Below are 282,444 nucleotides of genomic sequence, written 5' to 3'. Positions count from 1 at the left end.
TTTCTGGCAGTGGGACTAGGGCAAGGCCCCTCTCCACCCTAAGCGTCAATGTCAACATCTATATGATGGGAATGGTCATGATCAACCCTTCTTCAACAGAGGCAGAAAGGTTTCTCACACCAAGAGTGTATGCTGTTTTAGCCGTAAAAAGGTGAGAGGAAAACAGAAAATGAAGAGGGAGGGAGAGATCTCCAAGGCTGCCTCTTCCTTGGGTGGTTGCAGCTGGAGGAAGAGGGGGGGAGGCGTGGTCCAGAAAGGGTGCAGTTCTCTAGGAGCCACATGGCAAACCTGGAAGTTGCCAAGCTGGAGTTCCCCGGTTTGGGGCCAGGACACCTGGATCCCCCTTCTCAACTGCTCCCAGTGCTAGGGGTTGTGGGAAGGAGTGAGCAGGGCTATTTCAGGGCCATGTGGAAGGTATTCAGTGCTGGCAGGGAAGCAGCCCTCCACGGTCTGCCCTGACATTCTCTGCTGATGCTGGGAGCCAGGGAAGGGGGCCTGGCAGCCTGGAGCTCTCATGCTAGTCCTGGAGGTTGGTCCTGAGCCTAAGCGGTCCCAGCCCCAGTTCGTACGGGGCCTCCCGTCCTGGCTGCAGAATTGCCCTGTCAGGGGAAGGGTGTGGGGAGAGACTCCAGGCTGCCCTAGAACTAAGTCCTCCAGCACACCTACCTGCTGGGTCTGAGAGCCATGGTGAACCCCCAGTTATACTTTTTTTTAAAATTGTGGTAAAATATAGCTAACAAAAAATTCACCATTCTAACCATTTTAAAGTGTACAATTCAGTGATATTAATTAAATTCGCCATGTCATGCTGCTGTACCACTATTTGTAAAAGTTTTCCATCACCCCAGACAGAAACTCCATACCCCTTCAGCAATAACCCCCACTCCCCATAGCTTTTTGTCTCCATGCGTCTGCCTATTCTAGATCCTTTCTATAAGTGGGGTCGTACAGTATTTGTCTCTTTGGGTCCTGCTCATTTCACTCAATATTTTCAAGTTTCATCCATGTTGTAGGAAGTATCTGAACTTTATTTCTTTTTATGGCTGAGTGATATTCCATTGTATTCCAAGTTATATCTTAAACAGACTCTGTAACTAAGGGGGAGAGCTGGGACTTTAGAAGTTCTAGCCTAGGAAAGGTTCCTGGGTGGTGCAAACTCTTCTGCACTCACCTACTAACTGAATGGTGGGCAGCTCGAACCCACCCAGTTGTTCCACGGAAGAAAGGCCTAGTAATCTGCTTCTGTAAAGGTTATAGCCAAGAAACCCCTATAGAGCTCAGTTTTGCTCTGTAACACATGGGTTGCCATAAGTAGATGTTGACTTGATGGCAATGGGTTTGGTTTTTTTTTTTTTAAAAACTAACCAAAAGGTTGGAAGTTTGAATCCCCCAGAGGCACGTTGGAAGAAACGTCTGGCGATCTACTTCCATAGGGTTGTTGTTAGGTGCCATCGAGTCAGTCCCAACTCACAATGACCCTGTGTACAGCAGAATGAACCACTGCCCGGTCCTGCGCCATCCTCACAATCTTTGCTATGTTTGAGGCTCATTGTTGCAGCCACTGCGTCAATCCATCTCATCCTTCTCCAGGGGCTCGTCCCTCCTGATAACATGTCTAATGTATGTGACACGATGTCTTGCCATCTTTGATTCTAAGGAGAATTCTGGCTGTACTTCTTCCAAGACAGATTCGTTCGTTCTTCTGACAGTCCATGATATAGTCAATATTCTTCACCAACACCATAATTCAAAGGCGTTAATTCTTCTTTGGTCTTCCTTATTCATGTCCAGCTTTCTCATGCATATGAGGTGATTGAAAATACCATGGCTTGGGTCAGGCACATCTTAGTCCTCAAAGTGACATCTTTGCTTTCCAACTCTTTAAAGAGGTCTTTTGCAGCAGATTTGCCTAATGCAATACGTTGTTTGATTTTTTGACTGCGGCTTCCGTGGGCATTGAAAAGCCTGTAGAGTGCAGGTCTACTCTGACATACATGGATTCGCCGTGAGTCAGACCGACTTGATGGCAATCGGTGTGTTTTCTAAAACCCTAGGGGATCCAGCAAAAGGGCTTCGGGTGATCTGTGAACCTCCTCCTGTCCCCCATCATCAAAGGCAAACCTTGTGGGGGTACGTATTTTACTAAGCCAAGAGTCTAACGTTAAAAGGTAAGAACCATTGCTGTAGACATGTATGCACACTCACAAATACACACATGTACATGCAGACACACTCATATACACAACATATACACACAAATACATATACTCATACCCACAAAGGCACACACACACAAACACATTTTCTCCCTTTCTTCCTGTGTCAGGTCTCTCTTGTCTCAGTTCCACCCTGTACAGAACTGTCTCCAGAGACATCCTCTCCTCGAAACTGCTTTAAACCTATTGTTTCCATTTAGAGACTGTCAATGATTCCCAATGTCTAGCAAATTCCATTTCAAACTCCTCAAAGTCCTGCACACAAACAGGACCCTTGCTCCAGTCCAGCCCACTGCTGCACCTTGCCCAGGCAATTTTTGCCTCCTGTAACATTCTTCTTCCTCCCCATCCCACTTTTACTTATTAAAATCTCCCCATTCTGCAAGGCCTGGCTCAGATGCCACCTTTTCTGTGAAGCCTTTCCTGATAGCCTGATCACCTCCCATAGTCCTTTGCTCCTTCCAGGCCTTCCTTACCTCTCACAGCCTCAGACGTTGGGTCCTCTGGGGGAATGCACGTAGCTTATCACCCTGTGGAAACCGTAAGCCCCTGAGGGCAGTGTCTGTTGGGGTTGGGGTGGGTGTCTGTGAGTCCTCTCTGAATCTCTTCCCACCATCATACTTCCTGTCCTGCTCACCCCTCAAGGTAATACCAAGGGCAGATATGAAAAAAATAGATGAAACAACATTTTGCAAATCACAATGTAAGACTCCATGCAAGTGCTCCCCTCCTCCCAGTATCCTTACTGGACTCAAGCCCGACCTTCGCTCTGGTCCCTCCAGCCCCTCCCTGTCCAGCCAGTCCAGCTGTCCAGAGCCTGATCCACTTAACTGGTGAAATATCGTGTCTCTCTACCTTTAAGTCTGGGTCTCTGCGTTCCCAGCGGGTGTTTGGTCTTCCCTCTCAGGCTGGAATCACAGGGAATGTGAGGACCTACCTTTTTTTTCCTTTCCCCACTCCATTCAAATAAGAATTTCAAGCAGCTTTTAGAGACACACATGACAAGATAAAAAATGAGGGAGGCAGCTGAGGGTGAGAGAGAGCCTACTTCCTCCTTCCCCAGAATATCTCGGGCACCCAGCAAAGGGCACCTTTCAGAGCAGCCCATCACGGGCCTTTGCCGAGCCCATTTATCCTCCTTTCCAGGGACCTCAGGTGCAGACTTGGCCGGGGCCCCTGCTCCCTTGACAACCTGCCAGACTCTGCTGCCAACCGTGGCCCTCCAGTCTAAGCTCGGCCGACCCAGCTCTGGCTCCTTCTCTTTCCCGCCCCCATCTGCAACCACAGCACATCCCAGCTGTCTGATTAACTCAATTGATTAATTAAGCTCTAATGAGAGCCATGACTCACCCCTGCAGCTGCTGACCAGGAGGCCAGCCGTGCCAGGGCGGGCACTGGGGCCATAAGCGTGGGCTTAGGAGGGCCTGGGGGCAGGAATCTCAGTGGTTGGTACCACTGAGCTAATAAGGGAGGCACAAAGCTTGCTCGTAGCTAGCTCTCCTCCAAAGTCCCCATGGGGGGTTCTGTGAGGTTTGGTGGGGGCCTGCCCTCCTGGCAGCCAGCCAGTCAATTCCAGTATGGCATATCTTGCACCAATCCTGCTGAAAGTCAGACGGCAGAGTGGGTGCTTGATTGGCTGAGGGGTGTAGGGAGAGGACTAGATCCCCTCAGTCCCACTTTGACTCCAGGGTTTTGAGTGCCCACAGCCCAGAGGGCACTGGCTTTGTGGAAGCTGGCAGCCTACCAGAGTGGAGCTGAACTCATCCCTGCCAGCAGCCACCAACTCCACAACTTCTCCCAGCCCCACAACTCCCAGCCATGTGGTCAAGGCCCTTCCCCTACCTGGCTGCTGGCTCATGATCCCAAATAACCAAAAGGGCTCTGCCGAACAAGTCTGAAATTCCAGCTTCTCACATCGCAGCCTTGCCCGCCAACCCTGACCATTGCCTTGGTGTTGGCCTCTGCCCACACCTCCCCCAGACTCTGTCCCCTGAGGGGGGACAATGCCTTTCATTAACAACAATCACTTGAATGGAATTTTCCATGTCACTGAGTATATCCATGCCCATTCTTGCCCAGAATCCCATGAGGCAAACAAGGCAGGGAGTCCATTCTAGAGATGAGAAGACTGAGACCTCAGCTTGCCCAAGATCACACCTGTTTTCTTCTTGCGTCCCAGCCTTCGCATTTGCCTTAGAACACTTCTCTTCCCCTCCTTCACCTGGTTAACTCCTCTTCAGTTTTTCAGCCTCAGCTTAAGAAGCCACCTCAGCCAGGAGCTGTTCTTGTCTCCCCAGCTGCAGGTTAAGGGCCGTCCTATTGTGTTGTGGTTCCTAACTTCTCCATATGTCCCACTGGGCCATGAAGGCAGCCGCCTACTCTGCCTATCCCTATTCTTCCCCAGCCCCCTGCTCATGACATCACATCCAGTGAGGACATAATGAATAGTTGCTGAGTGAAGGTAGGAATGAGTGAGTGAAGAAATGAATAAGTGACCACAAGTGGTAGATGTTCTGACCCCCCTTTTGGTGCTAGGAGAAAGGACACTATGAAGGACAGGGCAAGGCAGCCTGTTCTGGCATTTAAGCTGTTGGTATGCAGGAAGCCACTGCATGCCTGGTCCACTGGGCGGGAGATTAAGCAGATAACCCCTTCTCTTCCCCTCAGCAGAAAGGATGTGGTGGGACCACCCCAGGGAATCATGGGAGATGGGGGAATGAGCAGAGCAGGAGAGGGAGGTGGGGAAGAGCTGGAACTCTGTGGTACTAGGGCTTCATTCAGGGGAGACAAGAAACTGGGGTGGGGACAGAGCACTGGATGGAGAGTTCCAGGTTGGAGTCCTGGCTTTGCTTGACCTCTTTGGGTGACCTTGAGCATGTGGCCTCCCCAATCTGGTCTGTGAATCAAGAAAGTCTGATGGCATAAGCTATGGGAGTCCTGTAGCACCAAGAGATATCTGCAGCCAGAGGAAGTGAGGGACGGTGACAACAGAGAGGTGGCGGGGGGGCGCCTAGCTTTCCCCACTGTAGTGATGGGAGGGATGACCAGGCCAGGAGGCCTCTGATCCCCACCGCTCCCCGGAGCCCCTCTGCTGTCACTGCCCTCCTCAGATTCAATTACCAGCCCGGCTTTCAAATCAGGCTCCAGCCACTAACTTTACTAGAGAAAATGATTATGTGATTATTTCAACCTTGCTCCAAACGCTGTCTTAATTGGATCTGGGAAAAGGCGATTTGGGCATCAGAGGGGCCACACGGGTGGGAGCAGTGTGGGAAAATCAGGCAGGAGCCGGATAGCCCTGGAGCCTCAAAGGGCAGTAGATGGGACTGCTTCTGAGATCCTCCCAGCCCCCCTCCCTGACCTTCAGGGAGCCCCCACCCCTCCCAAAATTCTTCCTGGATCCAGGATGGGCCTCAGCAGGAAAGAGAAGATTGGTGGTGGTGAGGGTGCTTCCCAGGCAAGCAGGTTGGGGGAGCTGCAGAGGTAGGCACAGGGTTCCAGCAGCCATGTTTCCTGCCAAGGCAGCCCTCAACCACTTAGAAAAGGGCTTCTCTGCAGTCTCCCTTCTTTGCCCCTAACCCCAGCCTACAGGAGCAAACTTGCTTAAACACTAGGCCACTCATCACTGAAAAAAGGAAACCCTGGTGGCGTTGTGGTTAACAGCTATGGTTGCTAACCAACAGGTCGGCAGTTTGAATTCACCAGATGCTCCTTGGAAACTCTGTGGGGTAGTTCTACTCTGTCCTAGAAAAGGGCATCTCTGCCAGTCTCCCTTCTTTGCCCCAACCCCAGCCTTCCGGGAGTAAACTTGCTTAAACACTAGCCCAAGGGAGCAAAATTGAAAAAAACTTGCTTTTCCAGAATCCAGCAGAAACTTCTAAAGGGATCTGGATTATCTGCTACAGGGATTCCCTGCTACAGGGATTCCCTGCCTGCCTTTTCCCTATTAGACAGCTAACTGGGGTTTGACCACAGGCTTACCTCTTTAACCCTCAGTTTCCCTATCTGTCAAAGATGGGGTTGATCTTAGGTGACCCCAAGGCTGGCCCCTCCCTGCAATGAAGGAAGCAATTTTGGCTAGTTCCCACATGTCCTAGCTCTCCATGAGCCTGGAGACACCCAGCTCCAACTCCTTGGTGACCAGTTACATGGAGCCTGCTGGCTCCTGAGCAGGTTGTCCCTTCCCACCCCTGAGCCAGAGCTCAGCCAGGTGCCAGATGAAGAGAGTGAGCCTGGGCCTGGGGCACGAGGGGCAGAGGTGGGGTGTGAAAGGCCCTCCCTTTGCTTCCATTGCCATGTGTCCCAGGGCTCCCTCTAATTCCTTTTCCCCATTACCTTAACAAACACCAAGCCAATGCTTTTTAACAAGTTGTTTAAAAGGCACCATTTTGGAGAATGTGCTCTAGGTGAGCTGCCCCCAGCAGGAGTAAGTGTGTCCCCCGCACTCTCCTACCAGACATGGGCCCTGGGACTGGAGAGAGGACTGGCCAGACTCCAGCATATGCCAGTCATCAGCAAGCATTGACTGGGCACTTGGGAGGGTGGGTGGGCAGAGGGGCAGTGAGGCAGACACAAAGCAGATAGAAGGTGTTGGTGAAATTCACTCACTAGTTATTGAGTGTCAACTGGGTGCATAGAGCCAGCGCTACCTTGGGGAAGCTGACAATCTGGTCTGGGAGAAGGGACACCTTCTTCCTGGGAATAACCTAGGACTCTGAGACTTGGCAGAAAAGATGGATCAGAAATGAAACGCCAAGCACTCAGAAGCCAGTTGGTTTTAATTGCATGAAGCCCAGGCCAGCTTCCAGGAGGAGGTGGTTTCAAGGAAGTCTGGGCATGGTTTGGCCATGTGAAGGTTGGTGGACATTCTAATGGAACAAAGAGCAGAAGTGCAGAAAGGAGGAGGAGGAGGGAGGGAGAGAAGAAAGAAGGTAACCATCTTATTTTGGCATCTCTGAGCAACACAACATCCCCTAAAAAAAAAGGGGGGGGAATTATTATTTCCATTTTACAGATGAGAGTCCTGAACCTAAGACCTATGGTCACTTGCCAGGGTCACACACAGTCAGGACGAACTGCAAGCACAGGTCTGCCTGTACCCCACGCCCTGTCCTTCACCCTCCTCCCTTACCTCCGTTCTCCATCTCCCTGCAGGCTGGCCTTGAGCTGAGGGCACCAGGAGGCAGAAGCAGAGTGCTCTCATTGGGAAACAGGAGACTGTTCCTGGGAACTGCTTAGATCCCTGAGAATCTGGAAATAAAATGGGAAACACACAGGACCCCGGCTCACGGGGGAAAAATTATGTTTTCAAAGAAGAAAGCCAGGGCTGCCATTCCTCCTTCACTCATTAATTTCGGGGGAAGTATTAGCTGTCAGCAAGCAGCGGCCTCCAATTCAAATTACAGAATTTGAATTCTTAATTTCTCCTAATCCATCAATGAGCTGCCTTCCTGGGCTAATATTAGCAGCGCTGGTGAGGCTTGTAGCCAAGTCATTGCTGTCTCCCTCCCTCTGCAGAAAGCCCTAACTGATAGGACCGGGCTGGGGCCGGGGGCCCCTCAGAGTTAGGGACCTCTCCTTACTCCCCAGCTGCCTCCAGCCCCAGCAAGAGAGAGTGTGGTATTTTGGGGAAGCCGCTGGTGAGATGGGAAAGAGAACAGTGAGAGAGAAAGAGCAACAGAGAAAGGGGAGATAGAATCAGAGCCTGAGAAAGACTTGGAGTAAGGGAGGGAAAGACCAAGAGAAAGACAAAATGAGCAAGAATTGGAGGCAGAGAGTGATGGGGACACTGAGCCAGAGGCCAGACGGCTGGAGACCAAAAAGGAGAGAAGGGAGGGAGCCCTCCTGACCCTAGGTGGTGACTTTGCACAGCAAAGCAAATCCCCACAGGTCTCTCACAGTGTCATGGGGAGCGTCAGGCCCCGTGGATAACGAGGTCCCCATCATAGGTGGGTCTACTAGTCCGCTTTGCTTATAGGTGTTCTGGAATCAGTCTAAAACCCAAAAACCAAGTCTGTTGCCATCAAGTCAATGCCGACTCATAGCCACCCTATAGGACACAGTAGAATTGTCCCACAGAGTTTGCAGGGTTGTAAATCTTTACAGAAGCAGACTGCCCCATCTTTCTCCCATGGAGCAGCTGGTGGGTTCAAACCACCAACCTTTCGATTAGCAGCGAAGTGCTTAACCACTGTACCACCAGGGCTCCTTTGGAGTCAGGCACCTCATCTCAGATTGCAGCTCAGAGGCCCCCTCTGCCAGGAAGCCCTCTTGCTTTTTATGCAGCAGCACTATCTCTTTACTTTGGGCAACAAAACCCTCTCCTGGTCAGTCACCTGGGTCCTGGGGACACTGTGCTTCTGTCTCCACACAGGTGGAGAGAACATGGGAGATGGAACAGGAAGGACAGCCACTAGGCTAAGCACCACGTGTACATTTCTTATTTCATGTCTTCAACAAGCTGTGAGGTAAGGACTACTGCTACCCCAGTAAGCAGATTAGGAAACAGGTACAGAGTTAAATCGCTTGCTCAAGGTCAGAGAGCAGTGAAGTAGTGAATCCAAGCAGACTGATTCCAAAGCAAAGCACTTAACACCATGCAAGAGGATCCTGGGAGAACCCCCAGAGGGTTGTATATGGGGCAGCCCTGTCCTTGTTGAGCTACCAAAGATGGAAGGACACTCCAGGAGAGCCCCACGGCTTCCCTATATGACCCCAGTGCCATCAGTCAGTCACCTTACTAACATCCAGGTATCCTTATACTTTCCAGCCCCTTTTCCAGATCCCACAGTACCACCTCCTTGCCTTTCTACCTCCCTGAATCCAGCCCTTGATCCAGGCAGGCCCAGTTCAAGTTGGACCTTCAGCAGGAAGCCCTCCCAGAGCCCCCATCCATGACCCCACAGCCTGTCCCTCCTTGGCTGGGTCCTTGCCCTTCCTGTGAATGTTCTGCCTCCCCAGCAAGTTGTGAGCCTCTCCTTGCACATCCCGGGTGCTCTCTGATGTCCTAGGACCACATCTTGCCCTGGCAAGTCCTCTGTAAATATTTGTGCACTTATCAACTGATTGATTAGTGAGGTAAAGACAGGAGCCCAGGGACAGAGATGCCTGAGAACTGAGCAGTGTCCCTCTCACCGTGGGCCCTTGGAGACAATGCAGGTGGGAACTCTAGGGTGTGAGCAGGGTAGCACTCCAGGTTGCTCTCCCAGGTGCCCCTCTAGTGAACCTGTCTCCCTAGGGTTGGAGGATGTGAGTAAGGGAGAGAAAAGAGGAGGGCTTCCCTTTCCCCCACCAGGAAGCCATCCAGGGCAGAGCTGAACAGCTTGGGAAGGGGGCCCTGCAGGCTTTTCCTGAAGCTCCCCCTACAGGCCCCCACCCAGGCATCGGGGCAGTGGGGGAGGACTCCAGGGTCTTCACCAGGATTGAGGTCTCTGTCCCTGCTCCCTTTGCTGCTCCTGCTACTCCTCCTCCTTTGTCCCCAAGGCTGGGCCAGAATAGAACTATTTTGGGCCAGATGTCTGAATTATACATGGTCTGGCCAGTGAGCCTGCCGCTCCTGACCGGTGGCAATGGGGGCTGGGAGTAGAGCAATCACTGCCGTTCATTTTGGTGTCAGCATCTGAGCTTGTGCAGGTGTCAGGTGAAGTGTGCTGGAGTCACATGCATGCACTTGTGTAGGCTTCGTGAATAAGGGATGGTAGGTGTGCATGAAGGATTGTGGGTCCACAGGTGGGGGTCCCAGAGGCACTTCCCCCTCTCTCCAAGGCTCCAGGATAGTGGGTCCAGCCCCCTTTGATCCCTAAATCTGGGTGTCTTGACAACAGTCAGGATGGATACAGGCCCAGCTTCACGTAGGATGATGATAAGAGTCACCCTGCCCCCAATGCCTGGCTTCCCATGGGATCCTTGGGAGCCAGAAGGACAGAAAAATGCCATTACCCCATCAGGGCCAGATCTGGGAGAGGTGAAGGAGAGGCCATTAACTGCCTGAAAATAATAGCAGTAATAGCCACCAAGAGTTGAGGATCTCCTCTGGGTTTAGGCGCATTACATACATTAACTAAGTTAAATGTCACAACACTCCTATATGGTAGGTAATATTGTCCCCATTTTACTGATGAGAAAACTATGGTCCAGAAAGACTATGTAACTTGCTCAAGATTGTATAACATGGAACTAGTAGAATCAAGATTTAAACAGCTAAGAAAATAAAACAGGCAAACCATAGCCTGGGAGAAAATATTTGCAATTCATGTATCTGACAAAGGACTTGTATCCAGCAAATTCCTTCAACTCAATAATAAGAAGACAAAAAATTCAATTGTAAAATGGCCAAAAGAAGATATAGTATGTACATGAAATACGTGCATTTAATATGTACATGAAAAAGATAGTTGACATCATTAGTTGTCTGGGAAACACAAATTAAAACCACAGTGAGATACCATTCATACTGTTGGAATAGCTAAAACTAAAAAGAATGACCATACTTAGTGTTGACGAGGTTGTGGAGCAACTGGAACTCTCATACACTGCTAGTAGAAATGTACATTGGTACAACTACTTTGGAAAACTGTTTGGCAGTTTCTTAGAAAGTTAAACATGCAGTTACCATAGGATCCAGCCATTTTACTCTTAGGTTATTTACCCAAGAAAAATGGAAACATATGTTCACACAAAAACTTATACACATATGTTCATAGCAGCTTTATTCATCACAGCCAAAACCTGGGAACAACACAAATATCCATCAACAGATGCATAGGTAAACAAGTTGTCATGTATTCATACAATAGGATACTACTCAGCAATGAGAAGGTGTGAACTACGGACTTAACAACAATGAGGATGAATCTCATAAACATTATACTTGGTGAAAGCAGCCAGATGCAAAAAAGAACATATTACATGATTCCATTTGTATGAAACTCTAGAAAAGACACTTCTAACCTATAGTGACAGAAAGCAGATCAATGACTGCCTGGAGCTGGGAGAGGAGTGGGGATTGACTGAGAAGGGGCACCAGGGAGCTTTTGGGGATGATGAAAATGTTCTATATCCTGATTATAGTGGTGCTTTTATGTGTGTATAAATTTGTCAAAACTCATCGAACTAAACACTTAAAATGCGTGCATTTTATCGTATGTAAATTATATCTCAAAAAAATTGAAAAAAGAAAGCTAGGAAGCTGAGCTGAAACCTGTAACTGTAACTACTATGCCCTGTGTATCTCCAAGTAGTGGAAATAAATAGTGGGTACCTCAGGCCCTTTGGGATAGAGAAAAAGCTGTAGTTCGTTAGAATTAAGTATTAGACCCTACCAGGAAAGGCACATCCAGTTTCCCTCTGCCTTATCCCACCCCCAGGCCCTCCATGGCCTGAGGAGCCGACCACCCCACAGGAAGGGGGTCTGGCCTTCTGCTGCCCACCCCCATCCCTCCAATAGAAGGCAGCTTCCTCAAGAAGCAGCATCTTGATTGGCATGTCAGGAACATACCCCCCACCCCCAGTCAAAGTTTTGTCTCCTTTCACCCCTAGGAGTCAAGCCCACCCCTGTGTATCTTCCTGAGAGGCATGATTCCACACCCCCAGGTACAGGGTACTGGCAGTGGGCCCCCAGTGCAGCAGGGGAAGGCTGGGGCAGGTCTTACCCACCCAGGGACGTCTGAGGGTGCCTAGGAGGAGCTGGCTGGCCAGGCAGAAAACCCATGTGCTGGTGAGTGCAGCTTCTTGCCCTTAGTCTCACTTGCTGTTAGTATCCATCATTTATTAAATGCCTGTTAAGTGCTAGGCTTTAAATTAAGCCCTTTGTCTGCATTTTCTCTGTTAATCCTCTGGACAATCCCATGAACCTGGACCTATTATTTCCCTCATTTTACATATGCAGATGCTGAGGCACAGAGAAGGTAAGTAATTTGCCCGAGATCACACTGCTGGTAGGTGGAAGGAAAGCTGACAGCAGCCAATGTTGTTTATTTCCCAGCAGTCCTTGCACCATCTTCATTTAAGTCCCTTGGAGGGTTGTTTTAAAATACAGATTCCTGGCCGATGCTTTGCTTTGTCCTTTTTTCCTCTAGATTCTTTGGGGCTTACTCAGGGATTGAATAAGCCTGGCTCCTTGCAGAGGCTTCTGGGCTGTGACCCCTTCCCTGCAGGTGCTGAGCACCAGGTTCCACGTGGCTGGCCCGGTGTCAATCTGTCTTGCTGATGGGGGTGCAGGGCCATACTTGGTCAGGGCCAGCTAGGGTTGGGAGGCCAGCAGGGAAATGAGATCTACAAATAGCAGCAAATTGTTCATTGATTTTTGTCCTGTTTGGGGCAGGGGGAGCCCTGGGACCAGAAAGAATGGGGTTGGGTTTTAACTAGAGAATGGAGAGATGGCTCAGCCTGGAGCAGGCAGGCAAGGTCAGGAGGCTGGACACCCAGGGCCCTTGTGGCCTCATCAGGTACCAGGGCCTCAGCTGCTGTCCTGGGGAAGTGGTACCCCCACCTCCATCTGTCCCTGGGGTGTAGGTTCCTGGAAGATGGCCCAGAATCTAACTAACAGGACTAGAGAAGAGGTGGGAAATGTGAGAGAAAAAGGTTCCGCCACCAAAAATGCCTGCTTTTCCAAGATGGTCCTTAGTTCAAACATCTGGCCCCATAAGGTCCTTACGCACACAAAACCAATCATGTCATGTGCTTAAATTTGAGGATCGTAAAATGGTCTTCCATCTTGAAAGGACATTTGAGAGGCTCCCTATGACTCCCTTCAGCTTCCCCACATCCTGCCTACAGTCTAGGCTCTGTGGACTTGGCTGCATGTTCCTCCTGCCCCTCCATCCTCCTCTGTGCCTTGTACAAGCTGTTCTCTCTGCCTGGAATGCCTTCTCCACCTCTCCACAAATTCATGTCCTGTGCCATCCTGAAGACCTAGATGAACCCCTGTGACCCGCTGAAATCTTCCTGGCAGTCTGCAGCCTCCTGGGATTCTTCCTTCCTTGAAGTCCTGTGGCTTGTCCCATGAAGCCTCACCCCTGCCATCTCCTTTGAGTGTGTGTGTATGTATGTGCGTGTGAGTCTGTAAAGGTCTACAAGTGGCGGCTCAGTGAATGCTACCTCCTGTGGTTTCTTGGGCAACAGCCCCATCTTCACTGGATGGTAAGGGCCTCCCCATCAGGAGCCACATTTTAGCATCCCCACTTATCCCCACCCCTGCAGTAGGTGGCTCAGCACACAGTACTGCCTGGTCAGCCTTAGACTCACAGCCTCCTGCAGCTGGAAGGAACCGCAGTGACATCTTGCCTCCTTCCCATGAGGTCAGAAAGTTCTCGTGATGCAGGGCAGGCCATGCGTCTCGCTGAGCTTCTCCCTTATCTGGAGATGGCATCTTGACTTCTGGTCTTGGGGCTGCCTCCCATCTCCTCTGTCTCCAATTCATTCATTTCCCAAAGTTCCTTTCACTTCCCCTGCCCTATTTGGCCTCTGTCCTGAGCCAGCCAGCCCTGGGCAGCTTCCCAGCTTCTGAGCCCACCTCCCTTCATACCTGGGTGTAAGGGTCCTCAGCTGTACCATCCAGATAGACAGTGACTGTCTCTGGGTTCCCAAGATAGGGCTAGAGAGCAGAAAAAGGCCCCAGAAGCCAGGGGAAGTCATTGCCATTGGGCTCAGCCTTCTTTCAGTTCCAGACAAGTCACAGGGGCCTGTAGCAGCACCCAGGAGAGGAAGGGGGGCCCTGAGACCTCCCCTCAGGGAAGCTGGGGCAGCACCATGTCACAAAGGAGGAACTGAGCCTCCTCATTAGAATGATGGGGAAACCGAGGCCTGGGGAAGGAACATGACTTGGCTATACAACACGTCAGTGTCAAATCCAAGAGCCAGTTTTCCATTCCAGGTCTGGGCTTTCCTGGGCCCTTGTTCCAAGGTTAGCACATGCAGACCCTGGATAGCCCCACAGAGGACAAGGGTGGAGAGACAGCCTCCTGGCCCTGCAGCCAGGGCTGGGCCAGAGCTTCCAGGGACAGAGTGATTTCCTGTCACACTTGGCCTCTGGGCCCACAGCAGCTGCTCCCTTGTCTAATTAATGGGCCTGGTTCTGAGTCCTTGATGAAGGGGATCGCGAGCAGTTGCTCTGCACGAGCCTCCACGAAGTTTTCCATTAATAAGCAGGGCAGCCAGGAGGGGCTGGGAGCTTGCAGCAACACACAGGGCAGACATGCTGAGAATGCCCCTCTTCCTACCCCTCTCTTCTGTTTTCGGCCCTTGTCATTTCTTAGCTTCTTGCTTCTCCTTCCTTTGGCCTTGCCACTGTCCCTTTCCTGCCCTTACAGGCCTCCTCTGTATCCTCTCTCACAACCAGCCCATCCCATCCTCTGGCCCCCTCTCAGTGGCTTCTCTTGGTCCCTTCACCCCACTCCACTCCAGTCTGGTTTCAAGAGGGGTGTGGGCAGGGGAGGCACCTCCTTCCACCTACATCTCCCAGGAAGAGCAACAATCTTAGGGCTTTCCCTGTGAGAGCAGCCCAAACTCAGAGCCATCACCCACCACAGACTGTTAACTCTTAGCAGCTAACAGCTGCTCAGGGATGGAGTTGTATAGAGGCACCCAGCAGGCAGCAGCCAACTTTCTCTAAGCACAGCTCTTCCCCTAAAACTCCAGTGCTGGTCAATGCTGCCTGGTCATAGTCATTAGGGGTTGGTCAGTAAGAGAGGGACAGGACTAGAGATCAAACAGCTCCACTACTGGCTGACTGAAAAGGTCCCAGGAGCCAGAGGAAGTTCAAATTAGTGCCCAGACAGGACCAGGGAAGTCCAGCTGTGATCAGCAGACATCTGAAAGGTTGAGAGTAACAGGGATCTAGCAGAAAGCAAGAGGTCATGGTCAGTGATGGAGAGTCCTTGTTGGATGGAATATTAGATGGTCAGTAGAGAGTGGCTCAGAATGTTTAGTTTGGTGTGGTTAGTTTAAGAAGGACTATATTGAGGGTCATTATTGGATGTTAGGTGTAGAGATGTTGGTGATGGGTGGTCATGTTGGGCAATTTGTATTGGGAGGTGAGTATTGGGAGGTTGTATTAGGAGGCTGATGTTGGGCAACCAGGAGTGGCCGGTTGACAATGGATATTTGGTTGGGCATGGGCCATCAGCGTTATGAGGTTGGGACTGGGCAGTAGTCAATGGGTGGTCAGTACTGGTGGTCACTATTGAGCACACATTTCTGGGGATGGTTAGTCTTGATTAGTCAGTGTTAAGAGGTAGATATTTGGTAGTCAGTGTTAAGAGTTGGGATAAGGTGGTCAGTCCCCACACCCCTAAGCTATGATACCCTCTCTCCCAGTCTGCATGGTGCCTGATAGCTCAGCCTTAGGCTCCTTGCCTAGGTCTTCCTCCAGTCCCAGGATACACCATGTTCCTTTCTCAGCCAAATCAAAGCTGACCTGAGGATGGGGTGAGGCTTGGTCTCCCGGGATCATGGCAAGGGGAAAGCAGGGCCAAGTCCCTAGAAGTGATGTGTGGGACATGGGGGATGGAGTGCACAGGGAACTTAAGTGCTTAGGGATGCAGTCAAGCTCCAAAAGGGGCTGGGGCTGATAGCCAAGGATGCTCATTGATGAATCGATTCCCATTATTGATGCTGCTTGGAGCAGTTTCAAAAGACAGAGCTGAAGGAGAAGATGAGATTCTCACTGAGAAAGCCACGGCACAGCCTGCCACTCAGAATACAAATGAGACCATCTGCTCACCTGGCCCTTCATAACTGCCCCCTGTGGTGATGATGGGAGGTGGGGGCATGCACCCCAGGCATGCAGACGTGGGTGTGGGAGACCCTGGGTAGCAGTGAGCTGTTTATGGAGCCTCTAGCACTGGGCAAGCTGCAGCCTTGCAGGCACATGTGCAGAGAGCATCAGGTTGCATAGAGCAGTCAAGGGAGGATTTGGGATTCCCAAGAGGACCATTTCTCCAGAAAGCAGATCATTGTGCACAAGAGAGCTTTCCTACCTCAAGAGGCAGTCAGCTCACTGGACTGGAAGTATCCAAGCAGAGTCTGGAAGATCCCTTCTCAAGAAAGATGGCCTCTGAGGCACCCCCTTCCCACCAGCCCTGCCCCTATATTGTCACAAGGGGTTCGATTAGCAATGTGAATGGTGGAAATTGGCCATAACTGGCTAGGACATATAGGTGCTTACCATGGAAGACAAGTGGAGTTGCTGCTGTGTTGATCATCCTTGAAGAACCAGGCAGAGGGAAGAGTGCTCACTTGGGCAGAGCTGCACCCGTCAATAGCAGGTCCCAGCAAGGAAAGTCCAGTGGGTACTCAGAAGGAGCCAGGAAGGGGCAGCTTAACTCATTGCTATGAGGTGGGGGCGCTGGGCTCAGGATGGAGCTAATGTTAGAGCTGCTGTGACCATTGGATCACAGGGGTGGAGGCTGGAGGTAATAACCTAATGCAGGAGGCACAATCTGTACCATAGGTGAATGTCCAGTCTAGTGGAGAAGATTCAATCCCTGCCCAACAAGCCCTAGTCTGATGAGAGAGACACAGTCTCTGTCTTGGGGAGCCCCCAAATCTAAAGGGGGAGACAGTGCCTACTCCCAGAGTGTTCATTCCTTGGGAGGAAAACAAGAGGTAGGTAGCTCTGACTGGAGCAGATTTGCAGGATCCCAGACTTGATACGGATGGCAGGAATCTGGAGGCCAATATGGCCCCAAGTCTGTAGCTAAGCAAGGCCAAGGACACAGGTGTGCTGACTTCCTGTCTCCAGCTTCCCGGTGTTGGCCTAAATCAACCCATACTGGCTGTGGCACTCCCCACCCCACCTTCTCCTGCTAGCTGTTCTGGGCTCCATTCTTTCCCCAATGAATTATTGAAGACATGCAAACCAGCAGGAGACCAGGGCTATAGCCCCGCTGGCATTGAGGTGGAGGTGGAACTCTCCAGGTGTGCCTCTCTCTTCCATCTTTGTGCGTGCTGCATACTCACATTCCTGCTCTACATTCTCCTTGAAGGGTGTGTCTCCAACGGGACTTAGGCCCAGAGGGAAGCAGTTTCCTCTGTACCAGACCTGGGTCCTCTGCCCAGGTCTGGTGACGACTTGCTATGTGACTTTGTCCCTTTCCCTCTGTTCCTCTGGACAATGTGCGGGTTGGTCCCTGCAAGTACTGACCTTCCTGAGCAGAGGGATGAAGAGCAGTCTCTGCTTGAGCCTCTACCACTTAGCAACGTGTGACCTTGGGCAATGCCTTAGCCTCTTGGAGCCTCAGTTTTTCTGTAAAATGGGCACAAGAGCTGAAGCTGCCACCTGGGGCTGTTATGAAGACTCAATGAAATAAAGCCAATACAGTGCCTGGCACAGAGTAAATGCTTGATAAATGTTGCTAATGGCTATTGTTGTTGTTGCTGCCTTCCTCCTAGGGTAGTAACGTCCTTGATAGCTCCTTTCTGAGCCCATTCCCCCTTCTCCAGACCACTCTTCCACAGCTGGGCCTTCTGCTTGTTGCTTGTCCCACATGATCAGCTCCTGCACAGCCTATCAGCTCACTTCTATAAGTGCTCCTTCCCCCAGCTCCCCTTCCCAGAAACAAGGCTGCTCACCTCCTCGTACGTACACACACTTCCACTCAGAGGGCCTCCCTCACTGTCCCACTCTCCTGCAATTATGTAGAGCAAACAAGAGCAGCTGATGGGGAAGAAGCTGCTATTAGCTTAACCTTTCGGGACTGGAGCTGCTGCGACAAGATGGGGAGGCCTGTGGGGAGGGGGCTTCTGAAGCAGCTGGGGCTGGGGGACAGAAAGGAGGAGGGACGCTTGCTCCGAGATACTGAGGGCTAGGATGCAGGCCCAGAAAAAGCAAGAAAAGGGACAGAGAATGAAAAGACGACATAGAAGTGGAATTTAGGAGATTGGAATAAAGCAATAGGTCTGGAAAAGGCAGGAGACAGGGAAAACAAAGTCCAGATGGCTGTGCTGAGAGCTCCCAGTGCCTTGCACACAGTCGTCTGGGATGTAAAGGCTAGAGACAGGTGTACTCCATCTGACACCATGGAGAGTAGTACAATGAAGATTGCAAGGCACCATCTGGTCCAGCCTTCCCATTTTACAGATAGAGAAACCAGGGCCCAGACAGGGCTTTTGTCTTTCCCAAAGTCATAGTTCAAATTGTCAGAAACTGGGATTAACATTCAGACTTCTGACCCTGAGTTCTTCCCTCTGTGTCACCTCCCATTACCCATCCATCTGTTCACTCTAGGGACATGAGCCCTCATTCAGGTTCTCACCCTGAATGAGCTCAGCGCTGGTGGGGTGACACATGTAAGTAAGGAAACGAACAGTGGAAAGAGCCCCATAAAGAGAGAAAGTTCCCACCAGGAAGGACACATGGTTGCCTCTCCCCAGGAAATGTATCATAACAACGAGAATGTGTGGATATAGAGATTGAGCAAATACCTTCTTCTGGATAAACCCAGAAGGCTTCGGGGAGGAGGTGACTTTGATCTGGGGCTTAGAGGATGAATTGGAGGAAGCAGTGACAATTGCGGTTTTCCCAGCAGAGCCAGGCTAAGGTGCCAGGAGAAGCTGGGGGTTCAGGGAGGCTCTGACTGCCCACCCCCTATTCCTTTCTTCTGTGGAGTTTTGTGGGGGAGGATGAAGCTGGGGTACAGGGAGATGGGAATGAGGAAATTTGGCTACCTGCAGGCTTTCCTCTCCCATGGTGGGGGGGATGGTAGGTGGGGCCAGTTCTGTGAAATGGGTCAGGAAATACGGAGGGGTTGCTGAAGGTGGTCAGATACCACCAGAGGGGGCTTCAGCTTGAGTGTCCTCTGCCTCCTTCTCTCATCCCCAGTTCAGGTGAGCTGATGGGGGCTGGGAGTGGGATAGAACTCAGAGATCTCTGGGAGGCCTTGGTTAGAGTCCTCCCACCTGACCTCAGCTCACTGAGACCCTTCATCCTCCAGCCCACTCAGGGGGTGGAGGGAGGCAACGGGGGATGGGAAGGAGAGGGGAGGCCTGACTCACAGTTAGCCCACAGCCTCGGCGAGACAGCAAGGAATATTTTTAGGAGCTCATTAAACAGGGAAGAAAGAAAGGGAAGGGAAGGAAGGAAGACGAGGATTATGCATTATTTTTCATCCAAGTGACAGCTCTGAGCATCTCCACTGGAACCGTCATGCAAAAGAAATGGCATGTCTAATATTATTACAGAACGGGTGTGAGCTGCGCGCACGTGTGTATACACGTGAGTGCAAGTCACTGGTGGGCCACTCTGGGGGCGGGGCTGCAGGTGAGCAGGAGTGGGCCCTGAGTGTGACACTAGGCAAGGCTGTGTGTGAGCGCCGCAGTGGAGCTGTGTGTGCAACTGCACTTGAGGATGGCAGCCATGGGCCTCTAGCTGTGTGAGGAACCCTCCGCAGCTATGTATAATGGGGCATGCAGACTGTGTACACCGCTGTGTAATTGGGTGTGTATAACTGTGGGTACATGAGATATTGTGGAAAGCTGGTACCCCTAGAGCTGTGTGGGTGGACAAGGAGTGAGGGGCAGATTGGGGGACATCTTCATAGGTGAGGGAGCAGCCAGAGGGTGGGGCTGTGTGTGGCTGCACAAATAGGGAAGGAGGGAGTGGGCCTGGAGGTGATTCAGTCAACCCCAGAAGGTGATAGGGAAATGGAAGATGGTGGAAGGGGGCCCTGGGCCCACCTGTCCTTTTCCTGAAGGGGAGGGGAGCAGTGGCTACAGACCCCCTCAGCTTACCTCCACACTGTCCCCTTGCCTGCCCTGGCTGACTATGGGGCCAGGATGACACTACCCCACCGCCCCACTGATATGAGTTCCAAGTTCTCTTCATTGAGCTCCAGCTATCTGAAAGGTGCTTCAGGGTCACGTAAAGTTAAGCACTGAGCTACTAACTGAAAGGTTGATGGTTTGAATCCACCTGGAGGTGCCTTGGAGGAATGGCCAGGAAATCTACTTCCATAAGATTACAGCCATTAAAAACCCTGTGGAGCAGTTCTACTCTGACACACATGGGGTCACCATGAGTTGGAATTGAATCAATGGCAGCTGGCTTGGTTTCTGGTTTTCACAAAGACTATTTCATTGAATTTTTAGAACAACGACCTTGTGAAGTAGAAACTATCATTACCCCATTTTATGAGAGTGTTCATGAAGTAACTGAGGCTCAGAGGCTAAGAAACTTCCTGACATCGCAGAAGCCAGTGGGAAGCAAAGCTGAGATTTGAATCCAGCTCTGCAGAGCCTCCAAGTGGCTTTTCAGGGTTGGTAGAGCTGGGGAGGCGGGGGACCGGGATTAGTGGGAAGGGAGTCTGTGAGAGAGGCTGTGACTGTGAGAACATGGGACTTGGGGGCCCTCCCAGGGCATCTTTGGGACCCCATGGGGGTCTGTCTAGATGAGAAGTGCCCTGTGGGGGGGGGTGCGGGGGGCACGGGGGAGGCTAGAGAGCTGGTGGGACTGAGTTGGCCAGCCACAGGAAGTACGGGGATTCGCTTCTGTCAGCTGCTGAGTGGTGGCTCAGGCCCTGCCGACTCGGTAACTAAAGCCAACCTCGTAAGTGGCTAATTGATTTCTGTTCCCTGATTAAATGTGCAGCACTTTACATGGCAGCAGAAGGAGGTCAGCCCACCTCCCCTCCCCTGCCCCCCCCCACACTTCTCCAGCACCGCGTGCTGAGAGACAAAGAAATTGATTTTCCAATCGATGCTCTGAGCAATGATTAAATGTTCTCTGCACAGCAAGTCTAATGAGTCCCTGAGGGGCGTGCCGGCCCTTTAATTAGTGGCTCCCATGGGGGCCTGGGATAGGGGCTGCCCTGGAGTGAGGGGGTCCAGCCAGGGATTGGTGGGCTGGGCCTCTCAGGAAGCACCTGGTCTGAGAGATGCTGTCTGGGGGTTCCAGGGTATAGAGACCCTGTAGAACAGTCCCTGGGCAGAGGCTCCATAGAGAGGCCCTCAGACAGGGAGATTTCTTGGAGGGATCCTTGGGCAGGAAGTCCCCATGGAGAGGTCTTGGAGCGGGGAGACCACATGGAGGGGTGCCCCAGGAGGGTGACCTCATAGAGGGCTCTTCGGGCTGAGCAGCTCTAGGGAGGGCTCCCTGACTGGAGTCTCAAGGAAGAACCTGGGCTAGAAGGGTTGGAAGCTGGCTGCCCCCTGTGAAAGCACAGATCTACCCATGTAGGCCTGATTCAGGGTCCCCACCAGTTTCTGGGTGCTCAGGCCCATGCCAAGGCCTTCCTATCCTCCGTCCCCCAGCATCCAGGTAACCAGCGGTTCTCCCTTAGGTCAGTCCAGCTCCTCCACCAGTGGAGACCCAGACAGGAAATGAATCCCCTCTAAGCAGCTGCGTTTTCATTACCCAGCTGCCCCATTGGAGGAACCAGCTAAAGACTTTAGAAATTCAAATGAGGCTCTCGGGGGAGAGAGCCGGGCTTAAACATTCCCCCGCGCAGGAGGCTTTATTGAAGGAATAAACTATATTTGCAAAGTAAGATATTGAGGCTGTCAGTTTCTCTTAAGGATATAATGAGATCCTGGGTGGGAGGGAGGCCGGCAGGATGGAGCTCCCCGAGGGCGAGGATGGGAGCACTAGGCTGGAGCTGGGCAGAGCTGCCCAGCATGGGCTGGCTGGGCAGAGACCTCCCTTCTGTGACCACCGCCAGACCTAGCCCCCTCCCCAGTCCATGATCTCTACCTCCCCTGTTCGAGCTCCTGAGAGAGGTGGAGGCCTGCGTGGAAGCAGGAAGATAGTCACAATGGCACTGCTAAGCCCAGGAATCCCCAAGACAGTCAAGCCCCCTAAAGTCTCTCTCCCACACACCTTTACCCACCATCTCTCCTCCCATGTACCTAGCTCCGCCCCTACAGAGCCCAGACTCTGGTCTCAGGCTGAGCTGTGGCTGACTCTAGGCTCTGCTCCTTGCTAGCTGTATGACCTTGGGCAATCTACTTAACTTCTCTGTGCCTCAGTTTCTCATCTCTAAAATGAGAATGATAGTAGTACCTACCTCATAGGGTTCTTGAGAGGATTAAATGAATTATTATATGCAAAGTATTTATTACATATAAAGTATATTAGCACATACCTGTTTTATAGATGATACTCAATAAATATTAGAGTGGAGGAAGATGTAGAAGAAAGTAATGACCAGTCAACCTTCCTCCCTCCAGGAAGCCCAACCCTACTCTTACTATCCTACTCTTACTATCCAAGAGCTACCACCATTACCTCTACTGTCGCCACCAATATTACCACTTCCACCACCACTACCACCATCACCTCCACCTTCACAACCACCCCCATGACCACCACCATCATTATTGCCAAAGCCATCAATACCACAACCACCCCCATCACTACTACATTCAACATCACCACAGCCATCAATGTCACAACCACCCCCATCACTACCGCCACCACCATCATCATCACAATGATTCGGACACATATCCTTCAGATTGAAGCCATGGTACAGAGGAGGTCAGAGGAAGTGGAACGGGGTGGGATGAGTCCCAGAAGACTTCCTGGGGGAGAAAGCCTATGGACAAGATACAACCTGGGCACAATTCTCTCTTTCCTCTTCCCTTTTTCATTAATTCCTGAGCAGGAAACTAAGTTCCAAGACCTGAAAAGGACCAGGAAAGTAAGAGAATGGGACGCCCCACCTCACCGCTTCAGAGCTTGACAGGGATGAGTGTCGAGAGGTGCCAGCCCGTGTCCCTCCATCTCCATGCCCATCAGAGCTGCTGCAGCATGGCACCCATGCCAAAGGAGGCCCACGGTCAGATCTGGGAGAGGAGTGTCAAGTGCAGTGGGTAAGGTGGCAGCTGGGCTGTCTGTCACTCTCAGTCTGAGGCTGGAGGGAGAAATTGGAGTTGACAGTGTATAGGGTTGGGAGAACAGCAGAGACAGAGCCTGCTCCTGAGGCTGGAGGAGGTCTGGGTTCCTGGGTATCTGTGAAAGGTAATGTGCTAGTGGTCCTCTGTCCTCAATGAGACCCCAGCCCCTGGTAATTGGGACCGTTGAGGCCTAGAAGTACACAGGAAACAGCCAGGTTCTGCTTCTAACTGCTGTGTGACCTTGGGCAAATCACTTAAAATCCTTGAATCTCCCTCTCCCCTACTGTGAAATATGGCTGGCATCATGATGGCATAGAGAAGGAACCCAGGGGTAAGAGTTAAGCGACCCAAGGTTTAAATACCTCACCAAACCTTACTAGCTGTCAGTCTGTAGCCAGGTCACTTGATGTCTCTGGCCTCAGCATCTTTATCTGCAAAAGGAGACAGTAATCACGGTGCATTGCTATGAAAATGAAGTGAGCACCACAGGGCCTGGCACATAGTAGGTTCTCAACGAATTAGCTAAAACTGAACTGTCTTCTAGATCTCAAACTCTGAATATAGAAATCTTCTGAAATGGATTTCCATTGCCACCATTACCACCTCCACCACCACCACCATCATTACAGCTGCCACCTCTACCATCACCACAACCACCATCACCATCATCACCACCACCACCACCACTTCTGCCATCACAACAGCCATCCCACCACCACAACACACACACACACATTGATTTTTTTTTTTGAACTTGAGAGCCAGAGAAAGGAGAAACAGGGCGAAGAAAGGGGCTATTTTCTGGAGGGCTCACCTGGCCTAGGAGGCAAAGCCAGATCTCTCCATCCTCCTGCTCCAAGCAAGAGGTTCCACTCAGAGTAGAGCAGGGCTGCCTAGGAGAATAGCATGCAGGAGAGAATCATGGTACATGGGACCCTGGGTCCTCTTGAACCCCCCAACACCCCTTGCCGGCCAGGAGAGATGCAGCCTATACCACTGGCAGAGGGACAGGGGAAGGGACTAGAATTAGGTGAGGCCTTACTATGTGCCAGGCACCATCTTTGGTGCTTTATATACTTAGTCTCATTTGATATTCCTTCTCTATCCCTGTGATGGGTATTAGTTACTACATTTTACAGAGAGGGAAACTGTGTCCCAGGGAGATTAACGGGTTTATCCAAGGTCCCTAAGTGTCCAAGCTGAGGTTCAGTCCCACATCCATGCTCTTTCCACCATTCCCAGATGGCCGGGCTTCCCAGGACAACAGACCTACAGAGACAGGAAAGGGGTGGGAAGATCTTGGGATGAGAGAGTGATTCTGTGCCATTTTCAAAGGTTTAGGACATCTGGGTCCCCAGGCTGGGCACACAGGCACTGCTCCCTGGCCCCCTTGGGAAATCATGCTTCATTGTGCATTGATTTGTCTTCTTCAATCAACTCTGAACACCGTGCAGGCAAGCACCTTGTCTAGCTTTTTCGCTGGTCCCCGGCCCCAGTACAGGGCCGGCACCTGGATGAGTAATGGTTGCTGAGTAAATACATGAATGAACCTGTGAAAGCATGAATCAATCAGGACGTCAAAGCCAGGGTGGAACGCTGCACTGACGAAAACCTAGGCTCCGGGAAAACAGCAAGGAACGCAACTTCCCCTGCGTTTCATTACTATTATTTTTGTGCCTTTCTGATTTCATAGAAATGGTTTTCCCCACGTGCAGAGCACAAACTGACTGATTGATGCCCCAGAACTAATACCCTGAGACAGACCAGAGGCTAGAAGGACAATTATTTAACACAGCACCCAGGGGCACTGTGTATGGTATTCTTGAGCATGGTGAAGGAGATGAAATGAAGTTTACTCCAAAAGCATGTTTGCTTCCTCCTAGTGGCTTTCTTCCCCAAGTCTCTTATCTCATGCCCTGGTTCCTGCCCATGTCTGGCAGGTTTTGGGTGCCTGGGAGCAGACAGGTGGCCCAGGTTCCCCATGCCCAGCTTCAGAACTAAGGGGCCAGGGCAAGGTCTGGTTAGTACTGCCCACCTTTCAGTGGGGAGACCAGATATCCTCCACTTCCTGTAGCCCTGGGAAACAAGGGCAGCCAGGCTGATCACTGGTTTCATCTGGGCCCCTGTGGGTGATGAGATGGGCACTGATGGGTGAGTTGGCAGCCAGGCTGGAGTGGCACGGCCAGCTGCCCTGGGCACTGTCTTCCCTGCTTGTCACCACTCCCAGCTGCCCAAGCAGCAAAGCAAAGCCACAATGACAAGATCCAGAGGGGAGAGGCTCCAGCTGAGGGGGGCTGCTGGTCTCACAGGCCACTGGAGCAGCAATGTGACAGCTTCTCATCCGGGGGGGCCTCTGTCCCCAGCTTCTGTCCCCTCTGCCTCGACTCTTGTCAGTCTCCATTTTTTCAGCTTGCCTTTGTCTCTGCCTTGCTTCATTCTGGGCTGATATCAGCTGGGAATGGCCCTTGGTCCTTACTTCTGTCTCCTCCTGCCTCTTCCTCACCCCCAGCCTCAGGCCTATTCACTCATGCTCCCTACACACGCACACTCACACAGGATCACCACCTGAGACAGGAAACAGGAGGTTCCCTCCCAGGACCTGTGATGGAGACCTGTGGTGGGCCGGAAGGGCGTGTGACTGTGAGCTGGTGTGTGTGCAATGGTGTGAGCATGTATGCATGAGTGTGCACGTGAGAACATCCATGTTCATCGACTGTTAAAAAGCACGTGTAACATGTGTGACGGAAACCCTGGTGGCGTAGTGGTTAAGTTCTACAGCTGCTAACCAAGAAGTTGGAGGTTCGAGTCCACCAGGTGCTCCTTGGAAACTCGACGGGGCAGTTCTACTCTGTCCTATAGGGTCGCTATGAGTTGGAATGAACTCAACGGCAGTGGGTTGGGTTTAACATGTGTGACAGTGAACGCATGTGAGTGTTGAGGAGTGTGTGATGGTGGGGGTTGGGGTGGCACTGGGTGTGTGAGCATATGGTGGCGAGTTGGGGTGATAGTGGGAGCAGAGCCCAGAGGCACATGGACAATGCAGCCTTAGAGCTTGTGTTCTGAATGGGGAGGCTGGCAGCCCCGTTTGATCCCCCGGTCTTTGTTATCCTGGGCTCCCTTAAATCAGGTCAGGGTATGGGAAGAGGGCAGTGAAGCTGCTGAGCTCCTCCGGGCAAGGCCTCTGCCCGCTCCCCGGGCCTGTCAGTCACTGATCTGTTCCATGTTCCTATAAATATTTACAAATCCCAGCTGCTGAGGAGCAAGACATCCTTCGCCAGCTGGGGCTCCCAGCCTGGAAGCTGGCAGGGATGGAACCTGCAGGCGATGAACATGGGGGATGGGAAGGTGTGGTTGACTGGAGCTGCAGGGTCCAGGACTCCTGGGTTCAGCTCCTAGTTTTGCCAGAGGTTAGCCTGTGGTGCCCCAGTATGTCCTCACCAGGAACTGTGGAGCTTCTGCCTTAGGGAGCCTGTACCACCCCTATTTGATGCAGAGGGTCCCCCTATTTATAGCCAACCTCCTGCCTACTATGCGTAAAGTGGGAGGTCTTACTTTTCAACAGAGAATTCTTCCTGAGTCCCTAGAGGATATTGTCTCTCTGAATGCAATATCCTCCCCAGGACATCTTGATAAACCCATCTGGATCCTTCTAGATTGGAGGCTGGAGGGCATGCAACTCAGTGGACCCCCCTCCCCCACCATCACAAGAGCCCCTTCTGCAGCCACTGAGGGAGCTATCACATTTTCATCTGGCCTCACCCTCCACCCCTGCCACCACCCCCAGCCCTGTCCCTTCTGGAACTGGGCTGGGGGTAGGAACCTGGAGGAAGGGGAGTTAGAAGGGGCCTGAGGGGAGGACTTGCTTGCCCCAGTCCCTCAACTGTGCCCAAGTCGATGGTCAGACACCCTGGTGAAGCAGCCCAAGACAGTATCCCTTTCTCAGGCAAGGATCAAATATTGATCCTGTCTACCAGATGTCCAGTGCAATGTCAGGCACAGTATAGGCTCTCAGCATTTATGTGGAGTCATTGGCCACATGCTTGGATCTCTGAGTCAAGCTTTCCAATAACATTTGGTGGCAACACCGTTCCTAATCCGAGGAGGTATATACCTGAGGAAGGGACCAGGAGTCCTGGGTGTCCTGGGCCTCCCAGCTTGGGCAAGCACAGCATGGGCACAGGAACTCCCAACTGAGTGAGCTGGGATCTCTTCCCTGCTTTGCTAGAACATTCAAATTTACTGATGCTGAACCCACCTGGTCCCTAGTGGGACACCTCTTGGCCTGGCCCTGGTAATGCCCACATCTTGGCCTAGATTTTTCCAAGAAGAGACACTGGGAAGGGCTGGAATGGGAGAAACAGCCAAGCAGAAAGAACCCCATGACATTGTGGGGCTCTGGCTGGTTGTGTGGGACACCATGCTGGACATCAGGCTCCAGGGGACATCAAAGTCAGACAGGCAGGGCTGGTGCTCTTCCAGAGATGGAAGCCAGGATGGGGCTTCCCGCCTCATTCTCTGTTCCCCAGGCTAGCTGTTTTCACCAGGGTAGGGAAGCCTACCTATCCCAATTTCCTAATATGAGAAGAAGGGCCTGGGGGCAAGGCTTAAATCTGCCAATTTCCTAAGTCAGAGCTGTGATGGAGTAGAGAGGGAAAAGGCCCCGAGCAGGGCAAAGGATGGGGCTTAGGGGCCCAGAGTTGGGACCTTCCCTTAGTGAGAGTCGACTTGCTCCACCACAGAGAAAACTGTGACCTTCTCGGCTGCCAGGAAGGAAGAACAGGGGAGGGACAGTGTAGAGCTGGCATGTGCTGGGGAAGAGAGGTCCAGCGATGTTGTTGGTGCCTGAAGGGTTAAATCTATTCCTAAAATAGCAGAGCCAGAGCCAGAGCCTAAGCTAGCTGGCTAGTGCCTCTCCCGGAGAGCAGATCTATAGTGGGAAAAGTCAGCCTGCTCTGTGCCCACCACCTGCTGCCTGGCTCTGGCTGTTAATTAAGCCTCCCACCCCCAGCCCCCACCAGCACCTCCTGCCCTGGCAGAGGCGGGGTGGGGTAAGCAGAGGGGCCATACCTTCCCAAGGGACAGGGAACTCCAGCTAGGACCGTGGGTCCTGTGGCCTAGGTACCCTCCTCAATACTTACCCCTGGCCTGGGTCAGAGATGAGCACACAGATGGACAGACAGACAAAGTGCAGTCCTTGTGTATGAGATCGAGATGGGCAGTGCAGAGCCCCTCAACCCCACACATGCGTGGTCAGCCGCTATAGGACAGAAACCCCCTAAGAAGTTCACCAAATGCCAGCTTCTCCTGGTTCTGTGTCTACCTCCACTTGGGCCATCTAGGGTAAGGAATGGGGCAGGGAGCCCCTCCAAGAACAAACCACATCTCTGTTTCAGGGCCAGGACCAGCTAAGTAATTTGCAGGGCCCACTGTCAAATGAAAATATGGAGCCCTTTGTTAAAAAAAATTATTAAGAATTTCAAGATGGCAACAGTAGAGGATTAAACCAAGTGTGGGGCTCTTGTAAGCACATGTCCTGTGTGACTGCATGGGTCACATGACCATGAGAACTGCCCTCTTCAGGTGGTCAGTTTAACGAACATTTAATAAGCAAAGCACCTACTGTGGGCCAAATCCACCAAGGGCTCTGCAGCCTCAGAGATCCCGTCTCAGTCACCCAGCAGCCAAGTGTGTAGAGATGAGGTACTCAAAGACCCCTCTCCCAACATGGAAGGGGGCTGGGCCACACCCAGCTCTGGCTGTGGGCCCTCCAAGGATGCTGCTGCAGCTGTAGTTCTGACCCCTGTCCCTGCTGCCAGACCTCTCTGAGCCCACCCTCCATGACCACCCTCAGGGGCTCTGTGGGGACCACCCAGTCAGAGGCTGTAAGCAGCCCTTCCTCCTAAAAAGAGGTCCTGGAGCACCCATCCTGGCTGTGCCTCATATTGGCCCTACGACCTTGGGCTAGCTATTTCCTGCTCTGGTGTTCAGTTTCCCTGTCTGTCAAAGGAAGGGGTCTCTAAGACCTTTCTAGACCCTAAGTGCTATGGTCTCTTAGGGTGGCAATGAGAGGGGAGGTTTTTCCTAGAAAGGACAGGGCTCCCAAGAAGGAAATTTTCCCCAGTCCTCCTGGGGAGCAGATGGCTTTCTCCCTGCTGCTCTCATCCTCAGACCCCCAGAACCCAGGAAAAGCAGCTGCTCCCCACCAGCCCCAGTTCCTCCTCCACCCTCCTCTCCCACTACTGCTCCTTCCGTCCCTGCCTTCCCCCACTTGCCTTGGGGCTGGGGCAGTGGGTCTGGAAGAGTCCGACCAAGGCCCGTGGGAGAGGGTGGGGAGCTCGTGGACCTCGCTGGATAGGCGGGGCCCTCTCTCTGCTGCCTTTGCAAGAGGCTCAGCATAATTGCGCTGCCTGTCACTCAGGCATCCCACTATCTGTCTCTCTGGCTGACCTCGCGCACCCGCCATTATATTGGTTCCCGTTGGGGCTGCAGAGCCTCATTACTTATACATGCAGATGGGAGACGCAAGCTGGGCTGAGGGGAGACTGCCCTTCCGCTTAGGTCTCTGCCCCCCTCAGCTGGGTCATTTTAGGAGCTGCCTCCCTGGAAATGGATTTGGGGTAGGCAGCAGGCAGCTGCTGGTCAGAAGGGGTAGGGAGGGGGTCCAGGGACCTGCCTGGAAGTCCCTGGAACCCCCAGGCATGAGGCCCAGAGTTCTCTGGTGAGGGAGGTGTGAGAAAGCCTGTCTAGGACCTGGGTGCTTGGGCTCTGCCCCCTCAATCCCACCCTCTCCTTCTCAGGAGATGGGGCTGGGGAAGGGGATCCTGAAGAAGGTCCCTGGTCTGGACTCAGGAGTTCTGAGACCCAGCCTGGTTCAGGCTTCTAAGATGTGTCCCAAGCCACCACCCCAAATCACAAATGAACTTCCATTATCCCACACTTGCTGACAAAATGCCTTTTCTCCAAAGGGAGACAAAAAATTACAGGGGCTTTTCCCATAGAGGATCTGGAAGTATCTGAGTGAAAATATCATGATGGGGTTTAAGATATTTTAATGGATGCCAATGGGGAGTTGTCTTTAACATGAGAGTCCTAACCTCTCAGAGCTGCCCAGGACAATCACCTAGCCCAGAAGAGGAAATAGAAGGTCCCAGATGTGATGAGACTTCTTCAAACTCACAAGGTAAAGTGATGGCATGACTGGGCCAGGACAGCCAGTCTCTGCTTCCTGGTAGCCAGCTCCCTACTCTGCTTAAGCCAGCTGTAGACCAGTGGCTTCAACCAAAACCAGAGACCAGTAAAATGCCTTTTATACCCCTGGACCTTGACCTAAGCTGTTCTTTCCCCCAAAAGTGCCTTTCCCTGCTTTTCCCTGCCAGCCCCAAGTGTGTGCCTGCTGGGAGGATTAGTGCACAGTGAAGGACTATACCTGGTGGTCAAGCAGACCTGAGTGTTAATCCTTCCTCTCCCTCTTACCAGCTGTGTGATTCCCAGCAAGTCACTTAACCTCTCTGAGCCTCAGCATCCTCATCTACTACATAGAAATGATAATACTTATTCCTTAAACTTCTAGTGAGATTAAATGAATTAGAATATATAAAGCACCTGGCATATATGTCAGGTACCCAGGTAATGGCAACAACATTCATCCATCCTTCATTCATTTAATAAACATTTCAAGATCCTTTTAGAAAACTGGAAGTCTCCTGCCTCTCCCCACTCCACCCCATCCAATCTGTCGTCAAGTCTGCCAATCTGCCTCCTGCCTTCCCAGGTCAGACCACCATCAGCTCTCACCTGGACCACTGCAATTGCCTCCCAGCTAATCTCCCTACCTTTACTCTTACTCTATTTTAAACTCTCCTCCCAACAGCAGCCAGAATGATTCTTCTAATCTGAAAAATCTGATTATATCATTCACTCACTTAAAACCCTTCAGTGGTTTCCTATTGCCCTTAGGATAAACAATAAACTCCTTGTCACAGCCCACAAGACCCTGCAAGACCTGGCCTTAACATATGCTGTTCCTTTTGCCTAGCACACTCTTCCCTCCCTCCTTCCCTCCTCCACCTCTAGTGATCAACCTCATCCTCTTCACTTTGCTGACTCCTGCTCCTCATTGGAAACCCTGGTGCTGTAGTGATTTAAGAGTTTGGCTGACCAAAAGGTCAGCAGTTTGAATCCACAAGGTGCTCCTTGGAAACCCTATGGAACAGTTCTACTCTGTCCTATAGGATTGACTGGAAGGCAATGGTTTTTTTGTTTTGTTTTTTATTCTTGCATCAGAGCAGAATTTAAATATCTCCTCCTCCAGGAAGCCTCCCGTAGTTCCCTGCCTCCAGATGAATTTAGGTGACATTGCTGAGTGTTCCCTTACACACATTCCCAGGCAGTGAGCGCAGCTGTCAGGCTGGATAGCAATTGCTTATTCAATTGTCCAGCTTCCTGCAATACCCTGTGAACTCCAAGAGGACAGAAGCTTTTCTTGGTGTCCTATGCTAACAAGAGATGTGATATGTCCTGTGCTAACAAGAGTCAATTAATATGGCATTACAGAATGGATGGAGGATGGACGGATGGATGGATGTACGGAAGAAGGGACACCTCCTCTGTAAAGTCTTCCTGGACTTCCCTGAGAGGAGCTCTTCATCTGTGCTTCATAACACCTAGTACAAACCCCTTCCTAAGTCTTAGTTTCCTCAGCTGTAAAATGGGGGAAATAATAGTACTTTCCTCAAGGGGTTATTGATATTAAATGATATAAGTGATGTAATACTTTTTAATCGATTATAATAGGTTGTTAAATCCAAATGAGAGAATCCACAAGAGTGCTTAGAACAGGACTTTGCACTAAGTGCTCAAATAATGTTACCTACAATAATTATCATAGCATTTATCACTTCTTTCTGCCCACGCTCCCTACCAAACAGTGAGCTCCCTAGGGCTACTGTTCAGGTCTTTCTCATTTTTAGACATGTGACCACTACCACCTTGCAGTGCCTAGCTTGGTGCTTTCAGTAAATATTTACTGAATGAATAAGTGAATAAATGAATGCGGATTTGCTAGCTGATGAGTCAAGGCACAGCACCCCCTTTCACTCACAAACCCAGGCACCCTAATACAAACACAGCCTCTTACACATTCACACCCACTCACATTCATTCATAGAACCCCAAAATAACACGGAACAGCCACTCAGTTTCCTAAAGTCAACCATGCTTAAATAAAGAGCCTTACCCACGTCCCTGCCCTCTCCACACACCACTCTGGATGATGGGGGCTGCAGGAGTGAAGCAGCTCCCACCCACAGGAGGAAAGCAAAACCAAACCTTGGGGTATCCCAAATGCAGATTTGTTTATCCTCTCTCCCCATCCCCCCCCCCCACCCACACTCGCTCCTTCTCCTTTCTGAAAACTTGGGTCCCTGATCTTCACAGGTGGTTAGCCTGGGAGCTGGGACTCCAGGGTTTCTTCCTCACTCACCTAGTTCCCTCTCTAAACCTGAGAAGATAGGTCCATTGTCCCCCTCTTCCAGTACCAAGTACAACTCTCTGCAGGAAGATGGCAGAACCGAGGAGACTGAAGGTCTGGGGTGGTGGGAAGGCCTGCTTAGCCTCAAGGTGAAATAATTATATTAGCCACCATTTACTGGGTGCACACGGAGGGTCAGATGCTGAGTTCAGTGCTTTACATACGTTATATCTCATTTAATTCTCACAACACTTTTTATGGAGGAGGTCACTGGACCCTGCAAGGTCAGATGATTTGCCTAAAATCATCAGCCGGGATTGGCAAGGTCTCTAATTCCAGAATCTTCAACCGCCCGGCTTTTTAGAGAGTTTGAGGTGGAGGACATCTGTGGGTCTTCAGGAAGGAACCTGGGGAGCCGTCCCGCAAGGCAGCACCGCCTGCCAGTCAGCCCGAATCTCATTCCCACGGAAAAAGGGACGTGGAGCTTCGAGAGCCCCACACCTGGTAAGAGGAGAGGGGTGTCTCCTTCGGGACCTGGGCGGGGCCGGGGCGGGACCCGGAGAGCCCTTGGGAGGCGCGGAGCGGATGGCCCCGGCTCGCAGGCTAAGATGGCTGTTAATTAAAGTGCTGGCACCAGCTCCACTCTGCAAAGTTTGAAGCCGTTATTTTCCACTCCAGCGAAGCGGGGAGAATCCGGCTGGGCTGACAGAGACGCCACACCGCGCCAGGGGAGCGGGAGCGCTGGCGGGCAGGGGCGGGGCGCTTGCCGCCGAGCGCGCCTCTCCGACACCCGGCGAGCTAGTGGCCGGGGGCCCGGGGGCAGCTAGCCGCCGTTCCCCGGCCGGTTATGGGAGGGCTGTGGCGGGCAGGCGAGCACCAGCGACGAGGGGCCGTGTGCGTGGGTACTAGGGGCGGGGAGGTGGTCTGTACAAATCCTACGCTAATGACCGTGCACGTGTCCCTCGGGTTACCAGCCCTGTCGCTATTAGGAGAGATATACTGGGAAGACTGCAGTGAAGGACAGAAAACTGGACTGATAACCGAGACCTGAGGACCGCTCTTCCCGAGCCGGAGGAGGTCTGCTACCTTAAGTCCCCTCTGCACCGAATACTGTCCTCCCTTCGGGCGGTAAACTGTGCCTACAGACCCAATTGAATTGAAGCTGGAAGAACTGGAGCCAGACTGCCAGTTTGAACCTCGGCTCTACCACTTATTAGTTGTGTGACTTTGGGCAAGTGCCTTAACTTCCCAGAGCCTCAGTTCTCCATCCATAAACAGAGAATAACGATGAGCTTTGCCTTTTTGGATTGTTGTTAAGATCAAGTGCGACCACTTATGTAAAGCATTCAACAGAGTCAGGCACACAGTAAGCCCTGAATCAATGCTATTTATTGCATTTTTAAGCTTCCTCCTTGGCGGTGGGGACATTAACCTGGGCTCAGTCTTCAAAGCTTGGAGGGTACTCTCTCACAGCCCCCCTTTTGATATCCCCACTCGCAGCCCCCTGTTAATATCCCGTAGCCCTTTCCTCCTCCCAGCCCTTAGCGGGGCTAAACAGCTCAACTGTGGGTAGGAAAGGCCAGAAAATTCTGTGGATTTCACGATGGGTCAGCAAGGAGAGAGGGTGAGCAGGGCTGAGGCCTCTCTGGAGAGAAGGCAGAGGCTGGTGGGGCCCTCTGCAGCAGCCAGCCCTGCTCGGAATGACAGAGCCCTCCCCGGTGGCTGGCAGTGGAGCAGCAAGAGCTGGGCCTCAAATAATGTGACAAATATTTTGATGGAACTAGACACATTTCAGTTTATGCAACATAAACACTTTACTGCCTTTGAGGAAGAGGAGTGCCTCACACAACCTGGTCGGGAGAAGACTTCGGGAGCCCACACAGGAGGCTGAAGGAGGAGGGCTGAGGAGCTGGGTGGGGTCAACCCGTCCCGGTGGCTGGGAAAGGGGGCCACCACCCAGGGATATCTTCTTATTCTCAGATGGAGAAATAATGCGGGGATACTCATTTTCTTAAGATCCCCATTTTTTCCTTGTCTAGAATCAGTGATAAAGGGCCTGATCAGAGGAAGATGGTGGAAGCGGGTCCCAAGAAAAAGGAGCCCGGCCTGGCCTGACTATACTAGGGGAGAGGGGTCTGTACAAATCCTACTTTAATGACAGTGCTCGTGTCCCTTGAGTCGCTAGCCCTGTCGAGGAGGGTATCCAAGATCCTAGCCCTCCTGGCGAAAGGCAGGCTCGGGAGCAGCAAGGAGTAAGGAGCCAGAAAAGAGAAGAGTGCTGATCTCGGTACTCGGGAACCCACTGGGCACTGGACGGGTGGTCTGCTAGGTCATGGTGCGAGACAGCCCCCTCCCCTATCCTCCTTTGGCCGTCCCCTCTTCTCCCGCCTCATAACCCTCTTCCTGTCCTTCCTCCTCGCTCCCCTCTCTGTCCTTCCCTCAATCGCTCTCTTTGTCCCCTGCAGCCTCGGGCAACCCCTCCTCATCTCCGCCCCCTGAGGGACACGGCCCCTCGCGCCTTCCTCTGTCCCTCCCGGTTTTCCTCGTGACAGATCCTCGAGGTCTCTCCTCTCTCTGTCCCCCTCACCGCTCTCTAGCTCTCCCGTTGCCCTCTCTTCCGTTCGCTTTGGTCCCTGCTCTCCCTTTCCTCCGGGAGCCTCTCTCTGTTTTCCAGCTTCTAGCCTCCTCCCCATTTCTGTGTCTCGCTCCCTCAGTCTCCCCCTTCTTCATAGGGCTACAGCTCTACCCCCGAGGCCCCGCCCCTTTCTCGCCCTCCCCAAGAGGTGGGCGGATCCCTACCGTCCGCGGCCCAATTAGGCGCCGGCCCCGCCCACAGCCCCACCCCTCTCGGGCGCCGGGCCGCGCCGAGGGGCGGGGCAGAGCCGTGCCGAGGGGGCGGTGGCCCCGGCGAGGAGGCGGGAGGACAAGGCGGGAGGCTGCGGCCGCTGCGCTCAGTCCGGCCGCGCAGCGGGAGGGAGGCGCGAGGCTGGAGTCGGCAGCTGGGCTCCGCAGCGCAGCCAGCATCGCGCGGCGCCCCCTGCCCGGCCCCATGCCCGCAGCGCCGCCGGACCGGCCCTGAGCGCGGGCGCCCTGCCGCGCCCCCTCCGTCCGGCACCATTGCCCCGACGGCGCGTCCAGGCGGCCCGGCGCTCCCCAGGCTTCGCGCCGGCCGGAAGACGCTGCTGGCTGCCGCCGCGGGCGTGGTGATGCTTCTGGTGTTGGTGGTGCTCATCCCCGTCCTGGTGAGCTCGGCCGGCCCGGACGGCCACTATGAGATGCTGGGCACCTGTCGCATGGTGTGCGACCCCTACCCCGCGCGGGGCCCCGGCGCCGGCGCGCGACCCGACGGCGGCGACGCCCTGAGCGAGCAAAGCGGCGCGCCCCCGCCCTCCACGCTGGTGCAGGGCCCCCAGGGGAAGCCGGGCCGCACCGGCAAGCCGGGGCCCCCTGGGCCTCCCGGGGACCCGGGTCCTCCGGGCCCCGTGGGGCCGCCCGGGGAGAAGGGTGAGCCAGGCAAGCCAGGGCTCCCCGGGCTGCCGGGAGCGGGGGGCAGCGGTGCCATCAGCACAGCCACCTACACCACAGTGCCGCGTGTGGCCTTCTACGCCGGCCTCAAGAACCCCCACGAGGGTTACGAAGTGCTCAAGTTCGACGATGTGGTCACCAACCTAGGCAACAATTACGACGCGGCCAGCGGCAAGTTTACGTGCAACATTCCTGGCACCTACTTTTTCACCTACCATGTCCTCATGCGCGGCGGCGACGGCACCAGTATGTGGGCGGACCTCTGCAAGAATGGCCAGGTGGGCCCGGCGGGGGTATGGGGCCAGCCTGGGGGTAGGGCACCCAGGGAGCCCGGGGCAGATAGGCACAGTGTCAGAGTCGACAGGTGCGCCAGGCGGGCGCTGGTGGGGACCCCACAGCAGACTCACGTAGGCATCACATGCAAGAATGGTCAGAGCCTGCTGGCATCCCTAACTCCTCGGTTCCCAGGCGCTGTCTGAGGCAGACGCTGCTGGGTACCCACAGAACCGAAAAGCGGTTATCTAGCCCAACTTGTCAGAGCGCAGGGCTCCCGGGCGGGCGGACTGACCCTTGGGGGTTTGACCCTGGGAAGGTGGCATCTGGTAGCTGAGGTTCAGGCTGCTACCAGCGGGCAATGGAGAGGGCAAAGATGGGCTCGGGAGCAGCGGGTGGGGAAAGCAGCCTTGGCGCCCGCGGGCGCTCGGGCGCGCGGCTGTGCGCGCAAGCGGAGAAGGCAGGCTGTAGGAGAGGTTTCGGGCACAAAGGCAAAGAGAACCGGAAGGGCTATACGTCCCTCGCCCTCGGAAGGGACCACTGCGCGGATCTGACACCCTTAGCAAAAACCGACACTGCGCAGTCCCTCCGCTCTGTCCCTGAGCTCCCGGGAGCAAGAGGGCTGCCTCGGGGGAAAACTTTTTCCTCCAGAGGCGGGGCAAAGAGGAGGAAATTCCCCCTCCTCTCTGTCTCCCAGATCTAACCTCTCCTGACTCTTGGAGTGTCGGGGGAACCTCTCAGTTCCCTGCCCGCAACCTGGGGACCAAAGCTGGCAGGCGCAGAGTGCGTGGGGACTCTGGTGTGAGAACCCACGAGCGCGAGGTACTCTCCTTGAAGCGGCCAGCGGGGAAACTAACCTCGAACCAATCCTGCTTCAGAGTGACAACTTTGCCCAGCTCCACAGCCCTCTCCCTCCCCACCCCCCTTCAGGGTTCCCAGCCCAGGGTGGCCTGGGTCCCCCCCCCCCCCCCGCCGTGGGTGTGATCAGGCTGAGCATTCTTGGGGAAGAAGGGGAGCCCTCACCGGTCAGAACTCAAGCTGGGCTGGTCAGACTGCGACCCAAGGCCCTGTTGGAACCCTCCCCATGCAGCACTGCCCTGAGGCCCTGCTGTCCAGTGGGTCCTCAAGGCTGGAGGGAGGAGTGGGTGAAGGTGTGGGCAGGCATTGGGGAGTCAGCAAAAAGCCTTCGAGATGCTTGCAGGTCTGCCCCTTCTCTCTCCCCTGCCTGCTTCTCTGTCTCTGGTTTCTGCCTCTCCCTTGCCTCTTTCCCCTGTCTCTCAGTTTCTTTCCTGTTTCTTTCACCCCTGTGTCTACCATTCCTGTCTGTCTCTCCCTGGGTTTCTGGCCTCTCTCCCCAGGTTCTAAGCCCCATCTGCTCTATTCCTTGTGTCTCTCTATCCCACTTGTGTCTATCAGGCTTCCCCATGTCTCTTCTCTTTGTCCTTGGTTCCTGACCAAAGGGCAGGCCCCAGTGTAGGAGGCTTATTTTGCAGATAGCCGCACAATTCCCCTTATTAGTCACCAATAAGGCATGCAGCAATGTCACCTTCATCAATGGAATTTCTTCCTTTCCCAAAGAAAGTTTGGGCTGGCATGAAGCTGAGGGTTCAGGGGGCTGGGGACCCAGATTGCCTGGATAGTGAGGCAGTCACCAGCCCACCAGTGGGCTGTGTACCACCTCAGGGGGTCACATGAGGGCCTGAGAGACAAAGTGAGAGGAGGTCCCAAGGATGGGTATATGTGTGTGGAGGAAGGGGCACTTCAGGTGAAACAGGCTCAAAAGCCCCTTCTTTCACCTCTGGCAGGGCAGGGCAGGGCTTTGGCAGAGCCTAATGAGGGGTGCTCACTGGAGGTAGGGCCATGGGCCAGTAGGAAAAAGGAGATGGCTTTAACTGGGGGTTTCTAAGACCCAGTATTTTAATACAGTTACTCAGACCATTTAAAAACCCTGTTGCCATCGAGTCAATTGGGGACAGGAGTTGCCCACTGGGCTCCCAGTCCACCTTTAACATGGCACTCATTGGAGTGTGTTACTGTCTGATTGCCACTGTCTCCCCTGCACAGATCATGAGTTGCCATCGAGTCAATTCCAATTCATAGAGACCCTATAGGACAGAGTAGAACTACCCCATAGGGTTTCCAAGTCTGTAATCTTTATGGAAGCAGACTGCCACATCTTTCTCCCGCAGAGTGGCTGGTGGGTTCGAACCGCTGACCTTTCAGACCATTTTACCCTCTTGCCAAATAAAAGAAGAGAAACAAGTCACACACATCCTTTGTGACTGCTTCGAGATTGCCCAAGAGACTTGCTCAGTCACATTAGGCATTCCACACATTTGTTTTGAGCCCCTACTAGGAGGCGCTTTTGGGGCTTGATACCTGCCCTCCTAGAACTCATGATCTGTGCAGGGGAGACAGTGGCAATCAGACAGTAACACACTCCAATGAGTGCCATGTTAAAGGTGGACTGGGAGCCCAGTGGGCAACTCCTGTCCCCAGATGTGTTGGCTAGGGGCAGCAGTTCAGTGGGGCCACCCCCAGCTCAGTCCCCAGCCCCTGAGGGGCAGGGGCAGAAGATGGTAAACCTGGATTCCAAGGTGAGGTGAGGAAACAGGGGCAGGGAGAAAAGTATAGGGAATGGCTAGCTCAGAGGTGAAGAGGACGTTCTAGTGCGCAAAGGAAAAAGGACAGGGCTGGGCAATGGATGGGAATAGAGGAGAGGTGCTTGCCCCTCCCATGCCTTCAGGACCAAGGGTGACCCTGGGCTCTGTGTTTTTCCTCCCTGGCTTTCTGCCTGCAGAGAGGCTTCCAGTATTTCTGCAAGGAGACACAGCTGCATCTGGCCCTGAACCTTCCCTGGGCAAGATTGCTGGGGCTCACCGCCTTCATGCCTGGTGCCGAGACCCCCTCTCTCTCTTTGTCTGAGGCCCAGCCTCCTTGTCCACCCTCTACCCAGGGTAGCTTTGGGTCACCAGCCCCAGTCCTCTGGCATCAAGCCTTGGTCATTAGGACTTGGGGAGCCTGAGGAACCTGAGGAAGGGGTGCTAGGTTGGGGGCAGTGCCCTGGGCAAGGTGAGCTGCCTGTAGTTGAGATGGGTCAGGAAGGGCACAGAATTGATAAACTTGGCTGGGAATGGGGGAGTGGAGATAGGCCAGGGCCTATGTCCAGGGAAGTGGGCTGTGGGAAGATGAGTATTAAAAATGGGCAAGGGATTGGCCAGCAGAGGCTGCATCTAGCAGAGGTCAGAAGTGGTGGGGTGTCTAGACTGAGGGCTGTGGTATAAACACCTAACTGGAGATCAGCTTCTCACCTGGTGATGGGAGAGGGGTCCCCAGATACCCTCTCTGACCCGTAATGCCTTTCACAGCATAGAGCACAGTGTCTGTCACAGTAAGTCAAAACCAAACTTGTTGCCCTCGAGTTGATTCTGACTCGTGGTGACCCCATGTGTGTTAGCACATGGTTAGCAGCTGAACACAACCCAAGGACAGTAGGGGCCCAGCAAGTGTGTGAAAGCTCGAGTCCCTGTGGGCCAGGCTGGCTGCCCATGGAGCCATGCCTGCACATCCAAGACCCAGCATTGATCTGTAAGCTGTGGCAGGTTCCCTGTGTTCTCCCCCATTCTGGGCTCCTGGTCAGAGCATGGCCTCAGTTTCCCCTCCTGGCAACTCTTCAGAAGTTGATTCTAGGGAGCCCCCTCATGACAAGTCCCTGACATGCTTTTCTGCTTCCATGGCAACCTCAATTCCTCAAACATCCCCTTGGCCCCCACCAAGAGCTGAGTGCCTCAACTGCTTCTGGTCTTGGGCAGAGAATCAGGACCCCTGGGTTCCATTCTCGGATCCCCCACTGTCTAAGGATAGAAGGGCATAAATTCTCCCTGCCTCCGTGGATAATTAGGATAATTACAGCAACAGTCATGGTGATGAATAAATAATAAACATAAGCATAACACTTCTGATGGCTGTCATATCAGCAGGAGATTCCTAATAACAGATGACTGTATTCTAATGGATTTGGTTATTAAGGAGCATACTGTTTTAATGCATTAAGGCTAAATTAATCTGGGTAATAAAAATAATTGTTATTAGCAGTAATTTATTAGCAAAGATAATGAAATGCATGTATAATAATAAATACTACCAGGATTAGGGCCCAGGGAACAATACGGAAGTTGGCTGCTTGCTTTCAGCTCTTTCTTAGTAGCTTAAAGCCTTGTCAATATTTAACCTTTTTTTTCCTTCACCATCAAAAGGCTTTCACAAAAGTGGCAGTGGTGAGGCAGGGTCTCCTCGTCTATTTTCCAGATAGAGAAACTGAGCTTATTGATAAACAGCATCTTGCCCTCACTTTATCCCCTCCCCCTTAGCTAGACCAGGAGTTTTCCCAGCTAAGTGCCCAGACAGTTCCTTCCCAGGCTGGGGAAGAAGAGGTTGAGGGGAGAGAAGGGGCTGGAGAGATTTGGGCTTTAAACGGAAGACTGCATGCAAATATGTTTGGTCCTCATTCTTGCCGCGTTGCTGCTGAGTCAGCAGCTTTGACACAGCTGACCTGCCATTCTGCCTCCCCAGGAGGGAGGCTGGTCCCCTCCCCTAATTCAGCCTGGTCCAGCCCAGAATATCAGCTGTAGGGGGAGCTCCCTTCTGAGGAGGGGCAGGATGGAAAAGAGCCTTTGAGAAGCCTGCTGAAAGAACCTGGTTCAATGCATTCTTTCCCCACAAGAAGGAACCTTGGAGATGGCTCCTCCCTTCCACTCTCCACCCAGGATATCCTGGGGAGGCCCCAGATCCCAAGGCTCAGGGCTTTCCTGGCCTCAGCTGTTAGAGAGGAATGCTGGGAGGGAATTCACCCACCACCACACATACACCCACCCCACTATCTTATGAATATAGTCAGAGCCCCCAAAAGTGATGGCAAGTGTTTTACCCAAATGCTGGTGCTCTCTTGCCCCATCTCCTGCAGGACCTCCCTCCCCACTTGGTGGGGTAACAGGCTACAGCTCGTTGGAGACCAACACCCAGCCCTAATCTGAACTTTGGGAGGGGAAAGGATGATCAGGCCTTCCATCACTGCTGTGGTGGTGGGTGGATATGTGTGAGAGGCTCTGGAAAAAACTTCAGACAAGGAGGCTACAGACCTGTTCTGGTTCTGGGGTGGTTGCTAGCAGTCTGGCATTGGCCTAGCAACTAGAACTATGGGGCTACCCTTAGTTCTTGTGTCCATCCACTGACATTAAGAGAGGGTGGATGTGGCTGAAATGTTATTATTAAAGAGGAAGGAATGATGAGAGAGGGAATGGCCCTCCACCCTGGGGGTCCAGAGAATCCTTGTCTGCAAGGAGGGCAGTTCCAGGCTGGTACATCCTAGAGGTTCCCCGGGCAGGCCAGATGCTAAGACTTAGATGAGTTAGGGAGGAAGATTCCACCATGACTCCAAATTCAGACTTCCATGTGACTTGACTAAAAAATCCAGGCCTCTATGACCCCTCCCCAAATACACAAAGTTATAAAGTTGGGAGGGGTGGTGGAGAAGGCACTGGTGGCTGGGTTTAGGGCCTCCAAATCCTCCCGGTGTGGCCGACTCACCTCTAACAGCCCCCTTCCCTCCCTGATCCGCTCCTCTCCTTCCCCCTCCCTACCTTCTCCCCCCCCCCATCGCTCTCCTCCCCACACCACCCCTGCAGGTGCGGGCCAGCGCCATTGCCCAGGACGCGGACCAGAACTACGACTACGCCAGCAACAGCGTGATCCTGCACCTGGACGCGGGCGACGAGGTCTTCATCAAGCTGGACGGAGGCAAAGCGCATGGCGGCAACAGCAACAAATACAGCACATTTTCCGGCTTCATCATCTACTCCGATTGAGCTCCCCGCGCCCCCTTCCATCCTCCATGGCCCGGGGGTCCCCTCTGGCGGGGGGCTGAGAATGACTTGTCCCCCGCTCGCGCCCCTCTCTGCCTGTGCCTGTCTGCCGGTCTTCCCCAGCTCTGATGCCCCGGCCTATGTCACCACCACCCGGGCCACAGCCCCACCGCCTGCCGGCTGGCCGCAGAGCCCAGCCTGGCGCGCCCCGCCCCGTCCCGGTGTTGGAGGGCTTGACTTCCCCGCCCCCCCAGCCCGCGCTGTATATTTGTACAATAGGACTGTTTACTGACCACCTCCGCCCTCCAGCCCGCCCCAGCCAGGGAGAGGTCGCGGCGGTGGGTGGTGGGTCTCTTCCAGCGCTCAGATGCGCTGGCCTCCCCCCGCTCCGGGGTGGCGCCACCTGGGGGATGGGTGGTTTGGGGACTGGAGAGCTTCCCAGCACCCCCAAAGCCCCAGACCGGCTCCGCTGCGCCCCGTCTGACCAAAGCTATAATAAAAACACTTCCACCCCGCGGAGTTTCGGTCTGTGCCCTGGGGAGGGGCTGCAGTAGGGGTCTGTGGATTTCCACCACCTCAGCGTACTGGGAAAGGATGGCTTTGAAAGGGCAGAAATGAGAACAGAGAAGCCAGCCTCTTCTTGGGCCTGAGGTAGGACCCCACCCCGTTGGTGGTTAAAAAAAAAAAAAAAAGAAAGGTAATTCAGACTCCACGCTGAGACTGTGTGAGCTGCTTTGCTCTCAGCATTCTAGTGGGACCTTCTTGTTGCCCTGTTCTTCTGCTCGTCCCTGAGCCTCTCCATCCCCACTCAGCCCCACTACCTTCTTAACTGGGTCTCTACACTTTCACTTATAAGCCCAAGTGACTGGAAGCTGGTATGAATGCCCAGGTCACTAAAAACAGGTGCCAGCCTAGAACCAGACAGACCATGAATATCTCCCCAACCATCAGCCCCTCTGTCACCATCACCAAAGTGGAACAGCTGGCCTGGCTGACTCCAGGTCCACCTGCTCCATACATGTCACCAGGGTGTTCTTATTGCAAGGAAGGTGGTCTATGGGCCTCCTTGGTCCAGTAGAGCATTACCCCTTGCCTTTTGTGTTCATGCCACTCGCTCAGTTCAGGGGTGGAGACCAGGGTTTGTCCAAGAGCATCCAAAGAAAAGCCAGGTTTGGGATGGAAAAAGGGACTAGTGGGGAGAAGTGGAGGGGGCAGAATCCAGGAAGGGGGTGGCACCTGCAGGGATACAGGAAGGGACAGGGAGCTAGGCTGTCACTGAGGCCCACTTAACTGAGTCGTTTCTCTCCAGGATGAGATTTGTCCCAGGATGAGAAGTCATTTTCAGCTCAGAAGGCAGTGGGAGACTACAGTGTAGGAACTGAGATGTAAGGTGTAAATGATTTCCCTTAGATGGGGTCAGGGCTGGGGGCAGAGGAGATCATCTAAAACCCCAGCTAACCCCCAAAAGATGTCTGTTACTGTTGAAAAGGGATCAATAATATTTTGTTGTAAAATTCCCCCTTCATATTCAGTTTGTCCAGACTAACGTTAAAGTGCACTGGCAACCCCTGAATTCCCTCTGACAGCAAGAGGTTACACTTAGAGATTGAAGAATTTGCAGGGAAATAGTTCACTGGCTGGGCCTGAAATGGATAAGAAGGAGGATGAAGTGTGGAGTTCAGACACTGGCTGAGACCAAGTCTTTGATACCCTGGACTGTCCCTTTGTAATGGACCTCAGTTCTCATGTACTCAAACTTCCCCATTGTTCAGACCTAGAAGTGAGGCCCAGAGAGAGGCTGTGATTTGTCTAAGATCTCACAGCATCCCTACTCTCCGCTATGCTGAGGTCTAGTGGAAGCTTCCTGTGGGTCTGGGGGGAGCCAGGTGCCAGAGTCAGAGCTGCCAGGAGGAGGTGGGCCAGGGACCTATATTAGTTTCCTAGGGTCCTGTGATGAAGTACCACCAAATGGATATCTTAAAACAACAGAAATTTATGGCTTGCAGTTATGGGGGCCAGAAGTCTGAAATTAAGGCGTCAGCAGGGTCATGCTCTCTCTAAAGGCTCTAGGGAAAGATCCTCCCTGGCCTTCTCCAAGCCTCTGGTGGTTTCTGGCAATCCTTGGTATTTCTCGTAGATGTGTCACTCCTATCTCTGCCTCTGTCTTCACATAGCTGTCTTCTCTCTGTGTCTCTTCTCCTCTTTCTGTAAGGATGTCACTCATATTGGATTAGGATCTCCCTACTCCAGTGTGACCACATCCTAATTTAACTGATAACATCTTTGAAGACTCTATTTCCAAACAAGGCCAAATTCACAGATACAGGGGATTAGGACTTCAACGTATCTTCTGGGGGAACACAATTCAAGCCTTAATAGGGCCCAATGTCCAGCACAGTCCAAGTGGTCATGGGCAGCTGGCATGGAAATCAGCCAGTTACTCATCATCTTTCATGGTGGAAAAATTCCATTTTTGTATCCCTGAAAATATCCAAAGGCATGGCGAGCTTTAAACTAGGAGGCCTAGATTCTTGTCCCAGTGCCACTGTGTGTGATCCTGGGCAAGTCACCCTCCCAAACTGAGTTCTGGGTTAGTAGCAGCAATGAAAGGAACAAGCTTTGCACTAAAGGCTGGTTGACCTTGATCCAGTAGTTCACCTCTGGGCCTCAGTTTTCTCATCCATAAAATGTAAGTTAACAAGACCTATCTCACTTGACTGAGGATTAAAGAGATACAATACACGTGATAAGGATCCCTAGTGGTGCAATGGTTAGGTGCTTGGCTGCTAACCAAAAGGTTGGCAGTTTGAACTCCCCAGCGGCTCCATGGGAGAAAGACCTGGTGATCTGCTTTATGAAGATTACAGCCTAGGGAAACCCTATGCGGCAGTTGTACTCTGTCACGTGGGGCCACTATGAATTGCAATCGATGTATACGCTTAATAAACACAGCTTTTATTGTTTTTAAATCACTTTCAAGTTTGCAAAATGCTTTCAGGTATGCCATCGCTCAAGTCTTCCAACAACCCTGGGAGGTTGGATGGGTAGATTTCATTCTTCTAACCAACCAACTAGTTTGCTGTTGACTCCAACATGTGGCAACCCCATGTATGTCAGAGTAGAGCTCACTCCATAGGGTTTTCAATAGTTGATTTTTCAGAAGTAGATAGCCAAGCATTTCATCCAAGGTGCCTCTGGGTAGACTCGAGCCTCCAACCTTTCAGTTAGCAGCCAAGCATGCTAACTGTTCGCACCACCCAAAGAAAGACTCCTTTCTTCTTTTAGGGCGGTTAAACAGCTTGCTTAAGGTGACACAGTTGCTAAATTCTGTGATTGCATTTGAATCCAAGAAGCCGTTCTCTTTGGCGATAACACACTAAGTTTGCTTGGCCTGCCACTGCCTCCCTTACCTCCTGTAACTGGGGACTAGACTGCCATAATAATAGCTAATATTTAGAGAGCACTCACTCTGTGTCAGATACCATGACAGAACTTTATAAATATTGGCTCATGGGTGTGTGTGGTGGGGGGGGGGGTGGATTTACAGGAAATGTTCTCATGCCCTTTTATGTGGATGCTGTTATTGTATCCATCTTAGTTGAGGAAACTAAGGCTCAAAAAGGTTAAGTAACTTGCCAAGATCACAGAGCTAGGAAAGGGCAAATGCACTTATCCAGTATACCATGTTTCACAAAGATTTGGGATTTCCAAAGCAGAGCTAAGGAAGGGCGGCTTTGGGGCAGCTCAGCTCCTGTCATCACCTGAGCCCAGCACCTCCACCCCTACCCAGCCCCACAGAGGCCTGGTGTATTTTCAAGCTTCTGCCCTGGGCAGCAGGCATGGGGTGAGCCTCTTGGAGACTCCAGGGTTCTGCAGTGAGGAAAGGTCCCATCTGGGCTCCCCTCCCCAGTCTGGCTCAGCTGGAGAGACAGGAAGGAGGGGCAGCCTCCCTCCCACCCAGGCCCCATGTATAGACCCTTGTCATGGCTGGCAGACTTGAATAACTTTCTTTATCTTCCCTTCTATTCCCCACTTCCCCCCACTACCAGCTGTGGCCATTTAATAAAATTAGCTTAATGCTTGTTCCTTCCCTGTGGGGTCTGAAGATTGAAATCTGCGGGTCCCCACAAACCCAATAAAACCCCTGGCAGGTCTGGTTGGAACTAGAGTCTCAGTGGGAAGAGTGATTAGATTAGAAGGCACTCCCCCTTTTGTCCCCCAGTGCCCACACAGCCTCCTGTGATTTTTAATGGCCACAATGATCTGGAATTGCCCAGCCACCACACCTGGGAGGCCCCCTAGCCCTCTCCAGAGTCACAGGGACTGGTCCAGGACCTCTGGTACAATAAAAAGCACATTCACCATTTCCTAGCACCTGCCCGCCTGGTCAGCTGGCTCGTTTGCTTGCTTTCCTTTTTTTGATGACCTGAAAATCTCCACGCCATTTGACATATGGAACTAAAATCCCCATTTTGCAGAAGAGGAAATCAAGAGCCTGGAGAAAATTCATGACTTGCCCATGGTCATGCAGCAAGTTTGTGGCACAGCTGAAACTGGACCGAAGTCTTTGCAGGGTACAAGGAGTGGCCTGTGGTGCCATGTCAGCTGCTTGTCACTCAGGCAGCAACCCAGCTACAGGGAAACCTGTTGGGGAGATGTCTGTCTCCCCATCAGTCAGGGGCTCCCCAAGGGCAACATTTTGTGGGGTTTCTTTTCCTTAGATGGGACTCCCCAGGGGCAAGCCTGTATCTCCTCCATCAGATTGGGGGTCCTCAAAGACACAGACTGGGTTTTCTCCTTAGACTGTCAGCTGCTCTGCTTGAGAACAGGGCCTGTATCTCCCCTGTGACCAGAGATTTGGGGGTGTCCTAGATGCACAGACTGTGGCTCTGAGGGTAGTCACTTTTTTTTTTTTTTTTTAATTAAACTAGGGCTCTCTGAGACCAGAGAGAGGTCTCTACCATTGGAATGGAGGTTCCCTGAAGGTAAGGCTCTGTTTCCTCAGCCAGCTGGGGGCTCTCTGATGGCAGAGCCTGTCTCCCCCTCAGACTGGCAACTCCCTGGAGGCAGTGCCTGTGTCTCCCTCCTCCTCAGGCAAGGGCTTTCCCAGCACACAAACATTCCCAGGGGACAGGGCTGTGTGGTTGGTAGGAGGGAGACTGGACAGGCAGAATGGTGGATCTACTCTGGAGAAAGGAAGCAAGAAACCTCCCCAGACTGCCTTCCCTTTAGAAAGATGTATGATTAATTAACGAATAATGTCCCTGCCAGGAGAGTTAAGAGGACAGAGGTGCCCCTGGAGCTCCCCCACATGGGTAATGGCAGACTGTCCTGCGCCCAAACAGCTGGCAGCCCTAGGGGCTAGTGCTGTCCTGGTTTCTGGGGTTATGGGAACCAGAGGGGGCAGCGGGGCCCACTGCTGGGGGCTGCCCTAATTGGATGACTTTGCAGGAAGGCCAAGCATGTGCGCTCGGCTCTGCGCTTCCGCTTGCTACAAACACATCTGCCATGACGAGGTCTAGGGGTTAATTGCCTCCCGCCTCACTCCTGGTAACCGATATTTCATTTACTGCTCAGAGGGGGAGCTGCCCAGAGAATCAATCCTGGACAAGCATCCAGGGGACAGGGAAGCTGGAGAGGCACAGGGACTATTTCCTTGAGGATGTCTGAGTGCCAGCGGAGGAGGCAGGTGACAGAGACCCCGAGAAGGCAGCCAAGACAAATGTGGGCCTCACCCATGTTCTGCTGAGCCTGACAACATCTCCAGGACCCCCAAGGGCTGGGAGAAAAGTCCAGGGTCCAGAGGCTGCACTGCCACAGCCAGCTGTGCTGTTTCCCCTACCCTAATTCCTTCTGCATTTATTTATCTTGGTGCCCCCACAAGCTGTCGCAGGTTAGATGCTGTTAATAAGGTTATTTTCACAAGTGGTGAAGGTATATTTGAAAAGCGGAACTGGAGGTGTGAGCTCTTCACTCCCTTCCAGGTAACAAACCTTAAAATCCTACAAATGAGGTGATAATGAAGTAGAAGTGAAAAGTATACCCATGTTTGGAAATGGGAAGGTGGAAGGGTTACTGAGAGGTGGCAGCTGGGGTGGGGGGTAAGGGGCTGGAGGAAAAAAGGACCAGAGGGCCAACCCCATATTTTCCATGTGCTACCCATTTGCCCCAACTGCCCAGACTGAAGAGCATCTCCCCATTAACAGCTGGAAAAACTGAGGGCCAGAGAGAAACCCAAGTTTACCTGGGTTGGTTCGGGGCAGAGCTAGAGCTAGAACAAGAGGCAGTGGGAACCATTAGAATGACAGTAAATGGAGACAGAAGAACTGGGCTCGAGTCTTGGCTCCACCATTTCCATGCTCAGTGTTTTGGGAAATGTCTTAGGCTGAGTTCTCCAGAGAAACAAAACCAATGAAGCATCTATATACATAGAGAGAGAGAGAGATTTATATCAAGGAAATGGCTCACACAGTTGTAGAGGCTGGGAAGCCCCAAGTCCATGGGTCAGGCTGGAGATTTCTCCTGTCTCACATAGCCTCAGGGGCTGGTGAACCCAAGACTGGCAAGTCAGACAACAGGACTCTGGCTCAGAGGCTGCAGAGGCCGACAAATTCCAAGATCTGCAGGTAATCTGCTAGCTGAAGTCCCAAGAACTGGAGGTCTGATGAACAGAAGTCAGCTGCAGGATCCAGAGTGAGCAAAAGCCCAAAAGCCTTGCCAGAAAGTCCACCTATACTGGATGCAGGCCATAACCCCAAAGAAACTCCCTTTCAATTTATTGGCTACTCACAGCAGATCTCATCATGGAGGTGACTGCATCATTTTATGACTGCCAAACTACATCATAACTACCAAACCACTGAGAATCACGGTCTTGCCAAGTTGGCATGCAACCTTAACGATCACAGTCCACCCCTTGTAAACTTGGCACTTGTACACATCTTCTGAAACCATACATAATCTCTGAATAAAGACAATTATAAAGCCATACTCACACCTAACATGATACGACTGACACACTTACACTGAAAACACACTAGTCTTGTTTACATTTTATATTTTATAAGTGAAGAAAACAAAAATATTTGATGCATACATACAAGGAAGAAATACTCATAACAATTACGGTCCTCGTTTCTGCAACTGGTCACATGATTATAACTGGTATTTAGAACTACTTTCTTTCACCACCTATTCTGTATTCCTCTTGCCCTTGGCATGACTCAGAATAACAAGAAGCAGCTGCAAACATCCATTAATAGCCAGAAAGTGGAAAGTAAAAGTATGAATCTAGGAAAATTGGAAATCATCAAAAATGAAACGGAACACGTAAAGATTGATATTCTAGGTATTTGTGAGCTGAAATGGACTGGTAGTGGCCATTTTGAATTGGAGAATCATATGGTCTGCTATGCCAGGAATGAGAAATTGAAGAGGAATGGCATAGCGTCTATCATCAAAAAGAATATTTCAAGATCTCTCCTGAAGTACAACACTGTCAGTGATAGGATAATATCTATACGCCTACAAGGAAGACCAGTTAGTATGACTATTATTCAAATTTACACATCAACCACTAATGCCAAAGATTAGGAAATTGAAGATTTTACCAACTTCTGCAGTCTGAAATTGATCAAACATGCAATCAAGATGCATTGATAATTACTGGTGATTGGAACGTGAAAGTTAGAAACAAAGAAGAAGGACTGGTGGTTGGAAAATATGGCCTTGGTGATAGAAATGATGCTAGAGATCACATGATATAATTTTGCAAGACCAATGACTTCCTTACTGCAAATACCTTTTTTCAACAACATAAATGGTGACTATACACGTGGACCTCACTAGATGGAATACACAGGAATCAAATCGGCTACATCTGTGGAAAGAGATGAGAGAGAAGCTCAATATCATCAGTCAGAACAAGGCCAGGGGCTGAATGAGAAATAGACCATCAATTGCTCATATGCAAGTTCAAGTTGAAGCTGAAGAAAATTACATGAAGTCCACAAGAACTGAAATAAGACCTTGAGTATATCCTACCTGAATTTAGAGACCATCTCAAGAATAGATTTGATGCACTGAACGCTAATGACCGACGACCAGACAAGCTGTGGAATGATATCAAGGATATCATACACAAAGAAAGCAAAAGTTCATTAAAAAAACAGGAAAGACCAAAATGGATGTCAGAAGAGACTCTGAAACTTGCTCTTGAACATAGAGTAGCTAAAGCGAACAGAAGAAATGATGAAGTAAAAGAACTGCAGAGAAGATTTCAAAGGGCAGCTTAAGAAGACAAAGCATTATAATAAAGTGTGCAAAGATCTGGAGTTAGAAAACCAAGAGGGAAGAACATGCTCAGCATTTCCCAAGCTAAAGGAACGGAAGAAAAAATTCAAGCCTCGAGTTGCAATATTGAAGGCTTCTACATGGAAAATATTGAACAACGCAGTAAGCATCAAAAGAAGATGGAAGGAATACAGAGTCACTGTACCAAAAAGAAGTGGCTGATGTTCAACCATTTCAGGAAGCAGCATATGACCAAGAACTGGTGGTACTGAAGGAAGAAGTCTAAGCTGTACTTAAGGCAATGGTGAAAAATAAGCCTCCAGGAATTGACTGAATGCCAACTGAGATGTTTCAACAAACGGATGCTACACTGGAGGTACTCACTCTTCTATGTCAAGAAATTTAGAAGACAGCTACTTGGCCAACTGCCTTGAATAGATGCCCATTCCAAAAAAAGACAATCCAACAGAATCCAGAAATTATCAAACAATATCATTACTACCACACAAGTAATATTTTGCTGAAGATCATTCAAAAGCAGTTGCAGCAGTACATTGACAGGGAACTGCCAGAAATTCAAGCCAGATTCAAAAGAGGACGTGGAGCAAGATTAATTGCTGATAACAGACGGACCTTGGCTGAAAGTAGAGAATACCAGAAAGATGTTTACCTGTGTTTTATTGACTACGCAAAGGCATTTGAGTGTGTGGATCATAACAAATTATGGATAACATTGGGAAGAATGGGAATTCCAGAACACTTAATTGTGTTCATGAAGAATCTGTACATAGACCAAGAGGGAGCTGTTTGAACAGAACAAGGGGATACTGTGTGGTTTAAAATCAGGAACGGTGTGTGTCAGGATTGTATCCTTTCACCATACTTCAATCTGAGCAAGTAATCCCAGAATCTCGACTACATGAAGAAGGATGAGGCATCAGGATTGGTGGAAGACTCATTAACAATCTTCCATGTGCAGATGACACAACCTTGCCTGCTGAAAGCAAACAGGATTTGAAGCATTTACTAACGAAGATCAAAGACTACAGCCTTCAGTACAGATCACGTCTCAACATAAAGAAAACAAAAATCTTCACAACTGGACCAAAAAGCAACATCATGATAAGTGGAGAAAAGATTGAAGTTGTCAAGGATTTCATTTTGCTTGGATTCACAATCAACGCCCATGAAAGCAGCAATCAATAAAACGATATATCGCATTGGGCAAATCTGCTGCAAAAGACCTCTTTAGTGTTAAAAAGCAAAGATGGCACTTTTGAGAACCAAGGTGTACCCGACCCAATACATTAGTATTTTCAATCACTTCATAGGCATGTGAAAGTTGGACAATGAATAAGGAAGACCAAAGAAGAATTAATGCCTTTGAATTATGGTGTCGGCAAAGAATACTGAATAAATACTGGACTTCCAGAAGAATGAACAAATCTGTCTTGGAAGAAGTACAGCCATAATGCTCCTTAGAAGCAAGGATGGAGAGACTTCATCTCAAGTACTTTGGGTGTTATCAGGAGGGCCAAGTCCCTGGAGAAGGACATCATGCTTGGTAAAGCAGAGGGTCATCAAAAAAGAGGAAGACCCTTAACAAGATGGATTGACACAGTGGCTGCAACAATTTGCTCAAACATAGCAACGATTGTGAGGATGGCACAGGACCGGGCAGTGTTGCGTTCTGTTGTATATGGGGTCACTATGAGTCGGGACAAACTCGACAGCACCTAACAACGACAACAACCTCTCTCAGCCTTGATTTCGCCATCTATAAAATGGACTTGGATAATGAAAAATAACAACTTGAAGGGCTATTGTGAGGTAATATGTGAGAACCTGTTTTGTAAGTTATGAAGCAAAATTCAAATACATAATATTATAACCCAATGATGTAAATTTCTTTTGACTGTACTTCAATGCCTGAGCTGGAGACGATCACTGATGAAGATGAAGACATCTGGGTTGTTCTCCCATCTTGGTAACCCCAAAGTGAGCGTGGGACACTAGGAAAGGGGGTAGTTTGGGTTATCCAGGATGTGGGGCTAAGTACTGTGAATGGAGTACCCTGAGTCTGCTGGTCTCCATTGTGAATTCTCCCACCTTTCTACTCTGTGGCCTCCAATTTGGGGTGAGAGCACAGGAGTACTCCTGACACCCTGGCAGTCTTAGTCACCTAGTGCTGCTATAACAGAAATACCACAAGTGGATGGCTTTAACAAAGAGAAGTTTATTATCTCACAGTCCAGTAGGCTGGAAGTCTGAATTCAGGCACCAGCTCCAGGGGAAGGCTTTCTCTCCCTGTCAGCTCGGGAGGAAGGTCCTTGTCATCAGCCTTCCCTTGGTCCGGGGGCATCTCAGTGCAGGAATCTCAGGTTCAAAGGATGCGCTAATCTCCTGGCACTGCTTTCTTGGTGGTATGATGTTTCCATGTCTCCGCTTGCTTCTCTCTTTTATATCTCAAAAGAGGTTGGCTTAAGACACTATCTAATCTTTTATACCTCATCAGTATAATGGCCACTAATCCATCTTATTACAAAATATTGATAGGGTTTACGACACATAGGGAAATCACATCAGAATATAAAATGGTAGAAAATACAAGGGAATCACAACCTAGCCAATTTGATAGATATTTTGGGGGGACACAACTCAATCCACTGACCCATTCAACTGTTCCTGTCTCTACTTGCTCCATTTAGTTCAACAAACATTACTGGGCATCTCCTATGGGCTAGGCCCTAGCATGGTATTGAGGCTCCAGAGGTGGATAAGAACCCACCCAGAGATTCGAGATATAGGAATCATACAGATACGCCCCAGACATAGTGGCATTAGAGAGGAAAGGAGGGGAAGGAAGGCTTTCAAACTATTAACAGGGGTTACTTCTGAGGGAGCTAGCATAAGCGAAGGCTTACATTTTTTATTTACATAATGTCTAGAAAGGAACCCTGGTGACAAACCGTTAGGCACTTGGCTGCTAACAAAAGTGGTTGGCAGTTTGAACCCACCCAGCAGCTCAGCAGGAGAAAGACCTGCTGATCTGCTCCTGTAAAGTTTACAGCCAAGAAAACCCTATGGGGCAGTTTCACTAGCATGTCACATGGGTCACTATGAATCGAAAACAACTCGATGACATGTAACAACGTGTTTAGAAAGGTTTTATGATGAACACATGCCTCTCCAAAGTCAGACCCTCCGCCTGACCAGAGTTGTTGCTAAAGTTGTCCTTCCAGGGCTGTGGGTGCAGGGCTAGGACCCAGGTAGCTGAGAATTTCCACCTTCCTTGCCCAGAGGCCTGGGGAGTATTGGAGCAAGAGATGGTGGAGAAAAACATACACTCTCATCTCTGTATCAACAGTTAATTTATAACAGTAGCTTATGTACCACTGTTTTAATAATTTTGCATATATTTGTTCATTTAAGCCTTATAATGCTCCTACAAGATAGTTACTATCATCATCCCCATTTTTCTGAGGACAAAACTGAGGCACAAAGAGGTGAAGTAGCTCATCCAAGGTCACATTGCTTACCCTTTCTGAGCACAGCCCTCTGTCCCTCAAGTAAGGGAAGGGTTGAATCTCACTCCTTCTCTGCCAGAGTACACTGTCCTCTCCTGAGTCAGTGGACACCCCTCCCCACAATGTCTGCTGCCTGTGCAGCTTGTGCAGGGAGCCAGGCTTCTGCCTCTTCCCAGAAGGTCAAGGGAAAATTAAAGGGCTCCTTTCCAGGACCCCAGGGCACAAGTTCCTTTGTTCCCTGACTGAGGAGTCCCATCCTGGGCTAGGACAACCATCTAGGCCAGGAGAGTTACAGAGCTCTCCCTGTCTGCCCATAGCTGGGGGTGGGTCTGCTAGGCCCTTGGTCACTTCAACTGCCTGCAGAACACCTGCCCATTATTCAAATCCCAGGTATATTGCCTGCTCTTTGGTGAAGCCTCCCTGAACTTCCCCAGCAGTTACCTGCTTGTCTCCAAGGCCAGACTGAGAGTATCTTCCAGGTAGGACAATGACTCGCTCGGCACCTGATACCATGCCTGCCACATCATAACTGTCTCCACTGTAACAGCAGCTATTTCAAACATCACTCACTGTCCTTAAACTTTCATCCTTACCTCCTGCAGTGGATATTGCACTGCGATGTGCTGCCCAGGTCTCCTTCCAGACTGAAGGATCTGTTCCCCCAGCTGCCGGGAGCGCTGCCAGCAGATGGCTCTCACCTACCAGCCCCCTTCAGGGATCGCCTCCACTGAGGTGAGCTGCTCACCCAACATCATATTTTTTTCTCAGGGCTGCCTGCTTCCAATGACTGATCAACATGGGAGTGTAAAGGCCCAGCTCTCCAGCCCCTACTCAGGACAACTCTGAAGGGTCTTCTCACCTTCAAAGCTCAATGTCTCCTCTGTCCAATCCTGCTTCCTCCTCCTTCTATTCCACACACTAATCTCCATCTCGGAGTTTGGTGCTGTTATGGGCTGAATTGTGTCCACCCAAAATATGTGTTGTAAGTGCTGACATTGACAGGGAACTGCCAGAAATTCAAGCCAGATTGAGAAAAGAACATGGAACGAGGGATGTCATTACTGATGTCAGATGGATCTTGGCTGAAGGCAGAGAATACCAGAAAGATGTTTACCTGTGTTTTATTGACTATACAAAGGCATTTGACTGTGTGGGTTGTAACAAATTATGGATAACATGGGGAAGAATGGGAATCTCAGAACACTTAATCGTGCTCATGAGGATCCCATCCATAGGCCGGAGAAGAACTGACACCTTCAAACTGTGGTGTTGGTGAAGAATATTGAATATACCACGGACTGATGAAAGAACAAACAAACCTGTCTTGGAAGAAGTAGAACCAGGATGTTCCTTAGAAGCAACGACGGCAAGACTATGTCTCACAGACTTTGGGCATATTATCAGGAGGGATCAGTCCCTGGAGAAGGACAACATGCTTGGTAAAGTAGAGGGTCAGTGAAAAAGAGGAAAACCTTCAATGAGATGGATTGACACAGTGGCTGCAACAATGGGCTCAAACATAGCAAAGATTGTGAGGATGGTGCCGGACCGGGCAGTGTTTCATTCTGTTGTACATAAGATCGCTATGAGTCAGAATGACTGGAGGGCACCTAACGACATGCCTGTGGTTATAATCCCGTTTGGTAATGGGTTGTCTTTGTTATGTTAACAAGACAGGATTAGTGAAGGGTGTGTCTTGAGTCAATCTCTTTTGAGGTATAAAAGAGATTAAACAAGCAAGGCAGAAGAAGAAAGGGGGGAAGAGAGATGCCAAGGCACATGAAAATCACCCAGAAACTGAAGCTCAGAAGAGACAAGGGCCTTCCTCCAGAGCCTGGCGGGACGGGGGAGGGACAATTCCCCCAGAGCTGGTGCCCTGAATTCGGGCATCTAGCCTCCCGAACAGTAAGAAAATAAATTTGTTTGTTAAAGCCCTCCACTGTGATATTTCTGTTATAGTAGCACTAAATAATTAGGGCAGGTACCCGTGGTGCACTACTCCTTTAGAGCTTAGCTCCCCAGAGAAAGATATGCCAGTCTGCTTTCAAAAGGTTTACAGCTTTGGAAACCCTATGGGGCAGTTCTACTCTGTCCTATAGGGCCGCGTTGGAATCATTCCACAGCAACGTTGTTGTTGTTTTAATAAAAAGATGAGGAAACTGACTCTCAGACAGCTGAAGTGACTTGTGCAGTCTCAGCACTAGTTAATAAGCCAACACTGGAAACTCAGGTTTCCTGATTTCAGTGTAAGGCTCTCTCTTCGACCTCACAGCCTCTGGAGATCAGCATGAGGTTATTCCACCAAGGTGTGGGTGGCTGTGGTGGAAGGAGGTAGAGCTGCTCATCAGTGCCTTAAGGGGACAACCCTCAAATACAACAGTCCATGACGCCCTGACACTGTCAAGGCCGAGAGGGTGGAACTGCCATTCTCCGCCTCTACCGACTTTTCCACATCAAGGCTGCTACTGAAGTTCAGTTTTGGAAAGGTCGCGAACCGGGAAGAGATTCTAAACAGCTGCTGAGAACCTGGTCTTGGATATGCGGATGCTGACTTAGCCTCCAGACAAAGCAGGTTTGAAAACCGGTTGGATGTCCGGTAAGCGTAACTTATTATGAACGGGATGACAGAGACATGCCGCGACCCCCTATTTCCTAACGCCATCCAGGTTTCTTCCTGTCAGTCCTGTCCTTTCAGCCTTGAGGACGCTATTTCAAAATCTCTGATCAGCAGGAAGGGGAAGTGCGCAAGCGCACTGTTGACAGCTCCCGCCACCTCCGGCTGGACCTTGTTACTTAGGAAACAGCCAATCAGCGACCCGGGCAGTGACCAATGGGAAGAGCGGAATCGCCGATCCGGCTAATTTGAAAGCCCTGCGCCGGGCGAAGGTTGGCGCGGGTTTAGGAGGGCTGGGGCGCCGTCTCCTGCAGTCTAGGCCTCTTGTCCGCCCCCTGAGGGACCCGGGAGCGATCGGCGACACCAGCTGCGAGGAACCGGCGCAGGGTAAGCCCAGGTCTGGCGGGCTCCTCCTCTGAGGTCTGGGGCGCACGGACTCAGCTGCTCGTGGACTGGAGCCGGAGCCCGGCCTCCTTTGTGCGGGACGTGACCGTGGAGCTCTGAGACAGAGCCCTCGCACCGCGCCGGCAGGTCCTGGGTGGGCCCCTCCGAGCAGGGCGGGGAGCGGTGCCGGGAACAGGGCGCTTCCTTACGCATCTGCAGTGAAGATCGGAACCCCGGTATAGGACCCAGGTCCGGCCTACACATCTTCACGTTCCTAAGTTAGGGAGCTGTCCTCCTGGCCATGTGTAAGGAAGAAATGGGTTCTCCTGCACAGTGGAGGTCCCAGAACTGGAGACCCCCTGCACATCTATGTGGAGTAGTTAGGCTCCTCTCCCCACATACACACAGAAGAACTGATTGCAGAGCTGTAGTGCAGAGGCACTTACTGAGGAACCAGGCATTCTGTAAATATTTGAATGAAGAAAGGACTGAATCCGTATGACAGAAAACCAGGCCTTCTGTAACTGCTCCTAGGGTGCTCTCTTAGCTGGGGTACTGAAATGACATGGAAAAGATAAAGCCTGGCCTGTGCCGCAGAATTTTATTGAAGACATTGGTTCTTATGGCATTGTGGGAAAATGCTTTACATCGTATCAATTCTAATAATAATGGCTAACATTTATTGAGCATTTACAAGGCTTGGATTAACTCATTTAATCCTTACAACAACCCAATGAGGTAGATGCTATTATTATTTACATTGTATAGGTTGGGAAACTGAGGCTCAGAGAAGTTAAACCTAGCTCAGAAAGGGAAACGTCTACAGAATTTTTCTGAATGAGCTTCTCCTTTATGTTACACTGCTTTCTTCAGTCTCATCCCTATTCTATTTTCTCCTCCATCACCATATCCCATGTTTCACCAACTGCCAACATATCCAGGCCCTTGTATGTCTATTTCATTATTTAGTTCCCCTACCTCTACTGCAACAGAGATATTTTAAGGCATCTCAATTTGTTGGTCTTTATATTATCCAATTCAGCACCATTTATACCTTTTTTTTTTTTTTTTAATACAAGTAGAAATTGTTCCTCTGCCTGGCCATAAAACAAATCTAAACAAAACTGGTATTGTACAAACTATATTCTTTTTCCACAAGCAATTAAGTTAAAAAAGAAGAAAATTAAAACAAACTCATGTTTGGAAATTAAAAAAAAAAACAAAAACAATTAACTCATTGGTCAAATAAAAAAAAGTAGGAAATCATAATTGTAATTAAAAGAAATTTAGCATGAGACAAAAGTACTGTATATAAAACTTGTATAATGCAGCAAAAGCAATACTTAGAGGGTAATTTATACCCTTAAATGCTTACATTAGAATGTTAAAAAGAAACCAAAAACAAAAAGCTGAATGTTAGTGAAGTAAATAGTCAACTTAATAAGATGGAAGAGAACAATAAAATAAATGCATAGAAAATCAAAGGAAGGAGATAATAAAGATAAGAGCAGAAATTAATGAACTAGGATGTTACTTATACAGTAGAGAGGGTTAACCTAGCCAAAAGCTGTGTCTTTGTAAGGACTAATAAAAAGCCAAACCTCTGGCAATATTAATGAAGAAATAAAGAGAGGAAACACACACACACACAGACACACACACAAATTATATCAGGAATGAAAATAGGAATATAACTTCAGTTTCAGAGTGATTAAGATAAAGAAATAGAATATCCTTTGTCACAGTGCTTTTAGGCAATTTTCTAGGAAAGCACAACTTACCAAAAATAACTCGAGAAGTTATAGAAACTCTGAATAGGTCCATTGAGGAAACTGAATTAATTTAAAATCTGCCATCACACATATCAGAAAATCCCACCAAACTCCACCAGAAATTTATAGGCAATTGGAAAAGAGAATTCTAATCTTATACAAATTCTCCCTAAAAAGAGAGCGAACATCTTCAGCCTATTTTATGATACCAAAAACCAGACAAAGAAAATTACAGGTCAATCTCTTTTATGAATGTAGTTGAAAAATCCTAAATCAAAGATTAGCAATCAGAAGGCAGCAATGTAAAAAAAAAAAAAAAATTGTGACCAATTTGGGCTTATTCCAGAAATGTGAAAATTATTTAATGTTAGAAAATTTATGAATACAATTTATACATTTACAGATTAATGGAGAAAACAGTCCCATTAGATGCAGAAATAACATTTAATAAAATTCAATATCCATTAAGGATTTAAAAAAAAAAATAGGTAAACTAGAAATAGAGGTAAATTTCCGTAAACAGTCAAAGGGAATCTATCCAAAAAAAAAAACAATAACAAGCATCACACTTAATGGTGAAATAATGGGAGCCTTCCCTATAAAAGAAAAAAAAAAAACAACTTTTCTTTTTCCCCTATAAAATCAGGAAAAAGACAAGATTGCTCACTATTGCTGCTTCTATTTAGTGTTGTAACAGAGGTCCTAGCTAGAACCATAAAAACCCTTTGCTGTGGAGTCAATTCCAACTCGTAGTGACTCTATAGGATAGAGTACAACTGCCCCTTAAGAGTTTCCAAGGTTGTAATCTTTACCAAAGCAGACTGCCACAGGCTGCTCCATCTTTCTCCTGCAGAGTAGCTGGTGGGTTGGAACCTCTGACCTTTCGGTTAGCAGCTGGGTGCTGAACCACTGTGCCACCAGGACTCCTGCCAGAACCATAGCACAAGAAAAATAAAATGCTAATATTAGAAATGAAGGAACAAAACTATATAGACCATATGATTGTCTATTTAAACAAACAAACCTATAAATTATTAGATGATTAAATCGTTATAATTAATAGTGTTCAGTAGAGTTACTAGGTATAAGATCAATATATAAAAATCAGATGCATTTTTATACACCAACAACAATCAGTTGTTGTTATTAGTTGCCATCAAGTTGGCTCCTACTCATGGTGACCCTATGTACGAAAGAACAAAACGTTGCCCGATCCTGCCCTATCTACCATCTTCATGATTTTTGGTATGCTTGAGTCCATTGTTGCAGCCACTGTATTTTAAGTGCCTTCCAACCTAGGGGGCTCATTTTCCAGCACTATACAGGACAGTATTCTATTGTGATCCATAGGGTTTTCACTGGTTAATTTTTGGAACTATATTGCCAAGCCTTTCTTCCTAGCTTATCTCAGTCTGAGAGCTTTTCTGAAACCTGTCCACCATAGGTGACCCTGCTGATATTTAAAAATACTGGTGGCATAGCTTCCATCATCATAGCAACATGCAAGCTACCACAATACAACAAATTGACAGATGAGTGGTGAAACGATTAGTTAGGAAACATAATAAAGACACATAGCCATAGAACATTTGTGAGTAGGTCCTGTCCTAGGATGTGGGATGAAGGAAAACCCTGCCCTCAAGGAGCCCACTTAGTAGATGTCTATGTGGAGGAAAATGAGATCCTCTTGTTTTACTGAGTGATGGGAAACCAGGTATACACCCCTTGCTTGAGGATTGGGTAGGGGGTATTTTTCTTCCTTTGCACATTCAAATATAAGGGATGAGGAAATGATGCCCCCCTCTGCCTACTCCTTGGGGGGAATGAGATCTGGGGGATACAGCTCCTGCCTCTGCACAAGCACAGGTGGGAAGAACTAGCTGGTCCTCAAAGTTGCTCTTCTGTGGGTACTAAGGTGAGGTGAGGAGGGAGCTGGGAAAGCTAACTTCAGGGCAGAATAGCCTAAGGATGAAGAGCAATGCCTCTGGGGACAGACCAAGGTCAAGTTCTGCCTTTGCTGCCTACCATCTATGTGACCACTAGTCTTGGTTTCCTTTGTAAAGTAGGGATGTAACAATTGCATTGATATCCTGTACCCCTTCATGAGGTTATTGTGAAAATGGAATGATACCATTTGTAAAGCACTTAGCATAGTGCCTGATACGTAGTAAGCTCTCAATATGTACACGTTAGCTAGAATAATTATTATAATTAGACTCTTGGGTTTGGATTCTGCTGCCTTGTGGGCATTATTCATTCATGGGACAAATACTAAACATCTACTGTATGCCAGGCATCAAGCCCAGGTGTCTGAGACACACAGACTATGCCGGAAGAGGGTCCTGCTCTCAAGGAGCTTACAGACAACTATTACTAGTGAGTGATGGTTGTGAAGGAGCAACGGGGCTCCGGAGACCCCTATAGAAATAGAACAACATCCCAAAGCTAGGCTCCTGCCCGCCTCTCCCAGCTTCCAGTGTCTTCCCCCGAGAAATTTTCCTAAGCTCCTAAGAAGCTGGAGCTGTCCCTTCAGGGGCGGATAGAGGAGGCCACCCTGTAAACAACCAAATCTGACTTCCCAGCCCCAGCTCGGCCATGCACTAGCCTCTGGGTTTTAATGAGCTGCCCTGGGTTAGAAACAGGACGTGACTATAGCTGGCTCAGAACCCTGAAGATCTTATTAAAGAATCATCTCCCTTGTTCTTTGGGCTGAAATGCTCTTTCCAACAGAGGATCAAAGCAAACTTGACAAACGTTCTGTCATTAATCTCCCCATCCCCTGGGGTGGGAGCAGATCTGTAGCTGTTCTCTCTGGCTCTCAAAGAGGGAAGCTGATGTGACATTGACATGGTGTGGTCCATGGAAAGACCTCCCCACCAGTCAGACACAGAACAGAGACCAGGACCCAGGTGTCCTAGCTGTGGCCATGGGCCATGACGAGTGTCACCCCCCTTTCCACTGCCCCTCAGCACTGTTTCAGGAAGAAGGAAAATATCTCATTAGGCAAACAGTCTGCCTCCTGGCCCTGAGGAGGCAGGAGGAGAGAACTGTAAAGGTTATGTGCACGCTGTTGCCAGTGCCCTTTTTAATTTCCTGCTTAGAATGTTAGGCTGCTCTGTAGCTCCTCCTCAGCAAAAACCCTCCCAGTGGAGAGCTGAGCCTGTCATTAAGACAGCCAAGGTGGAACCTGGCAGTGAGACCAGGCACCCTCTGCCTTCACTTCCCCAGTGTGGGCACAAGAGTAGGGTCCCTGAGGGTGGGAATGCAAGGGTGGGAGATAGGTACTCTCTCAGACTGTTGAAAATCCCATACAGTCCATATATCTGGAAGGGTTTTGCAGAATACATAAGGCTAGTTATGGAAAATTATTATAATTATTATGCAACCATAGGGATTATTACAACAATGTGATAATCATAATATAATATCTAATATCATTATAAAGCAATAGAGCAGGCTCTGCAGTCAGACTGCCTGTGTTGGAGTTAGGCTCCATCACTTACTAGCACTGGGACCTCAGGCAAGTTGCTTAACCCTCTCTGTCTCAATTTTCTCATTGAACGTTGAGTATAATCATAGTATCTTATGGGATAGCAATGGGAATACAGTAAAATCTGCGAAAGCTGGAGTCTGGATAAGGCAGAAACCTATCAGAGAAGGAAAACTAAAATATTTTCCACTAACAGAACAGTACAAAAGTGGTAAGACCTCACCCTGTCAAAGGCAGAAAACTTGCAAGACTCAGAAAAACAAGGCAGTCATGTCAGGTTCTGGCTCTCACAGATTTCGCTGTATAAGGTGATGAAACGTATAAGTGGGTAAAACAGTCCCTGACATAGTGAGCCCTTGGTAATTATTTTCATTATTATGGCAGTCTGATTGCTAGGACAGGAAGAGACTTATACACATGTAAAAAGATCATTGCTGATTGATATCTTTCCCTTGTTTTGTGTGGGGAACAAGTGATGAAGTTTGGGGGTGAAGGGACTGAAGTTTCCAGTCAGTTTAATTCTGTTTAATTTCCTAAGGAAAGCATGTTTGCTAGAGTATTCAGTAGAAATCCCGTTTTTCCTTGTTGTATGACCTTGGTAGTTGTGACCTTTCTGTACTGGGAAAGCATTCGTCTATTCAGACCCCTCAGGAACAGTCTCTGTTCCTTACCCCTGTTAATATGTCCCTAGAGTTGGGCTGAACTTTTCCAGGATGTCTGTGACTCCCACATTCCAAAAATTCCATCCTTACCCTTGGGAAGCTAGCCCAAAGGGGACTATGAAAAAAATGGCGAGAGAACTCTCAAGGGAATAGAAAAGTGAATAGGCAAATAAGTGTTTGGAATTATTATCAGGGCAACACTAAGGAAATCTATCCATGTCTCCCTCTACATTCACAGATCAAAGGAGGAACACTGATCATCTCAGTAAATGCCACAAAAGTATTTCATAAAATTCAATACCTATTCCTACCTTCTTAACGGGGAAGAGAGAGTAGAGCTAAATATAGCAGAGTTAAAAACAGAAAGTGAGTCATTATTTGCAAACTATATATTATTGTTTAATTGGAAAATCTAAGCAAACCAATGACAAGCTATTAGAACAACTGAGAGATCAACATTGTGGCCAGATACAAGAAGAGCGTACAGAAACCAGTAGCTTTCGTATATGCGGGCAAAAATGAATTAGAAAATGTAATTAAAAAAAAAGAAAAACCAGACCGACCCCTGGTGGCACAGTGGTTAAGAGCTATGGCTACTATCCAAAAGGTCGGCAGTTGGAATCTACCAGCTGCTTCTTGGAAACCCTGTGGGGCAGTTCTACTCTATCCTATAGGGTTGCTATGACTCAATGGCAACGGATTTGGTTTGGTTTATTCACAATATGACAAAGACTGTAAAATGAGTACTAATAAATCCATCAAGAAATATATAAAACCCGTGTGAGAAAACCTATAAAATTTTACTGAATATTATAAACATGTAAATAAGTGGAAAGAGATACCATATTCCTAGATGGAAAGGCTTGTTATTATAAAGATGCCAATTCTCCTCAAATTAATCCATAAATTCAAAATAACTGCAATTAAAATCTTAGCAGAATTTTTCATGGAACATCATAAGCTGATTCTAAGATCACACAAGACAAAATGCCCAAGAATAGCCAAGAAAAAGAGCAATGAGTTGATGTATTATACAGACACAGTGATTAAAGATTCTAAATGAATCATGATCAGAAGAGGGGAGATTGTGGAATATCTTTATTAAAAATAGATATTTTACTTTTATTTCAAGAGGCTTTTCTTGTCCATGAACCCAAAAATTCCTGACCCACCATTTTCTTGCCAGTGGCTTCTCTTTTTTTTTCACCCAAAGTTGCTAATAGACTTTTCTCTCACTTTGGAAGAGCAGTTGATGACAAAACCATTACCTTGTGATTTAATAAAAAAGATTCTGGACTTCTCCAGATTTTAATTTCAAGATGTCTCCTAGCTAACAATGGGTAAAGGACAAAATTTTCAGGAGTCTTTTTAATGCTAACTCAGTAACCATTAAGTATTTCATCGCCATGGAAACTTATATTCATTAAGCAAAAATTATTTAAGTCTCTGTGAATTCTCCATTCTCTGGAAGTGGGTTCCTCTTCCAGAGGAAAATATTACCCCAATTTGCAAATTGTTTATTAAATCATACAGCAATCAAATATTGTGTTGTTCTTTTGAATTAATACAAGATTTTGTTTTTTAACAATAGTGATTACAACAGTTTTTTTTTTTTTTTTTAAACAATGGTGATTACAACAGTGAGGTACTAGAAAAGGGACAGACAGATCAGTAGAACAGAATGGAGAGTCAGAAGCAAATTCATGTTTGTATGAGAATTTAAGTTAAATATGGCATTTCAAATTGGTGGAGAAATAATTCACTATTCAATAAATGATCTTGAGATAATTGCTTACCACTTGGACAGAGAAGATATTTAGACACTTCCTCATACCATTGACAAAAAAGGAAATCCCATCTGGATAAAGACGTAAATGTAAGAAAGAAAGAGTATTAGGTGGAATATAAGAAAAGTGCTCATACACCTCGGAGAAGGAATTTATCTTGTTAAATGAGACAGAAAAGCCATAACGAAAAAGACTGACAAGTTTAAGCACTTCAAATTCAAAAACTTCACATGGCCAGGGTAGGATTTTTTCCAGGAATGCATGGTTAGTTTGATACCAGAAATAATATCAAATAACTTACCACATCAACAAACTAAGAGAGAAGAAATACGTAAACATATAAGGAGATGCTGAAAAAGCATTAGATAAAATTTGAGACATTCCTAATAATAGCTCTAAGTAAAATAGGAATAGAAGAAATCACTGTGTATGATAAGGCTACTTGTCCAAAAACTAATTTCTGAATAGGGAAGTAATAATGTCATTACCGTTAAATTCAGGAATGAGACAATGATGTCCATTATCATCAATATTATATTATTTGACATTGTTTTGGAAGTTCTAGGGAGTGCAATAAGACAAGAAATGAAATATTTGGTATAAATGTAGAGAAGAAAAGTTAAAAAAAAATTTCTTCTTTGATATATAATTATATACTTAAAATACCCAAGAGGCTCTAATAAAAACAACCAGAATTATTAGCAGAGTTTGAAAGGGTGGTGGATATAAGACAAGTGTATAAAAATCCATTGTGTTTCCCCATACTGGCAATTACCAGCTGGAAATGGAAATGAGGGAAGATGTTTCATTCATAAAAGCAATTAAGTCCATAAAATACTTGGGAATTATATTAAAAGGACAATTACAGAACCTACCTGAAGAGATAGAAAACTATAAGATCTTATTGAGGGACATAAAAAAATATCTGAATGAATAGAAAGGCAATAGCCATATTCTTGTATGAAAGCATTTAATGTAGTAAAATGAATATATAAATTTAATGTGATTCCAACTGAAATCCCAACAGGGTGTTTTTGGCAGTGGGTCCTAGGGTCGGGTGGAAATGATAAAATTTTCATAGTCAAATAGAATAATAAATGCCTGAAAATCACCAAGAAAATTATGAAAAAGAAGACTAGTGAGGGGGATCTAGCATAGTGTAAAGTAACGTAATGGAAAGAGTGTGGTGTTGGCACAGGACTAGACAAACAGTAGAACATGATAGAAAGCTCAGTAATAGACCTCAGAAAATATGTTGTTAAGATGCCATGGAGTCAGTTCCAACTCACAGAAACCCTATGTACAAAAGAACGAAACACTGCCCAGCCCTGCGCCATCCTCAAAATTGTTGCTCTGCTTGAGCCCATTGTTGCAGCCATTGTGTCAATCCTTGTCGTTGAGGGTCTTCCTCTTTTTCACTGACCCTCTCCACCTTTACCAAGTATGGTGTCCTTCTCCAGGGACTGGTCCCACCTGATAACATGTCCAAAGTACATGAGACAAAGTGTCACTATCTCACTTCTAAAGAACATTCTGGCTGTACTTCTTCCAAGACAGATTTATTCGTTCTTCTGTAGTCCATGGTATATTCAGTATTCTTCGCCAACACCATAATTCGAAGGCATCAATTCTTCTTTGGTCTTCCTTATTCATTGTCCAACTTTCACATGCATATGAAGTAACTGAAAATACTGTGGCTTGGGTCAGTTACATCTTAGTCCTCAAAGTGATATCTTTGCCTTTTAACACTTTAAAGAGGTCTTTTGCAGCAGATTTGCCCAATGCAATATGTTGTCTGATTTTTTGACTGCCACTTCCATGGGCATTGATTGTGGATCCAAGTAAAACAAAATCCTTGACAACTTCAGTCTTTTCTCCATTTATCATGATGTTGCTTCTTGGTCTAGTTGTGAGGATTTTGTTTTCTTTATGTTGCGGTGCAATTTGTACTGAAGGTTATAGTCTTTGATCTTAATCAGTATATGCTTCAAGTCCTCTTCATTTTCAGCAAGGAAGTTTGTGAAAATATAGTAATTTAAATATGACAAAGGTGGTATTTCAAATGAGAAAAGGATATTCATTAATCATTGGAGCTGGCACCGCTGGCTGTCTGGGAGAAAATAAAGTTATACACCTATCTTACCCCATGTTAAAATAATTCCAGATATCACATTGATTAAGGGCAGAGTTGCAAAGCCAATTATTGTAATTGCTGTCAATAAGTTGTATACCTGTAAAAACTTGAATTTGCAGAAGTTGTGTAATAGACATATTTATAACAACAACAACAAAAGAGTAGTTGCTAAGGCTGCTTATGTACAACCAAAATCCTAATGGAATTTGGTTTCTTGGTTTGGAGGTTTAGGGGCATGATTTCATGGGACACCCCAGTTAATTGGCCTAATAACTTGTTTAGGGTTTCTGTTCTACCTCCTAGTTTGTTGCTTAGTGCCTGGGATCTTAAAACCTTGCAAATGGCCATCCAAGGCACAATAATTGGTCTTTATTCACCTGGAGCAACAGAGGAAGAAGCAGCATCAGGAATAAGAGGAGTCTATGGAACGTGTGGCTAATAGCCTCCATGAACAACTACCTCCTTTGCCATGAGGCCAGAACTGGATGGTGCCTGGTTACTATTACCGAACATTTTGAACAAAGATCCTATAGAAGAATTCTGATCAAAAGGCGGAAAATGCAGAATAGAATTTTAAATTCTCATGGACTGTAGTCTTCCCGGAGCCATGAAGGTTAGATGAACCCCTGAACTATTGCCCTGAGATAATCTTTAAACCTTAAACCAAAAATATCCCCTGAAGTCTTCTAAAAGCCAAACAATAGTTTAGCTTAGCAGTAAAAAATGTCTGTCTTGAGTATTATGCTCTTTTAAGAACTATCTATATGGGATCAAATTTACAACAGCAACTTGAAAGATTTGATAGGAACCTTAGAGGGCAGTGAGTTCGTGTTAATGGGTGAGGAACAACTCAGAAAAGGAGGGTGAGAATGGTTGTGTAACTTGAAGGATGTAATCAGTGTCACTAAATGGTACATGTAGAAACTGTTGAATTGGTGTATGTTTTGCTGTGTATATTCACAACAACAACAAAATAAAATAAGATAATACGACAACATTAATAGGAAGAAAAATATGGAACAGAACTTCAAATTCTCAAAAAATCCATACTTACTGGACCATTTGAGACTGGAAGAATCCCAAGATACACTTTAAACCTTGAATCAAAACTATCCCCTGGAGTCCCTTTTGCTAAATAGCAGGTTGGCTCATAAAGAGCATCACCCTTGAGTACTGTACTCCTTTAAAAAATCATATATATGAGACCAAATGGCCAATAATTACTCTAAAGCATAGATAAGAAGGTTGGGGGCAGTGAGACTAGGTTATTGAGAACAGAACAATTTGAACAGAAATAATGAGAATGCTGACACAATGTGAAGACTGTAACCAATGTCACTGAACAATGTGTGTTGAAATTGTTGAATGGGAACCTGTTTTGCTGTGTATACTTTCACCAAAAATACAATACAAAAAAATTTTTTTTTAATTCCAGAGAGTTTAACATTTTTAATTGAAAAAACAAATCTTAGAAGAAAATTTAGGAGACTCTCTGTTCAACCTAGGGATTGGAGAGACAGACCTTTTTAACAAAGACAGAAAATTCTAATACTCTAAAAGAAAAGATAGACATATTTGCCTCTTTAAGCGTATAAACATTTTGTAAGGCAAAGATGCCGTAGACAAAGCCAACTGACAAATGATAAATTGGGGAAAAATATTTGTAATATAGATGTTAAATAATGTTCAAAGCTCTTATAAATTCCTAGCAAAAGGACAATCGACCCAGAAAAAAATGAGCAAATAAGACATACAATTCAGAGAATAAGAAATACAAATGCTCAACCTTGCCAGTAATTGAGGAAATATAAACTAAGACAACAATGAAATACCATCAGATTAGCCAAAAATTAAAACGGTCCAGTGTTAGTAAGGATGTAGAGAAATGGATACTCATGTACGCTGTGAGTAGTCGTGTAAATAAGCACAGCCGTTCTGGAGAGCAATTTGGCAGTCTCTTCTAAAATTCAAAATGTTCCCACCTTACAGTGTAGCAGGTCCACTTCTTGGTGACATCCCCTAGAGAAAGCATGTTACACATGTGCTTAAAAAAAACCAAAAAACCAAACTTGTTGCCGTCGAGTTGATTCTGACTCATAGCGACCATATAGGACAGAGTAGAACTGCCCTGTAGAGTTTCCGAGGAGCAGCTAGTGGACTCAAGCTGCCATGCTGACCTTTTGGTTAGCAGCCGTAGCTCTTAACCACTGTGCTTAGGAACTATGAAAAGGATGCTTCTGCAGCATTGTTGTATGCGTGAAATATCGGATGTAATACCTATAAGTCAATAGGGCAGTGGTTAAATTAAAACATTGAAAATAGAGCATCCATGGCAATGGATATATGGGGGATGGTTGCACAAAATGATTGATGTCATTGGTGTCACTGAATTGTACATGCTAAATTGGCAAATGTTGTGTTATCTGTATTTTTACAACATTAAAAAAATCCTGGAGCATTCATACCATAGAATATAGGAGTTAGGAAGAATGAGAAAAAATATATCTTGAAGATAGATTATGAAATGCAAAAAGCAAGTTGTAAAACAATATGCACAGTGTGATACCATTTCTGTAAAACACTAAAACCAAAACTATAGTTCCACATGTACAAATATATGTGTGTAAGTATACGGGCCACTACCCATTTGTCAGTTTGTCATACTGTGCTGGCTTTTGTGCTGCTATGATGCTGGATGCTATGCCACTGGTGTTTCAAATATTAGTGCGATCACCCAGACTGAAACAAGGAAGAAAAGCCGGGCAATCTGCTTCCAAAAATTAGCCAATGAAAACCCTGCGGATCACAACAGACTATTGTCCAATACAGTGCTAGAAGATAAGCCATCTAGGTTAGAAGGGACTCAAAATACACAGTGGCCATAACAATGGACTCCAGTATACCAACAATTATGAAGATGGCTCAGGACTGAGTAACGTTTCATTCTATTGTACATGAGTTGGAGCCCACCAGACAGCAATTAACAACAAAATGTATGGAGGGAGGCCTAGAAGGAGACTTATAAAACTACCAAGAGCAATAGCCTCCAGGAATGGAGGTTGATTAAGGGAGACTTTGACTTTACCTAGGAGCCTTGGTAGCGCAATGGTTAAAGGAGAAAGATGTGGCAGTCTTCTTCTGTAAATATTCATAGCCTTGGAAACCCCATGGGGCAGTTCTACTCTGTCCTATAGGATCACTACGAGTCTGAATTCTTGATGGCAGTGGGTTTGGTTCACTTTATTGTTTGAAATTTTTACAAGAATGTGTTCAAAGCACAAGTAAAAATAAAATCTGGAAAAATTAATTACATTTCGGGGTCAGGATTCATTAAATTTCAAATAAATTAGAATACCCGTTGCCGTCAAGTCAATTCTGACTCATAGCGACCCTACAGGACAGAGTAGAACTGCCCGATAGAGTTTACAAGGTTAGCAGCCATAGCACTTAACCACTATGCCACCAGGGTTTCCTAAATTAGAATAAAAAAAAAAAAAAATAGGAGGGATATAATGAAGGACAAGAAAGAACACAAGTCTCCAAGCTATAACATCCTATCCAATCGCTGTCGGTAACTGAAGAGAAGCAAAACATTTGTTACCACTTAGCAGCACTCACTCAGTCCTTCCTAAAAGCAACCTGATTGTTGGGTGGTGTTATCCTCATCTTACAAGTAAAGAAACAGACCTAGAGGCCAAAGGTCACTTGCCCAAGGTCACACTGCTGGTCAATGGTGGACGTGGGTTTTCTAATTCAAGCCAGGGTTCCACACTGCACTGTTTCTCTTGAGGTATAAAATCGAGATCATCTGTTCGGGAGGGTTTGGGAGGAGGCCCTTAAGCGCTAGACTGAAGGACACCTGGTCAGGCCTGGGGTCCAGTGGGTCCTCATCTCCATTGTGTCTCTGCCCAGGTGTTGCGATGGTGATGGCGGTGGAGGACAGCATGGTTCAGGTGGTGGTGCGAGTACGACCCCCCACCCCACAGGAGTTGGAGTGTCAACGGTGGCCTGTGGTTCAGGTGGTAGATGATCGGGTGCTGGTGTTTGACCCTGAGGAACCTGATGGAGGATTCCCTGGCCTGAAATGGAGCGGCACTCAAGATGGCCCCAAGAAGAAGGGCAAAGACCTGAAGTTTGTCTTTGACCGGGTCTTTGGTGAGGTAGCCACCCAACAGGATGTGTTCCAGTATACCACCCACAGCATCCTGGATGGCTTCCTCCAGGGCTACAACTGCTCAGGTGAGAACTGGACAGCAAGGAGGAAGAGCTCTGGTGGCATGGAAAGTGGCCTTGCTTCTCTGCTTCCTTCTAAAGATTTCGTGTGTCTTCTGACATGTAACCACCTCCCCCTCAGATGGGCATGACTGGTTGAGGAAGCCTCTGGCGCTTTCATTCCCTGAGGGTCCCCATTCGTTTTTCTACTATGTGCTAGGCACTGTACTGGGCCCTCAGGATACAATAGCAGACCAAACAGACATGGCTCCTGCCCTCATAGTGCTTACAGTGTAGAGGGGGCAGATGGCACTAATTACAAAATCACACCAACAAAAGGGTAGTTATAAACTGAAGTAAGTGACATGGAAAGGCTTGTGAGCCTTAAACAGAGGAAGCTAACCTAGACTGGAGAAGACTGCCGCGTGGAAGAGATAAGTCCCCACCAATAGTGGGGAGCCCTCTGCCCTCAAATCCACAGGCCTATTGAGGGCCAGAACAGACAGGTAGAGTGCTCATAAATCTGCAGCACAAACATGGGTGCAAGCAAGTGGGTAGAAGCAGTGGCATGGTGAACACGGAAGCCAAAGGAAAGAGCCCTGGGAAGACAGGAAGGACAAACAGGTGGGAATGCACCAGAGAAGACCCTTGAGAAGGTAGATCGGGTTCCACCACCGCTGCCCTCCCTACTCTGTCCTCTCCAGTGTTTGCCTATGGAGCCACAGGGGCTGGGAAGACACACACCATGCTGGGCAGAGAGGGGGACCCTGGCATCATGTACCTGACCACCATGGAGCTGTATAGGCGTCTCGAGGCCCACCAGGAGGAGAAGCGGTTTGAGGTGCTCATCAGCTACCAGGAGGTAGGGCTGTTCTCTCTCCAGCCCAGATGACCCATCCCTCACTTTCACAGCCACCTGAGGAGGGAGTGGAGCGGAGTGAGCAGGGGGCAGTGAGTAGGGGAGAGGATGGTAGCAAGTGGATGGTTTGAGGCCAAATGAGAGGGCAAAGGGGCATAGAGACAGCTCCATGAGAGACCACATGAGAGCTAAAACCTACCTGTCCTGCTCTTGTTCACTGAATGTTGTCCTGCCAAGTGCCATTGGTGATATTGTCAGGAACACTCGCTGGTCTGGTTATGGTTCCCTCTCCCCGGTGCTCAGCCCCTCATTGGCCTCTAAGGAGAGAGGTTTCCTGGTGTGCTACCTCCCTCAGGGCTCTCCTTGATTACTTTCTCCTCAGGTGTACAATGAGCAGATCCATGACCTCCTGGAGCCCAAGGGGCCCCTTGCCATTCGTGAGGATCCCGACAAGGGGGTGGTGGTGCAAGGCCTTTCCTTCCACCAGGTATGGGATTGGGCTTGGGTGGGATGAGCAGTCCCATTGGTCTTTTGGGATTCCCTCACAAGGCAGCTTGGGGCTGCCCTGCTTCCTGCTGAGGTGGTGGTGGCAGCAAGGGGGTGACTTTGGTTTTGAAGAGCAGCCCTCTCTGTTAGGGGCCAGGTCCTGGTGGGGGAGACCACAGCCCCCTTCCTGGGTATTTCTCCTTTAGCCAACCTCAGCTGAGCAGCTGCTGGAGATGCTGACCAGGGGGAACCGTAACCGTACGCAGCACCCCACTGATGCCAATGCGACTTCCTCCCGCTCCCATGCCATCTTCCAGGTGAGAGGGGCCACGGGTCAAACCTGGCGACAGGGTCTCCTGATGCTCCAGCTCCCCCCCACACTGCCGTCTGCTTTCAGATCTTCGTGAAGCAGCAGGACCGGGTTCCAGGACTGACCCAGGCCTTTCAGGTAGCCAAGATGAGCCTGATCGACCTGGCTGGCTCAGAGCGGGCATCCAGCACCCGCGCGAAGGGGGAGCGGCTGCGGGAAGGTGCCAACATCAACCGCTCTCTGCTGGCGCTCATCAATGTCCTCAACGCCCTGGCCGATGCAAAGGTAAAGCTGCGCACACTCGCATCCCCCCAGGATAGCGACTGAGTACCTGAACCCATCGGCCTCCCTCTAGCCCTGGGCCAAATGCTGTCGGGCCTAGTCTAGGTCCATCTAGCCCAGCTACCTCCCCCTTATGCCCACTCACTGCCTCACAGGGCCGCAAGTCCCACGTGCCTTACCGGGACAGCAAGCTGACCCGCCTGCTCAAGGATTCCATTGGTGGCAACTGCCGCACAGTGATGATTGCTGCTGTCAGCCCCTCCAGCCTGGCCTACGAGGACACTTATAATACCCTCAAGTATGCCGACCGGGCCAAGGAGATCAAACTCTCGGTGTGTGCCGGCCGGGGTCATCTGGCCTGAGCATGGGGGGAGCCCCAGCTGGGAGGAGGAAGGGGTAGGACCCAGCTGCCTTCCTCAGATACCTGGCCCAATGATTTCCTGAGGCAGAGGAAAGAGATTCCCGAGGCTTCATCTTCAGGAAGTTCTCTGTGGTAGAAGAAACATAGTCCCTACCCTTGAGAAGCTTCCACTTAGGAGAGATGCAGGGTAGTCTCCAAGGCTCGCGGGGACAGGAGTAGAAAATCACACGCTGTGGGGCGGCTGCAGTGGTGTTGTCCAGTGGTTTTTTTCCCAGACTTGTCTTCTGCAGCAGGGACCATATTTTCAGCAAACACCACAAACACCAATATATAAAACAGGTGAAAGCAGACTTGTACTGGTTTCTGCTACACCTGTGTGACCTCCCTCACCCGATCCCTAGGGGTCCCTGGTACTCCTGGAGCAGCTGCGGAAAGCCCAGTGGTGTGAATTATTGAACAGGGAGTCAGGGGCCTGGGTTCAAATGCACCTTCTACCTTTGTTTCCCCAGCTGTGAGGGTAAGCCCCAGTAATGTGAATAAGGCACCCGGCATAGTGCCTGGCCGTTGGAGGCAGTTTATAAAAGTTGGTTTGACTAAACACATAAATCTCTCCCCTGTGCCCCCTTCCCAGCTGAAGAGCAACGTGGTCAGCCTGGACTGCCACATCAGCCAGTATGCCACCATCTGCCAACAGCTGCAGGCTGAGGTGAGAAGCTGCCCAGGGAGCCTGGCTGGGAGGCAGAGCTCCAAGGCTGGGGATGGAGTGAGAGATGGCAGCATCCGGGTGTGGCCAGGACTCCACGCCCTCTCCTTGCTTCCTGCACTTACCTAGGACTCTGAGGGGTTGGGCTGCTTTGGTTCCAGGTGGCCACCCTGAGGGAGAAGCTCCAGGTGTATGAGGCGGCAGCCCGGGCCTCACAACTGGAGCCCCCACAATCCCCCAAACTGGCCCTACCACAACCACAGTGAGTTCTGCTGTTCTTTCTTACCCTCACCCTTCAGCTTGCCAGCCAGGATCGGGAGCTAGCCCCCCTTCTCCAGCTTCTGGAGGGCTGGGATGCCTTGCTTCTGTTCCTACACCTAAGGTCGGGTTCCCACCTAGTGTCCAGCACTCTGACTGTCACCTAGAATGCGCTCTGCGCTGTGTCACATAAGGAAATGACAACCCAGCCCAGCTCACCTAAGCAGTACTTACCATCCAAGAGAAGGTGAAGTTGGGGGTTGGTTGTCATCACCAAAATCAGAAAATTCCTGACTCCTTCTTTACCCCTTGCTAATGCCTATTTGACACCCAGGCCGCCATCCCTTGTAGGTTCTGTACTGTATGAGTGCCATGTACACCCTGCCCCCACACCCTGCCTCTCTCTTTCATTTCCTCTTAGCCTTTCTGGCTCCCCCTCACCGTCCCGCCTTCCCAGCCAGCCTTGTACTCCAGAGCTCCATCCAGGATCTGAAGTCCTTCAGGAGAAGAGCTTGCAAACAGTGTCCCAGGTAGAGAGGGCTGGGGAAGGGAAGTCCCCAGACCAGGAGCACCCCCCAGAGGACAAGGATGAAGGCCCAGCCAAGGAGGTAGGATTTGGGGGCATGAGGCCTGGGCATCGGGAAGGCTTGAAGCTGGTGGAATATTGGGAGAATGCCTCTTCCCATCTCAGAGTCCCTTCAGTCTTGGATTTTCTGCCTGGATGTCTTACTTCTTAGTCACTAGGAGGCCTTCGGAGCCTGTGCAGGAAGTGAGGAGCCTGTATGTTACTGGAAGGGGAGCAGGGAGGGAGGAGAGGAGACTGGGAGAAAGAAACCCATTCTAGGAAGCCCTCTTGGAAGAGAGAAAGATCTTAAGAGCTGTATAAGTACAAGTAAAGGGAGGACATTGGTGGTTCAGTGGTAGAATCCTCACCTTCCATGCAGGAGACCTGGGTTCAGTTCCCAGTCATTGCACCTTATGCAGCCACCATCTATCAGTGGAGGCTTGCATATTGCTATGATGCTGAATAGGTTTCAGCAGAGCTTCCAGACTAAGATGGACTAGGAAGAAAGGCCTGGTGATCTACTTCCAAAAAAGGCCCAGCAATCTACTTCCAAAATTCAACCAGTGAAAACCCTATGGATCACAACAGTCTGATCTGCAATTGATCATGGGGATGGTGCAGGACTGGCAACATTTTGTTCCATTGTGTATGGGGTCACCATAAGTCAGGGGCCAACTCAACAGCAGTTAACAACAACATAAGCAAAGGGAGGAAGGGCTTTTCCCTGTGACTCTTCCTTTCTTCTTAGATTCCAGTCCCGATGCCAGAGCAGAGCCTCAGAAACCCATTGCCAGGGTCCCCTGGCCTGCATCTACAGCCCAAGCCAGGCATGTGCAGGGACCATTTTAAGCAGTAGGTGTCTGCTTGCTCTACTCTGGGTCTAAGGTGGGAGGTGACTGGGCTCAGCCTCCTTTGGCCTCCTGGGTGGGAGTTATGTACATCACAGAAGCTCTGGTTCAGCTCCAGTTAGGAGTCAAGTCTCTTTTCATCCACATTGTCCCTTATCTGCTTTCAACACCTTGATACCATCACCTCCTCTGTTTACGCATCATAATCTCCATTTATTCCACCACATAGTTAGCAGCCCAACAGGAGAGGGAAGCCAAACACCAAATTCTATCCAGAAAGACGGCACGCACCAAGTTAGGTCAGGGTTGCTTGGGCTAGTGCTTCGCTTTCCAGTCTGAGGGCAAAGCTGCCCATCTTCAGCAAGGAGAGAGAAGCCAAGAAAAGTTGAGCATCAGGATGGGGAAGGAGCAGCCTTCCTGAGCCAAGTGTTTATCATGTGTCTCTATCAACAGTCTTACTGTGGTTATTTTTTCTCAGAAGTAAATACGAGTCACCAGCCAAAGCCAAAGAGCAACGGATTTTGGACCATTCTTTTTGTGCTTAATGGAGAGATGCTGCCAGTGTTTTTTTCTTGGCCCCTAGTACATAAATCCCCTGCCACTTAGCTTTGCCGGTGCCAACCCCACTTCTCCCTCCCCGGCACACATCACGCTAGGCAGTGTATTTAAAGCTTCCGGACAGAAGGGCCTGTTTAATTTTATTTCTTGTTGGGGAGTGTCTGTTCCCGACTCAGCAAAAATGCTGCAGCCTGAATAGTGAGCATCTCATTATCTGTCTCCCGCTGCCAGCTTCCTGGGGCCCTGGAGAGGCAGGGAGACGCTGGGAGGATGTCCGCTCGGCCCCCTAGGGGGCACCACGGGCTCCCACTGATGACTCAGGGTGTCTGCTTGGTGTTCCCCATTGCGAGGAGAGAGAGCCCTCATTTCTGCCTTACCTCAGTGTGGTTTTGCGATCTTTGACAAGTTGCTTCATCCTTGGCTATGACATGGGGATCCCCTTATCCCCCCAACCTCACAGGGCTGAAGTATATACGAATCAAATGTAACACAAGAATGTTAGCCAAGAACCAGGGACTGCGGAACATTCTAGATCATCTCCACATTTGGAAACACCCTAACAACCAGATAATCAAAGAATTTCTCTTTGGCTTTAGAATTTAGAGTCTTAGACCACCAGAGCACTGAGTAAATCTTAGATTTTTCAGTTCAGTGGTTTTTCAGATTTTTTTTTGTTGTTGTTGCAAAGTCCTTTTCTCAAATGAAATCTATGCAGAAGTCTAATACATAGATCAGACAGAACAGAACTGCTCTGTTTGTAGTGTCTTCTGACGGTGTTTTTGAAAATCCCTGATTTGTCACATTGGGTACTGAGGCGTTTGCCCAGGGTCCCACAGCAAGAGAGACAGGGTCAGACCTGGGCCATCTGACATCCACCAAAACCAAAAACCAAACCCGTTGCCATTGAGTTGCTTCCAGCTCATAGCAGCCCTACAGGACAGAGTAGAACTGCTTCATATAGTGTTTCCAGGTTGCAGCTGGCGCATTTGAACTACCGACCTTTTGGTTAGCAGCCATAGCTGTTAACCACTGTACCAGCAGGGCCCCATCTGACATCCAGGCCAATGCTTTTTCCCCCGAACACCCATTTTTCTCAGTCATCTAATCTTCCTTATCATGTGTGGCTCAGGTGGATATAGAATGAGTTTGTTTCTGTTGTGTCCTTTTTAATTTACATCCTGCCTTCTTTCAAAAAGGCCTTGAGGCTGGTTTGTAAAATGAGTTTAGGTTCCCTGAGCACACACTGAGGGCAGTGGAGGGGCTTTGGAAATGTCTGGGCAGCTGGAACTACCTGAAGATAAGTTATTTGCCATCAATAATCCCCACTGAGATAAATGGATTTATTCTTTTATCATAGGTGTGCCTTACAGAAAGAAAATTTGCTTTATTAGAATCTAAATTTACAACATCAATAATCACATTACCCTCATAATTTCCTTTAAGTAGCTCTTCAGTGCATGTGAAGTACATGTTGATTCACACATACTTCTTCAGGATCCCAGCTGTTCAATAGAAAGTACCTACTGAAAGCATTTTTGAGTGTCTTCTCAGAACCAAGATAAACACAACCTATCTTATTTAATCTCCTCTTATCCTAACAAGGTAGATGGTATTATTTCCATGTTACAAAAATTAGCTAATCTTATAGTGCTTAGGAGCCCAGGTGGTACAATCGGTTTGCTAACCCAGGGGTTGACAGTTCGAACCCACCCAGTGGCACCATGGAAAAAAGTCCCGGCGAACTGCATCCGTAAAGATTACAGCCAAGAAAACCCTATGGAACAGTCTACTCTCTAACACATAGGGTTGCCATGCATTTGAATCTACTCATCTGCAACTAACAACAACATAGCACTTACTATGTACCAGGCACTGTTAAAACACTTGATATAACTACCCTGACAGGGGACACAACAGAGAATCCCCGATGGAGAAGGAGAATAGTGGGATGCAGACCTCAAATTCTCGTAAAAAGACCAGACTTAATGGTCTGACTAAGACTGGAGGGACCCTGGAGGTCATGGTCCCCAGACCGTTTGTTAGCCCAAGACTGGAACCATTCCCAGAGCCAACTCTCCAGACAGGGATTGGACTGGACTATAAGACAGAAAATGATACTGGGGAGGAGTGAGCTTCTTGGCTCAAGTAGACAAGTGAGACTATGTGGGCAACTTCTCCCTGGAGGTGAGATGAGAGGGCAGAGGGGGACAGGAGCTGGTTGAACGGACATGGGGAATACAGGGTGGAGAGGAGGAGTATGCTGTCTCATTAGGAGGAGAGCACCTAGGAGTACATAGCAAGGTGTGTATAAATTTTTGTATGACAGACTGACTTGATTTGTAAACTTTCACTTAAAGCACAACAGATAAATAAATTAAAAACACTCGATATATAAAGCAACACATTTAATCTTCCCAGCAACTCTATAAGGTAGATGCATTTATTACCCCATTCTAAGGATGTGGAGACTGTGGTTAAGGAATGCATCCAAAATCACACAGCTGGAAAGTATCAGAGCCAGGACTTGAACACGGGCAGTCTGACTTGAACCTGTACTCTTAACTGCTGCCTTGTATGAACTTAGTCAAGATCACACCACTAGTAAGTGGCAGAGCTGAGAGGACACTCAGACCTTCTGAGTCCAAGGCCATTTAGTGCCCTTTCCCTACTTCTTCGATCAGTGACTTTGTTGTGTGGCATGTTTAGTGGGTGAAGCCTCCCACCATTACATCTGGCCACTTCTTCCAGCCTTGGCCTTTAACAAGGGTATGGCAGAGCAGGATCCAGGGCTAGGAGGGTGGAGGGGGCAGCCAGCCCAGCTTGTTCAGGGAAGGCAGGGAGGAGCCCAGTGACCAGCCTACCCGTGTTCCTCACCATGACTGGAGCAATGGGGAGGGGCACAGGCAGAGGACCCGGGTTGGATCGGGGTTTAGTAGAAACAAGGATCCTCTCCCTTCTATTCCAGACTGGCCCTAAAGGTGCTGTGCCTGGCCCAGCGGCAGTATTCCCTTCTCCAAGCAGCCAACCTCCTGACTCCGGACATGATTACAGAGTTTGAGGCCCTACAGCAGTTGGTGCTAGAGGGAAAAACTGAGCCTGGGGTGGAGGCTTCCAGGACTTCTGGCCTGGCCAGGGGGACACCTCTGGCCCAGGAGCTGTGTTCAGAGTCAAGTGAGTCTGGCCCCTGCTCTGCTCCTGCCTATTGGTGTATGACCAAGGCTCAGCTGGGGCTGAGGGGTGGCTGGGGGCCTTGGATGCTGGGTGCAGATATAGGAGGCTGGGCCCACGGGAACATGAAGTTGCAGTGGATTTACGGGCTGGTGGTGTAGTGGTTAAGTGCTACGGATGCTAACCTAAAGGGTCGGCAGTTTGAATCCGCCAGGCGCCCCTTGGAAACTACGGGGCAGTTCTACTCTGTCCTACAGGGTTGTTATGAGTTGGAATCGACTCGACGGCAGTGGGTTTTTTGGTTTTTGTCATGTCTCCTATGTCTCACTTCCCAAATTCTACAAATCCTCCTCCCCTCTAGCCATCCCCAGTCTTCCCTCAGTACCCTCCTTCTCTGTGCCCAGAGTCTCTAGGGTACTCTGGCCCTGTGACCCGGACCATGGCAAAGCAATTAAGTGGCCTTATGCCCACTCTGGGGATCCCACCCGGACCTGACTGCACCCCAGCCCAAGCATCTCAGAGGCCCCTGAGGAAGAAGAAGAAGAGGAGGAGACTGAGCCCCTCAGAGCCAGACAGCCCCCCAGCCCCGAAGCTGGGGACCAAGCGCCAGCGCCAGTCCTTCCTGCCCTGCCTGGGGAGGGGCTCTCTGCCTGAGGGCCAGCCTGCATTCAGGCCGTGCACCCCCACAGGGGGAAGGACCTCGTCTCCCTGCCGTTCCCCTCGCTTCTGCCCAGCCACAGTCATCAAAAGCCGGGTGCCCCTAGGCCTTTCTGCCCTGCAGAACTGCTCCACCCCTCTGGCTCTGCCAGCTCGGGACCTCAATGCCACCTTTGATCTCTCCGAGGAACCTCCCTCCAAGCTCAGTTTCCAGGAGCGCCTTGGCTGGGAGAATGTCCCTCAGGAGCTGAACAGGCTGGACCAGCCCTTCATCCCTAGGTAGGTCTCCCTCCTAACCTTGCTAGCAGGGGCCAGAGGCCATCGATGGACAGTTGTGCTGCCCAGAAGCGTGGAAGACAGCCTGCCTCTTGAAGCAGGAAATCCCAGGCCCAGGAGAGCAGTATATATAGTTCCCACAGAGGTGTCTTTCCTCTTGGGGGTCCTGCCTTGTCTGCCCCCTTCAAAGCCCCCAGTCTGTGCTGGTTTGTGGTCTTCCTATGAGTAGCTAACAGAACGCCAACATGGGAAGAGTTGGCGAAGGACAGCAATTAAGAAAGGAAACCCAACACTAGCTATTTCTCTGCATTGAGTGGTCTGAGTTCTGGGTCCTGCTGTGAAATATGAGACTTTTCCCTCCAGCCCAGCATCTGGAACCAGGAACAGCGTCCTTAGAAAACTTTATTCAGATGTACTTTCAGTGAGAAGATAAAGCTCTCACGCTCATTCTCCACCCACATGGCGGAGAGTAGGGGAACAGCAACCAGCTCAGGACTGTCCAAGGCCAAGAGCAAGCAGCAGCCTGACCCGAGCTTGTGTGGCAGGGGCCAGCCAGCTGTCTCCCCCCACTCCTCCCATAGCCCCCTAACCACCTCTCAGTAACAGGCTCCAAGCTGGGCAGGTGGAAGGGTGAAATTGTTTGAACTCCAGTTCCCTGGACACTCCAGAAACTGACATCTGGATGTTCTCCCGGAACAGGCCTGTCACTCAGCTGTCAGCCCAGGCTAAGTAAGGAAGGGAGGAGAGTCCGCCTCTTAAGTAGGAAGAAGACTCAGAGGTCATCTTGTCCAGCCTCCCTGAACCCTGAGCTGGGGGCTGGAGGGAGGGAGTGGCTGGCTCCACTCTCTGGTTCCCTCCTGATCTGTTCCCTTCATCTTCCTCCCTCCCCCAGTGGACCCATGTTCCTGTTCACCATGAAGGGCCCCAAGCCAACTTCTTCCCTCCCTGGAACCTCAGCCTGCAAGAAGAGGCGCATTGGGAGGTGAGGCTTGGGAGGTTTCGGGGGAGAGAAAGAGCCCTCACCAGAGTAGTAGACACCTCGGCCGAATAGGTTGGTGAGGTCTGTGAACAGGGCCAGCATCTAGTTTTCTGATGGAGGTTTCCTTATCTCCTCCTTTAGTTAAAGGCCACAGGGCACTCTATGCAGGAGGCAGACTTTCAGAGTTCATTGGTTAATCCAGTGATTGGGCTGCCCCCCCTACCGTGATTTACCTCCCTTGTCCCAAACCCCACAAACCTCACCTTCCCTCAAATTTGGTCTTGGAAGCTCTTGTTGGAAGCTCTTCAAGGACCTCAGCCTCCCCTTCGTCTCAAGACTTAGTGTCTAAGTCTGCCCACCTTACTGCCGAAGTCCAGAGCCAATGCCGTATCCTTCTGATCTTTACTCCCTGCTTCCGTCCCTCAGCTCCTCAGTCTCCCGCTCCCTGGGAGTGACCCGGGGCCACAGCCGCATCGCCCGCCTTCCCAGCAGCACCTTGAAAAGGCCAGCTGGGACACTTGCAATTCCAGGTGACTGGCCTTGGGGACAGGAAAGGTCTGGGGCCCAGGTGTCAGATGAAGGCAGGAAGTAGGGGGGGACAAGGTGGGCCAAGACCTTGTCGAGAGGAGCCTAAAGTACTTCTAAGCATCTCATGGACCTCAATGAAACCTGGGAGACGGGAGCGGGGAAGAGGGACACAGGGCAGAGCCTCACTTTTCTGCTTCTCCTCTGTCCTCCACCCACGGGCCTGCAGAGCATCCCTTGAGTCCCCGCTGTCCTGGTGATCAGAGGAGCCAGAAGGAACTAGTAGGGGCTGGGGGAGCCCTATCAGCTGGAAGCTGCATCACCAAGGTGTCCTGACCGCTGGGCCGCTCAGCTGGCTGTTCCCCCTTGGTTCCTGGAGCCACCTGCACCAGGAGCCCCAGCCTGCCTCCTTCAGATGGTAGCAATTAACGCAGCAACCACTTCCTTTATTAACACCCCTGCCCTGGCCATTCATTCTGCTACTTACCCTCTTTATTAATCTCCTGTTATACTCAGCTTCTCAGCGTGTATGTATTCAATTGTGAGCACTGCTATTTTAAGAGGTGCTGCCATCTTTCTCCCCTAGTCTATAATACCCTCTTCTGTGCAGGCCAGGGGCTTTTTTGGTTTTTGTCCCCTACCCCCAGGGTCTGACACAGGGCTGTGCCCAGTGGAGAAGGCATGAGGATGGGAGGTTGGGGAGTCCCAGCTCGGCTCTTTGCAGCTTCCTAGAGGGAGCATCTTCAACCCCACTGCCCCCAATCTGAAGCAGGAGCCCCAGCCCCAGGCCACAGTCCTAGTGATGATGCAGATGATGGTGGTGATGTGATTTCCAAACGAAGATAGTTTTATTGTTTTTATTTTATTATTTCCTTCTGATCTTTTATTTCCATGTGTGTTTGTATGTGTGTTTAAAACCCGATGCTGTCGAGAACTGCCCTCCATGGGGTTTTCTTTGCTGTAATCTTACAGAAGCAGATCGCCAGGCCTTTATACACACACACATATAAACATATATGTATATATAATATATATAATTATAATGATTAATAATATCCTGGGTGTGGGTTTCTCTCTGTACACCTATGTGAGATGACAGCACCTTCTTTTTCTCACCTTTCCATTCTTCAAGAACCTCAAGAAACTTCTTTGAGTTTAGAAAACAACTCCCACCCTTCCTCCTCCTGCAGCCTTAGGTCTGGGCCCAGGGGTGAGCCACACTCCACACCCCACACCCCAAACCTCTGTTAAGGGTGCCTGCTCCTCAGAGGTTAAGAAGCAATTATGCCTCAGGCCTGTTCCATCCTTCTGCAGCCTTGGAGGTGGGTTGCTAGGAGTCCTGCTGCCAGGGAGAGAGTTTCTGGTGGTCCCCAGGTATGAGGTGAGGCTTCAGGCTAAGTTCCAGCCAGCTTGAACCTGGGGCAATCTGCTCTCCCCACCCCAACTCCGCGGGGCCCCCTCTCCTGGCTTCTACCTCCACTCGTTTGGACATATGAAGTCCCACACACATTCTCCCTGTTCTCCATGAAGACATGGTTGGCTGAATGAATTAATAGTGTAAACAAAATTACAGGAGGCTATGTTTAACTTGCTTCTGAAAGCAAACATGTTAGTGGTATTTAGCACGTTTTGAGTCGTGCGTAAATAATGCTGCTAATTTCAGAAGAGACGTAACTGTTCTGGGGGAGCAGCCCCCATCTACCTGGTCAGCCCCTCCCCATCCAGTTAGGATTCCTTTTTCGGGGAGCAGGAAAGAAAAGCACTGAGTACCTCCTAGCCGCCAGGCATTGTCCGGAAACTTCATGCCCCTTTGAGATAGATAATAAGGAGATAGACTCAAAAAGGCTTACAAAACCTGCCCAAAGCTTGACAGCAAGTGGCCGAACCAGGATTCCATGCCTGGGCTTGGCTCTGCGCTGCACCAAGCCGCTGCCCTTTGCAAGTCAGCAGACATTTCTTTTCGCAGACCCGGATCCCCTCCTCTGCAATTAGTCTTAATGAGTTCTCCCTCCTGTGTACAGCAGGCCCACCCTCACATCTGCAGCCCCCAGCACTTGCCATGGTGCCTTGACCTCAGGAGGCCCCACTGAGTGTTCGCTGCATTCGGTGGAAGCGCTCCTCCCTTTCCTGGGGCCCTCACATACATTATCTCATTTGATCGTTACCGTCACCCCTGCAAGTGCTGCTGCAGCAGGCACAGGGCAAGGCGGCTGGTGACCGGGGCCAGGAGGGCAGCCCACACACCATAGGGTCCATCGCACGAGGCAGAATCTGCTTGGGCTGGGGCAGCTCGAAAGTGGAGAGGTCACTCTTGACAAGGCTGTTCTGCCGCCAACCATTTGCTTGGCAAACATTGGGAGCTCCGTGGGGCAGAATGTGCTCGAGTGACCCATTAAATGTACAAAGACTCTGCCGAGGGACTGCAGCACGTGAGGCTCCTGCCCTCAATCACAGGGTCGAGCTGAGAGTGCTCGCTGCGTGATATCCCCCTTGCCCAGAGGAGGCCTGGCTGGTCCAAGCTTTGCGGGGAGCTGGCAGAGGCTGAGGGGGCAGTGAGCTGACAGCCAGCTCCCAGCTGACCTCCGTGGGTGGCGACAAGGCGCTGAAATTGGATTGTTCTTACATAAAGAGAGTCATCCGCGAGACACAGCGATCGATGGCTCCCCAACCACTGCGGACACAGCCTGGCCCAAGGCCCCTCCCTGCCTCATCCTGGCTTTGTCCGTGGCCATGACAGTGCCCTGGCAGATGATGACACGAGGAGGGACACGTGTGGGGGTTATCTTGTGCCCACCTCGGCAATGCCAGGTAACTGCTCTTGGGCCACTTTGAGGACCTGGCAGAGCCCCACGCTCCACTTCTACGAGTGTAGAGGTTCTCTTTTCCCAGGCCCTTTACACTCACCTTGCTTGCCTCGGTCTCCCAGCTCACGCCTGGACCCCCACCCTGGCCACAGATTCCTGTCCGGTTCACAGTACCGGGCTCAGGGCCAGGAACTGAAAACACAGAGAACAAGACATGGCCCCTGCATGCAGGGGGTCAGGGATGGCACCTGTCCCTGTCACCTGAGTGCAAGCTAAAACCTCTATCAGTGCTGGCACCTGTCTAGGTGAGGGGATTGGCTTTCTCCCCTCCCCAGAGCCAGCCATTGGCTTGGTCCTCACAGGGCACTTCATCACCACTCGGCAGCTCCTAATGAGTCCTGCTGCCCAGACCCTTCCATATCTGTCCGCAGGTGTCCCCAGGAATGTCCCTTTGCTCTCCACATTGTTTGGAAGATACTGGTTCCCAGCCAGAATCTAGTTTGTGGCTTCCCCTCCTCCACGGCTCTTGTGAAGAGGGACCCACGAGGGCTTGGGATTGGGGGATGTGGAGGGAGGAAGGGATCAGAGTGGCCCCAGGGGCGTAGACATGGCTGTTTTTCAGCTCACCCTAAGGGCTCCCCTTGGATGGCCCCGTAGACCGCAGTCACCCACCCCTGCTTCCTGGCTCATCCTGTCCATTTGGAGGACCGCTGGATTGGAAATAACAGGCTGCCTGCCAGTCCAAGCCTCCCGCCAGGGCCACATCTGGTCCCCGCCTCTTGCTGCTGCCTTCCCGGAGGGACGCAGTCAGGCAGGCAGATGAGGGGAGTGGGGAGCAGAGCAGATCGGAGAAAGCAATTAAAAAGCCAGTCTCAGGGTTAGAGGCTGAGGGGAGGGTGGGCTGGAGTGGGTCCTGAATGGGGTGAGGAGAAGGGGAGATAGAAAAGGCCCAAGCTTATTAGCCCCAGCTCAGCAGCCTGGCCCCCTGGGGTGTGTGAAGGTGAGTGAGCTGATACCTTCAAAGTGCTCAGAAGGGGCGAGAAAGAGGGTGGGGAAGGAGTCTGGGGGTTTCTGCAGCCTCAGGAGTAAGGCATTTCTAACCAGCAGAGCCTGGCTGGGCACAGGCTGAGGATGGGGAGAAAGAACCACAGGCTCTCTCTAGCATTAGGGAGCTCCTGTTTAAGGGGGGAGGTTTCTGTCTTGTGGGAGCCTTAGTCTGAGGCAGGAAACAGACCCTACCCTTAGTCTGATGGAAAACATGAGTCCTAGCATCAGGAAGCCCCGGTATCTGCCCCTTCTCTTTAGGGAACCTCAGGCTGAGGTCCAGGTGAGTCCCACACCCATGAGAGATGTGGACACACCAACAGCTTCCCAAACTAGATGGAGTTGTAGGGCCCCTTGGTCAAGTTTATAGGCGTAAGAGAGGGTCAAGGATGGAGGGAGCAGAGCCCACTGGGGGAGTCAAGGAGGGAAGAAAGCAGATTAGGAAACAGCCTCTACTCTGAGCCTCCTCCAGGGCCATCAGATAACTTGTAGGACCAACTAGCGGTTTGGTTCAGGGCAAACAGCGCTGGCTCCCACCCTTTCTTCACTGGCTGCTACCCCCAGGTCCTGCCACATTGCTAGGTAACTGCTCTTGGGGAGGAGCTCCCCACTGCCCCTGCCCCAGCCTTACTGAAGTAGACCCAGGCTTGCCCCACACACTGTGCTAACATGTAGATAGGTAAATCACCTGGCACGTTATAGGTGATATTAAATGGAAGCTACGATTTATCAAAGGAGCCATAGTGGCATAATGGTTAAGTGCTTGGCTGCTAACTAAAAAGGTTGGCAGTTGGAACCCACCAGTGGCTCCACAGGAAGAGACCTAGTGATCTGCTCCTGTAAAGATAACAGCCTAGAAAACCCTATAAGGCAGTTCTACTCTGTCACATGGGGTCACTATGGATCTGAATCAGTTGACAGCACCCAATGACCACGATTTTTCAAGCACCTACTATGTCTGACGTTCACAGATTTTATTCTCACAACTACCTTGAAAGTAGGCATGATGACCCCCCATTTTACAGATGTAAAAGAAGACTTGGAGAAGGTTTCTGAAGTTGCCCAAATCACACAGCTACTGAGTGTCCAAGGGCTCGCTCTTTCCCCTATAAGACACTGCCATAGCAGTCAGAGGCCAGTCTAGGGAGCCAAGGAGGTGATCCCCTGGGTCATCCAAATAGGGGTTTTAGAAAACCTGCCCACAGCTTCCAGGCTGGTTTTCTCTCTGCCTCTAACCTGGCTGTGGCCTGGTGGCCACTTGGACCTGGGCAGCTGAGCACTGCCATCTAGTGGCTGCAAGGATTTGGTTCCCTCTCTCAGGGATGGACAATGGGATGGACTCAGTGGTCCCAAGGGGTCATCCAGAGAGAATTTTGTGTGTGGGATGAGGCCAGATGTGGCATTGATCTGTCCCAGGAGGCATCTGGATTTTGTCCCATAGACAGGAGAGCATCCTGGCAGATTCTGACATAGGGAGGGACACTGAGTGGGAGGTCATCTTGTCCCCGCCTTGGCTTGAAGCGGGGCGCAGGTTGGCTGGATGCCCTGTGATGGGGGCATCCAGGCATCTCTATGGTCAGCAGTGTTCTGTTGTGTGGAGGTCAGGCTAGGGTTTGGCCTCAGGCTTCAGATTTTGGGCCCTCAGTTTGGGGAGACAGGAGGCGCCACATAGGATGGGTCTGAGGAAGGCCAGGAGGCAGGTGGAGGGGGTGTAGAGGTGGCCAGGATGGCTGACGACCTGTCCCCCCCGCCCCCCCCGCTGGCTGTGTGTGCCTGGGGCAGATGAGCATCGCAGCGAGCAGAACTGTCCATACAGCGATAGGGCTTGGCTGAATTAATGCCATGTAATGGGAAACCATGCAGCTGTTAAAACGATGGTGTAATTAAGTGTTTATTGATATGGAAAGATGTTCACAACATATTGTTGAGTGGAAAAAGCAAATTACAAAATAATTTGTATAGCATGAGCCCACTTTTTAAAAAATGTGTCTATATATGTGAGAAAAATCTGGTAATGCTTCTCTCCAGGTGGCAAAATTACAACTAATTAAAAAAATTTTGCTTCTCTTTACCTTCTAGTTTTTCCACAATGAATGTGTAATAAAAATCATGGAAGTCTGGAAAGTCACCACCACCAAGCCTGCAGGGCTCTGCGTCTCTGTGCTGAGTGAGGCGCCAGGTCTAGGGGCTGGGTCAGGGTTGAGAACACAGGCAGAGAGCCTGGGTCTGGGTCGAGGGCCCGGGGAGGTGGCAGAAGAGAGTGAGGTCTGGCGACCCCACCTTCTGTCGCTGACTGAACCTGTGTCTCACAACCCAGCAGCTTGAGCGGATCCCGACTCAGGGTGACCCCAGGAGTGTCAGAGCAGAACCGAGCTCTGCAGGGTTGTCAAGGCTGACTTTCCAGAAGGAGATATCAGGCCTTTCTTCTGAGCCACCGCTGGGTGCATTTGGACCACCAACCTCTCAGTTAGAAGCAGAGCCTGTTAACCATTTGCATCACCCAAGATTCTGTGTCTCATATGTTGTTGTTAGATGCCGTCGAGTCGGTTCCGACTCATAGCGACCCTGTGCACAACAGAGCGAAACACTGCCCGGTTCTGCGCCATCCTCACAATCGTTGCTATGCTTGAGCCCATTGTTGCAGCCACTGCGTCAGTCCACCTCGTTGAGGGTCTTCCTCTTTTCCGCTGACCCTGTGCTTTGCCAAGGATGATGTCCTTCTCCAGGGACTGCTCCCTCCTGACAACATGTCCAAAGTATTAAGACGCAGTCTCGCCATCCCTGCTTCTAAGGCGCATTCTGGTTGCACTTCTTCCAAGACAGATTTGTTCGTTCTTCTGGCAGTCCGTGGTATAGTCAATATTCTTCACCAACACCACAATTCAAAGGCGTCAATTATTCTTCGGTCTTCCTTATTCATTGTCCAGCTTTCACACGTGTATGATGCAATTGAAAATACCATGGCTTGGGTCAGGCGCACCTTAGTTTTCAAGGTGACATCTTTGCTCTTCAACACTTTAAAGACGTCCTTTGCAGCAGATTTACCCAATACAATGGGTCTTTTGATTTCTTGACTGCTGCTTTCATGGCTGTTGATTGTGGATCCAAGTAAAATGAAATCCTTAACAACTTCAATCTTTTCTCTGTTTATCACGATGTTGCTCCTTGGTCCAGTTGTGAGGATTTTTGTTTTCTTTATGTTGAGGTGCAACCCATACTGAAGGCTGTGGTCTTTGATCTTCATTAGTAAGTGCTTCAAGTCCTCTTCACTTTCAGGAAGCAAGGTTGTGTCATCTGCATAACGCAGGTTGTTAATAAGTCTTCCTCCAATCCTGATGCCCCGTTCTTCTTCATATAGTCCAGCTTCTCGGATTATTTGCTCAGCATACAGATTGAATAGGTATGGTGAAAGAATACCACCCTGGTGCACAACTTTCCTGACGTTAAGACAATCAGTGTCCCCTTGTTCTGCCTGAACAACTGCCTCTTGATCTATGTAAAGGTTCCTCATGAGCACAATTAAGTCTTCTGGAATTCCCATTCTTTGCAATGCTGTCCATAATTTGTTATGATCCACACAGTCGAATGCCTTTGCATAGTCAATAAAACACAGAGAAACATCCTTCTGGTATTCTCTGCTTTCAGCCAGGATCCATCTGACATCAGCAACGATATCCCTGGTTCCACATCCTCTTCTGAAACCAGCCTGAATTTCTGGCAGTTCCTGGTCGATATACTGCTACAGCCATTTTTGAATGATCTTCAGCAAAATTTTGCTTGCATGTGATATTAATGATATTGTTCTATAATTTCCACATTCGGTTGGATCACCTTTTTTGAGAATAGGCATAAATATGGATCTCTTCCAGTCAGTTGGGCAGGAAGCTGTCTTCCATATTTCTTGGCATAGACGAGTGAGCACCTCCAGTGCTGCATCTGTTTGCTGAAACATCTCAATTGATAGTCCATCAATTCCTGGAGCTTTGTTTTTCGCCAATGCTTTCAGAGCAGCTTGGACTTCTTCCTTCAGTATTATCGGTACCTGATCATATGCTACCTCTCGAAATGGTTGAACATGGACTAATTCTTTTTGGCATAATGACTCTGCGTATTCCTTCCATCTTCTTTTGAGGCTTCCTGAGTCATTTAATATTTTCCCCATAGAATCCTTCACTATTGCAACTCGAGGCTTGAATTTTTCCTTCAGTTCTTTCAGCTTGAGAAACACTGAGCGTGTTCTTCCCTTTTGGTTTTCCACTTCCAGCTCTTTGAACATGTCATTATAATACTTTGTCTTCTCGAGAGGCCCTTTGAAATCTTCTGTTCAGTGCTTTTACTTCATCAATTCTTCCTTTTGCTTTAGCTGCTCGACATTCAAGAGGAAGTTTCAGAGTCTCCTCTGACATCCATCTTGGTCTTTTCTTTCTTTCCTGTCTTTTCAATGACCTCTTGCTTTCTTCATGTACGATGTCCTTGATGTCATTCCACAACTCGTCCGGTCTTTGGTCACCAATGTTCAATGCATCAAATCTATTCTTCAGATGGTCTCTAAATTCAGGAGGGATATACTCAAGGTCATATTTTGGCTCTCATGGACTTGCTCTGATTTTCTTCAGTTTCAGCTTGAATTTGCATAAGAGCAATTGATGGTCTGTTCCACAGTCGGCCCCTGGCCTCGTTCTGACTGATGATATTGAGCTTTTCCATCGTCTCTTTCTACAGATGTAGTCAATTTGATTTCTGTGTGTTCCATCTGGCGAGGTCCATGTGTATAGTTGCCGTTTATGTTGGTGAAAGAAGGTATTTGCAATGAAGAAGTCGTTGGTCTTGCAAAATTCTATCACTCAATCTCCAGCATTGCTTCTATCACCAAGGCCATATTTTCCAACTACTGATCCTTCTTCGTTTCCAACTTTCACATTAAAATCACCAGTAATTATCAATGTATCTTGATTGCATGTTCGATCAATTTCAGACTGCAGCAGCTGATAAAAATCTTCTATGTCTTCGTCTTTGGCCCTAGTGATTGGTGCGTATATTTGAATAATAGTTGTATTAACTGGTCTTCCTTGTAGGCGTATGGATATTATCCTATCACTGACAGCATTGTACTTCAGGATACACCTCGAAATGTTCTTTTTGACGATGAATACACCACCATTCCTCTTCAAGTTGTCATTCCCAGCATAGTAGACTATATGATTGTCCAATTCAAAATGGCCAATACCAGTCCATTTCAGTTCACTAATGCCTAGGATATCGATGTTTATGTGTTCCATTTCATTTTTGACGATTTCTAATTTTCCAAGATTCATACTTCGTACATTCCAGGTTCCGATAATTAATGGATGTTTGCAGCTGTTTCTTCTCCTTTTGAGTCATGCCACATCAGCAAATGAAGGTCCTGAAAGCTTTACTCCATCCATGTCACTAAGGTCGACTCCACTCTGAGGAGGCAGCTCTTCCCCAGTCATCTTTTGAGTGCTTTCCAACCTGAGGGGCTCATCTTCCAGCACTATATCAGACAATGTTCCGCTGCTATTCATAAGGTTTTCACTGGCTAATGCTTTTCAGAAGTAGACTGCTGGATCCTTCTTCCTAGTCTGTCTTAGTCTGGAAGCTCAGCTGAAACGTGTCCTCCATGGGTGACCCTGCTGGTATCTGAATACCAGTGGCATAGCTTCCAGCATCACAGGAACACACAAGCCCCCATGGTATGACAAACTGACAGACACCGTGTCTCATATATACAGGCACAATTCACCCGACTTCACTGACAAGTCCTTCCTGCTTTTGTTACATCTTTTCTCTCCAGGATTGTCTTGTACTCCTTTCAAATAGATTTACTTGAACAAAAAGGGGAGACCGCACACTGTGACTTGCCCAGCAACATGGAAGGGCAAGCCACCCTCCTCGCCACAGAAAATTGGGACAAGGATGAATAGCACAAGGATTCATCCGCAGTCTTGCTCTTCCTTTAAAGCCTCCATCTGTTCCCAGCTCCCCAGCCCAGCAGGATCAAAGGTCAGTGGGTGCCCCCTCCTAACGATGACCCTCCCCATGCTACTGGTCAAGACTCAGAGTTACATGTGGCTAGAGACTCAGGAACTCTCACCTCTGCCCCTCAGAGCTGGGACTCTCAGGGGAAGCCCTCATGTCTGGCCCTAGCAGGCAGCAAATACCCGGTGTGTGGTGGGGGGTATTACCCGGACAGAGGCTCAAGGGCCTGAGCTGGCTGAGAGCTGAGGAGGAGCGGGCAGCCTCCTCTGGCAAGCTGGAGACCTGGCAGTGCCGAGCTGGCCACCCCCAGGGCCTTTCCCTCATGCCCACTGGATGACTCACCTTGGCACAGACACAATGGTACGGGGTGGGCACAGAGCCTGCTTCCCGCTGCACCCAGCCCCCTCAGATGCTTTCCGAGAAACTCATTGAGCAGAGGGCTCAGGCTGCGCCCTGGCCTGACAGCCTGCCATCTTGGGAAAAAAGCAGCACAGCCCCCTGGGGGGCTGCCCTTGAAGTGTGGCACCCTCACCAGCAGTGGAGAACAAGGCTCCTTTCAGCAAGTGCCTGGGGAAAGGAATGGGAGGCCCAGGCATGGACAGTGGGCTATGGCGATGGGGGGGGGGGCATGGAGGGCTATCCGCTTCCCAGAGGTCCAAGGACACATATTGGCAAGGGGCTGGGCAGGGGGAAGAGGTGGACCTGGCTCCCGGCCTATACACAGTGGCTCCCGATTTCCCAAACTTACCCATCCCTGGAGGCTTTTCCCATCTTCCCAGCCTGATGTGTGGGAACTCAAAGGTGATACATCTCCAGCAGGAGAATGAGGGGGTGGCCAGGGAAACAGGGTGTCACAACAACAAAGATGTGAGCAGGGACAGCCAGGTCATTGGTAACTCCTTTGTGGAGCTGTCAAGGCTCAGGAAGGGAGTACAATGAGGCCAGGCGGGGTCTCAAGAGTGGCCCAGGGAGAGGGTCGGGAGTACAGTGTTGGGCCCTCTTCCATACCGGGATCCCCAAAGCCTCTTCTGTCAACCCCCAACTGCTAGATAGAGACTCAGCTGACCGTCCAAACAAAGGGCTGGAGTCCAGTCCAGCTCCCAGCCCCAGAACTCCTGGGAAGGGTGAGGAAGTGGGAATGGCAGATGTCTGTGTCCAGAGGGGAGGATGTCCAGGAAGCTGTCAGGAAGGGGGCTGGGTAGGAAACTGTAACATAAGCTGTTCCTTGAGAGTCTGGAACAGGTTTGTTATTCGCCAAATTCCCATCATCAAGCAGGCACTCGATGGGTGAGGGGATGCCTGGGTGATGGAATTTGAGAGTTAGAAGGTAGGTTAGATGTCCCCTGATTCAGCCCCTTCTTGACCCACCTTCCTAGAAAGGGGGTCTCCTTGTCCAGTGGCTAGGGCCCTAGACCCAGAACCTGGTCCCAGGCACTACCCATCAGTGCCCCTCCCTGACTGTGGCCCAGGCCAGGGCTGGCATGCCCAGGAAGCCCTGCCTCTGGGCACAGTGACCTCGGTGGGGTGAGAGGAGCTCTCCCCATGGCTGGGCTGCGGCCCAACCCCACCCCCTCAGGCCATGCCAAGCGGTGTTGCCAGGGCAGCCTGGGCAGTGCCAGGCCAGCCCACTCCTCCATAAAGCTCTCAGATGCCAGAAGCAGGCAGAGCCCGGCCCTGATGGAGCGGAGACGCATCACCTCGGCGGCCCGCCGCTCCTATGTCTCCTCCTCAGAGACCATGGTGGGGAGCCTGGGTCCCGGCCGCCGCCTGGGGCCTGGCACCCGCCTCTCTCTGGCCCGAATGCCCCCTCCACTCCCGACCCGGGTGGACTTCTCCCTGGCTGGGGCACTCAATGCCGGCTTCAAGGAGACACGGGCCAGCGAGCGGGCTGAGATGATGGAGCTCAATGACCGCTTTGCCAGCTACATTGAGAAAGTGCGCTTCCTGGAGCAGCAGAACAAGGCACTGGCTGCCGAGCTGAACCAGCTACGGGCCAAGGAGCCCACCAAGCTGGCCGATGTCTACCAGGCAGAACTGCGTGAGCTGCGGCTGCGGCTCGACCAGCTCACCGCCAACAGTGCCCGGCTCGAGGCGGAGAGGGACAACCTGGCGCAGGACCTGGGCACCCTGAGGCAGAAGTGAGGACGGGTACCGAAGAGAGGGGTTCTTGAGCAGGGGGACTGAGCTCCTGAGAGGGGTGCCACGGGCCTGCAAGGATCTTGGGTGCAGGGCTCTGCCTCCTTGCTCCCTGGGTTTCTCCACCTCTGGGACAAGAAGGCGATCCTTGTTCCACCATACAGTGGGAGGGACCAGGGAGAGGCCTAACACCTCAGAAGATCAGTCCAGGTACTCTTAGCACCTCCCAACCAGGGGAACGCATGGCAGAGACCTGAGTGGGTGGGGTCTTTCAGTTTCATCCACTGCTGGGCCTCCTGACTGCAGGCAGGGCGTTCGCCTTTTCTGAGCCTGGGTCTATATAGAGGAGGTGTGAAAAGGGGAGAAGGTGGGTGTCTACAAGGAGAATGGGGAGGGGAAGGAGGCAGGGGAAACTGCAGGCAGGCCTGGCTTCAGAACACACTCTGCCTATCATCACCTTGTGACCTTAAGCAAGCCACCTCAACCTGTGCAGCCTTGAAGTGGGGGTCATAATAAACCCTATTTCAATAGTTATTTGCCCAGGGTCTGAGAAGCCGCAGGGACACGATGTTTGCTGAGCTGGCAGGGCATGCAGGATGGCCTGCAAGTGCAGGAGGAGTGTGTGTTTGTGCACACAGCAGCAGCAGGTGCTGTGGATGTGCCTGCCTGAGCGGGAGCAGGTCCACCAACTCTGATAAGGCCCCTTGGTAATGAGTTAAAGCAAAGTCCCTGGACTGCTCACCCTGCTTGTCAAGTCCTCTGTCTAGGACCCCTCTGACCCTGGCTCTCCTGCCACTCTACCAGTCCTGGGAGCCTGGGGAGAGACCCGAGAGTCCTCAGAAGAGCTTGGACCCAGGAATGTGTCTTTCCCACCCCAGACTCCAGGACGAAACCAACCTGAGGCTGGATGCGGAGAATAATCTGGCTGCCTATCGACAGGTCAGGGAGGTGGAGGGGTGGGGCAGGGAGGAGGGATAGGCTTGCAGGCAGCCCACTCCAACAGAGCCCCCCCAGCCCAGCCCTCCAGAGCAATGTGCTGCTCCCCCCTGGTCCCCGAAGAAGGGATAAACAAGGCTGGGAAATGTGGAGGAAGAGTCTGGGGTCCAAGTGGCCCTTTGTCTCCTCCCCATTCCAGGAGGCAGATGAAGCCACCCTGGCCCGCTTAGATCTGGAGAGGAAGATTGAGTCACTGGAGGAGGAGATTCGGTTCCTGAGGAAGATCCATGAGGAGGTGAGGCCAGGGCAGAGGGAGGAGGGCCCAAAACAGAGACTGAAATGGACAGAGATGGAGAAAGACGCTCTGAGCCGTCATTTTGGTATTGACTGATAGAGAAACAGAATGAGAGAGAAACAGAGTGAGAGACAGAGAGACAGATACAGAGAGAGACTAAGAGAGAGAGACAGACAAGAGTATCCAACCCCTAGTAAAACGCACACACTCAACGCCCCAACTCCATTTACTGAGTGTTACGATGGGTCCTATTGCCTCATTTTTTTTTTTTTTCCTTCACAACAGCCCAATGAAGTAGAATCCATTCCAGTATCATCCCCTCTTCACAGATTAGGACACTGAGGTGCAGAGGGGTTAAGACACTTGGTAAGGTCACCTAGCTAGTTTGACTCCAACCCCCCTCTGCCATCTGTCTCCCTTAAAATGACAGCCACTTATAAGAACCCCTGAGCTCTGGCCTCAGATCATAGATTCAGAATCCATGTTGCCATGGAATCAGGAACACAGGCACCCCCATTCACAGAAATATAGTCACTGTCCCCCAAGAATGCAGGCACACTCTCAGAGCCAGCTCCGGCCTGTCCAGCTCTGGGAAGAGGACACCATGAAGCCCCAAACCATCCCGTGTCTCCCTTAGCCTGGGCCGTGCCACTTTCTCCAACTAGGGCTGCCCCAATTCCCTTAGCTGTGTCCATGTCCAAGAGGGCATGATGCTGCAGGAAACCCTGGCTGTCGCCTGAGTCCTAAGCCCTGGGACTTTTCTCACGCTGGCCAGGAGGTACGGGAGCTCCAGGAGCAGCTGGCCCAGCAGCAGGTCCACGTGGAGGTGGACACGGCCAAGCCAGACCTCACAGCGGCCTTGAGAGAGATCCGCACGCAGTACGAGGCAGTGGCATCCAGCAACATGCATGAGGCAGAGGAGTGGTACCGGTCCAAGGTAGCCTAACTGTGGGCAAGCCTGTCTCCTCCAGGCAGCTCTCCTTGTACCATACGGGAGAATTGGGAGGGAGGATGCAGGAAGGTGGGAAAGGATCTTCTCTGGGTTACTGACCTCTGGAGAAATGAAGTGACTTGTCCAGGGTCACACAGGCACTACTACCTCCAATAAGTAAAACAAAACAAAAACCAGACCCATTGCCGTTGGTGGATTCTGACTCATAGTGACCCTATAGGACAGGGAAGAACTGCCCCATAGGGTTTCCAAGGAGCACCTGGTAGATTTGAACTGTTGACCTTTGGTTATCAGCCAAACTCTTAACCACTACGCTACCAGGGTTTCCTCTGAGAACTTATTATTGCGTGCCAGGCCCTGTCCTAAGTGCTTTGCATGGATTACCTTTTAAGAAGTAGGTACTGTTCTTTGATAGGGAATTGAGGTCCAGAGAGGTTAAGTAATTTGGCCAAAGTCACATAGCTCTTAAGTAGTAGAGATGGATTTCTAACGCTTGCCCATCTCCTTGTGGAGACTGATGTCATTCTTGATCCTTGTACTGGTCAGTGTGCTGGGTTATTGAACATCTACTGTGTGCCAGGCAGTGCCTGGGATGTAGAGAGGTGTCTGACCAAGGAGATGTGATGTGCACTCAAACAATCACAGTATACCTGTCTCCATACACCTGAGTGCTATGGCATCCGTAGAGAATGCCATGGGGCAGAGCTTACATATGCAGTTAGGAGACCAGGGAAGACATCATAGGAGGGCATTTGGGCTGGGCAGGACAGACAGGCTATGGGGCAAGCAGAGGAGGAAGGCAGAAGCATTATGAGTGGAGGCCACAGCCTGGACAGCGGCAGGGGCCCAGAGATGCTGGCCCAGAGTGCCAAGCTGAGGAGTGTGAGCAGCTAAGGCCAGGGGTGGTTCTGAGCACGGGAGAGGCCACAAGGAGCTTTAAGGGCCTCATTCAGGATGGAGAGGGCTATTAGAATCCAGGACTCTACTCTGCACTGCCTACCGTGGGGGAAAACAGCATCCAGTGTAGAAGCTTTTGGATTCCACGGCAAATGGTTGTTCATTCATTGGCTGACCAGGCCCAGCAGTAGATGCTGGAGGCACAGCAGTAGCTACCCTGCCCCTCCCTGTGGTCATAGTCCCCGGGAGTAATTCCAGCCAGGGCTAATGTCCAGGGGGTGACCTGGACAACCTCCCTGATTTCCCAAAGGTCGTGCCTTCCCATGGGCCTTCACAGCCACCCCCCCCCCCCGCCATATGAGCCCCACTGCTGTCCCTTGGCCCCAGCCCTTCCCCCCAGCCTACCGCCCTGTTCCCATCTAGTTCGCTGATCTGACCGATGCTGCCGCCCGGAACGCGGAGCTGCTCCGCCAGGCCAAGCACGAGGCCAACGACTACCGGCGCCAGCTGCAGGCCTTGACCTGCGACCTGGAGTCCCTGCGTGGCACGGTGAGCACGGACAGGGCTGGTAGGGGTGGACGGGGGCCAGCGAGCTGGGGCTAGCCCTGGCGGAATGGGAAGAAGGGCTGCATTCCCAGGAGATGCCAGAGGAGCAGGGCCGGGACGGGGACCACGGCTGAGGCCCAACCAAAAACCAAAACCAAACCTAGTGCCCTCGAGTAGATTCCGACTCATAGCGACCCTGTAGGACAGAGAAGAATTGCCCCCATAGAGTTTCCAAGGAGCGCCTGGCAGATAAAAACTGCAACTCTTGAGAGGCCCAGATCCTAAAAAATACTCCAGGGCGGGAACACAGGCAGGGCCTGGAACGGGGCAGGACATCGAGGGGCGGGCCTAGGGCCGGGGGGGACCTGAAGCCCTAAGCCGGGCCTCGCCGCTGGACCTAGAGAGACCCGCCGACTCCACCCCACAGAATGAGTCCCTGGAAAGGCAAATGCGGGAGCAGGAAGAGCGCCACGTGCGGGAGGCGGTGAGTTACCAGGAGGCGCTGGCCCGGCTGGAGGAGGAGGGGCAGAGCCTCAAGGACGAGATGGCCCGCCACCTGCAGGAGTACCAGGAGCTACTCAACGTTAAGCTGGCCCTGGACATCGAGATCGCCACCTACAGGAAGCTGCTGGAGGGCGAGGAGAACCGGTGCGCACTGCCTACAGAAGTAGGGAATTCCCACTGCCCCTCCTTGCTGCCCTTGATAGAGTCGGCCTTGCTCTCTTCAGGAGCTGTGTAGTGCTTGGCCTTGTGTCCAGCTTCCCTCATGCCCCAATGCCCAGTGCTGCCCCTGCTTAACACACAGTAGGTATTCAATAAATATTTGATGGATGAATAGATTCCATTCAAACAATATTGATTAGGTCCCACACCCAAGGACTTGATTACTCCCCAAACTTAGAGGCTCACTCCCCACCCTCCCAACAAAGATTGGGCTTCTTTGATCCTGATGGATCTCTTTTGCCTCCTCAGAACATTCTTCACCAATCTTCTGTCCCCTCTGCCATTATCCAAGCTCCACTCTCCTCTGGACACATATTCTCCTTGCATATAAAACTGCAGCCCTTCAAAGACTCCTGGAGCCCCGGAGAGCACATTGGCTGTTGGGAAAAACTAGGAGATGGGGTTGGCCTTTCCTAATAAGCTAAAGGGCCTTGAGGCTATCATGATAACCCTGGACCAGGACCCAGTCTGGGGATGTCCTAGGGCAGCTTGGTCACCCATCTCCCTCTGTCTTTCAGCATCACCATTCCTGTGCAGACCTTCTCCAACCTGCAGATCCGAGGTCAGTAGAGCAGGGCCTTGTGGGAAGGATGTTGGATTCTTACCCCTTCCCCCAGGCTTGTGGGCTGCTGCTTTAGCCTGGGGCCAAGGACCAGAGCAAAGGGGTCTGGGACTCTCCTTGGAGGCTTCATGATTCACTGCAAAGCTTCTAGCCAGAACACATCCTCCCAGGACCCTTCCCAGTGAGGTGTCCAGCTGCTCCTGGCCTGCTCTGGCCCTTGTCCCCTCTCCCCCCTACTGTGCCCCATTCTGCTACAGAACTGGGGGGAGGGTCTTAACCTCTCTCCTGTTGGCAGGTCCCTGAGTAATTTATGCCTGTCTGAGTGTTTTATGTTTTTTTTTTTTTAACTGCTTGTCACTACAGGGGACAAAAGCACCAGAGAAGGGGAAGGTCACAAGGTCACAAGACATCTCAAAAACCTCACAATACAAGTTATACCAATACAGGCGCATCCGATTGTAAACGGAGCCCTGCCGGCTCTAGGTTAGCTGCCTGCCTTTCGGACACAGCGCTTTTCTCAGCTTGACAGGGAATGAGCCTCACCAAGCCCATCTTCCTGGGCCTCCTGGGCTCCCTCCTCCCAGGCTTCCCCTAAAAGGCCAAGGCTTTGTCATTTTTCCCCGGCAACTTCATTGCCCAGCTCAGGACTTGACACAGAGTAAAAGTATGCTAAACGAGCAGAGCTGGCCAGTGCTAACAGTGGTGTGTCCTTGAGTGTGCAGAAGAGAGGCTCTGAGGCCAGGTTTTGCCTCACCTTGTCCCCATCACTGGGAAGGCCCCTTGAGTCTGGCAGTGCCTGGTGACAGCCAGGCTATTTAATTCCTCTGTCCCGAAGGCTCAGCTCATTGCTGATTCAGCCTAGAGGATTATTTCCCCCTGGACTGCTGCTCTTGTAAAGAATAAAATTTTATGCTCTCTGTTCTTAATTTTAAATATTAGTGAATGTGACATGTTATATTTTTCTCTCTGAGGGGGTGGAAAACTAAATTACTTTTTACTTGTATGTGGCCCTCAAGTGATTCTTAGATAGGGCAAAAAATTCTTCTACGGGGCTAGAAAATTAAGGAATACCTGATATTCATGTCCCAGGGTTTAATCCAACACCAGAAGGGTTAACCAAGCTGACCAGGTAGAGGTAATACTGCCAGGTGCCAGGTGGTAAAGGGTCACTAGGCAGATAAGTGTCAGAGAGAATTAGGAAAAGGGAAAAGGGACAGGCAAGGGACCCACATGTATTGAGCACTAATACGTGCCACACGCTTAACATATATTATTTCAATTTGCTGACTCCTCACTCCCACCTAGAGAAGTAGATATCATCATCCCCATTTTGCAGATGAGGAAACTGAGGCTGAGAGGTAAATTAACTTTCCCACAGTCATATGGCTGGTTAGTGGCTGAGCTGGGACTCAAGCTCTGGACTTCCTGATTTCGAAGCCCGTGTGTGCCTTCCTTGGCACAATGCTGGGTTATCAGAAAGCCAGGTGCCAGACAAGGGTTTGCAGAGGGGCTGAAATGAAGCTGGGCCAGGAGATACAGCAGGACACTGGGCAGAGCAGCCAGCACTTGCCCAACACAGTCTCCAGCCCCTTTGGAAGTGGCTTGTCTACTCCCTGCCTGGTTAGATGGGCTCTCACACTCAGGATTGGGGGTGTGTGATGGGAAGGCTGAGGGTGAGAGAGGATGCCTAGTCCCCAAGAGCCCATGGAAGGCCTCCTGTCCTCACACCTGCAGAAACGAGCCTGGACACCAAGTCCGTGTCTGAAGGTCACCTCAAGAGGAACATCGTGGTGAAGACTGTGGAGATGCGGGACGGAGAGGTGAGGATGCTGAAGCCAGTCTCAGCGACGGCCTGGGGCTGGCCCACAATAAGGCCTTGACAACGCACAGGAGCTCCCCAGGGAGCTGGATGTAATTCCATTTCTCCAGCCCCGCCACTGGCTGTTCTAAGGGGCGCCTGGAGAACTAGGCCACAAGATGGGGTCCTAATTCAGGCTCTTTCCCTTTCTCACCTGTGGAGTCAGGTGCCCGCAGCCCCAGAAAGAAAGAGAGTTAAGGTTAGGAGTTCTCACCCCCAACCCTGGCCAGGACAGTTGGGAAGAGAGAGGGCTTTCAGTTTCCAACTTGGTTAAAGAAGCATGTCAGAGACGTGAGAAGGAGGCTTTGGCATCAGCCCCTCCCCATTCGCAGCAGCAACAGTAAGAGTTAGTCTCAAACCATTAGCTTACCAGGTGCCCAGTAGTGTGCAAAATGCTTTATAGGCATATCTCATTTACTTCCCTGACTATGGTTATCACAGAAAGAAAGATCCAGGGGGGTTGGGGACTTGCCCAAGCTTACACAGCCTCGCAGCGGTGGGCTGGGCTGGGGTCTGTATGAGCTCCTAACTGTTGCACTGTGTACCTTCCCTGTCCCCTACAGGTCATCAAGGAGTCCAAGCAGGAGCACAAGGACGTGATGTGACACAGGATCCACCCAGCGGCCCCTGACCCACAGTGTGAGGGCCCACAGTCGGAGGCAGGGTAGCTGCCCCTCCTCTGTTAGCTGATCTCCCCAGATCTGCGTTCCCACCCTCCCCACACCTTTCCCTCCTTGCCAGCTCGCTACCCTAGGCCTCATCAGCATTAGGCCTGCCAGACAGCACCCACTGGCACCCAGCAACTCCAACTAACGGCACTAATGCTGGGAGCTGCATTGCGCTCACTCACCCCAAAGGGGCGGCCTGAAGGAGCATGGCCAGCAGCTTAGGTTAGAATTAGGAGGGGAGAAGCTGGGGAGGGCAGAGGAACCTGACAAATCACCCTCCACATCCCCAGTACTTGTTGTTATGGCAACTGTTGCCAGAGCCAGTCTCTGCAACTGTCTAGGAACTGGGTCTTTGAGTTTCCTCCAGCTGCTGGAGGAAAACAGACTCTGAGACAGGAAGGGGGAGTCCCCGCAGGCAAGGGACCCCTGGCTAGAGGCTTATTCTTCTAACCTGACCCTGGCCAGACTGCAAGTAGGTGGACATGTCCTGTCACCTGGCGTGGTCACCAGACAGATATTCCCAGATCCCAGAGGGGCTCCTGAGCGGTAACTCATGTCTCAGCCCCACTGAGCTGCCATCCAGGGAACCAGCCTGTGGGATCCTGTGGGCATGTGGGAGCTTGATTCTCAGAACTTGGGGGATGATAGTGTAAGTAGAGAGGGAAGGGGTACAGGGAGGGAGTAGAGGGGGGCTGCCTGGCCCTAGGTATGGGTACAGAGAGGCAAAGCCCTCCATACAGGCTGGAGGGGCTGCTGATGGGGATAGTAGGGCGCTGTGGGTGACATTTGACCTGTGGGTCATGGAAATCAAGAAGTGATTCATCTTCTTGAAGATGCTGCTGAAACAGGAGAGAGTAGGGCTGCTGCCCATGGCATGGGAGGTGTGGGGTGGGGTGGGGTGGGGTGGCACAGCTTTGTTCTAGTTCCAAAGGTCTCTGCCTTGCTTTCTAGTCCCTGTCCATCCAGGCTCCAGACCCCTCGTGCTGCTGTCTCCTGATCCTGGCAAATGACCCTCTCTACCCCACAGCAACCAGCTGCTTTTCCCTAAGCCAGGGGCACCTTTTGGTCCCCTCTCACCCACACACAAAACATACTCCCGTATTTTAGGCAGCACCCTATTTTATAAACCAAGAACTTGAGGGCAGCTCAGGGCAGCTTCCATCCCAGAGCACCTGCTCTGCTTTCCCTGGGAAGACAACAGCAGGCCCAGAAGTAGAGCTGAGAAGGCCCACTCCAGGGTCCCCGCCTCTGCTCGAAGGCCAAAAGGAGGGAGACGTAGAGGTCCTTCCCTCTTTCTCAAGATTTGGTGCCCTCTCCCCTCAACCCCTCCTGCCACCTGCTGCTGAACTTCAGGGCACTGCTGCTGCTTTTAGTCATTGAGAAAAAATAAAGACAAATGCTGTGGCCTTCCCCAGAGTGGACTTGGATCTGTCAGAGAGGTGGGGCTGGGGGGGAGGACATAGCCTTGGACAAGACGCAACTTGCTTCTTATCACTGATCATCTTGGGATGCCCCCACCTGCAGACTACCGCAGCAGTAGTCACAGAGCCACATGACAAATCCTCCGACCCCACTCTGCCGCAGTCGCCCTGGAGCCCCTGACCTATTGCTCCCTCCCTCTCTTCTTGCCCCCAACCCTCAGCCTGCGTACATCTCTCAGGAAAGCACTGAATTTGATCCCCACTTTCCTTGCCCATTTCCCCTGTACTACCAGTTGCCATCAAGTGGACTCTAACTCATGGCAACCCCATGCGCTTGCTGAGTGGAACTGTGCTCCCTCAGGTTTACAATGGCTGACTTTTCAGAAGTAGATTGGCAGGCCTTTCTTCCAAGGTGCCTCTAGATGGACTTGAACCTCCAACTTCTCAGTTAGCAGCCAAGCACATTACCCCTTGTACTAGTCTTTACCTTTATTCCCAAATGCTCCATTTCTTCCTGCCAGTCTGAAGACAAGGTTGGGGAGGAAGCCAAAGGTGCACAGACTAGGATGGTCCTCTTTTCTTCTTTCCTCTCCCTGCTACCCCAATTCAATCAGTACCCACTCAGCAATCTTCAAAGGCAAGAAGGTAAACGTACCTCAGACACTATTCCACGCAGACTAGGCCATCTGATAAATATTGGGTTCATTTCTTCCTCTCTGGAAACCCTGGTAGCATAGTGGTTAAGTGCTATGGCTGCTAACCAACAGGTCAGCAGTTCAAATCCACCAGGCGCTCCTTGGAAACTCTATGGGGCAGTTCTACTTTGTCCTATAGGGTCGCTATGAGTCCAAATCCACTTGACGGCAGTGGGTTTTTTGGTTTTCTTCTTCTCTGATCTGAGCATAAAGTCAGAAAACACATGCACCCTGGCTACCTCCAGCCTGACTTGAGTCCCCAAAATCCCACCTGCCTCTGGCTTCCCCACTTCCCAGATCAGGCCCCAGATCCACCCTTGAAAATAGCAGGTTGTAACTAACAGATATGTCCACACCTCCTTGCCACGTGTCCCAGCCCAGGATGCCCATCCAGAGGCATCTGGTATCATCGCACAAACACATTTAAGCACAACTGGTCTTCAGGACTGGGGAGGAGACAGCCTAGGGGGAGAAGTTGGGACAACAGCGAAATAAGTAACAGCAGCAGCGACAGAGGTGAATAGTGACAAAGACTGCCGTGATGAGCAGGTAGCCTATCAGGGTGAGCTGGAGGACAGAGCGAGTCTCGGGGTCTGAGAAGGAGACCTGGTAGTGCCCTCGGGATTTCACAGCCAGCCGGAACCCGGCAACTCGTACCCCCTGCCGCCAGCAATAATAGATGCCCCGGTCACTCAGCTGGGTGAAGCGAATGTGGAGCTGGTTGCCATGATCGATGAACACCCGCATGGACCTGTTGACGCCCTTCAGGTATTGTGTGCGGTACAGGTGCTGGTGGTCCTTGTCCCAGGCGACAGCGTGCTCTGGCCGGGCACCAGGGCAAGAGATGATGAGTCCGTGGCCCAGCCTCTGCTTGTGGAACTGAATGGGCACCTGGGGCACCCAGGGCCGGCTGCCCACTTTGGACACGTAGTTAAAGATGGCCAGCATGCCCTCTCGGATTGTCTTTCTCTTCTCACAGGACACCAGGCAGCTCCGAACCAGCAACTCAGGCACGTGGTCCCTGGCCATGGTTCGCAGCTTCCTTGGCACAGCCTGTGAACCACAGGACACCACGTCAGGCATTGTCTTATGGTAGCGTGGGGAGAGGTCTGGGCTCTGCAGGTAGCAGAGGCCAATGCGCCACTGCTCCCCACGCACCCCGCAGCGGTCACAGGGGGTCCACTCCCAGAAGGTGGTGAAGACATGCAGGTCCCCATGGTACTCATCTTCGAAGGGCTCCTGGCCTTCGTCCTTGAATGTGGCCACCATCCCCTCATTGCTCTGGATGTCCACATCGTAGGCATAAAAGTAGTCCCCCTTCCGGGTGCCGCAGAAGTACAGGCCTGAGTCCTCAGGCTGGGCCCTGAAGACCAGCAGGCTGAACATGCGGATGCTGAAGCGGACCAGCATGTCACTGCCCCCGCGCACGTAAGCCGCCTCCGTCAGCACTCGCCCGTCGAAGTCGGTCAGCACTTTGGTGTGGCTGCTGCTGAGGTGCTTTTGGTAGTACCAGACCACAGCTGACACCTCCTCGGGCTTGCAGTGGCAGGGGAGCTCGAAGCTCATGTCGGCCAGGTAGGCTGCGTTGTCAAACATCAAGAAAGCTGGGCAGGGGGTTTTCTGAAAAATGTTCTCCTTCTCCACAATTTCAAAGGCCTGGAGACTGCCCCACACCCACAGGAGCACAGTGGTGTGGGCCAGGCTCATGCCTGCAGGAGAGAAGGGTCAGAGGCAGTAAGGCAAAACAAAGTACTAAAGGCCTTCGAGACTTCCAAAATTCACTTCTGGGAACAGTCTACAAGGAAAGGATTAAGCAGCCAGGAAAACAAGCAAAATCTGCAGAGGAAGCTGCCAAAGGCAAGACAATTTATTCCTAGTTCAGGTACAAGATGCCCTTCTGATGTTCCAGACCTGGTCTCATAGGAAAACCATTCTAGAACACTGGCACTCACCCAAGAATGGGTCAGAAGAAATCGGAATGAGAGGCAAGAGCCTAGGCGCTAGGACAAGGAAATGTCCACCTCACTGCTCCAGGCCCTGGTCCACATGCCTGGTGGAAAAATCTTCCCTTTTGCCAATTCAAGAGATGGAAGAAACCCATATGCTTGCACATCTGGCCATCTAAAGAAGCCCGGGAGACTGGCCAGGCCTGAGCTGATAGCTTGGGGCTTTCCCAGACCCAGCCGCACAGGAACTCAGTCCCTGTTGAGAAATGCTGCACCTCAAATGGGGTAGCATTTGAGCATTCATTGATCAAACATCCATTCATTGGTTTTGGATTATAAATATTCTTATTGAGGCTATGGAGATCAGTAGTTATTTACCATGGAGGATGGACGACTTTGCTTTTACCTCTCTTTAAGTGGAGGGTGTAATTGTAGCCAGGATTTGGTTGGGAACATGCCCATCTCTCAGGGCCAGCGGACTAAAGGCTTGGCAAGCTCTAAGAGCGCCGTCTAAGGGTGGGAAACAAAACTGCTTTCAACTTCTTGGGCCCTTGACTGCCCAGATAGTTCAAAATACATAGCCACAGAGGGACTGACAAAGTGGGGAAGACTCAATGCCTGTTTTTGCTGTGAAAATTCCAAGTTGAGAAGATAATCAGGTGTAGGCTTCTCATTACAGTCCTAGTGCCCCCAAGACAACAACCAATGAAAAATGCCTGAACGACAACTGGGGACCTCTGAAGGCAGCTGGTCCTATCAATTCACCTGGTACAGCCCCAGTAGCTCCTGCAGGAGCCCCTCCTCCTGGGGCCCACCAGACTGCTCCTCCAGACGCTGCTCCTCCTGGCTGAGCCCCTCGGCCGTGGGTCTGGGGACGCTCGTGGCCTGAAGCTTCTGAAACAAGCCTCTGCAGCTCTCCCTCTCTGCATGACTCAGCAGGCTCAGGTTCAAGGTGAAGCGCCCAGTGCTGGTCAGGCTGTGCAGGATCCCAAGAATGGCCGCCCGGTCACCTGGCCTCATATGATCAGCCAGTGCCACCAGCAGCTCCCCTAGAAGTCCAAACCCCACATCCATCTGGAAGAGGCGGCCCAGCCTTGGGCCCCCGAGCTGCAGCAGGGCCTGGTAGCGCTCTGGCCCACTCCTCAAGTGTCGCCGCCAATCGCGGTAGAACTCTGCTGAGGTCTCGGGCTGGAAGAGTGTTTTCTCCTAGACCACAAAGGAAGAAGGAAAGGGAGACCAGAGCTCTTCCAGCTGCTCTGGGACAGTGAGGGCAGCCTGTGGGTTTTCGTCTTAGCTCTGGTACTGCTCTTTGAGCACTGCGAAGGCTGCAGTCCTGTGGGTCTCATTTTCAGATCAACTAAGCCATGACTTGAGATTCTCAGTTGTACCAGGGTAGTCTCTCTGATGAATGGGGACATATAGCCCTGGTCTACGAGAATAAGTCAGAGTTTACTCTGAGCAGGGTGAAGGGGATGATTGGAACTCAAGGTGAGTGTCAAGGATCTGACAGGCTGGGTCTCCCTTCAACACTGCCACAGAATCATTACACTATATACACCACAAGTCGGAGATGGAGAGACCCAAACCTGCTCTGGGAATGAAAGTCGAAGGGCTGGCTGAAGGGGGCCTGCCCAGCACATCTTTCTGACTTGATCTGCCCAGTTCAACTTGGCCTCAGCATTCACTGGCTGCTTTGCTTTCTGGGATCAGAGTCAGAAACCTGCCTCTGGTCGCTTAACATGAAAACAACAACAGTAAAAACAACTAAAAAAAAACGTGTTTGATTACATAGGTATATAAATACGCATAAATATGTACAGAAAGGCATATATGAGTAACTGTAGGCATATATGTGTATATATACATGTTCATGTGTGATGCATATATTTTCAAGTATAAAATAAAGCACATAGTAGATTGGACCATAAAATAAATAATATCACCTGTGAGTACTGTGTTCCTCAAAATAATCATCTAGATGAAACCAAATGGTTAACATTTGCCCTAGACCAAACATGAGAAGGCTAGGAGGGACAGGGAAGCTAGATTAATGGAAACAGAACAACCAAAATGGAAATAATGAGAATGCTGATATATTGTGAAAAATGTAACCAAACTCACTGAACAGTAAGTACATAAATTGTTAAATGAGAACCAAATTTCCTGTGTACACTTTCACTGAAAATACAATATTTAAAAAAATAATAATTATAAGGCAAAGGTATACGTTGTGAGAAGACAGGTTTGGGAGTTTAGGGCAGAGAACCTGCTGGGGAAAAAGGCTGGGCCTCACCTACCTGGAATATTTCAGTGCCCTCATCCTGGGAGGTGCTTTCCTGAGTAGTGTGACAGTTCCAGGGTGCAGTTCTCTTCCCTCCCATCTTGTCCTTCTGCTCCAGAGGTTTCAAATGTGAAGCAAGGACAATACCCCTGTGGGCAAAGAACAGAGACCGAGGGGGTGGACTTAGTGCTGTTACAAGTGGGTGCAAGGAGGCTGGACTTTGCAGCATACCAGCTGAATCTGTTAGCAGACAGTCATGGACGGAATTGTGTCCCCCCAAAATATGACTTGGAATCTTAACCCCTATACCTGTGAACATAATTCTGTTTGGAAATAGGATTTTCTTTGTCATGTTAATGAGGCTATACCAGTGTAGGGCATGTCCTAAACCTAATCACTTCTGAGTTATAAAAAGAGCAGATTAGACACAGAGGAAAACACATACCAAGGAAAGCAGATACCATGTGAGGATTGCCAAGGAAACAAGGAACACCGGGGCTATCAACAAGGAAGGAATCAACACAGCCCAGACCCTGATTTGGACTTTTAGCCTCCAGAACTGTGAGAAAATAAATGCCTGTTCATTAAAGCCACCTACTTGAGGTATTTGTGTTACAGCAGCACCAGGAAGCTAAGACACAGGTCAAAATGACAATAATAATAATAGTGACAATAGTTGACAGTTTTTGAGCACTTCCTCTCTGTTTAGAGTATTATGTGCAATAACTCATTTAATCGTAACAATTGTTCTTACTTTATAAATGAGGAATTGAGACTCAAAGAGGTTATGTAAACCTGCACAAAAGATCACCCAGCTAACAGGGGGTGAGGCCAGAACTGAAGCCCAGAACTGACTCCAGAGCCCTTCCCTTTATTCACTATAGTCCAGCGTAACAGGGAGCCAACCTGAACTCCTCATAAGATGCCACCCTCTGTTCCACTGCCCGTAACTTGGCAGCATTCTCCCGCTTGTACTTCTCATCAGCAGTAAGTGCAGCCTGCAGCTCTTTCTCCAAAGCCTTGAAGTCGATGATGTCATTCCTTTCCATGACCTGTGCCTGGGAAAGCAAAGGGAATGGACATGAGCATAGGGTCATCGTCAGGGGGGAAGAGGAAGCCTCTGGATTCTTTGCCAGCCCACAAAATGACCCAAAAGCACTCTGGGTATCTCGTTACTTAACTTATCTTGGTGAAGAGGATAGTGATACAGAAATCTAGTTTTTTACTTTACAGAGGGGAGCTGAGTTGCACAGTGGGGACTTGCACAAGACTTGTTGTCACCGAAAACAGAATTTGGAGCCCTGTGTTTTGTTTTCTGCCTCTAAAAATATTTTATTTTTTTTGCTTCCGCTGAGGCTTTTGGATCTCAGAATTTGGTTCCTTTACTTTATAGCAAGTTATTGGGATAAAAGACCTCACACAAAAGCTGAACTATTGTCAGGTACTATAGAGCTCTAGAATAAAATCTAACCCTGCATTAAACGTCTTTAATGGGGAAGGATACTTTTCACCCAAACCAGATGCAATGACTGAGCAGGAAATGAAGAAGTGGCAGAGGAAGGGGGTCAATGATCCCTATCCTCAAATCCCTCTGTTCAGCCCAGGGCTGGAGCACAGGTCCCCATGGACTCGGGCAATCTCTTTAGTCCTGCCACTATACTTCTGTAGCCTCTGCGTTATCTGCAGGCAGGTTATCTATATGGGTTCTAGTCTTTGACATTTATTTGCTGTAAAATCTCTCTTTAACCTCCTGGTGGATTAGGCTAGATTTTGTGGCGGAGTCATCATCAACAGCCTTCGAAAAGCAGGCGGCCCGCATCCAGCCCAATAGTCACCAACGCGGAGAAACCAACCAAGCGCCAACAAGGGCCAGAACTGAATTCCGGCGTCCCGGTTCCTGCTAGTTCTAAATCATCCCCAATAGCTGAACTGAGAGAGAAACTAACCCTTCCGCCTCCCTAATTCAGTCACCGGGAACTTCACCCCAGCAGCCCGGGTCTCGGATCCCTTGCTTTCTTTGGGGATCCCCTGAAACATCAGGGAAAGAGGGCGCTCAGCGCAATCTACTCCTAGCAGCTGTGGTTGCTCAGCAACTGCCACAACAGCCTGCCCACGTGATCTTCTCGAAGGCCCCTTTTCGGGGTGGCTCCGAGGTGCCTGATCAGATTCATGCCTCCTCGGGTCATACTTTCTTTGGGACAGCCGCGCCTTATTTTGGGGACCCACAACTCCATCTCGGGCCTTCCTGTCTCCATGGCTGGCACTCCTCCGAGCCGGTCCTCAGGCGGAGGGTTGTCCTTCGGGGCAGGAACGCCCCCGAGGCGTCTGCGGGGTCCTTCCTGACTGCGGGCGCAGGCGCGGCGCGGCGTGGGACAGAGCGCGGCCTTCGGCGGCAGACTTGGGGCTTCTGGCTGAGCGGGCGCGAGGTGAGCTGGCGCAGGTCAATGGCGTGGGGACGTTGCTCCGGGTGGGATGGGAAATTATAAACGTCATATATGGAAAAGACGTTATATGCTGTCTGTCCCCCTTTCGCTTGGAGAAATTGAGGCCTGGAGCGGAAAGGGGACCGATTCAAAGAACCCTTCTCTCTCTACTCCCCCCCACCCCAATTCTGGGGTTCCCTCCGTATCGTCCGTCCGTAAAATCTCGTAGGTAAGGCTTACGTTCTGTCTGGTTCCCTCTCTTTCTCTTCTATCTGGGTCGCCTTCGCCCCTTCCTTCTTTTGGGACTCTGCGTGATAGCGAGAAGCTACAGTCAGGACTGGCACCAAAAGTCACTAACTGGTTTTGTGCAACTGTTGGCCAGTCAGCTAGCTTCTCTGTGCCTTGGTGGAGTCATTCATTGATTCAGTAAGGATGTATTGTTTTGTTCTAAGCGAACAAAACAGTCCTTGCTAAAATTGTAGTTGGGGTGATGAAGAGAACAGTGAGGGTACCTAACAGTACAGTTAACTACCATTCAAAGACATAAATGTTGATGAAGGTGTAAAGGTCTATATAGAACGTTGCTGTTGTCAATCATCATCGAGTCGATTTCGACTTATAGTGACCCCATGTATGCAAAGTGGAGACCCTGGTGGCGTAGTGGTTAAGTGCTAGGGCTGCTGACCAAAAGGTTGGCAGTTCGAATCCACCAGGCATTCCTTGGAAACTCTATGGGGCAGTTCTACTGTGTCCTATAGGGTCGCTATGAGTCGGAATCAACTGGACGGCAACTGCTCCGTAGGATTTTCAAGGCTGTGACCTCTCAGGAGGAGATCACCAGGCCTGTCTATCATGGTGCCTCCGAGTGGGTTTGAATTGCCAGCCGTTAGGCCAGTAGGGGACAGTTAAACATTTGTGCCACCCAGGAACTCTTCTAAAGGTACTACAGATAATATAAACAAATAAGTCTGGTTGTGTTCCAGTACAGCTTTATTTTTATTTATGTATTGTTTGTTTTATTGTATTTTAGATGAAGGTTAACAGAACAAACTAATGGCTCATCATACAGTTAGTACACACATTGTTGTATGACATTGGTTAACAACCCCATGACATGTCAACACTCTCCTTTCTCAACTCGGTTGTTGTTTTTGTTGTTAGGTGCCGTCGAGTCGGTTCCGACTCATAGCGACCCTATGCACAACAGAACAAAACACTGCCCAGTCCTGAGCCATCCTTATAATCGTTGTTATGCATGAGCTCATTGTTGCAGCCACTGTGTCAGTCCACCTTGTTGAGGGTCTTTCTCTTTTCCGCTGACCCTGTACTTTGCCAAGGATGATGTCCTTCTCCAGGGACTGATCCCTCCTGACAACATCTCCAAAGTATGTAAGAAGACACAGTCTCCATCCTTGCTTCTAAGGAGCATTCTGGTTGTACTTCTTCCAAGACAGGTTTGTTCATTCTTTTGGCAGTCTATGGTATATTCAATATTCTTCGCCACCACCACAATTCAAAGGCATCAGTTCTTTTTCGGTCTTCTTATTCATTGTCCAGCTTTCACATGCATATGATGCAATTGAAAATACCATGGCTTGGGTCAGGCTCACCTTAGTCTTCAAGGTGACATCTTTACTTTTCAACACTTTATAAGGTCTCTTGCAGCAGATTTACCCAACACAATGGGTCGTTTGATTTCTTGACTGCTGCTTCCATGGCTGTTGATTGTGGATCCAAGTAAAATGAAATCCTTGACAACTTCAATCTTTTCTCCATTTATCGTGATGTTGCTCATTGGTCCAGTTGTGAGGATTTTTGTTTTCTTTATGTTGAGGTGCAATCCATACTGAAGACTGTGGTCTTTGATCTGCATTAGTAAGTAATTCAAGTCCTTTTCACCTTCAGCAAGCAAGGTTGTGTCATCTGCCTAACATAGGTTGTTAATGAGTGTTCCTCCAATCCTCATGCCCTGTTTTTCTTGGTATAGTCCAGCTTCTCCAATTATTTGCTCAGCATACAGATTGAATAGATATGGTGAAAGGATACAACCCTGATGCACACCTTTCCCGACTTTAAACCAATCGTTATCCCCTTGTTCTGTCCAAACAACTCCCTCTTGATCTATGTAAAGGTTCCTCATGAACACAATTAAGTGTTCTGGAATTCCCGTTCTTGGCAACGTTATCCGTAATTTGTTATGGTCCACACAATCGAATCCCTTTGCATAGTCAATAAAACACAGGTAAACATCATTCTGGTATTCTCTGCTTTCAGCCAGGATCCATCTGACATCAACAATGATATCCCTGTCCTCTTCTGAAACCCGCCTGAATATCTGGCAGTTCCCTGTCGATATACTGCTGCAGCCATTTTTGAATGATCTTCAGCAAATTTTGCTTGTGCATGATATTAATGATATTGTTCTATAATTTCTGCATTTGGTTGGATCACCTTTCTTGGGAATAGGAATAAATATGAATCTTTTCCAGTCAGTTGGCCAGGAAGCTGTCTTCCATATTTCTTGGCATAAGTGAGTGAGCACCTCCAGTGCTGCATCTGTTTGTTGAAACATCTCAATTGATATTCATCAGAATCAGAGGTTGATTTTGATTATAACGAATTGGGCAGAGAGTCCAAAAATCTTGATGAGGACTTCTTCCTTCAGTACCATCAGTTCCTGATCATATGCTACTTCTTGAAATGGTTGAACATTGAGTAATTCTTTTCGGTATAATGACTCTATGTATTCCTTCCATCTTCTTTTGATGCTTCCTGTGTCATTTAATATTTTCTCAACCCTGGGTTCCCTATTACTAGCTACAGCTTTATTTTTAGACACTGATATTGTTGAATTTTATGTAATTAATTTTCCTGTGTTGTGAAATGTTAAAAAAATTTTTTTTCCAATTATTTAAAAACGTAAAAAGCATTGTCTTTTACAAAGACAGGCAGTGGGCCAGGTTTGGCCTGTGTGTCATGGTTTTCTGACTCTTGCACTAAAGTATTAGGGGATGGGGAGGCCTCGTGTTGGCAGCTTGCTCTCAAATAATTTAGGAAAAAGAACGTTATTTGTATTCTTGAAACTTTTTGTTTTAATCATTTTAAAAATGAAAGATTTCTTTAACATTAAAAAGAAGGGTATGTAAACAGATGAGGGTGTGTAAATAACGAGCAGGGCAGAGAACAGCGGAAGTACAGGGCTTTTAGGCTAGCGGTTAGTAGGTCAGTGTAACTGGAGAGGAGGTTTGCGAAGGAATACGGTCAATCATAAAGGTAGGGCCATGTCATGGAGCACCTTGACTACCTTGCCAGAATCTAACTCTTCTCTTCTTGAATTTTAGCATCATGGATACTGACTTGTATGATGAGTTTGGGAATTACATTGGACCAGAGCTTGATTCTGATGAAGATGATGATGAATTGGGCAGAGAAGCCAAAGATCTTGATGAGGTAACACAAATATATTACTTCTTTAATCTCTCTCTTAAAAAAACAAAATGGCAATAAAATGACTGAATCCTCTGTGCTCCCGTAATACCCTGTGTACATTTCTGTTATTATCCTTTCCATAGTAAGACTTAATGGGGTCTCATACTGCCCCTAAGGAAGTTTAGCTACTGAAGCTTCCAAACGAAATACTAGATAGTTTCATCAGTGAGGTCGTCTTGTAACCTGAGCTCTAGTTCATCTGGTGGTGGCTCTTCTTCTATTTACCTGAAGTGCCTTTCGACAATTATGAGTAATTCCAACGTAGAAAAGCTCGCCAGCTTTTCAAATTGCAACTGCACTGGGCCGTCTCTCATAAGCTCAGGTTTAAAAGATGCATAAAAAGGATAGAAAGGGAAGGCACATATCCAAGGTCAGGTAAAAGATTCCTGTGACTCTCCATCAGGCACTCTATGGAGAACGAAGTCCAGAATGGTCCAGGCTTGCAAAAGACACCAGAGGTGGCCAGAATGGCCTGAGGCTTGCAAAAGGCACCAGAGGTGGCTTTTATGTTTTAGCAATATTTGTAACAAGATGAACAAGGAATGGATGGGTCCACGCTTAGCAATGGAGGTGTGACATTAACAAGGGACAGCAGAAAAGCAGAACAGAAGTCTTGGCTGCCATCTGTCTTCTCCATCAAGGGAAATGTCCTTCAAATTGAAAAAAAAAATAAAAGAAACACTGGAAAAAGGAAATTGAAGCCACATACATGAGGTAAAAAGCATCTTGCAGCTTTGTTGTCAGGTGTCATCGAGTTGATTCCGACCCATAGCGACCCCATGTGACAGAGTAGAACTGCCCCATAGGGTTTCCTTGGCTGTAGTCTTAATGGGGGCAGATCTCCAGGTCTTTCTCCCATGGAGCTACTGGGTGGGTTCGAACTGTCAACCTTTCGGTTAGCAGCCAGATGCTTAACCGTTGGTGCCATCTGTAGGTGCATTCAAGTCTCCAGGCCCAGATGATTATATCCTAGGGTCGGGGGTAGGACGAGGGGAGATCTTGCAGAGGTGAACCGAGAGCCACTGTAGTAAGCTTTAAGAAACTGTGGGGAGGGCAACAGTATCAGAAACTGAATCAGGAAACTATTGTTCCATTTTTCAGAAACAGAAATAAGGCACTGCCGTTTAGAGACTATAGGCAATAACCGTGCTGTAGAGCCATGGTGAAATTGGGGAAGGAATCATAAAACTGATGACTGTTGAATATTAGGGGGACTTAGTGTGAGTTTTTGTTTGTTTACATTTATTTATTTATTTTTAAATAATTTATAATTTTTTTGTTGTTGACTACTATGAGTATTATAAAAATTTTCTCTTGATGGGATATAGATGTAGCTATAGGTCAGGGGTTTGCTGTGAACCTGATGTATCTTGATTTGGGCAAGGCTTTTGAAGAGTCTTTTATGGATATCTTTTTTCAACCAGCTTTTTTTTTTTAACGTTATTTTAAAAAGATATTTTTCATTGTGTGAGTAGTTCATGAATACATTCTTATTGAACAGTGTAGATAGAAGAGTCTTTGGTCCTCATTCCATTTCACTTACCTTCCTAAGGTAACCACTATATTCATGATGTCCTTGTGGAAGGAACATGGGCTAGGTCATAGTACAATTAGGGCAGTCACAGCTGATTGAACAAGGGGCCCAAAGAGTATTGATTAATGGGTCACCTCCAGAGCTCTCATGACATGCCCGTGGCATCTGTGCTTGGTCTTGTCCTTTTCAGTCTTTTGTCAGTGAGTTGAGTGAAGATTGAGATGATGTTTATAACATTTGCACACAACATTTTAAAAAGAGCACCAAACCCATGCCGAGTTGATTCTGCATGTACTGGATAATGAAATCTAAATCCAACAGACTTAAATAAAGCCCAATAATTCATTCATTGAGTAAGTATTTATAGAGCAGTTGCTATGTGCAAGGAATCCCAATGCAGAGAGAGCCAAGGCACAATTCCTGCCCTCAAGGAAACTACTGCTTAGAGGGCGAGATGGAGACGTTACGGAGCAGGGAAGAAACAAGTGTCATTTAAGTAATACTAAGTGCTATGATAATAAAAACCAAAACCAAACCCAGTGCCATTGGGTCGATTTCGACTCATAGAGACCCTATAGGACAGAGTAGAACTGCCCCATAGAGTTTCCAAGGAGCGCCTGGCGGATTCGAACTGCCGACCTTTTGGTTAGCAGCCGTAGCACTTAACCACTACGCCACCAGGGTTTCCGCTAGATAATAGTATGTAAGAAAGGATCATTCTTGGCTGGGATGACCAAGAAAGGTATCTGAAAAAGTGATATTTGCAGTGGACCTGAAGAGTGTGTAGGCATCTATAGGGATGGAAAGTAGAATAATCAGTGGCGGCCTAGGCTTGGAGAAGGGGATGTGGGATGCTTGAACAGTGACACCTAAAGGGTATGGAGTTTCTTTTTGGAGGGATGAAAATGTTCTAAAATTGATTATGGCGATGGTTGCACAGTTCTGTGGATATATTAAAAACCATTGAACTTTGCATGTTAAATGGGTGAACCGAATGTTATATGAATTGTATCTCAAAAAACCTATTACCAAAAGAATACAAAAAACAAAAAAAGGGGTAGGTGGTGTGTGCATATTTGCTTTCTTGGTGGTATGAGGTACCTCTCCTCTGCTCGATTTTCTCATTTATATCTTGGAAGAGATGGACTTAAGATACAATCTAATCCTATAGATTGAGTCCTGCCTCATTAATGTAACTGCCACTTATCCTGCCTTATTAACATCATAAAGTTTAGGATTTAAAACACATAAGATAATCACATCAGATCACAAAATGGAAGACAGCCACACAAAACTGGGAATCATGGCCTAGCCAAGTTGACACACATTTTTAGGGGACACTATTCAACTCATAAAACTCCTGTTACCCCGGTAGTCCATCATCCAAGGCCTTCTCTGGTCTGGCCCTGTCGCCTTGGCCTCCTACCTGTAGCTCTCCTCCTGGGATTGTGCTTTCAGCAATCTGGAGAAACAGTTGTTCTCCATTAACATACAAATTCTGGGTCCCTGCTCACTGCACTCCTCCTTGGCATGTCTTTCCTTCTTTGCTGTCTCCACTGTCAAAATCCTGTGCATCTCTTGAGCGTTCTCTACCTCAGAAAAGGCCACAAAAAACAACTCTGCATCCTGTATGGACTAGGAATCTGTCCATGATATCAGAAGGAATGTAGACTGGTGCAGCCATTCTGAAGTGCAATTTGGCAGTAGTCAAACTTGTTGTTAGGTGCTGTTGAGTCGGTTCCAACTCATTAACGACCCTTTGTACAATAAAATGAAATATTGCCTAGTCTTGCACCATCCTCACAAGGATTGCTATGTTTGAGTTGATTGTTGCAGCCACTGTGTTAGTCCATCTCGTAGAGGATATTCCTCTTTTCGCTGACCTACCTTTCCAAGCATGATGTCCTTCTCTACGGACTGTTCCCTCTTGATAACATGTCCAGAGTACGTGAGACAAAGTCTCACCATACTTTGGACCTGGGATTCCTGCGCTGAGAAACTCCTAGACCAGGGGGAAGATTGATAACAAGGACCTGCCCCCAGAGCTGACAGAGAAGGCCTTCCCCTGGGGCTGGCTCCCTGAATTTAGACTTCTGGCATCCTAAACTGTGAGAGAATGAACTTCTGTTTTTCGAAGCCATCTACTTGTGTTATTTGTGTTATAGCAGCAGATAAGTAAGACAGGGAATAAGGGGTGACACAACCAAAGCAAAGCCTGGAGTGCTTCCTGTAGCGAAGGCCTGGATAACCAGCCAGGAGTTCATCACAGTGGTCCCCACAAGTTGCAGAGTTGCGGGGGGGGATAGAACGAGAATGAGGGAAGCTGGGGTGACTGGAAGAACACTGATGTTATGAACAGATAAAAGGAAGAGATAAAAAAGTTCTCGTTTGTTTTCATTTTAGACCTGTTGAGTTTGAGCTACTGTTAGAATACTCAGAAATAACTATAGACACCTGGGAATTATTACATAAAATCCTGCAGTTAGATTCAAAATACATTCAGTAGTACAGGGTAGGAGAAGACTGGCTTGATAGTTGTTTTGGGGCCACCATCAATAGCATGTGTATGGCTGCCAAAACAGCTAATGTAATCTTGGGCCACATTAATAGATGTAGAGTGTGAAGATGGTGGGAGGTAGCCAGTCTGCTCACAACTGGAGAATTTTGTGTTCTTTTTATGAAAGAGCTGACACATTGGAATTTGTGTGAAAGAAAACAAGCTCCCACCACTGCATCTACACATCTCTCTGCTCTGTGTCCATGTACGCTGCCTTCCCTCATGTTCTTGTAGATGACTCGTCCAGTTTCTACCTACTAGATCCCATCCCTTCTCACCTACTCAAGATGTTCACTCCAGCAATTCCCCCCTTTCTCTACTAGATCATCCCCTCAGCATATAGACATGCCGTTACTTCATCTTCAGACCCTCTCTTGGCTCCCACGTTCTCCTTCAGTTACCACTCCATTTCCCTGCTCCCCAGTACAGCACATCTCAAGAGAGTATTGGTACTTGCTGTCTCCAAATCCTCTCCTCCCGTTTTTCTCTTAAACCCACTTCCGCCAGCCTTTTTCCTCCCACTCTGTACGGACTGCTCTTGTCAGGGTCCCCAGTGACCTCTGCTCCAGTAAACCTAATGGTCAGTTCCCAGTGCTCATTTTACTCGACCTGTCTGCAGCATCTGACACAGCTGCTTACTCCTCCCTCCTTAAAATACTCTCTTCCCTTGTTTCCAGAACATTCCTCTTCTGGTCTTCCTTCTTCTCAGAGGCTGTTCCTTCTCAGTCTTCACTGCTGATTCCTCATCTCACTGACCTCTAAACATCTACAGGCCTCAGGACCCCATTCCTCATAGCTCTTCTCTTCCTGTATTCAATCCCATGGGGATCACATCCAGTCTATTAAATAACTTCTATTCGCTGAGAACTCTCAAATTTCTATCTTCAACTCAGACCTTTCCTTTGAACCTCAGATTGGTATGTCCAGTTTCCTACTTGATGTCTAGTAGGCATCTCAAACTTAGCATATCTAAAACCTGGCTACGGATCTTCCTTCCTAACCCGCACTTACAGTCTTCATCTCAGTAAAGATGGTGCCATTCTCTAATTGCTTGGGTCAAAAACCTTGTGTGTCTCTCTCTCTTTTTTTGTTTTTTCTCACTCACTGTCAATTTGTTAGAAAACGTTTTTTGACTCTACCTTCAAAATGTATCCAGAATTTACCAGCCCAGGGGCAAGGACGACAAGGCAAGAGGAGACAGGAAGGCTGGTAACGGAGAACCCAAGGTTGAGATGGGGAGATTGTTGACATGTCATGGTGTTGGCAGCCAATGTCACAAAACAATATGTGTATTAATTGTTTAATAAGAAACTAGTTTGCTCTGTAAACCTTCATTTAAAAAAAATAGCATAAGTCAATGTTTAATAAATATCTCATGATTAAGAAAAAAATACGTATATATCCAGAATTCATCCTCTCCTTCTCAGCTTCACAGCTACCACTATAATCTCTTTCCTGAATTACTGCAGTAGCCTCCTGACTACGTAATCTCCCTCCTTCCACCTTTGCCCCCCTGCAGTATATCTTCAGCTTGGGAATCAGAGATTCTTTTAAAACAAAAATTGGGTCATACCGCTCTTCTGCTCAAAACCCCAAGCGTTTCTCAACCTTGGCACTACTGACATTTGTGGCTGGAAAAAATCTTTGTGTAGGGGTTGTCCTGTGCACTGTAGGGTGTTTAGCAGCATCTCTGGCCTCTACCCGCTAGATGCCAGTAGCAAACACTCCCCCCATGCATATCTATTTGTGACAACCAAAAATGTCTTCAGACACTGTCTGATGTTCCCAGGGAGAAGGGACAAAATCACCCCTAGTTGAGAACCATTCTCCTAGAGTAGAAGAGTGAAGTCACATTACTTAGAATGATCCAGAAGATCCTACAGGATCACCCCCGTGTGACCTGAGTTGTACTGTTCTCCCCGTCATGCACACCACTCTAGCTATACTGGCCTCCTTGCCAAACCTCAGAGATGCCAGTGCCTGACTCAGGGCCTTTGCAGTTGCTGTTTCATCCAACTGAAGTGTTCTTTTCCCATGTACTTGAGGACTTACGCTCTCTCTTCCTTCAAGTCTTTGCTCAAATGTCATCACCTTTTTTTTTTTCTCCCTCACTGATGTATTGTTAATGCCTGAAACAACGCCTAACACATAGTAAGTGCTCAATAAGTATCTGTTGAGTTACTGAATTAATCAAGGATGTTTTGGAATATAAAGAGTGACAGAGTAGCCACTTTTGATTATTTGAAGGACTTTTAAGCAGAAGAGAGACTAGCTTTGTTCAGTGTTGCTTATGACCAATGGGTTGTTTGTAAGGAGCTGGATTTGAAATCAGTTACAAAGACTAAATTTCTAGCCGAGTTTTCCAACAGGGAAATGGACTGCCTTGTGAGCGAGGGCCATGTTATTGAAAGTATTCAATAGGGACAGGAATAAATAACTATAGAAAGAATACATTTGTTCATTTGATGGGATCTGCATTGTGGCAGGCCCTGTGCTGTGCATTACGGCCACAAAGATGAATAGCACGCTTTTCCTGCCCTTAGAGAATTCCTAACGTGTGAGGTGTTGTAGGACAGTGCCCAGAAGAGTGCCTGGCACATGGTAGGTGCTCTTTAAATATTTGCTTTGTGTTTTTTTTTTAATAACTTATTTTTGTTGTTCCTATGGAGAACATACACAGCAGAACATACACTAATTCAGCAATTTCTACATGTACAATTCAGTACATCGGTTATATTCTTTGAGTTGTGCAACCATTCTCACCCACCTTTTCCGAGTTGTTCCTCCCCCATTACCATCAACTCACTGCCCATAAGCTTCCTACCTAATCTTGCGAGTTGCTGCTATCGATTTGATCCCACATAGATATATCTTAAAAGAGCACAATGTTCAAGGCCAACATCCTTTACTAGTTAAGCTAAACTATTGTTTGGTTTTAAGAAGACTTCAGGGAATATTTTTGGTTTAAGGTTTAAAGATTATTTTAGGACGATAGTTTCAGGGGTTCATCCAGCCCCCATGGCTACAGGAAGTCTGGAGTCCATGAGAATTTGAAATTCTGTTGTGCATTTTCCCCCTTTTGATCAAGCTTCTTCTATAGGTTCTTTGATCAAAATACTTAGTAATGGTAGCCAGGCACCATCCGGGTCTTATGGTCTCATGGCAGAGGAGGCAATTGTTTGTGAAGGCAGTTAGCCATACATTGTTTCCTTCCTGTTTCTAACTCTTCCTTCCTCTGTTGCTCCAGGTGAATAGAGACCAACTGTTGTGCCTTGAATGGCCACTTGCAAGCCATTAAGACCCTGGGCACTACCCAGCGAACTAGGAGGTAGAACAGAAGCACTAAATATGTTATTAGCCCAGTTGATTGGGATGTCCCATGAAACCATGAACCAAAAGAACCAAATCCCATGAGATGTGTGGTTGTACATAAGCAACTTTAGCCACTACCCATTCATTCACTCATTCATTCATTTATTGCCATTGTTATATATATATCTATCACACAACTTTTCCCAACTCAACTTTTTATAGGTGTGCAACTTATTGGCAGCAATTACAGTACTCGGTGGTGCAACTCAACCCTTAATCAATGTGATTTTTTTCATATTTGTTGAATGAATGACTGACAGTTGGACCACACAACCCCTTGTCCAACTCCAAAATGTATTGTTTCCTGTGTGAGTGCATAGATAAAGCATATTTCTGCAGACTACTTGGCAATACGTGTCCAAGCCTTGAAGTATGCACATCCTTTGGCCCAGCAGTTTTGCTCCTGGGAATTTATCCTCAATAAAAAATGAGTGATGTTCACAAAGATGTGTGGACAATACAGGTTTACTGCAGTGAAATTTGTAGTGGTAGAAATTAGAAACAGCCTGTATGTTAGAAAATAGATTAAATAAGTTATGGCATGTGGTAGGCCACATAGTCATCAAAAGTATAGGGTATAAATATATGTATTATTGATTTTTTTTTTTGGCTTGCCTGTTTTGTAATTACCATGACTTAGCAAATAGCAGGTTACAAAGTTTGTTTGTTTGGTTTTTTTTTTTTAACAATTCTGTGAATCTAAGTGAAAAGTTTAAAGACGAGGGCTTGTTTCTGGCTTCTGCCCTTGGACAAAGGCATTTTTTTCTTAAAAGGGTGTGTTGTGATGTGCCCTTTGTTTTTCCCGCTCTCAGTCCTCATGAGATCACTGGCACACACTTAGGAGGAGCCAGTTTCAACTAGGAGATGCTGTTTTTCTTCATGGAGGGTCACATAGGAGTACAGCCTGTCCCGCTGGCTCTTCAGGCAGAAGGAGTTAGTGCTCCACTCATGTATCAGCTGTTAGCTGCAGAGCAGAAGCGCATACCCCTTAGAGCCTCCTTCTGTCTTGCTTTCAGATGGATGATGAGGAGGAGGAGGACGACATAGGAGAGCATGATGACGACCACCCTGGGATGGAGGTGGTGCTACATGAGGACAAGAAGTACTACCCCACAGCCGAGGAGGTGTACGGTCCTGAGGTGGAGACCATAGTCCAAGAGGAAGACACCCAGCCTCTCACAGGTGAATCAGAAGGTGCTGGGTTGTGAAAGGGGAAGTTGAAACTGGAAAACTTTGTTTCATAGCCATGAGCAGTCTTAAAAGTTCAGTGAATGAATTAGTCAGTTACTAGTTTCAGGTATTGTTTCTGGATTAAGATTCCATTAGCCCTGTTTTAATATTCAGTGAAAATCTTAGCTTATCGCTAAGTAAATAAGAGTTATTTCTTTATTTATCTTACATCTGTTTAGGTGTTTGAAGGCGATTACTAAGCTCTCCCTGTGGTCTGATATATTTTTCTACCCAATTAACGCCAACCCCCTTAAGCCAAACCTCGTGATGTTTGTTTTCCACCTCTTAATAATTTTCAGGAGCCTGGGTGGTGCAAGCAGTTTGAGGTTGGCTGCTAACCTCAAGGTTGTTGGTTCAAACCTGTCCAGTGGCTCTGCAGAAGAAAAGCCTGGCAAACTGCTTCCATAAAGATGACAGCTAAGAAAACCCTATGGAGCAGTTCTGCTCTGTAATACATGGGGTCATCATGAGTTGGAGGTTGACTTGATGGCAGCTAACAACAATCAATTTCATTAATCTTCTGGAAAATAGTTGCATTTTATAAATACAAGGAGAGATTTTGAACAGACATTGACCATAGCATGTAGCCATTCTCTCTCTTCCTCCCGTAAAATGCAGTTCAAACTCCTCAGTCCACAGTTGAGGGTCCTTCACTGTCTTGTGCCAAACAGCAATGTATGAGTGATCCTTGAGAATAAAATAGACGTCGTATATCATGTATTCCGAAGGATTAGTCTAGTGGAACAGGGATCTGTGTTTTTATGTTTTATGCTCACCTGCACATCAATCACTTTTTTTTTCCTAGAACCCATTATTAAGCCAGTGAAAACCAAGAAATTCACTCTGATGGAGCAGACGTTACCTGTCACGGTGTATGAAATGGAGTAAGTCACCTCTGCAGGAGTACTGTGGGGTTGCCTTTTCCTGGAGGAAGGAGGTAGTTTGTGGTTAAAGTGGCCATTGGAATGTGGGAGCAAAAATCTCTCCCTACATTTTGCTGGAATTTTCCTTCAGCTTTTATGGCCACTGGCGTATTTAGACAGAATCTTAATTTTTCTCTTAGCTCTTGTCCAAATCTCAGCTGTTTTCTTCCAAACCTTTCGTTTGGTATTGGAAGCCATCCTTTGAGACAAAAGTGGGTGTTTGGTCTGGTTTACCTACTTTGACTCAATAAGACTGTTAAGAAAGAACCCTGGGCACAGAGGTTAAGCACTCGACTACTAACTGAAAGGTCAGTGGTTTGAACCTACCAGCTGCTATGTGGGAGAAGGATGTAGCAGTCTGCTCCTGTAAAGATGACAGCCTTGGAAACTGTACGGGGCAGTTCTGCTCTGTCCTATAGGGTCGCTATGAGTTGGAATCGGCAACGGGTTTTGAAGACTGCTAAGCATTTTTTTTTGTTTAATAATTTTTACTGTGCTTTAAGTGAAAGTTTACAAATCAAGTCAGTCTCTCACACAAAAACCCGTATACACCTTGCTACACACTCCCAATTACTCTCCCCCTAATAAGACAGCCCACTCTCTCCCTCCACCCTCTCTTCGTGTCCTTTTCGCCAGCTTCTAACCCCTTCCACCCTCTCATCTCCCCTCCAGGCAGGAGATGCCAGCATAGTCTCAAGTGTCCACCTGATCCAAGAAGCTCACTCCTCACCAGCATCTCTCTCCAACCCATTGTCCAGTCCAATCCCTGTCTGAAGAGTTGGCTTTGGGAATGGTTCCTATCCTGGGCCAACAGAAGGTCTGGGGGCCATGACCACCGGGGTCCTTCCAGTCTTAGTCAGACCATTAAGTCTGGTCTGCTAAGCATTTTTGATACATAAAACCAAAAACCGAACCTGTTGCTGTCAAGTCGATTCCGACTCTTAACAACCCTATGGGACAGAGTAGAACTGCCCCATAGGGTTTCCGAGGAGCGGCTGGGGGATTACAACTGCCGACCTTTTGGTTAGTAGCTGAGCTCTTAATCGCTGTGCCAAAAAAGGGAGGGTACCAGCAGAGAGAGAAACAGTTAGGCTCTTCCTACTGCAAACTGTTTTAAAAACATCTTCATTGATGAAATGTACTCGTAAGGCCCCCACATTTCAAAGTGCTTGTGACTTCTTATTAGACTATGAAACTGTTTTGTTTGTGTCATTGGGAAAACATGTTGATAATCTTGTACGTCTAAGAGTGGGCTCCCTTCTTAGGACGGTCAGCTCACCTTCCACCATTCAGACGGTTTTGAAACAACTTTTCAGTTGTCTTTAGAATTGTCTTCAGATTCCTTCACAGTCTCAGTGGTGGTTTTCTAAACCTCCCATCTTTGAGAGTGGGCCTGATTTTTAGAAGAGCCCGAGTCGTCTGAAGGATACTTGCCAGAAACACTGTGGGCGATAAGCACGAAAGACAGTGCTGATTTTGATCAAGATGGAGGCCCTCTGCGCTCAACCTCATTGATGAGATGGAGTGTTCTTGAATACCTTTGTGAACTGATGGTGACAGCAGTGATTCCCAAGAGAAGCTTCCAAAGTGATTTTAGCCCCCTTGGCGTCAATGAAATGAATGTAGAGCATCTAGCCTGAAGGCTGTGACAGCGACAGGACGCACATAGATGTGCTTGTTCTGGTATTTGTTGTTTTGTTTTGTTTTGTTTTCTTCTCGCTGTGTTTTTTTTCCCCAACGTTAACAAATAACTTATTTTTATTTAAACATGTTTTTCAAAGGGCTTCAAACCAGTTAATTCCGGTTCGAGCCCCTGCTGAGAATTTTCATTTCTTTGTGTGTGTGTTTTAGGTGAAAGTTTACAGTGCAAATTAGTTTTCATTCAAAAATGTTATACACAAATTGTTTTATGACATTAATTGCAATCCCTGTAATGTGTCAGCACCCTCCCCGTTTCCCTTTACACCCTGGGTGAGTTTTCTTGTCCCTTCTTGCATTCTCGTCTTTGCTTTTGGGCAGGTTTTGCCCATTTGGTCTCGTATACTTGATTGAACTAAGCAGCATGCTCCTCACATGTGTTATTGTTTGTTTTATAGGCCTGTCTAATCTTTGGTTGAAAGGTGGACTTTGGAAGTGGCTGGAGTTCGGAGTTAGCATAGCATCCAGGGGCCATGGTCTCGAGGGTTCTTAATGTCATTATTTTATTCAGGACTTCAAATCAGTTCTGCCTGGTTTAGTCAAGGCTGACAAAGTGAAATCAGGACAGACCTGAATTTTAAAAATTTGGGTGAAACAGAATGAGAAGCAGAACAGGAAAAATTACGGCTTGAAGCCCTGCTAGAAACTTAATGTCCTTTTTAGAAAACAAGGGCAGTGTACACACTGCATAGCGACCAAATTTCTTGCCTGTTGGATTTTCAGCAGAGTTGGGAACTATGGTGTCCTGTTCGAAGATAGTGGCATTCTGCACCACTTTGAATGTGTGTTGCCTTCCGCAGTCCTTAAACTAATCCAGTCTCCCACACCAGATTCCTGAAAGGGCTTACCGCTTCTCTTCCGACTTTCCCCATTCCGAGGCTTCAACCCGTAATTTTTCTCGTTCCAGTTATCATTCCTGTTCACCCAAAATTTAAAACTTTGGGTCTGTTCTGGCTTCACTTTGTCAGTCATGACTGAACTGGTTCGAACCAATGTGAAGCCCGGATTTTACTGTGGGAGTCCCCACGACATTTCGTTCACAGGTTGCCACATTTTCTAAGCCAAGACTGTGTAGATGGGGAAATTCCGGTCTGCCTCTGAGCATTCTCCAGTTGGTCTGAAAGTTATTCCTTGGCTAAAATACCTAAAACACCTTTAGGGTTTTTTGTACCACTCTTGATTTGAAAACTTTTGCCAAAGTCCCTTTCTTCTTTTTCTTTCTCCTTTCAGTTTCTTGGCAGATCTGATGGACAACTCGGAGCTCATCAGAAATGTGACCCTTTGTGGCCATCTCCACCATGGCAAGGTGAGACACTTCCAACTACTTGGAACAGAATTTCTCTTCGTTCCTGCTCATTTTTCAGCCCTCGGCATCACAGAGGTTGCGGTTTGAGGTCCTAAAGCCGGGCCCCCTGACCCTGCGGCTCCCTACCTGTCATGAAGTCACCTTGTGCAATTCTAGCTTCTGCAGAGCAGTGGATGGGCCCTGTTCCTAAGCCACTTGCACGCCAGAGCCTTGTGTTTACATCTAATAGAAAAGAGGAAATTGAGCCTTACTCTGATTTTTATAAGTTTTCATTTCCTGGGGGATGCCTGTCCAAGAAGGATTTCATCTTTCATTTGACAATAACCCCGTGGCTTCTGTGTTAATCCTTTGCCCTCCCGTAGTCCTCCTTGGTTTCCCCTTCCTCTTCTTATTCCTAAATTGTGTGGTAGCAGTGGGAGCTGGGGAAAGGGCACAGTGGATTTTCCTTTGTAGTTGGCAAGTCTTAAACTTCTCTTCCCTTTCAGACTTGTTTTGTAGATTGTTTAATAGAACAGACTCACCCAGAAATCAGAAAACGCTATGACCAAGATGTAAGTAGAACTGCTGGTTGAGGGCTTAGGATGAACCATTCAGAAATACAGGGGTGTCTTTCTCCTTCCCCTTCTTTTTAAATACTGACTCCCACAGAGTGCTGCTTTATCACTTTAATCTCTGTTAATAGCCCTTAAGAACATAGTTGCAACTTTCTCAGGAGCAGTGCAAATACCAACCTGGGGTGTTTTGGGATGATCTGTTCTACTCTTGGGATTCTTCCTGTGTTCTGATATATCCTGATTTTATAGTCTGTTCTTTCCTGTCATAGTACTAATAGCCTGTTCTGTAAATATACAATGGGACCTCTTTGTTTTCATTGTAAATGTAAATGCCTCTGCATGAGGCCCGGTGTGGCTGTGAGTCTCAGTGCAATAAATGCTCAATCCCTGCCAGATTGATTGCCTTGTCATGTGGGTTGGGAGGTGGTGAGGAAAAGTGATTGATGCTTTGTAGGTGGGAGAGGAGTCCGGAGTCAGGTGATAACAACAGTTAATTTCTTTCAGCTGTGCTACACTGACATCCTCTTTACTGAGCAAGAGGTAAGTGTGTCTTGGGAAATCAGATGGTTGCCCGCACCAGACCCAACGAGATCCAGTAGCTTAGTAGGGAATGCGGAGGAGCTTTACGGTAGAACGTCAATGCCTACCATGCCTCCCTCCCACTCCCACCCCACAGCTCCTTGTCTTCCCTGTTTCTCCGAGTCACCCCTGATCTGTAACTTGAAAAGAGCTGGGTAGGTTAAGCAGTAGGGTAGGAAGGATTTAATAAAGCAGATACTAAGAGGTAATACCTACAGTTATGCTGTAAGTTATGCAGAAGGTCATCATGATTTTTAAAATGGCATCATTCTAAAAAAACATGAATCTGGGTATATGATGACCTCTTTGAGTACCTGTCCCTGAGAATGTCATTGTGTGTTCTTGTGCCTCTCTTTCTGTATAAGGAAGTGAGGGTTATGTCTCAATGTCTTTCCCATTCTGTCTGTCTGGCTCTTTATCCCTTCTCTCTGGCCCCTTCTTTTTTCCCCTCCCTTTCTGTCAGAAACCCTGGTGCTATAGTGGTTAAGAGTTCAGCTGCTAACCAAAAGGTCGGCAGTTCGAATCCACCAGGTGCTCCTTGGAAACTTATGGGGCAGTTCCACTCTGCCCTATAGAGTTGCTATGAGTCAGAATCAACTCAATGGCAGTGGATTTTTTTTTTCCTGTCTCTTTTTCCTAAGTGACCACGTGAAAAGCTCAAGTACATAAATACCAAAAAAACCAAACCCAGTGGCGTTGAGTCAATTCTGACTGATAGCGACCCTATAGGTCAGAGTAGAACTGCCCCGTAGAGTTTCCAGGGAGTGCCTGGTGGATTCGAACTGCCGACCCCTTGGTTAGCAGCTGTAGCACTTAACCACTACGCTTCCAGGGTTTACATAAATAGGTTAACGTAAAAGAACTTTAAATGATGCTGGCATGTGATAAGCAATCAACAAATGTTAACTATTATTATTTTTAGATGTATTTATAGATTGATTTGACTAGATTTTTTTAATATTTTCTATTTTTGTTTTTATAATGAGAATACTGTAATATTTACATAAAAAGAAAAACTAAAATGACCCAGGTTTGTTTTTTTACTTACGTGATGCTTAGTTGTTATTATTTGTTGTACTTTAGATGAAAGTTTACAGAGCAAACAAGTTTCTCATCAAACAATTAATACACATATTGTTTCAGGACACTGGTTGCCAACCCCCTGACATGTCAACCCACTCCCCTTCTCGACCTTGGGTTCCCCATTACCAGCTGTGCTGTCCCCTCCTGCCTTCTGGTCCTTGCCCCTGTGCTATTGTGCCCGTTTAGTCTCGTTTTGTTTTATGGGCCTGTCTAATCTTTGGCTGAAGGGTAACCCTCAGGAGTGACTTCTTTACTGAGACGTAAGGGTGTCCGGGGCCCATACTCTAGGGGGATTTTTCCCGTCTTTGTCAGACAAGTAATTCTGGTCTTTTCTTTTTTGTTCTACATTTTTCTCCAGCTCTGTCTGGGATCCTCTATTGTGATCCCTGTCAGAGCAGCCAGTGGTCGTAGCCGGACACCATCTAGTTGTGCTGGAGCTTAGTTATTGTTTTGGTTCCACTGTATGAATAACTGTCAACAGGAAGATAAGATTCCAGGACCCTGGATCCTGTTAATTTTGATACTGCTTTACTTGGGTTTTTTGTTTTCAGTTTTTTTTAGCATTTGAACCAACCTCCCCCCGCCCCCTACCAGAAAAAAAATGTTTAATGCCAAGGCATTTTATCTTCAAAGTCATGCTGTAGAGGCCTAGATAAAAATCATACCCACTACGAGGAAAGACTTCGGTGTCATTTACCATCAGCTGATAATCCCAAGAGCATAATGAACCCCTTTGGCATCGGAGAAGTCTTTACCACTCTCTGTGTGATTTGCAGAGAGGCGTCGGCATCAAAAGCACTCCTGTGACGGTGGTCCTGCCAGATACCAAAGGAAAATCTTACCTCTTCAATATCATGGACACTCCAGGTAAGACCTTCCTTGCCCTTTTCCAGTCAGAACCTGGTCTCCTCATGTTCTGTGCTCCCGCTTTCAGAGCAGAGCAGAGCAGAGCAGAGCAGAGCAGCGGCACATCTTTGGTTTTGCATTCTCTTCACCTTGATTCAAATAATTAGAGAATTTTATTTGTGTACTCATTTCAGCCTGTATCAGGCCCCACACTAGACACTGGGGCAACAAAGCTGAATCAACATGGTCCTTGGCCTTAGGAACTCTCAGTCTTTTGAAGGAGCCTGTGGGTAGACATTGCCACCACACGGTCAGCACACAGGTTACGGTGGGAGCAGTACATCTCGCCCCATGGCTGTTCCTTCTCTTAGGGAAAGGACCAGCTTGGGGCAGAGTTTTAAATAGGAAAATTTGGGTTTGGGCAGATTTGCCTTCACTGCACCATGCGCTGCCCAGTGTCCTTGTACGTGTCAGTTCTACGTCCCACCTCACCCTACCCGTGGTAGCGTCTTACCGGGAACTGTCTCCCTGGAGCAGTAGCCCGTGCTCCAGTTCTTCCTTTGCCCTTTCTCTTGCCTCCAAAATTGTTGGCGTGTCCCACAGAACCGATTACTGCTGATTAGACTAAGCTGGCGTGTGAGTGAGTGTGAATGTTACGCCCTCCTAGGTAAAACACTTTCCTCTTTGTATATATGGAGACCTGCTGTATAAAAGCTTCATGCAAACATGCTACGCAAGGGGTGAAATTTTTACACTGCAGGAAGCTGTGTACAGGAACATTTAAGAGTCTGCAAGCTTTGCTGTGCTCCTCAGATCACCCTACAAGTTAGTTGCCTCATCCTGCCTCTCCACAAGTGGCAACTTACTTGGTATTTGCTTTTCAGGACATGTGAATTTTTCTGATGAGGTTACGGCTGGCTTGCGCATCTCGGATGGAGTGGTTCTTTTCATCGATGCTGCTGAGGGGGTGAGTCAGGCTCTGATCTCTCAGAACCTCTTTCCTGTGTCCTGTTTGCCCCCCACACAATGCCTAGAGCACTGAGTGAGCAGGGAGCCAGAGAACATGAAGATTGATGGGATTAAAAGTCAGATTCTCTCTAAAAATGAGAGCAGCAAATAAAGTTAATCCTCATTATAGACTGCCTCACTCCCTGCCCATTGAAACTCAAAATGATAGGACCCATTGTTATTTAGGAAACACAAGGTGAGATGATAAACTTAAATAAAAGGGAGGTAGGAAAATATATTCCTGTTAATGGATTTAGCATGTTAATGAATTTTTCTAAGCTAGAGAGACACTGGAGGCCCAGAATGTCTTTCATACTTCTGAATTGGAAGCTTGGGTGTCTCAGTTAATGAAACTCACTCGTGTTGTCGTTGGTGAGATAGCCACCAGATGGAGCCAGAGTTGCCTTTTGTCAAAACTGGCTTCATTCTGGTATAATTTCCAACTTAATAAAAAGTTATAAAAATAGTACAAAAGAATGCATCTTATTTGCCTCATTTGCTTTGTAATTCTTTGCCTCCGTATATGTATATGTGTTTATGTATATTTTTATCCCCTGAAGCATTTGAAAGTAAAATATTTCAGAATGTATTTCCTAAGAAAAAGGGCACTCACTTAAGTAACCGTAGTACCATTACCAAAATCAGGAAATTCAACATTGCTACAGTACTGTTGTACAGATTTTATTGTGTGGACCTTATTCACTTTCACTAATTGTCTTATTAATGGTCTTTATAATGCTCCGCCCCCTCCCCCAAGCTACTGATCTGATAGCATTTCGTTTCCATGTCTTGTTACTGTCCTTTAATCCAAATGTTTCTTCAGCCTCTCTTGATTTTTTGTGACATTGACGTTTTTGAAGAGTACAGTCCATTTATTTTGTAGAATGTGTCTCAAGTTGGGCTTGTCTGATGTTTCCTCATGATTAAAACAAACAAACAAAAAAACCAAACATGTTACCGTCGAGTCAATTCTGACTCATAGTGACCCTACAGGACAGAGTAGAACTGCCCCATAGAGTTTCCAAGGAGCGCCTGGTGGATTCTAACTGCTGACTTTTTGGTCAGCAGTTGTAGCACTTAGCCACTACGCCAGCAGGATTTCCTTCCTCAAGATTGTTGTTGTTGTTAGGTGCCGTCGAGTCAGCTCTGACTCACAGCGAGCCTACGCACAACAGAACGAAACACTGCCCAGTCCTGAGCCATCCTTACGATCATGGTTATGCTTGAGCCCATTGTTGCAGCCACTGTGTCAGTCCACTTCGTTGAGGGTCTTTCTCTTTTCCTCTGACCCTGTACTTTGCCAAGCATGATGTCCTTCTCCAGAGACTGATCCCTCCTGACAACATGTCCAAAGTATGTAAGATGCAGTCTCGCCATCCCTGCTTCTAAGGAGCATTCTGGTTGTACTTCTTCTAAGACAGATTTATTCGTTCTTCTGGCAGTCCATGGTATATTCAATATTCTTCGCCAACACCACAACTCAAAGACATCGATTCTTCTTCGATCTTCCTTATTCATTGTCCAGCTTTCACATGCATATGATGCGATTGAAAATACCATGGTTTGGGTCAAAGCACATAGCTTTCAAAGTGACATCTTTGCTCTTCAACACCTTAAAGATGTCCTTTGCAGCACATTTACCCAATGCAATGGGTCTTTTGATTTCTTGACCGCTGCTTCCATGGCTGTTGATTGTGGATCCAAGTAAAATGAAATCCTTGACAACTTCAGTCTTTTCTCCGTTTATCATGATGTTGCTCATTGGTCCAGTTGTGAGGATTTTTGTTTTATGTTGAGGTGCAATCCATACTGAAGGCTGTGGTCTTTGATCTTCATTAATAAATGCTTCAAGTCCTCTTCACTTTCAGCAAGCAAGGTTGTGTCATCTGCATAACGCAGGTCGTTAACGAGTTTTCCACCAATCCTGATGTCCCGTTCTTCTTCATTTAGTCCAGCTTCTCCAATTATTTGCTCAGGATACAGATGGAATAGGCATGGTGAAAGAATACAACCCCCACGTTGTACTGTGGGGGCTTGCGTGTTGCTGTGATATTGGAAGCTATGCCACCGGTATTCAGATACCAGCAGGGTCACCCATGAAGGACAGGTTTCAGCTGAGCTTCCAGACTAAGACAGACTAGGAAGAAGGACCCAGCAGTCTACTTCTGGAAAGCATTAGCCAGTGAAAACCTTATGAATATTTCTCATGATTAGGTTCAGGCTATTTTTGGCAGGAATACTCCATAAGTACTGTGTTCTTACTAGTACATCCCATCAGAAGCTACATGATGTCACCTTATCCTATTACTGGTGATGTTAACCCTGACCACTTGGTTGAGGTGCATCTGCTAGGTTTCTCCAGTGTAAAGTTACTGTTTTCGCCTTTGTGCTAATAAGATAGTTTGTAGGGAGATACTTGGAGCCTATGTGTACATTGTATTCCTTATCAAACTTCACACGTGCGTTTTAGCATCCATTCATCATTCTTGGCTTATTTCTGTGATAGTTGCAAAATGGAGATTTTCTAATTCTTATTATTCCTATTGTATTTCTAAGTCGAAATCCTGTTGTAAGGAAGAGCTTTCCCTTGTTCCCTATGGGCTTATTTATTACCAGTAGTGACTCATGGGTTCTTATTTTATTCAGTGGGTTATAATCCACTACTATTCTTATTTGGAGCTCTGGTGGCGCAGTGGTTAAGAGTTATGACTGCTAACCAAAAAGGTCAACAGGTTGAATCCACCAGGCACTCCTTGGAAACTTTATGGGGCAGTTCTACTCTGTCCTATAGCATCGCTATGAGTTGGAATTGACTTGACAGCAGCAGGTTTGGTGCCTTTTGTTGTTGTTGTTGTTATTCTTATTTGTTTTTATGCTCTAGTTTCAGATTTGGCTAGCAAGAGCTCCTTCAAGCTGGCTTTTTTATCCTTTTGACGCTTTTTTTTTTTTTTGAGCACTTCTTTCCAGCACAAAGAGACATTCTAGACTCATCTTGTACGCTTCCTGCCCCAAACCTGGAATGACTGTTTTTCCAAGGAGCTTTGACTCCTTTTAGGTGGGGACTGGTGTTTAGAAACAAAGATCTGCATATGTGTGTTGCTGTTGGGTGCATTGCTTCTGGGTCCTTTCACTGAACAGGATTAGGTAATACACACACATCTACACACACCTGTATCTATTTTGCACATATATATTTACATTTGACCATTTGTTTATCCTGATACCCCTAATTCCATTCCAGCACCACAGGCTCTTCCTAGCCTTCCTTTATTCCTTCTCCAGCACTGAGAAACTTGTCTCCCAGCGTTGTCATTTACGTATTTCTCAATCGTGAAAGTTGCCTCTTAAAGTTCTTATCTCCGCCTTTCAGAAGGTGCTCTGTCGCTCCACCCAACAATCTATATTTCCAGGCCCTCTGTCCCCCTAATACCCCAGGTTTTGAAATAGTATCCTCTTTGGTCCTGCTGTGGCCTTTTCTGCACCTGTTGCCACCTCCTGACCCTTGTGTTTCTCAGGTGATGTTGAACACCGAGCGGCTGATCAAGCACGCTGTGCAGGAGAGGCTGGCGGTCACTGTGTGCATCAACAAGATTGACCGACTCATCCTGGAGCTCAAGCTGCCTCCAACTGATGCTTACTACAAGCTGCGCCACATTGTAGATGAGGTCAATGGGCTAATAAGGTATAGGATCCCTCGGAGTGGGTTTCCTGTCCTTGGGGACTCTTGGTTTTTGTAAGTCATAACCCTGAACACCTTTGAGGGCAAGTGATCTGTTGGCATGTGTTGATGGCTTGTCAGGCAAGACTAGAGGCACATTCTGGCTTCTGTAGGGATTGCCTCCACAGCTTTGGCCTCATTAACTCTGTGTCACAACCAGTTGTGCTCACTTCACAGAGATCTTCATTTTAGTGTTGTGGTCAGTACCTTGGACTCTAGAGTCATCTTCACCACGTGTCATTTGGGGGAAATAAGTGTGTAAAGCCTCAGTTTCCCCATCTATAAAAAGGGAATAATTTTGCCAGATGGGATGTTATAAGAAATTAAATAGGTATTTGACATACTTCACTTAGCACAGTGCTTACATACTGTAACTGATGGGTGAATAACGTTAGCAGCTCTTAACTGTTAACCCAGACTCAGTGATATTAAGAAACTATGTTCTCTTGCTTCTATAGCTATAGCTGCTTTTCAGCAAGGTGGGGCCTTAAATTGTTAGTATGAGGGACAGTTGGGAGACCTTAGAAGACAGTATCAGGGGTGGCTTTGAAGAATATGTTACGTAGATCTTAAAGACAGTCTTATCTGCAGGCGGAGGCATGTACTGGGCAACTTGTTGAGGCCCTCTGATGGCCCTGAGAGGAGACTCCTCCTGAGAAGTCACCTCCACAGTTGAGGATTGGGGACGGGACCAAATGGCCAAAAGAGAGGTTTACCTTCGGGAGCCTCCCTGAAGTTTTGAGCACTGACCCTCAACAGAGGAATCTTCTCCCTATCTCTGGTAGGGCTGAGAATGACTAGAGTCTAGCATAACATCAGGAGTCTAAAAGGTGAAATGATCAACTTAATTAAAAAAAAAAAAAAGAAAGTTAGCAGATGGGATGGGGCTAAGTCTTGATCTGCCAAAATAGGAAGTCAAGAGTCAGCATATCAGATCCCTAAGCAAGAAATAGCGGTGTAAACCTACCATTTAGAACTACGAAGATAAATGCTTTAAAAGCTTCTTTGAAAGAGTTGGAAGCAGTTGCTTCTGAGAAGCATAACTTGGAGGTGGGGTAGAAAACCTGGCAATCTGCTTCCTGTAAAGATTACAACCAAGAAAATGCCATGGGGCACTTCTACTCTGTCACATGGGGTCATTTGCTATAAGTCGAAAATCAGCTTGATGGCACCTGACAACGACTTTAATTTCTAAGCTAAGAGAGTCCATAAAACAATATGCCAATAAGGCTGGGATCATGGATTCAGTCCCTGTGTGACAAATACTGATTTTCTTATAAATGTTCCTGAACTTGGGATGCTTGTGGCTTCTGTATGGCTTTTAAGATTCAACGTTTTAACGTAAATTGTAAAACTAAACACTATAGAGGAGAGTAGGGCAGTGAGGGTGGGGAGCAAAGTTGCTTTTCTTTGTTCTTTTTTTGCCCTTTAAACCTGGTGTTTATTACGGTTGTTTGTATTTGTGGAATCAAGAGGACTCTAAAACGTATTCCTGTCATATCATTTCCTGCGTTCCAAGGTCTTTGTCTCTGTCCTCCAAGTTTCCACTTGTCTGTTGGTGCAGTTAACTTTCCAAGATTGTGCAGAATGTTCCCAGTGCTGGGCAGTCAGCTTGTTTCTAGGTTAGGGAACAACTCCATCATGTCACTTTCTTGGGCCGGGGTCTCGGCAAGGCCGAGCCGATTATGTAAGCCCCTTCTGAAGGCTGGTGAGGCTGCAATATCACACCCTTGCCCTTTACCTTTGGCTCTGTGTCTGTGTTGCTGCACGGCCTGGCACTGGGCTCATGCCTGTCTGTGTTTCAGCATGTATTCCACTGATGAGAACCTGATCTTGTCCCCGCTCCTGGGCAACGTCTGCTTCTCCAGCTCCCAGTACAGCATCTGCTTCACGTTGGGCTCCTTTGCCAAGATCTATGCTGACACCTTTGGTAAGTTCTGGCTGGCAGTCTGTTTCACCAGCTTCCCTGGAGCCATGTGTGCCTTTCCTGCCGAATGGCACAGAAGTTGGCTTTGTGCCAGAGTCCCCTGTCTAGGGGAGCATTTACTAACTGTTATTGTCACATTTGGGGCTCTTTTTGGCCTCTAGACCCTTTCTTTCGGCTAAATGGTTTCTACGCAATAGAAAAATAGAAGTGACTAGGAAGAAATGGGACAAATATGAGCTCGTTCCAAGAATAAAAATCTCTTTGAGAGACATTTTATGAAATAGGAATTATCCGTGCCCGCAAAGTATTTTCAGACCCTTTTCACAAAGGTGGAATCTCTCTCACTCCCAGGGCTTCTCACTGTCTTTCCAACCATATTTAGACACATATAAATTTTATAAAGGAGCCCTGATGGCACAACAGTAAGCTCTCAGCTAATAACCCACAATTTGGCAGTTCAAACCCACATAGCCACTCCGCAGGAGGAAGACCTAGCGCTCTGTTTCCATAAAGATTGTAGCCTAGAAAACCCTATAGGGCAGTTCTGCTCTGTCACATGCGGTTGCTATGAGTCAAAAAATTGACTGAATGGTGGCTAACAACAGCAACAAATTTTAGAGGCCTACATGAGAACTCATATTCGATTTGTAGCCACATATACAAGCCTCCTGGGGCCCAGCCAGCTGAATAGTTTTTTGAGTTCCTGGACCCTGAACACCAGAGCCCTAGGACTAGCTTCCCAGCTCAAGAAAGCCCCTGACTCTCCATCTCTGTGCCTTCCCAATTATTCCAAATCCCCTTCGGAGCCACGCACCGAGAGCCTTCTGCATGTCGGGGACTGAACTTCCTTGCAGGGAGGCATTATTACCCCCATGCTTAGAGCTGAGGAGACAGGCTCTGAGAGGCCTCGCAGCAGATAGGCAGTGGAGCACCGCTGTTTCTGTTCTCGGCACTCAACTACCCTTTCTCTCTCTCAGTACGTATATGTTTGTGCTTGTGAAAACATGGGGGATGCAAACTTGGTCTTATTTTTTCATGTGTACATATTTAATACATGCTTATTGTAGAAAAGTGGGAAGTACAGTAAAATTTAGGCAAGAAAGCAAAATTTACCCATAATCTCGTTATCATAACCATTATTAACATTTTGTTATAGTTCCCTCCTTCAGTTCGTTTTACATGATCTAGTCATATTTAGTCATATTATATATGCAATTTTATCCTGTTTTTCATTTAGCGTTGTACCATAAAAATTCCTCTATTTTATTAAAAATATTTTATAAAAATTGTTTGTTGAAACTGGTGTTGGCCCACTGTAGAGATGTACACCTACACCTTACTTACCTACTCTCATTCTCTGATGTTTTGCATTTACAACGGTAGTAAAATATCTGACTGTTTTTGTGCCTTAACGAGGCAGCAGGCATGGTGGCAATGGCTGTGGAGTGTCCCCTTCCTCAAGGAGGGTCTCCGGGCAGCCTCCAGGAAGCTGGGCCACACTGCCCCATGCCCTTTGCTCCCTCTTGCTACACGGGGCTGGCCTCCAGGTGGATGCACAGGTGGCACTAAACCAGTGGGCACCTGTTCCAGGTTCCCAGTTCTTACGTGGCCTGAGGCCCTACAGCTCAGAATTGCTGTGGGTTGGGAAGGGAGGAAAGAAAGAGACATTGGAGAGAGTGTTTGGAAGAAATGCGTGCAAGTTTAGTGACATCCAGGGTGAGCCAAACTGGGCCTGAAGCTTCCACTTCAGTGGGGCCCAGTGCTTGGCCAGGATCCCAGCACCCTTGCCCTCACAGGAAGCTGGAAGCCTTGGTGACTCACCAGGCCCGGAGGGCAGAGCAGACTCCAGGATTGTGAACTCAGGGCATGCAGGGGTGGAAGTGGAGCCTGGAGATGACTCTGAGAGGGAAGCTCCGACCCAGCCCAGGAGGAAGGTGAAGTAGTTAAGCCTTGGGCCCTCCAGTCACACAGCCCGGCTTTATCCAGCTTTGTCTCCCCCAAGCCTCCTTCTCTGCAGAGGAATAATCCGTAGCTGGACTTGTCATAGCAATGAGCACATCACTAAATCGTAGCTGTTATTATTTCTATGATCATATTTTCTAAATAAAAAAACAAGTAGTCTGAAAACAAAAAAAAATCCTCCATTTTCGTGTAACGCCAATTTGGCATAACCATCTGGTCTTTGGAACCTAATTATGTCGATAAGTGAGGAGTGGGCATACTCTTTTCTGTCATTATACATTTATGTGTTTCCAGATGACTCTTTTAAAAAAAAAAAAGGGTGTAGAAGGACAGTAAATGGCATTCATCTGAGCAGGGGTCCAGTACAACTGTGTGTATTCCTGAACGCCCTTTTTATCAGCATGTCAAGTAAAATCTAAGACCTTTTTTGTAATTATAATGTAGAGATGATTCCATTTCTGATTCAAAATTGCCCTGAGCTTCAGGAGAGATTATTACTCATCCTTGACCCACTGTTAGTTTACAAAGGAGTCCAGCTGTGGGCTCCAACATGATTGCCGTGAGAAACCACATATGGACTTCTAGAAACTCAGCAGTGGGGGGAATATCAGAGATCAGTCCTTCCCCTTTGTTTTTTAATATTAAACTTTTACTTATTTATTGCAAATTTATAACACACTCAAATGGTTCAAAATTCGAAAGGGTATGTAGAAAAAAGTCACCTTCCCACTCTTATCCCTCAGGTAACTGGTTACTTTCTGGAGGTAATTAACCTTCCCCTTCATTTTACATATGGGGAAGCTAAGCCCGAGGCCACAGAACTTGTTGATAAAGTTGGAACTTGAATCCACTTTGGCATTCTTTCTGTTATATCATACTACCAAAATTGAGTACCACGTTCTCTTGCTAGAAATACAAGGTGTGATGAATGCTTTCTGACATATAGGAGTCTTATCCACCAAGTAGACAGAATCCCACAGAGCAATAATGGCAGTGTGAGGTGGCGTGGGCTGAGTGCCAAGTAGCTGCTGTAGGTGGTGGAGCTGCGGGAACTCGGAGCAGGGAGTCAGCCCAGATGGCCCAGGGGCCTGGCAGGGAAGACTGCATGAAGGCTTTGACAAGTAGAGAGTAGGGCCCCAGGAATTCCAAACTAGCACGATTGCGGGAGGAGGCAGCTGGTGTTGACCATGGCCTGTGCAGGTCACAGTAGACTGTTCACCAAAGAGAAAAGTTTGAATAAAGGTGTTCACTGGGTGGGTCAGGGCCATGTTGTGGAGGGTATGGAATGCCAGGTTAAGGAATTTAGATTTTATCCTATAGGCAGTTCCCCCCCACCCCAGTGCTGTCAAGTCGATTCTAACTCATAGTGACCATATAGGACAGAGCAGAACTGCCCCATAGAGTTTCCAAGGAGCACCTGGCGGATTCAAACTGCCGACTCTTTGGTTAGCAGCTGTAGCACTTAACCACTACGCCACCAGGGTTTCCTGTAGGCAGTTAGGAGCTATTAAAGATTGGGTTGGGGTGATAAGTACAAAGCTGTGAAAGATAGAGCAGAGGAGGGCAATACAGGAAGGGACAACTGTTCAGACATTTTTGTCGATACTCATATATAAGATTAGTGTTATTTGTGAGACCAAAAAGGAGGACATGTATTTCAGAGATGTTCACTCATTTTTTCAGTAAACATTTATGAAACTTTCATGTGGTAAGCACAGTTCTTCCCCTCAAGAAACTCAATCCAGTGGTTACAATACAACAGTGTGATAAGTGCAGGAGTAAAACCAAAAAAACCAAACCCATTTCTGTCAAGTCGATTCTGACTCACAGCAACCCTATGCGACAGAGTAGAGCTGCCCCACAGGGTTTCCAAGGAGTGGCTGGTGGATTCGAACTGCTGACTCTGGACCCTGGAAAGGAAGGTGTTAGAATTCCTCAGTTATGAATTGCCTGTGGCAGCTGAAACAATTTGCTAGGTAGATTATAATTGTGTTACTTCTTTTATAGGTGACATTAATTACCAGGAATTTGCTAAAAGACTCTGGGGTGACATCTACTTCAACCCCAAGACGTAAGTAGAGTATGGGACGTGACTCCAGAGGGGTGATCGGTTTTCCCAGTGAGGACAGATAAAGTGTTCCTGAGGTTCAAACCTGCTCCTAGACGTCAGCTGTGTCTTTTGAGGTCTTCACAGCTTAGCTCAAGGATGCAGGAGAACCATAACCATATGGCCTCTCACAAGTCTCTCTATGGGAATTTTATGATCACACACAGTTACTTCCCCTTGACCCCTGCTCAGATTCAGAACTTGGGAAATTCATCCTCAGGGTTGATGACACTGCCTTCTCCCTCCTGGAGCACTCATGACTCTCCTTTTTCCCTCTAGGAGAAAGTTCACAAAAAAGGCCCCGACTAGCAGCTCCCAGAGGAGCTTCGTAGAGTTTATCTTGGAGCCCCTTTATAAGATCCTTGCTCAGGTGAGTGTGTCAGGCCACCTGGTGCACGTCTGCCCTTCCAAGCACGAGGTGAGAGAATTGCTGAACTCAGGCTCCCCTCTACCCCACACCACTCGGTTTTATATTACTAAATTTGAGGGCAGTTGATCAGCAGTTGTTTATTCTTTTGGGTCAAGGACACTGCAGTATCCTAAGTACTGTTGAAATCAGGGTCAAGGGGGAAGGTACAAAAGAAAGGAAAGGCAAGGCATAACCTAGAGGAGTTTTATGGAAAGATCTTGACTCTTCAAAAGAATGTGACATTTAAAATTTCCATTAAGAGAATTTGAATTACAGAGATAACGTAATTGTGAACATCCTCCAGGCTATGTATATATATCGATGTTTGTCATAGCGTTGTTTATAACAGCAGGGAAAGGGGGAGAGAAAAACTGGAAATCAGTGTTCATCAGTGAGAATCCGATTAAATGATACATCTCTTAAAATGAAGCCTGTTGCAGCTACTCAGAGAATGGCTGTATGAGCTTTGTCTTAATGACTCTTCGGGCCACGTATGTGTGTGATGGTCTGTCAGACGGAAAAGGAGGCATCAAAAAGTGGTAAAGATGCTGTCAGACATGTGGAATGTTTCAAAAAGAGTGTAACATTGCATTTATATGAATGCGTGGTACCTAAAAGGCAGGGCTGAAAGAGGGTGGTGATGTTATATAGGAATATTTCATACGGCCCTTTCTTCTCAGACAGTTTGAAATGTGCCAGTTTTAATAAGCACCGCACAATGAAAGCAAAGGAAAGAAGAGAGTGCAGCCATTCCAGCTGACAAACTAGCAGAACATAACAAGACAAAATAACGTGACTAAAACCTATGAGTGCTGATCTTATGTCAGTCTGGAACAGATTAATAAAAGAAATTTACAGAATCTGCCTTGGTGGAGACCTTGAGTCTGCTGAGGATGATTTATCTTGGCCCTGCTCTGACAGGGGATGGACTGCCAGGTGGCCTTTTTTGGTTCCTTCCAGTGCAGTGATCCTCTAAATGAGAAGCCTAAATAGGGAGGCCTAAGGATCTTCCTGAGTGGAAGGAGGTGCTGCTTGTCAAACACCAGGGGGCAGCACTGGCAATAGTCAGCCTGAGGGTACCTGGTTTATTGACTGGTGGGGGAACTTAACCAAGCTTTCCTCACCCAGGGTTGGTTTGCAGGGTAAGTGCCAAAGACTTCCCTGAAACCAAACTGTTACCCTTCCCAGGAGCTCTGCCTGCAGAAGAGAACCTAGTGCAGTAGTTCTTTGAGTCAGCCTTTGGCCTTCCCTCTTCCTCCTGTGGGTTACCACACTGGGGCCACTGTTCCTTAGTGCTACATCTGACGTGGTATCTGATACCTTCACAGGTGGTGGGTGATGTGGACACCAGCCTCCCAAGGACCCTGGATGAACTTGGCATCCACCTGACCAAGGAGGAGCTGAAACTAAACATTCGCCCTCTGCTGAGACTGGTCTGCAAAAAGTTCTTTGGCGAGTTCACAGGTAGCGAAGAGCCGACGGCCCCCTCTTAACATCACCACTATCATGTTCAGCCACCCTGCAGTAGTGTTCGGAGATCTGAGGCTCTTTTAAATAAACTGCAGATCAGGATACAGAACACCTGGGTTCTTTCCTAGCTTCTTAGTGCATGGGACCAAGAATTCTGTCTTTGAATCAAATGCTTATGGAATCCACACTTTCTGGAGCCGTGGAGGCTTGACGAAACTCCAAAACTATTGTTCTGAGATAACCTTTAAACCTAAAATCAAAAACGTCCCCTGAAGTCTTCTTAAAACCAAAGGATAGTGTAGCTTAACTAGTAAAGAATGTCTGCCTTGAGCATTATGCTCTTTTAAGAACTATCTATATGGGATCAAACTAAGAACGGCTTCTCAAAAGATTAGATAGGAGCCTTAGGGGGCAGGGAGTTCATGGGAGGAACAACTCAGAAAAGAATGACGAGCGATTGCACAACTCAGAGTGTCATCAGTGTTGCTGAACTGTACATGTGGAAACTTGAATCGGTGTATGTTCTACTGTGTAAATTCTCAATAACAAAAAAATAAGATATAAAGGAAAAGAAATTAAAACTTTTTTTTTTTTTCTTTAAATCTTGGGAACCCAAAGCAGTTAAATTCCCCCACCAGGTGGAGCATACAAGTAAAGGAGATAAGGAGACAGACCCGAGGTATTGTGTTTGCCAGGGGCTAGTCAGAAAGGTGGTCTCTGGGTGGTGTGAGATAGTGAAAAAGCACTAGGCTAGGACTTAGGGAACTCGGGCTATAGACCCAAAGTTCTCCTTCCCCTGAGCTTCTTCCTCCCGTATTTTAATTATACATAGGAACAGCACTGGCCTGGTTGAGAAAAGATCTGAGCCTTGATCCTGGGGAGACTCCAGACCAGCCACCTAATTCCTCTGTGACTCTGATTTCCTATGTATAAAATGGAGGCATTGGAACAGGTGATTGCTGAGGGCCCTCAGCATAGTTTTAGTAGCTCGTTCTGGCCCAGCCATCAATCTGACATAAGATACCAAGGAAAAGCAAACATGCCTGCCCCAGTGTTCAGCAGTCTGTTAGGAAAATAGGGTAATTTACTGAACAAACATATAGACAGTATTTCTCAAAGGAGAAGGGTTCTGAATAAATCTAGAAAGAAGAGATGGGGTGTTTATTTAGCTCAATCTAATTGTTCAGTAAATGCTTATGTTCAATAAAAAGTCACGGATTGACAGAGACACTTGAAGTTGTCATCAGTTAAGTTCCAAGGACTCATAGATCACCGAGACTTGCTTCTTGCTGTTTCAGTGTGTCCCGAAATCTCTTAGCAGCGTGCTCCCAGGAAACAGGGTGCTGTTTCCTAGAGTCATTGAACCCTGGCTTTTTAGAGCAGGTAATCAGCCCCCTCACTTTTAGCTTTCTGACCACCGTGAAAGGAACAGTACCCAACTGCTCACTTCCCCCTGTGAACGAGTACAGTCATGGCATTCTCCTCGTCTTCCACAGGCTTCGTGGACATGTGTGTACAGCATATTCCCTCTCCAAAGGTGGGCGCCAAATCCAAGATCGAGCACACCTACACTGGCGGCGTAGACTCCGACCTCGGCGAGGCCATGAGCGACTGTGACCCTGATGTAAGGGGACATGGTGCCCCCAGTTCTCTGATTTTTTTTTTTTTTCCTACTACTTCCTGGCCCTCCTCATGAGCATAGGCACACAGACCTGAATTCAAATATGGATATTGCAGCTACCACTAGTGAGATCTTGGAAACATTACCTATTCTTTCTGACCTTTAGGGTCTTGGTTTATAAAATGAGAATAACAACATGTAAGTAGTTATTAGGAGAATTAAATAAGATTAAAGAAATATTAGAGTTGTGTTTGGCATGGTGCCTGGCAGATGGCAAAGATTCAATAAATGGTAGCTTTTTTTTTTGTAGTCTTGTCAGTCCTGGCTCAAAAAAATCTTTCCCAGCCATTCCTCAGGCAAACTAGTTTCTCGGCATAAACAGATGACCAGTTGGAAATTGTCAGTTACATCTTCAGAGGAACTTTGGGGCAAGTAATCTTGTTCCCTAAGCCAGTCTGCCATCCTCAGCCTCTTTTTCTTTCTCATGGCCCTCATTCATCCAGAAAAGGGGGGAGTTTTTTTTTTTTTTTTTGCTATGCCTAAGGCTTCCATTAACCAAGGAGGGGATGGAACATTCTTGGGAATCTTCCTAGGAGATTGCCATCTATTCCTCTAGGTCCTGGCTGCCTCCTCATAGAGCTTGTGCCATTGTCGTCGAGGGGGAGGGGGAGACAGTAGCACTTACCCAGAAGGTATGTGTGGTTCAGGCTGCACTCTGTCCCCTGCTCTAGGGTCCCCTGATGTGCCACACTACCAAGATGTATAGCACAGATGATGGAGTTCAATTTCACGCCTTTGGCCGAGTGCTGAGTGGCACTATCCATGCTGGGCAGCCTGTGAAGGTCCTGGGGGAGAACTACACCCTGGAGGATGAGGAAGATTCCCAGATATGCACCGTGGGCCGACTTTGGATCTCTGTGGCCAGGTACTGTCCACCAGAGCCTCAGGGGCGTGCCTTGGCCTCTACCCTGGAACTACCGCAAAGAGCTAGAAGGTGTGGGCCTCCTTGGAAACCCAGTAACTGCCTGGCTCCCTATCGTAGGGGTGGGCTAAGATGATCCCTCAGCAGGTCTATTGACTTCTGGTTCTTACTACCCAAGATTTCCAGGGCCAAGAAGGTAGCTACTGCTGGGATAATGTCGATAGCCTTGCCTTTGCATTTTGGGTATCATGTATGAACTTCTGTGACAGTATTTCCATTTTTTTTTTTTTTTAACTTTTATTGAGCTTCAAGTAAACGTTTACAAATCAAGTCAGACTGTCACATATAAGTTTATGTACACCTTACTCCATACTCCCACTTGCTCTCCCCCTAATGAGTCAGCCCTTCCAGTCTCTCCTTTCGTGACAATTTTGCCAGCTTCCAACTCTCTCTATCCTCCCATCCCCCCTCCAGACAGGAGATGCCAACACAGTCTCAAGTGCCATCTGATACAAATAGCTCACTCTTCTTCAGCATCTCTCTCCTACCCACTGTCCAGTCCCTTCCATGTCTGATGAGTTGTCTTCAGGCATGGTTCCTGTCCTGGGCCAACAGAAGGTTTGGGGACCATGACCGCCGGGATTCCTCTAGTCTCAGTCAGACCATTAAGTCTGGTCTTTTTATGAGAATTTGGGGTCTGCATCCCACTGCTCTCCTGCTCCCTCAGGGGTTCTCTGTTGTGCTCCCTGTCAGGGCAGTCATCGGTTGTGGCCGGGCACCAACTGGTTCTTCTGGGCTCAGGACGATGTAAGTCTCTGATTCATGTGGCCCTTTCTGTCTCTTGGGCTCATAGTTATCGTGTGACCTTGGTGTTCTTCATTCTCCTTTGATCCAGGTGGGTTGAGACCAATTGATGCTTCATAGATGGCCGTTTGTTAGCGTTTAAGACCTCAGACGCCACATTTCAAAGTGGGATGCAGAATGTTTTCATAATAGAATTATTTTGCCAATTGACTTAGAAGTCCCCTTAAACCATGGTACCCAAACCCCCGCCCTTGCTCCGTATTTCCATTTTTATTCATCTTAATCCTCTCTTCATTTCCTCTTCTGTGTACCTTAAGTCATAACCTTCAGTTTTCTCCCCAAAAGAAATTACTTCCCAACCTCCACTGTCTACTTTTTAACCAAGACAGAAAACTTCACTGGGTCCCTTTTAGCCTCCCAATCTGCAGAGCCAAACTTAACTAAGGCCTCTGGGCTGCTTGTCAGCTCGCAAGTTTGGCATCTTAGTTGGCAAGCAGAACTGAGTCCTGTTCTCTGATGTGGCTTCTGTGCCTCACTGATGGCTCCTTTTCCCTCCTCCAAATCCAGCCCCGTTCCCTAGGAGGCAGAAGATTGAAGAGCTAAGAGAATTGAAGTTATCTTCTAATTCTGTGATGCTTTTGGCATCTTTTACATTTTACACCTTGGGGAAAAGCTTGCTTACCATGAACCCCCAGTTTAAACTAGGGTTTCCTGTTACAGCCTCTTACACCTTTTACTTTTTTTCATAGCCCTCATTGCAGTTTGCCACCGCATATATGCGTGGTCTCTGATTGTTCATTCCTTCTCCTCTCTGTTAGAATGTATTGCTTTTGCTCACCCCTGCTCCTGGCTCAGTGCCTGGCACATAGCTGATGCTCAATAAATTTTTATGGAATGGATGCTCTGCCCAACACCTACTGGATGTTGTTCTAGGTACCATATTGAGGTGAACCGTGTTCCTGCCGGCAACTGGGTTCTGATTGAAGGTGTCGATCAACCAATTGTGAAGACAGCGACCATCACTGAACCCCGAGGCAATGAGGAGGTAGAGTTTCTGAAGAAAAAAGTGGGCTTGGCTTACACTAAAGGGTCACAGGGAAGCTTGGCACACATGAGCAGCACGTGGCAGAACTTGTGGAGGACTCGTCCGGAGTCCAGGAAGCAACCTTCTAGGTCCAGCCCTGCTGGATTCTCCCTGTGCTTGGCTCAGATGCTAGGAATTAGAAGGAGCTCCTTTTATTCTTTTCCTCCTGTCTTTGTTCTGCCAAATGCATGGCAATAAATGGCCCTTCAGGTAGCCCCAAGCAGCACCTTGGCTCCCAGTTAGAAAATAGTCGGATCTTGAGCAAGTCCTCAGCCCCTCTTTTACCTCTGCACTTCCTCCTGTGCCTGCTCAGGCCAGGTGCCCTCACTCCTCTGCATTTTGGATCTCAGGCTCAGATTTTCCGCCCCTTGAAGTTCAACACCACATCTGTGATCAAGATTGCTGTGGAGCCAGTCAACCCCTCAGAGCTGCCGAAGATGCTCGACGGCCTGCGCAAAGTCAACAAGAGCTACCCATCCCTCACCACCAAGGTATGACCGAGGTCTGCAGCAACTTCCGTGCCCTCCTGGCCCAGCTGACTTTTCTGTGCTGCTGGCTGCTTTGGGTCCATCAACATCTGTGATATGCTTTCTGCAGCAACCTATATGAGGAGCTATTCCTGCCTGGTACTGTCATTTGAAGGCAGGGCAAGACCAACATTTGTGTGTTGTTGGCAGGGGGAGGGTTTGTGTGTGTCTTCCATGAGTGTCTTTAGATAGGAAAAAGATATTCTCGGAGCGTACACTTTGAATGGATTTTTCAGAAAAGATAGAGGGAAAAGTGAATTACTCTGATTTTTCCTCACTCCTGAGCCTGCTAGCATAACCTTTCTTAGTAGCTGGCTAGGGTTAACAGGTCAGCTTGTGTCCATGGATATAGAGCAGGGTTTCCCTAAATGGCTAAGATGGGAATTAAATCAGTGACCTCAAACTCAGTACCCCTGTGCCGAGTGGTCCAGATGTCTTATGGACTGACTCATAGGTTGCTGATCCCCACTGAACCTTCTCGAAGACACGAACAGTCACTGAGCCTTGGCTGCTTCTGGTAGCGGGTTTGGGCACTGCCTCCTCAGTTCTGGCCTTCCATTGTATCTGCTGTTGCTGGCACGAGAGAGCTCCGGCTGTGACCAGCAGGGCGGTTGCATTTCAGGTGGAAGAGTCCGGTGAGCATGTGATCCTGGGCACCGGGGAGCTCTACCTGGACTGTGTGATGCATGATTTGCGGAAGATGTACTCAGAGATAGACATCAAGGTAAAGCAGCGCTCTCGTGCTTGTCACTTGCGTTGATTAGGGCAGAGGGGTTTCCCTCAGAGTAGTGTCAAAGGAGCTTTGGAATTCCCTTTAGTAAAAGATTGTCCTACAAGCAGAATTAGACTTTGTCCCAACAATTTAATGTATTTCCCAGGTGGCTGACCCAGTTGTCACATTTTGTGAGACGGTGGTGGAAACGTCCTCCCTCAAGTGCTTTGCTGAAACTCCCAATAAGAAGTAAGTTGGGTAGTCATTGTGTCCCTGGGACTGATTAGCCTCAGGGACCTCCCCCACCTGACCCCCGCCAGCACCACCCTAACCACGAGCACTGTAGGAATAGAGGCAAAGCTTAGACCTCTAAGTCTTGGGATAGGGGGAGGGGACATGCTTAGGATACTTGAGTTCCATGTCATCCTTCTCATCCCTGTGCCTTTGGACAAGATGCTTTGGAGTTCTTTGCCTGGAATACTCCCAAGAGGAGTTTCATAATTGCCTCTTCTCTATAATATGACCATCCTACAAATTTGCCTCAAATTTTACTTTTTTAAAGACAAGTTGATTCAAATGAAAGAGGACAGAGATGAGCTCTTTTTGCTCTATCCCACCCGCCGTGGCTCTCACTGAACCCCCTTAGAAATGCCCCATCTGCTTGTGCTGCTAGCTCTCCTCGTTACCATTTCCTTTCTGACTAGGAACAAGATCACCATGATTGCTGAGCCTCTTGAGAAGGGCCTTGCGGAGGACATAGAAAACGAGGTGGTCCAGATCACGTGGAACAGGTGAAAGTGTGCCTCTGATTCCAGGGCTGAAGGGAGGCAGGGACACTGTAGCCTACCTGCTGGGCCTCTGGTACCACACATCCTTCTGGGAAGTGCTTCTGTCTCCCCCTTTACTATGTTCAGGGCACAGGGTGGTTAGGACAAGGTGACTGTCCTCTAGAAAGCGAGGGTCCATGCCACCAGGAGCTACCAACTGCAGAGCTATGCCTAACACCTTCATTTTCTCCTCCTTCCTCCAGGAAGAAGTTGGGAGAGTTCTTCCAGACCAAGTATGATTGGGATCTGCTGGCTGCCCGTTCCATCTGGGCCTTTGGGCCTGATGCCACGGGTCCCAACATCCTGGTAGATGATACCCTGCCCTCTGAGGTACAGCAGAACTGCTGGGTAGTATGTGGTGGATGCTTACCTCTTGAGCAGAAGAGACTACAAAGTGCTCCCTTTTTCTCGAAAGTATTCTGTGTCCTCTGATGAAGGAGACTCCTCTTAGAGGCTCACCCACGTTATCTTCCCTCTAAACTATTGGGCTGTTGACAGGGTCACTGCTAAAGAGCCTTCTTGTTTCTGTGCAGGTGGACAAGGCTCTTCTCGGCTCAGTGAAGGACAGCATCGTCCAAGGTTTTCAGTGGGGAACCAGGGAGGGGCCCCTCTGTGATGAGTGTAAGTCCACCAGTGTCTCCCCCACCCCAGTTCTCTAGGTAGGGCCCTCTCACCTGGACTTATGAGGTGGGGTAGTTTCACCTCATCTTTGGGACCTGGCAGGAGAAGCTGCTTGGGGTACACAGGGCCATCCTATGTCCTGGGCCAGCCTCCTCCAATATCCTCCCTTCCTGTCCTGGTACTACCACTTGGTACATCCTGGAAATGAAGCCCTTACTAGACTGATATTTGCTCCTCATTCCTGAGAAGGGTCCAGCTTTAGGCGTGTTTCAGAAGAAGTATCAAGAGGATGATAAGATTGGAGTGGTTTATAGACCAGAGAAGGAGCCCTAGTGGTTCAATGGTTAAACACTTAACTGCTGACCCAGAGATCAGTGGTTCAAAACCACCAGCGGCTCCATGGGAGAAAGACCTGGCAATCTGCTCCAGTAAAGATTACAGCCTAGGAAATCCTATGGGACAGTTCTACTCTGTCCCGCAGGGTCACTGAGTTGGAATCAACTCAACGGCACGTAACAGCATAGACCAGGGCTGGATTTTGTGGGACCCAGTGGCAATCTTGGAACTTACTCTGTGTCCAAAAATAATTAGAAGCATGTAAACTGCTAGGAGAGCTTTATGATACCTGAGCCTGACCTGAAACAAACACTATTGAATGTGTGCTTAACTTCTGACGTCTGCTACAGGCCTGGCATATCCCATTAGAACTCCCACCCCCAGTGTGATTTTTGTGCCATATCTCTTGTGGCTGCCAGACAGCTGCACTATAGTACGAAACCCCTTGCTGCTTTGCTGTGGCCTTTGGCCAACACCAGAACCACTTCAGTCAGCTGCCCCATCTCCTTTTCAGTGATTCGAAACGTCAAGTTTAAGATCCTGGACGCAGTGGTGGCCCAGGAGCCCCTGCACCGGGGTGGGGGCCAGATCATCCCCACAGCCAGGAGAGTCGTCTATTCAGCCTTCCTTATGGTAAGGGAGTGAGGTTGTGGGGCACGGCCCTCAAGGGGACAGTGGAGGACCGAGCCTGTGGAGCCCCTAGACGCTACCCCCGCAGCCTTCCCTTTACCCAGGTTCTTGCTCCTTAGCCTCTCCCAAACTAAGGAATCCTTTCTTCTTGCTCTGTTGTAGGCCACGCCTCGTCTGATGGAGCCTTACTACTTTGTTGAGGTACAGGCCCCTGCAGATTGTGTCTCTGCTGTTTATACTGTCCTGGCCAGGCGCAGGTGAGTGGCCCCAGTTATATGCGGGAGAGTGCTGAGAGCAAGAGCAGGGCCAGAAGTAACCTGGCTGTCGTGGGGAAGGAGAGGTTGGCCTCCACCACCCTTCCCTCTCCCCAGACTTAGCTTATTTCTCAGACGGAAGTGGGAATGAGGTGATCCCTAGCTTTACTGCAGAATAAAAGTTGAGATTCCTTTCTTAGGCCCCCCTCCTTTGAGACCTCCTGGGGGAAATGCTGAAACGCATCAACGAGGGGACTATGCACCAGGCCCTATCCTGTCCATGTTCCAGCTCCCTGTCTTCTGCCCAGAGGTTGCCACCCCTTTGATTTCCACAGGGGGTTACATTAAACACCTCCACCTTTTCTGCTCTCTGTAGAGCATCGGTGGTTGTTCTGTCTTTAATGGTACTCTGGGTTGAGATGCAGTTGGGGGCAGATACTCCACTGTTTTTGGCCTCTGCCAGACCAGAGACTCAGCCTTGGCCTGTTTCTCTGCCTCAGGGGGCACGTGACTCAGGATGCACCCATCCCAGGCTCCCCTCTCTACACCATCAAAGCTTTCATCCCAGCCATCGACTCTTTTGGCTTTGAAACTGATCTGCGGACTCATACCCAGGGACAGGCCTTTTCCCTGTCTGTCTTCCACCATTGGCAGGTGAGAAAATGGTACAGGCTATCTTGGCCTCCCACCTCTTCAGGACTAATTCCCTTCTGACCTATTCCCCTTCCAAGCTGTGGTAGTCAACAGCTCTGACTTCTGCTTTCCTAGAAAAGGTCCTAATGCTAGGCCTAAATCCTCAGGGAAGTCTGCCCAGACCATCTGAAACGGCCTTGTCTTTCAGATTGTACCTGGTGATCCCCTGGACAAGAGCATTGTCATCCGCCCCCTGGAGCCACAGCCAGCCCCTCATCTGGCCCGAGAATTCATGATCAAAACCCGTCGTAGGAAGGTATGTGTGCTTCTGGCCCATCACCACCCCTCAGCCACCAGGCATCTCGGCAGGAGTTGGATCTCTCTTCATTTCTTCCTTTTGGATCCTTCTGCCAAGGGCCAACAGACTGAGAATAGTTCACTACACAGTGTAGAGAGATACAACCTGTAGAATCCTCTGGCAACCAGACCTGGGCCCAATCTGGCTGGGGAAGGAGAGCTTCTCTCCTGTGAGATACCCTCAAGGCACAGTTCCTGAGGCAGTCGGCTGAGCCTCCATCCCAGCCCCAGCAGCCTCTCATTCTAGCACAGGGCTCAGCCTGGCCCCCATTTCAGTCACCAATGCATGGGGCTCATTCTTGCATTTGCCGCCGTTTTCTGCAGGGCCTGAGTGAAGATGTGAGCATCAGCAAGTTCTTCGATGATCCTATGTTGCTGGAGCTTGCCAAGCAGGATGTTGTGCTCAATTACCCCATGTGAGTGCAGGCACACCTGGCAGCCCCTGCTCCCTGCAGTGGGCTGCAGCTCCTGGACTTGAAGCTGGGACCCGACCGACTGCTTGGACTTGATGTTGTCAGAGAGCATCTGGGAGCTGCTGTTGCCTTTTTAACACCCCAAGAACCTCCAGCCCAGCGTCCCAGTGAGGGAGGAGCATTTGGCCTCCTGGTTTCTTCCGTGGCCTCTGCCTGGCTCCATTCCCAGGGAACAGAGAGGAGCTTGGGTTCAGGGAAGGAGAAGGGGATGAAAGTGTTTAACTCCAAGAGGCCCTGTCTTCAGGATTTACGTGGAATTTTATTTTTTACCAGTTTGACCTTAGAAAAACTTTCTAAGTGAACAGAACATTCTGACTTCTGCCTGGCTCTGTTCTTTTCATCCCCACCCACTCCCCCGGCCCCCTTCCCTCCAGCACAGTCTAGTCCTGGCACTTGGGTCTGGAGGGATATGGTCTCCCATGAGGCGTCACTGTCTGTGCTCCCAGCTGTAGTCTCCTTCCTGCCTGGGCCCCCAGGGAAGCAGTCTGTGGGGAGAGGACTGCTGCATCCTAAGTCACTGTTCCCATGAGTGCAGAGGTCTCTTTACTGCCCCCACCTCTGGCATCCTGTCTTCTGTGCCGTGGTCCTTCTGAGTCAGACCTGAGGTGGCTTGGCAGTCACTGGGTTTCTGGGGTCTGAGGTCTGCTAGGGCTAACACCTCTTCCTCATGGGTCCACTGCTCCTTAAGAATCTCCCTTGCCCTGGAGTTGGGGGTTATAACTCTTTGGTTTTGAGACTGCTGCTCCAGGTCCTTCTACCAGCCCCCACCAACCCCTCATTCCCCCGAGTATAGAAGAGACTGCGGAGTTTTCTCTAAACTACTTTATTAGGAGCATACCAGGGGTTGATTTAAAGGGTCTGACTGCTCCAGCCTCTATAGGAACCTACTTATCCCCAGCATCCTGTGCTGTTTTCTTGGTGTAGTCTCTGTACGTCGTGTACACAGCACCTGTGTGATGTAGAGGACAAGCACCCCTTGGCATCAAACCCTTTGCCCTCCTCTGTTTGCCCCAGGTGTTGAGAATAACAGCTGCCGTGTGACAGGTCCTCAGCTCTAGCCACACCCTTGAGAGTCCTGCTTCCCCCTCTTATCTTTCTGCCCCAGGTCCCAGCAGCTGCTCCAAGCACCTGACCACACAGCCTAGGAGAACACCTGAGACCACTCCCTGTAGTTACCAGTTCACAAAGCACTTTCACATATATTCTCTCTCTGTCTTCGAGAAACCTGGGAGGTAGGCAAGCCAGGTGTGGTTATGTAATATCACGTTGAACGTGGGGAAACGGGGTCAAGGAGCGGGATTTGACCACTGTCACACAGCTAACAAATCGCTGTCTGCCTTTTGATCCAGAGAGGAAGAGAAATTTAGCAAAAGTCTTGCTTCATGATTTTTCTCACCTCTCAGGCAGGAAAACTGTGATGAAACAGACTGCACACCATCCCCACAGGTCTGGGGCCGGAGATGAAAACAGAGAACCCTGGAAATGTCTTTGTACAAGTTCCACCAAGAACTTGATGTGGGGCCAAGTATAGGGAACAGGGACTTAAATCATGGTCCTTGACTGTCAGAACTCATAGCCAGACTTTGCTTGATCTGTTTTGCCCTCATTCTCCTGTGACCACCCCACCCCCCACCCACAACCCCACCAAGCTACTCACCCAGCATGATTGCACCCACAGCACAGGCCTGAGCTGCCACTCGGGTGTGAATCAGATGTATGGACATCTTGGTGGAACCACGAGCCTTCAGCCGGTAAATCCTGTATGCTGCCACCACGAGGCAGCCTGCCAAGCCTATAGGCAGAGAAGATGAACCCTGGGCCTCAGCCACCATGCGTAGTGGCTGCCCTAATGAGAGACACCTCACTAGGCAGGCTGGGCATCTGGACAAACATCTGCTTTAGAGCAGCTGGAGTGGGATGCGGGGTTATCATTAGAATATTGAGTTGTTTTCCCTCAGTGGCATTTCCCGGGTGGTGGCTTTCTGCTAATGATGCCCCCACCCACATACAAATGGCCCATCCTCACATCACCCCCACTCCCATTAGCTTGGCTCTGGGGCCTTCTCCAGCCACTACTGACCCCCACATCCTTCCTGATACAGCTGTTTTCCTCTCCCAAGGCCTTGAGGAACAAAGCCCTGGGGGACTTCAAACTGCTGCTCCTCTGACCCTTCCCATCCTGACATTGGTGTTGGTGTGCCAAGTTTCCCATATCCCATCCACTAGCTTACTTCAATGGCCGCCACCTTCATCCATCCAGACTCTTCCTTATTTTATTTTAAGGGTGTGTCCATTTGTCCCTTGGCACCTTCTTTGCCTTTGGTTCACTCAGCTGTTGATTGGTGGGTAGGACTATTTGAGTCTCTAATCTGTGCTTCCTACTCCTTTGGAAGGACTAGGAGACATGTTCTCCCTGAGAGAAGGCTCTCTTGCCCCCCATTCCTTCCTTCCCCAACTCACCTACAGGCACCAGCGGAGACTCCCTGGTCTTCTTCAGGAGTTTCTCAGACACGCTGTCTTTTCCCTCAGGTGGCACCCACCAGCTTTTGTTGGCAGACATTTTCTTGGCCCCTATTTTTTTTTAGATGTTAGCAGCTGGGGATGCTCAGCTTCAGCCTAGTCCTGGAAGGGAGCATCCCACAGTCAGAACCCTGATTCTCCTCAGCCTGGGGTGGAAGAGGGATTACCTGCTAAGAACCTCTGTCTTACATGCCCAACAGCCTCTACTTGTGAAGATGTCCCAGGTTCCTTTCTCAGATGACTGGGCCACTAGCACCATTTCTCCATCTCTCCTTCCTAACATCTGCCTCATCCTCAGCTCCTTCTGACTTCACTGTTTACTTCTTCCTCCCCCATCCACATCCCTATGGGTGTGATCCCTGGGCCAAGAAAAGCAACTGGAAAAATCCTCAGATGAGTGTGGAAGAACAGGCCTTGAACTTTGGGGCTGTCACTGGCCTTGGAACTGGTCTGTGGCATTTGTTCCTGAGGGAGCTACAGAGCAGAATCTGTGGCCCCAGGGAGCTGGAGCCAGAGCCATCCCAGACGGTTCCACAGCCCTGGACACCAAATCACAAGAGCTAGAGATAGAAATGACATTAATTTGTGTGCAATTCAGCATAGATTTTGCACATTAATACTTAAGGAACAAATTTACTTGTGCCTGAACTGTTACCCTGTTTCCAAGTCCTTCACAGTTATCAACCCTTCACTCCTGGGCTGGTGACACCTATTCCTCTTCTTGCTAACCCCTATAAATGTCTGCTCTGATCACAACTTAGACCGAGTCCCAGAGTCCTGGCCCTCAGACTAGAGGTTCTTGCCTGTGGAGTGTCTAACCATGAAGTAACTCCCTGTTGAGTCAACTTCTAGTTGCCTTTCTCTCCTGGAGGAGCAAGGACTGCTGGCCTCATGGGTCCTCAGCATGCTGGTGCTTACCCTAGAAGATGGCCGTAGGTGGAGCGTGGGCTGCTGGGCCAGTGCTCAGCGTCCGCTGTTACGAACCGGCCAAGAGCTGAGAATGGAGCTGCCACTGTGGGGTCAGAGAAACAGTGACTTGAACTTTATGGAGACTTTGAAGTCAGGGATGGGGAGGGGAGGAGATAGCACAGGGCACCAGTCTTAACCCCCCCTCTGCTGAGTTCCAGACTGGAGCTCCAGGCCCCAGGAAGTAATGGGAGACCAGATGGAAGGGAGCCCTCAGCTAGATCCAATCTTCCAGTTCCCATGGACATAAGTAGCTGGGGTCAGAGACGGGCTTGAAGAGAACTGAGATGAGAATATAGAGGCGAGGATGGCAGAGATCCAGCGTTCTCCCCCAAGTTATCCTGCCTCAGAAATGCTTATGAACGAGGTAGAGTGTAAATAAAAACCACAACTGTAGGAGGCAGGCTCTCTGGGCCTGCTCTCAATCCCTTCAAGGATGCTTGCTGGACCAAGGAGATCTGTCCAGGAGTTTGAAACAACTGGGATTTCCCTTACTTCATAGTCCCTTATATTGCCTGTGGGGATGATGCTCACTCAGGTTACAGGGATGACGGTGACCAGCATTAGTCACTGTTCTGTACTAGATGTATTTCAGACCTCTCAACTATCCTATAAGGTAATAGTTTGTTCATAGACAGGGAGATGAGTTTCAGAGCAGTTAAATGACTTATCCAAGGATCCTAGCTAGCTAATGGCAGTGTTGTGGTCTGAACCCAGGTCTGGCTGGCTTCAAAGTTTTAGCTCCTAACTATAATACTAAACTGCTTCCCAAGCTGAAACCCTCTCTGGATTGATACTGAAGTTTAGGGATGCTAATCAATTGTGGCACCCTTGATTAAAAGAACAAGTACCTGCTCGCTAAGCAAATAGAGAAATATCAAGGTGCACTGTGGAAGTCCAGCTCCATCCCAGGCCTTCGTACCTTTCCTAGGTTACCCTCACCCCTGTGTGTCTGTTCTAAAGGGGCTTTTCAGCTCTAAAAATTTGTCTAACAGCTAATGTCTTTCTTTTTTCTCTCCCTAGCACTTAGTGCTCTGGGAAGAGACCCAGAGTCACAGCTACTCCCTAGGGCCTCCACATGTCCTTGGCGTCCATGGGAACTCTCCTCCCAGTCGTTCACACACACTCTTCTGCGCTGCCTCTCCTGATCCTTGGTGGTCTAGGCCAGAGGTGGTGGTGGTGGTTAGGTGCCGATGAGTTGATTCCAACTCGTAGTGACCCTATGTGACAGAGTAGAACTGCCGCATAGGGTTTTCTAGCTGTATCTTTATAGAAGTAGATTGTCAGGTTTTTTTCTCCCATGGAGCTGTTGGGTGGGTTCAAGCTACCCATCTTTTGGTTAGCAGCTGAGTGCTTAACCATTGTGCCACGAGGGCTCCTAGGTCAGAGGTCAGGGAATGGAAATATCTGGGTGAGACAGGAGGAATCAGGATCAACTCCAAGTCCTTTAAGGGGCAGGGGTGAAGGTATGGAGGGTGAAATTCAACTTCTTACTGAGATTATGGGAAACCCTGGAGGTGTAGTGGTTAAGTGCTACAGCTGCTAACCAAAAAGTTGGCAGTTGAAGTCCACCAGGCCCTCCTTGGAAACCCTATGGGGCAGCTCCACTCTGTCCTATAGGATCCCTGTGTGTCGGAATCGACTCAACAGTTACAAATTTTAATGGTATAAATAGTAATGGATTGAGAGCTGAGACCAGAGACAGATGTGGAAGCAATTAACCACTGGATCACTCTCTAAATATTTGGCTTTTCGGCACTCAACCTCTTTGAGTCTACTTCCTCATCTGTAAAATGGAGGTAGTGTCTACCCATAGGATGATTGTAAGGGTTAAATACGGTGATTGTTAGAATTCCCCTGCACTGTCCACCCCTCTTTCTGAATGAGCAAGTGGTTGAGAAGTGAAAAGTCCTTGACAACAGATGGGAAAGTTATTGTGTTCTGGGCATCCCTGCCCCTTACCTCCTGCCTGCCCCTGCACTGACCTTGCCGCGCTTCACCATCCTACTCCAAACCTCAGGCACTTTCTCCCTGTTGTGTTGGGATAGGGTTGGAGGTGGGACTAGGACCGAAAGAAGCTCTCGGGCTCAGCGCAATTTAAGCCACAGCTGTGCTATCTAAAGCCCAAGGGAGCTGAGTGACCAGATAGGGGAGGAACATTCAGCTTTTGCCTTGAGCTCATGTCCCCAGAGACCTGTGAATGAGGGGGCGATGAAGAATAAGCTAATGCGGAACAGAGGATGCTCAGTTGAAGTCGGGACAGGAAGCACCTGAGTCTAAGGGCTGAGGATCATAGGGGGGAAACAGTAGGCTGTACAGGAGTCTTGAGGGGCAAGGAGTGGGGAACAGAAACAATCGAGGCAGTGGAAGTTTCCAAATGATGTGGCTAAGCAGAGTCAGCCGGTAAGTGGTGCCTAGGACAGGAAGGGTCTGACTCTCCCTCCCCTTCTGAAAACTCGCACTGGCTTCCAAGGACCTTGCAGCATTTGTCCAAGGACAGCCCCAAGAGCCACAGGCCTGGGGCCAGAAAAGTGCCTTTGGTATCCACTAATCTTACTGGGGAAACCTGGTGGCATAGTGGTTAAGAGCTACGACTGCTAACCAAAAGGTCAGCAGTTCAAATCCACCAGCCATTCCTTGGAAACCCTATGGGGCAGTTCTACTCTGTCCTATAGGGTTGCTATGAGGTTTGCTTTTAATCTTACTGGAAAAAGCCCTAGTGGCGCAATGGTTAAGCGCTTGGCTGCTAACTGAAGGACTGGCAATTCCAACTCACCCAGTGATCTGCTTCCCATAAAGATTACAGCCTAGGAAACGTCGTGGGGGCATTTCTACTCTGGCACATGGGGTCATATGAGTCAGAATCAACTCCGTGGCACCTAACAACAACAACAATCTCTGGGAAGACTGTTCAGGTAATTACGAAGATTCTAAAAGGGCATGGATAAGGGTAATGGGAAGGCTGAATTGGACTGTAGTGACACTGATACCATAGAATCATATTTTGTGGCAGGACAGTTCCGAGCTGATCAGAAGACGTCAGTAGGGACCCCTGTCTCAGATGACAAATGGGTGCACCAGTAATTTGAAATGGTTTGTAAGGTCCTTATGTTGGTATTTTTTAATCCACCCATATTGCCAAGCATTCTCTAAACGCACTACCAAACCAAACCCAGTGCCGTGGAGTAGATTCTGACTCATAGCGACTCTAGGACAGAGGAGAAATGCCCCACAGGGTTTCCAAGGCGGTAAATCTTTACAGAAGCAGACTGCCCCATCTTTCTCCCAAGAAGCAGCTGGTAGGTTCAAACTGCCGAGCTTTCGGTTAGCAGCCAAGCACTTAACCGTTGCACCACCAGGGTTCCTTAAACATACAACAGAAGGGACTAATGTCTTGAAAGCCTACAAGATTTAGTCACTTTACATATTTTATTTAATCCTCACAACAGCCCCAACAGGTAGGTCTCATTATCTCCATTTTACAGATGAGAAACTGAGACTCAGAGAGGTTAAGTAACTTACCTAGATCGTACAGCAAGTAAATGGCTGAGCTATTGTGATGGTTAAGGTTGTGTGTCAACTTGCTGGGCCATGATTCTCAGTGGTTTGGCAGTTATGATGTAGTTTGGCCGTTGTAGAGTGATGCAGTCGTCTCCATGGTGAGATCTGACACGATCACCTCCTTTACCGGATCTGCTGTGAGTAGCCAGTCAGTTGAAAGGGCGTTTCCTTGGAGGTGTGGCTTTCATCCAGTGTAGGTGGACTTTCTGGCAAGGCTCGCTGGCTTTTACTGGCTCTGAATCCTGCAGTTGGCTCCTGTTCATCTGACCTCCGGTTCTTGAGACTTGAGCTAGCAATGTATCTGCTAATCTTGGGATTCTTCAGCCTCCGAGGTCTAATCTTGGATTCCCCAGCCCCTGCGGCTACATGAGTCGGGAGAAGCTTCAAGCCTGACCCACGAATTTGGGACTTTCCAGCCTCTACAACCGCGTGAGCCATTTCCTTGATATGTATCTTTGTCTCTTTTTCTCTCTCTCTCTACATGTATATGTGTGTATATATATACAGACCCTTCACTGATTTTGCTTCTCTAGAGGACCCAGCCTAATACAGCTATCCAACCAATAACGATAACCAGTGTATGCCCCTTTACAATGGAAAATTAACATATAACAATTTTTAAGGTGATTTCATGTACATTACCCCATTTTATTCTCATAGCCATCTTAAAAATATGAGGAAACGAGTGCAAACAGCTAGGCAGAATGGGCTTTTGAGCCCAGGGGTTCCAAACTTCAACGACTCAGCTACCCCACTGCATCTCACCAAGGTAGGGTCCTAGGCTAGTGCGCTGCGTTATGGGTGTGTCCAAGAAGTCCTCACCTGGTGAGCGGCACCAGAGCAGTTCTCAACTCTCCCCACTTCTACTCCCTGTTCACACTTCACCTACCCATCACTCCCAAGGAAACTGACCTTAATTGAAAATCCAGCATTAATACATAAACCAGCTGCCATGGAGTTGATTCTGACTCATGGCAACCCCACGTGTGTCAGAGTAGAACTGTGCTCAGTAGTTTTTTTTGCTTGTTTGTTTTATTATTTATTTATTTATTTTCCCATAGTGTTTTTTAATGACTGACTTTTCAGGTGTAGATCATCGTCAGGCCTTTCTTCTGAGATGCCTCTGGGTGACCTTGAACTTCTAACCTTTAGGTTAGCAGTAGGCCTTAACACTTTGCACCACCCAGGGACTCCCTGGGGAGAGACCTGATTGCGGAGGGGGTCTTCTTACTGTTCCTTTCATACTACTTGTATTACCTATTCAAAAAACTTTTTAACAACAAAAAATCTGCTTTGGCCAACATCCCTGTGGGTAAGGGCAGGGAGTGGCAGTGTTATGTGTCCCACCCACCAAAAAAACCAAACCATTGCTATTGAGTCGATTCCGACTCATAGTGACCCTATAGGACAGGGTAGAAGTGCCCCATAGAGTTTCCAAGGAGTGCCTGGTAGATTTGAACTGCCGACCTCTTGGTTAACAGCCATAGCACTTAACCACTACACCACCAGTGTCCCACAGGTTGACTGAAAGTGCTGGGGATTATCAGGGATTTGTTAGCCGGAGTAATCAAGAACTCTTTTTTAACAATTCTTCCTTATTATTGGGTTAGTCTAGGGGCAGGCAGGCAGGCCTCTCTGCTGCCAGCAGGCAGCTTTCCAGAATCCCACCTCTCTGGACCTCTACTCCTAACCACCAGGAGGAATCAATTCTGAGTTTACCAGCCAACCAAGTTGGGACCCTGGAAAATGTGTAATGGAAATAGTGACACACTGCAGCCTTCAAGTTGACCCCACCATTCCCAAACCACAGAGCCCTAGAGCGACTCTCAAGTTCTCAAATTGCGTTTTGATCCTTTCCTGCCCTGGGTCTCATGTGAATAAAAAGTGACATGGTTCTCACAGGACCCGGCCTCTGCACTCCCTGCCAGAGGCTGGAAACCAGACCCAGTTCCCTGTTTAGAACCTGGGCTTTTTTTTTCCTCTCCTCTTCAGTAGTCTTTTTGTACTAGGAACGAAGAGTCTTTATTCACTCATTCACTCAGCAAATACATACTTCCTAAGCTCCTACTGTGTGCTGGGCTCTCTTCTAGGAGCTGAGATGCATTGGGCTCATGTTCAAACACCCTGGTTTGCTCAGAACTTTGGGTAAATTCCCAGACTACAGAGCAACTGGCCTAGACTTGTGGCCTCAGTTTCCCCACCTGTAACTGGATTGAAGGATGTCACTAGCTAGCAAGGTGACAGAGGAGAGAAAGAATTCTGACTAGGAGAACAAAGATTGAGATAATATTTTTGCTTTTTTAACCATCTAGAGGCAAGACAACTTAGCTTCCCTAGATCTCGTTTTTCCCCATCTTTAAAAGTTTCTACCTCTGGATGATTTTGCCAGAAGAGAGACAGGACTGCAGGCTTGGTAGTAAAGTAACAAATTTAGAAGGAAAGTATATTGTTCTCAATCTCCATGAAAAATGGGTGATGATAAAAGCTGGGAAGTCTTCCTTGGAAGGTTCATCCATGAATTTATAGGAAAATAATACCTAATAAATGTTTGATTATATATATATATATTCAAGTATTTAACATTATTTAAGGCTTTTTATTGAAGTACACTATCAAAAGTGTACAGCTCACTCCAGACTTTCCTGGAGCCATGAAAGTTGAGTGAACCCCTGCAATTATTGCCCTGAGATAATCTTTAAGCCTTAAACCAAATATATCTTCTGAAGTCTTCTTAAAACCAAACAATAGTTTAGCTTAGCCAGTAAAAAATGTCTGCCTTGAGCATTATGCTCTTTTAAGAACTATCTAAAAACCCAAACCCACTGCCATTGAGTCGATTCTGGCTCAGCCACTCGATAGGACAGAGTAGAACCGCCCCATAAGGTTTCTAAGGCTGTAAATCTTTACAGAAGCAGACTGCCACATCTTTCTCCTGCAGAGCAGCTGGTGGACTCAAACCACTGACCTTTTGGTTAGTAGCCAAGCTCTTTAACCACTACACCATCAGGACTCCTTAAGAGCTATCTATGAAAAACCAAAACCAAACCCATTGCTGTCGAGACATAGCAACCCTATAGGATAGAGTAGAACTGCCCCATAGAGTTTTCAAGGAGCACCCAATCAGTTTGAACTGTTGACCTTTTGGTTAAGCAGCCTTAGCTCTTAACCACTACACCACCGGGGTTTCTAAGAACTATCTGTAGGGGATCAAACTGACAAGAGCAACTCAAAAGATTACACAGGAAACTTAGGGGGCAGTGAATTTATGTTGATGGTGGAGGCACAACTCAGAAAAGGAGGGTGAGAATGGTTACATCACTCAAAGAATGTAATAAATTTCACTCGATGGTACATGTAGAAACTGTCAAATTGGTGTATGTTTTGCTGCGTATACTCTCAACAACAAAATAAAAAAAAGCAAACTGCTCAATGTACCAACTGAACACACCCATGGATTCAGCATCCAGAAGCGAACATGACCAGCCGGCTCTCCTTTCCTAAATGCCCCTCAGGCTTCCTTCCAGTCACTACCCCTACCCACAGGGTAACCGCTAGTCTTACTTCTAACAGCACAAATAGTTTCACCTGTTTTTAAACTTTGTATAAATGGAAACAATTTTTGTGAGATCCATCTATTTTGCTGTATGTAATTGTAGATTGTTCATTCTCATTGTGGCATAATGTACCATTATACGAATATAACACAGTTTATCTATTCTGTGGTTGACAGGCATTTGGGTAGTTTCTAGTTTTTTGGCTATTAAAATAGCCAAAGAGCCTTTTTTATATATATATTCCATTTTATGCATGTGCCACATTTTGTTTATTCATCCATCTTTTTTTTATTGTACTTTAGATGATTTACAGAGTAAAATGGCTTCTCATTAAACAATTAATACACATATAGTTTTGTGACACTGGTTGCCAACCCCACGACATGTCAACACTCACCCTTTCTCAATCTTAGTTTCCCCATTACCAGCTTTCCTGTCCCCTCCTGCATTCTTGTCCTTGCCCCTGGGCTGGTGTGCCCATTTAGTCTCCTAAAATAGCCAAATAGTTTTTGACTGTTACAAACAGTTTCCAGTTTTTCGACTGTTACTAATAGAGTATTAGAGAATACTCTAATACAAATATTTTGGTGAACATAATATATGCATTTCTGTGAAATTTCCATGGAATTGCAGGGTCCTAAAAGTTTTTTTTATTTTTTTAGTGTATGCATAAGCAGCCCTGTGGCACAGTGGTTATAGTGTCTGGCTGCTAACTCAAAGGTTGGCAGTACGAACCCACCAGCTGTTCCTTAGGAGAAAGATGTGGCAGTCTGCTTCCGTAAAGATTTACAGCCTTGGAAACCCTATGAAGCAGTTCTACTCTGTTCTATAGGGCTGCTATGAGTCGGAATTGACTCAACAGCAGTGAGTTTCGTTTGATTTGGTGTATTCATAGGCTCAGCTTTAGTGTTGCTGTTGTTAGGTGCTGTCGAGTCAGTTCCGACTCATAGCAACCCTATGGACAATAGAATGAAACATTGCCCGGTTCTGCGCTATCCTCACAACCATAATGCTTAAGCCCACTGTTGCAGCCACTGTGTCAATCTGTCTTGTTCAGAGTCTTCCTCTTTTTCACTGGCCCTCTACTTTACCAAGCATCGTGTCCTTCTCTAGGGACTGATCTCTCCTGATAACATGTCCAAAATATGTGAGACATAGTCTCACCATCCTTGCTTCCAAGGAGCATTCTGGTTGTACTTCTTCTAAGAGAGATTTGTCCATTCTTTTGGCAGTCCACAGCATATACAATATTCTTCACCAACACCACAATTCAAAGGCATCAATTCCTCCATCTTCCTTAGTCACTGTCCAGCTTTCCCATGCATATGATGCGGTCGAAAACACCATGGCTTCAGGCAAGCTCACCTTAGTCTCCAAGGTGACATCTTGACTTTTTAACACTTTAAAGAGATCTTTTGCAGCACATTTGCCTAATGCAATGCATCTTTTGATTTCTTGACTGCTGCTTCCATGGCTGTTGATGGTGGATCCAAGTAAAATGAAATCCTTGACAACTTCAGTCTTTTCTCCATTTATTATGATGTTACTTATCGGTCCGGTTGTGAGGATTTTTGTTTATGTTGCGGTGTAATCCATACTGAAGGCTGTAGTCTTTGATCTTCATCAATAAATGCTTCAAGTCCTCTTCGCTTTCAGCAGGCAAGGTTGTGTCATCTGCATAAGGCAGGTTAAAGAGTCTTCCTCCAATCCTGATGCCCTGTTTGTCTTCATATAGGCCAGCTTCTCAGATTATTTGCTAAGCATACAGACTGGATAGGTATGGTGAAAGAATACAACCCTGACGCACACATTTCCAGAGTTTAATCCACGCACTGTCCCCTTGTTCTCTTAGAACAACTGCCTCTTTATCTATGTACAGGTTCCTCAGGAGCACAATTAAGTGTTCTGGAATTTCCATTCTTCGCAATGTTACCAAACAGTTTTTTGAAGTAATTCATACCAATATATACTTGCACTAGCAGGGTGTGAGAATCTTAATATTTTAACCAGTATGTACAATTATGTGGAGCCCTGGTGACACAGTAGTTAAGAGGTTAAGAGCTCAGCTGCTAACCAAAAGATCAGCAGTTTGATTCCAACAGCTGCTCCTTGGAAACCCTATGGAGCAGTTCTGTCCTACAGGGTTGCTACAGGTCGGAAATGACTGGATGGCAAAGGGGGAATGGGTGCAATTATGCTGTCTCCTGTCTTATTTTAATTAAAATGTTTTTCATTCATATTTTCATATATTTACAGGGCTTTCACACTTATCATTTTAAATACATCTATAGAGAGTGTTGTGGGGAAAAAACATCTCTAAGTTTAGTAAAGCAAAAAGAAAGTTTTATTCGGCATATATTCAAAAGGATAAAAGTTGAGAAGCAGACAAAGCATGTTGCCAGAGCTATGTCTGCCTGAGTCCAAGGAAATATTACAGAGTAAGAAAGAATGGGAAAACCGACAAGCATGCTGCCACAGCCATGTCTGCCCGAGTCCAAGGAAGGTTACAGAGTCATCAATATATATTAACATTACAAATGGGCAAAACCATTGAAAGCTTCACCTTTTCACAGATTGGCTAGAAACTGTCATCCTACATTTTGAATTGCCTTTCTTAACAATCATTGGTACAGGTTTCAGTAAGGACAGTCAGGAGGGTCTTCATTGGTCCAACAAATTTCTATTCACTAAATGTTAACAGAAAAAGATAAGAGTGGAAAGTCTTTTGTGTTCTGGCTTATGTGAAAGTTTCCCTGAAAGAAATTTTCCAAGATTATTCTATCTATTGTCTTTATACCTCAGGGCCCAGTCGATGTGTCCTTCTGAGTCCTTGTGAGCCCAGCTCCAGCTGGGTCACATTCTCTGTCCTCAAAGACAGGGAATAATGACTCCCAATATTATACCCTAAATCAAGAGGGAGCATGAAATTGGGGGAAGAATGTGGCCTGGCAAGTATAGGGGATGCAGAATTTAAACACCCATAGAGTATATACTACGATTCATGGAGAGGCATGTGTGTCAGAGTAGAACTGTGCTCCATAGGGTTTTCAATGGCTGATTTTTAGGAAGTAGATTGCCAGCCCTTTCTTCCGAGCACCTCTGGGTGGACTGGAACCTCCAACCTTTAGGTAACAGGAGAGCATATTAACCACCGGGGACTCCTCCACAGAGGCCAAGCAGGTGATAAAAAATGATTAAAGGAGCTGTGCAGGAGCAGTGCCTGCCCTGGATAAACAAATGTAACTCAGAAGTAACTGCCACCTGAAAATAGGGGCCCAAAGTGAGCAAATCTTTAGATTTTTCTTTTTATTTTTAAAGAAAAGCCAAAAACTCCGGATCTTTAAATTTCGGCAATTAATTCCTTTTTTTGGAAAATACCACCCTGGCCAAACAAAACTTGTCAGTGGATCAGATGCCCAGCACTTAAGTTTTAAACCTGGGGACTAGGGGTTTAGGCCTATCTTTGGGGGACTGGGGGATTTTGACTGCTGCAAATCACTTCATCTGTTAAAGCTTAATTTCCTCTCCGGTCAAAAGGGGAAAACAGAAGCCCATCCTTTTATATACAAAAACCCACTGCCCTCGACGGTTAAATGAGCTGATTCAGGAGCTGTTAAACGCTATACAAAGCAGAGTATGCCTTCTTTGTTCTGCACGGACTCACTCTACTTAAAGCATTTGGGGGGGTTTCAGCTTCCTACCAGGCAGTTTAAGACTGGAAATTCTTAAGTATACAAGATTTTTTTTTAGAAAATCCGCTGGATAGGATCCCGCTGGGATGCAAGGGGTTAAGAGGAAATAGCCTATTAGGGTCTTTCTAATCTGAGAATCTCAGGACCTTAAAAGTACCTAGCAGTCCTCTAAAAGCCACGACTCAAAGGTGCTTGGCTGGTTGACCCACCGAGGGCCCGTAAAATCCTAGAGTAACTTTAGAGCAGAACCTGGAGCAGAGCATCACCGTCCCGCGTTGCCTGGACCAAGGCCTTGGCCGAGAGCAGAGAAGACAACTCCGAGGCTCGTTTGAAGAAACCCTGGAGACCCAGGTAGGCGTCCTTCACGGCGCCTTGAGAGCCCGCTCAAACCGAGGCATGGCCCGCGGGGGGCTCCTGTCCCGAGAACCAAGCTGGTCGACAGAACTGTCGGAGAGACGAGATCTGCGATCCAGACCCCCCGAGCGTGGGTTCTGCACGCGCAGCGACTCCGGCGCGTCGGGGACAGCAGGGGAGCGAGCGGACCAGACTGCAGAAAGTTGGACGCTCTTGCCGCGGGCCGCGCGCTCCGGGGCTGGACGTGGGGGGGCTCCCACCCGAGCGCCACGTGCCGCGCGACCCCCGCTCCCAGGCCGCGGCGGGACGCCCCTGCCCCCACCGCGGTGCGTAGTGCGCAGGCGCCTCCCCGCGGGTCCGGGCGGCGGGAGCGGGAGGCGGCGGCGGGAGCGGGTTCAGCCTCGGCTGGAGACTGAGGCGAAGTCGGTGGCGAAGGAGGTGGAGGAGCGGCGAGGGTGGCGGCCAAGGCGATGGCGACGCGAGACACATGAGGCGGCCGCTGGCGGGACGGGCCGAGGCCCGGCGGAGGAGGCGGCTCCGGGAGAACCTGCCGCCCGGTGAGGGGCTGCCCCAGGGCCGGCTGTGGAGAAGCGGGCTAGGGGCGGGACTCGGGGGTGGCGGAGGAACTTGTGGGGAGCCCGGAGGAGGGCCGAGGAGAACGGGGGTCCGGGAAGGAGCGCGGCCGGGGGCTGGGGGAGGGAAAGGGGCGCCGCCGAGGGGTTCCCGCAGAGCCCGGAGGGGCAGCGCCGCCCGCGCCCTGCCGCCGCTCCCGGCGCGCCCTCCCCCTTTGTCCCCAGGCGCGCGGTTTCCAAATTGGGAGGGAAACGGCTCGGGGGCGGGTCCGGGCCGCGGCGGCCGCGCTGGTACCCGGACCCAGGTGGGGCCCGGCGGGCAGCCCGCAGGACCCCGGCGCGCACCTTGGCTGTGCTCGCAACTCCTCCGGGCGGTTAGGGGCGCAGGGACACGCCGGGACCGCCCCTCGCCGCCTGGTCGCTTCGCGGGCTGGTCTTTGTCTCCCGGACACTCGGCCCCTGACATCACTCCGTGCGGCGTGCGGGTTAGTTTTACTCTTCTAACATCTCCCTGCCGGGACCCCTCCTCCTGGGAGTGTTTTAGAGAAGATTTAGTTGGAGGGCTGGAAGGATTTAACGTTGTGTGTTGGGGGTGAGAAGACTAGGGTGATAGTCGCCTCTTTTAAAAAAAAATTATTTATGTATGTTGTCGAGGATATACGCAGAACATACGCCAATTCTACAGTTTTACAGGTACAGTAAGTGACATTGATTAAGTTGTGCAGCCCTTCTCACCCTTCTGTTCTGTTTTCCCCCCGTTAACATAAATTCGCTGCCCCCTAAATTCCTGTCTAATCTTTCGAGTTGCTCTTGTCAATTTGATCCCCTACAGATAGGTCTTAAAAGAGCCTAATGTTCAATACGGACATTCTTTACCAATTCAGCTAAACTATTGTTTGGTTTTAGGAAGACTTCAAGTGGATATTTTTGGCTAGTTTTAAAGATTATCGCAGGGCCGGTAGTCACGTCTTGATGAACACGTTTCCTTTTTTTAAATGATGTATTTTTTTCCACTTGGTGTAACTTTGAAGAGTTGTTTTTTTCTTTAGTCTTCACCTTCAAAATTTAGAGAAGGCGCGCTAACGGTGTGATTGTGGGCAGTTCTGTGGTCGGCGGCTGCCTTGGAGCTTTGAGTTAAAAAGACGGACCTGAATGTGCGGTTTAGAATTTGTTTTTTGCCGGTGTTTCTAAGATTGGTATTACTTTTACTTTCTGCAACGAGCGAGTATGGTTTTATCATTTGAAGGAATTTTTGTTCAGTAAGAACTGGTAATGGTACCTATTTCATCGTGCTTACGATTTTGTTAGTATCAAGATTATTCTTTGTGAAATAGAGTAAATCAAGTTACAGTAAGTTGTTTTGGTTATGTGTTACCTTGTATGCCTAATAAGGCGAAAATTATTTTGTATGTGTTGTGTATACATTTAAGTGAGGATATATGTGAAAGCAAGTTGCTTCGGATAAGTGTTATCTTGTATGCTTCATAAAGCTAAAATTATTATACGTGTGTTGTGTAAACGTTTAAGTGAGTATATGTGAAGGCTATAGAAATCAAACTCAATTAGAGGGATTTTAATTCCTTGATAAGTAGAGAACAACATATCCCAAGTACATAAATATTTGTAGAATAAAAGGACTAATAATGTGACTTAGAGTTCAGATCTTTTCCCCCTAAAGGGGGTTTTAGATACTCAGAATAAGAATGCAGAAAAATAAATGAGGTAATTCCAGAGCTCTTCACTGAAAATATCGTGAATTGTGGTTAAGCTTGCTGATTGTTTTTGGAATTTAGAGTTTGTATATTGCAGATTCCTTAAGTGCTGTATAAAATGGCAGAATTAAACATGAACTCTTCTGGGTAAAAGGTTAAAAAAAAAAATCTCTGGCAAGCAAATCTGTGTCTTGCGAGATCTTTGTAAGCAGAGTGTTGTAGGCAAACAACATTCTGAAGAGAATACATAAAAGTTATATGGGAATTTTCCTTTTAGAATTTGTTCTAATTTGTAGTGATTTAATATTATTTACTATACGTCTTACACAGTTATGTGCTTTTCCAAAGCATCTCAAATGTCCTTTCCAAAGGTAACACTTTTAACTTCTTTTTAGGTTGTTTGACTTCGGAATTGGTTTTCTGCTTGCTCTAGGTGACCACCACACTTGACTTAAAAAGGAGCAAAGGACCCAGTAACTTTCTCAGTAGAGAGAGTTCATGGAGGTAGAATTGCATTTTGCCCTTAATCCAAAGAATTTAAGAAGTTAGTCTATCTCCAGCATAACAATTTTACTTTTAAGTGCTATTATCTCAATAATTTTTTTTTTATAGATCAGCTAGAGGGAAGGGATGCAGAGTTCTGTCTCTGGTTATTCCCCTTTCCTCCCCAATTAGCCACAGGTTCACGTACCAATTTAGTAATTTGGGTCCTAAAATAGAATATATATATTTAAAGTTGAGAGCATTATTCTCTTAATAAATACATAGTGTTTGTTCCATACTTAATTCAGGACAAAGATAAGAATTCCAAAAGTTTTTAAAACGTATTTTGAAGGCTGTTGGTTTTATTTGAAGTTTTTTCACATTTCAGAATTAATGAGGGGTGTGTCAAAATATCTGCTGATAAAAATTTAGGAAAAGAAAAGGTAGTGATTACTCTTGCTTTTGCATACCTTTCTTCTGAGACTAGATATTAGAAGATAGATTTTGGCTAATATCATTAACCCGAAACTTAGACATAGAAAAGAGTTCTGAACTGTTGATAACAGCTAAGTGCCATCATTGTTTTTTAAACATGCTACAAGTGATGAGTTAATCATTTAGCTTCTGTGGAAGTAATGACCTGTTCAAATGTATTATCTTATTCCCTTAAGTCTCAAGAATGAATGAACAGTCAGTCAATACTGGCATACAGTAGTATACTCTTGAGTTGTGCAGGATGCAGTGGCTGACAGCATTCCATGACAATAGTTTATGATTTAGATCTGTGGAATGTCTCGTTCAAAGGCTTTTTGCCAAGACAAGATCTCTGCTTATAGCATAAGCAACGACAAGCTCTGTAGAATGATGATATTGTAGCCCCAGCAAAATTTGGATAAAAGTGTTCTGGTAGCTATTCATTCATTCACTGAACTGTTCAGATCAGTGTCAGGCACTGGGCTAGATGGTGAAGATATAAGGCTTATACTATATGGTTTTTTCTCTCAAAATGTTCACAGTTTAACATGCTGAAAAGCTTAGCAATCGGGAAATTATCTAAAATCTTTGAAACAAAAGAAATGTATAGGATTTCAGAATTAAATTTTGCTTCCCCCCCATAGAAATAGCAAACATGGAATAAACTTCACACACTTATGTTTTTAACCTTTAATTTCTAAACTATTCAACTCTCAAATAGTTATAAACATTTTTTTAAATTTATATCTTTGGAAGATTTATTCCTTTTAAATGAGTTTACTGTTACATAACTGATGAGTGAGTTATAAAATTCCATCTGGGAATATTCAGAGTAAAATGGAGGACTGTCTATTTTTAGGGGATTCCCTTCGACTCATTCTTGGACGTGGGATTCATAATAGTCCATCCAGAGTTGGTGTTTATTTGAATTCAAAACATTGTTTCCTGAGATACCCTTCACTTAGGTTGTAATTTTCCCTCCTTCCTCTTTGTTTCTTCTCTCCGGTTTTTTCCCACCAACTCCTCTACCAGATCTTCTCCCCCTCAGGGTAATATATATGTATGTGTGTTGACCAGATAAACTGACCATGTTACATGGGTAAAAGGATTGATACATTAGGGGACATTGTTTAAGACTCACTGATTACACAATGCGGTTAATGTAGTTGATGTCACTAAATTGTATACAATAAAAATGTTAAATTGACAAAGGTTGTGATGTATATTTATTTGCAACAATAAAAAAAAGGGACAAGCATTTACAAATAAAAATAGGGGCAAGGGAGCCTTCTACTCGTTGCATGCTATAAAATGGCTGTTTAATTCAAGGATAAAAAATAATTTCCCTCCATCCCCATCTCTTCAGATACTTTTCAGAGACTGAATTTAATTCCTCCACATTTCTTATGGAGTCTTGGCCTTGGGTATATGGAGTACTGATAGAGTTCGATGAGTTCTGAGAATCTTCTGCTCCTCAAAACAATACCTCCTGACCTGCTGACTGATGCCTCAGATTCCCTTATGAGAAATTTTACAATTAGAGAAAAAGCTTAATTTGATAATAACACCTCTGAAAGAAACAGATTCAGAATAAAATCAATGAGCAATAACAGATTACCTCCTGAGAGCTGGTTTTTGGTAAAAGATTAAGAGTGCACGTATGCATTAGACATGATATGTTAATAGCCAACATGTACTGTGCATTTAATACCTGCCAGGCATTGTTCTGGCAGTGCTACAACAGGTTAAGCACTCAACTACTAACTGAAAGGTTGGTGCTTCAAACCCAGCCAGAGACTCCTCGGGAGACAGGCCTGAAGATCTGCTTCAGAAAGGTCACAGTCTTGAAAACCCTATGAAGCAGTTCTACTTTGCACACTTGGGGTTGCCATGAGTTGAAATCGATTGGACGACTTCTGACAACAGGTGTTCTATGTGAATTAACTTGTTTTAATCCTTAGAAGGTAGATATTATTGTAATCCACATTCTACAGAGAAAGAAACTGAGACTCAGAAGAAACTGCGCAGCCAGATCTGCAGTTGATGGTCTGGCTCGAATCTTGGTCCATAGTCTTCCTCTCTTCTCACCCTAATCTTATCCAGTCTGTAGCTTCAGTTACCATGTATATTTTGAAGACTCACAAATTTTAATCTCTAGCCCAGAATCCTTTTCTTACGCCAGCTGCCTGCTTAGTATCTCCATTTAGATACTCAGAGGCACTTTGGATTGAGTTGTCCATATTGAGCTCTTGATCTTGACTCTAAACCTAGACCTTCTTCATTGTTCCGTCTTTCAATAAGTGACTCTGTCAACTTCTTTTTGAGGCTAGACTCAAGATTAGTCTCAGTTTCCCTATCCCAGTCTAGGCTGCCTCTTCCCAAGACTGTTAGAAAAACCAAAAACCAAACCCTTTGCCATCATGATGATTCTGACTCAAAGGCTATTATAGCAGTTTCTAAATGGTCTTTCCTCATTCTCTCTTTAAAAAAAAAAAAGTGTATTATGAAATATTTAAGACAGAAAAAGTAATAAAGAATACTACAATGAGTACATGTGTGCCACTTGGCAGCTTAAGAAATAAAACAGTACCAATACTGTTGAAGTCCTCTGTGTGCCCCTACCTGATTGCATCCTTTCTCCCCCTCCCCACCCCCAGCTGTAGGCCTCCTTACCAGAGGTAATCACCAACTTCAATTTATTATTCCCTTGCATTTCTTTATACTTTATAGGCATATATCTCTAAGCAGTTTGCTCTCATCCACGAGGTGTCTTTAACTGGGTTCCAACTCATAGTGACCCTCTGTATAACAGAACAAAACACTGCCTGGTCCTGCACCGTCCTGACTTTGATTGCCAACCCCATGACATGTCAACACTGCCCTTCTTGACTTGCGGTTCCCTTTTACCAGCTTTCCTGTCCCCTTCTGCCTTCTACTCCTTGCCTCTGGGCTGGTATGCCCATTTAGCCTCATTTTGTTTTATGGGCTTGTTTAATCTTTGGCTAAATAAAGGGTGAACCTCAGGAGTGACTTCAGTACTGAGTTAAAAGGGTGTCCAGGGGCTATACTCACAGGGCTTCTCCAGCCTCTGTCAGACTAGTAAGTCTGGTCTTTTTTTGTGAGTTAGTATTTTCTTCTGCATTTTTCTCCAACTCTGTCTGGACCCTGTCAGAGCAGTCAGAGGTGGTAGCTGGGCACCATCTAGTTGTGCTGGACTCACTCTGATGGAGGCCATGGTACCTGTGGTCTATTAGTCCTTTGGACTAATCTTTCCCTTGTGTCTTTGGTTTTCTTCCTTATCCCTTGCTCTTTATGGGGTGGGTCCAATGGAGTATCTTAGATGGCCGCTTACAAGCTTTTAAGACTCTAGACACTATTCACCAAAATAGGATGTAGAACATTTTCTTTATAAGCTGTTAAGCCAGTTGAGCCAGATGTTCTCTGAGACCATGGTCCCCACAGCCCTCAGCCCAGTAATTCAGTCCCTTGGAGTTTGGATGTGTCTATGAAGCTTCCATGACCTTGCCTTGGTCAAGTTGTGCTGACTTGCCCAGTATTGTTACTGTCTTACTCTTTACCAAAGTTACCACTTATCTATTGTCTAGTTAGTGTTTTTCCCTTCCCCCCACTCCCCTCCCTAATAACCGTCAAAGATTGTTTCTTTCTGTGTGTAAACCTTTTCATGAGTTTTGATAATAGTGGCCTCATATAGTATTTGTCCTTTTGTGATTGACTTACTTCACTCAGCATAATACCCTCCAGATTCATCCATATTGTGAGGTGTTTCACAGATTCATCATTGTTCTTTATTGTTGCTAAGTATTCCACTGTCTGTATGTACCATAGTTTATCCATTTATCTGTTGATGGTTACTTAGGTTGTTTCCATCTTTTTTGCTATTGTGAATAATGCTGCAGTGAACATGGGTGTGCACATGTCTATTTGTGTGACAGCTTTTATCCCTCTAGTATGTATTCCTAGGAGTGGGTTTGCTGGGTTGTATGGTATTTCTATTCCTAGTTTTTAAAGGAAGCGCCATAACGTGTTCCAAAATGGTTGTACCATTTTATATTTTACATTCCCACCAGCAGTGCATAGGAGTTCCAAGCTCTCCACAGCCTCTCCGGCATGTGTTACTGTTTTTTTTTTTTTATTCTCGCTAGTAATGTTGGGGTTGCTTGATTTCTTGACTGCTGCTACCATGGATATTGATTTTGGATCCAAGTAGAACAAATCCTTGACAACTTCAGTCCTTTCTCCATTTATCATGAGGTTGCTTTTTGGTCCAGTTGTGAGGATTTTTGTTTTCTTTATGTTGAGGTGTAATCCATAACGAAGGCTGTAATCTTTGCTCTTCACCAGTAAGTGTTTCAAGTCCTCTTCACTTTCAGCAAGCAGTGTTGTGTCATCTGTATATGGAAGGTTGTCAGTGAGTCTTCCTCCAGTCCTGATGCTGTGTTCTTCATGTAGTCTGGCTTGTCAGATTATTTGCTCAGCATACAGATTGAATAAGGGTGAAAGGATACAACCCCCAACGCACATCTTTTCTAATTTGAAACCACTCAGTATTCCCTTGTTCTGTTTGAACGACTGCTTCTTGGTATATGTACAGGTTCTTCAGGAGCACAATTAAGTGTTCTGGAATTTTCATTCTTACCAATATTATGTACAGTTTGTTATCATACAGTCGAATGGCTCTGCCTAGTCAATAAAGCACAGGTAACCATCTTTCTGGTATTCTCTGCTTTTAGCCAAGATCTGTCTCACATCAGCAATGATAGCTCTCGTTCCACGTCCTCTTCTGAGTCTAGTCTGAATTTCTGGCAGTTCCCTGTTGATGTACCGCCACAGCCGTTTTGAATTTTCTTCAGCAGAATTTTACTTTTGTGTAATATTAATGATATTGTTTGATAATTTCCACATTCTGTTGGATCACCTTTTTTTGGAATGGACACAAATACTAATCTCTTCCAGTTGGTTGGCCAGGTAACTGTCTTCCATGTTTCTTGGCATAGATGAGTGAGAGCTTCCAGTGTTGTATCCATTTGTTGAAACATGTCAGTTGGTATTCTTTCAATTTCTGGAGCTTTATTTTTTGCCAGTGGCTTCAGTGCAGCTTGGACTTCTTCCTTAAATACCATCAGTATTGATCATATGCTGCCTCCTGAAATGGTTGAATGTCAACCAGTTCTTTTTGGTACAGTGACTCTATATTCCTTCCATCTTTTTTTTTTTTTTCTTTTTTTCTGGGTATATACTTTTTTTTTTTTTAATTGTGCTTTAGGTGAAAGTTAGCAAATTAGTTTCTTATTAAACAATTAATACACAAATTATTTTGTGGTGTTGGTTGCCAACTCTGCTATGTGTCAGCACTCTCCCCTTCACCCCAGGTTCCCCATTTCCTGTCCCTTCCTGCCTTCTTGTCTTTGCTTTTGGGGTGGTGTACCCATTTAGTCTCATATATGCGATTGAACCGTGAAGTACGTTTCTCACATGTGTTGTTGCCTGCCCTGTAGACCTGTCTAATCTTTGGCTGAAGGGTGACCCTCAGGAGTGACTTCAGTACTGCCTTAAAAGGGTATCCTGGGGCCGTACTCTCAGGGTTTCTTCAGTCTCTGTCAGACCAGGTCTTTTCTGTGTATGTGTGAATTTGAATTTTGTTCTACATTTTTCTCCTGCTCTGTCTGGGACAGTCTATTGTGATCTCTGTCAGAGCAGTCTGTGTTGGTAGCTGGGCACCATCTGGTTGCACTGGGTTCAGTCTGATGGAGGCTGTGGTAGTTGTGGTCCATTAGTCCTTTGGACTAATCTTTTCCTTGTGTCTTTGGTTTTCTTCATTGTTCTTTGCTCCAGCCAGGATGGGACCAGTAGATGTGTCCTAGATGGCTGCTTGCAGGCTTTTAAGATGCCAGACGCTACTCACCATAGTCAGATGTAGAACATTTTCTTTATAAACTATGTTATGTCAATTGAGCTAGATTTTCTCGAGACCATGGTACCCAGCCCTCAGCCCAGTAACTTGGTCCCGAAGTTTGGGTGTGTCAGCGAAGCTCCTGTGACTTTGCCTTGGTCAAGTTGTGCTGACTTCCCCAGTATCCTTTCATCTTTTTTTGATGCTTACTGTGTTATTCAGTATTTTGCCCATAGAATCCTTCAGTATTGCAACTCGAGGCTTGAATGTTTTTTTTTTTTTTTTCCAGTCCTTTCAGCTTGAGAAATGCCAAGTGTGTTCTTCCCTTCTGGTTTTCTAACTCCAGCTTGCACATTTCACATTATAATACTTTGTCTTCTTGAAAGAAAAGAGTAAAATGGGTGTTAGAAGAAACTCTGAAACTTGCTCTTGAATGTAGAGTAGCCAAAGGGAATAGAAGAAATAATGAAGTAAAAGAGCTGAACAGAAGATTCCAAAGGGCAGCTCGAGAAGACATCCATTGTTAAGCCCCACCAATCCATTCTTTTGATAGCAGCTACAGTTATTTTTATAAAACACAAATTTCATGTCACTTGTTTGAAAGGTTCTGTTGCCTCCCTCTAAAGCCCTGCGTCTTTATTTAACAAGGTGTAACCTGGGCTTGTTCCCTCTCATTGTTTTTACTTTTTTATTCTGTGTGGGCTAGCCATACTGATTTTTTTTTTTTTTCTTCCTATTGCCTTACTATTCAAAGCTCACTCAGGGGCCTTTGCACATGCTATAGCTAATCTTGGCTGAAAGGTTCCTTCAGAATCTTCTTAAATATCACTTCTGTGGAGAAGCCTTCTCAGATCCTCTTTAATGAAGGTAGCCAAAACCTGTTGCTTCCGACTCATAGCAACACTATAGGACAGAGTAGAATTGCCTCAGAGGGTTTCCAAGGAGCAGCTGGTGGATTTGAACTGCTAACCTTTTGGTTAGCAGCCAAGCTCTTAACCATTGTACCACCAGGGCTCCAGACTAGGTTAAACTAGGTTAGGGACTCCCTAAATACACTTAAAAAAATAATACACTCTTACAGCACTATGTACATATGTAGGATTTATCACAATTATAATTAATTAATTTATCTCCCCATTAGACTGAAATGTATATTCCGTAAGTTCAGGAGCAGTGTTATCTTGGGTACCCAAGTATCCCCGGAACCTAGCTCATAGTTCATTTATGTATTCAGGAACTATTTGAGTACCTACTACTTTATTTTTTTATTGTGAAAATACACGTGGCAAAACATACGCTGTCTGATTTCTAGGTATACGATTCAGTGTCGCTGATTACATTCTTCAAGTTGTACACCCGTTCTCACTATCCTTTCCAAATCGTTCCACCACCATTAACACAAACTTAATGTCCCATTAGCAGAAACTCCCCTTCCCTTTCCTTCCTACCCCTGATAACCACTAATAATATTTAGTTTCTCCATGTATTTCTGTATATTTGCTTCAGGAGCTCTGATAGCGCACTAGTTAAGTGCTCAGCTGCTAGCTGACAGCTTAGCAGTTCCAGCCCTCCAGTTGTTCTATGGGAAAAAAGACCTGAAGATCTGCTCCTCTAGGATAACAGCCTGGGAAACCCTGTGGGGCAGTTCTGCTCTCTCATATGGGGTTGCAGTGAATTGGAATCAACTCAGCTGCACACAACAGCAGCAATAACATATACTTATTTCATATAAGTGAAATATATAGTGTTTATCCCTTTGCAACCGACTTTTTTTACTCGACGTGATGTTCAGCTATGTTGTGGCATGCATCAGGACTGCATTTCTCTTGTTTATCCATTCATCTGTTGATGGATATTTTGGTCGTTTCCACCTTTTGGCTATTGTAAACAGTGCTGTGATGAACATTGGCACACAGGTTTCTATTTGCATTCCTGCCATTCCTTCTTCTGGATATGTTCCTAGGTTTGGGATTGCTGGGTCATATAGTCGTTCTATGTCAATATCTTTTTTATTTTTAGTTCGCAATTGTAGTGACGTAGCTTCTGACACAGCTTTTGTGTTTTTGACTAGAGACCTCATTATCGTATGTTGTTTTTCTGCATTATTGGTTTTATATACCAATACTGTACTAGGTCCTTGTTGTTGTTATGTGCTGTCGAGTCAGTTTCTACTCACAGCAACACTATGCACAACAGAACGAAACCCTGCCCGGTCCTGTGCCATCCTTAACAATCGTTGTTATGCTTGAGCTCATCGTTGCAGCCACTGTGTCAATCCACCTCGTTGTGCATCTTCCTCTTTTCCACTGACCCTGTACTTTGCCAAGCATGTCATCTTTCTCCGGGGATTGATCCCCCCTGACAACATGTCCAAAGTATGTTAAGACATAGTCTTGCCATCCTTGCTTCTAAGGAGCATTCTGGCTGTACTTCTTCCAAGACAGATTTGTTCGTTCTTTTCGCAGTCCGTGGTGTATTCAATATTCTTTGCCAACACCACAATTCAAAGGGTTCAGTTCTTCTTCGGTCTTCATATTCATTGTCCAGCTTTCACATGCATATGATGCAATTAAAAATACCATGGCTTGGATCAGATGCACCTTCAAGGTGACATCTTTGCTTTTTAACACTTTAAAGAGGTCCTTTGTGGCAGATTTACCCAATGCAACGTGTCATTTGATTTCTTGACTGCTGCTTCCATAGCTGTTGGTTGTGGATCTGAGTATAAAAGGAAGTCCTTGACAACTTCAGTCTTTTCTCTGTTTATCATGATGTTGCTCATTGGTCCAGTTGTGAGGATTTTTGTTTTCTTTATGTTGAGGTACAATCCATACTGAAGGCTGTGGTGTTTGATCTTCATTAATAAATGCTTCAAGTCCTCTTCACTTTCAACAAGCAAGGTTGTGTCATCGGCATAATGCAGGTTGTTAATGAATCTCCTTCCAATCCTGATGCCCTGTTCTTCTTCATATAGTCCAGCTTTTCATATTATTTGCTCAGCATACAGATCGAATTGGTATGGTGAAAGAATACAACCCTGATGCACAACTTTCCTGACTTTAAACCAATCATTATCCCCTTGTTTTGTCCGAACAACTGCCTCTTGATCTATGTAAAGGTTCCTCAAGAGCACAATTAAGTACTAGGTCCTTAGTAAATATTTATTGACGTAAACTTAACTAACAGCCATAGCCTGATCAATCTTCAGCAGTTTTAATAGACTGAAAATACAATGATCACCTATGGTATAGTATACATGGCAGTGGGGAATCTTGCCTCCCAGGAAGGCTTAGTTGGAATAAAGAAATTAAAGATTAGATTTTTTTTTCTTTGAAATGATGTATCTAATTCTGATATTTATTTCTTTGTATTTGGTGAGCCAAGGGTCAGGATAGGTCATATCCCAATAAACTGGACATTTTATATGTTTGTACATTACAGCCGAAGTTGGCAATTTTTGTACTTGAGTGTTTTACTTCCTTAACTTTTTAAAATATATGTATATATATTGGAGTAGGTAATGTATTTTGTGGTATAAAGTCCCAAAGGTGTGAAAGGATATACTTTGAAATTGAGTCTGACTTTATTCTTTTCCTGACACTCAGCCACCTGTGTGTTTTTTTTTTTTTTTTACCCCCAGAGGCAATTGCTGTTTCCAGTTTTTTGTGAATCCTTCCAGAGATATTCCAGGCATTTACAGTATTCCTTCTTCTCCACATAAATGGTAGCATACTATACATAGTGCTCTACATGCTGCTTTTTTCATTGACATACCTTGGACTTTGATTTGGATAGAACTGCCGCATTCCTTTTAACTGCTAGATGTGCCATAATTGATTTACCCAGTTTCTTCCCGTTTCCGTCATTGATTCCGACTCATAGTGACCCTATAGGTTAGAGTAGAACTGCCCCATAGGGTTTCCATGGCTATAAATCTTTACAGAAACAGACTGCTACATCTTTCTCCCAAGGAGTTTGAATTGCAGACCTTTTGGTTAGCAGCCAAGCATTTAACCACTGCGCCACCTGGGCTCCTTCTCAGTTCCTTAACTGATAGACTTTTAGGTTGTTTCCAGTCCATTATTGACAGTGCTGCAGTGACTATCTTCGTATGTTATTTTTTATAATGCTCATAAACAAAAATTTGTTCTGTACACCCTTCCTTATCAGTGATCTGTTATCAAAACTTTCATCTCTTCCAGTTATATAAATGAAAAATAGTCTATCAGTGTAGTTTAATTTGCAAATCTCTAATTTTTTTTTTTTTAATTACTAGTCAGGTTAAATATCTTTTCGTATTGTATTATTAAAGGCCATTTGTATTTTATTTTCTGGGAACTGTCTCTTAGTATCCATTGAGCATTCTTCTGTCGAGTGATCTTTTTATTATTGATCCTTTGGAACTCTTTATGTATTGGAGAACTTAGGTGTTTTGTCTAAGAACCGCACGTATTTTTAAGGCATGTTGTATGTCTTTTGAGTTGTTTAATGTGTATTTTGCTTTACAGAAATTATATATTATGTAATTGAGTTTGTCATTCCTTTCATTTGACATCTAGATTTTGTCATTTTAGAAAAGCCTTCTTTACTCACATTATTAAGAAAAACTTTTTATATTTTCTTCTAGGACTGTTATGATTTTAATTTTAAACCTTTGCTCCATTTGAAATTTAGAGGATCCAACTTTATTTTTTCCAAATGGCAATCCATAGTAGTTTAACATCATTTACTGAATATTCTTTTTTTTTCTATTCATTTGGAATTCTACCTTTATGATACATTAAATTCCCATTTGTATTTGGATCTTCTAGATTTTCTATTCTATTCCATTGGTCCGTCATTCTTTGTGCCAGTTTTACCATTTAAAATTTTTATAGCTTTATAATATATATTTAGAGGGTCTGATATGCCCGTAGTCCTCTAGGGCCTCTCTAAGTTGGAATCGATGGCAAAGGTTTTTTTTTTTTTTTTTTTTTTGATATGCCTTCATTATCCTTTCAGAAATTTCCCAACCATTCTTACTATTTATTTTTTCATGTTAGCTTTGGAATCAGTTCATCTGGTTCCAGAGAAATCCTACTGGCATTTTTAAAAATCATGATTGCATTAGATTTTAAATTAACTTAGGAGGAACTAACGTTCTATTGAGTCCCTCGTGGTGCAAATGGTTAACTCTCTTTGCTGCTAACTGAAAGGTTGGAGGTCCCAAAGGCACCTTGGAAGTAAGGCCTGGTGATCTACTACTGAAAAATCAGCCATTGAAAACTCTATTGAGCACATTTCTATTCCTGGAGTCACCATGAGTTGGTATCGATGAGACAGCAACTGGTTTAATATTTTATTACAATGGTTTTCCTGTCCAAGAGCCTGGGACGCTTTTCTGGTTGTTTGGATCTTTTGTGTCTCCTGGTAGTGTTTTAAGTGTTCATCATTTAGATCTTGCACATTTCTTGTTAGGTTTATTCCTGAGTACTTCATCTATTTTGTTGCTCCTGTAAATGGGGTCTTCAGTTATAGTTATATTGCTTGTGTATCACTGCCAACTTCTTCAGAGATTTTCTGATGGCCTCAAAATGAAATTAAACACTAAACACATGTTGTATAGCAAAAAAAGATTAGGGCCTGAGATATATTCTAGACTTTATAATTAGCTAGTTTGGTGACTTTAAGCAAGTCACCTTGACCTTTGGTATCATCTTCAATAAAATGAAGTAATAGTTTTATACCGTGGTGCCAAACAGTGGGCCGTTGCAGAATAATTGAAAGGCAACCTTAGAAGCCATACCGATTATTTTCTGTGGACTGCATAAGTAATGGCTTACAGATATGTGACTTCCTCAGATATGTATGTAGATGCTGTTGTGATTGATAAACTACAGATTCATTTTTAAACTTTTATCGGTTTATGGTAGCTTTTTGTTTATATGTTTTCTTTAAGAATAGACTGTTATGTAGGGGTCCAGGAAATCATTTATATTACTTAAGGGTCTTCAGACTCAAGAAGTAGAAGACCACTGGCTTCGCTGATCTTTTAGCAGTAATAGTACATGAATCTATAAAATCTCAATTTAAGTGTGTTTGTGGAAAACTTGGGTGATAAACCTGTTTTAAGATAATGATTTTTAAGCCTATAATGTATCAAAAATGTTAGTTCTTGAGCTCTGTTTTTAAAAGACCTGATGATTACCCTGTCTAGATGTGTATAGAAAATGCTTTGGAGAGAGGCCATATAGTACTTTCTGAAAGGGAATTTGTGTGTCTAAGTTAGATAGCTTACTCTGATCTCACACTCCAGTTCAGTAGTAGATGTTCTTGTTACCAGAGTGAAAGCTTTGCCTTATAGGTTGGGCCGTTCAAACAGACGTGTAATTCTCAGATTTACTTGAAAAGGAAAGCTTTCCTTGGAGTTTGAAAAATTATTAGGCATTGGCAAGGGAGGGGAGGGGTGTCTCAGTTTATAAAAAGGGGACTACATATCTGAAGTTATCATATTGAACACAGAAAAGAGGATGGAAAAATACGTTTATAAAAATTTGAGGTATATCCTAGAACAGAAATTGTATGTGCGCAGCTTGCAAAGCATTCTGCCGAATAGCTTTATTTTGGTTACTGGCTATTTATGGTTATCAGTGCAACAAGAAGTTTAAAACAGCCTTAACATTGTGAACCCCAGGTATAATGCTCTTAAGGAACCTTGGTGTAGCAGCGGTTAAAGCACTGAGCTGCTAACTGAAAGGCCCACGGTTTGAACCCTCCAGCTGCTCTGCAGGAGAAAGAGGTGGCATTCTGCTTCCATAAAGATTACAGCCTTGAAAACCCTATGGGGCATTTCTCCTGTGTCATACAGGGTCCCTGTGAGTTGGAATTGACTCCATGGCAACAGGTTTTTTAGAATTCTCTTAAGAGTTAGAAACATAACTAATGTTGTTTATTTTGCCTGGGAAAACTGTTTTTTGCCTTAGTGGGTTGAAAGTATATGTCAACACAGTTTCTTGAGATAGATAGGAAAATGGAGTTAAGAGATCAGTGCTCAAAAAAATGGTCTTAGGTTCCAGTTTAGCTAACCCTCAAAGCCATAAAGTAACAGATTATTTTGATTAAAAAAGAAAACATATAGGGCTATAAAAAAAAAGCTATATACGTTAATATTTTAGTATTTTTCTAGGAAGGTAGAATCTTTCTACTTGTACAAATCTCATGGGCGTGGTTCACCCCCCCTTTTATTGTGATTTAAGTGAAAGTTTACGATCGAAGTCAGTTTCTCATACAAAAACTTATACACACATTGTTATGTGACTCTAGTTGCTCTCCTGATATTGTGACAGCACACTCCTTCTCTCGACCCTGTATTTTCTGTGTCCATTCAGTCAGCTTCTGTCCTGCTTTGACTTCTCATCTCACCTCTGGACAGGAGCTGCCCACTTAGTCTCATGTGTCTACTTGAGCTAAGAAGCATGCTCCTCACCAGTATCATTTTATGTCTTATAGTCCAGTTTTATCTTTGTCTGAGAGTTGGCTTTGGGAATAGTTTTAGTTTGGGCTAACCGAGAGTCCGAGGACCACGTCCTCTGTGGTCCCTCCATACTCAGTCAGACCATTAAGTCTGGTCTTTTTACTAGAATCTGAGTTCTGCACCCTACTTTCCTCCTGCTCCATCAGGGATTCTCTGTTGTGTTCCCTGTTAGGGCAGTCAGTGATGGTAGCCGGACACCATCTAGTTCTTCAGGTCTCTGACGGATCATGGGCACAGTCTTCCCCCAACAGAAAAATTCTTTGCTATGAAGGGGAGAAAATGAAACAGTGATTTTAGGACGGGATTTTTTTTTTTAACTTTTTCACATATTGAGTACTAAAACTCATTTGTAATGGAGACTGGTAAGTTTTTGATGGTTTTAATATTTTTCATGGTATTTTTTTAAAAAATTTTGTTGAGAATATATACAGCAAAACATCAACTATTTCTACATGTATAATTCAGTGACATTGATTACATTCTTTGAGTTGTGCAGCCATCCTTACCCTCCTTTCCTGAGTGTTCCTCCTCTATTAACACAAACTCACTGCCCCCTAAGGTTCCTATCTGATCTTTCTACTTGGTGTTGTCACTTTGATCCCGTATAGATAGTGCTTAAAACAGCATAATGCTTAAGGCAGACTTTTTTTTACTAGTTTAGCTAAAGTATTCTTTGGTTTTAGAAAGACTTCAGGGGAAATTTTTGGTTTAAGTTTTAAAGATTATCTTAGGGCAATAGTTTCAGGAGCTATCCAAACCCCATGGCTCCAGAAAGTCTGGAGTCCAAGAGAATTTGAAATTGTTTTGCTAGTAATCAGTTTTTTTATTTTTTTAAATTGTGCTTTAGGTGAAAATTTATGGCTCAAGTTAGTTCCTCATACAAAAATTTATACACAGATTGTTAAGTGACCGTAGTTGCAGTCCCTATAATGTGACAGCACATTCCCCTTTCCACCCCATGTTTCCTGTGTCCATTCAACTGGCTCCTGTCCCTTTCTGCTTTTTCATCTCGCCTCCAGACAGGAGCTGCCCACTTAGTCTCTTGTATCTGCCTGAACTAAGAAGCACACTCTTCACAAGTATTATTTTATTTTATGTTTTATAGTCCAGTCTAATCTTTGTCTGAAGAGTTGGCTTTGGGAATGGTTTTAGTTATGGGTTGACAGAGAGTCTGGGGGCCATGTCTTCTGGGGTTGCTCTAGTCTCAGTCAGAGCATTAACTCTGGTCTTTGTGTGTGATAATAACCAATTTTTTAAATAAAAGTATTGTTAGTGGTTGTCAAGTCTATTCCACCTCATGATGACCCCATGTGTTAGAGAGTAGAACTTCCCCATAGGGTTTTTTTTTTTTTTTAATTAATTTTTATTAAGCTTCAAGTGAACATTTACCATTCTAATCAGTCTGTCACATGTAGGTTTACATACATGATACTCCCTTCTCCCACTTGCTCTCCCCCTATTGAGTCAGCCCTTTCAGTCTCTCGTTTCGTGCCAATTTTGCCATCTTCCCTCTCTCTCTATCTTCCCATCCCCCCTCCAGTCGAGTTGCCAACACACTCTCCAGTGTCCACCTAATTTAATTGGCTCACTCTTCATCAGCATCTTTCTCCCCCCCGCTGACCAGTCCTTTTCATGCCTGATGAGTTGTCTTCGGGGATGGTTCCTGTCCTGTGCCATCAGAAGTTCTGGGGAGCATTGTCTCTGGGATTCCTCTAGTCGCATTCATATCATTAGGTATGGTCTTCTTATGAGAATTTGGGGTTTGTATCCCATTGGCCTCCTGCTCCCTCAGGAGTTGTCTGTTGTGCTCCCTAGCAGGGCAGACATCAATTGTGGCCGGGCACCAACTAGTTCTTCTGGTCTCAGGATAATGTAGGTCTCTGGTTCATGTGGCCCTTTCTGTCTCTTGGGTTCTTAGTTGTCGTGTGACCTTGGTGTTCTTCCTTTGCCTTTGCTCCAGGTGGGTTGAGACCAATTGATGTATCTTAGATGGCCACTTGTTGGCATTTAGGACCCCAGGCGCCACAATTCAAAGTGGGATGCAGAATGTTTTCATAATAGAATTATTTTGCCCGTTGACTTAGAAGTCTCCTCATACCATGTTCCCCAGACCCCAGCCCCTGCTCCGCTGACCTTTGAAGCTTTCATTTTATCCCGGAAACCTCTTTGCTTTTAGTCCAGTCCGATTAGGCTGACCTTCCTTGTATTGAGTGTTGTCTTTCCCTTCACCCAAAGCAGTTCTTATCTACTGATTGATCAATAAAAAACCCTCTCCCTCCCTCCCTCCCTCCCCGCTTTGTAACCACAGAAGTATGTGTTCTTCTCCGTTTTTTCTATTTCTCAAGATCTTATAATAGTGGTCTTATACAATATTTGTCCTTTTGCCTCTGACTCATTTCGCTCAGCATAATGTCTTCCAGATTCCTCCATGTTATGAAATGTTTCAGAGATTCGTCACTGTTCTTTATCGATGCGTAGTATTCCATTGTGTGAATATACCACAATTTATTTACCCATTCATCCGTTGACGGACATCTTGGTTGCTTCCAGCTTTTTGCTATTGTAAACAGAGCTGCAATAAACATGGGTGTGCATATGTTTGTTTGTGTGAAGGCTCTTGTTTCTCTAGGGTATATTCCGAGGAGTGGGATTTCTGGGTTGTATGGTAGTTCTATTTCTAATTGTTTAAGATAACGCCAGATGGATTTCCAAAGTGGTTGTACCCCCATAGGGTTTTTTTGGGCTGGAGGCGCCCTGGTGGGGCAGTGGTTAAGCGCTTGGCTGCTAACCAGAAGGTTGGTGGTTCTAACCCACTTGCCAATCTGCAGGAGAAAAATGTGGCAGTCTGCTTCCATAAAGATGGTGAGCCTAGAAGGTAACCCTTTGGGCCAGTTCTGCTCTGTCCTGTAGGGTTGCTATGAGTTGGAATCAACTCGACAGTTAACAGGTTGTGTGTTAATCTTAACAGAAGTAGATTGCCAGGCCTTTTCTTCCGTAGTACTGCTGGTTGGGTTCAAAACATCAACCTTTAGGTTAGCAGTTGAGGGGAGACTGTTTGCGCCACCTAGGGACCTTCAGATGAAAGTAACCCCTTTCAGATAATACCAGATACTCAATAACCAGCAAAAGTGTGGATTTGGAGACGATACTGGGAATGTTAGTTTTCCGTCATGTTTCTGGGCAGTTTTGTAGTGTGCCTCTAAGGGAATAAGAAGAGCTGCAGTGTCATACTAAGCTTGCTGTATAACAGATCCTGTCAGAGTGCCACTATCCTTTGGTACAGATGAAAAGTTGATAAAACAGTCATTATTGGTACATCTGTACTGGGAACTTTTGCCTTTAATTGTATAATGTTCCCTTGGAGTTATCCAAGCTTTAAATTTTGACTGCTGATTTTTTGGACGTTTGTTGTTGATCTCTGGATTATATTGTTGTTGTTATTGGGTGCTGTCAAGTCGATTTTGACTCATAATGACCCCATGTGACAGAGTAAAACTGCCCCATAGGGTTTTCTAGGCTGTAATCTTTGCGGGAACAGATTGTCAGGCCCTTCACATGTGAAGCTGCTGGGTGGGTTTCCATTGGCAACCTTTTGGTTGGCAGCTGAGCGCTTAACCGTTGTGCCACCAGGGCTCCTTTGGATTATATTACTGAACAGCAATTTTTCATTTTTCCAATTAAAAAAAAAAAACCCAAAAAGACCCCCCAACATTATGGATAAAATGTGACATAAGGCTTTAAAATTTTTATAACTTGAGAATTAATTTCTAGCCTCACCGTCCTATGTTTTAGCCTGGAGTGGAATTTTATATAAGTTCTGTCTTGTACCCCTATATCCAAGGAGGTGTAGTGGCTGTACCAGAGGTTCTATAAGATGGTTTCCATAGTATGAATACCAAGATCTGAACTATGGTAGGGCTTAAGTATAACATTTACACTTTTCTGTGATGTACCCATTACTTAATTAGGTCTTTATGAATGTGTGTAAATATGACAGATTTTGTATGCAGCCTACTCTGTTGTTGTTAAGGAGAGACTATTCAAAAGGATTATTGCAAAGGGGAAGGGAAATCACTGTGATAGGTGGAGGGGAACGATGGCAATAGGAAGAATGCTTTGACCATAAGATCTGCAAGCATCTCTCTGACCTGCTCTTTAAATTTCTGTTGGGGCTTTGGTTAATAGTAAAGCTTTGCCTACCCCATTATTACATGTTTATTGTAGAAGATATTGAAAAGTATATGAAAGAGAAGAGCATTCATCCATAGTCATTGTCAATATATCCTTTCACGTGTTATCATTTTTTTGGTCACTTTTCATATGAGCATTTTCCTACGTAATGGAATATTCTTTTGAAGTAACTCACAAATTGACAGGCCTTATTCAACCCTTGCCAACATAAAAAATAAAAAGGTAGGCGTGTAAATTGTTAGAACTACTTCGGAAAATTTTTTTTTTTTTTCTGCCATGTCTGTACCCTGTGACCTAGCAATTCTGCTTCTAGGTATTCAGCAGAAATGCATGCATATGTTCACCAAAAGATGAGCACAGAATGTTCGTAGTACCATTATTTGTAAGAGCCCCAAACTGGAAGCTGCTCAAATGTCTGTCAGCAATGAAATGGTAAATTGTGATACATTCACATAATGGCAATATAACACAGCAAAGAGAATAAGCAAACTAGACCTAAATGCAGCAAAATAGGTGACTCTCCACAAATGTTGAGCAAAAGAAGCCAGACACAAAAGAATATGTCCTTTATTACTACAACAAAAGAAAGTCCATTTTGATTCCACTTATATAAAAGTTCAAAAACAAGTTGGGGGGGCGGGGAGAGGCATTTTTTTCCCTAAGGGACTTAGCAATGTCTGGAGACATTTTTGGTTGTCACAACAGTGGGTGGGGTGCTACTGGCATTTAGTGGGTGGAGTTCCTGCAGTGTACAAGGACAGTCCCCATAACAAAGAATTGCCCAGAATGTCAATAGTGCCATTATGCCCTGGATTAAACTCATCTGTGTTGTTAGAAGTCAGGATGATGGTTTCCCTTAGGAAGTAAAGGACATACATGATGGTGACTCTAGGTGGCTGGTAGTGTTTAGTTCTTGATCTCCTTGCTGGTTACATAGGTTATGTTGTTTGTGAAAATTCATTGAGCTGTGCACTTACATTTGTGTACTCTTTTGTATGTATTTTATGCTTCAATCAAAAGTTTAACAAAAAATCCAGATTGAAGAGCTCGGCTGCTAAACAAAAGGTCAGAAATTCAAATGCACCAGCTGCTCCTTGGAAACCCTATGGGGCAGTTCTACTCTGCCCTATAGGGTTGCTATGAGTCAGAATCAACTCTATGGCAGCAGTTTTTTTTTTTTTTCCAGGGGGTTTTTTGAAGACAGGTGGTAACATTCCCACAGCTGGAGCTAATAAGCAATACCCCCCCCTTCAGATGGTACCCGAGTTCTCCATTTACTTCAGTTACTTCAGTAACTTCATTGGCCTCTGAACATTTTAAAAAATTTTAACACAAGTGCCATAATTGGAAGTATGATTCACACACCATAAAATCACTCATTTAAAGTGTATGGTTAAATGTTCTTAGTATATTCACAGGATTGTGCAACCAGCATAACAACTTTTAGAACATTTTCATCTTTCCTTAGAAGAAACCCCCACTGATCCGCAGTCACTCCTGTCCCCACCCGCCATTCCTTCCAGGCCTGAAGAACCGCTGGTTTACTTTCTGTCTCTATATAATTGTAGACACTTGAATTTCGTGATCTTTGTTCCAAAAGACTTACAGTAGCTGTATAATATTCCATCTGAGAGGTTATACTATAAATTATTTAAAATTCTTCTTTGTTGCTAAATTCCTGGGTGTGGAATTACTGGTCAAAGACGTAAACATCTTATAAATTTCTTGATAATATTGCCAAGGTGCCTTTCAGAAATGTTGGACTAGACCACGCTCACCATCAATATTGTGTTTTTTAGAAATTTTGTTTTGTGAACCTAGTCGTATTAGAAATACTGTACATTTGTTCATACTTTGTCCTAGACATGTTCATTTTCTTGGACTGTGCATTATTCAGAACAGTTGTTTGACCTAATCTTTGGCTGTTTTGCAGAAGTCTACCAATACTGTCTTTTTTGCATGAAGACAATACCACTTATGATGCGTGGCGAATGAATGCATTATCCTAGGTTCCCCCATATTTTTGCAGCTGGTTCCTGAAGGTTCTTACATGCAAATAGAATGGCTTTTTGCCAGCACAGATTGACATTTCAACCCACAATGAGGTGTTTTGTTTTCTTGTTGATCAATATAGAGCCAAGATTCTAAAATACTTTCCCTCCATTAGGTTTTATAATTTGATTCATAGCCAATTATATTTTGTGTCACAAATACTGTCCATAGCCAGGAACTCTGTTTTCAAGTTGTTTGCATGTTTGTGACACATAGATTACTGTTTGCTAGTTAGCTGGCATAGTGGCTTTTGCTTAGAAATTGTCACTAGCTAGTTATTAAACATCTATTATCTCTCATGTGGAATTAACTTCCATTTAAAACGTTTCCGTTAAACAGAACTTCATTGTAAATCTTTCCATTGATTCCTTATCTGCATACAAAGCAGTCTCATTCAGGGGTGTGAGTCACTAATGGGATTCTTAATGGATTGCTCAGATCATGGGTATGCCCAAATAGATAATAGTTGCTTTGGAATGATGGTGAGTCAACTTTGAAATTTTTTTAGTTTAGGGCAACCACAGATTTTCTGGGATGACTGTTTCGGAAATATCTTTTTGAAAATCTGACATCTTGTTATTGCTTCATTTTACTGTCGCTTCTTTCCTGTCCCTAGAGTTCTGAGTGCCGCATAATCCACATCATGGGTTGTTTTATGAATTTGACTCCGCCTGAGGGAATTTCCATCAAACGTTAGCGCTGGAGGGAACTTAGAAATCATCTAATCAAAAAAAAATCTGATAGTCTCCATTTATTTCACAGATGAAAAAATAAAAATGACTTATTCTGGAAGCTCCTGGATCAGACCTGGGAATAGAATCTCTTGTGCTTGCTCTTTCTCAGTTTTATAAATTCAGGGTTGGGAATCACTTTTCTCAAATGTTAATTTCCGTTCACCCTGAGTTTTGTTTTTGTTTTGAAAAGAAATGAAGATTTTAAAGTATGGTCTATTGACTTGATGGCAGTGGGTTTGTTTTTATCTGTTGTAGGGTTGAAAATATGGCTTGGGTCAGGCGCATCTTAGTCCTCAAAGTGATACCTTTGCTTTTCAACACTTGCAGGAGCTCTGGTGGAGCGTGGTTAAAGCACTTGGGTGCAAGCTGAAAGGTGAGCAGTTTACACCCACCAGCCACTCCGCAGGAGAAGGATGTGGCAGTCTGCTTCTGGAAAGATTACAGCCTTGGAAACCCCATGAGGCAGTTCTACTCTGTCCTGTATGGTCATTATGAGTTGAAATTGACTCAGTGGCAATGGGTTTGGTTTTGCAGCAGATTTGCCCAGTGCAATATACATCGTTTGATTCCATGGGCATTGATTGTGGATCCAAGTAAAATAAACCCTTGAGAACTGCAGTCTTTTTCTCTCTTTATCATGATCTTGCTTGTTGGTCCCGTTATGAATATTTTGTTTTCTTTATGTTGAGGTGTAATCCATACTGAAGGCAGTAGTCTTTGATCTTCATCAGTAAGTGCTTCAAGTCCTTTTCACATTCAGCAGGCGAGCTTGTGTCATCTGCATCTTGCAGGTTGTTAATGAAGAAGACTGAAGAACAATCAATGCCTTAGAATTATGGTGTTGGTCAAGAATATTGAATATATACCATGGACTGCCAGAAGAATGAACAAGTCTGTCTTAGAAGAAGTACAGCAGGAGTACTCCTTGGAAGTGAGCATGGCAAGACTTCATCTCAAATACTTCGAACATGGTATCAGGAGGGACCAGTCAGAGAGTCAGCGAAAAAGAAGACAACTTTCAATGAGATAGATTTACACAATGGCTGCAACAGTGGGCTCAAAAATAGCAACAATTATGGGATGCAGGACTGGGCAGTGTTTCGTTCTGTTGTGTGTAGAGTCGCTATGAGTCGAAACCTACTCGACAGCACCTAACAACAACATTGTGGGGTTTTGTTTGTTTTAGGAGATTAAAACATGAGTCTGACCCATTTGGACATGGTTCTTGAATTTATAAAACATTTATAATAGCAGTACTTGTTGTAAAATCTTAGTTTCCTTTTGTTTACTGTACCTCTTGCCATGGCGTCGATTCTAACTCATAGTGACCCTGTAGGACAGAGTACAAGTGCCCCATAGGGTTTCTAAGGAGCAGATGGTGAATTCGAACTTCTGACCTTTTGGTTAGTGGCTGAGCGCTTAACTACTGTGCCACAAAGGCTCCTTCCTGATGTTTAGCAAGCATTAAAAATGGACAGGAACCAGTTACAGATCTTTTTTTAGTTGTTGATCTGAAACCTTGAGAACTTTTTTATGTTAGTCTATTAGAGGGGCTTTCCCAGTGATGTATATATGAAAGTGATGTTTTAGAGTTAACAGTGTTTTTGTGACCAACATTATAGTGAAGAGAGTGTAATGGAAAAAATGAATCAGATAAGCTGGAGAGTGAGCATTTCCCTGTGGAGGCCCTGCACTATAAAATGTGTTTAAATTTTAGCAGATTTTTCTGGTTAACCTTCCTCTACGGCCCTTTTACATAGCATACGTAATCGTACATTAAATAACTCATGAATACAGCTATAGTTTTTTAAAAGTGTAAATTCCTATAAACCTAGTAGATTGTAAGCTTCTTGATGGTAGATAATTTTAATTTCATGAATGAATTTTAGACTAGAATTCCTTATAGTTTAAAATCAGATTAACCCAAGCCTTGTTTCTTAAAAAATATATTAAAATCATTGGTGAGGGAGTGGAAAAACCATCATTCTCATACTCTGCTAGAGGAAATAGAAATAAGCACCGCCTTTTTGGAGAGATAATTTGGTAATTTTTTTTAGAGATAATGGACAGAAGTTGACTTTTTCTTATTAACACAAAATATTTTCAGAATTTACACAACTGTTGACCCCACAGTCCTTCTAGAAATTTATCCTTAATCTGAGTTGGGGATTTGTACAAAGATAAAAGTATGATAACATAATATTATAAAGAACTTCAATGACTGACTGTAGAAGATTGGTTAAATTAGGCCTGGTTTGGGATGGGTAGGACCTGGAAATCAGTATTTTCAGTACACATTCCAGATAATTCTGATGAAGATGGTCTGTGGAACTGAATTTAAGGAACATTGCTCTGAAACCTCCAGTGACTCCCCATTACGTACTTTAAAAAACAGAACCCACTGCTGTCGAGTCGATTCCAACTCAGTGACCCTATAGGACAAAGTAGAACCTGCCCCATAGGGTTTCCAAGGCTGTAATCTTTATGGAAACAGACTTCCATATCTGCTCCTTTTATTACTTACTTACCTGCTTTAATTTCAGGCTCTTCAGTGTTACTTAAGGCCCTCTCCAACTACTTCCCAAACACCTTCCTTTATGTGCTTGTCTAAGGAACTTCTTGAGCAGTTTTTCACTCACAGTTTTTTCCTTCTGCCTGGCCTCTATTTCCTACCCCAACTCTGCCTCGTGAAACCACATCTGTCCTTTAAAGACTCACTTGCATTCTGCAGTAAACCTTTATACTTTTTTTTAGCCTTGATACTTTTTAATCCATAGGAATTCATCCCTTTCCCTTCGCCATGTTTTTTCACGTTTTGTACTTCTTTTGTACCATTCATTGTATTCTGCCTGGTAATACGGTTACATTAGTGTCATTTTCCTCTTCCTATGAATTCATTCAAGATATGAAGTTCAGTATACAAGCCAGAAGACCAAACCTGTTGCCAAAGAGTCAATTCTGACTCATAGCAACCCTATAGGAGAGGGTAGAACTGCCCGATAGAGTTTCCAAGGAGTAGCTGGTGGATTCAAACTGCTGACTTTTGGTTAGCATCCAAGCTCTTAACCATTGCGCCACCGGGGCTCACTATAAAAATAAATAAATAAATAAATAAATAAATAAATAAATAAAATAGCACACATTTATTGAGTGCCTTTTGTGTCCTGAGTGGCACACTAGGTGCTAGGGATGCAAAGAATTAAAAACATGGGCTTTACTCTCAAGAAGCTAATACTTCTACTGAAGAAACCGGTACCACTAGCTTTGTTTTGATAGAATAAGTGCTAATATTATTGGAATGAAAAGTTGTTATGGGGTTCCTGGGGAAGAGATTAATTGAGGAGGCCCTCTCTTCTCCATTCATATGAAACCTGTATAGAGTTCCATCTGTAATGTGCTTTTTTTTTGCCAGTGGTTCAAAGCCCAGGCTCTGGAGCAAGACTGGCTGTTTATATCACAGTTCCTCATCTTTAAAATGGGTTTAGTAATAAAATCTACCTCCTGAGATAAACCAAATAATGTGCTTTAATCCTCACAAAAGTCCTATGATCTCTGCTTTACAGAAAAAATACAGTAAATTTTGATTTGATCCTGTTAGACAGCTCATAGAACATTCTTCAAATACAAAGAATTTCAGAGTGGAATTATAGAATTTATTACCAGGTTCATACCAGCTAATTTTTAAAATGCTGTTTTCTATTACAAGACATGGTAGATTTATAACTGTAGTTATTTGGAAAATAGACTAAAAATAGAACATTTGATTTATGTCCAATAAATGTTATATAAGCCAACATGACTTAGTTCAGTGTGTGGGATTTTTTTTTTTTTAATGTGAATTTTTTTAAATTGTGGACTACTATGAATTACAGTATCCTCTTTTAAAAAAGCCATTCTAGAAAGAATAGCTTTCTTACCTTTGAATTTATTCAAGACATTGATGTAACTATATAAAGGTAATAAAATTTAAAGGATGGCCATAAATCAAGAAGGTATTTATATCAAATGTCAAATTTTTAATGCCTGCATTGTTATTAAGAGTACTTCCTCAGATAGATGGGCAAAAGTTTAGACAAACAATTCACAAAGAGGGAGAACATGGAGAAAAGTGTATCCCTTACTATTGAAGACATACACATTGACATAATTTTGAAACACCATTTTGCATCTAGTAAAATAGCTTAGCAGACAATGCTGACAAGGTTGAGATGAAGTTGTTAGAATTCATTGCTGGTGGCATTGTAAGTTTTTGGCAAGTCGAATGACAATACCAAGCAAGAACCATGGAGGTTTACATTTCCTGTGGCCTCGTAATCCTGCTTGCTAGAATTTACTTCCTAGCATTTAGAATTTACTTATAGATTAATTCAACCAAAGCATAAAGGATACATTCACAAAGATATTAAGTGTAAAAGCATGTAAATAATTGGGGCTTTCCTAATGCAAAAGGCATTCAGGTGTTTGCCCTTCCCCCTCTTGTCCCTACCACCTTGTCACATGCTCCCATGCCCTTTTCCATTCATAGATGGGTTTCAGAAAAGAAATTTTTTTTTTTTTAAGGAAGCTCCATTTCTTAAAAAGCTAGAAATAGAAATACCATATGATCCAGCAATTCCACTCCTAGAAATATACCCAAGAGAAGTAAGAGCCATGACACAAGTAGACATAGGCACACCTATGTTCATTGCAGCACTGTTCACAATAGCAAAAAGATGGAAACAACCTAAATGCCCATCAACAGAGGAATAGATAAATAATTTATGGTACATATGCACAGTGGAATACTATGTAATGATAAAGAACAATGATGAATCCACGAAACAGCTCACAACATGGATGAATCTGGAAGGCATTATGCTGAGTGAAATAAGGCAATCACAAAAGGACAAATATTATATGAGACCACTATTATAAGAACTCAAGAAAAGGTTTAAACACAGAAAAAAGCATTCTTTGATGGTTATGAGGGTAGGGGGGGAGGGAGAGGGAGATCACTAACTAGGTAATAGACAAGGATCAACTTCAGTGAAGGGAAGGATAAAACACAATACAGGGGAAGCTATCACAACTGGACCAAAGAAGAGCAAAGAAATTTCCTAGACACATCCAAACACTTTGAGGGACAGAGTAGCTGGGGCTGGGACCTGGGGACCATAGTTTTGGGGGATATCTAGGTCAATTGGCATAATATAGTTTATAAAGAGAATGTCCTACATCCCACTTTGGTGAGTAGTGTTCAGGGTCTTAAAAGCTTGCAAGCAGCCATCTAAGATACATCTATTGGTCCCATCCCACTTGGAGCAAAGGAGAATGAAGAAAACCAAAGACCCAAGGAAAATACTAGCCCAAAGGACTAAAGGAGCAAATGAACCAGACTTCACCAACCTGAAACCGGAAGAACTAGTTGATGCCCAGCTACCACCATTGACCACCCTGACAGGGAGCACAACAGAGGGTCCCGGACGGAGCAGGAGAAAAATGTAGAACAGAATTCAAATTCACTTAAAAAGACCAGACTTAATGGTCTGACAGAGACTGGAGGAACTCCTGAAACTACGGCCCCCAGATGCTCTGTCAACCCAGAATTGAAACCATTCCCAAAGCGCACCCTTTAGACAAAGAATAGACAGGACTATAAAACAAAAAATAATATACGTGAGGGATGTACTTAGTTCAGTCAGATATATGAGACCAAATGGGCAGCTCCTGTCCAAAAGCAGGATGAGAAGGCAGGAAGGGAACTGGTCAAATGGACACAGGGAACCTGGAGTGGAAAGGAGGAGTGTGCTGTCACATTGTGGGGATTGCAGCCAATGTCCCAAAATAATATGTGTATAAATTTTTGAATGAAAATTAACTTGAGCTGTAAACTTTGACTTAAAGCACAAAAAAAAAAAAAAAAAAATTTTTTTTTTTTTTCATGAGAGCAATCCACAGGTGAATTATACACTTTCACCTCCTCCTCTATAACCAAGTCTATTTGCAGAAGCAGAAAAGTTAGAACTGTGTCCAGAATCTTAGGCTCTTGATACCAAACCAAACCATAGCCATCTAGTGGCTTCTGACTCATAGTGACCCTGTGGGACAGAGTGAACTGCCCCATAGGGTTTCCTAGGCTGTAAATCTTTACAAAAGCAGACTGCCACATCTTTCTCCCGCAGAACAGCTGGTAAGTTTGAACCGTCAGCCTTTCGGTTAGCAGCCAAGCGCTGAACCAGTGCACCACCGGGGCTCCTTTTTGGCTCTTGATAGCAGAGCAAAATGATGGTTTGGAAGGAAGGGAACTTCTTTGGAGCAAGAACTAGCTTTCCTCCACAACGAGGCCAAATTGGCAATGTCACATTCTGCTTCAAAATGTTAATTCCAGAATTCACCACTCTGTTCATTCTACTTTTCCTCTTGAAATGATTTTATGCACACACACACACACACACACACACACACACACACCGGTTGAGCAGTGCACTCTGACATTTTTTAGCTATTCTCTTGATAATTCGTTAATGCATAGCTGTAGTGTGTGTGTATGAGATGGGGAACTGAAGTTGCCTAGAGAATGGATGGATATTTTGGAAATGTTTCCCATATCAGAGCCATCATCCAGGGATTATTTGACATTCCACTGAGAGCAAGAATGGGCACTTGGAAAGAGCAGAATGAGATTTGGAAAGGGAAGAGTATTTAAGAAAAACCTACTGACTCCTAAGTAGATCAAAGCAGTAGTGATGCTGCCATTCATTTTAGGAAGCTCATGATTGTTCTTTTTTAGGAAGAAAATGCCTGCCACCCATTTTATGCGATGCTGGAATTAAGTAACTAAACACTTTTATACAAAAAGAAATATGAATAGTAAACAAATGCAAGACAATTTATTTCACTGCTAAGCAGCTTTGTAAATTAGTGCCATTTTACCACTTGGAAAGAGTATTTGTATGAACAGAGACTGGAAGGAAATATGGGAAACCAAAACATTTTTAAGGAGCTGTGATTGTGGGTTTTTTGTTTCTTTTAAGTTATATTTGTTTCACAATAAAATGATATTAAGAGGAAGAAAACAAAATAATCCATGTACCTCCAGCGTCCCAAGAACCAAGTATCCAGATGTTCCCTTCTCTCCTTAGAACATTTGTGGCCAAAAGCACCGACTGTAGGGATACCCATTCCAGAGACTCTTCAGGGTAGAGGCATAAGGTGCTGTGGCTCTTAGGAATGCCTGTGGAAAACCAGGTACACAATCCATAATTCTGAGTGTGTTAAAATGGCTACTTTATAACATACATACGCTTTGAAGAGTTTATCACCAATCCCTCAGAATAGTTGGGTTTTCAGTTCAGTATGAGATGCTGAACTGTTGAAGTTCTTTCATAGCAATAATTATTAAAACGATATCCACCTGTTTTACGGTGGGGATGAAGATGTAGAATATCAGTTTCCTAACTAATAAGCAATTTCATTTTCATGATTTTGACTTATCGGGACAAATAGAATTTCAGGCCTTGGAAGAAATGCTTTAAATGTGGTAGTTTGGGGGAAATCTGAGCCTGCAGGGAACTTGTGGGTGTAAATCATGGAGTTTTGTGTTGGAAATCTGGCTTACCTCATTAATGATTGCATACTACTTATTTTGTGGTTTTTATAACTGTTGTGTATTCAGCAAGAGAAGTGATAAGCTCAGTTAGAGATCAGGCCTGGAAATGGGAATTGACTTAAGTCATGTAGGGCCTTAAACTGGTTCCAGTTTGATCCCCTGCTGAGAATTTTCATTTCCACCCCAGATATACTGAATCAGAATCTACAGTTTAACAAGACCCCCAGGTGATTCTAATGCATGATAAGATTTGAGAACCACTGCTCTACTAGTGGTTCTCAGAACTAGTCCCCAGCCAGCAGCATTAGCATCACCTGGGAACTTGTTTGACATGCTTGTTAGAACCAGCTCAAAGCCCTGAGTCATTTGATGAGATCTTTGTGTGGTCAGATTCTATGTATGTTAATTGTGACACCTACATATTATATAGAAACCTACACTTTTTTTTTTTTTAATGATTTTTATTGTGCTTTAAGTGAAAGTTTACAAATCAAGTCAGTCTCTCACACAAAAACCCATATACACCTTGCTACACACTCCCAGTTACTCTCCCCCTAATGAGACAGCCTGCTCTCTCCCTCCACTCTCTTTTTTCATGTTCTTTTCGCCAGCTTCTAACCCCCTCCACCCTCTCATCTCCCCTCCAGGCAGGAGATGCCAACATAGTCTCAAGTGTCCACCTGATCCAAGAAGCTCACTCCTCATATCAGCATCCCTCTCCAACCCATTGTCCAGTCCAATCCCTGTCTGAAGAGTTGGCTTCAGGAATGGTTCCTCTCCTGGGGCAACAGAAGGTCTGGGGGCCATGACCACCGGGGTCCTTCCAGTCTCAGACCATTAAGTCTGGTCTTAACGAGAATTTGGGATCTGCATCCCAGTGCTCTCCTGCTCCCTCAGGGGTTCTCTGTTGTGTTCCCTGTCAGGGCACTCATCGGTTGTAGCTGGGCACCATCTAGTTCTTCTGGTCTCAGGATGATGTTGTCGCTGGTTCATGTGGCCCTTTCTGTCTCTTGGGCTCGAAACCTGCACTTCTTTTTTCTCCTTACTTCCTTATTGACCTTTTGGAAATTGTTCAGTTTTATTCTCTGTATCTTTAAAAAACTTTTAAATAAAACTACTGTGAGCACATATCACTCAGGAACTGTTTTAAATTTGTTAAATTAATTGATAGTAAATGAACAAAGTTGGCACAGTATGGATAAATCTTGTCCGCTTAGCAATTCAAAATTATTAGAACTTGGTAATGAACAATAATTCTTCCTGGAGTTTTTGTTATCACAGTAAAAATGCAGGTGTTTTATTTCTGTGATTTTTGTGAGCAGTTAAATCTATAAATCACCTCCTGTGGAGAGGGTGTCCCAGTGACTGAGAGCCAGCTGTTGGGCGTTTTAGCTAAACAGCTTGCTCCTGGTTGGCTGCTCACAGAAGTTTTGGCTGCTCTACGGAATAGGGCGGGAGTAGAGCACTCAGGGTGAAGGTTTTCACAAGGCCTTTAGTGACCCTGGTTTAAATTAGCTCGGACTTTTTTTTTTTTTTTTGGTTTTTTGTATAGGTGCCAAAGTTCATCTGCTTCGTATTTTCACCAGTGACTCATCTTCCTGTCATATATTCTTAGACTATAATGACTTAAGAATCTTTAAGTCACTGTTACGTAGTTTTTCCTACTGCACGTATTAGGAGGAGAAAACGGTGTTCAGACTCAAGCCTGTTTCCATCTCATTCTGTTATTCTTGTGGTACATAGAAAACTTTGTTTCTTCCTGAAAATGGCATTTTGGTGATTCATTATTTTCTGTGGGATGAAGCTTATGGCCTGCATTTTTTTTTTTTTTTTTTTCCTTTCTCCCTTCCAGAAGGAACCTGGAAGAGTTACAAGCAAAACATCAGTTCTCTAAGAAATTTTTGGGTAACAGAAATTCTGGATAACAGGTAAAGTGTGTTTAAACTGACTTGGTGGTGCTGATAAATTACCTGTGATCTGCAGAAATACACTGGGAGAGGGAGGAAGAGAAGGAAAAAAAAAGCTAAGTGTACTTTGTGTTGGGGTTGTATTTGGGGTTTTATGTACATTACCTCATTTAGATAGTTTTTACCAGGGTTCGGGACATAGATCTGAGATTTTCAGAATAAAACTATTCTTTCAGATGTTGTTTTAAATGGATTTGCCTAGTGCTTGGACTTAACTATCCTCATAGTTCAATTTGGCAAACATTTTTTAATACCTACCGTAAATACAGAAATATAATTTGTAAATTTTGTTATATAGTAAAAAGGTAATACTGTTTGTTGCAAGAGATTTCACTCTAGGCTTTTAAGCAAAATCAGAATCCTAGAATCTGCTGTTATGCAGCCTAGCTAGGAAATGAGTATCTTCTTAGTTCCTTTCTATCTTTTGTTTTGGTTCGTGATTGCTACCAGCTATTTGCAGCCGTACCATCTCCTAATTCCCTTTAACAGTCTGTTACACGTTCCAAAATGTAAGCGTTTCCTAAACAGCGTTATAAGGTAAGCTACCTCTTCACAGTGAAGTCCAACCCAAACTTTCCCTTTATGTTCTCAGTGATGGACTTGCCTTGACTGGGTGGAAGAGCTACATACACTTGTACCTTATTTTTCATATTGGAATATTTGTTCCAACATGAGCCTTGAGTTTAGATTTTAAGTAAGTTGAGAAGTGGTTCCTAGAGATATAAATAAAAAAATAGTCATAGTTTTAATATTTGTTGATTTTCCTTTGGTGTTTTTCCGTTTTTATCAGAACAAATCAATTCAATCACCATGAGCTGGAGCTTCCTGACCCGTCTGCTAGAGGAGATCCACAACCACTCCACCTTTGTGGGGAAGATCTGGCTCACCATTTTGATTGTCTTCCGGATTGTCCTCACAGCAGTAGGAGGAGAGTCCATCTATTATGACGAGCAAAGCAAATTCGTATGCAACACAGAGCAGCCAGGCTGTGAGAATGTCTGCTACGATGCCTTTGCACCCCTCTCCCATGTGCGCTTCTGGGTGTTCCAGATCATCCTGGTGGCAACCCCGTCGGTGATGTACTTGGGCTACGCCATTCATAAGATTGCCAAAATGGAGCACGGTGCAGCAGACAAGAAGGCAGCTCGGAGCAGACCCTATGCCATGCGTTGGAAACAGCACCGGGCTCTGGAAGAAACAGAAGAGGACCATGAAGAGGACCCCATGATGTACCCAGAAATGGAATTAGAAAGTGAAAAAGAAAATAAAGAGCACAGCCAGCCTAAACCCAAGCATGATGGCCGACGGCAGATTCGGGAGGATGGACTCATGAAAATCTATGTGCTGCAGTTGCTAGCAAGGACGGTGTTTGAGGTGGGTTTTCTGATAGGGCAGTATTTTCTGTATGGCTTCCAAGTCCACCCATTTTATGTGTGTAGCAGACTTCCGTGCCCACATAAGATAGACTGCTTTATTTCTAGACCTACTGAGAAGACCATCTTCCTTCTGATAATGTATGGTGTTACAGGCCTTTGCCTATTGCTTAACATTTGGGAGATGCTTCATTTAGGGTTTGGGACCATTCGAGACTCACTAAACAGTAAAAGGAGGGAACTGGAAGATCCGGGTGCTTATAATTATCCTTTCACTTGGAATACACCATCTGCTCCCCCTGGCTATAACATTGTTGTCAAACCAGATCAAATGCAGTACACCGAACTGTCCAATGCTAAGATTGCCTACAAGCAAAACAAGGCGAACATTGCCCAGGAACAGCAGTATGGCAGCCATGAGGAAAACCTCCCAGCTGACCTGGAGACTCTTCAACGAGAGATCAGAATGGCTCAGGAACGCTTGGATCTAGCAATCCAAGCCTATGCTCACCAAAACAATCCCCACGGTCCCCGGGAAAAAAGAGCCAAAGTGGGGTCCAACAAAAGCAGTGCCAGTAGCAAATCAGGGGATGTGAAGACCTCCGTCTGGATTTAATCTTGGCTGGACTTAAATTTGTGCTTTTCATAGTTTCTGGTAAGCAACGGCTCACTGAATAATGACTTCCATTGAGTAAACATTTGGCTCTGGTTATCTTCAGGGATGCTGTTGGCTCATGATCCAAGCTCAGGGGCCTCTGGAGGCAGGACTGGGATGAGGGGGCGCAGAGGGGGAAACACAGTGTTCCTGGGCACATGTTCTCAGCAATAATACAGTGGCAGAACTACACACTTGTGTCTTCCAGATCTGGAGAAGAACAGATATATTTAAATCATTCTTGTTGAACAGTTTTTGTATGTACAGTATTATGGTACATTTTTTAGTATGAGAACTTTTTTCTTTTGTATTTGTACATTGGACTGCTGTAGTTATACTTTTATATTAAAGGAAAAAAAAATCCTTACAGGTAATGCCTGTTAGGCTAGTGTGATTACTCTGTTCAGCAAATTCTGCTCTGCGTTTAGAGTTTTAATAGTTGGTTCACTTAATAAAAGTGCCTCTTGTGTTGCAGGGAAGGTTTCACGTACGTAAGGAGACAGAGAAGGAGTCGTCAGCCTTCAGCCTTGGAATGAAAGCCCACCTTAGAATGAGGCTGAGATTCTCTTTTACCTGAGAAATCTTTGAATCTAGTTCATGTGCTCAGAGTTTGTATCCAGTCTCGAAAACCTATTTATATTTTCAGAAGAGATAAATGATTCACTGCAGGATTCCTTTACATGTCAAGCATTGCCAATATATGTTTTGATGGTGTGTACGTAATTTATGTTGCTTCAAAAAATTGACACACAAAGGAGCCTCCCAATCTGATAGCAGCGTAAGAACCTCACTAGAGTTGGTGCTGAACTTTATCAGAAACCAAAGCCAAGCCTGGAAATGAGCCCTGATAGGACGCTTAGAGATAACTGTGGACCCGTTGGATTTGCCTTAAGTCTCTTATCCAGAAATCTGCCTCTGGTTTGTTAGGATGCCTACGATGGATATTTTCGTTTTATATGTTAACATTAAAAATGCAAAAATTTTCTTGTAGGCTAAGAATACTCAAAGCTACTTGTACTGCAAGTGGCAGAAGGCCTCAATTCAAATTCCTTATTTTTTATAATTTACCGTGGAACTTTTAGTGTGCCAGTGTGGGTTTCTGCCTGGGAGGCCAGTCTGATCTGGGATCCTGCCCGTAAATAGACCTGAGGAGGATTTTTGTATTTATTCCCTGTGGACATATCTACTTGTCAGTGACAAACATGAATATTCACATGACACTCATAAGTTACAGTATTTAATTACCATTTTCAACCTCACAGTACTATGTTGGAAAGCTTTGCTCTCCAGTCATGCTCACATTGTCTTATAATTTGTGAGCTTCTGGGTAATAGCTTGGTAAGAGTTTAAACGGGGCCTTTGTGCTACCAGGGATCATTTTGAGTGTCTCACTCTTATTCAACAGAAGATTATTGCAAACCACTTCTATCTTTGAAATTCTAAAACTATTTTTTTATGTCTTAATTTTAAAATATCAGTTCTTCATTATTCAGGATAATCCTAGCACAGAATCTTTTGTGTGGTTTTATTTTTTCTTTTGATTTGTTTTTGTTTCTCCATTGCATCTCGCTGCCTCGCCAATGGTGGAGACACTAAGCTTATCTTCCATCCATTTATTTACCTTTATTTTCCTTTTCTTTAAATTTTTGTTTAGAGAGAGGCTCCTCAGGATCTATAAACATCTTAAGTAAAATTAAACTCAGGTGAGACTGAAGGGAAAACTTTAGATGACATACGTATCATGGGTTGGCTAATAGACATGCACAGTTCCCCTCAAACCAGATGTTTAATAAGGAAATTTCTATAATAATTCTAAGAAAACAGGCAAGATCTTAAGCACGTAAGCCTAGCCCAGATAAAGAACTACCAATTAATTCATATATCTCTAGAGCTTCAAGCAAATGTCTTAATTGAAAGACAAAAGATAACACATACACTTGGGTCCCACTTTTCAGAGCCTGAAGGAGAACAGAGTGGCTTCGCCAGCAGAAAGGTTGGGAATTTGAAAGTGATGGAGAGGAGAAGAGTCAGGCAGAAATGCTAGGGAGACCCAGGCAAAGACATTTGGTGCCAGAAGCATTCCCTTAGTTTCTACACAGGGCCCCTGGTGTTCCATCATGGCCTGTTCTGATGAGAATTTTCTCTTTTGTGTCTGGAAAATTCTTCAACTTCTTAAAATATAAAGAAAAATATTCTGAGTCACCTTGCCGTGTGCATATTCATAGTTCTTTTTTTTTCCCCCTTCTATTTTTTACCCTCTTGCTTAAGTTTTAATTATGACATGGATTTCCCAACTCTCACTGCCTGCTTAGTACTTTTCTTTCAGCCTTTGAACATATGCGTTTGCCAAAGCCGTTTTCCTCTAATGACATGCCATGGACCTACATTAAGAAAATGGCCTTGTCAGTGTCTAGCATAAACATTAAACAGTGAATCTGTAAAAATGTTGTTCAGGTATGGTTCTGAAACTTGCGGGTATTTGTACAAAAATCTGTTGGCAGGTGTTTTTTTTTCCCCAATCAGAATCACTTACATTGTTTTGAATTGCCATGTAAGACATGTACTGTCATATGGCATTTGCTTCTCCTCTTAATAGAAGTTGAGTGCTTAGTCCTTCACATGCCAGAATCAGGATATGATCAACAGCATGTGTGTGTTCCTTAACATGCTGTTGGATTTATTCTAATGCAGAGTGTCCTTTGCTCTTCTTTATTAAAATCCGTTATTCAGAAGACATTTGTAAAAGGAACAGGTGTTTTTTTCCTTCAAATTTGAGGGGAAAATTAGGTAACATTTTCCCCTAATATTAATGTTTGTTTTGTGGCTTTGTCTTTGCATATGACTTAGTTTCATCTGTTTCTGTTTTTGTTCATTTTAAAGAGTCAGCTGTGTTGAGGATTTCCTTGACTAATGATTATAGAATTCCTTACTCTAGATAAAAGTGAACTTTACCGCCAGAAAATGGTTCTCACAATTTAGGAATCATCCCACATGTGTTTTTTAGAGGGGCACTTATATCTTTAAAGGGAAAAAATCAACATTAGGTACCTCTGCTCTCATTTCTTTATGGCATGAAATTAGGCAGATCACCTTTTTCAAGTTTCAGAAGCCACTTAGCTCTGAGGTGTTATGAAGCAGTTAGAGAGAGCATCTGGTAAAAGGTGATAAAAGACTACCTGTTATTATTGGTCATTTGTCTGAAATTGGAGCTTCAAAATACTAGGTGAAAGAACTGTGTGATGGTAGTGAGATGTCCTTCAGTGCTTAGAACACTTGTTTAGAATACTTACTCTAAGGGGTCTATAGCAAGAATGAACTTAAATGTTATTCCTATTAGTCATACCTATGATTTAAACCCATTAAGCTTCTAAGTGCCCATGCCTTTATGCTTTTTGTCTCATTTAAGAGACAAGCTGCTTCTAAAAATAGCATCTATAGTTTATGAGAAAATTTTGGCCTGCCAGGCTTCAATAAAAGGCATGTATGTTATACTTGAATCTACTTCAAGAAATGTCTATTTGTAGATGAAAGGGTTTACCTGGCCGTGGAGAAAAGGACCTGAAGTCAAAGATACACAGGTGCTGGTCATTTTGATTGAAAGCTTCCAGATACTAGATCAAATAGGCATTTAAGTGAAACCTACCTAAAGCTGTTTTATGTTTTTGGAGATTAGGAATTTGCGAAGGGAATCTTGATTCTTCTGAGATCCTAAAGAAGTATGTGGCGTCTTTTATCATCTTAAAATCATGAAATCCCATGAAGAGTCTTACCATCTGAAAGTAGCAAAGCCTCTGTCGTAGACTTACTATAACTGGGCCTACAAAGTACAGTGTGTGGAAATAAAATTTCAACTCACCTATGTATCATAAAGAGAGTCCTGGTGGTGCAGTGGTTAGAACCCATCAGCGGCTTTTTGGGAGAAAGACATGGCAATCTGCTTCCTAAAGATTTATAGCCTCTGAAGCCCTATGGGGCAGTTCCACTCTGTCCTGTAGGTTCTCTATGAGTTGGAATCAACTCGACAGCAGTGAGTTTGGTTTTATGTATCATAAATCTTTAATAATTCACAATCACCATCAAATGTTCAAATCATTGGGTTGAATCACATGCCTGTCACTCATTCTGGCCATACATTATGGAGAACTTAAAAAATTTTATTTGCTGTTGTCCCTAATGTAGTTGTTTTGTTGTTGTTTTTAATGATGTTAACTGGCTTGAGTTCGTGCACATTCTCCCTTAATATTCCTATTTTTTAAAGACGCAATCTATAGTATTCCAAAATTCAGGAGCCCAAATAAAGAGTTTTACTCCAGTGTAAAACTACTCCAGAAATAAAAAGGAATTCTGCGTTTCGGGGTCTAGTGGTTTTTTGTTGAACCAGGCAAAGACACATGGCTGTATGCTTCCAGGGTTGAAGATGTTTTTGTCATTGTGCTCTCAGTTGTGTTTTCTTTAATAAACTTATGGAACCCTCTACCTCAGGCACTAAGTGTTAAATAAGATTTGCATATTAATTCTGAAAAACTTAGCTAGGACTTCCAACTCTTTAAAATAATTTAAATGTAAAGACATTAGCTTTTTTATTCAGTCATCTAATGTCATGTGTTTAGAGTTCAGATATTGTGTGAACAGCTAAAGAATTATCTGTTCTAGTGCCAAAGATCACTTGTTGCTGATTCTGTTGTGTAGAGTTAATGTGAAACTTCATGGTGGAGACAGACTCTGTGCTCAGGGCCTTGTCTCTGGGGAGATTTTGTCAGTTCCAAATGTTTTAAGTTCCAAATAGAGTTTAGAAGATTCATTTGTGGTCTGTGCGTCTTTTCCCCAAACTTGAAACCCATGGAAAACCCAGCTGCCAGGAAATGTCGTATTGAGGATTTTTACCCTGTTCTTTCTATACAATAGAGCTTAGGGTTTACACAAAGAACCTGGTACCAAAACCTGTTCGCATATATTCAGCTGTAAGTTGATCTCAGTGGGAATGAATGAGCAGAAAAATTTTCCAAATAGACATTTGGGTTCAAGAAATGCCTTTTTTCATAGCTGGGTTCAGGGGCGGATTAACCAGCAAGTGTGGTGTGTACCAGTTTACAGTAAGCAAAGTACACACGGGCTGAATTGTGTTTACTTACTCATCTGTAGTGCACATTTCACCTGGGTTTCACCATATCAAAGATCAAAGATGTGGTGAAACCCAGGTGAAATTGTGCACTACAGATAAGTCTAAGTAAACACAATTCAGCCCGTGTGTATCTTGTTTATTGAGTAATCCGTCCCTGGCTGGGTTAGAATGCTCTGGCACTGCTGTAGTCAAGTGGGCCAGCCTGTTTGTGGCATCATAATCTGAGAGGTATAGATGACCTTGTGTGGGAGGAGGGGGAGGCTGGGAACATACCCTTGTCCCTGGCTGCCTTTGGTTCTTGAGCTCTTTTCTCAGGAGTGCCTTCTGAGGTGGTCTGCCTCAGTGGGGTGACTAATCTACCTTCTGAGAAGGGGAGGGTGTAGGAGAGGCTGAGGAAAGGGTAGCATTTATTGCAACAGTGCCCTCTGTTTCCACAGACACAGAATAGCTGACTAGTAGGTCATGCACAGAGCCCACCCTCAGCAGCGTGGATTGTAAACTGGTCAGGCAACCATATTTGGTAATAAACTTGTGAGCAGTTTGAAAGCTGTTGGAGTGGTTAAGTGACTCCGATTTTATTAATTTTGCAAGTGGATTCTTTGGCAGATTTGCCATCAGAACAGATTTTTTAGTACCTGGAAAAGGTATTAGCATCAAAGTTAGTATGTGTTTTCTTTCATAGGGTTTAAAACAATGTTTTTAAGGCTTTAAGGACTTACATTAATCCTAATGTACAGTACTTTCTAGGGCTTGTCTCCTTATCTAATTTAGAAGCAGATTATGTGAAAGACGGAAGTAGGAGCAGAGCTGAGAACAGAACCCAGGTCTGCACATTGCCCAATGGCTGAATCCAGCTGCCTTTGCTCTTTTCTAAGCAGAGTGTGCAGAAGCAGCTGTTTGTGGAGCTTTTCTCATAAAGAGGAGGGAGGGTGTGATCTTCACTGGACATGCCTTGCTGTGTCTATGGGGTTTTCCAGATGTAACCGTTGGACTACCTGTGCTAGAAGTACCAGGGAGTGCTTATTAAAATATAGGTTCCTTGGACTCAACTCAGGCCTGTGTAATCAGAATCTTTTTAATAAGTTCTGTAGATGACTTTTTAAAATCTTATTAAAGTAGAATTTATAGTTCACATACAGTAAAACTCACTCTTTACCGTTCTGTTTTAACCACCACCAGAAGATAGAGAACAATCCAGTTGCCCCAGAAGTCTCTAGTTGATTTTTACATGTGTTAAAATTGGAGAACCACTCATTTTAGGAATAAGAAATAATAGTTTTTTGAAATGTGGACCAGAGTAAAGGGTGTCAGGGGAGGGGGGCTGTTTTGAATTGACTCCCGTGTTTTCAGGGAGGTGTATACCTGGGATAGCAAATGACTTTCATCTGCCTGCCAATGCAGAATTATTGACGGCTTCGTGGAGTACTGTGTAGAGAGGGGTACAGAGACTCAGTCTGGGTTCAGCCAAACAAGTGACATTGCGGGCAGGGGTTGCCAAGAAGAGTGCCATCCCTGACTAGACATTTAAGCATAAGTTTCAAAACATCAGATAACGGATTCAGGACTTCTGTGTTATGACTATGACTAGACCCATGTGAAACCCATCCCACCTTACATGTAAATTAGATTTGGAGTCATTACTTAGAAATTTCTCTACCCTACATTTAATGACATCTTTGAGGAAATTAGAAATAGGAAGTGACTCAGGATTAGAAAACAAGGAAAACATGATGACTTGGTGACAAGCATTCATTGTCAGTTCACCTTTCTTTCCTGCCCCCTCAATCCGGAGGAAATGGCGCTGCATTTTCTTGCCCAGTCCTTGACAGGCTGTGTCCACTTTAGATTGTGGAGTTGTAGAAGAAAACCTGAGGAAGCCCACTTCTAGTGCCTCAGGGAAAAACTGACCGGATTCCCTCTTTATCCTCAGCTGAACCTCCTGCAAGTATCCTTGTCTCCTTTGCTGTCCTGGGGCCTTCACAGAGCGTGAGGAGGCTGACAGCCTTAAACTCCAGGCAAGGCAGAACCAAGCAACTGTTCATAACCAATTTCAGTGCAGAGCCAGTGACCTGAATGGGACCTGACCATGGGGAAAAATGATACAGAACTAGATAGCTTTTTAAATTTTATTTTTAGTTTGTGTAGTCCTGCAAAAGTGAATTTTGTGTCTGCACTGGAAACATTGAAAAACACTGACAGGGAGCTCCTTTGGCCTGGCCCATTTTTCTTAAAGCACGTTGCAGCTGTGGCTTCTGCCCAACGGGCAGAGACTGATGTTAGACCCTGTACCCGGGTGCTGTTCAGAGCAATGACAGGCCTGAGCTTCTGACTGCAGAACGGCCTGTAGAGACATCAGGGCTCCTCAAGATGCTTCTAAAGGCAAAAGCCCTGGAAACAGGTGAGTGAAAGCTGCCACTGGTTGCTTGGTTGACTTCACATTCAGATTGGGAAATGATCAAGACTTTGGAAATACCGACAAGGATCTGGAATCTGGACAAGTTGAAATTACAGACCAGCTTGGTTTTTTTTGTAATTATGCTATTTAGTTCCAGAGATCTGTTTTTGGGGAGTTGTTAACCAAGAAGAGGTGGTGTGGAGTAAGGACTGCTTTTCCCTTGATTTAATTCACTGTCCTCAGTGACTGCAGTCACCTGTCACTCAAGTCAGTTCTTCTGAGTAGTCAGATCTTGGGAAACAGCTGGGAGGAGGAAGGGTAGAGTAGCATAGGTGGCGACCATGGTGGCCTCCAAAGTCCTGGACAGCATGGAAGTGGCTCTGCCTTTGTGTGCGTTGATGATGTAGCCAGATGTTTCTTGTGAGTAGGGAAGAATGAAACCCCATAGTAAACCTAGGTACTGTCTGGGAAGGTTGTAAGTCATTATAGGCTGGCCTGGAAAAGATGTCCTGGGCAGGAGCCCATCACCCTTGATTTAGAATTGCCAGATAAAATACAGGACACTCAGTTAAATTTGAATCTCAATCAGTAGTTTTTTAAATATTGCATGGGACATACACTAAAAAATTGTTGCTTATCTGAAGTACAAATTTAACTGGGCATTCTGTATGTTTATTTGCTGAAACTGGCAACCCTAACTGGATTCGACTCAGGCACGTGTTCTAAGGCCCTGATAACAGAGAACAGGAAAGTCAGATATTAGAAAAACTATAGGCAGGAACTATCTACTGAGTCTGAGCCACTACATGCAGAAAGGTAGTAAAGAGTCCTGCTACCAATGAGGAGAGCTTTCTGGCCTTCCCTGTTTTTGGCAATTCTCCTTTGATGCAAAACATCTGTTCTTCTGGTTCTGTAATTTTGTCAGTAGCAATCTAATATGTCAACCCAAACTCAGGAGAGCAGCCAACCTACTTTAAAAAAAAAAAGTGTTAAAAGAATACATAATAAGAATCTTGATGAATAACTATAGGACATAAAAAGCAGAAGTCCCTCATGCCTCCCCCATTCCCATTCCTCAGAGGTAACCACTGTTGAATCTGTCTTTTCCCAGAAGTATTGATGCACATACAGGCATGTAGATATGTGTATTTTTTCTCGGCTTAGGCAAGAGCTCCAGAGCCTTTTTTCAATTAATTTAAACTAAACCTTCGGAGGCATAATTTACAGACAATAAATGTACCCATTTTCAGCATATAGTTTCATGACAGTGCAAATATCATTGCCTCCTTTTTTCAGTCATTCCCTTTTTTAATGATTTTTTTTCTGATTTTAAAGGCACTGTTGTATGCCCATTATAGAAAACAAAAAGAAAATTCAGAAAAAATAATAATTGTGCGGTCCTCAGCAGAACATTATTAGTACTATCTCTTAAAAAGCATGAGTACACTTTTTGTAAATACTGTGTTTTAGGTGAAAGTTTACACAGCAAATTAGTTTCCCGTTTAACATTTTTTAAACAGATTGCTCTGTGACATTGGTAAAATTTTCTCAGTGTGTCAACACTCCCATCATTTCCGTTCTGTTTGTTCTGTTTCCATTGATCTAGCTTCCCTGCCCCTCCTTGCCTTCTCCTCTCTGCTTATGGGTAAATGTTGACCGTTTGGTCTGATGGTTGATTGTTAAGGGGGCGCATTACTTCCTGGTGATATTATTTATTTTATAAGCCACTCTAATATTTGGCTGAAAGGTGACCTCCAAGTGTGGCTTCAGTTCCAAGTTCAAAGAGTATTTTAGGATGATAGTCTTGGAGGTTCTTCTAATCTCTATTGGTCCAATAAGTCTGGCCTTTTTTAGGAATTTGAATTTTGTTCTACATTTTTCTCGCATTCTATCCAGGACCTTCTATTGTGTTCCTTGGCAGAACAGTCAATAATGGTAGCTGGGTACCATCTAGTTCTGGTGTCAGACTCGAAGCGGCTGTGATTTGTGTGGGGTCTTAGTCCTGTGGACTAGTTTCTTCTTTGAGTCCTTGGTTTCCTTCATTCTCTTTTGCTCCAGATGAGTGGAGAACAATAGTTGTATCTTAGATGGCTGCTTGCAAGCTTTTAAGACCACAGACACTACTCACCAAACTAGGATGTAGAACATTATCTTTATGAACTATGTTATGCCAGTTGACTGAGTTTTCCCACGAAACTATGGTCCTAAGTTTTTTAACCCAGTAAACCAATCCTGTGAGGTACTTGCATATGTTTAGGAAGTCTCTGTGCGCATATGTGTTTTATTATACATAGGAATAAATGCAGCACATGCAAACCTGTACATATATATGCCTACAGATCCACCTGTACATACATATGCATGTACTCACATATGCCTTCCTGTACACATATGTGTAATCATATCTATGTAACCACACAGATTTTTTGGTTATTACTGTTGTTGCAAAATGGCTACATGCATTTATTTTTATAAATTAATTTTTATTGTTCCTTAAGTGAAAGTTTACAAATCAAACCAGTCTCTCATACAAAAACTTACATCACCCTGCTTTACACTCCTAATTGCTCTCCCCCCAATAAGACAGCACACTCCCTCCCTCCTCTCTCTCTCCTCATGTCCATTGGGCCAGCCTCTGGCCTCCTCCGTCCTCTCATCTCCCCTCCAGACAGAAGATGCCAACATACTCTCATGTGTCTACTTGATCCAAGAAGCTCGTTCTTCACCAGTATCACTTTCCATCCAATACTCCAGTCTAATCCCTGTCTGAAGAGTAGGCTTTGGGAATGGTTCCTGTCTTGGACTAACAGAAGGCCTGGGGGCCAGGACCTCCAGGGTCCTTCTAGTCTCAGTCTGAGCATTAAGTCTGGTCTTTTTATGAGAATTAGGGGTCTGCATCCTACTGCTCTCGCGCTCCCTCAGAGGCTCTCTGTTGTGTTTCCTGTCAAGGCAGTCATCGGTTGTGGCTGGGCACCATCTGGTTCTTCTGGTCTCAGGCTGATGTAGTCTCTGGTTTATGTGGTGGTCCTTCCTGTCTCTTGGATTCATAATTACCTTGTGTCTTTGGTGTTCTTCCTTCTTCCTTGTTCCAGGTACTTGAGACCAATTGATGCATCTTAGATGGCCACTTGCTAGCGTTTAAGACCCCAAACACCACTCTCCAAAGTGGGATTACATGCACTTATTTTTAAACACAAAAATATGAAATAAAAATGACCTACAACTTCCATACTTGCATAATCCTTGTTGATACTTACAAAGCAATATCACATGTCTTAAACATTATAACTACCAAAATGTATAGATCTCCCTTTCCCAATGGTTTCCCCACGTGTAACCACTGGTCCATTTTTTGTGGATTGTACCACAAGATTTTCCTATGTGTCTTAGTTATCTAGTGCTGCTATAACAGAAATACCACAAGTGGGCTGCTTTAACACATTTATTCTCTCACAGTCTAGAAGGCTAGAAGTCCGAATTCAGGCCACCATTTCCAGGGGAAGGCGTTCTCTCTCTGTTGGCTCTGGGCGTAGGTCCTTGTCATCAATCTTCCCCTGGCCTAGGAGCTTCTCAGGCACAGGGCCCAAAGGATGTGCTTTGCCCCTGGCACTTCTTGGTGGTATGAGGTCCCTCTGCTCAATTCTCTCTTTCATATCTCAAAAGAGGTGACTCAAGATACAACCTAATCCTGTAGATTGAATCCTTCCTCATTAATGCAACTGCCTCTAATTCTGCCTCAACATTGTAGAGGTAAGATTTACAACACATAGGAAAATCACATCAAATCACAAAACAGTGGACAACCACACAATACTGGAATTATGGCCTAGTCAAATTGACACATTTCGGGAGGACACAATTCAATTTATAACACTGTGCATGTATCATCCTCTAAGGCTTGTAAAAATGGCACTGCTTTAGCAGACCTCCTTGTTTAACTTCACAAGGCAGAGAAGAGAGAATCAAGATCATCAGCCCAGGGCGGATTCCTATGAGGTGGAGGTCAAACATGCCTCCACCCTCCAACCGTTTTACCAATTCTGACACCATCCATCCCTCCTATGGCACTCTTCCCTGGTTAGATAATTCATTGCAATGGCCACACAGAACTCACAGACTATTGTCACGATTAAGGAGTTTATTAGGAAAGTGACAGGTTACAATTCAGGATCAGGAATGATTTAGGATACAGTTCTTCGGTCAGGACAGCTTCTTGGCCTTGCCTGCAGGCAGTCTTCTGTTTTGCCCTCTCAGGTTCTCGGCCTGGCCTCTGCCCGGCTCAGGCAAGTGCTACAAAGCTCTTTAGTTCTGCCAAGTGCCTCGAGGCACTCCACTCTGCTAACAAGCCTCCTGCCTGAAGGCACTCAGCTTTCTTGATCCATGGGTCACCTCACCCACTGTAGCCACTTTGCGGGCCAGGAAGCCCACTACCATCTCACACCCTTTCCAGTGCTGCAGATCTTTCTGTCTCCTGGGTCTAGGAGGCTCTCAGTGCAGGGACCCTGGGTCCAAAGGATCCAATCTGCTCCTGGTTCTTGATGGTAGTGAGGTCACCTCCTGCTCCTGGGATTGGATCATTTTAAGCCTAAAAGAATGGCAAAACTGATGAATTCCCTACAAGGGTTCCATACACCTTATTTGCATAGTCCCACCCCAAGGGTTCCTTGCACCTTATCTGCATTATTAGCAAGATGTCTGTTATGCATTGAATTGTGTCCCCCAAAATATGTGTCAACTTGGCTAGGCCATGATTCCCAGTATTTTGTGATCATCCGCCACTTTGTCATCTGATGTGATTTTCCTGTGTTGTAAATCCTACCTCTGTAAAGTTAATGAGGTAGGATTAGTGGCAGTTATGTTAATGAGGCAGGACTCGAATCTACAAGATTAGGTTGTGTCTTAAATCAATCTCTTGAGATACAAAAGAGAAAAGTGAGCACAGAAACAGGGGGACCTCATACCACCAAGAAACAAGAGCCAGGAGAATAGCATTCCTTTGGACCTGGGGTCCCTGCGCTGAGAAGGTCCTAGACCAGGGAAAGACTTTCCCCCAGAGCTGACAGAGAAAGCCTTCCCCTGAAGCTGGCACCCTGAATTCGGACTTCTAGCTTCCTAGACTATGAGAGAATAAATTTCTCTTTGTTAAAGCCATCCACTTATGGTATGCCTGTTATAGCATCACTAGATAACCAAGACAATGTCTAATCCCCTCGGTGGGCCACAAGTACCTTATTTGTATAATCCCACCCAGTCATTTTGTGGGAGTCATAAGACCATGAATGGCTAAAAAAGAAAAAAACTTTTTTTAATTCTAATATGGCTAGAAGGGCCATATTAAGTAATTCACTGCACCACAGGTGTCATCCTGTAAACTCTCTTGTATCTCTTGTTTTTTTCTCTTTTTTTGTGTCTTTGAGTGTTTTTCATACCAACATAGATCTACTTTACTGTTTTGGTGACCACTGTACTTTATGCCACAACTGTGAACGCCTTCAGTTTCATACTTCTAACTACTAAAAAAATGTTCTTGTGTGTGTCAGTATTCTCAAGAGAAGAAAGATTCCTTGACAGAAGTGAGTGTATAGCACTTATCAAAAACCAAAGACCATGTAGATGCTTAATAGTGGGTCTTCAGTTATCTCTCCAAGCTGGAGAGAGAAATTCTCAGTGAACAAGGATCAACATAGTTTTTAGCATGTTCCTAAAAACCAAAAACCGTTCAATTTAGCCCAAATAACTCAGATTTCACACTTACAGATTTAGGTCAAATCATGTTAAGATGAAAGGTAATAAGTACACATTCCTGATAAAAAAAAAAATGCAGACTAATAAAAGCAGTTATTGCTTCCTGAGAAATAGGATACCCCTATCAAGGAAGGAAGCCTTGGTGGCGTAGTGGTTAAGAGCTATGGCTGCTAGCCAAAAGGTTGGCAGTTGGAATCAACCAGGCTCTCACTGGAAACCCTATAGGGCAGTTCTACTCTGTCCTTTAGGGTCCTATGAGTAGGAATCGATTCGACAGCAATGGGTTTTGCTTTTTTATGAAAGAAGCAGTGGGCCACTGCGCTCTGGCTGTACTAGACAGAACACGCTAGAGCATTCTTTTTATTTCTGAGGAACGTGCATTAGGAGGAATGTAGATAAGTTGGGACATGTCCAAGTGGAGTGATCAGGACAGGCAAGTCTTGGGTCCATGGCCTGGGAGGAGAGTTAAGGAATTTGAAAGGACATGTAGCCTGATAAAGAGAAAACTTGCACTGGGAATATTTGAAGACTGTCCTAGGATGAGGGTCCTAGGATGAGGGTACTAGTGGGTAGAAATTATAGGAAGGCAAAATTTGGTTACTATTTGAATTTTCTGCTAATCACTTGCTTTTGAAGTGGTGAGTTTCCCATCATTATAGGGATTTAAGCAAAAGCTAAGTTGGGCCTGTTGTAGAAGGAATTGACTGGGGGGTTGGACAAATACTTTCTTGGATTTCTTTTACCTTCAGATTCTGCAAGTCTGGATTTTATTCTCAATTCCCTTTTCAACAGCATTGATTATTAGGATTTTTTTTTTACATCTTTTATTCCTTCCCTTTAAGGACCCGGAGATGCTAGGCAAGTATTTTAGTAAGTAAACACTATAAACCTATGACATTTATGAAATACTCAGAAAAGGGAAGAACCCATAAAAGTCCTTTGAAGGGAGTGTTGGCTTTTGTGTTGGAGCATCAGGTCTGTTCTACCTCAGAGCTCTACTGGTCCTACTGTGGGCCACGGGAAAGAGCACAGGATGTTACACGTTAGCATCTTCACCAACCAAGATGCATTGGGTGATCCTATGTAAAGGCTTTGGAGAAGATGCAAAAAGACAAATGTTGCAGAAATTGCTAGATGTAGTCAAGTCAGCTCCCAACTCATGGGGATATATGTAACAGGATAGGACAGTTGTGATCCGTAGGGTTTTCATTGATTGTTTTTCAGAAGTAGTTCTCCAGGCGTTTCTTCCTAGTCTGTCTTAGATGGAAGCTCCACTGAAACCTGTTCAGCGTCAGAGCAACACACAAGCCTCCGCTGATATACTGGTAATGGCTGCACTTAGTTAAGGTGCATTGTCTGGGAATCAGACCAAGGTCAAAGTAACAATACCAGCTGACTGTTATAAGGTGTGAGCTCAAAAGAATGCGTCCTCTAGGCCTGGGTTTCATTATCTGTGAAGCTTTTCCCACCCTCAGCGATTGTGGAGGATCCCCTGAGATACTGTTCCTGTCCTTGGCCCATAGTAAACTCAGTAACTAGGTTCTGTGAGTTGTTTTAAGACTTCACAGATGGGAGTGCCTGGTGCTGGGGAGAATGATGTTTCCACTGATGAACCTAGAAAGGCTAGAAGGGAAGCTAGTTGAGGGGGGCAGGATAGGGAATATATCCTCAATCATTTCTTTACAGCAACTGTTCAATTAGTCTTCCATTTTTGTTGTGCCATGAGGTATATCTCACGTGAAATGGCTTTTTTTTATATTCCAAAGACTGCTCACATTACAGATTAAACTCCAGATAAACAGAACAGTTGTGAGCCAATCTGGATTTTCAGGTCCCACTTACGTTCATTCCACAAACATTTCCTAAGCACTATTATAAATGTGTTGCGAAGAAGCCCCGGTGAGGCAGTGGTTAAAGTGCTTGGCCACTAACCCAAAGGTCAGCAGTTTGATCCCACCAGCTGCTTCACAGAAGAAAAATGTGGCAGTCTGCTTCCATAAAGATTAAACCCAGTGCTGTAGAGTTGATTCCGACTCATAGCGACCCTATAGGACAGGGTAGAACTGCCCCACAGAGTTTCCAAGGAGCGCCTGGCGGATTTGAACTGCTGAACCTTTGGTTAGCAGCCGTAGCACTCAACCACTACGCCACCAGGGTTTCCCTCCATAAAGATTACAGCCTTGGAAACCTTATGGGGCAGTTCTACTCTGTCCTATAGGGTTGCTAGGAGCAGGAATCGACCCCATGGCAACGGCCTTGGTTGTTTTTTTAATAAATGTTGCAGGCACCAGCGTCCATGCTGGGACTATGGCACTGTAACAAGGCAGATCCACTGCCACCCTTCATGGAGCTGATGTTCACTATGAGGGAGTGGGCAGGCTGTAACAATGCAGGGCGTGAATGCTCTGATCCAGGAAGTCGATCTAGACACTGCTTCAAGAGCATGTGCAAGAGGCTCCTAACCCAGGCTGCCTTTCTGGAGCAAGTAACATACAAATCAAGGTCTAAAGGATGAGAAGGAGTTAGTCAGATAAAGTAGTAGTGAGGTCGTAAATCGGGAGAAGGTCCAAGGGTGACAACCTTTAAGGAACTGAAAGAAATTCCCAAGGTTGGAGCCTAGAGGAAAAGATGGGCATGAAATGAGCTTGAGAGACAAGTAGGGAAGTGTCAGGTAAACCATAGCTCCAGTGCTGAGGAGGCATTGGTGAGGGCATGGCTGGAAGAGTGGAGCTGGCTGTTGATCCAGGTGGTGGGATGGAGAAGGAGTTGGAGTGGATGGGTGCTGGGGAGTGTGACAGTGGGAGCAGACAACTCTCAGTCAGTGTGACTGTGAAGCTGCAGGGGCTATTGGCCAAGACTTTTTTGGTGAAAAAAAAAATTTTTTTTTTTGTCTTTTTTAAGAATGGAAATGTCTTGAGTTACGGGAAGGAGAAGTAGAAGGTATTGAGAGAGGATTGGTAAATGGCACAGTGATGTCCTAAGAAGGTAGAAGGGGCAGAGTTTCAAAGTAAAGGGGGAAGGAGGATTAACCTTTGCAGAGAGGGACATAGAACTGGTAAGAAGGCAAGTGGGGAGCTGGCAGGGCCTTGAGAGTGGGGTTTCCAATTGGGAGTGAAGTAGGAGGGGAGAGGTTATCTGGGTGAGAAGAAGGGTGATGGGGTGAGTTTTGAAGAGAGCAAAGGAGATGAAGTTAAATGGAGAAGAAGAAAGAGACCTGACCAGGTAAAGCCAGGTGTGACTGTTGCCGTGAGTGTCCAGCTGAGGCCGGGGACTGCTTTTGGAATGCCATCAGTCTGAGCAATCCTGGGAGTCTCTTCCCCCCTAAAAGCAGCTCAACCTCCTACCACCCCATTTCTGTCCCAGGAATGAGCCTCAGATATAAGAGAAACAGTTTCCTGAGACAAACCTCATATGATATGTCCTTAATGGAAATGCTAGAATGTACTCCTTGCGGCGGACTCTGAAATGATGGTGACACTTTATTTTCTGAGGCAGCCAGGATCTGGCTTAACATGGAGGAAGTTCCCAGGATCAGGCTGGAGGAAAGGCAGACAGCCCCTGGCAGACAACGAGTTTATTTTTAAACCCAAGTGGGCACTACAGCTGCCAGCGAGAAGCAGACAGCTCTTGGGGAAAATAGAGTTTGGCAGCTGGTCAGGCACTTGTCAGGAAGCCTGGAGGCTGCCAAGTGGGCAGGGGTTCAGGTGGCTGAAGGCCAGGACCATGCATGAGGGGTCAGGATAGAGGTGAGGGCAGCAGCAGTTCAGAGCCCAACTTGAGTGTTGCCCAAGAAGGCAGTGGCAGCTAGAGGACTGGGCACAGCAGGCTCTCAGGTCGGGCTGCCCCCAAGGCACACTGCTGTCCTCATCCCGTCACCCAGGGTTGTGTTAGACTTGGTCTCAATTTGTGGTCAGGAGTTTGTCAGGAGCCCCCTTCATGCTCTCCATGCTCCATAAAACTCATTGCCATCCAGTCGATTCTGACTCATAATGACCCTACAGGGCAGAGTAGAACTGCCCCATACAGTATCCAAGGCTGTAAATCTTTACAGAAGCGGACTACTGCATCTTTCTCCTGTGGAGCGCCTGGTGAGTTTGAACCTCCAACCTTTGGGTTAGCACCCGAGTGTTTAATCACTGTGCCACCAGGGTTCCTCTCCATACTCCAAAGGCCCCTAAAACTCTCTGCACTAGGGGTGTTCTTCCAGGATCCTGGTCAGCCAGGTGGCACTTAGTCCTCTTACAGCTGACCTGTAAGAAATGGAAGGCTGCCACCAGATCTCTGTACAGAACATGTTATCCGTGGTTGCATAACCCCGTCAGCCTCATAAAGCCAGGAGGCTCTTCTCCCCAAAGCCTACAGCACCGTTGGAAGAGCCATTTGTCAGGATGGTCTCTGGGTTTATGATCTTAGGCTTCTTACAGGATGTAATAAGGATACCTTGAGTCACAGGTCTGACCCTCTTGGTTTCAACACTGAAAACCCTGAAGAGCCCTTTGTGGAGGCTGGCTGAGCTGAGGGTTTCTGAGTTTGCCTGGAAGTTCCTAGGCACCCGTGTGAGGATGAAATGTAGATCTCACTTCCTTAAATGTATTCGTAAGAAATTATTTACCTTCCCAGGAATCTCCATCCTCAAAGGCCAAATGTTGGAGTGTAGCTGTTGCTGACAGCCCTTGCCCCCAATGCCTTGGGTAGTAAGAGGCTCCTCAGGGCCAGAGCTTCTGCTGTAGACACTGGCCTTCTGAAAACCAAAAACAAAAAACCAAACCCAGTGCCGCTGAGTCAACTATGACTCATAGCGACCCTATAGGACAAAGTAGAACTGCCCCCATAATTTCCAAGGAGCTCCTGGTGGATTCGAACTGCTGACCCTTTGGCTAGCAGCCGTAGCACTTAACCACTATGCCACCAGGGTTTTCGCCTTCTGAAAAGGTTGACAGAAATCTTATTTTACGTATAGTTACGTTCCCCGGGGGCCAGAGTCCCTTTCAGGGCAGGGCAAATCTAGGTCTATCTAGGTTAAGTTAAAATCCGCAAATCTTCCGGTCATCTTAGCTCCTCTCTTGCCTTCCAGAAAGGTCTGACCTTTCATGAGGTCTTGTCCACCGCAGCTGATCCAGGTCTTCCCTACCGCAGTTGTCCATTGTCTTTATTCTGGTCTTATTTCAAAGCTTCCTGGCTTTAAAGATGGCTACTTAATAGCATCCATCAGTTCTTACCTAGATCTGCGCTATCCAACATGGTAGCCTCTAGCCACACGTGGCCATTGAGCACTTGCAGTGGCTTGTCCAAACTGAGATGTGTTGTCAAGGCAAATCACATCCCTGATTTCAGGAAGATTTCATGTAAAAAAAAGTAATGTTCTCACAGTTATTTTATACTGATTACATGTTGAACTGAGAATATTTTGGGTCTGTTGAATTAAATGTATTATTAAGATCAATTTTACCTGTTTATTTTTACTTTTTTAATGGGGCTACTAGAAATTAGAAGAATACATATGTTGCTGCATTTGCGGCCACTTCCTAATGCTATCGGATAGCACTGGTCTAGACACCGGATGAGCCGTAAGAAATTATAATCATTCCTTCAACTCAACAAGCACACTTTGATGCCTGCTAAGCACAGGTGGGCTACATGACCCCCACTCTCCATCTTAGCCACTTTCAGCTTGTGAAGGCACACGTCAGCCTGAACAGCATCATTGGGAATCTAAGTCTGTGCTCATGCCCCACCCAGAAATCTTCAACAGGTAGCTTAAGGAGGGTGAGTCAGAGACCACCTGCCCGGGGTTGATCTTATCAAAGGATTTTCTACTTTTGGAAAAATACATCCACCTGAGCATCCCTTGCAACAGGTGGCCTTCCCAGCAAATTTCAAATTCTTGGTTTCACTCGGCACTGCTTAGAAACCACTCCTCCAGAACAGCCTGTAGCGTGTTCTGAAGCCCAGGTAAGTACTTTCCAGATGATCTGTCTGGGCCAAATCTGATGTTCCATCTAGCCTACAGGAGACTTCCTCCAGGGAAGGTGGGAGAGGTGTACTAGCATCAGAGGGCAGGCAGGACATGGGTAGTTTGGGCTGCCACTCAGCGCCTGCTTTGTTCTGAAGCTGCCTGCACTTCTGGGCACCTATTCGGGTAACATCTGGAGCCCCAGGATTCAATTTGAGGCTGAGGGGCAGGTGCTGAGAGTGACTCGGCACTGACCTTTAAGAGCCAGGAGTGCTGAGCACCACCCGCCTCCCACCCCCACCTGCCATCTACCCGCCCAAAGCCACACTTCACACATCAGGCTGCATTTCAGTCTCATGACCCCAACTGCTAGCTGGGAGCTAAGAGGTTATGCCTGGGGATGGAAGAATTGAGAGGCAGGAGCAATGAGAAAAGTTAAAAATAGGGTTCTCCAGCCCAGAGCAAAGAAGACAAGGACAGACCTAGCTAGCTTCTGTTCGTGACTGATGGGTTTGAGGATGATTCCTGCTGGCCTTCCTCTTGCCAGGAACTGAATGGAAAGAGGCTGCTTGGCTCCCGGGTGATGGGGGGGAGACTGGGTCAGATCTTGCCAGGGGTCCTGGGGGATGGAGGTGCCAGAACAGCATTGGGACCAGGCCGTGTCTTGCTCTTTCTGCAGGTGAGCCCCAGTGGCCAATGGCCTCTTATTTGGCCATGCCAGGGGGCCCTGGGGAGGCCTGCTAGTTTGGGAGTGAGGCTATGGCCCTAGAGCTCCTAGCTGCTCGTTCTCCCCAGGCCCTGCCTGGTGCTATTTCTTGCTGTCATTATCTCCTCTCTTTCGTTTTCCCATCCCCACCTCTTTCATCTTATCTTTCCCTGAACTAGCAGGACTCCTGGACCCTGAGAGGTGCTCCAACAGCCCTTACCTTCAGTCTCCCTGACTACCAAGACTGCCAGCCCAATGCTTTTTGAAGAGGAAGATGAGAGCAGTAACAGGTGCCTGGCTCCAAACAGCGACTGAGTTCTCAGCCCTGGCCCACAGCAGGAGAAAGGAGAGGTGGGAAAGAGCAAATCCTCTGCCCACCTCCCAGCATGATGCCCTGGGGCCAGGTTAGTGGTTTTTCCCAGCTTTCTAGAATCTCTTGGGATCTGAGAGGCTTCTCTGGCTTCAAGCAGAAAAGGGATGTTGGGTTGCCTGGCTTTGCCTCTTGCCATGTGAGTAACATGTGCCCTTTATAGCCACAGGGACTGGGCCACACACAACTGTCTTTGTTGGAGTAGAGAAAGCGGAAGGGCCAGGCCCTCCACCCAGTCAGTGACTATTCCTCACCAGGAATAGGAAACCACACCCCTTCTTTCCTGACCCCCACCCATACTGAGGGCTCACTTTCCTCCTTCAAGGACCCAGTCATCATGCTCCCTCCAGGGCTGGGGGGAACCCAGTCACAGTTCAATCATTCACAGAAAGGAGAGAAACAAGCTTGGTGTGAGCTCCATGGAAGCCCCAGGATGTAGTCTTTAATCGATGCTCATGTCTTGCCTCCCCACCCCCCAGCCCCAATGACATATGTACAGGATGCTGTATGGGGCCTGTTCAAGGCCCAGGCCAGTGCAGCCTCTGCTCCTCCCTAGGCACTGCCAAGGGGGGAAAGGAGGATGCAGACAGCTGGGAGCCAGGATGGACTGGTCAGAGGAAGTCTCATGTTCTCCACGCCTCCCCATATATGCGTGTGCACATACACAGACATGCCATGTGTGCACAGAGGTATTCACACTTGTGCAGAGATGTGGATCCAAATGCTTTTGCCCAGAAGAATCGCCACCTGTGTGCATGTGTGCACCGCCAGAAGATGCCTTAAGGTATTGCAGCAATAGTGCAAAACCCAGCCCTTCCCCTCCTGCCCTGCCCAGCTTATGAGGCTGGTGGGAAAGGACTGGCCGGGGGGGCACCCCACCCAGCCCCCCTCCCTTGGGCAGTGCCAGCTGGAGCTCAGTACTGAGGACCCCACTGTAGCCAGATGCCATCAGCCACCCAAAAGGCTGTCAGTGGGTTCCAGTCCCAGTTTGGTTTGCCCCTGATGGGTGGTGCAGATAAGCAGGGAGCGAGGTTTCCCCCGTGACTCCTCCTCTGAGACACCTCAGAAACAAAGAAACTGCAACAGGCAGCTCAAAGGCCTGGGGGTTCAGGACCTCTGCCGAGTCTGGATGTCTAATCCCTGGGGAGAAGGGCTCCACGCTTTTGTGGCTTTCATCCATAAGGTAGCTTGCCCCCATCTTGCCCCTGCCAGCTGGCTTTCAGCTGCCAAGGAGCTGCTCCTCCGTGCCAAGCGAGGGCCATGCGGAAAGGCCTGGGCAGGACTGTCTGTGTGGGTAGGGAGTTCTGCCTGGCCCAGACCTCGTCACTCAGGCTTGGCCACTGCAGGGAGTCAGAGGACAGGATGGGGAGAACATCTGTAAACTTGCTACCCGGCCCTGGAAGTGGGGTAAGGAGCAGAATGGGTTTGACAGAGACAACACATTGAGGACTTCCCTAGAAGCCAAGGGTCATACCTGAGACCTGCCCTTCCCCCCTCCTCTTGCATGTCACAGGCTGAGCCCCTAGCCCTCCAGGCACTGGACCACCTCTGGCCTACCCTACCTAGGAAGATGGCCCAGCCAGGGGCCTCTAGGCCACATCAGGGGGCACCTAAACCCTGAGTCAGCCCCAGAATCACCCTTCTTGAAAGGGAGAAGGTGCCATTTTATTTCAGGGACTGTATTTTCTAAACCCCTAAACAAGTACGTCCTGGCAGAGACAGCAGGACAATGGTTTTGGAATTGAAGAGAATCTGGGATTTGTGGTCGCCGTACCCATAATCTAGGCCTTGGGCACAGAACAGGCAGCTTTGGTTTGAATTCAACACTCAGACTTCTCTCAGAACCCAGAGGGGCTGGGCTGGGGGGATGAGCGGTGAGGCCCAGCACCACTGGGCCTGAGCATGGCTGTGTGCATTGAGAGGACTTCTGGTGGGATCATCCCAGGGGATGGCCACATCTCAGTTCTCCCAGGCCCTCCGGCAACCATCAGAACACCCCCCACAAATGGAATGCCCTGGCCCCAGCACCCCAAGGTTACATTCATCATTTAAGATTCAGTTAAAAAAAAATGTAGATGTCAGCCCCCTCCCACCAGGTCCCAGAAAGCTAAGACCCTGGTCCCCATTGCCTGGTTTTGAGGAGGGGCCATCCGAGGCCATATCTGCTGGTGGCTGCTGCCCCTGCCGGGGCATCCCGCCAGGCCCCTACTTGAGCTGTGGCAGTTTGTGGTGACGGAAGCTACATTCATACAGAGGGGGTTGGTGTGCAAGGCCAAAGCTGCATGAGGTGAGGTGGGGAACCAAGAGGGAAATGCCCTCCAGGCCCAGTCCACCCTGGTGGTGCAAAGGGCAGGGCCATTCCCCCCAAAGCCCTACTGGGGCCAGGAGTTGAAGGGCTTGGGGCTGGAAGACATTGGCATGGTGCCTCCTTCTGTGGCTGGGCAGGGGCAGCCTCATGGTTCAGGGCTGAGTCAGTGGGCACCAGGCTTGGAGGACAGGGGGTGGCACTTAGGCCCCTCCAGATCTGGAATGGAGACGGGGCATCAGGGGAGGATATGAGCCAGAGCCCAGAGGGCAAGCCCTCTAGCCGGGCCTGGGAGGTCAGTGCTAGGCCCTGGAGGAGGTAAGTGACAGGCTGGCCAGGCGGGGTCAGACAGTGGTGACATGGTAGACAAAACAGATGTGACACAGAGGCTCCCTTCCCAGGGGCCAGGGGCTGTGAGGGGCACAGCTCCAGGACCCACCTGGTCAGGGGTGGTGTGGCCACAGGAGGGGCAGCAGGAGGTGGCCCAAGGCCTGAGAGGATGGGTAGGTGAGACAGGGGGCAGGATAGGCTGGGGACTTGCTTCCCAGTATGGGCTTCTCCCACCCTCATAGTGACAGGGCTGCCAGCAGGGGTGGGAGAATCAGCCCCAGCACCCCAACACCAGAATGAAACTCCCCAACAACAGAATGCGAGGCAAATGAGATGGAGGAGACGAGACAGCAGGAGGAATGAGGTGGCCGGTGTCACACTGCCCCCTGCTGGGTAGGGTCGTACCTTCCTCGGCGGATGTTCCTTCAGGAGCCAAAGAGAGGACAAGCAGAAAAGAGAGAAAAGGAGCTATCTATGACCTTCCCTTTCTCTCAGGGAGGGGCCTTCCAGTCCCATGAGACCTCTTACCCAGGGATGGGCCGGGGGTCCCTGGAGCCTGGGCACTAATGACAACCAAGGAGCGAGACCAAGGAGACCCACCAAAAATGCGTCTTGGGTTCAAATCCTTACTCTGCAACTAATTCACCATGTGACTCTGGGACAGTCCCACTTCCTCCTTGGGCCTTAGGTCCATCCTTTGCACATTAAAGGGGTTGGGCCAGTTCAAGGACCCCAAACTCAGATGCCAACAGAACACCACAGGCTGGGTGGGCACCAGAGATGGAGGGCCCATGCCCTGCTCAGCCCTACCCTGGCCCTGCTGGAGAGCACTGAGGCCCAGTGTAGCCCAATCTACTCATTTTTCAAGAGAAGCTAGAAGTCAGGATCTTTAATGTCAAATCTCCTGGTTTTAATACGTTAGCAACTAATTTTTAAAGCGTTAAAACAAGACCCTGTGAGCTAGCTTGGACCCGTGATTTGTGAGCTCTAGTAACCTCTCGGGAAAGCCCTTCAGCTCTGATAGTCTGGGGTTCTGAGAACCACTGAGGAAGCCAGGGTGTAGAACGGTGTGTGGTGGGGGGCTCTTACTTAAATCCCCAGCCCGTGCCGCCCAGGACGATGGCTGCAACCAGGACTGCCCCGGCGATGGAGCCAATGATGATGTTGGTGCCGCTGGGACCTGGGAGGAGGGCAGGGCTTGGTTGGCAGGAAGAGGGATAGAGAATGGCAAAGAAGGTACCCTGCCCTCACTCAGCTGGCTCCAGCCTCACCCTTGTATCTCTCTGTCTCTCCCGTGGGTGGGGATGTGGGCAGGGGGTTGTGGATACTGCAGTCTTTGCCTGTCCAGTCTGGCTGACAGATGCACTTCCCTTCATTGCTGCAGACCTAGGGGTGGGGCGGGTAGAAATGAGCAGGGGCCTGTCCCCTCCCGAGAGCCTCCTCCACCATCCCCAGCCTCCAGGCACCCACCCCATGATGGGAGCAGATCTGACGCTCCCCACTGCCCGGACAGGTGCTGAAGTTGAAGGCAGAGGCTGGCAGGCAGCGATGGTCCAGGCACAGCATGTTGGGTCCACAGGCTGTGCCATCCTCCACATAGCTCAGGTCTGAGCCATCAGCCAGCTGCACATGGCCTCCCCTGGGGAAAGGGCACAACCAGCCTCAGCCCCTGGCCCCTACCATAGTGGGAGCCTCCCCTTCCCCAGCCATGGACCCAGCCAACACCTGCAGTCCAGCTCCTTGCCCTGGTGGTAGAAGGTGACACTGCTGATGTCTCCCCCCAGGTCCCCGAGACGAGGGACCCCAGAGATGTTGACGCAGAGGAGAAAGCCACAGAGCACGTCCCTGTTGGGCAGGATAGAGACAGCGAGCCCCAAGTCTGACCTCAGATGTAACTACTGGACTCTTAACCTGCTCTTACCTGCCACCTGATCTTCTGTATAGTCGCCCATTGGGACTCACAGGCTCCTGCTAGGAGAATCTGCTACCCTACCTCTCAAAACCCCTCCCAACCCCAGAGCTGGGGTCCTGGCTAAAACAAACAAAAAAAACAAACCCATTGCCATCGAGTCGATTCCGACTCATAGCGATTGGCTACTCACTGTTTATTGCACTGGACCCAGCCTGACCCCTTGCGCCCACAGTTCCCGCGCTCCGTCCCCTCCACATTCAGCTTCTCATAGCAGAAGCGATCAGCAGCCGCTGCAGGGAGACGATGCCAGGTGTCACCATACCCACCCTTGGACCTCAGGCCTGCAAGTCCAACACTCTGACCTGACCCCCAGTCCAGCGGGAGTGCCAAGATTCTGGGGGAGCCACACATTTAGGGAGCATATTCAGCCAGAAGCTGCCCCCTCCCAGCTCTGGGTCTTCCGGAGTCTGCTGGCAGACTCACCATGGCCCCAGAGAGCCTGGCATTGCCGGTCTCGAGTTTTGCATCGACCGCCATAGCAGCGACCCTGAGGGACAAACAGGAGACAAGGAACACAGGTACTGAGTAGTCAGAGCAGAGACAAGAGATCACACTAAGCCAGAGACCCCAGGGGAGAGTGGCCGTATCCCATCATACCTGTTCATGATCACAGTAGTAACCATCCAGCTTGTGCAGATTAGGGGGACACTGTGGAGAGAGGGCTGGGCTGCTGAGGCCTGACCCCGGGAGCAGTGAAGGGACTCCAAGTGCCCCCATGTGGGGGCTCATGTGACAGGGCCCTTCCACGTCAAGGACAATGGGTCTGCCTCTGAACTCAGACCACCCGGATCCACAAGTCCTGTAACCTCCCAAGCCTGTCACAGTTTCCTGTACCTACCTCATAGCGCAGAGAGGACTCAATGCCTCGTCAGTAGTAAGGACTTAATGTTAACCAATATTATTAACCACTCTGATCCCCAGCATATAGAGCAGACACGGCGTCACGGCTGGGAACACCAACCAGACTATAAATATTGGCTCGATGATTAAAGGAACGCCAGGACGCATGAGGGGGCCCTTTTTCAGATGAAGAAACTGAAGCTGGCGGCGGGGAGACACCGGCTGCAGTGTAGAGGGGCCGAAGAGCAGCCGCCCGGCAGAGTCAAACCGATAGGGATACGGGTTCCCTCGCCCGGGGCTCCGCAGGGCGGCCGGGCGAACCTGGCTCGAGTCCCCGGTACAGGTCTCCGCGATGTCACACTCGTTCACGGCCTCTCGGCAGGACACGCCCCGCGGCTCGTACTAGGGAATGGATTTGTTCCAGGCTCACGCGGGATCCCGCGGACCCGCCCGCCAGCCGGCCTACAACCCGGCCCCTGGGCCTGTTCTTGTTTCTCAGCCCCCATCCCCTCTCCGCCCACTCCTCACCGGGCCCCTATTCCTCTTGGCACCGCCCCCAGGCCCGCTCACGTTGCCGCCCCTCCCGCCACTTGATAGGGGCACTGCCCCCTCCCTCTCCATTGGCGCCTTCTCAACGTCAGGTCCAGCCCCCTCCAGGTCTGCCCCGCCTCCGACGGCCCCTCCACCCTAAGCCCCGCCCCCACGGTTGGCCGCTAATCGCCCCTCCTTCGTCCCCAGCCCTGCCCCTCCTGGCTGTGTCTGCTTCCGGTCCATGCTGCCGGTTCCCCTCACCTTGCAGCGGCGACAGCAGAGCCCGTCGCTGCACATGGCGTCGTGCGTCAGGGTGCATTTCTTGCAGCAGTTCCCGCCCGTGCGGCTGCACTCCTGAGAGACACGAGAAGGGGCGGGAGGCGGGCGAGCCCTAATCCTCCCCGCTTGGGCCCTCCCTCTCGCCCGCCCGGCGTCCCCCTCCGAGCCTGGCGCTGGTGCTCATCGCTCACCTGCAGGGAGCCGCAGTCACACTCCTCCCCCGCTTCCACGAAGCCGTTCCCGCATTCAGGGGGGTCCAGGAGCTGGACGGGCAGAGGGTGTCGGGAGTCTGGCCAGAACCCTGCCCAAGCCCCACTTCCACATTCCCCGCCCCGGGGCTGGTACCTTGAGGGGCTTGTTGAAGAGGCAGCTCCCACCGCCCTCCTGCAGAAACTGGTTGTACTCGTCGATGCTGCAGCGCGAGAACTTGCGGGGCAGATAGAACCTGGGCAGGGGTGAGGGAACAGTGTATCCCGGCCTGCCACCCCGCCCCTTCTCAGGACTTGGGAGGGGGCGCAATGGGGGTTCTGGTCACCAAGAGGAGACTGAGGATCCTCTGGCCTGCCCATCAGGAGGGAGCGGGCGAGGAGTCCGCGCCTGGAGGGCCGAAGGGCAGGTGCCTCCAAACGAGCCTGTGGCGGCGCCCAGTGGCGACAGTGCCCGCTGCAGTCTGGGCAGCTTTGGTGTCAGGCAGGGGAATCGGGATGCCGGGCAGTGTCTGCAGAACACTGGGCTCCATGGAATTCTGAGTAGTCTGGAGAACTGAGCCAGACGCCCACCCAGTGCTCAACTTGGGGATCCCCTTGGTCCAGATGCTTCCCCCAGTTTGTCCCCAAGAACTCACCCAGTGTCCTCCATGATGCAACCCAGCCAGATGTCGGGGCACTTGCAGTCCCCTGAGGGAGAGAGGCAAGTGAACATGAGGAAGGGTTGGTCTTCACTTCCCAAGTCGCTGGGTGTGAGTCTGGGCTGGTCGTGGGGCCACACAGGGTGTCGGAGGGCCAATACCTGCAGAACTCCGGTGTTTGTTCCACATCATCCCCAGGTTCTGCCCCAGCGTCTGGGCCAGGGTCACCGCCATGGCCCCCACGTTGCCGAACTGGGGGTGAGGAAGATGGGGCACAAAGATGTCTACACCCTCCAACATCACAGGGCTCATGCCCTTCACAGCCCGCCTCCCTTCAGTTTCCCACCCGAGCTGTGCCCCCACACTGCTCACCTCGTTCACACCCCCACCCCGGGCCATGGAGCAAATGCCCCCCATGTAGGCAGCCCCGCTGCTGGTGCTCTGGAAAGTCCTGCCCCTGGAAGGAAGGGGGTTGTCAGGAGAACCTCCTGTCCTCCCACGGTGGCTCCCCCGGGCTGTGAGGCGCAGGCTTGGGAGCCTCTGACACCAGATCCTTTCTTGGGGAGGTAAGCATCTCCCCATGTTAATCTGTGGGACCTCAGCAAGCCCCTCCTCATCTCTAGGTTCATTTGCCCATAAGTCAAATGAGAAGTTCCCACTAGATAATCCCAAAAGTCCCTCAATGCAAGGATTTTTAATCAGATTTTTTCCCCTACTGGCCACTGGGTTCCCTGATGGTGTCCCTGGGATGGTTTGAAAGGCAGAAAGAGGGGACGGAGGGGAGGCGATGTACAGATAACTTGGGGTAGGGCAAGGGGGCATCAGCTAAGATGCTGGGGAAGCTGCCCAGCCTGTTGTATCTGGCTGGGGGTTGGGTGGCAGGTGCAAGGTGAGCCCAGGCCCCAGAGAGTGCCTATGCCTGGCACAGGACAGGTGCTAAGTAACCCCCTAGGAATGGCTGACTGAGGAGGGGCCCCCAGCAGAGGCTGCAGGATACATGGGGTGGGGGACTCACGAGAAGAGGTGGGTGGCATCGCTGGGCTCAGGCAGGCCCTCCCGCCTATAGACCATGAGCCGGGCCAGGGTCTCCAAGAGGTCATCTTGCACCTGGATTTTGTCCCCATCTGCCCATGTTTCCATAGCGACGAGCACAATGCGGGTGTTGAGCTGTTCCTTGTATATCTGGGCCCGGAGGGGAGAAGGGTGAGGAGGGGGCTAAAGGGTGGGAGTGGGTGTTTGGGACAGGACTGGAAAGGGGCTTCAGTCTGTCCTCCAGGAAGTCAGGGTCAGAGGCTGACAGCACCCCCAGTTCAGCCCCAAGAATATGTGAGGGATGCTGGGGGTGCTAGGGTAGGGCTGCTCACCACATCAGCCAGGTTCACCACAGACTTGGCAAAGTTGCTGGTGAGGACCACCGACTGTCGCATCTGCTCAAACTAGGAGGGAGATGAGTGGGAGGAGGGCGAGGCTCTTTCCGCCCCCTCCTCCCCAACTTCACCCCTTCAGCCTGGGAACTTACCAGCTGGTGGTCATTGATCACAATCAGCTCCACATACTTGGTCTCACTGTGCACAGTCGGGTGGCCCCGGCGGACCTGGGGGTGGGCAGGCACTTGGAATCAGTCCCTTCTTGTGGCCAAGCCATGGGCAGACTCGGGGGCCTGGGCTCCAGCCAGGACAATGCCAGCCTCCACTGGCAGAGGGTCCCATCCTCCCCAACCTTGACATGATGGCAGGCAGCTCAGGTTGCCCACAATGGCGTGCAGAGCAGCCTTAGGGAATGGGGTGGGGGCTTCCTCCCAGAGATTGTCCCTGGCCCCCTACTGCATCAGTCTGAGCCCTTCTTTGCCCCCACCATGGATGGGGTGTCCTGCTCTGGACCCCAGCCGGGGGTCTCTGCAGCCCGAGGTCTGTGCGGGCCCCCGTACCTGCCTTTTCCTCCTCAGCTTCTGCTGGTTCAGGGGAGCAACATGGGCAGGGGCAGCAAACAGGCAGCCTGTGGGGAGGGGGCAGGTGAGGGGGGCACAGCTGGCCCCCTCCCCAGCCCCACTTTCACTCCCTTACCTGGCTCCCTGCATCCGAGGGGGGCTGGGAGAAGAGGGGTCCGGTAAATGAGGTGGGGAAAGGGTCCCTGCAATGAGGGGGAATTAGTTCTTGTGGGGCTGGCTGGGCCAGTTCTGAGCCCAGTTGGAGGGGAGACAGCTCAGTCCTTCCCCCACACCACTCTGAAGTGACCCAGAACTGGCTAGAGCTCCCATGTCGGATCTGATCTCCCAGCTGCTCACATTCTGGGGTCAAGCCCTGGGGGTGCCCTGAGAGACAGGGCAAAGGACACTGGAGCCCAGTGGGAAGTTACCTGGGGGATGGGGGAGACACTGGAGCTGGGGGCACCGGGGTTGGGAACCAGAGCTGGGTCACTGAAGAGGGCAGTGAGGCTGAAGTTACCAAGGGAGGGGGAGGGAAAGGAGGCAGCAAATGCCACGGGGACGCGTGTGGGGCTGTGTGGGACTTACCTGGCGGGCTTCCCGTGGCCCAGCCATCTCACGGGGCTCCACAATGTAAGTGAAGTTCCCATCAGAGAAGACCCCACTGCAGAGAGAGAGGCCAGCTCCCCACATGCCCCGAGCCAGGGGCTAGAAGCTGTCTCCTGCTCCCGCCCCCATACTCACTGCAGGCCCTGGCAGGTGGCAAGGGCGGCAAAGGAGTGCGGGTTTCCCCGGAGCTTCCCCTGGTAGTAGCAGTGGTCTCCGGCACCCTGGAGGATCGGCAGAAGTGAGCAGAACATGCTCCACCCCAGCATGAGGGCAGGAGGACAGAGAAGGGGTGCAAGAAGCTCCACTGAGCCCAGTGATGGGGACTCTTGGGGAGCCAGAGCCTGGCTGTGCTCTGGTTGGACTCCTAATGTGGTATGTGACCCTGGACAAGTTCCTACCCCTCTGGGCCTCCTCCTATGGCCTGTAAAATGAGGAAGTTGGACTGTTATCAGTGGTTCTTCACCATTTGTTGGGGGTAGGACGAGAATCACAGACTCCTCTGGGCGTAATAGTAGCTAATATTTTTGTAGGCGCCCTGGTGACACAGTGGTTAAAAGCTTGGCTGCTAACCAAAAGGTCAGCAGTTCAGATCCACCACACGCTCCTTGGAAACTCTATGGGGCAGTTCTACTCTGTCCTATAGGGTCGATATGAGTTGGAACCGACTCGACAGCACCTAACAACATACAAGCACCTACTATGTGCTGAACTCAGTTCTAAGCACTTATATATAGTATCTCGTTTAATCAAGTGGACACTATGGACTCGTCCCCCAAACACAGATTTCATATTTAAGTGTATTCACAGATGCCGGTGCCCCGCAAGGGGCTCGGGTAGTCATCCCTGGGCCTATGGTCGGTGGCTGAGGCACTGTGAGCAGCATGAGGGCCAGAGGGGACCAGTGGCACCCCCTTCCCACACTGCTTCCTGCAGAATTACTTGTGTTCCAGTTACTGAGCAGGCTGGAGGAGGAGGGGAAAGGTAGCTATTTATAGCCACTCATTCATCTCTGCTCAGCCTCTGGGCAGCCAGGCCTGGAAGCAGGGGGTCCCAAAAGCTGGGAAATCCTGGGGCCTTGGTGCTGGACAAGAGAGGGCATTTCCCCATCTGCCCCCTTCCAGACCGAGCTGGGCAAGGCCATGAGTGTCCGTGCATACCTGCATACTGGGCAGGGAGGCCGGCTGGGAATCAGACCCCTGCAGTTGGGTCCCACACCTGCCCATCCCGATTGCCTACCTTGGAGCCCCCAAGATGGTGAGAGAATGGAGGGTCTTGAGGGGCAGTGCCCGTTCTGAGTATACCCTTGACCCCATCTCCACCAGCCACCTGTCCCTCTATCTCTGACCACACACAGACAGCACCTCAATTCAACCTCCCCTCTGCCCCTCCAAAGGCACTCACAGTGCTGTGCTGGGTTGTCCCCTCACGGCTGAAATGACGCTCCACATATTGCGAGGAGAGGAGGTGACTGGAACAAACAGAGTGGGCAGGAGGAAGGAGAGGGTCATGGGTGAGGCAAGTTCAGACTTGGGTGTGGCCTCAGCTCAGAATCTAGGACCTCCACCACCCCAGCCCAGGCCCCGGTCCCCCTCCAGACCATTCTGACACCAATCAGCCAAGTCTAGGCCAGGCTTTGCCCACCCATCCACTGCCCTTCCTCTCAAGCTCAAGGCCACACTCACTGGTTCAGCTCCAGGTCCAGGGTGAAGTTTGAGTTGAAGGCTGGGATGACGAAACTCACCTGAGCCAGGTGAACAGGCTAGGAGGAGGGACAGAGGGGGAGTCAACCTGGGGAGGCCTGAAAGTGGGAACTGGGGGAACCCAGAATGGGAGGTAGCTCTTGGGGAGGGGGTGGCTCAGCTGCTGCAGGTGAGGGGACCATCAGTTTGGGAGGGGGGATGCTTTGCACAAGCTTATCTTCCTCCAAGGCTGTTCCTTCACCATGGGGAACAAGAGGGTCATCCTGGTGCATGGCCTACACTCTGCCCTCTGAGCCACAGCAAGGTGGGGGGGGGGGGGCGGGGGCAGGTTCCAGCCATCTGCTCTGGTGTAGGCCCCTTAAAGGGGCCAGTCCACTGGAGCAGTGGGCACGGGGAGGGGCGCTCAGCCTTCCCACAGCCTCATGCCAGGCACTCTGTGCTGTTGGCAGGGCCATCCCACCCTCCAGTGAAATAAAGGGAAAACCTCAGAAGTATGGGAAAGGGAGAAGGGTTCAGTATGGGGGCAAATACAAGATGGAATGCAGTGTGACCCCCCCACCCTGCTGAAGCAAGCCTCTCCCTTCCTGTTCCCCTACCAGGCCCCAGTCTCAATTAGACTCTGCAGGGTGGATGAGATGAATTGATCCCTGGGCCCCAGAAGCTAGGGCAATGGGCCGGTGCCATTCTGTCAGGAGGAAAGGCCTTGGCTTCTCTACCCCCAAATCCACTGCCCTCTGTCTGCTCATCTTTAATATTTCAATCCCATGGTTAATTTTTAAACACGGAAGTTTTCCTGATGAATTTTTCAGAGGGGCCTATGCAGTGGGGCTGGGAGGCTCCAGGTTGTCATGGCAACATACTAGGCCTGAGCAAGATGGCCTCCCTCCCGGACCTGGGCGCCCAGCTACTGTGGAGGGATGGAGTCTTCAGAGCCTAGAGCTAGTGTGCCTGGAGGGAAAGTGACTCCAAGAGAGAAGGGACAGGAGAGTCTGGGCTGAGGGGGAGTTGGTGCTGAACTACAACAACACTAATTGATACACCTGGAGGCTCCCTGTTCCCCACCCCAAGCAGGAGTGTAAGACCTCCGGTCTTAGAAAGGATCTAGAAGGCCAGGAAAAGGCTGAGAGGATTCAGGGGCTGGAGCCTTCTGCCCACAGCCCCTCTTCCATCCTTCAGTTAACAAAACTGAAATCCAGGCACCCAGAGGAGGACTACACTGCACTTAGTATAGATGTGGGGCTTTTAAGAGGTGGAAGGAGGTTGAAGGAAGGAGTGGGTTATGAAATCCCATAGCTGGCTGCGCAGGCAGCTTCCTTATCAACAACCCTAATCTTTACTGAGCACTTATTATGCGCCAGGCACTGCCCTAAGCACCTTACAAGTATTATTGCATTTAATCCTCACAACAAGAGTAGATGCTACTGTTTTCATCTCACAGATGGAGAAACTGAGGCACAGAAAGCTAACTAACTTGTCCATGGTCTCATAGCTAAGAAGTGGCATAGCTGGCACTCAAACCTAAGAAATCAGCTTCCAGGGCCTTCTCACCCCCAAAGTGAGGTAAGATGGAAATGGGTCCAGTGCACATGAGAGGTTCTGGGAGAGGGGCTGAGAGGACGTGATGGGTCAGAGCCTGGGCAGGCCTCTGAGCCCCAAGGTCACTGACTCACCCCATTCCAGGCTGACTGAGCCTCCCAGCTCCACCCTAAGCCCCTAGAGCATCGATCAGTCTTGAAATAGAAAGTAAAGGACAAAGAGTCACTGCCTCCTTCCCCCAGCTAAACCTAGACCATCTTCTCTCTCCCTTCCCTGGGCTGGACTATATCTACTCTCACCCTGACCTGGACCATCTCTGTCTCTGCCTCCCTTAGGATTGTCCCCATTTGTTCTGTCTGCCCCCCACTGACAAGCCCCTACCCCAGCCCGACCTCTGGCCACCTGGAGGAGCACCCCGCCCAGTTCTCTTGCTCTGATTCCACCCTCTCAGGCTGTGCAGTCCAGAAATGATCCGGCAGCCTGAGCCTCAGATTTTCCCACTGAAAGTAGTAAGATGAGCCCAGGTGCAAGCTGGGAGCTTGCTATGTGTGGCAGGGAGTCGTCCTGGGCCGGGAGGATTCTGGCAGAGTTGGCCCTGGTGCTTACAGACTCCCCTATTCTGGAAGTTAGCGAGCTAACACTCTAGAGTCCCACTCCGGGGAAAGCCTGATTGGAGAGCAGCACCTGACACCCCAGGATCCTCTTTGCCCCGCCCCCAATACCCTTTAGCCTGCTGAGGTTTCACTCCCCCAAGGGAGTGAAAGGAGGGCTGGATTGTCGGGGTGGGCTGGCCCTCCCTAGCAGGACACAGGGCTCAGGCCAGATAAAACCCTGGGGTCAGTTCAAGGGCAGCTGCCGAACAGGAGGCAGCTCAGGAGTGGGGGGCTGGAGGAGGAAGAGAGAAACCAGGCGTCTGAGCATGCTTGCTGGGCCTGGCCTAAGGGGAAAACACAGCAGCCTTCTGCCTTAGGGAACAGACAGACCAGGTGAGCCCACCTCAGCCCCCAGGGCCTCTGCATCCCAGGTGCCTGGGGAGGGAACTACTACTGGCCCTCAGAGTCCTGAAACCCCCCAGCCAAGATTGAGGCCAATGTCCTACCACACTATCAAAGCCAAACTGCTTCATTGCCTGGGCCTGCTTCCTGACCCTGACCTACAGTTGACCTCGTCCCGTTATCCTCAGTCCCCCAGGGCCTCCTGCAGTCTTGAGGCCACACCCATGCTCCATCCTCCAGCAGCCCCACCTCTGCACCATCTCAGCTGCTTGTGACTGTGACCGGTGGCTGCGACCCTGTGCCCTGCACTTGTCCCTTGCTTCTTGGTGGCCCGGGACCTCATGTGGTCCAGCTCACTTGATCTCAACTTCCCAGGCCATCTGGTCCTCATTTTACAAATGTGGGGCCAAGGCAGAGAGAGACACCTGCAAGTGACTGGCCCAGGGTCACAGCTTGGTGCAGTGGGAAGTCTCGCCCTTGGGCTGGGGTTTCTGTCTGCCCTGCAGGGTGTCTGCCCCTCCATCCGAGGCCTCCCTGTCACTGGCCCTCCACTCTGCAGGCACCTGCTTCTAAGGAACTGTGCCTCCTTCTCTCTGTACCCTGTGTTAGGCCCAACTATGGTAGACACGGGTGTAGAGAGAAAACCCTGTGTTAGGCCCGACTATGGTAGACATGGGATGTAGAGAGAAGGAGGCAAAAATTCCACTAAAGCCCCAGAATCACAAACACAGATGCCTGGCCTCCTCCCAGACCTTGAGAATCAGTCTTGGGAAGGGGGAGACTCAAGAGCTTCAGGATTCCCAAATGCTCCAGAAAATTCTAACAGGCAGACCACTGGCATTTGAGACTTACTGCTCCACACAGCCTCCAGCCACTGCCCCTCACAGAATTATCTTGTATCCCAGAAGCAGCTGTGGCCAGAGAGCCCTCGACCCAGACCTCTCCCCCCTCCCCCTGGTCCTTTCCTCCCAACCCTCCGCTCAAAGCCCACACCTGGCAACCCACACAGGGCTTTTGGCCTGTCCACTCCTGGGCCTTTAAGCACACAGTTCTTGACATACTTTTTTGATCTCTGATTCAACTTTTCATATGGGCAACCTTTTTCCCCCTGGAGCCGAGCTTGTCTTTTTTTCTCTCCCCTGTGCGGTGTCCCGGGGCTCTACACTTGTGTTGAATGGAATTGAGTTAGAAGGCCCGAGTGAGCCTAAATGAGCTGCTTCACCTCACTGAGCCTCAGGTTCCTCACTGGTAAAATGAGGTTGCTGTGAGGATTAAGGAGCCTTGGTGACACAGTGGTTAAGCACTCAGCTACTAACGAAAAGGTTGGCAGTTCGAACCCATCAGCTGCTCTGTGGGAGAAAGACATGGCAGTCTGCTGTTGTAAAGACTACAGTCTTGGAAACCCTATGGGGCAGTTCTACTCTGTCATACAGGGTCACTGAGTCGGAACTGACTCTACAGGAACAGGTTAAGGGATGAGGATTAAATGAAAGCTCTTTTCATTACTCTAAGGGTTACTCCGGACAATAATAAATGAGGAAGAAAGTTTAAATGTTCCACCTAAACAGGACTTTGAGGAACTGGACAAAAGACCCCCTTGGGTCACCCCCTCCTGTGGCAGGGGCACACCAGGAGGGTGGCTTTGGGCTCCAGATCTGTATGGACTGGAGTGATTTGCTGTGAGGTGTCTCACCCGGGAACATCTTTCTCTCTAGAATCCCCTCCAGCCTGCTGTGCATGAAGACACCATTTTGTGGGCCCCAATAGATGGGGGAGGAGCCAGAGCACAGGGGCCCCGCCTGGGAGCACGTCCTGCCTGGGAGAACTAGCCCTCACTCACCAGCCTCCCCTTCCACGCCTCCCAGCACTGCGCTGATGCCCCACTTATCAACAGGGCAACGGGGGTTCCCAGACAATGAGAACAGTTGAACGAGTTTCCGATGATGGGATTTGACCTAAATTTTTGAGGACAGAGTCACCTCCCTGCAGGGTCATCAGTCCCTCCCGGGACAGACTCTGGGCAGCTGAGTCCTCTAAGCAGCCAGGAGGGTGCTTGGGAGAGGCCATGTGCACAGGACAGAGTCCAGTCCCTGTCCCCACTCGCACCCTGACAGGTCACTGCCAAGTGACCCAGCTCCTGTTCTGAAAACCCAGGCCCAGTGCCAGCACCAGGTGCCCGGCACCCCACCTGATACCCAGGAGGGAGGGCAGGCCTCACAGATGTTGAACATTTGCTCTTACCAGATCCCAGGCCAGGCACCTGACACATTATTGCCTCTAATCAGAGCAGCAGCCTGTGAGGGGGGGCTATTATTATTATCCCTACTGTCCGCATGAAGAACGTGAGGTTCAGAAAGCTGCGGAGGCTTGTCCAGGTCACAGTCAAAAGCCGTGGAGCCAGCACCTGCCCCAAGGCTGTCCCACCCTAAAGTCATATCCTGAAGACTTTCAGACGGAAGTTAGCCTCCTTCGTAAACTCATCCTCTGTTCATCTGAGACCCTCCCGGAGCAGGCTGGGCCCAGCACAAAGCCTGGTCCTGGCTTCCAGCCACCAGCATCCTCCCAGGAGCCCCCTCCTGCCCCCAACCCCAGTACAGAGCTGTGACTGTGACTGCACAGACCAAAGCGTGGTCTTGGCCCTAGTGGTATACCAGGGCCCTGGGCACAGTCATGTGACTCCTTGCTGGTGACTCCCATTTTGAAAGGGCTGGGGGCTGAGCCCAACTGTCCCCCACCCCTCTGGAGCAAGAAAGCTCAAGCACTGCAGCACACCCTCAGCCGAGGGCCTTGAAGGCAGCGTTTCCAGTAAACGCTGGTCAGGGTGGCTCTCACAATGCTCAGGCCAGTGACTGAAGCCCCCTCCACCGGCCTGCTGGGATGAGCGTCCCCTGGGCCTGCCCAGGAGCCCCGTTCTTTTCCCCACATCCTGCCCTCCCCCTGGTTCCCAAGGAGTGAGAGCTATCCCAGGGGTAGGCATGACCCACTTGGCAGCTTTGTGTGAATTAGAAGAAGGTGTCCCCTCAGGACTCATGCAGCATCAAGAGCCCATGGATGTCAGCCCACTTGCCCTGTGCCCAGGAACCCTTGTGCAGTGAACAACCAGCCCAACTGTACACTGTGGCCCTGCATTGTCCTCCTGCCTCACCGGTTAGCTGCAGGCTCGATGTGGCTACAGGTTCCTGCACTTCCAGAAACTCTCCACCTCTCTGGGCCTCAGGCTCAACCCACTTCCACAGTGGACGGAAGTGAGGTGTTAGGAGCAGTGGCAAAGAAAGGGCAAAGACTCCCCTGTGCCCCCTTCACTATGCCCCTGAGCAAGAGGCGGGGCAGTGCACTGGTTCAGAGCCCTGCTCTCGAACTGGCTCCCTGGGTATCAATCTTGGCTCTGCTGCTTAAGCTGTGTGACCTTGGGTGCATTACTTCACCTCTCTATGCTTGTTTCCCCATCTATGAAATGGGGATAATAGTGGCCCTACCTCCTGTGGTTGTGACGAAGATTAAATAAATTGATATGTTTAGGGCAGAACAGTGCCTGGTCCAGTAAGGGTCTAGTAAATTTTAAGTTCTCTAGCTTCTAATCTCTCCCTGGCCACATTCCCTTCCCTCGCCCCCCAGCCAGGGGACCTCAGTGCACAAAGTCCTTTCCCATCACCACCTCCTGGCAGTAGGTAGGGCATCTCATGCCCAGCCACCACCTGTCTATCATTGGAGGTTTGTGTGTTGCTGTGATGCTGAACAGGTTTCAGCAGAGCTTGCAGACTAAGATGGACTAGGAAGAAAAGCCTGGTGATCTACATCTGAAAACCAGCCAAGGAAAACCCTATGGATCACAACAGTCCGATCTGCAACCTATCATGGGGATGGTGCAGGATCGGGCAGTGTGAGGCCGCTAACAACAACAACAAATCCTAGGGATCAGGAAGCCAGGGCCCAGAAAGGGGAAGTGACCAGCCTGAAGTCACAGACAGGTCAGTGTTCAAGGCCCCTCATACACGCCACATGACCCCCAGCAGACAGAAATCTTGCTTCTGACCCAACACATCGCTCGGCCTAACGTCCCAACCCGGCGTAGTACTTTAGGACAAAACTCAAGCCGCACCGGGTTGGGGCACTTCCTGTGGGTCACTTAGTCTCAGCACTGTACTGGCCCCACCATCAGCCAGTGGTTCAGAGGCCAGAAGCACTTAGCCTAGGGAGAAATGTCAGAGGGTTGGAATGTCTTCCACCCACCAGGATAAAATATTCTGGATTGATCTTTCTGTCTCCCTTGGCCCTCTTTCAGACCTTGAATCCCCAGCTGGGGCTGGGGGATTGAGCCCTGGGCCGGAATCCAGGGAGTCCCTAGAGGAAGAGTGGTGCAGTAGGAAGTGCTCTGATCTTGGAAAAATGACTCTCAGACTTCGTGCAGGTTACTTAACCTCTCAGAGCCTGAGTTAGCTCATCTGCAAAATGGGGTAGACAAGAGTTCCCTGCCTTACAGAGTTGTAAGAATTAAGTCATGTAAAGTGCATACAAAGCTTAGCCGTGTGCCTGGCCCAGAGAAGTCCACCACCTTAATAGTCCTTCTCCATCCCCACCAAGGCGGACTTTCCCTGTCATGGGACACTGAGGCACAGATAAGGCAGCGCCTTTGGGGAGGCTTTAGTGAAGCCCTGGGAAGGCTGAGACCTTGAGAGACCCCCATCGGAGGTGACCACTGCCCCACGCGGCACCCTCTGCTCAGCTCTCATGTCCTCAGACTCTGCCTTAGGGGTGTTCAGACATAGTCACTCACACATGTGCACACGGGTCACCCACTCACCCAGCAGAGTGACACCCAAAGAGATCCCCCCACACGTGCCTCTGCATACCCGAGCCATCCAATCCAACTGCATCAGTGCTGCTCTCCTCACACAGGGTCTTGGTACCACATACCCACAACCCGTACACAGGACACACACTCTATCTGGTAAGGACTAGGCTGAAGCAGCAACCTACACAGTTGGGGCACCCCACTTTTCATCCCTGCCTGGTTCCATGCTTTCTCTCATCTCAACCCCTTGACCCCACCATGTCATCATCCCATCCCCAAATCTTTAGGCTTGTGCCTAAAGCACAAGCCAGGAGTCCCAGCAGTCAAGCAGGGCTGCAAGCTCCCAGACAGTGCCAAGGCAGAGTGCAACACCAAGGAAGAAAGCTGGACTAAGGGTCAGACTGCAGCCAGGACGCCCATCCCTGGGCCTATGACGTCCCCATAGCCAACCCACCTGCCTCCCAGGGAGCCTGGGCAGGCCCTGAAGCCAGCCCCCACCCCCACCCCAGGCCAGCTCAGAAACATTAACCCCTCCCCCGCCTCAGCACTGCCCCCAGTGATGGTCCATCTATTATGCATGGTCCTTCCTGCTCCATTCCATTTCCCCACCCACTGCACTAGCCACCCCACATCCCCCCTCCACCACCCCTCCTTAAGGGCTTTTAACCAAGTACATTAGGCAGGGCCAGATGCCAGTCTGACAGATGTCCATAACGTTAGCCTCCGTTTCCCTCCTTCCTCCCTCTGCCCTTCCCAATTTACCTCCCACCACTTCTGGCTGCCAAAACTTCCTGGACCTGGGTGCACCCCTCCTCTGAGTCGCTCCCCTACACCTATTCCTGCCAGGCCTCCACCTCCCCCACTGGCCTGGCTAACCTTCAGCTCAAGCTCCTGGAGAGCCGAGGCGTGCTGAACGAATATTCCATCTGGGTGATTATTATTCACATGATATTAATTAATTATTAATTGCAATTAATCTCCTTCATTTCTAACCTTCCTTTGGGAGGCAGGTGGGGCCTGGCAGCTGAAAGGGTAGAGGGCAGGTGGAGCTAGCATTTGTGGGTGAGCTCGGGGCCCCAAACGACTTTCTAGGGCCCCACTCTCAGGGATGCAGGAAGGAGAGCCACAAGCCTGTGCGTGCACAGTGGGAAACTGAGGCTGGAGCAAGCACTAAGCTGTTCCAAGAAAGCCCACTGAAGTGAAGGCAGCTGCAGGGAGAACTGGGAACTAGCTTCTCCCCTGCCTGCCTGCACCCCCACCGCCCCCTACACACACTCCAGCCCCATATTTGAGCAGAAGGACTTGCCTTGGCAGGAGGGGACTGGGGGCCAGTGGTAGGCCGACCCAAGACCTGGGTATCCCAGGATCTCTGATGCTGAGGACAGGATCCCCTCGATAGGAGGGGGGGTCTGGAGCCCGCAGGGCCCAGTGTCCTCACTAGTGTCCTCAGCACCCACCTGATAGCCATTGTGCAGAAGAAGAAGCTGCAGGAGCCCGCGGCAGCAGAGAAGGCACCCAGACCCTGGTTCCCCTGGTTCCCCCGGAACCCCAGTTGCCCTTGGGCTCTTCCAGCTCCCGGGGGCCCCGCCACCCAGCCCCGCTCACCGGGCCCCCTGGCGGCTCCTGGCGGACCCTGGTGTCTAGCTGCTGCTTTCGGACCTCTCCCCCGGAGCTCTCCCCCACAAGACGGCTGGGCTCCATGACCTCGGGGGCTTCCTGATCCCCCACCTGGGGTGAGCTCCCCCAGCGCAGAGCTCCGGCAGGACCCCGGGCCTCAAGACCTGGGGAGACAAGGCCACAGCTGCAGGCGGATGCCCACCTTGGGGCAGAAGACTTGGGAATAGGGTGGGCAGACCCCATCCCGCATGCTGGTGTGGAGCCCTGGAGCCCCTGGAGCCCTGGGGGGTCCTGGTCGGGGCTGGCCGCCCAGAGGAGGGAAGAACCCGATGGGGAGGGGGCTAAGAGCTTCACTCCTGCCCAACCGTCACGACTGCCCCCCCAAACCCGCAGAGACCTGCAGAGTCTGCTGGCCGGCGGCAGAGAAATGTGTCCGGTGGTGCCGGCCAGAGTGGGACAGGTGGGTGCAGGCACCCTATCCCCTGCCCCCTCCGCGCTCTGGACCGGCCGTCACCCCAGCACTGCAGGAAAACGTGGCTGCACCAGAAACCGCTGCAAAACCCGGGCGGGGGCGGGGCGGGGTGGGACCGGAGTGCGAGGAGGGGGCCGCCGGCCGGGGTCACTCACCGGGCGGGGGGAGCAGCGGCAGGAGCAGCAGCAGAGCCGCGAACGCCCAGCCCCGCAGCCGCCTCATGGTTCGCTCATAATCCTCTGGTCCGGGGGCTGCGGCTGCTAGCGGCGCGGCGGGCGGCGGAGGGGCGGGCGCGGGGAGGCGCCGGCGGCTGGGGGCCGGTCGGCCGGGGGTCGCGGCGCGGGCGCGGGCTCAGCGCTCTCCGGCCGCTGCCATCCCGGCGGGCGGCGGGCCGAGCTAAGCCGAGCGGCGAGCACGTGAGCCAGGGCCCGCCCCCGCGCCCCGTTCCCCGCCCCTGCCGGCAGGCCCGGGCCGCCGCGACGGGAGGACAAAAGAGGCGCCGCCCCGGGGCCGGCCTTCTCCGCACCTCCGCCGCCGGCTGGGCAGGTGCCGGGCGGGGCGCAGCTCTTCCCGCCCCGAGGCACCTCCCCAGCCACCCCTTCCTTGGGGATCTCCGAGGACCCGAAGATGTGTAGGGAGGGAGGCAGGGGACAGCAGGACCCCGGACTCTGACCCGGTGACTGCCGGGCTGGAGTCCCGCGCGTCCGAGGTGCGGGGACGTGGCTGTCCGGCCGGGCTCGCCCCTCGGAGTGGTGGCCAGGAGGGCGCTTCCCCGGATCTGGCTGGAGCGCCCCAGCGACCGAGGGCTGCGGAGCTGGAAGGGCTGGACGGGCCGCAGCGGGACGCGGCCCGAGGGCAGGAGCGTGTCCGGTGAACGCCAGCCCCGAGCCTTCATCGGGACCAGTGGCCCATCTGCGGCGCAGAGGGTCACTAAGGAGTCCTCCCACACCCTGTGTCCAGGCCCGTGCCCATCCCGCAGGCTCCTTCTGAGGGCCAAAGCTGCCCTTGCCTCCAGGAGGGCTCCGGGAATTGCTGTCATCCAAGCTTCCAGGAAGGGCTAATCTACCTCTCGGCTCCCGAATCCCTCACACAGGGCACCTTGGTCCTTCCCCTGAATGTAATATAAACTACCCAGGTCATTTACATTCTGTTAGCCTGCCCCATTTCTGCCCCTCTCTTGCCAGCTCAAATCTTTGAGGAGCAGAAGACACTGATGGAGCCCCCAGCCTCCTTTCTCTGGCCTGAAAAATGCCTGACCTTTACCCCCATCCCTCCTTTTCCTCAAGCAAGCTTCTTCTCAGGGTCCCTCAGGTCTTCTGCCAGCTCTTCTTTGGGTGTATGGGCTTGACAACCACCTCCTACTTTCAGGAAATAGCTGGAACCTCTAGCCTAGCTGCCCCAGCTGTGCTGCTCCCCCCCATCAGCCCAGCTCCTGGGCTCCTTAGCAAGACGGGTCCTGATATTGAGGACTGGAATCACTGACCTCTGTTAGAGGTCCCCAGAGACCTGAGATGGGGTGGGGGTGTGAGATGCATGGGCACTGCTAGAGTCCCACCCTGACTTCCTCCTTGAGGCCACAGAATCCTCGTACCCATATGGGGGACCACAGGTTGCTGAGGAACAGGAATGGAGGCAGGGAACCCCTTCCTCTGCTTCTCTGGGGACCCAGGCCTCTGCCGGGGATGGGGGAGCTGCCTCTGGCTCATGACAGGCACTCCCCACCAGCTCTATTTTAGGCCCAGTAGAGGTGAGAAGGCGATTTCCCGGGAGGCACTGACATCAATGCTGGGAACGGGATGACTCCCCCCCTTCCAGCCACCTGCCACTCCAGACCCAGATGCACGGCAGGGCTGAGTCGATTGTTCCTGCACTCTGGAGCCATCTTGCAAACATCCTCTGGGGTGTAGGAGCAGGGAGCATCCTGGATGAGGGTCTACTGTGTGATATTCTCTGGAAACTCAGTTCCCCAGGAAAGAGAGATCATGATTCCCATTTGATGGGGAAACTGAGGCTCCAAGAGGCTATGTGAGCTTCCCAAAGTCACACATCTGGTAACCCTACCCTCACTCTCTACCTTGGAACTAGACGGGATAGGTATATCTGATCTTTTCATCCCTTGCCACAGCTGTCCTGTAGTCACCACCAGATGACTTGGTCCTGCCCCCCCGCTCCATGTTCCAAGGCCACAACAGCTGTGGCTCCCCAAAGGGTAGCCAGGGTATGTCATTACAGTGGAGTGCCCTGGTGCTAGAGGAGCCCCCCCCCCCACACACACATACACGTCCAAGATCATCCAGCAAGACCAACCTGTGGCCCAGGGCTCCTCTGCTGAGTCAGATTCCTGTTACATCTGTGGCCCTGGTTCCTTTGGCTTCCTGTTTGGAAGACCCTTTCAGCCCCCAGGGTGACTCCTCCATGATGGCACCCTGGCCAGCTCCAGTGGGGACTCAATTGTATGGTCCCTCAGGCCCTGACAGCCCCTCATCTCCCTTGGTTCCCCAGCTGGGCAGTCCTCTCTTGACTACACCCCACTCTCCAGCCCATGAGGTCCCACCGTCCCCATCCTGCACACCCTCTCAGCTCCACCACAAGCTGCACCCCTTCCCCAAGCAGGAAACTTGCCTCAATCCCCCTTCCCTCCCCTCCTTCCTGAGCTCAGGGGCTCTGTCCTCAAACTGGGGGCTCCCTGAGGGCAGCAACTGCATCTCCCATCAGACTTGGGATTTCACAAGAGCAGGGACTATGTCTCCGCCATCAGACTTGGCCCCTGATAGCAAGAACTGTTTACTTCTTAGACTGGGACTCCTGAGGGCAGGGCCTGAGTTTTCCCCTAAGCAGGGGGTTCTCTGGAAGGCTGCTACCAACCCCACAGCTATGGCTGCCCCTTTGGTCCCTCTTGCCCATCCCTTGTTTCTCCCAGGAGACCAGCAGCCACTGTTTCTGCTGTCTGAATGCCACCCTTGGAGTCGCTCCTGCTGAGGGAGCTGTGAGGGGGCATGGGCTCTGTTCCTACAGGATGTCCTCCCTCAGGAGCCCCCCCCCCCACCAGGAGGCCTGGCTTAGGGCCTCCTTCCCCTGTGGCTCTTTCTGCCCTTCAGCCAATTCTTCCTTCAATTTTTCCTGCACAAGGGCCAAGCTGTGCTGATGTGCGGCAAGACCCAGCCCCAGCCAACTGCAGGTAAGAGAGAGGGTCGACTGCCCCTGGCCCTGGGGCCGCGTGGTGGGCGGCGTTTCCAGCCAATGGATGCTGTCTAGGCCTGGTGCCCAGTCTTTGAGGCCTGCAGTAGAGACTGCGCCAGTCAAGGGGGTAGGACTCAGGGCTCCAGGCAACCAGGCTGTTCTCCAACCCTGGCTCCCCCACTTACCAGGTGTGTAACTTCGAGCAAGCCCCTAATCTCTCTGAGCCTCAGTTTTCTCATCTGTGAAATGGGGGTTAGAGAAGCCCTCCCTCACAGCTGCACTGTGAGATGTGAGCTGATGAGCAGAAAGCGCTTAGAGCACTCACATACTCAGAAGGGGCTCACTCACCCTGAGTTCATTGTCAATGTTGCTTTTAAGGTGCTGAGGAGAAAACCAGCTCCCTGGTAGGCTCCAGGGCCTTAGGACCCTCTTCCAGTCATAAAAAGGCTATGCTCGATGACATGATGTTGGGAGGTGGGTAGCAGGGGAAATGCCCAAATCGGGGTCTGGCATTCAGCCTGCTTCCTTCCAGGCCCCCACCCAGGGCCATCCTTTCTCAAAGGAGAGGACTGGTCTTCTCATCTGAGTATTCCTCCATTGTCTCTGAAGCCCTGAGGCCTTGTTCCAGGGAGGAGTGGGAGGCACCAGGATCCCAGGCACATCCATCCTTTGAGGTTCGTGGGGCACAAATGTCATCCTGTCGTCAGGGCCCCAACATGCTATGGAGGGGTTGCAGTGCACACATCACTGACCGTTCTTGCCCATACAAGGGATCCTCCAGAAGCTTAGGATGGGGCAGCGGCTGGGGGCCCCACTCTGGTGCATGAAGACCCTTAGCAGCTTCATCCACCAGTTCACACTGGACATGAGAATGCAGGTTACAGAGACATCACAAGGTGGGAGATTAGTGCAAATAAGCTCCGTTAATGTCCAAGAGGGAGACCTTACAGGTGGGAGAGAGGGATAATTAATTCTTACAACATGCCAAACCAAGACCAAACCTGTTTCGGTCATTAGTCAATTCCAGCTCATAGTGACCCTATGGGGCAGAGTAGAATTGCCCCCATAGGGATTTCAAGGCTGTACTCTTTATCTAAGCAGACTGCCACATCTTTCTCCTGCAGAGCCGCTGGTGGATTCAAACCGCCGACCTTTTGGTTAGCAGTTGAGCGCTTAACCGTTGCACCACCAGGGCTCCTACAAGATGCCAAACACCTTACAACCAGTATTGGATTTAATTCTTTTCAGATCGTAGCCCGAATAGCCTGGGCTGCCTATTGGCCATTTCTCAGCAAGCCATACCTAGTGTGGTAGCAACTACTATTACCTCCATTTTTCAAATTAAGAAAACTAAGTTTCAGGAGTTTGCGAAAGGACACAGTGCTAAGTGGCAAGTACAGGTTGGAACTCAGGCCTGTGTGGCTCAAAAGCTCATGCCCTGAAAAACTTCCACCCCAGGGTTCCTGGAGAATATGCAACCTGTGCCTAAGAGAATGGGGCACTGCAGGGACAGGGAACATCAAGAATGAACACATGGAGTCTGAACTGCGCATGTGGTTTAGAGACAAGTGGACTAGTCTGGCTGGAACAGGGATCTGGTGGAAGGCAGCAGAGAGAATGAGACGGGTGGGTGTGGGGAGGAAGCACATTCAGGAGGGAGAGAGTGTAAGAGGACTTGAGACTGGTTGGGTTTGGCTCCAGGAGTGGCTTTGAGAGGTGGGAGTTGGAGAATGCAAGGAAAAAAAGAATGACAAAGTGGGAGAGCCAGCTTCTTGGGCTGCAAGATAATTTTTAGATATGTTGCATTTGTTGGACCGGGAGGGATATAAGAGATTCATTGGAGGTTGTAGAATTTTACTATTGGTAGGAAATAAAACCAAAAAAACACAAACCCATTGCTGTCAATTCTAACTCATAGTGACCCGATAAGACAGAGTAGAACTGCCCTATACAGTTTTCAAGGAGTGGCTGGTAGATTTGAACTGCCAACCTTTTGGTTAGCAGCCAAGCTCTTAACCACTGCACCACGAGGGCTCCGGATATTGGAAGGAAGGACCTTTGAAATCATCTCATCCAATGCCTCATCTAAAGCTGAGGAGGCTGAGGCCCAGAGTAGTTAAGGGACTTGCCTAAAGTCACAGTGTGAGTTAGGGGTGTGGCTCCACCTCCTGCCTTTCTACCCAGTGGAAGGTCCCCTGCTCCACCTGCCTCCCGGACAGTAGAATTCAGATGGGAGTCAGGGGTGGAGCTAGTATTCAGGTCACACCTTCAGAGAAGTGAAAGACATGGTGAGAAGGGGTGAGAACAAAGATCCCAAGACCGAGTCTCTGGGAAACGGCTTCGATGCCCTCCCCAGATATACTGAATCAGAATCTACAATTTAACAAGATCCCCAGGTGATTCTTACGTATGACAAATTTTTAGAGCCTCTGCTCTACTAGTGGGTCTCAGAATGGGCCCCTAACCAGCAACATTACCATCGCCTAGGAACCTGTAAGAAATGCAAATTCTCCACAGGGGTTCTAATCAGAATGAACTAGTTCAAAGCCCAGGGGGGAAAGCAGTTGGGTGTGGAGGGCTCTTCAGGACCTGGGAGGTGATTCAGGGTAGAAACTTATGGCCCCTGCTGAATGAAAGAGGCAAAGAAGAGAAGGCTGGTAGGGGGGTGGGGACGGAAGGAAGGAAAGCAGGCTAACGCGGGGTTGCTGGGACCAAGGGAGCCAAGTTTCAAGATGTACCAGATGCTTCAGCCAGCAGGGAGGTGGGAAAGGAGAAAAGGAACCTGAACTTGGTAATTAGCAGGTTATCCGGTGACCTTGGAGTGGACAATCCCAGTGGAGTCTTCAGGCAGCAGCCACCACGGAGGATCAGGAGGGGAAGGAGGGGGAAGACTTGGAGGCAGTGGGTGTGGACTGCAGGAAGCAGCAGAGAACAGGAGGGAGCCTTCTTCAGGCTGCAGAATCAATGCAGTGTTTTCCAGGATGGAGCAGCATCGTGTTTTCAGGTAGAGGGAAGGAGAAGTGGAGAATCTGAGAGGGGAAAACCGACGAGGCTGGCGGGGTGGGCTGAGGGCACAGGGGTGGTGTGACTTAAGGACAGACACTGCTTCCTTGACTTGGGGAGGAAGGACATGCTTCCTCTGAAAGAGGAACGAAGAGTAGGAAGATGTTGAAGGGGAACTGACAGCAAGATGAGGCAGTGCCTAGTGAGACTGAGTCAAGGTTGTCTGCTGAGGGGGGGTGGATGTGGAGTGGGGACTTGAGGAAAGAGATTTGAACAGTTTCCAAGTCAAGGAGCCACTGAGGGGCCTAAGTCATGTTAAGCAGCACCCAGCTATACTGGGTTAGGTCTCAGGTGGTCTGGGGTTCCCCTCTAACTTAAGTCCACAGCCTGGAAGCTGGAATGGGGAAACAGCCGGGAGTGACACAGCCTTGGTGTACAGCTGGGAGAGCTGCCCAAGATCAGTCACTGAGATGGGAGGGTCCTAACCAGGGCCTGGGAAGGAGAAGCCATCTGTGAGGAGTATATGGTTGGAAAGGGCAGGGCCAAGTGGTGATGTGGGGGATCGGGGGGCAAGAGACTCAGGGAAATGGGGAGATTGAGGGAACATGAATGCCACTGTTGGACAGCTGGTGATGCTGCCAAGGATGACAGCAGTGTGGGTAAACGGAGAAGATATGAGGCGGTGGGGGGCTTGTCCTGGGCAGAGGGCAATGAGGGCATTAGGACCTGGCGCAGTGGGATCTAGGTGAGCAGCGCTCAAGGGCAGCAAACGTCTGAGGGATGGGGGGGCACGGGGGACTTCTCACCCAAAGGGGTGGCATCAGGGAAAAAGACAGTGGGGGCCACAAAAGGAATGGGGCAAACCCATCAGGGCCCAGAAATAAGCCACTGTCTGGGGCCCAGGAAGGGAAGTACCTGTTGGGGCGAAGGACTTCCCTGGGAATGGGCAGTGAGCATGCCCTGTGCAGGCGAGGCCTCACTGGGCAGCAGAGCAAGCGTGTGACCTGAGGAGACTGAGAAGAGGGACAGGCTATGTCCTGCCTTCCCTCAGCCCCCGGGCTGGCCAGCAGGAGGGTGGTGGCACTCACGCATCCTCTCCAACTTGCAAGAGGCTCCAGGCCTGCTATCCAGTTATTCTGCTGGTATCTGCGGGGCACTCACTCCACCTCGGTCACTGGAGGGCAGTTCACAGACCAGACACTCACACTCCAGGCCAGTCTCTTTACTGTTTATTATGAACAAGTTTATTTACATACCTGAACCAAGATTAATTGTGAAATTTAACACGAATGGCCTTAAAATGCCAAACATGACCTTAAGGCAGCCGTATATACATTTGCTCTATTTCCAAGCTAACAGCTCAGGTCCTCACCTGCAGCTAGGCCCCCCTTTCCTCCTCCCAAACTAGACAGAATAGCACTAGGCTTCTGGTAGCTTCCACATTTAAAGAGACAAACACACAGTGGCAGACAAGGGTGAGAAGAACCACAGTACACATTGTAATACAAAAAAAAGTGGCCAAAGAATCGATAGCAAAACCCATTTCTGTCTCCAGATTAATGGCTTGGCTGAAATAAATGGGGAGAGGTCCTTGGGGAGGGTGGGAGATGCACAAGTTGGCGGGTGAGACGCTGACCCTGGAACAGCACAAGGCCGGGGTGGGCAGCCTAGGCTGAGGAGGCAGAGAAGAGCCGAGAGGGGTCCCCAGAGGGGGCTCTGGCTGCATCCTGGGCTGGCGGGGGGTGGGGGGGGGCAGTGCTGGGCCTCACTGAGTGCTTGGGGGCGGGAGCTCTCCAAGTGCCACAGCTGAGCCCCTCCTCTGCTTCATATGTTCCTGAGGGTCTGTGCATGAGTGTGGGGGGCTGGGGGAGGGGACACAAACACAGAGGACTTTAGAAAGCAGGAAAGCAACACAAGCTTGTGGGAAAGGAGGCTGGGGGTGGGGTGGGGAACACCAACGACTATGTGTACGCCACGGCTCTCCAAAGAGGCAAGTGCCACGGAGGGCGGGAAGCTGGGCAGGGCAGGGCAGTCCAATGGTGGGGTGCTGTATGGTCAGGAGCATGACTGGAGGGAAGGACAGGGAAGGGAGACCTTCCAGCCTAACTCTCGTGGTCCTAACCAAAGGCCTGCCTGTTCTGTGGGCTCTGCTGAGCATGGCCATGGCAGCTGTTTACTTGGACCTCAGAGGGCAGACCCGGGGTGTCTTCTGGCTCTTGGGGGAGGTCCTGGGGCTTTGCATTCTGGTCAGCCCTGGCCGGGGCTGCAGCACCAAGCAGAAATGTAACTTGTGTCTGTGGCCATCAAGCCTGGAGCCTGTCTGGCCCAGGGGGACTCAGAGGAGCAGTTCTCTGCCAGTGCTGGGCTGGGGCTGGTCCAGGAAGATGTGGAAAATGGGAGCCAGGGAGGAGGCAGGGGACTTGGAGAGGCTGGGGGTCCCAGACCCATCGGGAGCAGCTGGCCCCCCCATTGGTGGGCAGACAGTTGGGGAGAGAGGTAGACTGCCTCTCTGCAGGCCCTTCTGGGGGCTGCATGCAGGCAGCTGAGTGTAGGTGGGTGGACAGCAGACCTGGAGCTGCAGGGCCGCTGGAGGACTGGTCAGCCTGCTGGGAGACAGGGCCAGGAGCTACCTGCTCAGGATCCTCCAGTCCTGGGGGCCACCCTCCCCCAGGCCAGGGGGGCTGTGCGGCCCAGAATTCTGCTGACCTGCCTGTGGGTTGCCAGGGTGAGGGGTCTTGAGGGGAGAGGCAGGTCGGTGGGCAGTATAAGGGAAGGAGTGTAGCCAGGGTCCTGGGATCATGGCACGGCAGGGGAAGGGAGAGGAGGTGCCTCTCACTGGTGGTCTGGGTGTCACTGGGTCTGTGGGTGCTTGGCAATAAGAGGGGGGCCTGTGGCCAGGAGCCCCCTGGCCTCTTTTCGGCATTGCCACTGGGGGACAAAACCTTCCGCTTGTGGCCGACAAGTGCCAGGTCGGGGCCAGAGGAGAGGTCTGCAAAACCAGGGCTGGTCAGCAAGCACTGACAAGCAGGGCTCCTGGACTTCAGAGTTCCTGGAAAAGCCCCAAAGGCATCGACCGACCCCTGCAGCTCCTGGCAGCTTACTACTGGTCCAGGTACCTCACCAGTCCCTGCAAGTTCAGGTGGTGACTTCATGCTGCCCACTGTTCCATTCTGCTCTGGGCCTCCTGGGACCTGGTGGTTGTCTTCTTTCCTCATCCTGGGAGAGGCCGCCCTGGGAAGAGAAGGCCGGCTGGGAGGTGGAGTCTCAGGACAGAGAATGTCACAGTCAGAAGCCCAGGAGCCTGGCCTTCTGTGGAACCAGAAATACCAAGTGAGTTGTAGGGCTCAACTCCAAAAAGGCAGCAAGTTGGGGTCCTCCCAGGCCAGGGCTGCACACTGGGTTGGGGGTGGGCACACAGAGCCATTCCTTCCTAGTTCTGGTGTGCATAGAGAGAACTCTCTGAGCCCTCAGAAAGGCCTGCCCTTTGGGTCTGACCCTGCAGCAGCTGCCAGCACTCTTTGTGCCTCTCTTGGCTCTGCACCATGTGACTGAGGCTGGCCAGAGAGACAGAGGCTGTTCCATTTAATGACTTCGCAGAGAAGGCCATGTCCTTTGGTGGCTGAAGAAAGTAGCCCAGAGCATGGCTGCCCAAGCAGAGCCCGGCTGCCCAAGCAGAGCCCAGGGAGGGAGCCCAGAGGTGGAGTTTTTGGGTGAGAGGTAAGCTGGGAGAAAGTCTTGCCCTCAGTGGGTAGCAGGGGGAAGCTGGGCTCAGAGAACCCTGGAACTCCCACCAAACCCCAAACAGTCTTTCCTTCTAGGGGTAACTTCTAGAGCAAGAGAAAGACTTTGCTCTTCACCCCAGTGTAGAGGGATGTAGGAACCCCTCCTCTACCTTCTTGATAGCCAGATAGGCACGTGACAAGGTGTATGGGTCCAGGAGCCACACCTGCTGACCTGCTCACCCCTCTTACTGTGTCAGTGTTGTGTGTCAGGAAGGGGGCACTACTCTGGCTTGGGCCTGGCCTCAGCCAGCTGAAGCCACAAATGAAGGCCACCCCAAAACAAACAGGACAGAGGATGGTAAAGAAAAAACCGCCACAGCATGGTCCCTGCTGTTGCCAACCTGAGGTTTCCTTCCCAGGCAGAGATAGCAGCAGGAGAGTAAGAACATGTATGCCCAACCTGTGCATCTCACCTGGGAAGGCTGGCTTGGAAGGGGATGTCTGCAAAGCTGTGGCTGAGCTGGGCGATGATGCGATCGACTTCTGCATATGGATGGGCTTCAAGGGCAAAGCCCCGGTGCTGGGCACTCTGGAGATGCTGCCGGGGTGAGACAAGCACAGGGCATTAGTTAAGGGTGGGACCCAGGAGACCTCCCAGCCCAGCCTCACCCACTGGAGGGCACGGCCATGCCAGGGTAGAGAGACTCGGCAGGAAAGGCTCAAGTGGCTGGTCCCCCACCCTCGTCCTGGGTAGGACAGGTTCTCAGAACAGTCTGGGGAGAGGCTGCTTAGGGGGAAGGGGCTCACCACATGGAGTTCCTCAAAGGCCTCTTGGCAGCACTCGCAGTACCCTTTCTTCCTCCTGGGGACAGTGCGGGCAGTAGACCGTAGGCTTGGCTCTTGGTCCTTGGGTTCTCTGGGGAGGGCACAGGGTTGGGGGGAGTGGTCACCCCTGGGGCCCTCAGAGGCTGTCAGGAGAAGCTGCTGTGCCAGGGGTCTTGACAAAAAGCCCCCAAGCCAAGGAGATGAAGGACCAAGATGGCTAAGAGGTCAGGCAGACACTTGTCCAAGGGTGCTAGAAGAGGCATGGAGGAAGGCAGGATAGCCCTGTGGGCACCCTGTTCTATCTCTGTCCTTTCCCCACCCATGCATCTCAAATCATAGGGGGTAGCGGTGGCAAGAATCCCTGTAAGAATTCCAACACTGCTCATTCCCAAACTCATATTCACCTGACCTTCAGGAAAAGAAAAGGTGTCAACGGCAACAAGGGGATGGCACTGCCCTCCTCCACCTTGAACATGCCCTGACCCTTGGCATCATCCCACCTTGGTTCAGTCTGTAACTGCCCCCTCATGCTGACTCGTCCCTCATATAGCTGCCAAGGACTTTCCATCTGAATCTCAGCCCCGTGTTTCTAACGGCCTGTAGGGCTATTTGCCTGTCTTAGCAAACTCAATGAGTCCGAAACATTCCCTTTAAGGATTTTCTAAGTTTGACTCCAAGCCCTGAAAACGTGCAGAAAAGCAATAAATTCAACTACATACAAATTTTTTTAAGAACTATGCATGGCAAAAAATTCCATTAGTGAAGTTAAAAGACAAACCACAAACCGAGTAGGGGGTTTACAGTTAATAATGCAAAGGATTAGTTTCCCTAATGGGAGGGAGTTTCCCTAATAGAGATGTGAAAGTCTCCTCTCAATCAAATCAATAAAAAAGTGATCCAAAGCCTAGTAGAAAAATGGGCAAAGGATATGAAGGAGGTTCACAGAAAAAGAAATTTAAATAAATCAAACATGAAAACATATTTAACCTCATCCTAATAAGAAAAAACAAAAATTACAATTATACTAACGTAGTTTTTAATCCACCAGACTGGCAGAGGTCAGCAAGTCTGACAGTACCAAGTACTAAGGAAGGGGTGGGGGAGCAGGTCGGCACACCGAGGCCAGTGTGTAAGTTGGTATCACCTCCATGAAGAGCAATTTGGCTGCATATAGCATTTGGACTGAGTATCTCCACCTTTAGGAACCTATTCCACAAGTTAACTTGAACGATTACAAAATTACTCTGAACAAGATTATTCACTGCAAAAGGCTGTGGAAATAATCACAAAAGACTGGAAATAATCTAAGCATCCCTCAAGAAGAGACTGGCCGGACAGAATATAGCACATGTATGACGGAATATCATGCACCCATAAAAAGGAAAAACGATGCTCTTTAGGTACAAATCAGAAATTAATCTAAGGTGTGTTAAGTGGAACAGGCAAGATGCACCACAGTGAATGTCAGAGTACTCTTTATGTAAGAGGAAACAAAGGATATTACGATGTATTCGTGTATATGTAAAATATCTCTGGAAATAGACCCAAGAACTAGAGGCTGGGTGTGTAATACAAACTTTCACTTTAAACCCTTTGTAACTCTTGAATTCTGAATCATGTACTATCCTACTGTCCGAAACATAAGAAAATTTAAAAAATTACACATTTCCTCCTACACAGGTTTTCTGCGTACGTGCACACACACTCACGAGCCAGCTCCCTCCTCCCTAGGCTCCTCCTGCAGATACCAAAGCTTCATTATCTTCCTTTAACAGTGTCTCAGCCTCTGTGATCCTAAGGCCACCCCAGGCCAAGCACCCTCTGCTGGCCCCAAGCCTGGGTTGCCTCCTGACACTCTCTGGTAACCCTTGCATCTCCTGGGAGAAGTATGAAGGGCACCTGGAGCTTCTTCTCAACTTGTTCCCCACTTCCTTCTCTCCATCTACTGCTGGTAGGACCTACAGGCCCTCGTTGGCCCTAGGAACTATCTGGCTGAGACTGCCTACCCTGTCCTATTCTCCTAGTCTATGGACTAACCATGTGACCCAAAAGTTAGAAAGAGTCTGACAGGCATCTAGTCGTACCTCGCAGCTGCATTACTTCTTCACTTTGGTTACGGAATTTTTGAATTTCTAAACATCTCTGGAGTAGGAACATCAACAAGCCTACAAGCCCTCTTGCGCCACACAATGCAGCATGTCTCCCTAACCCCCCATTTCTTAGTTCCTTCTGCTGTTTACCCCAATGGGTCTCAAACTTTGGAATTTCCTGAGAAGCTTGTGAGAATGCAGCTTTTGGGGCTCCATCATCAGCAATTCTGATTTTGTAGGTATGGGTAGAGTCCAGGAACCTGCATTTTTAACTGGACCCCAGGGGACTCTGATGGTACTGATTTATAGGTCCAACTTTGAGAAACGAGGTAATGTCCTTCTAGACACCTAAATCAAATTCTTCAGTAGGGCTGGAGAACACCAAATAAAATGGATGAACACTTCTCTCTCCTCTGGGCTAACTTCCCAGAATAGACTTCACCTAAGGAGCTAATACACGGCCATTCCCAAATCTGACCGGCAGGCCCCCAAGGGCGAGGACTGTGGCTTGTCACCAGCCTGCTCAGGAACCAGAAAGACCCACCTGGTACGGTGCGAGCTGCCCGGGGTCGTCGGGGCCTCAAACGGACTTGCATCTTTGGGTCCCAGAAAAGAAATTTCAGGAAAGGATTTAAACTGATGGTGGAAAGGACGAAACTTCCTGAAACACAGAAAACTTCTGCTTTGACTACAGTGGGGAAGAGAAAGGCTGAGAAAAAAGGGGCTACCCCAACTCCCTAGGATTCCAATCCTGGTAACAAAGTGGGCCCTCACCTTTTCATCTTTTAAGTTCTGAAACAAAACTCATCAGCTAGGTTAAACCAATACTTATGCTCTCCCTGGGGAGCCCTGGTGGTGCAGTGGTTAAGAGCCACAATGAGTTACGGCTGCTAACCAAAAGGTCAGCAGTTTGAATTCACCAGCTGCTCCTTGGAAACCCTATGGGGCAGGTCCACCCTGTCCTATAGGGTCGCTATGAGTTGGAACTAACTCGACAGCAACAGGTTTTATGCTCTCCCTGTTACCTCATTTGAATCTCTGATAACCACTTTCTAAGATAAGTGGAACAAGTGGTGTTATCCTATTTTACAGAAAATGGCATGGAGCCCAAAATGTGACTTGTCTCTTTGGTGACAGTGACATTACCTGTGCCTGCCATGTGCAGTGCAGACGCTGGGGCACTGATGGTATCTCTCAGTTGCTGCATGTAAGTCGTGACTACTTGTATTTAACCGGCTGTAAGAGGGTTTGCGGTTGAAGAAGTGTGCCCCGTCTGATTGGAAGTGAAGAAGGAAGCACCTCATTACCACCCCCCATGTTGTTTCCACTCACTCTTGAGCCACCAAAGCCAACTCTGTACTGTCTGCAGGTACTGGGAAGGGACATCAGGCCTATCTGGAAGATGAGCAGGCATGCCAGGTTCCTGGGGCTGAGTCTTCACCTGCCCTGGCCCAGGCTGAAAAACTTGGAGAATTATGGCCCCAGTAGTCTCCAGTGGGCACACATGGACTTTTTTTTAATTGTGCTTTAGATGAGAGTTTATAGAGCAAATTAGTGGACTTTTTTTCTTTGTTGTTAACTTTATTTTGAGATAACTATAGATTAAGATGGACTTTTGATCTAGTACTTATTGAGAATTGAGTCACAATCCAGGTGGGCAATAGCTCATGGAGTTAACATCATCAATGTGACCTTCCTGCTCTAGGTAAGATGGGATCACAATGGTAGACAGAGGCCACGGTGGAGAAGGTACCAGGCCGAGCAGTGAGGACAGCTGGATTCTAGCCTCGGGCTGCAATTCATTAGCAAGGTGGCTGTGTACAAGTCCCTTGATCTCTCTGACCTCAGTTCTCCCCACGAGGAAGTGTATGGACTCTCCTCGGGCTACTTTTCTCCCAGGGCTGTCATGAGATAACATGCACCAGAACAGGGCTTTGCTCGGCAAAACAGAAAGCCTCCATGGAGTATAAGAGAATCCCTGAGACCACCCAAAGCATCCTCATTTCAGCCAAGATGGTGTCTCTGACTGTTCTAGCACTGGAGCAGTAACAATTTGACAAGAAATGTCAGTACACTCCCAAGGAAAATGAGGAGCAAGATGAGCCTGGATGGAGATTAAGAATTCTCCACAGCACAGTGTTTAAAGGAGGGAAATTCACACACAAAATCATTAGCCTCTGACTCATCTTCAAGAGGAGTGTGCAATGCCACCCTCAGAGACTCCTCCTGCTCTGTGAGGACTTCTCCATGAGAGCAGAAAAGTGGTTTCTGGGGCAGGGGAAGTGCTGGGCTGAGGTGTTCCACGTCCCCATGTCAGCTCAGGGCTCCTGAACGCCTCTCCTTGGTGCAGACCTGGTGGAGTGATGCAGGCTTGGTGGAGCTAGCAGAGAGAGGAGGTCCCACTCACCTGCTCTCATCTTCAATTTTGAGGAATGGTGCCTTCAGTCTGGCCACTGGAGGGGGAGAAGGCACACATTAGCTATCTGTCTGCCCCAGTGTAGGGCCTGTGCTGCACGCACAGAAAATGGTCAGAGGTGAGGCTCTGCCAAAGCCTAAGAGCCTCTCAAGCACTGAAAACACACCGCCCCAAGCTGTGCCTTTCCATTTGGCAGAGATGAGGGACCTGCTCCCATCTCTTCCAGCCCTAACCCCTGGGGACAGAAAAAATTCCACTATTGTTAGAGAGGCTGCAAAGGGCCTGGGGCACTCCTGCGTGAGGCTTCTGAAGGCTGTCAACTGGCTAAGCATCCCACCACTAGTAGAAACCTGGCTGTGGGGGAGAAACCCAACTCCTGTCGGTTCCTGCTAAAAGCTAGGTTGGGGTAGTCAGTGCCACAAAGCCCCAGGTCCTTCCCAGACCTTTGCTCCTGGCGTCTCAGAATCCCAAGGGCCCCGAGAACACTCGTTAGGCAGAATTCTCCATGAGGGTCCTAGGTTTTTTGAGGGGAAGTAGAGAGGAAGAGGGCTAAAGAGGTTTCGTGATTCCAGTAGCAGGATGGAAGAAAAATATCAAAAGCGAAATCTGGTTCCTGAAAAAACAGGGCAAAAGGGTGCTGGAAAAACAAATCTGAAGTCAGTAAATCAAGAGAATTACTGGTAGTTTTTTTATTCACATAGATTACAGAATATTTTAGGCATTAAGAACCACTTCTACCTCTCCACGGTGACCAGGGGTCCTGTGAAAGGGGTAACCAAGGCAGGCTGGGAGCCTGGCAGACCTGACAGCCACCAAACCCCCAGAGAGGCTGGTGGCTCTTGGCTCCTAGTCCAGCTCAAGGCAGTCAGGAGCACCCAAGCAAAAAAGCAGCTTTTTCTCCTTGAGCAGCAGCAGCTCCCATTAATTACTTTTTTTGGGCGATTTCTTGTCTTTCTAATTAACTGAGACAGTGATTAAAATCGACTCCTCCAGACTTCCTTGCATTTCGAGCATGAGAGAGGTGCCAAGTGACTTTTCTTAGCTCTTGCCTGTGCTCGAGTAAATGCCACTTAAAGAGCATCTTTGGGAGAAATATCCAGAGGGAGAAACTCTCCCGCTGTCCAAGAGGAGCCGGTGAGACGGAGCCTGTCAATCTGCCCGTTTGTCAGTTGCAGGGAGTTTGGCATTTCTGAAAACCGTAGGCAGCTGTCAAAGTGCCCACCCCAAACCGTTACTGAATCAGAAGGAAAAGGATGCTTAACTTCAATTGATGCCCAAGAACAGCCAGAGGACGCAGAGCCAAAGCGACCACAGGGGGCCTTGGCTCTAAAGAAGCCCTGGCCCAGCATCTCTGACTTGCTCTTGGACATACCTCTCCTGCCCCAGAAACCCGGGACCCAGCCCCTGGGAACACGAAGGCGTAACACAACCTGGACTCACTTCCTGCCGCAGAGAAGTGAGCAGATGCTGCCACAGAGGGAAGTGTTTAGGGAGGAGGGATTGTAATTAGATGAGAAAGAACTACCACACTGACCTTTCCGTGTTCTTGACTCTGCTGCTGGACATGTTCCCTAAATGGAAAGAGAAAATAGGTTAAGGATGTGAGGGAACCACAGGGGTCGAGGTGTGGGGCCTGGGAAGGCTGAGGAGCTGTGAGTCTGTCCCACTTTGCCTCCTGCTGTTGGGAGGCCTGCAGAGCTCTCAGGCCTAAACTGGAACAGACCTGAGCCACTGGCTCCCCACCACCCGCCTTCCCAGGGATGCGCTGAATGGTGAGCACTCAGGACCTGGCCCAGCCTTCTGTGTGTGAATCTCAATAGCAGCTGACTCTGGAGAGAACGCAGTACAGTGCAAAGAGCAAGAGCTTGGGAGTCCCACAGGCTGGTGGGCAATGGATGTATGCAGTATTCACTTATAGGATGTGGCATGTATTAATATGGAGCATGTGAAAGACTGGGGCTGAGCAGCAGGGCAGGTGCTTGCTAATGGCAGCTTTTGTTCTTTTGGCACTCCTCCAGGTCAGCCTACAGGACAAGAGTGGAGACAAGGGCCATCTGCTTTCCTGTGCCTACCTTTGGTAGCCTGACCCTGTCGGTCAAAACCAACATGTAAGTCGGGGAAAAGCAAAGCTGATGTTAAAAACTCAATGAAACAAAATTAAAAGTCAGTTCAATGGTAGTGGTGGTTGGGAGACCAGAGACCTAGTGGGGATCCATGACTGCCTGCGCCTGTGGCCCACCAAGGAGGTCCCAGAGTCTCCTCCAGAGCAAACACCACCCAAAGAAGCTTCCCACGTCCCTTGTGGATCAGCAGATTATATCCGGAACTCACTCGAAAAGACTCCGGAGTATTTCCAAAATAGATTACTATGTGGAAAAAGCAAAGTGAAAATGCTGTGTATCTGCATAAAAGGGACAGACTTTATGACCTGTTTGCTTCTATATGCATGGAGTCCTGGAAGGACAGCTGAGAAACTGTTCACACTCTTTACCTCAGGGATGGAGCTTAGTGATTGGGGAACAGAAGTTGGGGGGTGGGTGGAAAATGTTTTTATGTCTTTTGAATTTTGAGCAATGCAAATCTGTTTGGCAGCAACAGTAGCAGCAGTAGCAAAACCCCCAAGGCTCCTAGGCCAGAGGCTGTAGAGAGAGGGAAGTGTAAGAGGCTGAGCACTTGGATATGGCTTGCTACTACTGCTAGTCCTGCTCCTCGCTGCCAGGCCCTGGGCAGATCTGCAGGGCTTAATCCTCCCTCAGATTCAGACCTTGGTGAAGACACCCTGGCTTTGAATTAGCCCAGGCTCCCTTGATGTGGTACACAATTCTCACCCCAGCAAAGGAAGGAAAAGCCAAACGAGAATTTGGAAGATGGCAGCTATCTGAAACCACAACACCCCCCTCACACCACCCATGCAATCTGCACGCTCATCCTCAGGTCAAGAGTGGTCCCCAGAAGGGCAGCCTAACCAACAGGCCACGAGTGTTTATGGGTTGTATTGAGGCCAGGGCTATCCACAGGCAACGCACAACCCAGGCCACAGTGAATGCCTTGGCAGGATGAGTGGACCACAGAAGGTTTCCAGGTAGCACAGGAAAGAAAAGAAAGGGTAACACAAGGCTGTGGACAGTAAGGGTTAGGTAACTGAGAGGCTGCCCTCCTCACACTTTTTTCAGGATGGACAGGAAGAAGTGGACTATGTTATTTATCAAAGTTGTCACAGACTTCAGTATTTGAGAACCATTTGTTTCCCTTTGGTTCAGCAGGATGACCTACCTCTGGCTTCTTGGGCTCTTGTTTCCTCACACATAAAGCACCAAGAGAAAGCTGCTGCACGTACATCATCATTTCTGTGGAGAACACAGAGGGCTGTGGCCAAAGGCTTCCACTCCTCATTCACCCAGCACAGCCCCTGCTTGGGGTGCAAGGACTGAACTTGCCCAGCCTAACCCACCAGCTCACACCAGCCTTGCCTGCCACCTTCTGGTTACAGGTCACCTCTGCACCTCCCGACAACAGAAGAAAGAGCTGGATCTTCTATCCCGGGAACAGCACCTAAGCTGGCTTCATGCTTTTTTGTGGCATGCAATACAACTCATATTTGAATAGGAGGTGCCTTCTGGCTCACGAAGGGCTGTAAAGTACTATTGGAGATCTGCTTCAGTAGAGCCCAAGCCATATGAGGTACGAGGACGTATCCTCAGGCGCAGCTTCTCTAACACACAGGAAGGCAGGGAATTAGATCAGGTTAGACATGGCCGAGTTTCCAGCAAGATGGGGCCCCCTACCCTGGACCAGGAACTTCCTGTACAGACCCACCTCCCCACCCCCAACAGACCTTACTACTAAAAGGTGAGACGGCACCCCTGTCAGCACCTGTCCCATCTAGACCAGCCCCCAACATGGATCAGAAAAAACCCTGGACTCAGAGTGGAGCTAGGTATGGGGGCCAGTCATTGCCAGGTGATTCAGGACAGCTCTTCTAGTGTAAATTTATTACATCCTACAAACAAGCCATACACTGTGAGGCAACCCTACAGAAAAGAAAGAACATGAAATTTGGGGTCGGGCTGAGCCAGGCTGGAATGCAGGTCACACCACTCATTCCTGGTCAGATCACAGACAGTTTACTTAATCCCTCTTTGAGTCCTCATCTGTACAATGGGGACAGGACAGCAGTGAGGACTGAGTGAGGTAACCCCTAGCAGAGTAAGGACCCAGTAAGTGGTCAGAGATACTAGGATTATTTCCTTATTTGTAAATGGGGATCATCACACGGGCCTGAGGAGAGCTGTTGTGCAGATTAAAGGAAACGGTAAGCTGCAGGTGGGGGCGTGGTCTGCTGTTGTTCAGGCTTTCTCCCATACCCTCCCACCTCTGTGAACCGGCATGTTAACTGAGCACTTCTGGCTCCCAGCTACCAGAAGTTTTGCTAAAGTCACCAGTTCTCCCTGCCCCCCAGAAGCCCAGGGGAGAAACAGTACCATCCACATGCAGAATCCTCACTCCCCAGGAGTGGGCATTGGCCAGGAGGCTGCTGCTGCCCCTGCTGCCTCCTCCACTGCTGCTCCCCTGGAAAGATGAAGCGGGGTCAGGCAGGGGCACGAGACTCTCCAAGGCCTGAGCACCATGGGGACAGGTTGTTCTGGCTTCTGGAAGCCCTGGGTCATCCACGTGTGCTAGGGGTAGGCAGACAGGGAAGAGGGCACAGTGCCTGAAGCATCTACCCTAATTGCCAGGAGGACACTCTGTCCTGTACGGTGCTGCCAATCTGCCCATATGCCCTCCTCTGGCCACTTGGTGACTAGGAAGGAATACCTGCTGATGACAGAGCTATTTGGAGGGCCTCTGTGAGAACAGCACTTAGTACACAGTACCCAAACCAAACCCACTACTTTCGAGTCAATTCGGACTCATGACGACCCTATAGGACAGAGAAAAACTGCCCCATAGGGTTTCTAAGGCTGTAAATCTTTACCGAAGCAGACTGCCACAAATTTCTCCCATGGAGCGTCTGGTGGGTTCAAACCTCTGACCTTCTGGTTAGCAGGTAAGTACTTTAACCACTGAGCACAGGGCTCCTCAGCACATAGTAAGTACATAATAAACACCAGTGAGCATCACCGTCATCAGCAGGAGACCATGCCGGCTGAGACCCTTCCCGCCCTGCTGCCCCCATCTGGCAGCCCAGTCCTCCCTCATTGCAGCAGCCCATGCACCTGTTTTGATGGCACTTTAACAACACCTCTCATCTCACAAGAGTCCTTTAACTCCTCCTCCTGTCACTTAACTTCAATGGCTCTGGATTCTCACAGCTAATTGTAAAAGATGTACAAAGTCTGCCTTCTATGCGGAGCAGACATTAACCTAACCCACAGCATCACTCCAAAGTTCTCTTGTAGGCTCTGCAGTTGGAAAGATTAAGGAGTCAAATGCTGGCTCTACCACTTAGTCACTGGGTGACGCCGAACAAGTTACTTAACTCCTCTGAGAATCCACTTCCTCACTGACAGAAGGGAATAATTAATACACACTTCACAGGGTGTGCAGTTCATGTTAGTAGTTCGGAAGAACCTCAGAGAAAAGACTAAATCCCTCCTTATGCTGTAGGTAGGAGAATAAGATGTCTGTCCCCATGCCGTCTCCCCACCTCACCTGGTTTCTGATGGCCTTCTGCAGTAGCTCCTTCCCCCTGCTCAGAGGCACCTGACAGGAAGAGAAAAGCCACATGGTATGTTGCATAGACCTGTGCACGAACAGTTGTTTACACATGTGCTGGTGAGGACACCTTGGGGTCATGTCCCTCAGAGAGCTATGAGTGGTGACAGCTGAGGAGTGGTAGAAATGAGAGCCTAGAGAACCTTTAGGAGGTAAAGGTAAAGGCATACACAATTTCACATCAGTCACAGGTAGCTGCAGCTTGGACAGCCTGGACCCTGGTGGAGAAGGGCATTCTGAATTCACCCAAGGTCAAAGTGCTACAAACGTGCTAAGCCCTCATTTAAGAATCCTTGTGCTCTCTAGTGGACGACACACAGCAAATGTCTGATTTTAGAAAAGGTTTTCTTTGCTCCTTGGAAGTGCCGTCCCTCATCACAACCCAATAGTGTAGCTTTGCGGGCATTTTAACATTTGCCTAAGGCAAAAACAGGAATGTCATCCGAGGGAAAAAGCTACAGTGCATTCTAGGTCAAAGACATGACATATGCATTGTATGAACTACCTTCAGACCTGAGAGAGAGGAAGAAGGGAATTGCTGCCTCCTCGGGTCCTCCTGCCCAAGCCTAGACCAACTTCAACAAGTCCTCCCTGTGGTACAGAGGACTCTCGTATTGTTTGTGAACCTCTGACTCTGAAGTTCCATAAAAAGTGAACATATATCATGGTCAGGATAACATGGGGATGGCGGATGCTGAGCTGTTCAGGTCCAGAGCTATTTTCAGTACCTGATTCGAATGCAAGTATAAATTAAACCACATTAAGCTAAAATCAGACACGGCCTAAAAGGGCTCACCGAGGCCTACTTCTTTTGTTTACAGAATATAGTTTTCCGGCCCCACAAAGGTTCTTACCGAGTCTACAGGTTTTTGCGAGGGTGTGGCGTGGCTGCCTTTTGGATCGGCCAAGGTTGGTGTTTCCACTCTGACCTCGCTGGGGCTGGGACAGCCTCTGTGGCTTGTTCCCCTGCTCTCTGCTTTCGCTTCCCTGCGGCTGGACACGATGTAACTCACTTCTTTGCTCAGAAAACCCTCAATTACCTGAAACCAGATCATAGAGGTGGCTTAAAACCAAAAGGAAGATGTAGGATTGTCAATATTAAGAGGCTAGGATAGGAAATCTTGGCTGCCAGAAGCTCTAGAATCAATGTCTTTAAATAGACCAAATGCAGTGCTGTACAGAGCCTCCAAGAAAACAACCGGAAGTGTTTAAGAGGAAAACTACAGGTTTTTGTCTCCAGGACTGCTCCTGATCCAATAGCAGAAGGCCATGGGCTTCAAGTTGTTTGACCAGTTTGCATTTAAACAGAGCAAAAGCACACTGAATAGGCTGGACAGGATTAAGGGTCGTGTAGTTAAGCTACCATTTTTCTGTGTTAGATACACTGGGCCGCTTGTATACTAGGTCTGTCCACTTGACCACACTATAAAAAGGAGCCTAAAACATGAAACAAAAGAGGGTTCTGGCTACCACAGTACTCAGCTGTGCAGGCATCTGCTCACCCTACAACACTATAAGTCCCTCACAGGCACTGAAAGGGTCTGACCAACATCTTTATATCCCAGAACCAGCACAGTGCCTGAAACATGACACCTCGTGTTTGTGGAAAGAAGAAGAAATGGAAATAAGCAGTGGTAAGCTGGTAAATGATTAACAATCAACTCTCGGGGGAAAAAAATACCTGCTTTGTAGCATTTGCCAGTTTCTGGGGGTAAATATTCCCACTATGACTGACTTCAAGCTACCAGCATAACATCGCTCAATGCATAGTGGGGACAAGATGTTAACAATTGGCTCTTGTGAGCCAGGACTGGCGAGCTCCAGCACCCCACTGAAAATAAGGATGGATGATGTCTCAGAAGCATGACTGGATGAGAAACCAGGTTAAAAACAAATCCTTACAGTTATGGCTTCAACGAGTACATCTACCTCCTTTAATATGGCAAAACAAATGCGAGAGGGTGGGATGGGGGCAGTTATTACATAAATGTGGTAGCTTGTTTAACCACCACAAATTCTTCTCATCCCTGTATATTCATTGCTTTACAATGTGACTTTGCTGCTGTTCCCATCAAGAGGTGGAGCCTAATTTTTCCATCCTTGGAATCTGACTTACTTTCACCAATAGAAGGTGACACAAGTCATATGTGTGAGTTCTGAAGTCTAGGCCTCAAGAGGCCTTGCAGCTGCCCCTTCACTTTCTGGGAAGGCTGTCCTGAAACCACCATGTAAGTCAGCTGGCCTAGACACAGAGCAGAAATCTGAGGTGGCCCGGCACATAGCCAATACCAACTGCCAGAGGTGGGAGTGAGACCATCTTGGTCTTTCCGGCCCAGTTGACCCTCCAGCCAAATGCAGTTGTATGAGTGAGCCCTGTGGAAACCAGCAGAGAAACTGCCCAGTCAACCCAGAGAACAGTGAAAAATAATAAACTGCATAATGCCTATGTTCTGGGGCCGTTTTTTAACACAGCAAAGATTCAATGACAGAATAGACTGAAAGTTCAAAACGTAATTAGGGGCCAGTTGGGCATATAATCCTTATATGCCCTCGGCTGAGCGCTGCATCCCTGAGTTTTGTTAGTTTGACAGCAAAGAGCTTCTGCCTTCTAAGCCTATTCATGCTGAGTTTCCCCAGTTACCAGACTCTTTTGGGCCATGCACCATCATCCTGTTTTCTAAAGACAAGTAATGTTCATGTCCACCTCTTACTAACTGTGCTATATGGTATGGTATATACTTTAAAAATAGTTTCATGGACTGAAATACAGCAAATGTTTTTTACCCAAAGTTGTTCACCATAATATAATTTATGAAAATGAGAAATAATTTAAATGTCCATCAAGCAACAATTAAGTAAATTAATAATCCACTCAATGTTATATTCCCATTACGAATAATGCATGTGAGGGTTAATGCTAGGAAAGTGCTAAGACATTAAGGTTACGTGCAAAAAGGTGATAATCAAAAACTGTACTCACAATCATAGCTGCATAGAAAATAAGCATTTAAAAAAAAAAGATAGGATAGTGACAGAAAATAGATTAGTGGTTGCCCAGGGCTGGGAGGAATGGGAGGAAAAGAGGAGTGACTGCTAGCGGGTATGCGGTTTCTTTTTGGGGTGATGAAAATATTCTTAAATTGATCGTGGTGGTGGCTGCACAAATCTGTGACTATACTAAAAACCACTGAACTATACAATTTAAATGGGTGAATTGTATAGTGTGTGAATCAGAGCTCAATACAACTGTTACAAAAAAAGAAAGAAGAAGGAGGAAGATCAGAAGAAAATAAACACATCAAATGCTGGCTGTCACTTGCAGCAGTTCTACATTCTCCAAAATTTTTAGAATAAACAGATATTACTATTCCAATTAGGATAAAAATCAGCTTTATTTAAAAGAAATGACTTATACTTAAAATTACTTTGGAAAACGTAGTGATACCACTGAAAATACCTGGAAATTAGATCAAATTCTTCTCCAGCTCCTGCTCTACAACCCACAAAGGCACATGGTATCACAGGAGAACAGCAGGTTACATACCCCACCCAGCTGCTGGATGGCCCCTGTCAAAAACTGGAGATTCTTGCCAGCAGGGAGATCCAAGTAAAAGGACTTTCCAGAAAAGGGCTGCCTCCCCGCACCTGGTGAGCTCTTCTGGCATTTTTCCAGCCAACTAGAAACTCTTAGCTGAGCCCCTAGAAAACAACAACAAAGAGGAGAAAGGTAAGGAGCTTGAGGTAAGAGGGAACACTACAAGTCAAGTAGCCCTCACCAACAGCCTCTGCATGCCCGGCCCTGGGCACACAAAGATGACTGTGAGACTAGTGTTCTATTGTCACTTGCTCAGATATGGAGAAACTGGAGTGCTCACACATTGCTGGTGAGGATGTACTATGGTGCAGCCATTTTGGAAAATAGTTTGGTGGCGCCTCAGAAGATTAAACATAGAGTTACCATATGACCTGTATCTAGTTTTCATGTTCAAGTTTCATAGCGGCATTATTTATTCAATATAGCCAAAAAGTGGAAAAAACTCAAATGTCCGTCAACTGATGAATGATTAAATAAAATGTGGTATATCTATTTTTTTTTTTTATATCTATACAACAGAAGGTTATTCAGCAACAAAAAGGAATGAGATACTGATACATGCTACAATGTGGCTGAACCGTGAAAATACTATGCTAAGTGGAAGAAACCAGTCACATATTGTACGACTCCATATTGTATAATTCCATTTACGTGACATGTCCAAAATTGATGAAAGCCATATATCTTTGGTGTCAGAAATCAAATCTCAAAAAGGAGAAATAAAATAAAACTAAATCCACACTTAGAAACATCAAAGTGAATATGCAAAACACCAAGGGCAAAGAGAGGATACTAAATGGGGGGGGCGGGGAACCTACCAAGCTTTAACTATAAAGGAACAGCTATTAACGCTCTCATAGGCATTTCAATAGCAACAATGGAACCCAGAAACCAGTGTGATAATGTGCTGAGAGAAAATAAAGGTCGACTTAGAATTTTATACACGACTAGACTATTATTGAAGAATGAGGGCAAAATAAAGACATTTTTTCAAAAAAACAAAACCCCAATTTATCACCAACAGATTCTCACTAAAGGGCTCTAAAAGATACACTTAAGAAGAAAACTGAACCCAGAAGGAAGGACTAAAATGTCAAAAATATATGCATAAACCTAAATAATCACCGACTGTGTAAAACAATAACAATGAATAGTTTGGAAGCAAAAAAAAAAAAAGATAATAATATCATTGCTAAACAGTTAGGGCTCTTGTAATACTCAGGAGGAGGTAGAAAGCTAAAAGAAGATGGAAACATGTCTTTAAAATTCTGAGGAAAAACAATTTCCAACCTAGAATTCTTTACCTAGCCAAACTATCATTCAAATGTAAGACAGAATAAAGAATTGTCAGATCTGCAAAGTCTCCAAAAATTATTTCTCATGTACCTTTCTCAGGAAGCTATATTGGAGGACGTACTCTACCCAAGTGAGGACATGAGCCGAAAGAGGAAAATATGGAATTGAGAACACAGACGATCCAACACAGGAAAGAGGCAAAGGGAATTTCACGGAATGATGAAGGGATAGTAGGATGAAATCCATGCAACAGGCCTAGTGCATATCTAAACCAGACTAGACTGCTAAGACAAATGGTTCCAGAAGGTATGTCTCCGAGACAGAGAAGAAACTGACGGATCTTCTGATGAGCTTAAAAGTATTGGGAGGTTTGTTATTTCTGGTAAAGACTGTGGAGATTTACACATAGAAAACAAAGGAAATTTCCTAGTTTACTATATGGCTCAGCTGTGAATAGCCTTTACATAATCATAGTAACGTAAACACAAAAATCATCTAGACAAAAATATATTGAGAGGATGAGGGGAGGAGGGAAATATGTATGTGTGTAGTGAAGGGGACAGAGGTTACAGAAAAAAAAAAATCTTTACTTTCCATAGCAGAAAGCCAATAGATAAAATTAAAAATGGAAAACAACAATAACAAAAAACAGTATGAACATGCTATTTAGAAAAAAAAAATACTAGAATAAACAGCTAAAAAAGCTGTAGTCACACCCTAGGGAGTGGGAATCACGAGGTATGAAAGGAAGAGCGGAAGAATGTTTTGTTTTGTGACAGACCTTGGTTATTTTAAACAATGTAAGCATAAGATTGTAATAATAATGAAAAATAAAAACCCTCCCAAATCCAGACACAGTCATATCATAGTGAATTTTAAGAACAAACAGAAAGAATAGTCTCAATTTTTCTAAAGAGAAAAAGCAGGTCATTTACAAAGGAAAAAGAGTCAGATTAATATCATTTCTCAACAGTATCTACTTTGTGTAAGAAGAAAATATTGTAATTTTTCAATGTGTTGAAAAAACATTGACTCAAGAATTTTAATGCAGCAGTGAAATATATTCTCAGGCACGCAAGCCTCAGAAAGTTTATCACACAGAGTCCTCTTTTGAAACAGTCTTGGACAAAGTTCCCCAGGAAAAAGAGAAACAGATCCAGAAGAAAGCAACAAGACTGGGAAGGACGAAAAAAACTTAGTAAATGTTACTACTGTGTAAAAGGCAACAACAACAAAACCTGTATTTGTAACAATCAGAACTAAAACTGGATAGATAGTAAAAGAAAGAAGGGGAAGCACTGCTATATGCTATAATACTTACCTAACTCGGTGGGAGTATTTTAAGTTTATCAATAAACTTAAGAAATTTATGGTGAAAATAACCATGAACATGAGTTTTAACAAATTACTATATCCTGACTCTCCATCTGCCTACTTTGTCCATAATACCAGACTAAAAGCTCTCGCTTGACCTTTACCATGAATTCCTAAATGATCCTCTCCTCCACAAAACTACTAAGGAGTTTGACAACCCAAACAGGACTAAAATTTCTCTTATTCTCCCAAGAGACTCTAGGGCAGGAGTAGCAAATTTGACCTCGCATCCCTAGTTTTAATCTGTTACCTACCTAGGTCCGGAACCCGGAGCCTAGCCTCAGCCATGGAACTCCCCGGCTCGAGCAAATAGTCGCCTGAGAAAGGAGGACAAAGCTCAACCACCTTCTCTAGCCTTCGACCGTCCACCGTTCCCGCCCCCCAAAACCCGCACAATGCCCAAAGTTCCCAATTCGGCTCCCAAGGACAGCAAGACTCAGCTCCACCCCAACCCACTCAACTCCCACGTCTCCTTCCATGAGCGTGTCCTCAGTCCCACCGCCCCCTTTCGCACTCTGTTCCCTCAACTCGTGTTAGCCCTTGGCCACCCGCTGTACATCTTTTCAATTCCCGTTCCTTCTAGTTCCTTCGCTCCCTTTGGACCTCTGTCCCCTCAACTCCCGAGACCTGCTGAATCACCTATATTCCTGTGACCTCCCCCCCGCCTTTACGGCTTCTGTACCCTCCTCCGTTTCTGCACTTAACCGTTTCTCAATGTCTACGTCCACTTTCTGACTCCCCACCCCGTCTTCAACTCTTCTGACCCCTTCCGCCTGCCTTCTTACAACTTTCTCCCCTTCCCGGCATCCGTACCCGTTCCTAGCTCCCTTCTCACACTCTTGGCTCCTTTTCGGCTTCCGTAGTCCTTCCTTAAGGCCGGCGTAGCACATCCTCCGGCTCCATGATCTCTTTCAGACTCCCAAAACCCAGGTGTTCCTCTGCATCATTCTCTAGGCGCCCTCTGCCGCGGCTTCGGTTTAAATTTCCTACTAGCTCCACCCCTAAAACACCATAATAGCTACGAGATCTGCCCTACGGTGGCCTTGGGAGGACAATTCACAATCCCACCACTTCTCCGCCTCCGTTATTGTTAGCTAGCTTTCTCCAGCTGACTCTCATTTTCGGGTTTTCATTGGCTGGAGGTATTCTGCGCATTAATGAATTTACCCTGAACCAAAAACCCAGTGCCCTCTGAGCTGGGTTTAAATGTCTAGGAGTATGAATAATAAAATAAGCCTAACGATTACAGAGCGTTTACACTTTACGTAAAGATTTCATGTACACATCATTTCATCTTCACACCTTTGTCCCCGTCCCTTTTCTCCACTCACTTACCTAACAAAAAACTGCTGAAGAGGTTGTCTTGAAGGCAGATGGGGACAGGAGCTGGTTGAATGGACATGGGAAATAAAGGGTGGAGAGGAGGAGTGTGCTGTCACATTGTAGGGAGAGCAACTGGGGTCATATAACAGTGTGTAAATTTTTGTATAAGAAACTGACTTTAACTGTAAACTTTCACTTAAAGCACAATTAAAAAAAAAAAGAATGCACACACACACACAAAGAGGTGTCTTCATTCCTCGCCTCCCATCTTTTCTTCAACCCACTGTAATTAGACTTTGATCCTCACCCCCCCTAAAACTTTTCTTGTCCAGATCAATAATGACTTCCACATTGCCAAATCCTATGGTCACTTTGTTATCCTTATGATATCCAACTTCTATAACATTGACAATCAAAGTTATAAAATACTTTCTTCTCTTGGTTTTCACTACCCAGCACTATCCTGGTTTTCACCTTGCCTCAATGGCTCCTCCTCAATCTCCTTTGCTGGATCCGACGCCACTGGTCCAATGTTGGTGTATTTCCAACACTTAGATCTTGGCCCTCTTCTCTTCCCTGTTGGCACTCCCTAGGAGACCTCATCCAGCTCCAAGGCTTTACAATTCAGCTCTATACTAATGCCTGCAAAATTTCTGTCTCTATTTCTGACCTCTCCCCTGAGCCCCAGACTTAGAGATCTACTATGTCCAGTGCCCCCTGAACATTTCCACTTGGAAATCTAGCAAGTATCTGAGCATTAACATGTTCAAAACAGAAATTTGTTCCTTCCTTCCCCTGCCAAAAAACAAACACCTCTTCTTTCCCCAGTCTTCCTCATCTCAATAAATAGCATCATTATCCACCCAATTGCTCAAACCAAAAACCTAGAAGTTATCTTTCAGTATTTTTCCTATCCCACTCCCACTTCAAAAAACAAGTCCTACTAACTCTACCTCCGTAGTAACATCTTGAATCAGACCACTGCTACCACCCTACTCCAAGCCACTCTCATTTCTTACCTGAAGTACTGCAGTCAATTCTTAACACGACTTCTACTCTTAACTGCCTTCTACCTCTTCCCATATAACCCATTCTTCATGAATCAGCCAGAGTGATATTTATAAAACACCATGGTGGAGTATATTACCGTTCACGTGTATTTGGTGTCCCTTCCAGTGGGGGCCCGCCCTGAACTCAGGCCTGACCATGTGACTTAGCTTTGGCTGATAGAAAAAGTGACATTCTGAAGAAGAAACTTTAAGAGCCAGAGTGGTTCACCATGTTCTCTTTTCCTCCTGTCACAATGACTAGCAGTGTCCCAGGTAGAGGCTGTGTTATGGACTGAATTGTGTCCCCTAAAAATATGTGTCAACTTTGTTAGGCCATGATTCCCACTATTGTGTGATTCTGCACCATTTTGTCATCTGATGTGATTATTCTATGTGTTATAAATCCTAACTTCTATGATGTGAATAAGTAACCCTGGTGACATAGTGGTTAAGAGCTATGTCTGCTAACTGAAAGGTCGGCAGTTCAAATTCACCAGGTGCCCCTTGGAAACTCTATTGGGCAGTTCTACTCTATCCTATAGGGTCGCTATGAGTTGGAATTGACAGCGATGGGTATGATGTTAATAAGTTCTGTTAATAATGTAACTGCCAGGATTAGTGGCAGTTATGTTAATGAGGCAGGACTCAATCTGCAGGATTAGATTGTATCTTGAGTCAATCTAAACGATATAACGAGAGAATTCAGCAGAGAGAACACGTACCTCATACCGCCAAGCAACAAGAGCCAGGAGAATAGCATGTCCTTTGGACCCAGGGTCCCTGCGCTGAGAGGCTCCTTAACTGGGGAAGATGGATGACAAGGATCTTCCCCCAGAGGCTACAGAGAGAGCCTTCCTCTGGAGCTAGCTCCCTGAATTCAGACTTCTAGCCTCCTAAGCAGCGAGAGAATAAATTTCTCTTTGTTAAAGCCATCTACTTGTGGTATTTCTGGTACAGCAGCACTAGATAACTAAGACAGGCTGTTTGTCAACTTGGGTTCCTTAACGAAGATGAACGAAGATGTCATGGAATAGATACAAATCCATAATGCATTTGTAGCATGAGCAAGAAATAAACCTTTGTTGTAGGAAGCCACTGAGATTTTAGGGTCATTTGTTACTATATCATAACCTAGCTCCAGGCTCTTAAAGTGTAGTCTGAGGTCCCCAAGACACTTTCAGGAGGTTCTACAAAGTCAAAACTATTTTTATAATAAAATTAAGATGTAACTTGCCGTTTTTCACTCATTCTGTCATAGTGTTCAGTGGAGTATGCAGAAGCAGAAATGAGAATGCTGCTGTCTTCTCTTAAACCAGATATATTAAAGAGATTTGAAAAAATATAAAACAATGACATTCTTCTAATTATTTTTGTTTTGAAAACTATTTTCATTAAAAATACATTGTTAACATATAGTGGGCTTCTTGTTTTGAAATGAATGTTAATATTTTAAAACTTTCTATATTTTAATTTCTAATTCTGTAAATATCAATAAATGCAACCCACATTGTGGTAGCCAGTCTCCAAGATGGCCCTCAGTGATCCCCACCTCCTGGTATGTATGCTCACAATGGATTGAGGAAATGATAGTGTGTGACTTCTGTGGCTAGGTCATAAAAGACATCATGACTTCCATATTGCTGTTTCTTGGATCATCTGCTCTGGTGGAAGTCGGCCACCATGACACAAAGGCACTCAGTATGCCTATGGAGAGGTTCATGTGGAGAGGTAACTCAGGCTTCCTGCTAACAGCCAGCACCAACTTGCCACTCATATGAGTGAGCTACCTTGAAGGAAATCTCCCAGGCCTACTCAAGCCTTCAGATGACTGCAACCTCACAAGAGATTCCCAAGCCAGAAACCCCCAAATTGCTAGAATTTCCTGACTCATAGAAATTGAGAGAAAACGAATGAATAAATCCACAATTGAATTGAAGCCACTAAGTTTTGAGGTGATTTTTTCTACACAGCAATAATAATTAATCTATACACGAACAAAAAAAGCTGTTTGAGATCCTCAATGTTTTAAGAATATAAAGGGGTGTAAGACCAAAACATTTAGAACTGCCTACCTATCCTATCCTGATACAGATTAAATTACCCTCCCTTTAAAAAACTCCCAGTGGCATGTCCTGTCTGGAGGGGAGATAGGAGGGTAGAGAGGGTTAGAAACTGGCAAAATTGTCACAAAAGGAGAGACTGGAAGGGCTGACTCATTAGGGGGAGATTAAGCGGGAGTATGGAGTAAGGTGTATATAAGCTTATATGTGACAGACTAACTTGATTTGTAAACGTCCACTTAAAGCTCAATAAAAATTAAAAAAAAAAAAACTCCCAGTGGAGTTCCATTTTGCCCCTCTGACCATACCTTCTTTCTCCTTCTTCAACAACCTAAGCTTGTTCCTGCTTTAGACCCTTTCATTAATAGTTTCATTTCCCAGGTCTTCTCTTTTGTTTTAGGCACCAGATCAAGTATTACTTTTTCAGATAAGACCTCTCTGACCCCACCCCTTGTCAGCCCCACCACCTTGGTTTATGTCTTTCATAGCACTTACTGCTATCAGCAAGTATCCTGCTTATTTGTTTACTTGTTTATTGCCTATATTCCCATATAGAATGTAAGCAACAAAGGAATAAGGACTTTGTTTCATTCACTGCTATATCCCTGGAGTAAAGAACCTGCCTGGAACATCAAAACAAAACAAATAAAAAAACAAACCCATTGCCATTGAGTCAATTTCAGACTCAAAGAGACCCTATAGGACAGAGTAGAACTGCCCCATAGGGTTTCCAAGGAGCAGCTGGTGGATTCCAACTGTCGACCTTTTGTTTAGCAGCCAAACTCTTAACCACTGTGCCACCAGGGCTCCAACATATATATGTCTGTTGTGTGCCATGAGTTGATTCCGACTCAGCAACCCTATCTCATATAGGAATATTTGTTGAATGAATGAATGAATGCTCCGATCTTTTGTTTTGTCATTTGTAAAATACGGATAATATTATCTACCAGGTAGTCGGATTATAAAGAGTAAACATGTGTTTAGCACATAATCAGTGATCAGAAAAAGGTAGCTTTTACTACCGTAGGAGCAAACAAAATTTTTGAGTTAATAATTCAAATTTCTCTTTCTCACAATTTTTCTCATTTCCTTAGGGGTAAGGCTTAGATTTAAAAAATCAATACATTTCAACTAATTTCACAGACCTAGGACTGATTTCTCAATACTATATTAAAAAATGTGTACAAAAAAGATCAACAACCCAACTGAAAATGGGGAAGGGAACATCCATAGAAAAGAAAATATGAAGAGCTTTTAAACATATTAAAATATGCTCAGCCCCACTTAAAAGAAAAGAAATGCAAATTAAATCTACACTGAAGTACTGTTTTTCACTTAACAGATTGGCAAAGATAAATCTTACTAGACAATGCCAAATTGTCTTATCTAGCAAAATTATAAATGTACATATTTTTCCACCCAGCAGCCCTATTTCTAGGAGTTATTTTATAGATATAATCACACATATGTGACATGACTTATGTAATAAAATTATCTACTGGAGCACTGCGGTAATGGCAAAAGATCAGAAGCAACTAAATATCAAGCAATAACTGATGAGTTAAATAAAATATGGCATAGTCCATATAGTGGAATACTATGCAGCCATAAAAACAAAAATACTTTAAAATACAAATGTATTAAACCCCTATGTTAAAACACTGAGACTCTAAACTGGATGAAAACAGAGTCCAGCTAAATGCTGTTTGTAAGAGAAATACCTGTGGATTAATGACACAGAAAGTTGGCAGAAAAGGGATGCAGCTATACTTATTTAATTGTTTTATTTTACAAATACGTCGGGAGTGCTTACTGTGACATCAAAGTACTTTAAACATAATAATTACTTTCACATTCATAATAACTCTATGAGGTAGGTAGTAACTATCTGCATTTTATAGATGAGAAAACTGAGGTAATAACTTGTGAGGTCACAAATCCAGAAAGTGTCAGAGCTGGGATTTGAACCTGGCAGCCGGACTAAGTCCATGCTTTTAACATTGCTCTCTGTAACCTCTCAGTTTAGCTGGCAAAATGAAGAAAATGATGTAGTAATATTAAAATCTGACAAAATAAACTTTAAAAGATAAAGAATAATTAGGCATACAGGTGTCATTGTTTGAAGATAAAGAATTCACCAGGAATACGTAATAATCTAGTATGTATAGGAATCATAACAACACAGCCTTAAAATACTTAAAACAGAAGCTGACAGAACTACAAGGGAAAACTAAAAAATCTACAAGTATACTGGGACATTTTAACACACTTTTCTCAAAAACTGATAGAAAGAACAAAAATAAAATTAGCCACATGTAAAAGATTAAACAATACTATGAATAGACTTTATCTAATATATACATATATATAATCTTATAGCCAACAATTAGAAAATAAACACTATTTTCAAGCACACATGGAACAACATACAAATTGACTTTTACCACTGAAGTAACAACCAATATCAAAGAATCAGCAACATACAGAACGTATCCTATGACTATAATACAATGATGCTAGAAATCAATAACAAAAAGACATACTTTTTTTTAAAAAGGAATAAGACAAAATAAAACCAAATGCATACCTCTGAAAACTTAAAACCACACTTCTAAATAATTCATGGTAGGAGAAGAAAACATAATGGACATAGTAATGTACTTAAAACTGCTGCAATGAAAAACTACATATCAAAAGCTGTGAGATTCACTTTAAAAAGTTGTAAAATTCAGCTAAAATACCTAGAAAGAAATTTATAACCTTAAATGTCTAGCCTACATTAGAAAATAAAAGAGATTTAAAATGAATCAGCTAAGCATTCAATTGAAAAATCAGAAAATTAACAAGAGTAAACCCACAGATTATAGAAGTTCAGAGGTAATAAAGTACAGAAATTAATGAAGTGAAAAAGCAGTGTCTTAGTCATCTAGTGCTGCTACTACAGAAATACCACAAGTGGATGGCTCCAACCAAAGGAAGTTTACTCTCTCACAGTCTAATAGGCTAGAAGTCCAAATTCAGGGCATCAGCTCCAGGGAAAGGCTTTCTCTGTTGGCTCTGGAGGAAGCTCCTTGTCATCAATCTTCCCCTGGACTAAGAGCTTCTCAGCACTGGGACCACGAGTCCAGAGGACATGCTCTTCTCCTGGCACTACTTTCTTGGTAGTATGAGGTTCTCATGTCTCTCTGCTTGTTTCTCTCTTTTACATCTCAAAAGAGATTGGCTCAAGACACAATCCAATCTTGTAGATTGAGTCCTGCCTCATTAACATAACTGCCACTAATTCCATCTCATCAACATCATAGATATAGGATTTACAACATATAGGAAAACCACATCAGATGACAAAACGATGGACAATCACACAATACTGGGAATCACAGCCCAGCCAAGTTGACATATATTTTTGGGGAACACAATTCAATCCAAGACAAGCAGACTCTACAATTAAACGAATACAGAAAAGACAAATAATTCAATAGAAAAACCAGCAAGGTATATAAATAGGCAATTCAAAGATGGAGAGATTTGAATGGCCAATAAACATAAAAATGCTCAAACTCACTATAACTGTCATTGCTGTTGTTAGGCGCCATTGTGTCAGTTCTGACTCATAGCAACACTATGTACAACAGAACAAAACATCCTGTACCAACCTCACAATTGTTATGCTTGAGCCCATTGCTGGGGCCACTGTCTCAGTCCATCTTCTTGAGGGCCTTCCTCTTTTTCGATGACCCTCTACTTTACCAAGCATGATGGCCTTCTCCAGGGACTGTCCCTCCTGATAACATATCCAAAGTATGTGAGACATAGTCTCACCATCCTTGCTTCAAAGGAGCATTCTGTTTGAATTCCTCCAAGGCACATTTGTTCATTCTTTTGGCAGTCCATGGTATACTTGGTATTCTTCGTCAACATCACAATTCAAAGGCGTCAATTCTTCTCTGGTCTACCTTATTTATTGTCCAACTTCCGCATGCATATGAGGCGACTGGGTCAAGCGCACCTTAGTCTTCAAGGTGACATCTTTGCTTTTCAACACTTTAAGGAAGTCTTTTGCAGCAGATTTGCTCAGTGCAATGCGTCTTTTGATATTTTGACCGCTGCTTCCACGGGTGTTGATTGTGGATCCAAGTAAAATGAAATCCTTGACAACTTCAGTCTTTTCTCTGTTAACCATGATGTCGCTTATTGGTCCAGTTATTAGGATTTTTGTTTTCTTATGTTGTGGTATAATCCATTCTGACAGCTATGGTCTTCATCAGTAAGTACTTCAAGTCATCTTCACTTTCAGCAAGAAAGGCTGTGTCATCTGCATAATGCAGGTTGTTATTAATGAGTCTTTCTCCAACTGTGATGCCCCATTCTTCTTCATATAGTCCAGTTGCTTGGATTATTTCCTCAGCATACACATTGAATAGGTATGGTCAAAGGATACAACCCTGATGCACACCTTTCGTGATTTTAAACCATGCAGTATCCCCTTGTTCTGTTCGAACGACTGACTCTTGATCTATCTACAGGTTCATGAGCACAATTAAGTGTTCCGGAATTCCCATTCTTCCCAATGTTATCCACAATTTGTTATGATCCACACAGTTGAATGCCTTTGCGTAGTCAATAAAACACAGGCAAACATCTTTCTGGTATTTTCTGCTTTCAGTGAGGATTCATGTAACATCAGCAGTGATACCCCTCATTCCACATCCTCTTCTGCATCCGGCTTGAATTTCTGGCCGCTCCTTGTTGATATACTGCTGCAGCTGCTTTTGAATGATCTTCAGCAAAATTTTACTTGCATGTGATATTAATGATATTGTTTGGTAATTTCTGCATTTGGTTGGATCACCTTTCCTAAGAATAGGCATAAATATGGATCTCTTCCAATCAGCTGGCCCGGTAGCTGTCTTCCAAATTTCTTGGCATAGTCAAGTGAGCACTTCAGTGCTGCATTTGTTTGCTGAAACATCTCAGTTCGTATTCCATCAATTCCTGGAGCCCTGTTTTTCACCAATGCCTTCAGTGCAGCTTGGACTTCTTTCTTCAGTTATCATCGGTTTTTGAACATATGCTACCTCCTGAAATGGCTGAACATCAACTAATTCTTTTTGGTATAGTGGCTCTGTGTATTCCTTCCGTCTTCTTTTGATGCTTCCTGCATTGTCTAATATCTTCCCTGTAGAATCTTTCAACATTGCAACTTGAGGCTTTAATTTTTTCTTAAGTTCTTTCAGCTTGAAAAATGCCGAGCACGTTCTTCTCTTTTGGTTTTCTATCTCCAGGTCTTTGCATGTGCCATTGTAATACTTTAGTCTTCTCAAGCTACCCTTTGAAATCTTCTTTGCAGCTCTTTTACTTCATCATCTCTTCCTTTTGCTTTAGCTACTCAACATTCAACTGCAAGTTTCCCAAGGAAACTCCCTTTCAACTGATTGGCTACTCACAGCAGATCGGGAGTTTGTATGTTTATATGTGATCACTCCCGATCTGCTGTGAGTAGCCAATCAGTTGAAAGGGAGTTTCCTTGGGAGTGTGGCCTATATTTTAATATAAGCAGATGTTCTGGCTTTTTGCTCACTCTGGATCCTGTGGCTGCCTCCTGTTCGTCTGACCTCTGATTCTTGGGACTTGAGCTATCAGCTTACCTGCCCATCTTATGATTCATCAATCTTCACAGCCTGTGAGCAGGGCCCTGCTCTCTGACGTGCCCCTCTTGGGTTCGCCAGCCCCTGCACCTACGTAAATCAGGAGAAGCCTTTCAGTTTTACCTGCCAATCTTGGGATTCATCAGCCTGTGAGCAAGAACCCTGCTTCCCAACCTGCTGATCTTGGGTTTGCCAACCCTTGTGGCTAAGTGAATCAGAAGAAGCCTCTATCCTAATCCATGGACTTGGGACGTTCCAGCCTCTACAATCGCATGAGTCATTTCTTTGATATAAATCTCTCTCTCCATATATAAGCTTTACTGGTGTCATGGATTGAATTGTGTCCCCAAAAATACGTGAACTTGGCTAGGTCATGATTCCCAGTATTGTATGATTGTCTATCATTTTATCATCTGATGTGATTTCCCTATGCGTTGTGAATCCTATCACTATGTAATAAGATGGATTAGGAGCAGTTATATTGATGAGATCTACAAGATAGCGTCTTAAGCCAATCTCTTTTGAAATATAAAAGAGAGAAGCAAGCAGAGAGAGAGGGATCCCATACCATCAAGAGAGCAGTGCCAGGAGCAGAGCGCACCCTTTGAACCTGAGGTTCCTGTGCTAAGATGCTCCCAGACCAAGGGAAGGCTGATGACAAGGACCTTCCTCCAGAGCTGACAGAGAAGAGAAAGCCTTCCCCTGGAGCCGGTGAATTTGGACTTGTAGCCTACTAGACAGTGAGAGAATAAATTTCTCTTTGTTAAAGCCATCCACTTGTGGTATTTCTGTTATAGGAGCACTAGATGACTATGACAACTAGTTTTTCTTCTCTACAGAACCCAGCCTAAGACACCGCTTAAAAATCTTCAAACAAAAGTGTTTCAGTGAGTTTTGAACCCAGTTGTTGATGATATGAAAACACAATACCTTCTGGTTAGTTTGTAAGACCAACTGATAAACATCAGGGAAGATGGAAATTTATTAGCTCAATTTCAATAAAAGTCTTGGTGGATAGAATTGAAAATGATGTTAAGTTTCATTAAGTACAATAAAGAAGTTTTTAAATATGGAGAATACCAAATATTAATAAAAGTAGAATATTGCAATGTACCCGCGTCCATTATTCAGTTCCATTGACCTTCATCCACTGAAGAATGTGGTTCTCAGTCATGAAAACCAAGGATTGAAATAAATCCAACTTAAAACCAGATCTCTGAACGGCTGTTACACGAAGTGTTAAACCAAAATTTAAAGAAGTAACGAAGCATAGTCAACCACATTGTTTTCGCTAAAGATTTTTTTGTGCCTCAACGAATAGATTATTTGTAAAATACTATTTTCTTCCTTTTATCGTTTTCATAGTTGTCTTTTTGTATGTTTTATGATAGACATACCAATTTAGTATAGTGATCCACAGACATATAAATCAAAAGTACATGTTCATACAACAGGGGTACATGTTCATACAACAGGGGTACATGTTCATACAACAGGGGTACATGTTCATACAACAGGGGTACATGTTCATACGATAGGGGTACATGTTCATACAATGGGGTACATGTTCAAAATATGTTTACTGCTAAGAGTATGTGGCAAAAATATGTTTGATGCCCACTGTCTGAGGGCAGTGGGCAAGAAAACATATTAAGAATGTGACTGAAGCATTGTTTGGTCAATTTGGAAATAAATGTACACCGACAGAGGAATGGATCAATTGGTGTATATTCAAGCAATGGAATACCATACAGTGTTTAAATGAATGGAGAAGAGCTACATGTATCAACATGGGTAAATACTGAAAGCAATCCTAAGGGAAAATAGCACATTATAGAATGAAAAGTACAGCTTGCAAAAAAAATGTGATATATTGTTTATGGATACATACATGTGTTATAATATGTACTGCAGATGTAGTACTATGTAAAAGTCCCTAGGTGACTCAAATGGTTAACTGCTTGGCTGCTAACAGAAAGGCTGGAAGTTTGGGTTCACTCAGAGGTGCCACGAAAGAAAGGCCTGACAATCTACTTCTGAAAAATCAGCCATTGAAAACCCTATGGAGTACAGTTCTACTCTGACACACATGGGGTTATCATGTGTTGGAATCAACTCGACAGCAACTTTTTTGTGTGTAATGTGTACTATGTTTAAAAACATTAAAAAAAAAAAAAACAAACACCAAATTCAGGAATAGTGGTTGCCTCTGGAGATGGGAAGGGAAAAAAAAATGAGCCTGGAAAAAGGACTTCAAATGTGTTTTATTTCTTAAAAAAAAAAAAAAAAAAAAAAGGAAGGAAGGAAAAGATGCTAGGCAAATAAACATGGATAAGGATATCATGCTTTGTAAAGCACAGGGTGAGTGAAAAAGAGGAAGACCCTCAAGAAGATGGATTGACATAGTGGCTGCAGCAATGGGCTCAAGCATAGCAATGACTGAGGATGGCACAGGACTAGGCAGGGTTTCATTCTGTTGTACGTAGGGTTTCTATGAGTCAGAATCAACTGCACGGCACCTAACAACAACAGCTCATAATTTTAAAACTAGTCTCCTTACCTTTGAGACAGGTTCCTTGGATTCTCCCCCT

At 47.6% G+C, this 282,444-nt stretch overlaps 10 protein-coding genes across 22 annotated transcripts; 5 read left to right on the top strand and 5 right to left on the bottom strand.

The window, feature by feature from the left end:
* Positions 1 to 35,720: 35,720 nt before the first annotated feature.
* Positions 35,721 to 42,176, top strand: C1QL1 (complement C1q like 1). Its single transcript, XM_049860698.1, has 2 exons — positions 35,721 to 36,317; positions 41,997 to 42,176. The coding sequence occupies exons 1-2, from the start codon at positions 35,721 to 35,723 to the stop codon at positions 42,174 to 42,176; spliced, it is 777 nt and encodes a 258-aa protein (XP_049716655.1).
* Positions 42,177 to 56,879: 14,703 nt separating this feature from the next.
* KIF18B (kinesin family member 18B) lies at positions 56,880 to 83,003 on the top strand. The gene is made up of 16 exons (XM_049861008.1): positions 56,880 to 56,993; positions 70,748 to 71,074; positions 71,752 to 71,909; positions 72,289 to 72,393; positions 72,599 to 72,709; positions 72,790 to 72,987; positions 73,140 to 73,316; positions 73,977 to 74,051; positions 74,210 to 74,310; positions 74,728 to 74,914; positions 75,620 to 75,723; positions 79,243 to 79,448; positions 79,850 to 80,381; positions 81,271 to 81,360; positions 81,784 to 81,887; positions 82,112 to 83,003. Exons 2-16 carry the CDS (start codon positions 70,756 to 70,758, stop codon positions 82,216 to 82,218), a joined length of 2,574 nt encoding a protein of 857 aa, XP_049716965.1. The 5' UTR covers positions 56,880 to 56,993; positions 70,748 to 70,755; the 3' UTR covers positions 82,219 to 83,003.
* Positions 83,004 to 93,018: 10,015 nt separating this feature from the next.
* GFAP (glial fibrillary acidic protein) lies at positions 93,019 to 102,712 on the top strand. 2 transcript variants are annotated; one of them, XM_049860962.1, is made up of 10 exons: positions 93,019 to 93,868; positions 94,745 to 94,805; positions 95,002 to 95,097; positions 95,873 to 96,034; positions 97,370 to 97,495; positions 97,920 to 98,140; positions 98,734 to 98,777; positions 99,141 to 99,260; positions 100,512 to 100,597; positions 101,199 to 102,712. In XM_049860962.1, the coding sequence occupies exons 1-10, from the start codon at positions 93,273 to 93,275 to the stop codon at positions 101,238 to 101,240; spliced, it is 1,554 nt and encodes a 517-aa protein (XP_049716919.1). In that variant the 5' UTR covers positions 93,019 to 93,272; the 3' UTR covers positions 101,241 to 102,712. The 2 variants fall into 2 exon arrangements, with proteins under 2 accessions (XP_049716919.1, XP_049716918.1); XM_049860961.1 differs by lacking the exon at positions 99,141 to 99,260 and having other exon boundaries at positions 93,023 to 93,868.
* Positions 102,713 to 102,952: 240 nt separating this feature from the next.
* Positions 102,953 to 107,716, bottom strand: FAM187A (family with sequence similarity 187 member A). The gene is made up of 2 exons (XM_049859857.1): positions 107,663 to 107,716; positions 102,953 to 105,128 (listed from the first exon to the last, which is right to left on the bottom strand). Exon 2 carries the CDS (start codon positions 105,124 to 105,126, stop codon positions 103,882 to 103,884), a length of 1,245 nt encoding a protein of 414 aa, XP_049715814.1. The 5' UTR covers positions 105,127 to 105,128; positions 107,663 to 107,716; the 3' UTR covers positions 102,953 to 103,881.
* CCDC103 (coiled-coil domain containing 103) lies at positions 105,052 to 109,714 on the bottom strand. 2 transcript variants are annotated; one of them, XM_049859859.1, is made up of 5 exons: positions 109,593 to 109,714; positions 108,553 to 108,704; positions 107,663 to 107,795; positions 106,131 to 106,571; positions 105,052 to 105,128 (listed from the first exon to the last, which is right to left on the bottom strand). In XM_049859859.1, exons 2-5 carry the CDS (start codon positions 108,693 to 108,695, stop codon positions 105,123 to 105,125), a joined length of 723 nt encoding a protein of 240 aa, XP_049715816.1. In that variant the 5' UTR covers positions 108,696 to 108,704; positions 109,593 to 109,714; the 3' UTR covers positions 105,052 to 105,122. The 2 variants fall into 2 exon arrangements, with proteins under 2 accessions (XP_049715816.1, XP_049715815.1); XM_049859858.1 differs by lacking the exon at positions 105,052 to 105,128 and having other exon boundaries at positions 105,684 to 106,571.
* A 235-nt stretch (positions 109,715 to 109,949) lies between these two features.
* EFTUD2 (elongation factor Tu GTP binding domain containing 2) lies at positions 109,950 to 151,949 on the top strand. 2 transcript variants are annotated; one of them, XM_049860826.1, is made up of 28 exons: positions 109,950 to 110,072; positions 113,411 to 113,519; positions 122,038 to 122,203; positions 123,057 to 123,135; positions 126,103 to 126,178; positions 126,664 to 126,729; positions 127,237 to 127,272; positions 129,171 to 129,261; positions 130,125 to 130,207; positions 133,764 to 133,930; positions 135,772 to 135,896; positions 139,863 to 139,926; positions 140,242 to 140,332; positions 141,700 to 141,835; positions 143,338 to 143,465; positions 144,194 to 144,387; positions 146,122 to 146,233; positions 146,623 to 146,763; positions 147,422 to 147,523; positions 147,678 to 147,760; positions 148,216 to 148,302; positions 148,542 to 148,668; positions 148,872 to 148,959; positions 149,810 to 149,928; positions 150,088 to 150,182; positions 150,680 to 150,833; positions 151,021 to 151,128; positions 151,494 to 151,949. In XM_049860826.1, exons 2-28 carry the CDS (start codon positions 113,415 to 113,417, stop codon positions 151,587 to 151,589), a joined length of 2,919 nt encoding a protein of 972 aa, XP_049716783.1. In that variant the 5' UTR covers positions 109,950 to 110,072; positions 113,411 to 113,414; the 3' UTR covers positions 151,590 to 151,949. The 2 variants fall into 2 exon arrangements, with proteins under 2 accessions (XP_049716783.1, XP_049716784.1); XM_049860827.1 differs by lacking the exon at positions 109,950 to 110,072 and adding an exon at positions 110,186 to 110,298.
* Positions 151,950 to 151,957: 8 nt separating this feature from the next.
* On the bottom strand, positions 151,958 to 166,269 carry HIGD1B (HIG1 hypoxia inducible domain family member 1B). Its single transcript, XM_049860850.1, has 5 exons — positions 166,185 to 166,269; positions 155,081 to 155,174; positions 154,103 to 154,264; positions 153,300 to 153,434; positions 151,958 to 152,591 (listed from the first exon to the last, which is right to left on the bottom strand). Exons 3-5 carry the CDS (start codon positions 154,200 to 154,202, stop codon positions 152,527 to 152,529), a joined length of 300 nt encoding a protein of 99 aa, XP_049716807.1. The 5' UTR covers positions 154,203 to 154,264; positions 155,081 to 155,174; positions 166,185 to 166,269; the 3' UTR covers positions 151,958 to 152,526.
* GJC1 (gap junction protein gamma 1) lies at positions 166,208 to 206,077 on the top strand. 5 transcript variants are annotated; one of them, XM_049860847.1, is made up of 3 exons: positions 166,208 to 166,286; positions 199,372 to 199,447; positions 200,277 to 206,076. In XM_049860847.1, the coding sequence occupies exon 3, from the start codon at positions 200,297 to 200,299 to the stop codon at positions 201,473 to 201,475; it is 1,179 nt and encodes a 392-aa protein (XP_049716804.1). In that variant the 5' UTR covers positions 166,208 to 166,286; positions 199,372 to 199,447; positions 200,277 to 200,296; the 3' UTR covers positions 201,476 to 206,076. The 5 variants fall into 5 exon arrangements, with proteins under 5 accessions (XP_049716804.1, XP_049716802.1, XP_049716801.1 ...); XM_049860845.1 differs by lacking the exon at positions 166,208 to 166,286 and adding an exon at positions 166,652 to 166,846; XM_049860846.1 differs by lacking the exon at positions 166,208 to 166,286 and adding an exon at positions 166,935 to 167,346.
* Positions 206,078 to 222,219: 16,142 nt separating this feature from the next.
* Positions 222,220 to 242,861, bottom strand: ADAM11 (ADAM metallopeptidase domain 11). 3 transcript variants are annotated; one of them, XM_049860837.1, is made up of 27 exons: positions 242,710 to 242,861; positions 242,071 to 242,246; positions 233,125 to 233,201; positions 232,844 to 232,910; positions 231,578 to 231,663; positions 231,422 to 231,497; positions 230,973 to 231,039; positions 230,837 to 230,904; positions 230,429 to 230,503; positions 230,274 to 230,345; positions 229,925 to 230,091; positions 229,282 to 229,366; positions 229,071 to 229,161; positions 228,907 to 228,958; positions 228,408 to 228,507; positions 228,254 to 228,325; positions 228,045 to 228,137; positions 227,574 to 227,654; positions 227,010 to 227,060; positions 226,836 to 226,899; positions 226,543 to 226,642; positions 226,166 to 226,285; positions 225,911 to 226,079; positions 225,712 to 225,826; positions 225,530 to 225,620; positions 224,846 to 224,863; positions 222,220 to 223,145 (listed from the first exon to the last, which is right to left on the bottom strand). In XM_049860837.1, exons 1-27 carry the CDS (start codon positions 242,774 to 242,776, stop codon positions 223,133 to 223,135), a joined length of 2,313 nt encoding a protein of 770 aa, XP_049716794.1. In that variant the 5' UTR covers positions 242,777 to 242,861; the 3' UTR covers positions 222,220 to 223,132. The 3 variants fall into 3 exon arrangements, with proteins under 3 accessions (XP_049716794.1, XP_049716793.1, XP_049716795.1); XM_049860836.1 differs by having other exon boundaries at positions 222,220 to 224,863; XM_049860838.1 differs by lacking the exons at positions 231,422 to 231,497; positions 231,578 to 231,663; positions 232,844 to 232,910; ... (1 more) ...; positions 242,071 to 242,246; positions 242,710 to 242,861 and having other exon boundaries at positions 222,220 to 224,863; positions 230,841 to 230,904; positions 230,973 to 230,986.
* A 7,609-nt stretch (positions 242,862 to 250,470) lies between these two features.
* DBF4B (DBF4 zinc finger B) lies at positions 250,471 to 270,731 on the bottom strand. Of its 4 annotated transcripts, none has more exons than XM_049860839.1 (13): positions 270,584 to 270,731; positions 270,025 to 270,087; positions 267,050 to 267,204; positions 264,360 to 264,545; positions 263,443 to 263,493; positions 262,272 to 262,359; positions 261,064 to 261,137; positions 259,325 to 259,361; positions 257,782 to 257,827; positions 255,919 to 256,035; positions 253,267 to 253,375; positions 252,933 to 253,057; positions 250,471 to 252,046 (listed from the first exon to the last, which is right to left on the bottom strand). In XM_049860839.1, the coding sequence occupies exons 2-13, from the start codon at positions 270,056 to 270,058 to the stop codon at positions 251,041 to 251,043; spliced, it is 2,028 nt and encodes a 675-aa protein (XP_049716796.1). In that variant the 5' UTR covers positions 270,059 to 270,087; positions 270,584 to 270,731; the 3' UTR covers positions 250,471 to 251,040. The 4 variants fall into 4 exon arrangements, with proteins under 4 accessions (XP_049716796.1, XP_049716798.1, XP_049716799.1 ...); XM_049860841.1 differs by having other exon boundaries at positions 250,471 to 252,043; XM_049860842.1 differs by having other exon boundaries at positions 250,471 to 251,968.
* Between the last annotated feature and the right edge of the window lie 11,713 nt (positions 270,732 to 282,444).

This window comes from Elephas maximus, chromosome 19 (assembly GCF_024166365.1).
Source record: "Elephas maximus indicus isolate mEleMax1 chromosome 19, mEleMax1 primary haplotype, whole genome shotgun sequence".
NCBI classification, from domain to species: Eukaryota; Metazoa; Chordata; class Mammalia; order Proboscidea; family Elephantidae; genus Elephas; species Elephas maximus.
This window is presented reverse-complemented; position numbering and strand designations above follow the sequence as displayed.

Coding starts and splice junctions, on each gene's coding strand:
- C1QL1 (XM_049860698.1), top strand. CDS start 35,721: ATGCTTCTGGTGTTGGTGGTGCTCATCCCCGTCCTGGTGAGCTCGGCC. Junction 36,318..41,996: donor ACCTCTGCAAGAATGGCCAG/GTGGGCCCGGCG, acceptor CCACCCCTGCAG/GTGCGGGCCAGCGCCATTGC.
- KIF18B (XM_049861008.1), top strand. CDS start 70,756: ATGGTGATGGCGGTGGAGGACAGCATGGTTCAGGTGGTGGTGCGAGTA. Junction 71,075..71,751: donor CCAGGGCTACAACTGCTCAG/GTGAGAACTGGA, acceptor TGTCCTCTCCAG/TGTTTGCCTATGGAGCCACA. Junction 75,724..79,242: donor TGCAGGGACCATTTTAAGCA/GTAGGTGTCTGC, acceptor CTTCTATTCCAG/ACTGGCCCTAAAGGTGCTGT.
- GFAP (XM_049860962.1), top strand. CDS start 93,273: ATGGCTGGGCTGCGGCCCAACCCCACCCCCTCAGGCCATGCCAAGCGG. Junction 96,035..97,369: donor AGGAGTGGTACCGGTCCAAG/GTAGCCTAACTG, acceptor GTTCCCATCTAG/TTCGCTGATCTGACCGATGC. Junction 98,778..99,140: donor CTCCAACCTGCAGATCCGAG/GTCAGTAGAGCA, acceptor TTGTCACTACAG/GGGACAAAAGCACCAGAGAA.
- FAM187A (XM_049859857.1), bottom strand. CDS start 105,126: ATGAGCCTGGCCCACACCACTGTGCTCCTGTGGGTGTGGGGCAGTCTC.
- CCDC103 (XM_049859858.1), bottom strand. CDS start 108,695: ATGGAAAGGAATGACATCATCGACTTCAAGGCTTTGGAGAAAGAGCTG. Junction 107,796..108,552: donor GCATCTTATGAGGAGTTCAG/GTTGGCTCCCTG, acceptor CTTTGCCCACAG/GGGTATTGTCCTTGCTTCAC. Junction 106,572..107,662: donor AGGGCACTGAAATATTCCAG/GTAGGTGAGGCC, acceptor TTTGTGGTCTAG/GAGAAAACACTCTTCCAGCC.
- EFTUD2 (XM_049860826.1), top strand. CDS start 113,415: ATGGATACTGACTTGTATGATGAGTTTGGGAATTACATTGGACCAGAG. Junction 147,524..147,677: donor ACTCAGAGATAGACATCAAG/GTAAAGCAGCGC, acceptor TGTATTTCCCAG/GTGGCTGACCCAGTTGTCAC. Junction 151,129..151,493: donor TCAAAACCCGTCGTAGGAAG/GTATGTGTGCTT, acceptor CGTTTTCTGCAG/GGCCTGAGTGAAGATGTGAG.
- HIGD1B (XM_049860850.1), bottom strand. CDS start 154,202: ATGTCTGCCAACAAAAGCTGGTGGGTGCCACCTGAGGGAAAAGACAGC. Junction 153,435..154,102: donor GTCTCCGCTGGTGCCTGTAG/GTGAGTTGGGGA, acceptor CTCTGCCTATAG/GCTTGGCAGGCTGCCTCGTG. Junction 152,592..153,299: donor TGTGGGTGCAATCATGCTGG/GTGAGTAGCTTG, acceptor TACATCACACAG/GTGCTGTGTACACGACGTAC.
- GJC1 (XM_049860844.1), top strand. CDS start 166,777: ATGAGGCGGCCGCTGGCGGGACGGGCCGAGGCCCGGCGGAGGAGGCGG. Junction 166,847..200,276: donor CCGGGAGAACCTGCCGCCCG/GTGAGGGGCTGC, acceptor CGTTTTTATCAG/AACAAATCAATTCAATCACC.
- ADAM11 (XM_049860836.1), bottom strand. CDS start 242,776: ATGAGGCGGCTGCGGGGCTGGGCGTTCGCGGCTCTGCTGCTGCTCCTG. Junction 226,643..226,835: donor CCAGGCTCTCTGGGGCCATG/GTGAGTCTGCCA, acceptor GTCTCCCTGCAG/CGGCTGCTGATCGCTTCTGC. Junction 224,864..225,529: donor GGCACGGGCTGGGGATTTAA/GTAAGAGCCCCC, acceptor TGGCTCCTGAAG/GAACATCCGCCGAGGAAGGT.
- DBF4B (XM_049860839.1), bottom strand. CDS start 270,058: ATGGCTGAGGCTAGGCTCCGGGTTCCGGACCTAG. Junction 261,138..262,271: donor GAGGATTCTGCATGTGGATG/GTACTGTTTCTC, acceptor TGTTCTCCACAG/AAATGATGATGTACGTGCAG. Junction 253,376..255,918: donor GGCAGCTCGCACCGTACCAG/GTGGGTCTTTCT, acceptor TGCCCTCCCCAG/AGAACCCAAGGACCAAGAGC.